This window comes from Erinaceus europaeus, chromosome 17 (genome assembly GCF_950295315.1).
Source record: "Erinaceus europaeus chromosome 17, mEriEur2.1, whole genome shotgun sequence".
NCBI classification, from domain to species: Eukaryota; Metazoa; Chordata; class Mammalia; order Eulipotyphla; family Erinaceidae; genus Erinaceus; species Erinaceus europaeus.
Genome location: NC_080178.1, coordinates 18310966 through 18599323, shown reverse-complemented (window position 1 = coordinate 18599323; position 288358 = coordinate 18310966). Strand labels below are relative to the sequence as shown.

At 41.3% G+C, this 288358-nt stretch overlaps 2 protein-coding genes and 1 long non-coding RNA gene across 8 annotated transcripts; 2 read left to right on the top strand and 1 right to left on the bottom strand.

Moving 5' to 3' along the window:
• The first annotated feature begins 101605 nt into the window (after window positions 1-101605).
• On the top strand, window positions 101606-126143 carry API5 (apoptosis inhibitor 5). Of its 2 annotated transcripts, none has more exons than XM_007537786.3 (14): window positions 101606-101827; window positions 106034-106195; window positions 106857-106950; window positions 107760-107825; window positions 108789-108940; window positions 110351-110557; window positions 110981-111085; window positions 111716-111805; window positions 113534-113715; window positions 116529-116622; window positions 118893-118949; window positions 119688-119764; window positions 120443-120576; window positions 124131-126143. In XM_007537786.3, exons 1-14 carry the CDS (start codon window positions 101759-101761, stop codon window positions 124211-124213), a joined length of 1572 nt encoding a protein of 523 aa, XP_007537848.1. In that variant the 5' UTR covers window positions 101606-101758; the 3' UTR covers window positions 124214-126143. The 2 variants fall into 2 exon arrangements, with proteins under 2 accessions (XP_007537848.1, XP_007537849.1); XM_007537787.3 differs by having other exon boundaries at window positions 101607-101827; window positions 124136-126143.
• A 3813-nt stretch (window positions 126144-129956) lies between these two features.
• Window positions 129957-255584, top strand: TTC17 (tetratricopeptide repeat domain 17). 5 transcript variants are annotated; one of them, XM_060176571.1, is made up of 25 exons: window positions 129959-130218; window positions 154941-155030; window positions 156666-156835; window positions 158316-158427; window positions 158620-158751; window positions 163125-163234; window positions 164261-164405; window positions 165061-165200; window positions 167156-167316; window positions 169862-169959; window positions 173157-173303; window positions 175624-175739; window positions 175895-176060; window positions 178429-178506; window positions 178639-178863; window positions 183066-183252; window positions 203032-203202; window positions 214326-214585; window positions 215384-215537; window positions 219389-219509; window positions 222186-222345; window positions 224417-224500; window positions 249108-249227; window positions 251661-251804; window positions 254302-255584. In XM_060176571.1, the coding sequence occupies exons 1-25, from the start codon at window positions 130060-130062 to the stop codon at window positions 254431-254433; spliced, it is 3582 nt and encodes a 1193-aa protein (XP_060032554.1). In that variant the 5' UTR covers window positions 129959-130059; the 3' UTR covers window positions 254434-255584. The 5 variants fall into 5 exon arrangements, with proteins under 5 accessions (XP_060032556.1, XP_060032555.1, XP_016050123.1 ...); XM_007537790.3 differs by having other exon boundaries at window positions 129962-130218; window positions 169862-169974; XM_060176572.1 differs by lacking the exon at window positions 224417-224500 and having other exon boundaries at window positions 129958-130218; window positions 169862-169974.
• A 9789-nt stretch (window positions 255585-265373) lies between these two features.
• Window positions 265374-272507, bottom strand: LOC132534040 (uncharacterized). The gene is made up of 4 exons (XR_009545754.1): window positions 272442-272507; window positions 272054-272317; window positions 268712-268800; window positions 265374-265644 (listed from the first exon to the last, which is right to left on the bottom strand). It is a non-coding gene; the product is annotated as an uncharacterized LOC132534040 (long non-coding RNA).
• Window positions 272508-288358: the final 15851 nt, after the last annotated feature.

Here is a 288358-nt window from a genome sequence, read left to right as displayed (position 1 = left end):
AGGCCCCCACTCCTCCACCCATCAGGCTCACTCTGTCTCTTGCTACTCTTACTTATCCCTCCGTCTTGTGCTAGTTCTTTTTAAAGACACTTACACACTATCATTCTGCTTTCTTCCCAACAGGTTTCCGTTCACCCCTACACTGCTATTCCCCTGACAGAGATGAAGCCTTTTACAGACATTGACCCAGTTATATATGGCCATTAAGTAAGAGGAAGATGTTGGGGAATTGTGAAGATATGGTTGAGCTTGGAAGGGCTTGAGCCTGAGGGGTGTGTCAATCCTGTTAGTCTCTCTCTCCACGGAGAGGTTGAGCAAGGAGGGACAGTAGAACCCCAAAAAAGGTGTGCCTCTTATCAGTCTCCCTGCCTCACAAAGTGCCCCGCACTCCTGATACTATGGCAAATAGATAAAAAGAAAGGGGGAGATGTTGGGTAGTATGCCACCTCCCCCTGGCTTCTGCTTAACCATATGCCTATATAGGGATTTACTGATCCAAAGCTTTGGTCTATTTACATAAATCACTTTTACATAAAGCACTCCAGGGCATTGGTGGTTCAGTGATAGGATTCTCACCTGCTCCATCCCCTCCTTGTCACACCCTGATCCCTTCTTTGTCACACCCTGATTTTCACCAGTCACTTTTCTCTCCACCCTCTCTATATCACATCCTGTTTCCACCCTACTTGGAGAGTATAAAAACAGCTGCTCTTCTAAAGACACCTGGAAATTGATTTCCGGCTCCAAGAGTTCCAGAGTGTATCTCCTGCGGAAGTTAGTGCGGCACGAGTTCCTGATCCCTCTCCCACGCAGCAGCCTAGATCGGCTCCAGTTGAGTTCTCTCCAAGCCATAGAGCACTAGCTCGGGAAGAAGTACCCTCAGGCTATCCCGGCAGCAAGGCATATACTAAAACTGATTGGAGTTCTACTCTCTCTCTCATTTAGAAAGAAGAAATAGCAAGAAGGCCTACACAGCAAATATCTCACAGATTTGTTCCATCCATGAGTAGTATTGTGTCAAATCCTGGTTTGTCCACTTGACTTTGCCAATTCACAGAAACTAAGTCTTAGTTTCCTCTCCTAGAATCCTACCACCTACATCACAGTACTAATATACCAAGTAAGTCAGCTAGAGCACATAGTAGATACTTAAGAAATGTTAGTTGACTTAGGCCAGATAGTTCAAAAAACCATTTGGTCCTGTCAATGTCTAAGACACGGTGATTACCAGATATCTTTAAAGAGCACAAAGCACAGTGAGGTCAGACATAGTACTGTAGGTTCTAACCATTGGATTTGCATAAAAAAAACCAACTCACTTGGTTACAATAATAATTAACTATTGCTATTTTAAACTCTTCTTGAAATTACAAAGAACCCTTCTCTTTAAGATCCTTATTTCTCTTAGTCCTGGAAACTCTGGGACTATGCTCATATTTCTTGATATTTATTCTCTCTGATTCCTTACCATCATACAGCCTCTGCTGACCTCACTAAATCAACACTACCAGTGTTGCCATGCTATGTTATGCTGTTGCTGACTTGTTTCTGCGGATTGTCGCCAGAGACACCAAGCCTCAGAAGTCAACTACCCAACTCTTCTAATCTGGTGAGAACTTTCCTAACACATGGGACTACTTAGTTCCATTTCAGATGGCACAATATCTAACAAAGTTACAGGTACTAGATATAGGCTAGGGTTTAGGGTACTGAATACAGGTGTACCTGTATCCATAAGAGAGACACAATTACTCAAAGTAGAAGTGCTTAACAGCCCTCTATGATTAAACTTAGACCTAATAAGCCAGGGATTCCATCAGAAGGGCCTAAAGAAAGTATCATATGGGGCCCCAGTCAGGGAATCCTGGGATTCCTACAGAGATATGATGGGCCTAGACCTTTAATAGATCCCCCTCTCCACTACCACCATCAGGAACAACATCATAAACACTCTTGCAGGCCTCTACAGGACCTTGCCCTCAGTGTAGAACAATGGTAGAAATTTCTCCACTCTCCAAAGGGAGGATGGGTCAACATACTCTGCCACTCAAGGAAGACTGGTCCTAAAATGAATACAGCCTGGAATGTTCCTAACTATGACCATGGAATGTGACCTCAGACTGACAGGAATGCAGAGGTTACACAGGCTCCTGTGTTAAATATGAACAGACATGGGCACTAGGTCAGATAGATGGAGTTTATAGTTAACAGTATTTATTTATTTTCCCATATTATTTTCCCAGAGCTTCTCTCTGCCCTGATGCAGCTTTCTAGTCCTACTGCCAACTCTGATACTATCTTCCCAAGCACTACTTTTAGCCTGCCTGAATGTTATCTGTGGGGCTCAGGCAAAAATTAGTAAAGTCATAAGCCCATCAGACTATACCTAAGATAGATTTCCTAGCTTCTTCCAACATGAAAATCCCAAATCTCACCTGCTATATTCTTACATTTAGGTTCCTGATTATTAAACAAGTTGTTCTGCTTTATATCTTAATGCTTTTCAGCCACCAAGTTGCAGATGCTACCATGATGCCAACCTGACTTCCCTGGGCAGATGACCTCACCAATATGTCCTGGAACCCTGCCTCCCCAGAGCCCTACCCCACCTGAAAAAGACAGAAATGGGCTGGGGAAATAGATCAACCTGTCAATACCCATGTCCAGTAGAGAAGCAATAATAGAAGCCTGACCTCTCACCTTCTGCACCCTATAAAGATCTTTGTTCCATACTCCCAGAGGGATAAGCCTGGTGGCAAGATTAATTAATTAACTAATTCATTAATTTAAAAGGCAGGACAAAATGGTGGTCTAATATCCATACCACAAATCCAGATAGTACAGGTCTAAATCCACACTCTGCCACTTTGAAGAGGAGTGAGTATTGGCAAGTGATTTAACCTATCTGTGCTACTATTTCCATTTATGAAATAGAAGTATTAATTGAACCAAGATCCTGGGGTTTCTATGAGGACCAAGTAAATTAAAACAGAACTGACACATTGTAAGCACTGATGTGATAGTGTTATATGATTATTACTGAACATCCTCTATATCAGGAAAGCTACAAGTGCAAATTTGGAGTGTAAGTGAAAGATTCATAAGCTTATAGCAACAAGAATACATATTTGGAGTACATTGTTATGCAAATTAACAATCATTCACATGATAAATGCTATACCCTAGGCAACATGGTGTGTCGGGGGGGTACTTTCCAAAGTCTTACCAGTGATGTAAAGATGTTAGTGTCCTTCTGAGACCTCAGGGTACTCTAGGGTAAGCCAATGAAAGAACTCATAACCAGAAATGGAGGGTACAGTGGCAAATACATTCATCAGCATATTATTTTTTTACCTCAAATATTATATTAATTTAACTATAGCAGGGCATAAATTTATTCCTTCCTTTTCAAATTTGACCTGTCCTAGAAAATTTTTTAGCTGTCTGATCTCTCTTGCTCAATTGTGTCTGAGCCCTGAGGATCTACTGGTATTTGTCTAGCAGGTGTCATTTTTCAAATCATCTCCTTGCCACTCTCCTTTTGTTAGTCTGGAAGCTTGTGTTAGCAGGTGAGCCACAAATTTGCCTCACTCTCATCCCTTCTTCAATTAAATCCAGCACTTCTTGAATATTGGCTTCAAGGCTACAGCTTCAATGCAGAGAAAGGATTAACAGGAGAGGCTCCTGATAAGACTAATGAAGAAACAGTATGTGGCAATCACTTCTCTGGAGAGGAATTTAACCTTGAGAAGCATTTCACCAAATCTAAAGTTAGTGTCTTCAGACTGAAATTTTGGCTTCCTTTGAGAAAAGACTGCAGAAATTATCCTAGGTTTGCACTCATCAAAGGAGAGAGCCTTAAGTAAAAAGCACTTTGGAATTTGTTCAGGCCAGTCTGTAGGGAGCAGATGTCACCAGGAACTCAGGGCTGGGATGTGAGCCAAGGTTGCAGAAGTCAGGAAAACCCTAGTGACAGATCTACCGAGCCAGCAGCCATGTCTGTTATAAAAACGAAATGTTTGCTTCCAGCATTTGCAGCCAGCTCTACTATATCTGAGAAGAGTTGGAAGGAAGATGAAAAGATGAAAAGTGTCTGCCAAGCAGCAGCATTGCCTGTGACGTCTGAAAATGGCATGTTTAATGGCTGTCGTGCTCTTTCTCTAGACTCCTAATGACAGAAGGAAATTCCTAATGAAGTTACTGCTCTGCTGCCTGGATGAATGATTTCCAGTTCTGGTGCTTGTAAACACACCCTGTTAAGTGTACATGTGTTAATTGAGGAAGCAATTTGGAAATGCTGACTCCACAGTTGCATCGTCACAGGTAGCAAAATTTTGGGAGAAAACAGAGCTAACCAAAGTCGAATGGACTATGGTTCCTTGAGCACTCTAAGCCCACCAAGGTATTTCCCAGTAGGAAGAGGGGAAGGGAAGATAAGAAGATGAGAGCTGCAGAAAGATCAGAAGGAGGGCCCCAGGGACAGTCACCCATGTCCTTTATTGCTGTCCTGCTGCCTTCTACAACCTTCCCGTCCACCCACCCACCCAAACCCCATAACACATCCTACACTCAGTATGTTTTGCCCAGCAGTGAGCATCACATCTTGATCATAATATGTTGGAAGGAGAGAAAAATTGCAATTCTGTTTTTCCCCTGCCTGTTTTTTTGGTTTTGCCTCTTTTTTCCCTTCCTTCCTTCCTTCCTTCCTTCCTTCCTTCCTTCCTTCCTTCCCTTCCTTCCTTTCTTTCTTTCTTTCTTTCTTTCTTTCTTTCTTTCTTCCTTTCTCTCGTTTAACCATCAGAAAAACATGTCTCTTTAGAGGTGACAAGTTCACCTGTGGCCTCACAAGAATCCACAGTGAGGATGACATACAATTGCCAGTCTCAAAGGTGACAAGCTACATGCCACTTCCTGTGGCTGCCACTGCTGCCATCTGTGTCTGAGTCAGCTGGGGACCAAGCACACTGCAGGGCCAGTGAGGGGGCGGCTGCCAAATTACAGAGCAAAGAGCACTTAGAACAGTGGGAGGGGGAGGGGAGGAGGAAGCCAACTAATAGCTTGCAAGCATGTCTTCTAAAAAAGCATGTTAACCAAACAAGCTGCCATCCCTTAATCCCTCCCACTCCTGCCTGAATGTACACTAATTGAAAATTAAGCTTTCAATTTGAAGTCATTTTCTAATTCTGTCTCATTCAGGAGTAGTTAGAGCCTCCTGCTCTGCTGAATTCCCAACATGCTTCTCATAAGCTCCCTCAAGAAACCAAAAAGAGTCTTGTCAACACTGACTTCCTGCATGTTACTGACAACAGCACACAGGAAAGTTTGAGTGGAAGATAAGAGTCATCTTGAGAGTAGGAGAAAGCAAGGCCAGAACCAAGTTAAAGATTCTATAGGTCTTGTGGGTCCAGGGTGGCGCAGTGGCTAAGGCACTAGACTCTCAAGCATGAGGTCCAGAGTTCAATCCCTGACAGCACATGTACCAGAGTGATGTCTGGTTCTTTCTCTCTCTCCTCCTTTATCATTAGTTAATAAATAAAATCTTTAAAAAAAAAAGAGAGAGAGAGATTCTGCAGGTCTTCACTGGAAGCAAAAGACAGTCTCCCATTACTTCCTTCTTAAGCTAAACTGCAGTTATAACCTGGCAAAGGGCAATCTCCTTAACTAGTATTTGGATGTTGACCTTATTATTTTGTGCTTCAAGCTTTGGGAGTTTTTAGCTGGAGTCTTGTCCTGGTTCATTTCTCCAATATTTCTTTTTGTTGGTTTAACCATTTTATATAGTATGTTATAAGGTCCCTCTCTCAGTACTTTTCAAATTACTGATCACTCTTGCCTGGATTGACTTGTGTCTAAGTAAGGTAATTAGAGGGTTCACAGTTGTGGAAATTTACAGTTGTTTCAATAGTATTTTAATCCCTGATTTGGAGCTCTTTCGTGCTTTTTCTGCCCTGTGGGCTATGGGAGCCTGAGAGCTTTTAAACTCTAAGTAGGCTTCTTAGCTTAATCACTGACTCCTGACCAAGATATAAGGCAGGGTGGGGCAGAGATAATCCAGTGGTTATGCAAAGAGATTCTCACAGTCCCACCACTAGGCCACCAAGGTACAGATCTTCTCCTGAGTTTCCTGGTTAGTTCTCTGTCCCCTGGTGTCAGCACAGGGCCTCCCTGCCGCTGCTCCAGATTCTGAGAGCAGTAGCAATGGAGACTCACAGTTGCATTTGGTGAGTCTCAGGGGAGTCCTCTACTCCCTTCAGCCATCCCCTTGTTGGTGAAACAGACTGGAGGTGGTGTTTCAACTGGTAAACTGCCGGACTGTCACCAGTCTCTTAATCTCTCACTAGGCTCCTCTCTGTCCACGAGCCACACATGTTTGCACTCACCGGTGATTTAGTGGGTTCCTGAAGTCATTCCAGTCCCGTCCTGTTGCAATCCCAGGTGGTCTCCTTTGGTATTCCTTGTTTCGGCAATTTCTTCTTCATCACTGTCCTACCTCACTGATTTAGGAATGTCCTGGGGGACGGGTGGTGGTGCAGCTAGTTGAGGACACATGTTACAATAGATAAGGACCCCAGCTTTGAGTCCCCCAGTCCCCATCAGCAAGGGGATAGCTTCGCAAGTGGTGAATCAGTGATGCAGGTGTCTCTTTTCCTCTCTGTCTCCTCCCCTCTCAATTTCTGACTATCCTTATCCAATAAATAGATAAAGATAATAATTCAAAAAAAAAAAGGAAATTCCTGTTAATGAGACCATAAGCTCATTGTGGGCAGGGTTCTCTGATCTCCAAAGGTAGTTACCACCAAGAAATAAGCCTGCTTAAAGGTAGGCAAAATGTCATAGTAAGTAGTGATAACCAAGATCAGCCTATTAGAGCACAAATTGACAGGCCTGAGGCCCCAGAGGCAACATGATAGGTAGTATAGACAGATAGCCCTCAATACAGAGACAAAATGAAGATACTGTAGACTAAAACCCTGGAAAAGCCCAGTAGAAAAACCATTCTATGCATGTCTGCTGCTTCCATTTTCTACTGTTATTGTTATTATTATTGATAGGACAGAGAAAAAATGAGAGGGGGAGGGGGATAGAGAGGGAGAAAGATAGACAGACACCTGCAGATCTGCTTCACCACTTGTGAAGCAACTTCCCTGTATGTGGGGAGCCAAGAGCTCAAACCCGGAACCTTGTTTGGGTCCTTACACTTTATACTATGTGTGCTTAACCTGGTGTGTCACTGCCCAGCTCCCTACTGCTTCCGTTTTTAAGGATTTTTTTTCCCCCAATCCTTTTCTGTCAAACTGAACATGCAATGCAGAAAGCCTTCTGACTACAATTGCACTGACTTCATGAAGCCTGTACCTTTTGCAGGATTTCCGGTCTCACTTTGCAGTCCACTCACACTGAATTGGCACTGCAAGCTTCACATGATCACTCCTCATAAATCATTGAGGGCCAGGGGCACAGCCTCAGAGACACTAGGTGACTCAGGAAATGAAGGCTAGGGCTGATCACGGAACTGCTGTGATGAGTCTATTAATGGATATTGTCATTTGTGAAGTTATTCCTCTGTAATATCATGGGATTCCTCTGACTGTTAAATAATTCAGATATCTGCCACACGTTGCTACCAAGTGGTGATTTCAAAACAATCTAATTCTAATGAGTGGTTGGGCTACTAGAAAGGAAAGAGGCGGAGAAGGAAGGAGGCTTTGTTTGAGAGCCTAATTAATGAGTCTTCCCAAGATATCATTATACATAAACTCTGATAAATGACACAGCCAGTACACCCCTTTATCAGTATCAATGACAAGCAAGAAGCTTATATGCGTTGACTTAAATATATGTCTGAAAATTCAAATGTTATGGTTAATAGGTGTCGGGTTGCGCGTCGCAGGAGAGAGAAGAGACCAATGTTCAACCACATCTGTATAATACCCCAACAAATAGCAGCTTGAATGGCATAAATGCATTGCTAGAGAAACTGAAATCTTGGGAGCAGAAAGAGAAAGGTGAATGATATATGTGAATTTGCCTAGGGCTTGAGCACTGAAGGATGAGGGTGAAGCTAAAAGTGGCTTCACAAAGCAGAGAGAAGTAAGAGGATCTGAGGAAACTTGAAACTCAGGCTGGAAAGGGAAGGAAGGAAAATAAAGATTAAAGGAGTTAAGATCTCAATTCTACTTGCTGATAAGGAGCTAAGACACTAGCAATTAAAAATACGATTCTCCGATTCTCCGGAGTTGGGCGGTAGCGCAGCGGCTTAAGCCCATACGGCGCAAAGTGCAACTACAAGCGGAAGGATCCTGGTTGGAGCCCCCGCAGGGGAGTCACTTCACAGGCGGTGAAGCAGGTCTGCAGGTGTCTATCTTTCTCTCCCCTCTCTGTCTTCCCCTCCTCTCTCCATTTCTCTCTGTCCTACTCAACAACAACGACATCAAGGGCAACAAAAGGGAATAAATAAATATTTTTTAAAATATACAATTCTCAAGGAGAAAATAAGTGGTTCATGGTGTAAGTGCTTAGAGAGTATATAGTTTTGACGAGAAACTTAAGAGTTGCACTGGGCAATTGTCTGCATTGACTCAAATGCAGCAAGCAAGTAGAAAGGCCTAAAAAAGACATAGAGTACTTAATCAAATAATTTCTACTCAGACCTAGATACCCTCCTCACCAACTTTCTATTTTACTTCCTTCAATCACTCTATGTCTAACCCTGTCAGATAAATTTAGGACTAGAGGATCGGGTGGTAGCGCAGCAGGTTAAGCCCACAAGGCGCAAAGCACAAGAATCAGCATAAGGATTCCGGTTGGAGTCAGCGGCTTCCCACTGCAGTGGGGTCACTTCACAAGCGGTGGAGCAGGTCTGCAGGTGTCTTTCTCTTCCCTCTCTTTCTTCCCCTCTTCTCTCAATTTCTCTCTGTACTATCCAACAACAACAATGGCAACAGTAATAATAATGACAACAACAAGAGCAACAAAAATGGGAAAAAATGGTCAACAATAACCCTGGAGGCAAAAGAAAGAAAGAGAGAGAGGGGGAGGAAGAAAAAGAGAGGAAACTTAAGGACATGAGACCGACAAAATAATGATGGCCCTTTTGGCCACTACCAGGCCACCCCATCATCTGGTGCCCCTGTCAGGAAATCCTTGGATTCATACACAGACATGATAGGCCTAGACCTCTAACAGATCCCTCTCTCCACCATCACTGGTCATCTCCATCAGGAACAACAGCATAATCCTTCTTATGGGCTTCTATTTTGGACCTCGCCTTCAATGTAGAACAATAGTAGAAACTTCCCCACTCTCTGAGGGGAGGCTGGGTCAACTTACTCTGCTACTCAAGAAAGACTGGTCCTAAAATGAGTGCAGTATAGAATGTTCCTAGCTATGACCATGAAATGTAGCCTCAGACTGATAGACATACAGAGGTTACATAGGCTACTGTGCTAAATACAAATAAACATGGGCCCTAGGTCAGACAGATGGGGTGTACAGTTAACTGTAAAGTATATTTATATATTTTTCCCATATTTGGGAGCTTCTCTCTTCCCTGATCCAGCTTTCTAGTCCTATTTCCAACTGACACCATCTTTACTGACAATACTTTTAGCCTACAGAATGTTATCTGTGGGGCTCAGGCAAAAATTAGTAAAGTCGTGGGCCCGTCAGAATATACCTAAGATAGGTGGTCTGGGAGGTGACACAGTGGATGGAGTGAGGTCCTGTGTTCAAGCCCTGGCAGCACATGTACCAGAGCGATGTCTGGTTCCTTCTCTCTCTCCTCCTATCTTTCTCATCAATAAATAAATAAAATCTCTAAAAAAAAAAAAAGAATATACCTAAGATAGATTTCCTAGATTCTTCCAACATGAAAAGCCCAAATCTCACCTGCTATATTCTTACATTTATATCCCTGATTATCCAACAACTTGTTCTGCTTTATATCTTAATACTTTTCAGCCACTAAGTTGCAGATGCTGCTATGATGCCAACCTGACTTCCCTGAGCAGATGACCTCACCAATGTGAGGGTCCTGAAACCCCACCTCCCCAGAGCCTTACCCCATTTGGGAAAGACAGAAATAGGCTAGGGGTATGGATCAATCTGTCAACACCCATGTTCAGCAAAGAAGCAATTACAGAAGCCAGACCTCCCAGCTTCTGCACCCCATAAAGATCTTTGGTTCATACTCTTAAAGGGATAAAGACTAGGGACCCTTCCAATGGAAGGGAAGAGATATGTAACTCTGGTGGGAACTACATGAAATTGTATCCCTCTTATCCCACAGTCTTGTCGATATTATCAAATTAATGATAAAAATAAAAAATGGATTAGAAAGTGCTACCAGAAAGAAAAAAAAAAAGAGTTGTGCTGGGTTCCTACCAGAACGGGGTTACCCCCGACTCAAAGCCCATGGTAGCTTTGGCTCAAAGCTCGAGTTTTGCTAGCTCAAGGCCTGTGTTGTGCAGATAATGCCTTTTTCCCCCCTTTTTTGTTGCCCTTGTTGTTGTAGTCTTGTTGTGGTTATTATTGTTGTTGATGATGTCACTTGTTGTTGGATAGGACAGAGAGAAATGGAGAGAGGAGGGAAAGACAGAGAGGGGGAGAGAAAGACACCTGCAGACCTGCTTCACTGCCTGTGAAGCAACTCCCCTGCAGGTGAGGAGCTGGGGGCTTGAACCCAGATCCTTATGCCTGTCCTTGTGCTTTGCACCATGTGCACTGAACCCGCTGCACTACCACCCGATCCCCTACATGATGCCTTTTAAACCTGATGCATGCACCTGATACAAATGATGTGATGCACCTGATGTAAGCCGATGGCATAAGAGCTGTTTGGAAGAGAATATAGAGATACAGACAGACAGGCAGGAGGGGATGGAAATGGACAGAAGGCAGGAGACAGAGATGGAGAAGAGGAGAGAAGAGGTCAGCATGGGGGCCTGGTGGCCTTCTTCCTCCCTCGACAATTAAGAAAATAATAAAAGCTGGAGCGAGCCAACCATGCAGTGGCCTCTCTCTCTCTCTCTCTCTCGTCCATTCCATTACTGATAGTTTTGTGCATACTAAGGACTTTGCCCTTCCTGAACCATCCCCCCTCAGCCCTCCGAACTTGACCCTCGGCCCAATAGTTTCCCACAAGACAAATGTAGTTCAAAATCTGACTCAGTGGCTACATGACCACAAATAATGCTTCTCTTTAATAAAAGGAAGATGTCCTCCATTTCAAAAAAATCTTGAGAATTAGAGTTAATACACATGCTGGTATTGCATACAGCATAAACTGTCTGGTACAGCTTAGTGGTAACTGATTATGGTTATAATGATATGGATGGGACTAAGGTATACCATCCTACCTGGGGAACTCACAAGTGGAACTGTGTATGGTCAAGCCAACGACGATTATAAGCTGTGCTCTGATATAAAACTGACCTTACAGTCTATAGAAATAACCAAAGAGCAAGCATTAAAACATGAGCTGTGAAAATGAAGCCAGGAAGAGGCACTGACAGTCCAGAATGGAGACCTGCATTCATGCTCGGAGGTGGGCAGTAGCAGTGAAAGAACATCTTCCCCTGAGTGCAGCCCAGCCTCAGCCCAGGAACCTGTTAGTGTGTATGGGAAAGCTTTGCCAGTCTGGTACTACAAGATTAATAATAGGAAAAAACAAAATATAACTTCAGTACAACATCATGGCAAAGGCAGGAGACTGAGAAGTTAATCCCTGACTTCCAGAAAAATTATAACACTGGTCTCATGGGTTATTTATTTATTTATTTATTTATTTTGCCTCCAGGGTTATTGCTGGGTTCAGTGCCTGCACTATGAATCCACTGCTCCTGGAGACCATTTGTTTCCCATGTTGTTGCCCTTGTTGTTGCCATCATTGTTGTAGGATAGGACAGAGAGAAATGGAGGGAGGAGGAGAAGACAGAGAGGGGGAGATAAAGATAGACACCTGCAGACCTGCTTCACCACTTGGGAAGTGACCCCTCCTTCCCTGGCAGGTGGGGATCCAGGGGCTCGAACCAGGATCCTTATACCCTTGCGTGCTTTGCGCCATGTGCACTTAATCTGCTGCACTACCATTGGGCCCCCAGTGGTCTCATGTTTTTATTCTGAGCAATCATCTCAAGTTGGGTTCCCTAGAAGCAGAACCAGAGGTAAGGGATACATGTACTTGTGACTTACTGAGCCATGTTTTCAGGACACACCCCAGAGGGAGTGAAACAACAGAAAAGAGCTGAGCAAGTATGTGATCTCAGGTAAGCCAGACCTCTAACTAGGTGGCTGCCATTAGTCTAGAATATGTCTCCATAGAAAGTCATGGTTTGAGTTGTTGGCCACAGATCAGAAAGTCAGTAACAGGATCTAGAAGCATAGCTGTTTCTACCATATCATTCATTGTAAAAAGCATTATATAAAACAGTATATTTTATAATTTAGCATATGGCCTGGTACATAGTAAGCACTGCTGTCATTTCAATTACTACTTTAAAATCTAATCACTGGAGAATTCTCAGAAGGCTAGAAGTGGACCTACCTATGACCTTGCAATTCCTCAACTGGGAATATATCCTAAGGAAACAAAAACACCCATCCAAAAATAAGTGCATATACCTATGTTCATAGCAGCACAATTTGTAATAGCCAAAACCTGGAAGCAACCCAGGTGTCCAATGAGTGGGTGATAAAGTTATGATATATATATATATATATATACACAATGGAATACTACTCCGCTATTCATAATAATGAAGTCACTTTCTACTTCTTCTTATCATTATTATTCATGATTTAATTATGATTGACAAGATTGTGGGATAAGAGGGGTACAATTCCATACAATTCCCACCACAGAGTATCATATCCCCTCCCCCACTTAGAAGTTTCCCTATTCTATATATGTCTGGGAGTATGGACTAAAAATATTTATGGAGTGCAGAAGGTGGGAAGTCTGTCTTCTGTAATTGCTTATCCACTGGACATGGGCATTGATAGGTCAATCCATACTCCCAGACTGTTTCTATCCTTCCCTAGTAGGGTGAGACTCTAGGGAGGTGGGGTTCCAGGACATACTGTGAGGTCATCTACCCAGGGACATCAGGTTGGCATCATGGTAGGATCTACAGTTTGATGGCTGAAAAAATTTTAAGATGTAAAGCAGAACAAGTTGTTTAATAATCAGGAATCTAGGGTCAGGCAAGTAGCACATTGGGGTAAGTGCACCTAGTACAAAGTGCAAGGATCCCGGTTCGAGCCCCCGCCTCTCCACCTGCAGGGAGGTCACTTCACAAGTAATAAAGTGGGTCTATCTTTCTCTCTCACTCTCTATCTTTCCCCTTCCTTCTAAATTTCTCTATGTCCTATCAAAAAAAAATAATAATCAAAAAAATGTCCACAGGATCTGGGACTGCAACAAGACAGGACTAGAACTACTTGGGGAACCCATCAAATCACCAGAACTTCCAGAGACTGCAACTCTGCTCAGACATCCAGCTCAACTCAGTTAAGAAACTTCTCTAAAGAACAAGGAATATCAAAAGATCACCTGAGACTGTAACAAGATGAGACTGGGACTGCTTTGGGAACCCACCAAGTCACCGGTGAGTGAAAATACATGTGGCTCGTGGACAGAGAGGAGCCTAAGGAGAGATTCCTGGGGCTAAAGCCCATATCTACTCCCAAGCAGCTGGTAACAGTCTGGCAGTTTGCCAGTTAAGGAGTCACTTCCAGTCTGTTTTACCAACAAAAAGACTGCTGAAAGGAGGAGAGTAACCACCCAAGACTCACCAAATGCAACTGCCCTCAGAGGCTGGAGCAATAGGGAGGAAGCCCTGTGCTGACATCAGGAGGCAGAAAACTGACCAGGAAACTCAGGAGAAGATCAATACCCCAATGGTCCAGTGATGGGGCTGTACAGTAGGAGCCTTTCCACATTGTTCTCCTGATGAGAACATGGTGAATAATTGCCTCAGAACCTACAGACTATAAATAGGACTTGTTTAGAAACTCACAGGGCCCAGCAATGCTGCCGGGCTTGGCAGAGAAGCTGGATTGAGGCTGGAGCTTTGGATCCTTGGGATGTGGGAGTCTCTTTACATAATCACTGTACTATCTCTCTCCCACTCTGCTTTATCTCTTGGTCAGAGTGAGTGATTAAGCTAAAAAACCTACTTAGAGGTAAAAAGCCCTCAGGCTAGCATAGCCTACAGGGAAGAAAAAAAACAAAAGAGGCTTTAACAGCCACTGTCCTTCAACTCAGGGATTGAGATAACATTGAAACAACTGTTAATTTCCACAACTGTGAACTCTTTAAGTACCTTACTTAGACACAAGTCAGTCTAAGCAAGAGTGATCAGTGGACTGAAAAGTACTGAGAGAAGGATCTTATAACACACTATAGTAATGGTTACACCAAGGAGAAACATTGGAGAAATAAACCAGGACAAAAGTCCAGCTAAACCCCCCCCCCCAAACGCAGAAACACAGAAGAATAAAATCAACATCCAGATGCTAGCTAAGGAATTAGTCACAGGAGTGAGGAAAGAGTTTGAAAAAAGTGTCATCAGAAATACAGAAACAACAAATGAGTCTCTGAAAGAAAGCACTAACTATCTCCAAGTAATTAGAGAGCTGAAAGCTGAAATATCTGAGCTAAGAACAGGACTAGCTGAGCAAGCTAAAACAGTATCAGAACAGGGTAACAAAACAGCTGAGCTACAGAAAACAACAGAGGAGAGAGAGAATAGAATAAATGAGGCAGAAAACAGGACCAATCTTCCTCAAATGGCAGAGTGTGTTGAGCCAGCCTCCCTTTGGAGAGAGGGGTAATTTCTACTACTGTTCTACATGAATTCACCTTCTTTACCTCATCTTGGATGGAACTTGAAGGAAACATGTTAAATGAGTTAAGCCAGAAAGAGAAGGATGAATCTGGGATTTTCTTACTCATAGACAGAAGCTGAGAAATAAGAACAGAAGGTAGAAACAAAAGTAGAAATTGTGTTTGGTGTATTGCACCAAAGTAAAGGACTCTGGGGGTGGGAGCACTGTCAGGTCCTGGTGTATGATGGTGGAGGAGGACCTAGGCTGGGGGTGAGAGTGTTTTACAGAAAACTGAGAAATTTTAAAGATGTACCAATAACTATATTTACTGTAAACCATTAACCATCTAATTAAAAAACAATTACTCTACTATTCAAATTTCAAAGGGAAAAATTTCAAAGGGAATTAAATGTTTTCTGTTTTAAGCTACCAGTTGGTGGTACTTCGTTTTGACTGCCTTGGGAAATTAGTACAGATAGCAAATACTGGGAAAGAAACTGGCCTCATACACTTCTGTAGAATCCTGCCATGTGGACATACTGCTTAATTATGTTACCTTGAAGCTTTACAAGAGACAGACCAACAGGGTCCTGGCAAGTCATTTTATTTCACATGCCCCCTTCCACTTAAATGGACAGTTTCATGACAAAACCCTTTATATCAACCAGATGGTTGGACCTCTTCTTCCCCAGTGGCCCACTATCCTTTCAAAGTCCTGAACCCCAACCCAAGAAGTCTGACATCTCCTCCAATTTGCTCGCACTTAACTTGGTTTCCCCAGGAAGAAACTGTGTTAAATGAGATAAGACAAAAAGAAGACAAATACCAGTGGGGGTAGATAGCATAATGATTATGCGAAGAGGCTCTCATGCCTGAGGCTCTGAAGCCCCATGTTCAGTCCCCTGCACCAACTTAAGCCAGAGCTGAGCAGTGCTCTGGTAAAAAAAAAAAAAAAAAAAAAAAAAAAAGACAAATACCAGATGATCTCACTTACAGGTGAGCAGGTAAGGACAGAAACGGAAAATACAGCAGGAGTAGATAGCATAATAGTTATGCAAAAAGACTCTCAGGCCTAAGGCTCCAAAGTCCCAGGTTCAATCCCCAACAAAACCTTAAGCCAGAGCTGATCAGTGCCTTGGTAAAAAAAAGGAATAAAAGAAAAAAGAAAGAAAACACAAAGTGAAACTCTCAGTGAATGGGGTATATTGCACCAAAGCAAAAGATTCTGGGGAAGGAAGAGAAGGGTGGGTGGTAGAAAGGACATTGGGATCCTGTTATATGATGATTGAAAAGGACCAAAAGTTTGGGGTGCGAGTATTTTCCATACACATATCACAGAGAGATGAGAAATGGTGTCAACAACTATACTGTAAACCATTAATCTCCAAATAAAATGATGAATAGATAAATAAATAAGTAAATAAGCAAACTTGGTTTCCCTTACACCAAACTTTGACTATTGATTAACTGGTCTTTTGAATAGTGAGCACCAAAACTTGGCATTCAGTCACACTGGTATAAACGTTAAACTCAAAAATAATACTTTACTCTATGTGCATTGTAAGTATAAGCAAAGGTTTCACAAGGACACACAACGAGCATAGTATATGTATATATAAATTTCACATCCCCCTCATGGAAAACTTACCTATATATAGTAATTTTTAGGGTTTAAAGTCATCCTGGCTTGGGTTTTAATTTTAGCTAAGTCACAAATTTTGTAGCAACATGACCTTACGCAAGTGTTTTGTCCTCTCTAGTGTTCAGTTTCCTCATCTGTGCAAAAATGATCTCTAATTATAAGTATAAAAAGTATTATATGAAATAATACATCTAGCATTTGAGTACAAATGAACATGAGCTATTTTTGCTACTACCACTCTGAAAGCCAGTCACTGTGGACTCAAGGAAACCTGAGCTCACAACTCCTGTTAACTTTTGGACCCTTTGGGATACTCATGCATCTATCTCCATGCTTTTTTTTAATTTCTTTATTGGGGAATTAATGTTTTACATTTGACAGTAAATACAATAGTTTGTACATGGATCACATTTCTCAGTTTTCTATATAACAATACAACCCCCACTAGGTCCTCTGTCAGCCTTTTTGGACCTGTATTCTCCCCACCCACCCACCCACCCCAGAGTCTTTTACTTTGGTGCAGAATGCCAATTCCTATCTCCATGCTTTCTATCCTCAGCTATGAATGGACTTGAGCTAACATGTTGGGAAGAAATCAAATGGGACAATATTGATAAATATCCTTGAGGAGGATTAACACTGTCTCTAAATGATACTTGATATTGCTACAAATTCTGGCTGGGTGAAAGAAATCATATCCTTCTGAGATCCTGTAGACCAGAACTTCTGAAATTATAATGATTTTAGGGGTCACCAAGTTGTTAAATGCAGATTCAGACTCAACAGGTCTGGGATTAAGCCTGACTGACTGCATTTTTAAGAAACTGCAGGTGAAATCTATACCATTGGTCCAAATTTCACTGAAACAGAATTATCTTGTGAACCATGAGATTCTGATGTGGGGTTCACCTCTTACCTTTGAGGGGTGTGTCCTTTCTGGTTTTTAGTGAATTGACATCTCCTTGTTGTAGGAGCAAAATAGGAAGTCTTTTGTTGTAAACTTGTGTTCGTACTTGCTGTCAGGGAGATAGACACTACTAAAGGAAGTCTAGAAAAGTCCCTCTGGGGTAGAATGAATACCCGTTTGGGCTCTGGGGGATGCCTAGTATTTCCCAAAGGATGAGCCTGGGTTTGAATTATTTGGACCACTCCCAAAGGCCTCTTCTCACTTTGCAGCCAATACTAGACAAGGATAATTTCTGGACATATTCATGGAGATATACTGCCACCTACTGGATTGGAGGAGGAAAGTCAAAGTGTAGTAAAAGTACTTTTGATTACAGCTCTTAAATCAGAAGGATCAAACAGTGGAGGACAGAATTCTAGAACTTCGAAAGACCTTTGAAACTGTAGGTCCAGCAACCTCAACCTCTCCCTCTCCCTACCCCTCTCCCTCTCTGCCCTTGAACATAAACCCTTTCTTTCTTCTTTCCTTCCTTCCTTCCTTTCTTTCTTTCTTTCTTTCTTTCTTTCTTTCTTTTGCCTCCAGGGTTATTGCTGGGGCTCAGTGCCTGCACTAGGAATCCACTGCTTCTGGAGGCTATTTTTCTCATTTTGTTGCCCTTGTTGTTTAAAACCATTTCTTTTTTCAGTTTTTGCCCAGAGTATCAGTTACAATTTGGTAAGGACTTAATATATTTATCCAGGGACATTATTTATACTAAGTTATAACCCTCACAACAACCCATGAGTTAAAAAGAGTACTGCGGAGCCCCGTGGTGCCACCCCTGGTTGAATGCACAAGTTATAATGTGCAAGGACCCAGGTTCAAGCCCTCAGTCCCCACCTGCAGGGGGAAAGCTTTACAAGTGGTGAATCAGGGCTGCAGTTGTCTCTCTGTTTCTCTCCCTCTTTATCACCCCTTCCCTCTTGGTTTCTGGAAGTCTCTATCCAATAAATAAATAAAAATAATTTTAAAGGTGACCAGGCAGTAGTGCAGTGGATTAAACACACATGGCGTGAAGCTCAAGGACTGGCTCAAGGATCCCAGTTTGAGTTGCCAGCTCTCTACCTGCAGCGGGGTCGCTTCACAAGTGGTGAAGCAGGCCTGGAGGTGTCTATCTTTCTCTCCCCCTTTCTGTCTTCCCCTCCTCTCTCGAGTTCTCTCTGTCCTATCCAACAACAACAACAGCAATAGCAACAATAATAGCTACAACAATGGTAAACAACAAGAGCAACAAAAAAGGATAAAATAGCCTCCAGGAGCAGTGGATTTGTAGTGCAGGCACCAAGCCCTATTAATAACCCTGGATGGAAATTAATTAATTAATTAATATAATATAATAATGATTTAAAAAAAAAAAAAACTAATACTGCTCCCTCCATTTTTTCAAAGAAGGAAAGTGAGACTTAGAGAGTTAAACATTTTCGTTTAAGGACACTAGGTTAGACCCTGCATAGAACTCTGGGCCTATATGCCTAAAATGCTTGAGCCTTAACAGATGGGGGGGAGTGTTTGTTTATCATTTTATTGGGGGATTAATGGTCTACAGTACAATAGTTAACACAGGGGTACAATCTCATAACTAGTATCTGCAAAACACTCTGACCCCAGGTATTCTAAGGGCAAGAACAGACCCAGCCAACCCTCTTCCTTCCTAGTTGATTGGAAAAGTCACAGTCACTAAAGTGAAGAGTGAAGGGAGGCTGGACAATATACTCTATGCTATACCTGAAGAAGATGGGCCCTGATATTGGGGCAGCATGGAACGTTCCTACTCATGACCACAAAACGTAAACTTGGATCTACAGGGATGCAGAGGTCACATAGGCTCCTAAGCTGAATATGGGCCCCAGATCACATCAAATCGATGGGGTTTACAGTCCACAATATTTGTACACCTCTCCAATATTTAGGAACTACTCTCGTCCCTGATCCAGCTTTCTGGCCCTTTTTCCAGCCATGACATCATCTCCCCAGACAATAAATTGAATCCACCTGCATATCAGATTTCAGGCTCAGGGAAAAAAACAGACAAACAAAACTAGTATAGCAACAGGCCCTTTGGAATATAACTAAAATATGCTACCTACAAAATGGAGACACACTCCCACCCCCATCCCCACTCTTCATCTGCACTACTCCAGCCTTTAGGTTCATGATTAGTCAACAACTTGTTTGGCTTTATATGTTAACTCTCTTTTCAGCCACCAGGTTCCAGATGCTAGCATGATGCCAACCAGACTTCCCTGGACAGACAACCCCACCAATGTGTCCTGGAGCTCTGAACCCTGCCCCACTAGGAGAAGAGAGAGGCAGGCTGGGAGTATGGATTGACCTGTCAACACCCATGTTCAGCGGGGAAGCAACTACAGAAGCCAGACCTTCCACCTTCTGCATCCCACAATGACCTTGGGTCCATACTCCCAGAGGGTTAAAGAATAGGAAAACTGGGAGTCGAGCGGTAGTGCACCAGGTTAAGCGCAGGTGGCGCAAAGTGCAAGGACAGGCAGAAGGATCCTGGTTCCAGCCCCAGGCTCCCCACGTGCAGGGTTGTCACTTCACAAGCAGTGAAGCAGGTCTACAGGTGTCTTTCTCTCCCCTTCTTTGTCTTCCCCTCTTCTCTCCATTTATCTCTGTCCTATCCAACAACAATGACAACAACAACAATAATAACTACAATAAAAAAGGGGCAACAAAAAGAAAATAAATATAAAATAAATATTTAAAAAAAGAATAGGAAAGCTATCAGGGGAGGGGAGGATACGGAGTTCTGGTGGTGGGAATTGTGTGGAGTTGTACCCCTCTTATCCTATGGTTTGTCAGTGTTTCCTTTTCATAACTAAAAAAAAAAGTTAAGGAAATTGACCTCAAAAAAAAAAAAGAGAGAAAGAAAGAACTAGATATTAAAAAAAAAAAAGTGAGGAGTCTGGACATCCTTTATACTTTCTTTTTTTATTATTTATTTTCCCTTTTGTTGCCCTTGTTGTTTTAATGTTGTTGTTATTATTTTTGTTGTTGTTGATGTCGTTGTTGTTGTTGGATAGGACAGAGAAATGGAGAGAGATGGGGAAGACAGAGAGGAGGACAGAAAGAGAGACACCTACAGACCTGCTTCACCGCTTGTGAAGTGACTCCATTACAGGTGGGGAGCCAGGGACTCGAACCGGGATCCTTAACGCCAGTCCTTGTGCTTTGTGCCACAGGCACTTAACCGGTTGCGCTACTGCCCGACCCCCTCTCTTTTTTTTTTTAACTAAACCTCTAGTAAACAAGAAACTTCAACCCTGCCAGGCCAAGTCCCTGTGGCTCTCCCTCTCACCAACCCCCTGAATCTTGACTAGTTCAGATGCTCGTTTGTCCTTCTGTCAAACTGAGATCTTTCTGCTATCTCTTCTGATGATCAACCATGATTTATTTACCACTATCAAATATTTTTCTCTCTTTATTTATTTATTGGATAGAGACAGGCAGAAATCGAGAGGGAAGACAGAGAGACACCTGCAGCCCCGCTTCACCACTTGCAAAGATTTCCTACTACAGGTGGGGATGGGGGTTTGAACCTGGGTCCTTGCGCATTGTAACATGTGTGCTCAACCAGGTGCACTGTCGCCTGGCCCAGAGGCTTTCATTTTCCATTGTTGTTGCTGTTACTGTTGTTGCTGGATAGAACAGAGAGAAATGGAGAGGAGGGGAAGACAGAAAGGGAGAAAGATAGACCTGCTTCACTGCTTGTGAAGTGACCTCCCCCATAGGTGGACCCACGATCTTTGTGCAGGTGCTTGTGGTTCGTACTATGTGCGCTTAACATGGTGCACCACCACCCAGCCCCCAGTAAATAACGTTTTTTTTAAAATTGCCACCAGGGTTGTCGATGGGGCTCAGTGCTGACACTGCTCCCGTTCGCCATTTTTTTCTATTGTTGCTTTTTTATGTTGTTGTTTGTTTCTTTGTTTCTTTGTTTTGGTGAGGGCCTCAGAGCCTCAGGCAGGAAACTCTTTTTGCAGAAACATTATGGTATCTCCCAGGCCCTGTTATTTTTCTTGTTGATTTCTACCTTTATACTTTCTTGACTCTTCTCCAGACTTATTAGAATTTATTCTCTCAGTGTTAACTTTTTTGTCAAAATGTATTTATTTATTTACTTATTTTATTATGTATAAGCAAGAGATAAGAGACCAGAGTACTGCTCAACTCTGAAATACAGTGGTGTCAGAGATTGAATCTGAAGTCTCTGGGGCCTGGCATACAAGGTTTGTGAGTTTAACCCTCAACTAACCTTAAGCCTTAGTTTTCTTAGAAAGACTCCAAAAATTTTGCCTTCTTCGTATTTATCAGCAAACTAAAAAATTATCAGTTCTCTGGCTGTCCTAGATGTATATGCTACTTGGCAACAGAAATTACCCTCACAGTTCTGGAAGCAAGAAGTATGGCATCAAAGTGTCAGCAGGGCATTGGTCCTTCTACAGGTCCTAGGGGAGGAGCCTTCCCTGCCTTGTCCTAGCTTCTAGTATTTGCCAGCAGTTGTCGGCATTCTGTTGGCTTACAAATGCATCACTCCAATGTCCGCCTTCATTACCACATGGCTATCCTGCCTGCATGTCTGTGTGTCTGTGTGTCTCTTCTTGTAAGGAAAACTGTCACATTGGATTAAACCCACTCCATCTCAGTATAACCTCATCTTAATCAATTATATCTAGAAGAATTCTTCCCAAATCAAGTCATTTCCCAAATTAAAAAACTACACTGGGGGTCGGGCGGTAGCAAAGCACAAAGACCGGCACAAGGATGCCGGTTCCAGGCCCCGGCTCCCCACCTGCAGGAGGATCGCCTCACAAGCGGTAAAGCAGGTCTGCAGGTGTCTTTCTCTCCTCCTCTCTGTGTCTTCCCCTCCTCTCTCCATTTCTCTCTGTCCTATCCAACAACAATGACATCAGTAATGACAATAATAATAACAACCACAACAACGATAAAAACAAGGGCAACAAAAAGGGGGGGAATAGTCTCCAGGAGCAGTGGATTCATGGTGCAGGCACGGAGCCCCAGCAATAACCCTGGAGGCAAAAAAAAAAAAATTACACTGACGTTTTACCTCACACCTGTGAAAATGGCCTACATCAACAAAACAGAAAGTGCCAGGTGTTGGAGAGGTTAGGGAAGAAATGGGACTTCGTTAGACTGTGAGTGGGAACGACAACTGGTACAGTCCCTTTGGAAAGCTGTATGGAGAGTCTCTAAACAAATCAAAATGAAATTGCCTTATGATTCAGAAGCACCACTCGGGCAATTATCCAAAAGACATGAAGACACAATATGCAAGGGACATATGCACCGCTGTGTTCGTAACTGCATTATTCACAATTGCCAGACAGTGAAAGCAGCCTAAATGCCCATCAGCTGGATAAATTGGGATATATTTTCCATGGACTACAACAATGCAATCAGAAAATATGATATTGGGGTCTGAGCGGTAGCAAGCAGGTTAAGCACACATGGTGCAAAGTGCAAGGACCAGCATAAGAATCTCGGTTTGAGCCCCCAGCTCCCCACCAGCAGGAGAGTGGCTTCACAGGTGGTGAAGCAGGTCTGCAGATGTCTATCTTTCTCTCCCCCTCCCTGTCTTCCCCTCCTCTCTCCATTTCTCTCTGTCCTATCCAACAACAATGACAGCAATAACAACAACAACAATAATAGCAACAACAAGGGCAACAAAAGGGAAAAAAAATATGATACTGTGCCCCTTAGAACAAAACATATGGAACTAGAGGTAATTATGCGAAGCAAAATAAGTAAAGAGATGTACTGGATGGTCTCATATACAGAATCTAGAGAAATGAAACACATGAACTTGAGGAAAAAAACAAACAAATAAATTGCCCCTAATACTTGTGAGAACTTTGGTGGTTGTTGTTGGGAGGGTGGGGCACAGAACTTTGGTGGTAGGTGCATTGTAGAACCGTACCCTATAATCTTGCAAACCACTAATTAATCACAAATTTAAAAAATTACTTGGGGGGAAGATCAGGCCTTTCTCTAATATTCTTGAAAGAATATGAATTATTGGGAGTGACATTATTCACCCCAATATATACACATTCGTCATTTTCTTTTCTTTCTTTTTGTTTGTTTTTCAAGAGACCACTGATGGCACAACTGTCTGGGTTCAACCCTAGTTCAAGTCTTAGCTTTGCGCGTGATTTGGAACAAGTTACCTACCCTTATTCAACCTCTGCTTTCTCCTCCACACAATGGATATTTTAATAACAATTTCTATATCATAAAGTAATTGTGATTAAAAGACTTAATACATTAATATACATAAACATACACATATATATGAATTCAGTTGTAGTCTGGCAGCAGGGTGTCATTTCTAGAGCCCAGTTACTGGCGGTTTGAGTCTTAACATTGATGCTTACCAGCTGGGGGAGAGTGGTGGGCAAGCCCCTCATGTAACCCCTCTAAATCTAAGGGGGCTCATGTGCGAGTTGAGGGATGATAGTACATCTTCCTACAAGGGACTGGGGTGGTTGTGTTTGTGATCTAAGATGTGAGCAGTGCTTCATACATAATGAATGCTCAATAAATATTTTCTTTTTTTCATTGCTACCAGGGTTATCGCTGGGGTTTGGTGCCAGCACTATGAATCCACAACTCCCAGAGAACACTTTTATTTCTTTCTCTTTTTTTTTCTATTTTATTGGATGGGGTAGAAAGAAATTGAGAGGGGAGAGAGAGGAAGAGATCTGCTTCACCACTTGTGAAGCATCCCCCCTGCAGGTGAGGAGCAGTGGCTCAAACCCAGGCCCATGCACCACCACCTGGCTCCCTCAATAAATACAATTTAAGATCATCTCCTTAGGAAGTTCTGTTAGGGAGTTAAATGATACGATCCATTTAGATGCTGCATCTCCTTAGCACGTGTTCAATCAGTGTCGATAATGATGAATTTATACTAGGCTCATGGGGAGGGCGGGGGAGAAAGAGAGAGTCGGACTGAGAAACAACTGGAGCCTCAGAAAGACTCCAGAGGCAAGAAAAATGGAAAGAGCAGTATTTTCCATTCTCTGCTTTTGTCTTCAAAGTAGAAATGAGCATAACTGAATTTTTACCTGGTGGCTCAACTGAGACTTCACACTGTTAACTCCCCTGTACAACAGTTTCTCTCTCTCTCTCTCTCTCTCTCTCTCTCTCCCCCTCGATGTGTGTGTTGTTCATTTCCCTCCCACTTAAGAGGGTTTTTTTTAATATTTATTTATTTTCCCTTTTGCTGCCATTGTTGTGGCTATTGATGTCGTTGTGGTTATTGGTGTCATTGTTGTTGGATAGGACAGAGAGAAACGGAGAGAGGAGGGGAAGACAGAGCAGGGGAGAGAAAGATAGACACCTGCAAACCTGCTTCACCACCTGTGAAGTGACTCCCCTGCAGGTGGGGAGACAGGCTCAACCGGGATCCTTACTCTGGTCCTTGTGCTTTGCGCCACGTGCGCTTAACCCGCTGCACCACCACCCAACTCCCAACTTAAGAGTTTAAAGGCCCCGAATCATCTTGCTTCCTGATCTGCCCTCTGTACTCTCTCAGCTTCTAGATTATCACTATATAATGAGTGATAACTATCTCTTCAGCTCACTCGTTCCTTAGAGTCTTTGTCTTTTAGTCAGTAGTGTCATTCTCACTTTAAAGTCTGATTCCTAATCATTGATGGAAAGATAAAATAAAACCAACTCCAGAGGGGACAAGTGATGCCTAATTTACTCCCTAATCCCAGACAGTCCGTGAGCTATCAGGCCAGCATTCTCTCCACTTTCTTTGCTGACATTGGTAAACTTCTGGCCATCTCAGGTCCCACACCTTCCTACATGCATATGCCCACAGATGTAGATTAGAAAGACTCAAACTAACTTCCATTCATTCTTTTGAAACATAAATATGCAACACTTTCCATGTTGTGCCAAGTTCTAAGGATGTAGCTATAAACACTGAGCCATCTACAACTTTGCTGTTCAGTAAGGCTGCCACTAGCTAGTTACAAGTGACTATTCCAATTTATAGTAGCTAAAACAAAATTAAAAAATTAATTCAGTTCCTTGGAGCCAGGTGCTGGTATGGTAAACTTAGTTCAGTGCATATGTAACCATATGCAAGGAAGGACCTGGGTTTGAACCCCTGGTCCCTGCCTACAGGAGCAATGCTTCATGAGCACTGAATCAGTGCTTTCTAGCCTCCTTCCCTCTCAATGTCTTTTTTTTTTTAGTTTTTTTTTAATATTTATTTATTTATTTTCCCTTTTGTTGCCCTTATTGTTTTATTGTTTTAGTTATTATTGTTGTTGTTATTGATGTTGTTGTTGTTGGATAGGACAGAGAGAAATAGAGAGAGGAGGGGAAGACAGAGATGGGAAGAGAAAGACAGACACCTGCAGACCTGCTTCAATGCCTGTGAAGCGACTCCCCTAGGTGGGGAGCTGGGGGCTCAAACAGGGATCTTTATGCTCGTCCTTGTGTTTTGAGCCACGTGCACTTAATCGGCTGCGCTACCGCCCGACTCCCCCCTCTCAATTTCTATCTGTCCCATCAAATAAATAAATAAAGTTGTTTTAATAGATTTTTAATTCAGTTGCTCATTGGCCAGGGAAAATTTTCAGGGGGCAAAACATAAAACTTGGATATATGAGATTCCTGGTTCAACCCCTAGTGCCACGTGTTCAAAAATATTGGCAGCTCTCTCTCTCTCTCCCTCTCTCCTGTCTCTCTCTCCTCTCTCTCCTCTCTCTTCTCTCCTCTCTCTCCTCTCTCCTCTCTCTCCTCTCTCTTTCCCTCTCCTGTCTCATATCAAATGAATAAAAGAAATCCAGGGGTCCGGGCCGGTAGTGCACCAGATTAAGAGCACATAGTGCGAAGCATAAGGACCTGCATAAGGATCCCAGTTCCAGCCCCTGGCTCCCCACCTGCAGGAGGTGGGGGTCACTTCGCAAGATGAAGCACGTCTGCAGGTGTGTATCTTTCTCTCCCCCTTTCAGTCTTCTCCTCCTCTCTCAGTTTCTCTCTGTCTTATCCAACAACAATAGCTGCAGTTACAGCAACAATAACAACAACGGGAAAAAGATGACCTCCAGGAGCACTGGATTCACAGTACAGGCACTGAGTCCCAGCAATAACCCTAGAGGCAAAAATAAATGTAAATAAATCTTTAAAAACTTAATTGCCTGGAACCAGGAGGTGGTTTACCCAGCAGAGCATACCTATTACCACCCAGCTTCCAGCTCCTGGTCCCCCATCTCTGCAGAGGGGAAGGAAGATTCGACAAGATGTAGAGCATACTAGAGGCAGAGGAAGAAGAAGAAGAAGAAGAAGAAGAAGAAGAAGAAGAAGAAGAAGAAGAAGAAGAAGAAGAAGAAGAAGAAGAAGAAGTAGAAGAAGAAGAAGAAATCAATTGCTACATTTTACTAGAAATTCTTCAAGAGCTCAAAAGTCACATGTGACCTTTGGTTACCATGTTTGACAGTACAAATATAGGACATTTCTGTCACTACAAAAAGCTCTACTGGAGTATATGGGTCTACAAGAAAAGAAAGGCACTGAGAAAATATAGCAACAAGGGGGCCAGACGGTAGTGCAGCGGGTTAAGCTCACGTGGCCCAAAGCGCAAGGACCAGCTTAAGGGTCCCGGTTCAAGCCCCCGGCTCCCCACCTGCAGGGGAGTTGCTTCATGAGCGGTGAAACAGGTCTGCAGGTGTCTGTCTTTGTCTCCCCCTTTCTGTCTTTCCCTCCTCTCTCCATTTCTCTCTGTCCTATCCAGCAGCAATGACAACAATAATAACAACAACAATTAATAAGGGCAACAAAAGGGAAAAAATAGCCTCCAGGAGCAGTGGATTCATAGTGCAGACACCAAGCTCCAGCAATAACCCTAGAGGCAAAAAAATATATAAATATATATAGCAACAAAGAAGTTAAGTAATTAGTTCTCTCAATATCCCCACAAAGAATGGCATCAGGCTTAAAAGGCCTCTGACCTACCTAGGACAAACTGTGCCCAGTGATTCTCTGATCTTTTTTTAAGTGATTTTTTTTAAGATTTTTTATACTTATTTTATTTATTCCCTCTGGTTGCCCTTGTTGTTTTATTGTTGTAGTTATTATTGTTGTTGTTATTACTGATGTTGTCATTGTTGGATAGGACAGAGAGAAATGGAGAGAAGAGGGGAAGACAGAGAGGAGGAGAGAAAGGCACCTGCAGACCTGATTCACTGCCTGTGAACCGACTCCCCGGCAGGTGGGGAGCCAGGGCTTGAACTGGGATCCTTATGCTGGTTCTTGCACTTTGCGCCATGTGTGCTTAACCCACTGCGCTACTGCTAGACTCCCAGATTCCCTGATTTTCTTGCACCATAGCAACTCTGGAAGGGGAAGGAAGAGGGACACCATTCTTTTTCCTTTTTTTGTAGTGATATTCTCACACATGTCTGATTTCACTGCTCCCTGATTAATCTTTCAGTTTTTTGTACATTAGATAGAAAGACAGTTATACAGGAAATCCTAAGAAAGGGATTTTTCAAAGTTAACCCAATTACCAAACAGTGTGACTATAACAATAACTATCTATTGTCTTCTTGAACCCTAAGACAGCAGCAACCTCACATTTCCACTATTAGAGCCTATATTTCCCCCAGTCCTAGAACCTTAGGGTGGGGTGCACTTTCCTGCATGCTTCTCTCAATTCATACCAAATAATATTGTATCCGCCTATCCCAACCTAATCAAGGCAACGAGTACCACCTCAGCATATTTCACTTCAGACTGTGTCCAGATACTTCAGGTGTGGAATGACAACCCTTCAGCTTCATTACTCGGGTGAGACCTTTCCTTTCATAGTATTCTCTAATTCCACTCCAGGCAGTTCACTTCCTTAAAAAAGTCCCAAAACCTAGATATAGACCAGGTCCCGTGAGATACAGCATATGTTCACACGTATCCATAAACTAGGGGAAAATATATACCTGAAAGCAAAAGTACACAATAGTCTGCAGTGAGTACCCTCCAATACTTCATCTGTACTATTCCAGCCTTTAGGTCCATGATTGTTCAACAATTTGTTTGTCTTTGTATGTTAAGTCTCTTTTCAGTCACCAGGTTCCAGATGCCAGCATGATGCTGACCGGACTTCCCTGGACAGACGACCCAGCCAATGTGTCCTGGAGCTCCACTTCCCCAGAGCCCTACCCTACCAGGGAAAGAGAGAGGCAGGATGGGAGTATGGATCAACCAGTCAATGCCCATGTTCAGTGGGGAAGCAATTACAGAAGCCAGACCTTCCACCTTCTGCATCCCACAAAGACCCTGGGTCCATATTCCCAGAGGGATAAAGAATAGGAAAGCTATCAAGGGAGGGGATGGGATATGGAGATCTGGTGGTGGGAATTGTGTGGAGTTGTACCCCTCTTATCCTATGGATTTTTTTAATGTCTCCTTTTTTAAATAAAAAGAAAAGTAGATTTGAAAAAAAAATTTTTTAAAGACAGAGAGAACAGACACCATAAAACCAGAGCTTCCCCAGAACTATGGCACTGGCCTGTGGTGCCAGGGCTGGAACCCAGGCCACAAGCATAACAAACACATGTTCTACCAAGCAAATTATCATGTGGTCAGGGGACACTATTTCCTTAATGCTGCTTTCCTGTCTAGACTCTGGACTCAGAAACACTACTCACTGTCATAGTGAGGTTTTCACAACAAGGAAGCAGAAACTAAGAGCAGTTCTGTGGAGGGAAGTTGAGCTAAAGTCCTAAGGCCAGTCAACAACACAGCTGCGATTTGAACCAGAGCTAATTCCCAACAGTGTGAGCTCAGTGTGAAAAGATCTCTTCCAAGAAGCAGAAAGGTGCTAGCAAACAGCATAACTCTTGAATTCTAGGACTCCATTAAATCCAAAGTGGTCTGATATTTTTTCTCTCTCTCTCTCTCTTTTCTTTTCTTTTATCATCTCTCCTTCAGAAGACAAGTCTCCTTGAGATTCACAGTCTTAGGAAATTTGGATTTGAGGGTGCTAGTCTGAATCCCACTACCCATTAGCTAACCTCACCATCTTAGACCCTCCAGGCTACTCACTTATTCCTAACTAAAGCTGATTCTAACTATTGTAACTAAAACTTGTTCCTAACTAAAGCACTGCTCAGCTTTGGCTTATGGTGGTGCTAGGGAATGAACCTGGAACCTCTGGGGCCCCTGTGTGAAAGTCTCCTGCATGACTGCTGAGCTATCTCTTTTGCTAATCTTTTCACTTTAAAGATGAGAATGAAGGGGGCTGAGAGATAGCTCAGCAGACAGAGAACATGCCTTACTATGTGTGGGACCCTCATTCAATCCCAGTCACTACATGGGATCCCCACAGACAGCACTGATGACGAACAATGAATGGAGCAATGCTTTGACACCTCTCCTCTCCCCTTTGTGCCTGTCTTCCTCTGAAAATAAATAAATATTGAACTGGGTACATGCCTCAACATTATCACATTGGCACAAGGCCCTAGATTCATTCCCAGAACCACAGAAAATAAAATGAAAGAGAACAGAAGTACTTAGCTCAGGGAGCCAGGCGATAGCACAGCAGGTTAAGCGCAGGTGGCGCAAAGCACAAAGACTGGCATAAGGATACCGGTTCGAGCCCCTGGCTCCCCACCTGCAAGGGAGTCGCTTCACAGGTGGTGATGCAGGTGTCTATCTTTCTCTCCCCCTCTCTGTCTTTCTCTCCTCTCTCCATTTTTCTCTGTCCTATCCAACAACGATGACATCAACAGTTACAACAAGGGCAACCAAAGGGAATAAGTAAATAAATAAAAATGATATAAAAAAAGAAGTACTTAGCTCAAAGGGTCTTATGAGTCATAAAATACGGAGGGATAATTGGCAAATAAAATTTATGGAGATTTAAAATCACAATGTGATGATCTGGCATATGTACACATGGAGAAATGGTTCCCTCAATCAAATTAATGAAAACATCCATCACCCTATATATTTACATCTGGGAAGAGGGGGAGCTAGAACTGCATATATTTTACATGAAGCAAACTTTAGGAACCACTTAGCACAAAGTCTGCATTATATGATGATTGAGGAGACAACAAACAATAAAATCTCTCAAACCTGGAAAACAAAGAGAAGCCTTTCCTAACAATAACACCTAGCTGAAATCTGGAAATCTTTAACAAAAAGAGACACTGGGGGTGGGGGAGGAGATGAGGCAACATGCCACTTCTCCCCTTCCGCACTGATCAATGCTTGTTTTAATCAATCATCTTTCATTAGTCCAAGCGAAGTAATGAATCAACATTAATGGGTGGGCAGATAGATCAGAGATGCCTTATTTTGACCCTATGTCATTTCATGCTATCCTATGCACTTGACTAAATTTATTTTTTTTTTCATCCAGGGTTATTGCTGGGGCTCGGTGCCTGCACCATGAATCCACTGCTCCTGGAGGCCATTTTTTCCACTTTTATTGACCTTTCTTTTTTAATCATTGTTGTGGTTATTATTGTTGTTATTGATATCATTGTTGTTGGATAGGACAAAGAAAAATGGAGAGAGGAGGGGAAGACAGAGAGAGGGAGAGAAAGATAGACACCTGCAGACCTGCTTCACCACCTGTAGGGCAACTCCCCTGCAGGGGGGGAGCCAGAGGCTCGAACTGGCATCCTTAAACTGGTCCTTGCGCTTTACGCCACATGCGCTTAACCCGCTGCACTACTGCCCAACCCCCAACTGAATTTATTTAATTTTCAGATTAAGTTTAATTTTTGAGATTAACAAGATGATAAAAGAGAAAGTAAAGACTAATGATAAATTTTAAAAATAAATAATAAATCTCAAAAAGAAAATAAAAATCAAGACTCTTGAATCCCAGTGTCAGGTCAAGGGTCAGGCCAAGTATGAAGAATCAGTGGCTGAAGAGAGGTTCAGAGAGGTGAGGCCCCTAGGACATGAAAGAAAGCTCACGGAGCCAGGAAGAGAGGGAGAGACTCAGGCTGCCAGACCCATATGCCCCCGTTTTGGCTTGTTTATTGTTCTCTTTATTGTCAAGGGAGGGAGACGGTGGCCAGGTGCCCATGCCGCCAGGCTGGCCTCTCTTCCATCTTCTGTCTTCTCCATCTCCAAGCGGACTTTATACCATCGCCAGCATGAGCTGTGGTACATCATTTACATCAGGTGCAAAAGGTACCATGTGAAAAACATGGGCTTTGAGACAAAGCTAAAAACAGGCTTCAAATCAGGGCATACATCTCATCTCCTGGGGCCCTAGTCAGGGAGTCCTGGGATTCCCACATAGACATGTTGGGCCTAGATAGCTAACAGATCCCTCTCTCCAATGTCACTAGTCATCTCCATCCGGAACAATATAATGGATCCCCTTGTGGGCCCCTACAGGACCTTGCCCTCCATGTGGACCAACAATGGTAGAGACTGTCCCATTCTCTGAAGGGAGATTGGGCCAGCATACTTTACCACTCGAGGAAGATGGATCCAGCTCTGGGTGCAGCCTAGAATGTTCCTAGCTATGACCACAGTATGTGAGCTCACACCTACAGGGAAACAGAGGTTACACAGGCTTCTGCACAGAATATAGGCCCCAGATCAGATCAATGGGGTTTATAGTTAACAATATTTATATACTTTTTCCATATTTGGGAGCTACTCTCTTCCCTGATACAGCTTTCTAGTCCTATCTCCAACTCTGACATCATCTCCCCAGACAATACCTTTGGTCCACCTGTATGTCAGATGTCAGGCAAAAACAAGTAAAGTCATGGGCCCCTTGGAATATACCTAAAGTAGACCTACTAGCTTTTTACAAAATGGAGACTCCCCAAATCTCACCTACTATATTCTTGCCTTTAGGTTCCTGATTATTAAACAATTTGTTCTGCTTTATATATTAATGTTTTTTCAGCCACCAAGCTGCAGATGCTACCATGACGCCAACTTGACTTCCCCAGCAGAAAACCTCATCAATGTACCCTGGAACCCCACCTGTCCAAAGCCCTGCCCCACTAGGGAAAGATAGAAACAAGCTGGGAGTTTTGATAGACCTGCCAACCTGCCAATGCCCATGTTCAGTGGAGAAGCAATTACAGAAGCAAGACCTTCCACCTTCTGCACCCCATAATGATGCTGGGTCCATACTCCCAGAGGGATAAAGAATAGGAAAGCTTTCAAGGAAGTGGATGGGATATGGAATTCTGGTGGTGTGTGGAACTGTACCCCTCTTATCCTATTTTCTTGTTAATATTTCCATTTTATAAATAAATGTAAAAAAAAAAAAACTAATCAGGTCATAGCATTACTTAGACTTGGGAGCTGACTCAGAAGGGAGAGAACAAGTCTGAGACCCTAGGTTCTATCTTCAGCATCACAAGAGCCACAGCTGAGCTGAAAAATGCTCTGGTCTCTCTATTTCATAATGATAATATATAAGTAAATAAATATTTTTAAAAAACAGAATAAACCCTGACCTAGCTCTGAAAATAAATGCTAGCCTTTATTACTCAGGCAGGCTACATATCCTCATTTGTAAATTAAGGATAACAGTGTCTACTTTAAATGGTTATGGTAAGGATTAAATGAGATAATTTATGTAAAGCGCTTAGCATAGTAACTTTTGGGCACAGTGTGTAATGTCTCAATAACTATTAGCTATTAATATTGTTAATTCAGAGCAGAGAGGAAAAGGAGCCTCAGGAATGGAGGGCGGGCGCCATCTAGTGGCCGCTAACAGGAATCCAAGAACAACCAAGAGTACAAAGTACTTTCTTCCTCAACACTGTGGCTAAACTCTAGAGGCTGATAAAGCAAGGGGGGGAGGGCGGGGGGAACGGGACGACGACGTGGGGGGGGCAAGGAAGCAAAACAGAGATACATCCTAAAGTCTTCTCAGCCAGTCCTAGTGAGAAATTCAAAGCCCATAAAATGCATCTATGAGGAAATATAAAAAAATAAATTAATAAAACTTGAAGAATGAGAGATGAAACTAACTGAATCCCCACCTGCAGGGTTGGTCACTTCACAAGCAGTGAAATAGGTCTGCAGGTGTCTATCTTTCTCTCCCTTCTCTGTCTTCCCCTCCTCTCTCCATTTCTCTCTGTCCTACCCAACAACGACGACATCAATAACAACGTCAATAATAACTACAACAATAAAACAAGGGCAAAAAAAAGGGAATAAATAAATAAACATTAAAAAGAAAAAAAGAAACTAACTGAATTAGTGAGAAGCTTCAATCTCAGCGGCCTTTTCCCCCATCGGATCCTTTTCTTTCTCATCTTTCCCACCAGGCAGCTTTTTCTTTTCTGCAAAGCAGCAGAGTGCCTAGGAAAATGGATCCCAAAGACCCAAGTTCAAGCCCCTACTCTGCTCGCATTACCTCTGAATTTAAGGGAAGTTACTTCACCTCACTAAATATCAAGTTCCCCATCTATGAAACGGGTTCATACTGCACCGTGGAAGAGGCACCAGCTGTGGCATAAGAACCAACTTCACTTCCACCAGATTCAACAAATAATTCTAACCATAGTAAACTCGAGTGATGCCTGGTTCTTTCTTTCTCTTTCATTCTATCTTTCTCATTAATAAATAAAAAATTTTAAAAAAAAAAAAAAAAAGAAGTAGTCGGCAGGTGGCGCAGTGGATAAAGCACTGGACTCTCAAGCATGAGGCCCCAAGTTCAGTTCCCAGCAGCACATGTACCAGAGTGATGTCTGGTTCTTTATCTCTCTCCTATCTTTCTCATTAATAAATAAATTTTAGGGAGTTGGGAGGTAGCGCAGCAGGCTAAGCGCATATGGCGCAAGTGCAAGGACCAGCATAAGGATCCCAGTTTGAGCCCCCGGCTCCCCACCAGCAGGGGAGTGGCTTCACAGGTGGTGAAGCAGGTCTGCAGGTGTCTTTCTCTCCCCCTCTCTGTCTTCCCCTCCTCTCTCCATTTCTCTCTGTCCTATCCAACAACGACAACATCAATAACAACAACAATAATAACTACAACAATAAAACAACAAGGGCAACAAAAGGGAGTAAGTAAATAAATATTTTTTTAATTTTAATAAATAAATTTTTAAAAAATAAACTGTTAAGAGCATTACATGAGCTAAAGCTAGTAAACTTCCAGACACATAAAAGGCACTGAAAATGCCACAGTTCTCTTTGTTTTCCATGATACAGGTTTGTTGTGAACTTTGAGTGAAAAGTTCACGGTAAAGGCTGGGCACAAGATGAGAACTGAATAAGCACCCTGTGGTTGCCGCCCAGATGCCCCCAAAGCCTTCAGCACAGGGTGATGATACCTGAGAGCACACAAATGGGGGGAGGGGTTCTGCTAAAGACAACCAACTTGCCCACAGACACATTCCTTTCCAAGTACGATGAGTAGTCGATATGCTGGCTTAAAGATCCTGTCTGTGGGGCCAAGTGGTGGCGCACCTGGTTAAGTGCTCATATCACAGTGCATAAGGGCCCAGGTACAGGCCCCTGGTCCCCACCTTTAAGGGAAAAGCTTCATGAGTGGTGAAGCAGAGCTGCAGGTGTCTCTCTGCTTCTCTCCCTCCCTGTCTCCCCCTTCCCTCTCAATTTCTTTCTGTCCCTATCCAATAATAGATAAATAAATAAAACAAAGACCTTGTCTGTTGTAGTGGGGAGACTAAAGATTCAGAACTCTGGTGGTGGGAATGGAGTGGATTTATGCCCCCATTAACATGTAATTTTTTAAATCACTAATAAAATTTTTTTATAAAGACACTGTCTGGACAGCTCACCACATAGGGTGAGTGCCTTCCCATGAGAAAGGCCTGGGTTCAAACCCTGACACCACCTAGGAGTACCATGGCATCTGAGGAAGCTCCACTGCCACAGTATCCCTCCCTCCCTCCCTCATTGTCTCTTTCTATATATCTGAAATTTAAAGTACGAAAGAAATCAGCCCAGAGTGGTCAAAGTGCATATCCATGAGGCTCTGGCACTGTGAAAAATAAAAGACCCAACCAGAATTTCCTTTGGATCAATCCTGCAGGATCATTCCAGCTTCAGAGGTCTACATGGAGTGACTTTCCCCAGACCTTTCTTGCTGCACACCTTCTCAGAATTTTTTTTTTCTTTTTCCACCAGGGTGATTACTGGGGCTCCAGTGGAGGGTCTCCCATATAAATGTTCCCGTGTAGTTGTGGTGGCTGGGGGCTCGAATCTGGGTCCTTGTTTATAGTAACGTGTGTGTTCTATTTAGTGAGCTCTCAACCCCAGGTCAGTTCTTTCTTGTACTACACCACCACTACCACCCACTCTGTCCTGACTGTCTGCCTCTGTCTTCTGCACTCATAAACTGAGGGGTCATAACAAGTATCATCCCATACCACCATACCAGCTGCTATGGGCAAAAGTAAAGATAACTATAACAACCTTTTTTTTTTTTTTTTTGCCTCCAGAGTTTTATCGCTGAGGCTTGGTACCTGCACTACAAATCCACTGTTCCTGGTGGCCATCTTTTTTCCCATTTTTGTTGCTGCTGTTGTTGGATAGCACTGAGAGAGGAAGGGAAGACAGAGAGGAAGAGAGAAAGATAGACACCTGCAGACCTGCTTCACTGCTTGTGAAGCAACTGCCCTGCAGGTGGGGAGCTAGGGGCTTGAACCAGGATTCTTGAGCTGATCCTTGTACTTCACACTAAGTGCACTTAACCCACGGTGCTACCGCTGGCCCCCTGGAACAACCTTTTTAAATATCAATATAGAGAGAGCAAGGCAGTGATGTATCCAATTGAGGACACACATTACTATGGACAAGGACCCTGGGTCACCAGTGGTGAAGCAGGTTTGCAGGTGTTTTTCTCTCTCCCTCTCTAACACCCACCCTCCCCTCTCAATTTCTCTCTATCCTATAAAAAAGGAAAAAGAAAAAATCAATATGTAACACCTCAATTTCATTTTCCTCCCCTTTATTTTTTATTTTTATTATCTTCATTTATTGGATAGAGACAGCCAGAAATTGAGATGGAAGGGGGAGATAGAATAGGAGAGAGACAGAGAGACACCTGCAGCCCTGCTTCACTGCTTGTGAAGCTTTCCCCTTGCAGGTGGGGACTGGGGGCTTGAACACAGGTCCTTGCACACTGCAACATGTGTTCAACCAGGTGCACCACCACCCAGCCCCTACCTCTCCCTTTAAGTGTCAGTTGTTACTGATATATATATATATATATATATATATATATATATATATATATATCAGTATATATATATATACATATATATATATATGTATATACATATATATACATATATATACATCAGTATATATATGTATATATATGTATATGTATATATGTATGTATGAATATATGGCCCAAATTTTATAGGTGATTTAATGGCATACAGAGAAAATAACATAAATATTCTATAGCAATCTATGAAAGGAAGTAAGAAACTTTTAAATTCAGTGACAGTTGAGTAATAATTTTAATAGCCAAAATGTATTGAATATTTAGTATGCACCAGACACTGCAATAAATACTTGGCATGGTTTATGTCATTCATTTATCACAAAAAAAATCACAAAGGTAAATGGTTTTCTTATCAGCAGTAAATAACTGAGGAAAGTTAAATGATTTGCCCAAGGTCAAGTAGTTACTGAGTGGCTGGGAGGCAGCTTTGCTTCTAGGCAGCATGGTTTCAGAATCAGCACTCTTATCCAGCAAGTATCCTGCCAACTAGAACTGAAATACTGACAGGGCAGGGCTCTCTATTTCCTTGATGATGAGCCCTTAATTATGCAAAAATTCTGGTTTTGGGGGGACCATTACTTAAGAGTTCTAGGAATTCTAGTAGAAATTCCAGGAAATCTGAGACTTCTGGGCATTATGTGGATCGCTGGGTCAGAAGTCAGCATTTTCCGGGGACAGCTGAATCCTACTAATGACATAAGGAGGCTATGGGGCTAAGAGATTTCCATTACACTACCTTCAACTGTCTCTGATGCAACTCAAAGTTATTCTGCTCAGACTTTGTGGAGTCTTGGTGGGGGCGAGGCAGGAGGGAAGAGTCTCCACAGTTCATGTGGGATTTAGGGGCTGACACCTTTCACTCCAAATAGAACACTTCCACAATCATTTCTGTTTGCCCCTGCTAGGATCTTTTGACAGAGAGGCTGCAAACACACGCTGCTGATTATCTATAATGTTCCTAGGAGCGGGCTTAAGAAATGAGGACATTCCACCCTAGGGAGTCATCAGGCAGTAGAGTGCTTGCAGGAATTAGGACACCTGGACAGACGAGGAGGATGGAGAATATGGAAGGTGGTCTCCATTATCCACTGCAGCAAAGCAGACTGTCTCTATCCTTAAAGGCTTAAGTCAGAACCAGTAAGTTACAGCCTATGGGCCAAACTTGACCTATTTTTGAAAGTGAAGTTTTCTTGAAAAACAGCCACACCAATCTGCCTCTATATTGCCTATGGTTTCTTTCACACTGGAACAGCAGAGTCGAGGAATTAGGATGGAGTTCTGTGACCCACAAAGCTCAAAATACTTCTCTGACCTCTTCCAGAAAAAAAGTTTGCTGCCTGCCTGCAACAGTGATTTAAAAAAAAAAAAAAAATCTCACAGTTGTCTGGTTTGTGCTGTGCTGTGCTGTCAGCTTCCCCTGGGCTCACTCAAGCAACTGAATTCAGCAGCAGAATAAAAGAGGGTGGGGAACATATTTGAATAGGATGGACACAGTTTCCCCACACGCTGTTGGAACAAGTCCCGAGACACAAATGTTTCTCTAGCCTCTGCTTCTGTCATGTGTAGTGATGTCGCATCTGCCAAAGCAAATCACAGGAGCAAGAGTTAATGAGAAGGGCCATTTCACCAGGTGTGAAGACTGGGAGAGGCTCACTAGGAGCCATGAAGGTAAACCATGTGTCACACTGGCATTTAATATCTTCTTGTTAAATTAATAAGTGGACTAGGATTGGCTGGAGAATCGAATTTATTCATTCACTCATTGAACAAATATTTCATGAGCACCGAACATTAGGCCCAGTCTGAGTGATGGCATTTCCCCAGCAACTTGTCTAAAAGTCACTTGGTGATATATTTTTCACAAAAGCTAAAACTGTATTGATTCTCTCGCAGTGAAGACATACTGAGCTTTCATATTTTATGTAGTATATAAGAATTTTTGTGTTTTTCAAGAATATTCAATTCAATGTAGATGAAATATTTCCACTGTGGTGCAGCGGCTGAAGTGCCGAACTCTCAAGCATGAGGTCCCTGATCCTACCCCTGGCAGTACCTGTGGCACTCTGGTTCTTTTTCTCTCTTCCTCCTCCTATATCGTCCATTAATCTTAGTGGGTGGGAGAGATAGTATAATGATTATGCAAATAGACTTTCATGCCTAAGGCTCTGAGGTGCTAAGTTCAGTCCCCTGTACTACCATAAACCAGAGTTGAGCAGTACCCTGGTAAAAATAAAATGGAATAAAATAAAATAAAATAAAATAAAAATGTGCCGAAGCATTGGATTTGGGAGCAGTTCAATCCCTAATATCAAATGTGCCAGAGTAATATTCTGGTCACTCTCCTTCTTGTGTTGGTAAGTAAATGAGCCTTATCCACATTTCTCCTAGTCCTGGAACCTCTGGGACTTCACTCATATTTCTTGATGTTTCTTCTCTCTGACCCCTTACCTTGTTATACTGCCTCTGCTGGCCATAACTAAATCAAAGCTGCCAGTGCCACTACGCACGCCACATTATGCTGCCACTGACTTGTTACTGCAGATTTTCTCCAGAGAACTCAAACCTGAGATGTCAACATTCCAACTCATTTAATCTGGTGAGATCTTCCCTAACACATGGGACTACCCAGTTCCATTTCAGATGGCACATTTTCTAACACAGTTTCAGATACTAGCTACTGGCTAGGGCCTAAGGTACTAGGTATGTATATCCATATACACACGTATCCATAAGTAAGGGGCAACCATATACTTTTTTGATCAAAATAAAAGTGCTTAATAACCCTCTGTGATTATACTTAGACCTAACATGCCTGGTAATCTAGTACAATGGCCTAAGGAAGGGATCATGACTTTCTAATCATATATTTATTACTTAGGCCTAGACACCGTCCTCTCCTATCCCTCCTTCACTCCCCTCAAACACTCTATCCACTCAACTAACTATACAAAAGGAAGTAAGTTATATTCTACCATAATTTAATCTCTTCTGACAGAGCATCAGAATTATTGTTGCCCCTTGATAAGCTTTAGAAGAAACACTATATAACTGGCCAAGATATATACTACTAAAAAACTATATATCAAGTAAAGGACAATGTTGTATGCTTTACATTGGGTTGTTCTAGTTCTCCCCCCCCCAAGAAAATTGGATCAGTCTTGCTAATTTCACGGGGCATAGCAAAACCTGGGGGCGCCAATCCTTCCTTTCACACCACACTGGCTTTTACTACTCCCCTACTTGTCCCTTCCTGTTTTGTTATATCATTTAGGCTTATGCCCAAAAGGTTTCTGCTCCATGATAGTCTTTTACAGACTTTGTACATCTTATGCAATTACTAGATAGAAAGATAAAAAAGATGTAGAGATATTGTAAAGAGATGGTTGAGCAGGCTGTGCTTAAACCTATGAGGTGAGTCTCTCCAGGTAAGTCTCTCTCTCTAAAGAGGGGCTGAGCACAGGAGGACGCATAAATCTCACAAGGTTCACAGCCATTTAAGCCTTCCCTTCTCCACAGAAAGTCCTACATCTTCCCACCTGAGCATGGCATTCCTCTAAAACATTTAAGCCTGCTCCATTCCATTTTTCTTTACTGTGTCCATTTAGATATAAAGAGATAGGAGGAGATGTTGCTGAGGAGTTATTCTGATGCAGTCTCCGCCCCCAGGTTTTGCTACGCCCCACGAAATTAGCAGGACTGATCCAATTTTCTTGGGGGGGGGAGAACTAGAACAACCCAATGTAAAGCATACAACAGGACAATTACTGTCCCTATGACAACCTTTATTATAGTCATCAAACAAAGTAGAGACAGAAAAACCTGAAGCTTAACTAAGACCCCACTAAAATCCTAGGTCTATTTACTTCCTAACTTGAGGCCAGATCCCATAAACATAATACCGGTTTGAATACAACAAGTGACACTCAACGCTTTAACATCTAGGAGACCATTTAAGAAGGGACTACAAAAGCTGGATAAGGGCGAAAGACTGCCTCACTTAATGATGGCCTTTTGGTCACAATCAGGTCACCCCATCACTCAGGGTCCTAGACAGGGAATCCTTGGATTCCTCTCAATAGGTCCCTCTCTCTACTATCACTGGTCACAGCCATCAGGACTGTCATCAGAAGCTTTTAAGTGGGCTTCTTCAGAATCATACTCTCACTATGAACTAGCAATGGTAGGGACTGCCCAACTCTCTGAAGAGAGCCTGAGTCATCCTACTCAACCACTCAAGGAAGACTGAAGTGAGTACGGCCTAGGATGTTCCCAGCTATGACAATGGACTGTGAGTTCAATATGACAAGGATTTAAAGGTTGTACAGGCTCCAGTTCTAAATATAAATAAATATGGGCCTCAGGTTAGATCAATGTGGTAAACAGTTAATTGCATTTATATATTTTCTTCAAGAAACAACTAATCCTGCTTCCTAGTTCTAGTCTCAACTCTGACACCATCTTCCCAGACAATATTACTAGTCCACCTCCATGTTAGCTATCAAGCTCAAATGAAGATTAATAAGACATAGGCTCCAAGCAACATACCTAAAATAGACTTTCCAGGGCCAGACAGTGGCACACCTGGTTAAGTGCACAAATTACAGTGTGCAAGGACCCAGGTTCAAGCCCCTGGTCCACACCTGCAAGGAGAAAGCTTCACAAGTGGTGAAGCAGGGCTGCAGGTATCTCTCTGTCTTTTTTCCTATCTCTCCCTCCCCTCTCAATTTCTCTCTATCTATCCAATAATAAATAAAATTAAATTAAAATATTTTTTAATTTTAAATAGACTTCCATGCTAATGTCCTTACTTTCAACTGCTCTATCCCTACTTTATGATTTCTATTAAAGATTTTGTCCTGCTTTCCATCTTACTGCCTTCAGTCACCAAGTTCCTGATACTATAATGATTCCATCCTGAACTCCGTAGGCAGACCACCTCACCAGTGCATCCTAGAACCTCACCTCTCCAGAGCCCTACCCCACTAGGGAAAAATAGTAGCAAGCTTAGGATATGGGTCAACCTGCCAATGCCCATGTCCAGCAGACAGCAATTACAGATGCTAGAACTCCCACTTTCTGCACCCCAAAGAGAATGTTGGTCCATTATCCCAGAGTGTGGAAGAATGTTAGGGGGAGATGACCAAATGGCTCTGAACCCCAATACCATCAGGACCATGAGAGAGAAGAATAAAAAAATGACACTCAGAAGTAGTAATACGTGTAGGTATGATTTAGAAAGGTAGAGAAGGCAGGACCACAGGGGGAAAAGGGGGCAAATATATATATATATATATATATATATATACATATATATATATACATAATATATATATATAATATATATATATATATATTATATATATAATATATATATATATAATACATATATATATATACATATATATATGTATATATATATATAGAGAGAGAGAGACAGACAGACAGACAGACAGATAGATATAGAGATACAAAAACAGAAATAATAGTCAACCCATATCTATGATCTTAGGAGAAGTACTGCAGTTCCCAATGGAAGGAATAGGGACACAGAACTCTGATGGTGGGAACAGTGTGGAATTATGCTCCTGTTACTTTATAATTTTTTAAATAAATACTAAATCACTAATAAAAATTTTAAAAAGGAAAATTAAGGAGAAAAGCATGACAATCTAGTGTCTCCAGCCTCTCCTAACACCTGAATAAATGCCCCCAGAAGGAAAAGACATTAAAAAATAAAATAAAATAAAATAAATGAGTCCTTTAAAAAATTATATATATATTAAGGGCTGAGGAGACAGCATAGTGGTTACGTAAAAAACTTTCATGGACCCCCCCCCCCCGCCAAAAAAAAATGCTTTTCATGCCTGTGGCTCCAAGGTCTTAAGTTCAATCCCCTGCCACACCATAAGCCAGAGCTGAGAAGTGCTCTGGTAAAAACAAATAAATAATAAAAATATTTTGTGGTCAGAGAGGTGGTGCAGTGGACAAAGTATTTGACTCTCAAGCATGAGGTCTGGAGTTCTAGTCCCTGCATCACATGTATGGGAGTGATGTCTGGTTCTTTCTCTCTCTCTCTCTCTCTTCCTATCCTTCTTATAAATAAATAAGTAAAATCTTAAAAAATATATATTTTAAAAGAAAAAAAAGGAAGAGAAAAATATTTCCACCAAAAGGAACCCAATATAATTATATTTTTATGGTGACTGATATCTCAAAATTAAACCACACTTCCATGAACCATGGGGAGTTCGTCCACTTAATATCATGAACTATATCTGGGTGGTTCTAATGTCACTCTCGCTTCATTATTCTTTTAGTGTCACAGCAGGGTGGATCCTGGATTAGAGAGCCAGCGCTCTAGACACTCATCCCAGCTCTACCAATAGCTCAATTTGTGCCAGTATTATAAGACTAATATCAGTTTTTCACCAGGCATCAACAGAATTAGCCCAAATTCTATACTCCTTCCCTCTCCATTGGAAACAGGGAAAAGAATGTACTTCTCTGCCCCCTTGTATTTTAGGAGTGCTCATATAATTTGTTTCTGATCAGTGAAATATGAGAGAAAGTCATCTTTCTCTTCTAGTACAGGTATTAAATCCCCAGGGTTCAGCTTTCCACCTCACTCAGCCTAATGCAGTGATTTTGACACCACACATGAGTACAATGGTGTCAAAGAGGGAACCCTGAGCTTCGCTCACAGGATTGCCAGCCTGAACTGTCACCCAAACCACAAAGGGCTTCAATAGGCAAGCCTTACTTTAAGACACTGAGTTTTTGGCGATGTTTGTTATTGGCAGCATAACAAAATCTAGACTAACAAAAATTAGTAAAGTCATGGGCCCCTTAGAATATACCTAAAATAGACCTACTACCTTTTTCCAAAATGGAGACCCCCCCAAATCTCACCTACTATATTCTTACCTTTAGGTTACTGATTATTAAACAATTTGTTCTGTTTTATATCTTAATCCTTTTTCAGCCACCAAGTTGCAGATGCTACCATGACGCCAACCTGACTTCCCTGGGCAGATGACCTCACCAGCGTGTCCTAGAACCCCACCTCTCCAGAGCCCTGCCTAGGAAAAGAAAGATAAAACAGGCTGGGAGTTTGGACTGACCTGCCATCACCCATGTTCAGCAGAGATGCAATTCCAGAAGCCAGACCTTCCACCTTCTGCACCCCATAATGATCATATTCCCAGAGAGACAAAGAATAGGAAAGCTTACAATGGAAGAGGTAGGATGGAGAACTCTGGTGGTGGGAATTGTGTGGAATTGTACCCCTCTTATCCTATAGTCTTGTCAATTATCAAAAAAAAAAAATTATAAATATACTAACACTAGGAAAAATCTAGCCTAAGAAAACAAATCTCCTTTCTTCTTCTCTTCCTCAAGTCATTTTATTGGGGGAGACAATAGCTTACAGTACAGTTGTTGACACATGGGTACAATTTCTCATCTCCCTATGATAGGTGCCAACACACCACTCCCACCCCCAACTTTGGTCCTTCCCTATCATTATGTACCAGATTCCAATTTTCTCCCCACTCCCTCCATTCTTCCCCACCCCCAGAATCTTTTGCTTTTGGTGCAATATATGCACCCAGTCCAAGTTCCACCTTGTGTCTTTTCATTGATTTCCTTGTTTCTTTAATTCTACCTACATGTGAGGTCATCTGGTATTCATCCTTCTCCTTTTGGCTTATCTGAGACCCAATCAAGATGAAGCAAAAGAAATGATGTCATCATTTTAACAGATGAATAGTATTCCATGGTGTTTATGTAGCACAGGCCTCTTAGCCACTCATCTGTCCTCTGGGCACCTGGGTTCCTTCCAAGTTTAGGTTATTACAAATTGTGCTGCTGTGAACATAGGTATACAAAATTCTCTTTGGATAGGTCTTTTCACTTTCTTTGGATACATCCTTATGAGAGGCATTGCTGAGTCATATGTCTAGGGTTTTGAGAAACATCCAGACTGTTTTCCATAGGGATTGAACTACTTTACATCCCCATCAACACTATAGATGGATTTCTAATTGCCCACATTCCCCCTCACAACACCTGTTATTTCCTTTCTTTCTAATGACATTTGCACAGATATAAGGTAGTATCTCATTGTTGTCTGTATTTGCAATTCTCTGATAATCAGTAACTGAACATTTCTTTTTCATATGTCATATTGGTTATCAGAATATCTTGTTTGGTAAACAATTTATCCACTTCCCACTTTTAATGGCATTGCTTTTTTTCCCCAAGTTCCCCAATTTTTATATATGTATATTTCTGTTATTAGCGCTTTGTTTGATACATAGCTAGTAAACATCATTTTTTATTCTATAGGGTGTTTTCCTATTGCTGTGCAGCAAACTTCTCAGTTTGATGTGAAAATCTGATTTCTTTTTTTAAAAATATTCGTTTCTCAGGGGCTGGGCTATAGCACACCAGGTTAAGCACACATAGTGTGAAGCTCAAGGACCAGCACAAGGATCCAGGTTCAAGCCCCCAGCTCCCCGCCTACAGAGGGGTCATTTCACAAGTGGTGAAGCAGTTCTGCAGGTATCTGTCTTCCCCTCCTCTCTCAGTTTCTCTGTTCTATCCAACAACAGCAGCAGCAGCAACAACAACAACAACAATGCTGCCAGGAGCAGTGGATTCGTAGTGCAGGCACTGAGCCCTAGCAACAATCCTGGAGACAATAAAATAAAATAAAAACACTATATATTTTTTTTATATATGCCTTCCTCTATTTACTACTAGTCTATGTACTGCTAGACTCTGACTTATGATGGGGGGGCGGGTTTTGAAGCTGGGATTCAAGAGCCTCAGGCATGAAAGTCTTCGGTATAACTATTACACTATCTTATCTCCCTTACCCTTCAAACTACTAAGGGGAAATACTGCTATACACCATTGGTGCAAAACAAAAAAGTCTTTATGATACATTTCAGGCAACAAAAGAGAAAACTACACAAGGAAAATGTTCAGTACACCGTTACAAAGCAGACAGGAAGTGCTGAGATGTTAGCTATTATTTCTGTGGTTGTCTGATCATTAGCAGCAGCAACTGCTGAGTCATCTCAGCTGTTCACCTTCCTCCTCTTAGTTCCTGAATCCCTAAAGTATTGTCAGTCAGTTTATACTAGAAGGATGGGACCTGCCCTAGACATCTTTTTAAAATTTTTTTTATTATCTTTATTTTGTTATGTGAGCACTTAGCCAGGTGTGCCACCGCCTGGCCCCTATTATCCCTATTTCATTTGATAGAAACAGCCAGAAATCAAGAGGGAAGGGGGTGATGGAGAGGGAAAGAGACAAAGAGACATCTGCAGCCCTGATTCACCACTTGCAAAGCTTTCCCCCTGCAGGTGAGGACCAGGGACTTGAACCTGGGTCCTTGTGCACTACAATGCATGTGCTCAACCAGGTGCACCACCACCTGGTCCCAACATCTTGACATCTTATTTTTTTCTTGTCATCACTAGATCTTCACCATTCCTAAATGACTTTTTCAGATAGAGGCAGACACCAACCATCAGAAAGAAAGTGAAAGAGAGAACCAATCAGGACCTCAGTCTTGCCTGGGCCACCAAGTTCCAGAAGCTAACATGATGCCAAACGGACTTCCCTGGACAGATAACCCCACCAATGTGTCCTGGAGCTCCGCTTCCCCAGAGCCCTTCCCCACTAGGGAAAGAGAGAGACAGGCTGGGAGTATGGATCGACCTGTCAACGCCCATGTTCAGCAGGGAAGCAATTACAGAATCCAGACCTTCCACCTTCTGCACTCCATAAGGACCCTGCGTCCATACTCCCACGGGGTTAAAGAATAAGAAAGCTATCAGGGGAGTGGATGGGATACAGAGTTCTGGTAAAATTCTGGGCATTGTACCCTCTTATCCTATGGTCTTGTCAGTGTATCCATTTTATAGATAAGTAAATTAAAATAAAATTTAAAAGAAAGAAAGAGAAAGGAAGGAAGGAAGGAAGGAAGGAAGGAAGAAGGAAAGTGAAAGAGACCATAGCACCAAAGATTCCTTCAATGAAGTGGGAGACAAGCTTCGACCAGGGTTGTGCACTTGGCAGAGCACTGCATTATCTAAGTGAGACCTTTTTTTTTTATTTTTATTTATTTATTTATTTCCTTTTGTTGCCCTTGTTTTATTGTTGTTGTTACTGGTGTCATCGTTGTTAGATAGGACATAGAGAAATGGAGAGAGGAGGGGAAGACAGAGAGGGGGAGAGAAAGATAGACACCTGCAGACCTGCTTCACCGCTTGTGAAGCAAGTCCCCTGCAGGTGGGGAGCCCGGGACTGGATACAGGCCCTCGAACCGGTATCCTTACGCGGGTCCTTGTGCTTTGCGCCACCTGCGCTTAACCCGCTGCACTACGGTCCAACTCCCCTAAGTGAGATCTTTTGCCAACCCTATTATCACTGTTATTTCACAAACTCCTCATGACCAAAAGTGAACTGATATATTTATGATACATTTTGCACCGGGTAAAGCACATGTAAAACCTTTTGCATAATGCAGATGAAACGGACTTTTCTTCAGCTTAGGAAGGAATTCTCAACTCTGAGTTTTACAAACTCTTAGGTAAGAAATCTAGGAACAAGTCAGGACACAGAATTTTGGTGGTGGGTGTGGTGTCGAACCATATCCTATAACCTTGTAATCTTGCACACCACTGCTGAATCACTAATTAAAAAGGGGGGAAGCAGTAGCACAGGTCTGCAGGTGTCTATCTTTCTCTCTCCCTCTCTGTCTTCCCCTCCTCTCTTGATTTTTCTCTGTCCTGTCCAAAAACAACAACAGCAAGGGCAACAAAAAGGGGAAAATGGATTCCAGGAGCAGTGGATTCATAGTGCAGGCACTGAGCCCCAGCAATAACCCTGGAGGCACACACACACACACACACACACACACACACACAATTCTAGAACAAATTTCCAAAAACTTTAAGGGCCTTGCAAAACAAGGGAGTTCTATATAAGAAAGATTTTTTTTTTTGTCCCCCTGCCTGCACAAATAAACCCCTCCCAAAAACCTTTTTTTTTTTCTAGCTAAAGGGTGAAAGGTAGAGAGGAAGAGATAGATAGAGAGGTCCTGCAGCACTACTCCACCACTTGTGAGACTTCCTCACAGCAAGAGCTCTCTTGTGGTAGTCCCAGACTCGAACCTACTTCTTACACAAGGTAAACATGAGCTCTACCAGCTAAGCCACTTACCAGGACCTGAAAGACATTTTTAAGGATATGAAAATAGTGGTGCCAGCTGATAATAACTTAAACTTGGATCCAAAATTCTTTAAAATAAGTGCATATCACTCAAAGTGCATCACTTACATCTTTTAACTTTTCATAATACATTAGTGCAGAAATGACTCATATTTGCAGAAGAGAATGAGGCTGAGGGAGCAAAACTGACAGTCTTCACAATAGCAGTTGTTGCCCTTAACCTCTACCAGTCCTACATAAAATGAACCTCATTTATTTAATCTCCAACATGAATATGCCCAAGGGTATATTATAGAGAAGAATTCTAAACATGGTACAATTATCATCATCATCATTAGGTAGTCACTATGTGACAGGCTCTGGGCAATGGAATAAAGAAACATGCTAACATGCTCTTATGTTAACCTCACAACCGCCCTATGGTATAGCACAACTATTACTCACATTATTAAATGAGATTGCTGGGGACCAGGCGGTGGTGCACCTGGTTGAGCATACCCATGACCATGCACAGGAACCAGGGTTCAAGCTCCCACTCCCCACCTTCAAGGAAGACTGTTCACAAGCAGTGAAGCAGGTCTGCAGGTGTCTAGTTTTCTCTCTCCCTATCTTCCCCTCCCTTCTCAATGTCTCTCTACTTATCAAATAAAGGAAAAGAAAGGGGGGGAAATAATGGCCTCCAGGAGCAGTGGATATGCAATGCTGGCACTGAACCCCAGCAATAACCCTGGTGGCAATAAATAAGTAAATAAATGAATAGATAAAATGAGATTGCTAAGATTTGGCTCAGTTCAGTGAAGTGCTCAAAGACACAGGAGTAAAAATTGTATTGGTCCTCTTCTATCATTGGTCTAGTCCAGTGCTGTGAACTAGTAGCATCTCTCCGCCAGCTGCTCTTCTATAACTAGGACTATTCAGAGCAACATCTGGACCTATTGGAAGAATAAGGCAGATAGGCCACCATAGTATAGACCTCATCCATTCATTTTAAAACCTGAATAAAACAAATTAAAAAATTAGGTCTTCTGCTTTTTTTTTTCTATCAACAGGATTATTACTGGGGCTCAGTGCCTGCATGGTTCCACTGCTCCTAGTGGCCTTTTTCTTCTCTCTCTCTCTCTCTCTCTCTCTCTCTCTCTCTCTCTCCCACACCCTCCTAACCCCCCTCCATTCTTCCCCCTTGTTTGTTTGGCTTGTTTGTTTGTTTGTTTGCTGGGTCTCGGTGGAATCCCCTGCTCCTGGAGGTTATTTTTCCCCTTTTTTTTGCCCTTGTTATTTCTTTTATATTTATTTATTTATTTTCCCTTTTGTTGTCCTTATTTTTTTTATCGTTGTTTTAGTTATTATTGTTGTCATTGTGGTTAGATAGGACAGAGAGAAATGGAGAGAGGACAGAGAGGATGGAAAGACAGAGAGAGGGAGAGAAAGATAGACACCTGCAGACCTGCTTCACCACCTGTGAATCAACTTCCCTGTAGGTGGGGGGCCGGGGGCTTGAACCCAGATCCTTAAGCTGGTCCTTGTGCTTCGTGCCACGTGTGCTTAACCCGCTGCACTACTGCACAACTCCCATAAATAATTTTTTTATAAAATAATGTTTTTGATGGTCCAGGAGGTGATACAGTGGATAAAACATTAGACTTTTAAACATGAGGTCCCTAGTTCAATCCCCAGCAGCATATGTGCCAGAGTGATGTCTGATACTTTCTCTCCTCTTATCATTTCTCATAAAGAAATAAAATATTAAAAAGAAAGAATGTTTTTGTTTCTGTTTGCCCCCAGGGTTATCACCAGGGTTCAGTGCCAGCACTATGAATCCACTCCCAACTGCCATTTTTCCCTTAATTTTTTTTTCTTTCTATTTTATTCACCAGGACAGACAGAAATTGAGAAAGGAAAGGATACAGGGGAGGGGAGATAGAGGGAAGGGAAAACTAAGACACCTGCAGACCTGCTTGTGAAGAGTACCCCCTGCAGGCAGTGGTTGGGGGCTCATATGTGTGCTTAATGGGATGTACCAACACCCAGCCCCAGAAAAATATTTTTAAAGGCCATTACTTTATTATTGTAGAGTCATCAGCATAGCCAGAACCATGTTGTCTGACTCTCAAGTTCTGTTTCCCCTTGTGGTAGGTTGAATGGTGAGCCCTAAATGATATGCCCACTTTCTTCAGAAATGACCTCCAGAGCCTGTGTGGCCTTATTTGGTGGTGATCATCTTTTTTTTTTCTTAATATTTATTTTATTTATTTATTCCCTTTGTTGCCCTTGTTGTTTTATTGTTGTAGTTATTGTTGTTGTCGTTGTTGGAGAGGACAGAGAGAAATGGAGAGGGGAGGGGAAGACAGAGAGGAGGAGAGAAAGATAGACACCTGCAGACCTGCTTCACCGCCTGTGAAGCGACTCCCCTGCAGGTGGGGAGCCGGGGCTCGAACCGGGATCCTTATGCCGGTCCTTGTGCTTTGCGCCACCTGCGCTTAACCCACTGTGCTACAGCCCGACTCCCTGGTGGTGATCCATCTTAAGAGATGGAATTAAGTTTCAGATATCCAGATGAAAACATCCCGGGTAGAGCCTAAATTCCACAAGTATCCTTATAAAAGACATGTGGGGGGGCCAGGTGGTGGCATACCTGGTTAAGCGCACGTTACAATGCACAAGGACCCTGGTTGGAGCCCCCGGTCCCCACTTTCAGGGGGAAAGCTTTGCAAGTGGTGGAGTAGGGGCTGCAAGTGTCCCTCTCTCTCTCCCTCTCTGTCTCCCCCTACCCCCTTGATTTCTGTCTCTATCCAGTAAATAAAGATAATTTTTGAAAAATTATAAATAAATAAAAGACACGTGGGGAGAATCTGTTAGGTGACAGAAAACAGCATAAAATCGGGTTCAGAGATGAGAGAGATGTAACCACAGGCCGGAGCATACCAGCAGTCACCAGAAACAGGAAGAGGTCAGGGAGATAGAATATCTCCTAGAGCTTCAGGAAGGACACTGGTCCTGACACTTTGATTTCAAAGTTCTGGACTCCAAAATTGTGAGAGCAGAAATACTTCCTCTATTAGTTAAGCAACGAAATTTGTGCCACAGTAATTTGTTATGAGAGCCACAGACAAATAATAACACACAAACGTTTCCGATATTTAGAATATAATCAGAAGGAGCTAACTGACCTCCAGGGGGAAATTTGTAGTGGCCAAGGATCATCCATTCTCAAAATGTAAATGAACAAGATCTTAATGTGGTACAAAAGAGGACAGCATATGTTTCTTAAAAATGGCGAGTTTTTTTTGTTTGTTTGTTTGGTTTTTTGCTATTTGACCGTGGAAGATGTGGTATAGACAGAATTTTGACATCTGGCATAGAATCTAACTTAAATGAATCATTGAAATATAAGAAAAGGGCATACTATGGGACATTTAAATACAGGACATACGGGAGTCCGGCGGTAGCACAAGGACCCGAGCAAGGATCCCAGTTGAGCCCCCCCCCACCCCACCCCACCCCCCCACCCCACCCCACCCCCCCACCACCCCCCCCCACCCCCCCCCCCGCTACCCACCAGCAGGGGAGTCGCTTCACAGGCGGTGAAGCAAGTCTGCAGGTGTCTGTCTTTCTCTGCCCCTTTCTGTCTTCCCCTCCTCTCTCCATTTCTCTCTGTCCTATCCAACAATGACGACATCAACAATAATAATAACTACAACAACAATAAAAAACAAGGGCAACAAAAAGGAAAATAAATAAATATATATATTTTTTAATACAGGACATACATGAAGTATGTACATGTAAATGCAAGGAAGGGGGACTGGGTGGTGGCACACCTAACAGAGAGCACATGTTACAATGTGCAAGGACCCAGGTTCAAGCCCCCAGTCCCTACCTGCAGGAGGAAAGTTTCACAAGTGGTGAAGCAGGGAAGCAGGTGTCTCTCTGTCTCTCTCGCACTCTATCTTCTCCCTTCTCTCAATTTCTGGCTGTCTCTATCCAATAAATAGGTAAATCTAATTAAAAAAATAACTATAACAATAAACAAATGTGAGGAAGGAATAGCAGTAACACTCATCTGTCAAAAAAAGCATTTAACAGTGAAAAAAGTATTCACAACATAAAGCAAAACTCAGTTACAAAGATGCATTCTAATGCTTGAAAACTGATACTTAAAGGGGGAAAAAAGTGAAGAAAAAAGTGATTCACTATATTCCATTCAGTTCATGTCCTTCTTTCACTTGTAATTTTATATTTTATGGAAATTGCCTAGGACAAATTAATTAGGCAGCAAAAAATATTTGCAGCAAAGAACTAGCAGCCAATCCGCCTATGACTTCTAGCAGTCCCCAGTCACTGTAACATTACCACACATGCTATTAAGCACAGACTAAACATTCAATAGACATTTACTATTATCATCATCATTAATTCAATTAAGACCGAGCAGGAGCTAAATCTTTCTCTTTTTTTCTTTAGAGAGTCATGATCTTTTTCTTCTGCTGGACTTCAAAAGGCTTCCTTAGAAGATGGAAATTGGGGGAGTCCGGCTGTAGCGCAGCGGGTTAAGCACAGGTGGCGCAAAGCACAAGGACCGGCATAAGGATCCTAGTTCGAACCCCGGCTCCCCACCTGCAGGGGAGTCGCTTCACAGGCGGTGAAGCAGGTCTGCAGGTGTCTATCTTTCTCTCCTCCTCTCTGTCTTCCCCTCCTCTCTCCATTTCTCTCTGTCCTATCCAACAAAAACAACAACAATAATAACTACAACAATAAAACAACAAGGGCAACAAAAGGGAATAAATTAAATAAATATTTTTAAAAATTTTTTTAAAAAACATGGAAATTGGATAAAAAAATAAAAGCTCTCAGAATGTAGGCTCTCAGAGTAATCCAAAATACAGGGCACATAAAGTAATGTCGGGGGCAGAGCAATGCTTTCAACCTGTCAACATATACTTACTTAATAAAGAATTAAATTCCATATTCCAAAATTACAAAAGAAGTAGATTTATAATTCTGGAGGTGGGGCTATGAGCAGCAGCAGCTGTGTTTCTCTTCTCTCCTCTCCAGGATCAACTAGAAATACCAAAGGAGACCACCTGGGACCAAAACAAGACATGACTGGAATGACTTCAAGAACCCACCAAATCACCGGTGAGTGCAAACACGTGTGGCTGGTGGACAGAGAGGTGCCTAGGAAAAGATCAAGTGGCTGGTAACAGTCCAGCAGTTTATCAGAGACACCACCTCCAGTCTGTTCCACCAACAACGGGATGGCTGAAGGGAGGAAAGGACTCCCCGGAGACTCACCAAGTGCAACTCTGAGTCTCCATTGCTACTGCCCTCAGAATCTGGAGCAGCGGCAGGGAGGCCCTGTGCTGACACCAGGGGACAAAGAATGAACCAGGAAACTCAGGAGAAGATCTATACCTTGGTGGCCTAGCTGTGGGGCTTTGAAAGTCTCTTTGCATAACCACTGGATTATCTCTGCCCCACCCTGCTTATCTCTTGGTCAGGAATCAGTGATTAAGCTAAGAAGCCTACTTAGAGTTTAAAAGCCCTCAGGCTCCCATAGCCTACAGGGAAGAAAAAGAACAAAAGAGGCTTTTAAGCCACTGAGCTCCAAATTAGGGATTAAAATACTATTGAAACAACTGTAAATTTCCACAACTGTGAACCCTTTAATTACCTTACTTAGACACGTCAATCCAGGCAATAATGATCAGTAATTTGAAAAGTACTGAGAGAGGGACCTCATAACATAATATATAAAATGGTTAAACCAACACAAAGAAATATTGGAGAAATGAACCAGGACAAGAGTCCAGCTAAAAGCCCCCCAAAGGGTGAAGCACAAAATAATGAGGTCAACATCCAAATACTAATTAAGGAAATAATCACAGGAGTGATTAAAGAGTTTGGAATAATTGTCATCAGAAATGCAGAAACAACAAATGAGACTCTGGAAGAAAACACTAATTAACTCAAGGTTATTAGAGAGCTGAAAGCTAAAATAGCTGAGCTAAGAACACAACTAGCAGAACAAGCTAAAACAGTATTACAACAGGGTAACAAAAATAGATGAACTCCAGAAAACACTAGAGGGGAGAGAGAATAGAATAAATGAGGCTGAAGATAGAATTAGCAAGACTGAGGACGAATAAGAGACAACTAAAAAAGAAGTAAGAGATCTCAAAAAGATTAAGAGATGCTGAAAACAACAACAGAGACCTATGGGATGACTTCAAAAGAAATAATATGGGAGTCGGGCTGTAGCACAGCAGGTTAAGCGCAGGTGGCGCAAAGCACAAGGACTGGCATAAGGATCCCGGTTCGAACCCCGGCTCCCCACCTGCAGGGGAGTCGCTTCACAGGTGGTGAAGCAGGTCTGCAGGTGTCTATCTTTCTCTCCTCCTCTCTGTCTTCCCCTCCTCTCTCCATTTTTCTCTGTCCTATCCAACAATGACAACAACAATAATAACTACAACAATAAAACAACAAGGGCAACAAAAGGGAATAAATAAATAAAATCAATATTTAAAAAAAACTTAAAAAAATAATAATAATAATAATATGTGCATTATTGGCTTACCAGAGGAAGAAAGAGAGGGAGAGGAAGAAAGCAATCTTCAGGCCACAATAGCTGAGAACTTCTCTAGTCTAGACAACATCAAAGACATAAAGGTTCAAGAAGCCCAGAGGGTCCAAAACACAATTAACCCAGACTTAAAGACACCAAGACACATCATATTTAGAATGGAAAGGAATAAGGATAAAGAAAGGATCCTGAAGAATGCAAGAAAAAAAAAAAAGAGTCACCTGCAGAGGAAAACCCATAAGATTAGGCACAGATTTCTCCAAACAAACACTACAGACCAGAAGAGAATGGCAAGATATCTATCGAGGCCAGAAAAAAAAAAAAAAAAAAAGATATCTATCGAGTACTCAATGAGAAAGGATTTCAACCAAGAATACTATATCCTGCTAGACGGTCATTCAGACCAGATGGAGGCATCAAAACCTTCTCAGACAAGCAACAGTTGAAGGAAACAACCATCACCAAGCCTGCCCTGAAAGAAGTTCTGAAAGGTCTCCTATAAACAACCAGACCACCACAAATAGGACATATATCAGAACACTCTAAAGATCTACAAGAATGGTGTTAAAATATGTTCAATCTTTGATATCAATAAATGTCATTGGCCTGAATTCATCTATTAAAAGGCACAGAGTAGGAAGATGGATCATAAAACACAACCCAACAATATGTTGTCTACAGGAAATCCACTTAACTCAACAAGACAAACAAAGACTCTAAATTAAAGGATGGAAAACTATCATACAGGTCAATATCCCACAAAAAAGGGCAGGAACAGCTATTCTCATATCTGACACGACAGACTTTAAATTAGATAAAATTTAAAAAGATAGGAATGGACACTACTTAATGCTCAGAGGATCAGTCAATCAAGAGGACTTAACAATTATTAACATCTATGCACCCAATGAGAAGCCATCTAAATACATCAAACATCTACTGAAAGAGCTACAGCAATATATTAACAGCAACACAGTCATAGTAGGGGACTTCAACACCCCACTCTCTCAACTTGACAGATCATCCAGGCAGAAAATCAATAAAGACATAAGGGAGCTAAATGAGGAGATATATAAACTAGAACTATTGGACATTTTCAGAGTCATTCATCCCAAGAAACTGGAATATACATTTTACTCAAGTCCACATGGGTCATTTTCAAGAATAGACCATATGTTAGGCCACAAAGACAGGATGAGCAAATTCAAGAGCATTGAAATCATCCCAAGCATCTTCTCAGACCACAGTGAAATTAAATTAACAATTAACAATCAACAACAGATTAGTAATAGTCCCAAAATGTGGAAACTTAACAGTATGCTCTTTTTCACCAGGGAAGTATGTCGCTCCCACTTAAGATGTGTCTCAATCTTAAGACTTAAGGCTGTTTTGTGCATTTCTATTCTGATACAAAACTTAATATTTGTCATATTTCCATTGAGTGAAATTATTTAGTCTAAAGAGAAAAGCTTTTTTTTAAAGAGAGATATTTTAATTTGGTATAAAATGAAAGAACTTAAGAGATTTTTTTTTCTGGTGTTGGGCGGCAGCACAGCTGGTTAAGCGCACATTGGTGTAAAGCGCAAGGACCCGAGTAAAAACCCCGGTTGGAGCCCCCGGCTCCCCACCTGCAGGGGAGTTGCTTTCTCTTCCCCTCTCTGTCTTCCTCTCCTCTCTCCATTTCTCTCTGTCCTATCCAACAACGAACGACATCAACAATAACAATAATAACCACAACAAAGCTACAACAACAAGGGCAACAAAAGGGGAAAAAACTGCTTCCAGGAGCAGTGGATTCATGGTGCAAGCACTGAGCCCCAGCAATAACCCTGGAGGAAAAAAAAAATTCAAAAAAAGATTTTTTTCCTCATTTAAGCAACTATATGAGATTTACTGTACTGTAATTTTTTCTGTTCTTGCCTCTTAAGTTACCAGATCAGAGTTTTAAAATGTAAAATCTAATACTAGCCTACTATATCCACCCTGACTTAGTCATAGCCACTCCAAGGGTGTTACATGAGAGATAAAACACAGCTAAATAAAAGAGTATAAACAAGTAAATAAACTTGTGTTAGCTTTATAAGTGAGTGAATTACTAAAATTCTAGCAGTAAGGGGCCAGGTGGTGGCACACCTGATTAAGCGCACACATTACAGTATGCAAGGATCTGGGTTCAAGCCCCTGGTCCCCACCTGCAGGGGGAAAGCGTCATGAGTGGTGAAGCAGGGCTGCAGGTGTCCCTTGGCCTTTCTCCCGCACTATTTCCCCTTCCCCTCACAATTTCTCTCTGTCTCTATTCAAAATAAATAAATAAATAAAGATTTTTTAAAAAGTTAAAATTCTAGCAGTAAACTAAGTTCTAATAATTGTGCTTAAATTGTTTAAGCGGCCTTAAAATCATACTAAAGAGGTGGTAATTATTGTATCATGTCAGTATCTTGAATATTGACCTAAAATAGTATTGGTACACCTACTTGTAATAAAGACCTTCTAAAATTATATATAAAGATATTTTAGTCAGTCCAAGTACGCTTCTAAGTTGGTACAAGTTTTTGTTTGTCCTGGCCTTGTGTATTTCTTGCTGGTCACAAATGAATAACTGCAATTGTGACAAGTTCATGAAAAATCAACCTTCCATATGCTACCAAGTCACAGATGCTGACTCGACCCCAGCCTGACCTCCCTACTCAGATGACCACATGGTGACGTGTCCAGAAACCTCATCTCTCCAGAGCCCTACCCTACTAGGGGAATATTAGGGACAGCACAGGTGTGTCTAGGAGTATGGATCAACCAGGTGACTGCCCACACTGTCAGCAGGAAGCAGTTACAGAAGCGTGAAGCTCCATCCTTCAACATCCCAAGATAATTTTGGTTTCATACTCAGGGGGTGGGGGGGGGGGTGATGTTGAGTGAGAAAGGGCACCATCCAAAAATGGGAGTGGGAGTGGGAGTGGTTACAGGTGTGGCTGGAATGCTGAGGGAGGAAGGAACCATGCAGAAATCATAGTGGTTACAGGGCTGACTTAGAAGGTGTAGGCAGGGTTTTGGGTTTAAAAGCCGGAGCCTAAGAGCGTTCTGGTGCTTTGGCAATGACCACAATCTCTTCCATTGCTCTTTATCACTCTTTCTGGGACTACCATGTGAGCAATATGTAAGTCAATCTCACACTTTTTCTTCCTCTCTCTCGCTCTCCTAACATGCTTTGTTTTCAATAAAGTTTAATTTACCTGAAATAAAAATTGTTTGTAAGGCTTGAGGTATGGATCGACTTGCCAATGTCCATGTGCAATAGAGAAGCAATTACAGAAGTCAGAGCTTCCACCTCTGCACCTCATAGAGATCTTTGTCCCATACTCCCAGAGGAATAAAGAATAGGGAAACTTCCAATGGAGGGGATGGGAACTCTGGTGGTGGGAACTATATGGAAGTGTAACCTTGTTATCATACAATCTTCTTAATCATTATTAAATTACTAATAAAAAGTTTAAAAAATAAAAAAGGTGTTGGGACCAGGTAGTGGCGCACCTGGTTGAGTGCACATGTTACAATGTACAAGGACCCAGGCTCAAGCCCCCCAGTCCCCACCCACAGAGGGAAAGCTTTGCAAGTGGTGACGCAGTGCTGTAGGTGTCTCTTTTTCTCTCTATCTCCTTGATTTCTGATTCCAATAAATGCAGATAAAAAAAAACTTAAACGGTGTTTATAAATTCAGCTCTCCATCTACCTTGGGGATCAAAATCTGTATTTTAACAGCGTCAATTCACATGCACATGAGAATATGAGATGCACTGACCTAGGATATTCAGCTCCTAGAATGAGATCCAAAATTATAGTTATCAGGACAAGAAAGCAGCCAGAGGAGTCCTGGTGTTGGATTTGCTGAGCTGCTTTCTCTGATAAAGACCCTGATTGATGATCCAGACCAAAAATAAAGTCTGAGACTACAAAGAAGTGTTGGTCATCTCCCTCATGACAGTAGGCTGATTCATAGCCCTGGGCTTCCAGAAATAGCCAGGCTGAGCCATGCTGATGCAGAGATAGCTCACGTGGCTGCCACAGCCGGCAAAACAGCTCAGAGGACCCTGGACCTGGCTGAGAACAGCAAAAATACTTAGAAAGTGTGTTTTCGGGCCAGACAGACAGTGCCACATCCTGCTGAGCACATGTCACTATTAGAAAGCACCTAGTTTCAAGACCCTGGTACCTGGTTCGCCAAGGGAGAAATAGGTCTGTGCAGGTGTTAGGGAAAGAACCGGATTTAATTATTCTGCCCTTTTCTCTCACAGATATAGAGTGGCTTATACGCCATCATTCCCACTTTGCCATAAGCTTCCTGGGGTTTCCAGGACAAATAGATAACCATTTTCCTTCCAATAAATTGATAGCTTCTTTACCTCTTCTGCCTCTACTAGCACCTAAACTTTTCTCTCAAGATCCCATTCCTTCTGCTCCTACAGTCTTCACTGATGGTGGAAAAAAGGGAGCTGCTGCCCTTATATATTACCCAGACAAACAATCTCCTAAACCTCTCTTTACTGAGCTTCATGAGAATTCCCCTCAGTACAAAGAACTTTATGCTGTTTTCCTTGCATTAAAAGCTGTACCAGAATCCTTCAACCTTTTTTCTGACAGTGTGTATACTGTTAACTTACTTCCATGGCTTGCTCGTTCTTATGTGAAAATTGATGACAACCCACTTTCCCCTCTCTTGATTCAAATCGCCTCTATGCTCTCTTCTCGAACCCAACCACTATATATTCAGCACCTTCATTCCCACAGCCCTCTTCCTGGTTCCCTGTCCGAAGGGAATGCTGCAGCTGACCACCTTGCCTCCACAGGAGCTCTCCTAGTCTCTGTCTCTGATCCTGCTGATTTCCATTCTCTAACCCATGTTAATCTTAAAGGCCTTCGAGCTCGATTTCCTGATGTTCCGTTACCACAATTAAAACATATCCTAGCTACATGCTCTTCCTGTGCAAGTCTCATAAAAACACCTGCTATTCAGACTCTTGGTGTTAACCCCCGAGGCTTAAAAGCTCATGCTATTTGGCAAATTGATGTCACCCACATACCAAACTTTGGCAAACAAAAATATGTGTTTGTCTCAATTGATACCTTTTCTGAATTTATGTGGGCAACAGCTCAGACAGGAGAAAGCTCTAAAAAGCTTATAAGCCACATGCTCTCCTGTTTTGTTGTGATGGGCTTACCTCTTCAAGTGAAAACCAACCGTGGACCAGAAAACAATTTAAAGATTTTTGTTCCCTCTGGAACATTACTCATACCACAGGCATTCCCTATAATCCACAGGGACAAGGCATTATCAAGAGGGCCCATCAAACTCTTAAGGCTCAATTGAATAAAGATAAAGGAGGAATGTATCCCCCCAGTATCCAACTAGCAAAAGCCTTAACTACGTTAAATCTCTTTAATATTTACGATAACTCGAACTTACCTCCTATTATTCTTCACTGGCAAACACCATCTACTCTCCCATCTATTAAGGTCAAATGGAAAGACCCACTTGATAAAATTTGGAAAGGGCCTGACCCTCTATTGACCATGGGAAGAGGTTTTGCATGCATTTTCCCTCATAATTACTCTAAACCTGTCTGGGTTCCTGCCCGCCATGTCCAACAATACCCTCATGATGGCACTGTTATCCCTGAAGAACAAGAAACACAAGAGGACTAGATGCAGGATACATCCCAGGATCCATAATATGACATGGCAGAACCTACAAAAGTTGGCTCACAGAGCCCTCTCTCCTACCCCTTCCCTGAATGTCTTATGTTATGAATGGCCAGATGTGTTTTGTGAGTGTGCTGAATGACCAAAAATTTTTGTATGACCCATCTGCTCAGAAGTACTCTAAACGTTAAAACCATTGTTACTAACATGCATTAACTCTCTAAGTAACCTGAGTCTGCTTATAGTCCAAAGTCAATTATAGTAAACCTCTAATTTGTTACAAGTTTTATTGTTTTTCACAAGTAAGTGATTACAGCTATCAAGCCTTCATATGAGGAATCATCTGTTCATATGGTAAGGTATTAAACTGTAAGAAGTTACTCCATATCCAACCTATGTGAATTAGCAACATTCACATATTCTTGTAAACTTAACTGGTGTATCTTGTCTCGCCACCATAGGCCTGCCTTTGTCAGTCAACAATTTAAAGATGTTTCCCTTTATAACATCACCCATGCCATGGACATCCTTTACTACCCCCAAAGACAAATGGCTGTTCCCCTGGACATCACATCTACTGACTGCTTCCCTTAGACTTGAGATATGATCCTACCTCTTCATATCAATGGATACATTCCCCCTTCCTTACCTGTATACCCTTAGTTGTGGGACCCTAGCTTGTTTTACTTCTTCTGCTCACAATAGGTCCTATAATTCTTTTTTTTTCAACATTTTAAATTTATTTATTAATGAGAAAGAACCAGACTCACTCTGGTACATGTGCTGCCAGGGATAGAACTCAGGACCTCATGCTTAAGAGTCCAAGGCTTTAGTCACTGCACCACCTCCCGGACCACAGTCCTATAATTCTTAACAAGCTCATGGCCTTTTGCGGCAACAGATTGATGCCATAAAGATGCAACCTATACAAACTCACTATCATAGGCTGGACATGGCAGAATATTGAGTTGCTGTGGAGGATTTGCCCCCCTCCATCAGAACGTCCACCATGTAGAGGGCTGGCTAGCCAATGACGGGTAAGAGGAAACTAGTGCTATCCAGTCAACCTAAGACAGGGCATCTGGTACTACTGGGCAAAAATGACCAGGTGTTCCAATGATGGGTAAGACGGAAGGCTGATCCCCAACCTAAGACAGGCACAGTCCACCCTGCCACAAAACAAAGTCCGCCAAACATCAAAACATGATATAAGACAGGGGGACATGTGGGGAGCCACATGTGCCCTCAAGGTTGCTATTGGCATGGCCATAGAGTTTATGTTAAAGATAGTTCCTGGGAATCGGGTGGTGGCACAGTGGGTTTAGCGCAGGTGCAAGAACTGGCTTGAGGATCCCAGTTTGAGCCCCTGGCTCCTCACCTGCAGGGGAATCACTTCACAGGCGGTGAAGCAGGTCTACAGGTATCTTTCTCTCCCTCTGTCTTTCCCTCCTCTCTCCATTTCTCTCTGTTCTATCCAACAACCACAATATCAGCAATAACAACAATATAATTACAACAAGAACAACTAGGGCAACAAAAGGCAAGATACAAAAAAAAAAAAAATGGATAAGATAGTTCCCGCTTCCCTACACCTTAGAGTCTTTGTTAAAAGATAAGGTCTTTTTCCCCATGAATCACCCAGGACCTTCCAGATAAACGGCTGACTACCATGACAAATAATATAAAATATAATCATAAATTAATAGGAAAGATACATCCCCCAATACTCAGTTGGTCAAGGAACCAAACCTCTTTTTCTATAAAGCATTCAAATCAGATGCCCTGCTAACCACGAGAAGCAGATTGTTTATGTTTCTTCCACAGGAATCCCAGAAAAAAAACATCTGGACCCCTGCACACCCTGACATCACCCACTAGATGGCACGACTACAGTGGCACACACCCCGAAACCCTAGATGTCACCTGACGCGATCTGAAGAATCTGATTCGCAGACTCCAAGGACAGAACCTTGTTACTGCCTGTCTGCCTTTCCTGCTTTTGCTTTGACCTGTCACATTTTGGCGGTTCCAGCTCACAATCTACAGAAAAGCAGAATTCCAGAGGCTGACCTTCCTCATGCAGCATTTCATCCCCTGCCATTTCTCCCCCTAGTCGCCTACTTTGGACTGAGACTTCTATCGGACTTGCTGGTATACCCTTTGGACACTTTAGACAATTTTACAGCAGCTTCCTTCCCTTCACATTGCTGGTTTTTCATAGACTGACCCTGAGTAGTTCATAGACTTTACACACTGTTGCCCTGGGCATTAGATAAAAGGAAGGGGGGAGATGCTGGGAAATTGTGCCAATGCAGTCACATCTGCCATGTTGTGCCCTCAGGACATTGTCTATATCCCCGCAATATCTGGAGTGCTCTGGTTACTCCTCCCCCCTCCCATTCTCACGAGAGTTATCATCCTATCCTGGAGTGCTATGGTTACTCCTCCCCCTTCCCATTCTCACGAAAGCTACTCCTATAAAAACCCTTTGTTTTCCCCACCTTGCTCTCTTGCCGGCGCTCCACTCTGGTGTTCAAACGCAGGAAAGGTTACTGCGTGAGGCGGCCATTTTCTCTACCTCCACGTGGCCCAACCTGCTTCTCTAACACCCAACTCTGAGGTGCCAGAGCGAATAAAGATTTATTAAATAAAGAGAGGGTCACTCCGGACCCTCTCTCTCTCTTCTCTGCGGCCCGCGCACTACAACATCTGGCTCTACAACACCTACCTGCAAGGATAAAGCTTCTCAAGCAGTGAAGCAGTACTGCAGGTGTTTCTGTCTCTCTCCCTCTCTATCTCCTTCCCTCTCAATTTCTCTGTCTCTATGCAATATATGTTCCTGGCAAGCTAAGGAAACAGCATCATGGTTCTGCAAAAGACTTCCATGCCTAAGACTCCAAGGTCCCAAGTCCACTCCCCCAGCACCACCATAAGACAGAACTGAGCAATGCTCTGGTCTCCATCTCTCTCTCTCTCATTAAAATAAAATAAATAGGGGACCAGGTGGTGGCGCACATGTTACAGTGCTCAAGGACCCAGGTTCAAGCCCCCAATGCCCACCTGCAAAGAGAAAGCTTTGTGAGTGGTGAAGCAGGGCTACAGGTGTCTCTCTGTCTCCCTCTCTATCACCCCTTTCCCTCTCAATTTCTAGCTGTCTCTATTAAAAAATAAATAATAATAACAAATTAATAAAATAAAATAAAATAAGTAAATTTTTAATGTATTCCTGGCTTGTCTATTGAGCAGCCTTGAGAACAAGCCACAGAGAAAAGCCACTGGAGGGAGCTGCAGAATCACAGAGAATGAGCCAAGCCCAGATATACAATAGCATAGACAGTGTAACTGCTGAGGGGGAGAGCTGAGAGGCGCTGCTAACTGGGGCCATTCTCCAGTTCCCTCCCATGGGCTTCTAGACTGTCTCCTACTTGGAAGAATCAGAGTGACCATCATGAGCATTTATTGAAAGAAAGTAAAGACAAAAAAGGAGAGGAAAATACAAGCCCTGTAGGTGTGTAGACCCAAGAAATGATGATAGATAGATAGATAGATAGATAGATAGATAGATAGATAGATAGACAGACTGACTGATGGTAGATAGATGAATAGATAGATGATAGATGAATAGATAGATAGTAGATAGATTAATAGATAGATAGATGATAGATGAATAGATAGATAGTAGATAGATGAATAGTAGATAGATGAATAGATAGATAGATAGATAGATGATGGATAGATGATAGATTGATGATAGATAGATGTATGACAGGTCCAGAGCTCCCAGGTCTTGAGTGGACAATAGACAAGTAAAGTTGAAGGCCAAGGAAATGTTTTAGAAAGAAAAAGAGAGGGAGTCGGGCGGTTGCACAGCAGGTTAAGCACATGTAGCGCAAAGCACAAGGACCGGCAGAAAGATCCCGGTTCGAGCCCCCGGCTCCCCACCTGTAGGGGAGTCGCTTCACAGGCGGTGAAGCAGTTCTGCAGGTGTCTATTTTTCTCTCCCCTGCTCTGTCTTCCCCTCCTCTCTCCATTTCTCTCTGTCCTATCCAACAATGACGACATCTAGAACAACAATAACTACAACAATAAAACAAGGGCAACAAAATGGAATAAATAAATCTTAAAAAAAAAAAAAAAAGAGAGAGAGAGAAATTGCCTAACACTGTCTATAGCAACCAAGGTTAACTGCCCAGACACAGCTGCACAGTCACCATAGCAGTAACTACCCTAAGCAGTGGGCACAAGTCCCACCCCCTTACGTTGGCAGCCTCTGCTTCTGTGAGGACTTTCTGCTCTGAGCCTGCAACCCCCTGTGTATAAGCTTGTACCGTCCCTTGGTTCAAGACCAGTGTTCTTAAAGAGGTCTGAACTCTTGACCCGTGTGAAATAAAACTCTCCTTTCTTCCTTCACCCACCCCAGCTCGTCTTCCTAATTTACAGCAGATTTCCTTAACAGACCCGTTCTCATAAAAAAAAAAAAAAATTAAAGTGAAGCTTAGTGACACAATTGCCAGCACAGAAGGCACTTAAAAATTAGAAATTTCCCCTCAGCAAAGAGAGACCAAAGGGGTAGGGGGGTTGGTGGGCAATTGTTGACGAAACCCCAAGGGCCCCAACTAGCTTCTCATAAGGCACAGTATGAAAGGCGACTGAGCAATATCTGTGATTTCAGGGCAGCAGAAGAAGCTGTCTGGGGCAGAGCAGAGGGCAGCCATGGATCTGGGGTATCCCCTAGGTATTGGTGACAATTCTGACAGACAGTCCTGAATCACTAAGGGCCCTTGAGGCCCTGCAAGGCTAGCATCGTTATGCCAGTCTTCTTTTAAAAACTGTATTTATCTTAATGAGAAATAGCGAGACACAGAGACCAGAGCACAGCTCACCTCTGCTTTACAGCGGTGCTAGGGATTGAGCCTGGGACCTGAGAGCCTCAGGCATGGAAATCTTTTTACATAACTGTTACAGGCTGTTTGCTCAACCCCATGGCAGGTCACTTACGTTGGAACAGACTGGAGAAGGTCCTGTAAAGTGGTGAAAAGAAGAGAAAGGGAGGCACGCAAGCCAAGATATGAACAAGACAAACTCTGCCCAGGTTACAACTTTTCCTTACTGACTGAGAAATGTACACAAACATGCCTCCTGCCTTTGGAAGCACTTGGGAGTAGAATCCAGAGAGTTTTCCAGAAAGTGAATTGGATGTTGTTGTAACCTGACAGATGATAGATAGAGAGCGAGAGATATGATAGAGATAGAGAAATAGATTTAGATAGATATGACAGATAGAGAGAGATGATGGATAGATAGATAAATAGATAGATAGACAGATATGCTTTTGGGCCAGTGAAATATCTTGAATAATGAGATGCTTTGCCATGTGCACAAACCAAGTTCAAGCCTGGCCCCCACTGCTTTAGAGAAAGGGGCAGTAGTGCTGTGTTCTCTTTTATCCTCTCTTCTCTCTTCTCTCTCCTCTCTCTCTCTCTCTCTCCTAAAAAGTTATTGAGGCTGGGTGGTGGAACACCTTGTTGAGCACACATGTTACAATGCACAAGGACCTGGGTTTGAAACCCCAGTCCCCACCTGCAGGGGAAAAGCTTTGCAAGTGGTGAAGCAGGGCTGCAGATGTCTCTCTGTCTCCCTCTCTATCTCCCCTTACCCTCTCAATTTCTGCTGTTTCTATCCAATAAATAAAGATGGTAATTGTTTTAATTATTATTCCCACCCATGTTCTAAATTAACAATGTCCCAACCAAAAAGAAGAGCTGGGAGTTTCTGGGACAGAAGCAGTATGCAACATCCTTCCCAGTCTGTCTGTGGAAGTCTCAGCTGGGCAGAGTTCAGGGAAGCCTTTCTCCCCACAACTGAGAAGGCCTCCAGCCTTCGCTGGGAGGCTTTTCCGAAAGCCACTGACGTCTTCTTCTTCTGATCCGGTGCCCAGCACAGGCCTCTGCTGGTTTTATTTGCAAACAGAAGGACGCGCTGCTCCAGCCCATTGCAGCCTCCCAAGGCCTTTGGCTCTTCCCAGCCTATTAGCATATCCGCCTATTGGATTCTGGGTCATTAAGTCACATCATAGGAGCCTAGGACCTTTGAGTCTGGCTGGAGAAGTTGATCCTCTCTCCACAAAATAAGAAAATTATTTCTAGAAGCTGCTGGGGGGGTGGACTACAGAATACATCATTCTGGATATTAGTGGGTGCACCATTCTTGTCCTTAGGATGACCCTGGGCCGTGAGACATTTCTCAGATCACTGAGAGTGGGCCCTTGGGGACAAGTCACTCCCCAGGGGGAGAAACAGCTTCCTGACATGACTAGAACCAGACAACAAAGCCTTTTGTTTGCATGACTTGGGGTGGGGGGAGTAAATGAGAAAGAGCTTTGCTTGTTGTTCCATTGCTCAAGGATCTTAAGCATCTTTTCCACCTTGGTCAGGCCAAAGCCCACAGTGACTCTCATAAGTAGCCCTCGTGCCTCCTCTGTGACCTCACTCCACCTCTCTCTCTCTATCTATCTATCTATCTATCCATCTACCTTTCCCTCTCTTCTGGGTCTTTCATTTCATCTATGAACTTGTTTTTCTTTTGCTTTGCTTTGGGGTTTTTTTTTGTTTGTTTTGGGGTTTACTGCTTCAGGTAGACTTTTTCAGATGGGGGGCATCACAGCACCAAGCCTTCCTCCAGTGCAGTGGGGGCTGGGCTCAGACCTAGATGGAGAGCATGGCAAAGCAGGAGCGCTTTCCAGGTGAGCTATATCTCCAGCCTTGAGATATTTTTTTTAGTATTTATTTATTCCCTTTTGTTGCCCTTGCTGTTTTATTGTTGTAGTTATTGTTGTTGTTGTCATTGTTAGGACAGAGAGAAATGGAGAGAGGAGGGGAAGACAGAGAGGGGGAGAGAAAGATAGACACCTGCAAACTTGCTTCACTACTTGTGAAGCGACTCCCCTGCAGGTGGGGAACCCAGGGCTCTAACCAAGATCCTTAAGCCGGTCCTTGCACTTCCTGCCACGTGCGCTTAACCCACTGCACTACATCCCGATCCCCGAGATATTTTTAATTAGTCATAAACAACAGTGGGATCAAACCGAAAAAAGAAAACTAAAAAAAAACTACTTTTTAGCCATACGCAAAATTCAATTCCAAATGGGTTACAGATCCAAGTATATAAATAACTATGAGAGAAAACAAAATTATCTTCTTGATCTTGAAATAGATGAGAACTTCTTAGACAAGATACAGAAAAAGTGAACTATGGGGGCCTGGTGGTGATGCACCTGGTTAAGCTCACGTGTTACAATGCACAAGGACCTGAGTTTGAGCCTCCTGCTCCCCCACCAGCAGGGGAATGCACCACCACCCAGCCCCCTTTAAAGATAATTTTTTTAATGAAAATACAAGAAGAAAGTGAAGTGTTTTCTTTTGTCTTCTTTTTTTTTTTTTCCTCCAAGGTTATTGCTGGGCTCGGTGCCTGCACCATGAATCCAACGCTCCTGGAGGCCATTTTTTCCCCCTTTGTTGCCCTTGTTGTGGTAGCATCGTTGTGGTTATTATTATTGCCATTGTTGATGCTTTTTGTTGTTGGATAGGACAGAGAGAAATGGAGAGAGGCGGGGAAGACAGAGAGGGGGAGAGAAAGACAGACACCTGCAGACCTGCTTCACCGCCTGTGAAGCGACTCCCCTGCAGGTGGGGAGCCGGGGGCTCAAACCAGGATCCTTATGCCGCTCCTTGCGCTTTGTACCACATGCGCTTAACCCACTGCGCCACCGCCCGACCCCCAAGTGTTTTCTTTTTATTGTTATTTTTTATTAGTGATTTAATAATGATTGACAGGTTGTGGGATAAGAGGGGTATAGATCCACACAATTCCCACCACAAGTTCTGTATCCTATCCCCTCCAGTGGAAGCTTCCCTATTCTTTATACCTCTCGGGAGTATGGAATAAAGATCTTTATGGGGTGCAGAAGGTGGGAGGTCTGGCTTCTGTAACTGCTTCTCCACTGGACATGGATGTTGACAGATCAACCCATACCCCCAACCTGTATCTATCTTTCCCTAGTGGGGAAGGTGGGGTTCCAGGACACATTAGTGATGTCATCTACCCAAGGAAGTCAGGTTGGCACCATGGTAGCATCTGCAACTAGGTGACTGAAAAGCCTTAAGATACAAAACAGAACAAATGGTTTAATAATCAAGAATCTAAAAGTAAGAATAGAGCAGATGAGATTTGGGGTTTTCATGTCATAAGAAGCTAGGAAGTCTATTTTAGGTGTATTCCAAGGGGCCTATGACTTTACTAATTTTTGCCTGAACCCCACAGCTAACATGCAGGTGGGCTAAAGGTATTGTCTGGGGAGATGGTGGCAGAGCTGGGAATAGGACTAGAAAGCTGGGTCAGGGCAGAGAGTAGCTCCCAAACATGGGACGAAGGATTCTGTTGTGGATTTTAACAGTGAGAAGCACGTATGTTTAAGCCTTTTGTTTTCCCCAATAAGTTTGTGCTTGCCTGTGCTTGTCCATTTCTATGTGTAGCGGCAAATAGCTTAGAAAGAGAAGGGGTGGGGGAGTCGGGAGGTAGCACAGCAGGTTAAGCACACGTGGCGCATAAAGCAAGGACCAAAGTAAGGATGCAGGTTCGAGCCCCCGGCTCTCCACCTGTAGGGGGAGTCGCTTCACAGGCAGTGAAGCAGGTCTGCAGCTGTCTGTCTTTTTCTCCCCCTCTCTGTCTTCTCCTCTTCTCTCCATTTCTCTCTGTCCCGTCCAACAACGACATCAGTAACAACAACAATAAAACAGTAAGGGCAACAAAAGGGAATAAATAAATACTTTTTTAAAAAAAATTTTTAAAAAGGGGAAAAAAGAAAGAAAGAAATAGAAGGGGTGGGAGAAGAATAGGAGGCGTCCATGATCAGTCAGACTGGTCAATGCGCCAGCAGTGAACCAGGGCTGGCGGTCACTGGACAGGAGCACACACCAGGCATGGCCCACAACACAGTGCTTCATAGTTATCAGCTGGCTGCATGTAACAGGGAGGGCCGAGCTCCTCAGACTTCACCACTCATCTCGGAGAAGATGAACCAGATGACCCTCCTAAGTGATGCTGGCAGACTGGGTCAGCATATAATAATAGCAGGACACCAGCCATGGAGGATTCTAAAGGGACAACCCGGGGCTGCTGAACGCCTCGCTGTTTCTCTATTTCTACAGGAAAGTGACAAGAGAAAGAGAGAGCGAAAGAAAAGGAGGGAAGGAAAGAGGGAGGGGGGAAAGGAGACGAAAGAGGGGGTCAGATGGTAGTGCAGCGGGTTAAGAGCACATGGCACAAAGCACAAGGACCCACATAAGGATCCGGGTTCAAGCCCTTGGCTCCCCACCTGCAGGGAGGTGGCTTCACAAGTAGTGAAGCAGGTCTGCGGATGTGTATTTTTCTCTCCGTCTTCCCCTGGGTGTAGTGTATAGATATGGCCACCAAGGAATAGTGTGAGACAAGGAAAAGACTGGGATACCTAAGACCCCTGGCGCACTCCCTCCCCTACCACCTGACTGGAGGACTGAAGCTAAGAGCTAATTCCAAGATGACGTTTCTGTGGCTTGAAAGTCAGCATTCCCCCCTCCACCACTTCTATCATGAATGGGGGCAAAAGGCCAAGTCAGAAGTGAGAATAACCCCGGTTTTTCGGTTCGATGTTGGTCTCTTGGTTTGCTTGACAGAGACAAGAAGGCAGAGAGAGAGAGTGAAAGAGACGACAGAAGTGAAGCTAGCGGCAGCATGGCAGAGGCAGGGCTGGAACATGAGCTGTACACATGGCAAAGCCCCACACTATCCAGCTGAGCTATTCCACTGGCCCAACTCCTTTCCTCTTCACAGATCTGCTGACCCAGACTGGCAAGACCCTTGCTCCTCCAGGTGTATGTCCTCCTGGAACAGGAAACAGCTGAATGTAAATCAGGAAACAGCTAATTAAGTGGTTGCAGATGAAGGTAAAGCAGGGGGGAGGGAGTCAGCAGATGGACAAGGACCATACAGCTTGCCTTCAGGTTCCCAACACCCTCGTGGCTTCTAGGTAGGGAAGGAATTGTAGGAGACAGCAATGGAAGCAGGAGACCAGTTGGAAAACAGCTGTGCAGAGATCCAGAAGACAGGAGAAGGTGACCTGAAGCAGGAAGGAGACAGGGAAGGAAAGAGAGAGATGAGGCAGGGCTAGGTCCCCCCCCCCGTGGGGCGGAGCCAGGAACATTTGCAGGTGGATTGGATGGAGGGAGGAGTTAAGGAAAGGGAGGGAAAATTCAAGCTTTATGTGTAGTTCTCATTTCAAACTAAGAGTCTTGTCACATTTATATATCCTCCAGCATCAGGGATCGTACCTGTGACCTACTGGGCCTCAGGTATAGGAGCAGCTGCTAGCAAGCTGAGCTATCTCCCTGGTCCTCTACTCATTTTTTAATTATTTATTAACAGAGAAAGGGGGGAGAGACAAGGAGGGAGGAGAGAGAAAGGGAAAAATAGTGAACTAAAACACCACCCTGGCATAGACAGTGCCAGGGACGAACTCCAGACTACATACATACACACACACACACACACACACACACACACACACACACACACACACGTCCTGCATTCTAACCACTGAGCATTCCCCCTGGCTGCAATTCCCACTATATCAGACTATCTCAGTGCCCACGGCCATGCCTGGGAACGCCTGGGAAGGCAGTGCCTCAAGTCAAAGCTGTTGGGCAGTCAAAGCTGTTTCCAGTGAGGCTTCTGACCTCTTCCTTCCTATGACAGCTGTGCAGCAAAGCCCTTGTGATAACGGAAGGAAATGAAGCCTCTCTTCACTCCTGTTCTTGGGGTTCCCGGAGCAGAACACCACAGGTTCACAGAGGCCCCAAGCTGGATAGAGAAAGTGGAGGCTGGTGACCCTTCCACATCCCGGAGACACGGAGGGCTGTGCCGAGGGGTGTACTGTTGACTATAATTATAAATTCCAGGGGCGGGAGTCGGGTGGTAGCACAGCAGGTTAAGCTTAGGTGGCGCAAAGTGCAAGGACCAACATCAAGATCCAGGTTCGAGCCCCCGGCTCCCCACCTGTAGGAGAGTCTCTCCACTGCTCCTGTCTTCCCCTCCTCTTTCAATTTCTCTCTGTGCTATCCAACAACGACGACATCAATAACAAGAACAATAAAAAATAAGGGCAACAAAAAGGGAAAAATAAATATAAAAAAATCCAGGGGTACAGTGGAGGTGGGGCCAGGGTGGCCTTCAGTGCACAGAGGAGGGAGAATTCATCAATACTGAGCCCCATCTGGCAGCCAGCACTCACTGAAAGAAAGATTAATAATCTCCCCCTCCCTCCTTTCTCTTTTTCTTTTTTCTTTTTCATCTTCTTTTCTTTCTTCCTCCAGGGAGAAGTTTATAGTGGGTTGGAGATCAATATTTCTATTTAGACAGGACTGGGAGTTTTGGGGGGGGTTTTTGTTGTGTTGTTTTTAATTTTAAAAAGGAGACATTAACAAAATCGTAGAATAAGAGGGGTACAACTCCACAGAATTCCCACCACCAGATGTCTGTATCCCATCCCCTCCCCTGATAGCTTTCCCATTATTTATCCCTCTGGGAGTATGGTCATTGTGGGATGCAGAAGGTGGAAGGTCTGGCTTCTGTAATTGCTTTCCCACAGAGCATGGCGTTGACTGGTCGATCCATACTCCTAGCCTGCATCTCTTTTTCCCTAGTGGGGTGGGTCTCTGGGGAACCGGAGCTCCAGGACACACTGGTGGGGTTGTCTGTCCAGGGAAGTCTGGTCGGCATACTCTTGGCATCTGGAACCTGGTGGCTGAAAAGATAGTTAATATACAAAGCCAAACAAATTGTTGAACAATTGTGAGCCTAAAGGCTGGAATAGTGCAGATGAAGTGTTGGGGGTACTCACTGCAGTACTGTATTGTGTACTTTTCCTTTCAGGTATATATTTTGCCCTAGGTTATGGATACGTGTGAAAATATGTTCTATCTCAGGGGACCTTGTCTATATCTAGGTTTGGGGATTTTGTTAGGAAGTGAACCACCTGGAATGGAATTAGATAATAGTATGAAAGGAAAGGTCTCACCCGAGTAATGAAACTGAAAGGTTGTCATTCCACACCTGAAGTCTCTGGACACAGTCTGAAGTGAAGCATGCTAAGGTGGCACTCATTGCATTGATTAGGTTGTGATCAGCAGATGCAATATATTTTGATATGAATTGAGACAAGCATACAAGAAAGTGCGCCCCACCCTAAGGTTCCAGGACTGGGGGAAATATAGGCTCTACAGTAAAAATGTGAGATTCCTACTGTCTTAGGGTTCAAGAAGACAATAGATAGTTATTGTTATCATCACATTATTTGGTAATTGGGTTAACTTTGAAAAGTCCCTTTGTTAGGATTTGCTGTATAATACCCAACATCTTATATATAGCTGTGCCACTGGTTGCTTCTGTTCTCCCTGGTCTAGGCTTTTCAGAGAGTCAACATATCAAAGACTCAGCCTATGTATTAAAAAGATTCAGTCTGTGCTTTAAAAAGTTTAAGACATACAATCTATTTTTTCCTCTCATGTTAATTAAATAGGGATTTATATGACTACAAATTAATAGGAGTGTATATAAACACCATTCCCACCACCAAAAGACTGTGTCCCATCCCACCCAAAGAATCCAATTACAAAGAAGACTAAGACAAGCATAAACATATGGGACTACATCAAATTAAAAAGCTTCTGCACAGCTAAAGAAACTACTACCCAAACCAAGAGACCCCTCACAGAATGGGAGAAGATCTTTACATGCCATACATCAGACAAGAGGCTAATAACCAGAATATATAAAGAGCTAGCAAATCTCAACAACAAGACAACAAATGACCCCATCCAAAAATGGGGGGAGGACATGAACAGAATATTCACCACAGAAGAGACCCAAAAGGCTGAGAAACACATGAAAAAATGCTCCAAGTCTCTGTCAGAGAAATGCAAGTAAAGACAACAATGAGATGTCACTCCCCTGCTGTGAGAATGTCATACATCAGAAAAGGTAAAAGCAGGAAATGCTGGAGAGGTTGTGGGGTCAAAGGAACCCTACTGCACTGCTGGTGGGAATGTCAATTGAGAAACCTCTGTGGTGAACAGTCTGGAGTACTCAAGAAGGCTATTAGAACAATGAACCCACGATGGAGACGGCGGGATGCGGATGATGTAAAAGAGGGAGATGGGGATGATGGAGGTGGCAGGGATGCGGATGATGCAGAAGAGAAAGATGGAGATGACAGAGATGGTGGAGATGCAGATGGTGCAGAAGAGGGAGATGGAGATGATGGAGATGGCAGGGATTCGGGAGATGCAGAAGAGAAAGATGGTGATGATGGAGATGGCGGGGATACGGGTGATGCAGAAGAGAGATGGAGATGATGGAGGTGGCGGGATTCAGGAGATGCAGAAGAGCGAGATGGAGATGATGGAGATGGCAGGATCTGCATCATCCGCATCCCGCCATCTCCATCATCTCCATCTTTCTCTTCTGCATCACCCGCATCCCCGCCATCTCCATCATCTCCATCTTCCTCTTCTGCATCGTCCACATCCCCGCCATCTCCATCATCACCATCTTTGTCCTCTGCATCATCCGCATCGCCGCCATCTCCATCATCTCCATCCCCCCTTCTGCATCATCCATGTCTCCACCATCTCCATCATCTCCATCCCTCTCCCTCCATAAGCAACTCTGCTCTTCCCCCGCTCTTTGGGGTTGTTCAAACAGAACAGCCTGCAGGCAAGCTGAGAGAGGAGAGGTGTGGGTGTCTGTCTCTTTTGGGAGGTGTGGTCCCAGGATTACTGGGGTGACCCCTTCCACTCCCTATCCTCTATTGGAAGCTGATCCTACATTCTGGTCGCCTTCCCTCTCATCTGCAAGTTTCTGGGTGTACGAGTGTGAGGTCGCCTGTGTAAAAGGCTGGGCTATGGGTGGTCTTCCTCCCATCTGCCTTGTGCCTATTGCACCTCAGGCTGTGCGGGGGGCTTCTGAGCGCCATCTGGTGGCCACATGAGGACACTGCATCTAGTTCCTGTGGAATCAAATAGAAAAAGGTAAAAAAAAAAAAAAAAATCCTGGATCTCCAAAAGCAGAGAAATGGAGGAGAAATGGATAAATACAGCACACACACACAGAGCTGGAATTCGGATACAACATGAATGAATCCTGAAAACACTGTGCTAAGTGAAATAATCCAAACGCAAAACCACACGCATCATATGCTCCGTTGATGGTAGGTTCTTAGAATAGGCAAATTCATACATATAGGAGGCAGCAGAGCAGTTACCAGGGACCCCGGGGGAGGAGGAGAAGCTGGTGTTTATGGGGCTCAGGAGTTCTGTTTGGAATGATGCCAAAAAAAATAATTATATATATATAAAATATATATATTGAATATATATATATATTGAAATGGATAATAGTGATGGTCTCACAATGTGCTTAGTGGATTTGATACTGCTAACCTGCCAGCTTAAACATGATTAAAATGGTGGCTTTTATGTGATATATATATATATACATATATGTATGATCTGAAATTATTAAAAAATATGGAATGCTTCAGAAATTTGCATGTCATCATCCATGAGCCAGGCATGCTAATCTTTTCCAGTTTTAGTATATGAGCAGCCGAATGAACTCTGCTATAGATATTTTAGCCCAATCCCAAAATGGCAGCTACTAGGGGCTGGGGGTGTGGTGGTGCACTCAGTAGAGTGCACACACTACCACAAGCAAGGACCTGGGTTCTAGCCCCTGGTCTTCACCTGTGGTGGGGAGCTTGGGGTGGGGGAAGCTTCATAAGTGGTGAAGCAGTGCTGCAAGTGTCTCTCTTCTCTTTCCCTCTCTGCCCACCCCCTTCCCTCTAAGTTCCTCTATTTCTGTCAACAAAATGGGAACCAGTAATACCTCACCACCACCATTCTTCTCCCCACCACCACCACCAAAGATGGCAAATGGCTTCCTGGATGGATTTTTAGGCTTCACTTTAGCCTATGCCCCACCGCCTTAAAATCTTTTTCCAACCAAGCAGAGTATCTAAAACCTAAATTCTAGCACGTCTCTCTCTCTCTCTCTCTCTCTCTTCCCCCCTCTCGCTCCTGTGTAAAATGCTGTCTAGTTGCACAGGCTCTGGTGAATATATATATACATACGTTGGAGCAGGTGGACGGAGCTAAATAGCTAATTTGATCCACAGAATTTTCTTCAAGAATGGGAGCTACTCACTGCCCTAATCCAGCTTTCTAGCCCTTCTGTCTACTCTGACACCATTTTCTCAAACAACATTTATATCCAACTTCAGGCAAGCTATCAAACTCGAGCAGAACTCTCGTAATTGTGTGTCCCCAGGAACATATCTAAGATGGACATTCTAGCTTTCTTCTGCCCTAAGATCCCTAATTTCATCTGCTCTATTCCTACTTTTTTGGTTCCTGTTTATTAAACATTTTGTCTCCATTTTTCCTGTCACCTTCCAGACAGCAAGTTACAGATGCTACCATGATTCCAACCAGACTTCTCTGGGCAGACGACCTCACCAGTGTGTCCTGGAACCTCGCTCTCCAGAGCTCTGTCCCACTGGGGAAGGACAAAAGCAGGCTGGGGGTATGGATCGACCTGCCCATGTCCATGTGGAGAAGCAATCACAGAAACCAGACCTCCTACCTTCTGTGCCACCTCCCCCCAACAACCTTGATCCATATCCCCAGTGGGGAGACGTGATAGGAGGTAGATAAGAGGGCTCTGAACCCCAGCTCCATCAGCACCCAGAGAGAGAGAGAAGGACAAGGAGAAGGACATATGGAGGTAGCTATGTTGTCATGAGTGGCTTGGAGGGGAAGAGAGGATTGGATCAGGAAGAAAATGGGGCAATGATGTATGAATGTGGACAGATAGTTGTAGAGATGATGGCTGGCCCCTGTGGTGGCTTGCAGTGGGGAGACTGAAGATCCAGAGCCTGGTGGTGGGAATGGAGTGGATTTATACCCCTGTGACATGTAGTTCTGTACATCAGTATTAAATCACTAATAAAATTTCAAAAAAAAAGGCAACATGCTCTCTAGGCTCCTCCCTTTGCTTTTCAAGATTGGAGCCCCACTAACATCTCCTCTCAGAACTTTCTTTTTTTTAATATTTATTCATTTTCTTTTTGTTGCCCTTGTTTTTATTGTTGCTGTAGTTGTTATTGTTGTTATTGATGTCGTTGTTGTTGGATAGGACAGAGAGAAATGGAGAGAGGAAGGGAAGACAGAGAGGGGTTGAGAAAGATAGATACCTGCAGACCTGCTTCACCGTCTGTGAAGAGACTCCCCTGTAGGTGGGGAGCGGGGGGGGGGGGGGGGGGGGGGGGGGGGGCTCAAACCAGGGTCCTTACACTGGTCCTTGCGCTTTGCGCCACTTGCGCTTAAACCAGCTGGCTACCGCCCGACTCCCCCTCTCAGAGCTTCCTGCCCTCATCTCTCCAAATGGCTCCTCAGTGTTGTCTTCTGGCCAACAGACCTCTGACCATGCTACTGATTCTGTCTTGAACCCTCTGAACTGACCTCTGCTCAGATGTCACTTTTTCTTCCCTAGGACTTCACTCCTTCCCACCCCTTCATACGCTGCCTGGCTTCCTGCTTTCATTCCCACTGCTCTAATCTGCTCCAGCGACCTGTATGTGCAGCACTCCGCATTATTTGGAATTACCTTTGCCATGTCACTGCTTTATTCACCTGGCTGGGCTTTGGAGGGTACAAGGAGAAAACAGTCACATTTGTTCTGTTGCTTTTCTCTTGCCCTTCCTTGAAAATATCTCAGCCAGGTGTTGCTCCACTGACTTCTTCCAAGGATTAGATCGACTTCCGTTTCAGGTGCACTAAAAAAAAAAAAAAAAAAAAAAAAAAATGACTGAGGGAGTCAGGCGGTAGTGCAGCCGGTTAAGCGCACGTGGCACAAAGCGAAAGGCCCAGCGTAAGGACCCCGGTTCAAGCCCCTGGGTCCCCACCTGTAGGGGAGTCGCTTCACAGGAGGTGAAGCAGGTCTGCAGGTGTCTTTCTCTCCCCCTCTCCTGTCTTCCCCTCCTCTCTCCATTTCTCTCTGTCCTATCTAATAACAATGACATCAATAATAACTACAACAACGAGAAACAACAAGGACAACAAAAAGGGAAAAAATCATTGAGGAAATGTACATTGAAGGAATTGGGGGTGAAACATTGTGCTGTCTGAAATTCGCTTTCGAATAATTTTCTCAAAACAATGCATGCACAGGGACACCATCTAACACCAACAACTTTTGAAAATCTAGGTGGGGTGCTGGGAGGTATTGCACCCGACTGAGTACAAATGTTACCATGCACACGGACCTGAGTTCAAGTGCTCTGTCTCCACCTGCAACGGGAGGGCTGCCTGAGTGGTGAAGCAGTGCTTCAGGTGTCTATGTTGCCCTCTCTCAACTTCGGTCTTAACAAAATAAAGAGATAAGAAAGAAAGAGAGAAAAAAGAGATAGAGAGAGAGAGGTAGGAAGAAAGGAAAAAAGTTCCTGGGGGCCTGGGTGGTGGTACACCTGGTTGAGTGCACATGTACAGTGCACAAGGACCCAGGTTCTAGCCCTTGGTCCCCACCTGCAGGGGAAAAGCTTTGTGAATGGTGAGGCAGGGCTGCAGGCATCTCTCTTTCTCTCTCCTTATATCTCTGTGTCCTACCCTCTTGATTTCTGGCTACCTCTAGCCAATAAACAAAGATAAAAATAAAAAAACAAAGAAAAAAAAAAGATCCCAGGAGTGGTGGATTCATCCTGCAGGTACCAAGTCCCCATAATAATCCTGGTGGCAATTAAAAGAATAAAATCTAGGTGGTGAGTATAGGATTTTTTATAGCACAATTTGCACTCCCCTGCCCCCAGTTCTCTATGAATTTGAAATTTCTCATAAAAAAATGGGCAAAGAGAAAACTACAACAATTTTTTTGTCAAGTTAAAAAAAAAACAGCAGCACCAAAAAAGTGAATAACCCCCTCCAAAAATGGGCAGAGGATATGAACAAAACATTCACTTCAGAGGAGATCCAAAAGGCTAAAAAAAATGAAAAACTGATCCAGGTCGCTGATTGTCGGAGAAATGCAAATAAAGACAACATTAAGATACCATCTCACTCCTGTGAGAATGACATACATCAAAAAGGACAGCAGCAACAAATGCTGGAGAGGCCGTAGGGACAGAGGAACCCTTCTGCACTGCTGGTGGGAATATAAATTGGTCCAATCTCTGTGGAGAGCAGTCTGGAGAACTCTCACAAGGTTAGACATGGACCTTTTTCCATATGACCCAGTAATTCCTCTCCTTGGGATATACCCCAAGGACTCCATAACACCCCACCAAAAAGATGTATGTACTCCTACGTTCATAGCAGCACAATTCATAATAGCTAAAACCTGGAAGCAGCCCAGGTGTCCAACAACAGATGAGTGGCTGAGAAAGTTGTGGTATATATATACAATGGAACACTATGCAGCTAATATGAACAACGAACCCACCTTCTCAAACCCATCTTGGACAGAGCTAGAAGGAATTATGTTAAATGAGCTAAGTCAGAAATATAAAGATGTTGGAGATAGCATGGATGCCGATGGTGCAGAAGAGAAAGATGAAGATGATGGAGATGGCGGGGATCAGGAGATGCAGAAGAGGGAGATGAAGATGATGGAGATGGCAGGGATTTGGAAGATGCCGAAGAGAAAGATAGAGATGATGGAGATGGCGGGGATTCAGGAGATGCAGAAGAGGGAGATGGAGATGACGGAGATGGCAGGGATTCGGATGATGCAGAAGATTCTCCATCATCTCCATCTTGCTCTTCTGTATCTCCCGATTCCTCGCCATCTCCATCATCTCAATCTTTCTCTTCTGCATCACCCAAGTCTCTGCCTTCTCCATCATCTCCATCTTTCTCTTCTGTGCCATCTGCATCCCTGCCATCTCCATCTCCCTCTTCTGCATCATCTGCATCCCTACCATCTCCATCATCTCCATTTCCCTCTTCTGCACCATCTGCATCTCCGCCATCTTCGTCATATCTATCTTTCTCTTCTGCATCATCTGCATCCCTGCCACCTCCATCATTCCCATCTCCCTCTTTTACATCATCTGCATCCCCACTGTCTCCATCGTGGGTTCATTGTTCTAATAGCCTTCTTGAGTACTCCAGACTGTTCCCCACAGAGATTTCCCAATTGACATTCCCACCAGCAGTGCAGTAGGGTTCCTCTGACATCTTGTATATAGCTGTGCCACTGGTTGCTTCTGTTCTCCCTGGTCTAGGCTTTTCAGAGAGTCAACATATCAAAGACTCAGCCTATGTATTAAAAAGATTCAGTCTGTGCTTTAAAAAGTTTAAGACATACAATCTATTTTTCCCTCTCATGTTAATTAAATAAGGATTTATATGACTACAAATTAATAGGAGTGTATATAAACACCATTCCCACCACCAAAAGACTGTGTCCCATCCCACCCAATGAATCCAATTACAAAGAAGACTAAGACAAGCATAAACATATGGGACTACATCAAATTAAAAAGCTTCTGCACAGCTAAAGAAACTACTACCCAAACCAAGAGACCCCTCACAGAATGGGAGAAGATCTTTACATGCCATACATCAGACAAGAGGCTAATAACCAGAATATATAAAGAGCTTGCAAATCTCAACAACAAGACAACAAATAACCCCATCCAAAAATGGAGGAAGGACATGAACAGAATATTCACCACAGAAGAGATCCAAAAGGCTGAGAAACACATGAAAAAATGCTCCAAGTCTCTGATTGTCAGAGAAATGCAAATAAAGACAACAATGAGATATCACTTCACTCCTGTGAGAATGTCATACATCAGAAAAGGTAAAAGCAGGAAATGCTGGAGAGGTTGAGGGGTCAAAGAAACCCTATTGCACTGCTGGTGGGAATGTCAATTGGGAAACCTCTGTGGAGAACAGTCTGGAGAACTCTCAGAAGGCTAGAAATGGACCTACCTGCAATTCCTCTCCTGGGAATATATCCTAAGGAACCCTATACTCCCATCCAAAAATATCTGTGTACACATATGTTCTTGGCAGCACAATTTGTAATAGCCAAAACCTGGAAGCAACCCAGGTGTCCAACAACAGATGAGTGGCTGAGCAAGCTGTGGTATACATACACAATGGAATACTACTCAGCTATAAAAAATGGTGACTTCACTGTTTTCAGCCAATCCTAGAAGGACCTTGAAAAATTCATGGTAAGTGAAATAAGTCAGAAACACAAGGGTGAATATGGGATGATCTCACTCTCAGGCCAAAGTTGAAAAACAAAATCACAAGTAAAATCTGAAATGGAATTGGCATATCCTTATGCTGGTCCTTGCACTTCAGGCCATGTGCGCTTAACCTGCTGCCTACCGCCCAGCCCCTAGTTCTGCATACTTTTTTAGCATTAATGGAGAGATCACAGCAGCCTATGACACGGTCTGGCACCGTGGTCTCCTGGTCAAGATCTCAAGATGCCTGCCTCCATGGGTGACCAACACTATATCGTTTCTTCTCCAAAACAGAAGATTCCGGGTACATCTGGGTGACAAGTCTAGCAGATGGAGACTTGTCTCAAGTGGCCTCCCCCAGGGATCTGTTCTGGCTCCTACGCTATTTAATATTTACATCAATGACCTCCCAGAAACTTCTTCAAGGAAGTTCATCTAAGCCGATGACATCTGCTGTGCAACTCAGGCATCAAAGTTCGACATCCTCGAGGAAACACTCACGAAAGACATGTCTCTGATATCTGATTACTGTAAAAAATGGCGACTAATTCCTAGCACTGCTAAAACGGTATCATCTGTTTTCCATCTACACCATGCCTCGCGTGAACCTAATGTGCAGCTTGGCGATACGAGAATCCGACATGAAGCCCAGCCAGTCTATCTTGGCGTTACTCTCGATCGCACTCTGTCATTTCACAAACATCTCATAAAAACTGCAGCAAAGGTGGGCGAGAGGAATAACATCATTGCAAGACTGGCCAGCTCCTCATGGGGCGCGAGCGGTTCCACACTACGATCATCATCTCTGGCATTATGCTATTCCACTGCAGAATACTGTGCCCCAGTATGGTTCCGTAGCCCCCATGTCCACTTGGTCGATTCCAAATTATATTCCTCCACGAGGATCATTTCTGGAACCAACCGTTCCACCCCGGTTCCATGGCTGCCAGTTCTTAGCAACATCGCCCCGCCAGATATTCGTCGGGATGCGGCATCATCTAAGTTCATTTCCCACGTCTACGCTCGACCGGACCTGCCAATATACGCGGATATCTTCGCCCACCCTGTTCAACGCTTGACGTCTCATCACCCAATCTGGTCCCCTACGCCTACACTGAACTTCTCTGTTCCAGTCTCTTGGAAACAGAGCTGGCAGTCAGCTGAGGTAAAGAACAAACACCTCATCACAGACCCCTGCAAGCGTCAACCCGGCTTTGACCTAGCACGTTATGATTGGGCCCTCCTCCATCGCTATCGAACAGGCCATGGCCAGTGCGCCGCTATGTTCCATCGCTGGGGAGCCAGAGACGACCCAAACTGCCCCTGCGGCTCCAGACAGACTATGACCCACATAGTCAACGACTGCCACCTCTCCAGATTCAAAGGAGGTCTCGAAACTTTATATCAGGCTCAACCTGATGCTGTTGACTGGCTACAGAAGAAGGGCAAACGCTAGAAGAAGAAGAAGAAGAAGAAGAAGAAGAAGAAGAAGAAGAAGAAGAAGAAGAAGAAGAAGAAGAAGAAGAAGAAGAAGAATTATTAATGGAGAGGCTCAATAAAGCATTTAAAATTGTAAAATTAAATAAATAGTCAGGAAATAGCTCACCACCCACACATACAGCGGGCTTACCACTTTCACTTTTACCCAATGCCTGTATGGTTCTACAGTTCCCAGCAGCCATTTCTTCCTCCCCTCCCCTTCCTTCCCCTCCCCTCTCCTCTGTTACTCAGAATTCAGCCACCAAAACTCTGAGGCTCAACTAGGACAGCTAAAGGGCATTGGGAAAGTTAATGCATGTCTAAGTGCCTCCATCTGCTCAGATAAGAATATTTCTGAGGGGGCTGGGCTGTAGTGCAGCGGGTTAAGCGCACATGGCACCAAGCACAAGGACTGGTGTAAGGATGCCGGTTAAAGCCCAGGTTCCCCACCTTTCAGGGGATCGCTGCACAAACAGTGAAGCAAGTCTGCAGGTGTGCTATCTTTCTCTCCCCCTCTCTGACTTCCACACCTCTCTCAATTTCTCTCTGTCCTATCCAACAACAACAACAATAATAATAACAACGACAGTGATAAACATCAAGGGCAACAAAAGGGGAAAAATAGCCTCCAGGGGCAGTGGATTTGTAGTGCAGGCACTGAGCCCCAGTGATATCCCTGGAGACAAAAAAAAATTCTGAGTTCATAAAGATTTTGTGAATGAATTCATCTAAAGTGCTTACAACTATGTCATTGTTCAATATGGGCTGATGGTTATTAAGTCGGTCCTGTTATTAACAACACCATCTTCATAGCCCTCATCATCATCACTACCACCGCATCACTGTCGTCAACGTCTTAGTCATTAGGATCAATCGTAGGCCCTTAGTTGAAGGCACCAAAAAGAAATAGCAAAAGATTTCTAATGATTTTCATATTTTCCAGAACTAAGAGTCAGAAAAGGATAAAGAAACTAAAAAGATTTTACCAGTCTGATTATTGTGACAAACTAATAGACTGCACTGGAAAGCAAAGGAAACAGTAATGAAAGACTGCTTGGCAGGTCCACTAAAACTAGATTTGGGGAAGGGCACGTGCAGCAGTAATGCACAGGACTCACATGCAGGAGGGCCCAGCTTCAACCCTCAGCTTTATCTCAGCAGTGGTCTGCTCGAATACTGGTTGAGTCCTTTTCTTCTTTTTAAGTATGCTTAATATTTAAACATGTAAAAATATATATCTCATGTGTGTATATATTGTCATACTTTTATTGTAATGAGTTAAAACATTAAATGTTGGGGGGAGGTACCATAATGGTTGTGCAAAAGTCTTTCATGCCTGAGGCTGCAAAGTCCCAGATTTAATCCCTTGCATAGTCACTAGCTGGAGCTGAACAGTGCTCTGGTGAAAATAATAGTAATAATATACATCAAACACCTCCTGACCAAGTGGATCAAGGACTTGGAAGTTAGACCAGAAACTATCAGATACTTAGAGGAAAATATTGGCAGAACTCTTTTCCACATAAATGTTAAAGACACTTTCAGTGAAACTAATCCAATTACAAAGAAGACTAAGGCAAGCATAAACCTATGGGACTACATCAAATTAAAAAGCTTCTGTACAGCAAAAGAAACCACTAGGATTCGACTTCCGGAGGCAGAGCTACGAGCAGCAGATCGCTTTCTCTCCTCTCCTCTCCTCTCCCGGATCAACTAGGAATACCAAAGGAGACCACAGGACCGAAACAAGACAGGACTAGAATGACCAGAGGAACCCAGTAAATCACCCGTGAGTACAAACACGCGTGGCTAGTGACAGAGAGGAGAGAGGGGCCTAAGTGACTGCTAACAGTTCAACAGTTTATCAGTGGAGACACCACCTCCAGTCTGCTCCACAACAAGGGGACAGCTGAAGGGAGGAAAGGACTCCCCAGAGTCTCACCCAGTGCAACTCTGAGTCTACATTGCTACTACCCTCAGAATCTGGAGCATCAACAGGGAGGGACACCAGGGGACAGAGATCTAACTGGGAAACTCAGGAGAAGACCTATACCTCGGTGGCATAGCTGAGGGGCTGTGAAAGTCTCTTTGCATAACCACTGGATTATCTCTGCCACACCCTGCTTTATCTCTTGGTCAGGAGTCAGTGATTAAGCGAAGAAGCCTATTGATAGTTTAAAAGCCCTCAGGCACCCATAGCCTACAGGGAAGAAAAAAAAGAGGCTTTTACACCACTGAGCTCCAACTCAGGGATTGAAAAAAAACTGTTAACTTCCACCACGGTAAACCCTTTAATTAAATTACTTAGACACAAGTCAATCCAGGCAATAGTGATCAATAATTTGAAAAGTACTGATAAAGGGAACTCATAACATAATATATAAAATGGTTAAAACAACAAGAAAAAATATTGGAGACTCGAACCAGGACAAGAGTCCAGCTAAAAGTCCTCCAGAGGGTGAAGCACAAAACAACGAGTTCAACATCCAAACATTAGCTAAGGAAATAATAACAGGAGTGAGTAAAGAATTTGAAAAAATTGTAATCAGAAATGCAGGAACAACAAATGAGAATATGGAAGAAAATTCTAATTATCTCATGGTTATTAGAGAGCTGAAAGCTGAAATCGCTGAGCTAAGAAGGCAACTAGCTGAACAAGCTAAAACAGTATCAGAGCAGGGCAACAAAATAGATGAACTCCAGAAAGCAGTAGAGGGCAGAGAGAATAGAATCTATGAGGCTGAAGACAGAATTAGCAAGATTGAGGATGAATTAGAGACAACTAAAAAAGAAGTAAGAGATCTCAAAAAGAGATTAAGAGATGCTGAAAACAACAACAGAGTCCTATGGGATGACTTCAAAAGAAACAATATACGCATTATTGGCTTACCAGAGGAAGAAAGAGAAAGAGAGGAAGAAAGCATTTTCCAGGCCATAATAGCTAAAAACTTCTCTAGTCTATACAACATCAAAGACATAAAGATTCAAGAAGCCCAGAGGGTCCCAAACAGAATTAACCCAGACCTAAAGACACCAAGACATGTCATACTTAGATTGGAAAGGAATAAGGATAAAGAAAGGATGCTGAAGGCTGCAAGAGAAAAACAAAGAGTCACCTACAAAGGAAAACCCATAAGATTAGCAGCAGACTTCTCCATACAAACACTACAGGCCAGAAGAGAATGGCAAGATATCTATCGAGTGCTCAATGAGAAAGGCTTTCAGCCAAGAATACTATATCCTGCTAGATTGTCATTCAGACTAGATGGAAGCATCAAAACATTCTCAGACAAGCAACAGTTGAAGGAAGCAACCATCACCAAGCCTACCCTGAAAGAAGTTCTGAAAGGTCTCCTATAAACAACCAGACCACCACAAATAGGACATATATCAAAACACTCTAAAACTCTACAAGAATGGTGTTAAAATATCTTCAATCTTTGATATCAATAAATGTCAATGGCCTGAATTCACCTATTAAAAGACACAGCGTAGGAAGATGGATCAGAAAACACAACCCAACAATATGTTGTCTACAGGAAACTCACCTAACTCAACAAGGCAAACACAGACTTAAAGTGAAAGGATGGAAAACTATCATACAAGCCAACGGCCCACAAAAAAGGGCAGGAGCAGCTATTCTCATATCTGACATGATAGACTTTAAAATAGATAAGATTTAAAAAGATAGGAATGGACACTACTTAATGCTCAGAGGATCAGTCAATCAAGAGGACTTAACAATTATTAATGTCTATGCACCCAATGAGAAGCCATCTAAATACATCAAACTTGTACTGAAAGAGCTACAGCAATATATTAACAGTAACACAATCATAGTAGGGGACTTCAACACCCCACTATCTCAACTTGACAGATCATCCAGGAAGAAAATCAGTAAAGACATAAGGGAGCTAAATGAAGAGATAGATAAACTAGAACTATTGGACATTTTCAGAGTCATTCATCCCAAGAAACTGGAATACACATTTTACTCAAATCCACATGGATCATTCTCAAGGATAGACCATATTTTAGGCCACAAAGACAGCATCAGCCAATTCAAGAGCACTGAAATCATCCCAAGCATCTTCTCAGACCACAGTGGAATGAAACTAACACTTAACAATCAACAAAAGATTAGTAACAGTGCCAAAATGTGGAAGCTCAACAGTACACTTCTTAACAACTTCTGGATCAAAGAGGAAATCAAGGAAGAAATCAAAATGTTTCGAGAGTTCAATGAAAATGAAGACACAAGCTATCAAAATATTTGGGACACAGTTAAAGCAGTCCTAAGAGGGAAGTTCATAGCTATACAAGCACACATTAGGAAACAAGAAAAGGCACAAATAAACAGCCTGATTGCACATCTCAAAGACCTAGAAGAAGAACAACAAAGGAATCCTAAAGCAACCAGAAGGACAGAAATTACTAAAGATAGGGCAGAAATAAATAACATTGAGAATAGGAAAACCATACAAAAGATCAATGAAAGTAAATGTTGGTTCTTCGAAAGAGTAAACAAAATCAACAAACCTTTAGCCAGACTCACAAAACAAAAAAGGGAGAAGACCCAAATAAATCGGATAGTAAATGAAACAGGAGAAATCACAACAGACACTGCAGAAATTCAACATATCATGCGAAGCTTCTATGAACAACTATATGCCACCAAGCTAGAGAACCTGGAAGAAATGAATAATTTCCTAGATACCTACCAACTTCAAAACTAAGTAAAGAGGAAGTGGATAATATGAACAGGCCTATCACAACTAATGAAATTGAAACAGTTATCAAAAATCTTCTCAAAAATAAAAGTCCTGGACCAGATGGTTTTACAAATGAATTCTACAAAACTTTCAAAGAAGAACTAATACCTCTACTTTTAAAAGTCTTCCAGAAGATTGAAGACACTGTAATACTCCCTGCCAGCTTCTATGAAGCCAACATCACCCTGATACCAAAAGCAGACAGGGACACAACCAAAAAAGAAAACTACAGACCAATATCTCTGATGAACATAGGTGCTAAAATATTGAACAAAATTCTAGCCAACCGGATACAGCAGTATATCAAAAAGATTGTTCATCATGACCAAGTGGGGTTTATCCCAGGCATGCAAGGTTGGTTTAATATACGTAAATCAATCAATGTGATCCACCACATCAACAAAAGCAAGACCAAAAACCACATGGTCATATCAATAGATGCAGAGAAAGCCTTTGACAAAATACAACATCCCTTTATGATCAAAACACTACAAAAAATAGGAATAGATGGAAAATTCCTGAAGATAGTGGAGTCTATATATAGCAAACCTACAGCCAACATCATACTCAATGGTGAAAAACTGGAAGCATTTCCCCTCAGATCAGGTACTAGACAGGGCTGCCCACTATCACCATTACTATTCAACATAGTGTTGGAAGTTCTTGCCATAGCAATCAGGCAGGAGCAAGGAATTAAAGGCATACAGATAGGAAGAGAAGAAGTCAAAATCTCCTTATTTGCAGATGACATGATAGTATACATGGAAAAACCTAAGGAATCCAGCAAGAAGCTTTTGGAAATCATCAGGCAATACAGTAAGGTGTCAGGCTATAAAATTAACATTCAGAATTCAGTGGCATTCCTCTATGCAAACACTAAGTTAGAAGAAATTGAAATCCAGAAATCAGTTCCTTTTATTATAGCAACAAAAACAATAAAATATCTAGGAGTAAACCTAACCAAAGAAATGAAAGACTTGTATACTGAAAATTATGAGTCACTACTCAAAGAAATTGAAAAAGACACAAAGAAATGGAAAGATATTCCATGTTCATGGGTTGGAAGAATTAACATCATCAAAATGAATATATTACCCAGAGCCATCTACAGATTTATTGCTATCCCCATCAAGATCCCAAGCACATTTTTTAGGAGAATAGAAAAAATGCTACAAATGTTTATCTGGAACCAGAAAAGACCTAGAATTGCCAAAACAATCTTGAGAAAAAAAAAACAGAACCGGAGGCATCACACTGCCAGATCTCAAACTGTATTATTGGGCCATTGTCTACAGAACTGCTTGGTACTGGAACATGAACAGACACACTGACCAGTGGAATAGAATTGAGAGCCCAGAAATGAATAGAAATGAGAGCCCACACCTATGGACATCTAATCTTTGACAAAGGGGCCCAGACTATTACATGGGGAAAGCAGAGTCTCTTCAACAAATGGTGTTGGAAACAATGGGTTGAAACATGCAGAAGAATGAAACTGAATCACTGTATTTCACCAAATACAAAAGTAAATTCCAAGTGGATCAAGGACTTGGATGTTAGGCCAGAAACTATCAGATACTTAGAGGAAAATATTGGAACAACTTTTTTCCGCATAAATTTTGAAGACATTTTCAATGAAACGAATCCAATTACAAGGAAGACTAAGGCAAGTATAAACCTATGGGACTACATCAAATTAAAAAGCTTCTTCACAGCAAAAGAAACCACTTCCCAAATCAAGAGATCCCTCACAGAATGGGAGAAGATCTTTACATGCCATACATCAGATAAGAGTTTAATAACCAACATATATAAAGAGCTTGCCAGACTCAACAACAAGACAACAAATAACCCCATCCAAAAATGGGGGGAGGACTTGGACAGAATATTCACCACAGAAGAGATCCAAAAGGCCGAGAAACACATGAAAAAATGCTCCAAGTCTCTGATTGTCAGAGAAATGCAAATCAAGACAACAATGAGATATCACTTCACTCCTGTGAGAATGTCATACATCAGAAAAGGTAACAGCAGCAAATGCTGGAGAGGGTGTGGGGTCAAAGGTACCCTCCTGCACTGCTGGTGGGAATGTCAATTGGTCCAACCTCTGTGGAGAACAGTCTGGAGAACTCTCAGAAGGCTAGAAATGGACCTACCCTATGACCCTGCAATTCCCCTCCTGGGGATATATCCTAAGGAACCCAACACATCCATCCAAAAATATCTGTGTACACAAATGTTCTTGGCAGCACAATTTGTAATAGCCAAAACCTGGAAGCAACCCAGGTGTCCAACAACACTCAGATGAGTGGCTGAGCAAGTTGTGGTATATATACATAATGGAATACTACTCAGCTGTAAAAAATGGTGACTTCACCGTTTTCAGCCGATCTTGGATGGACCTTGAAAAAATCATGTTGAGTGAAATAAGTCAGAAACAGAAGGATGAATATGGGATGATCTCACTCTCAGGCCGAAGTTGAAAAACAAGATTAGAAAAGAAAACACAAGTCGAACCTGAAATGGAATTGGAGTATTACACCAAAGTAAAAGACTCTGGGGTGGGTGGGTGGGTGGGGAGAATACAGGTCCATGAATAATGATGAATGAAATAGTGGGGGTTGTATTGCTAAATGGGAATCTGGGGAATGTTATGCATGTAAAAAAAAAAAAAGAAGTAGAAACGCAAAGCAGAAATTGACTGAGTTTGGAGTATGGCACCAAAGTAAGAAAGCAGAAGTATACTAGAGTTTGAAGTGAGTACCTCCCTAATACTTCCTCTCCACTTTTCCAAGCTTTGGGTCCATGATTGCTCAACAATTTGTTTGGCTTTGTATGTTAACTCTCTTTTCAGTCACCAGGTTCCAGGTGTCATCAGGATGCCGGCCAGACTTCCCTGGATTGAAGACACCACCAATGTGTCCTGGAGCTCAGCTTCCCCAGAGACCCATCCTACTAGGGAAAGAGAGAGGCAGACTGGGAGTATGGACCGACCAGTCAACGCCCATGTTCAGCGAGGAAGCAATTACAGAAGCCAGACCTTCTACCTTCTGCAACCCTCAATGAACCTGGGTCCATGCTCCCAGAGAGATAGAGAATGGGAAAGCTATCAGGGGAGGGGGTGGGTTATGGAGATTGGGTGGTGGGAATTCTGTGGAGTTGTACCCCTCCTACCCTATGGTTTTGTTAATTAATCCTTTCTTTAATTAAAAAAAATAATAATAATAAATAAAATAAAAATAAATAAATAAATAAATAAATAAAAAAGGAAAAGCAAGAAAAAAAAAAAAAGAAAGCAGAAGTTTGCAGTGAGTACCTCCCTAATACTTCCTCTCCATTTTTTCAAGCTTTGGGTCCATGATTGCTCAACAATTTGTTTGGCTTTGTATGTTAACTCTCTTTTCAGTCACCAGGTTCCAGGTGTCATCAGGATGCCGGCCAGATTTCCCTGGATTGAAGACCCCACCAATGTGTCCTGGAGCTCAGCTTCCCCAGAGACACACCCTACCAGGGAAAGAGAGAGGCAGACTGGGAGTATGGACCGACCAGTCAACGCCCATGTTCAGCGGGGAAGCAATTACAGAAGCCAGACCTTCTACCTTCTGAAACCCTCAACGACCCTGGGTCCATGCTCCCAGAGGGATAGAGAATGGGAAAGCTATCAGGGGAGGGGTGGGATATGGAGATTGGGCGGTGGGAATTGTGTGGAGTTGTACCCCTCCTACCCTATGGTTTTGTTAATTAATCCTTTCTTAAATAAAAAAATTTTAAAAAATTTAAAAAAAAAATTAAAAAAAAAACAGAAGGATGAATATGGGATGACCTCATTCACAAGCAGAAGCTGAAAAACAAGATCAGAAGAGAAAACACTAAGCAGAATTTGGACTGGGGTTGGTGTATTGCACCAAAGTAACAGACTCTGGGGTTGGTGGATGGGTGGGGAGGTCCTGAGACAGGATGGCAGAGGACCCAGTAAGGGTTGTATTGTTGTGTGGAAAAATGAGAAGGGTTATGTATGTACAAAGTACTTTATTTACTGTTGACTATAAAACATTAATCCCCAATAAAGAAGTAAGAAAGAGGGTGGAGGGTAGATAGCATAATGGTTATGCAAACAGACTCTCATGCCTGAGGCTCCAAAGTCACAGGTTCAATACCCCTGCACCACCATAAACCAGAGCTGAACAGTGCTCTGGTTAAAAAATAATAATAATAATTAAAAATAATAATAAAAAAAGAATAATAATAATTAAAATAAAGTGATAGCCAAGATCCTTTTAACAATTTCACTTCCTGTCTCAGATCATTTTCTTTTTTTTTTTTCTTTTTTTTTTTTTTTAAGAAAGGATTAATTAACAAAACCATAGGGTAGGAGGGGTACAACTCCACATAATTCCCACCACCCAGTCTCCATAACCCAACCCACCCCCGATAGCTTTCCCATTCTCTATCCCTCTGGGAGCATGGACCCAGGGTCATTGTGGGTTGCAGAAGGTAGAAGGTCTGGCTTCTGTAATTGCTTCCCCGCTGAACATGGGCGTTGACTGGTCGGTCCATACTCCCAGTCTGCCTCTCTCTTTCCCTAGTAGGGTGGGTCTCTGGGGAAGCTGAGCTCCAGGACATATTGGTGGGGTCTTCAATCCAGGGAAGTCTGGCCGGCATCCTGATGGCACCTGGAACCTGGTGACTGAAAAGAGAGTTAACATACAAAGCCAAACAAATTGTTGAGCAATCATGGACCCAAAGCTTGGAAAAGTGGAGAGGAAGTATTAGGGAGGTACTCACTGCAAACTCTAGTGTACTTCTGCTTTCTTACTTTGGTGCCATACTCCAAACTCAGTCAATTTCTGCTTTGCGGTTCTACTTCTTTTTTTTTTTTTACATGCATAACATTCCCCAGATTCCCATTTAACAATACAACCCCCACTATTTCATTCATCATTTTTCATGGACCTGTAGTCTCCCCACCCACCCACCCACCCCAGAGTCTTTTACTTTGGTGTAATACTCCAATTCCATTTCAGGATCGACTTGTGTTTTCTTTTCTAATCTTGTTTTTCAACTTCGGCCTGAGAGTGAGATCATCCGTTTTCATCCTTCTGTTTCTGACTTATTTCACTCAACATGATTTTTTCAAGGTCCATCCAAGATCGGCTGAAAACGGTGAAGTCACCATTTTTTACAGCTGAGTAGTATTCCATTGTGTATATATACCACAACTTGCTCAGCCACTCATCTGAGTGTTGTTGGACACCTGGGTTGCTTCCAAGTTTTGGCTATTACAAATTGTGCTGCCAAGAACATATGTGTACACACATCTTTTTGGATGGATGTGTTGGGTTCCTTAGGATATATCCCCAGGAGGGGAATTGCAGGGTCATAGGGTAGGTCCATTTCTAGCCTTCTGAGAGTTCTCCAGACTGTTCTCCACAGAGGTTGGACCAATTGACATTCCCACCAGCAGTGCAGGAGGGTTTCTTTGACCCCACAGTATTTGCTGCTGTTACCTTTTCTGATGTGTGACATTCTCACAGGAGTGAAGTGATATCTCATTGTTGTCTTGATTTGCATTTCTCTGACAATCAAAGACTTGGAGCATTTTTTCATGTGTTTCTCGGTCTTTTGGATCTCTTCTGTGGTGAATATTCTGTCCAAGTCCTCCCCCCATTTTTGGATGGGGTTATTTGTTGTCTTGTTGTTGAGTCTGGCAAGCTCTTTATATATGTTGGTTATTAAACTCTTATCTGATGTATGGCATGTAAAGATCTTCTCCCATTCTGTGAGGGGTCTCTTGATTTGGGTAGTGGTTTCTTTTGCTGTGAAGAAGCTTTTTAATTTGATGTAGTCCCATAGGTTTATACTTGCCTTAGTCTTCCTTGTAATTGGATTCGTTTCATTGAAAATGTCTTCAAAATTTATGCGGAAAAAAGTTCTGCCAATATTTTCCTCTAAGTATCTGATAGTTTCTGGTCTAACATCCAAGTCCTTGATCCACTTGGAATTTACTTTTGTATTTGGTGAAATACAGTGATTCAGTTTCATTCTTCTGCATGTTTCAACCCATTGTTTCCAACACCATTTGTTGAAGAGACTCTGCTTCCCCCATATAATAGTCTGGGTCCCTTTGTCAAAGATTAGATGTCCATACATGTGGGGCCTCATTTCTGGGCTCTCAATTCTATTCCACTGGTCAGTGTGTCTGTTCATGTTCCAGTACCAAGCAGTTTTGATGACAATGGCCCTATAATACAGTTTGAGATCTGGCAGTGTGATGCCTCCGGTTCTGTTCTTTTTTCTCAAGATTGTTTTGGCAATTCTAGGTCTTTTCTGGTTCCAGATAAACATTTGTAGCATTTTTTCTATTCTCCTAAAAAATGTGCTTGGGATCTTGATGGGGATAGCATTAAATTTGTAGATGGCTCTGGGTAATATATTCATTTTGATGATGTTAATTCTTCCAACCCATGAACATGGAATATCTTTCCACTTCTTTGTGTCTTTTTCAATTTCTTTGAGTAGTGACTCATAATTTTCAGTATATAAGTCTTTCACTTCTTTGGTTAGGTTTATTCCTAGATTTTATTCCTATTTTATTGTTTTTGTTGCTATAGAAAAAGGAACTGATTTCTGGATTTCAATTTCTTCTAACTTAGTGTTTGCATAGAGGAATGCCACTGACTTTTGAATGTTAATTTTGTAGCCTGACACCTTACTGTATTGCCTGATGATTTCCAAAAGCTTCTTGCTGGATTCCTTAGGTTTTTCCATGTATACTATCATGTCATCTGCAAATAAGGAGATTTTGACTTCTTCTCTTCCTATCTGTATGCCTTTAATTCCTTGCTCCTGCCTGATTGCTATGGCAAGAACTTCCAACACTATGTTGAATAGTAATGGTGATAGTGGGCAGCCCTGTCTAGTACCTGATCTGAGGGGAAATGCTTCCAGTTTTTCACCATTGAGTATGATGTTGGCTGTAGGTTTGCTATATATAGACTCCACTATCTTCAGGAATTTTCCATCTATTCCTATTTTTTGTAGTGTTTTGATCATAAAGGGATGTTGTATTTTGTCAAAGGCTTTCTCTGCATCTATTGATATGACCATGTGGTTTTTGGTCTTGCTTTTGTTGATGTGGTGGATCACATTGATTGATTTACGTATATTAAACCAACCTTGCATGCCTGGGATAAACCCCACTTGGTCATGATGAACAATCTTTTTGATATACTGCTGTATCCGGTTGGCTAGAATTTTGTTCAATATTTTCGCATCTATGTTCATCAGAGATATTGGTCTGTAGTTTTCTTTTTTGGTTGTGTCCCTGTCTGTTTTTGGTATCAGGATGATGTTGGCTTCATAGAAGCTGGCAGGGAGTATTACAGTGTCTTCAATCTTCTGGAAGACTTTTAAAAGTAGAGGTATTAGTTCTTCTTTGAAAGTTTTGTAGAATTCATTTGTAAAACCATCTGGTCCAGGACTTTTATTTTTGGGAAGATTTTTGATAACTGTTTCAATTTCATTAGCTGTGATGGGCCTGTTCATGTTATCCACTTCCTCTTTACTTAGTTTTGGAAGTTGGTAGGTATCTAGGAAATCATTCATTTCTTCCAGGTTCTCTAGCTTGGTGGCATATAGTTGTTCATAGAAGCCTCGCATGATATGTTGAATTTCTGCAGTGTCTGTTGTGATTTCTCCTGTTTCATTTACTATCCGATTTATTTGGGTCTTCTCCCTTTTTTGTTTTGTGAGTCTGGCTAAAGGTTTGTTGATTTTGTTTACTCTTTTGAAGAACCAACATTTACTTTCATTGATCTTTTGTATGGTTTTCCTATTCTCAATGTTATTTATTTCTGCCCTAACTTTAGTAATTTCTGTCCTTCTGGTTGCTTTAGGATTCCTTTGTTGTTCTTCTTCTAGGTCTTTAAGATGTTCAATCAGGCTGTCAGGCTGTTTATTTGTGCCTTTTCTTGTTTCCTAATGTGTGCTTGTATAGCTATGAACTTCCCTCTTAGGACTGCTTTAGCTGTGTCTCAAATAATTTGATAGCTTGTGTCTTCATTTTCATTGAACTCTCAAAGCATTTTGATTTCTTCCTTGATTTCCTCTTTGACCCAGAAGTTGTTAAGAAGTGTACTGTTGAGCTTCCACATTTTGGCACTGTTACTAATCTTTTGTTGATTGTTAAGTGTTAGTTTCATTCCACTGTGGTCTGAGAAGATGCTTGGGATGATTTCAGTGCTCTTGAATTGGCTGATGCTGTCTTTGTGGCCTAACATATGGTCTATCCTTGAGAATGATCCATGTGGATTTGAGTAAAATGTGTATTCCAGTTTCTTGGGATGAATGACTCTGAAAATGTCCAATAGTTCTAGTTTATCTATCTCTTCATTTAGCTCCCTTATGTCTTTACTGATTTTCTTCCTGGATGATCTGTCAAGTTGAGATAGTGGGGTGTTGAAGTCCCCTACTATGATTGTGTTACTGTTTATATATTGCTGTAGCTCTTTCAGTAGAAGTTTGATGTATTTAGATGGCTTCTCATTGGGTGCATAGATATTAATAATTGTTAAGTCCTCTTGATTGACTGATCCTCTGAGCATTAAGTAGTGTCCATTCCTATCTTTTTTAATCTTATCTATTTTAAAGTCTATCATGTCAGATATGAGAATAGCTGTTCCTGCCCTTTTTTGTGGGCCATTGGCTTGAATGATAGTTTTCCATCCTTTCACTTTAAGTCTGTGTTTGTCTTGTTGCGTTAGGTGAGTTTCCTGTAGACAACATATTGTTGGGTTGTGTTTTCTGATCCATCTTCCTACTCTGTGTCTTTTAATAGGTGAATTCAGGCCATTGACATTTATTGATATCAAATATTGAAGATATTTTAATGCCATTCTTGTAGAGTTTTAGAGTGTTTTGATATATGCCCTATTTGTGGTGGTCTGGTTGTTTATAGGAGACCTTTCAGAATTTCTTTCAGGGCAGGCTTGGTGATGGTTGCTTCCTTCAACTGTTGCTTGTCTGAGAAGGTTTTGATGCTTCCATCTAGTCTGAATGACAATCTAGCAGGATATAGTATTCTTGGCTGAAAGCCTTTCTCATTGAGCACTCGATAGATATCTTGCCATTCTCTTCTGGCCTGTAGTGTTTGTATGGAGAAGTCTGCTGCTAATCTTATGGGTTTTCCTTTGTAGGTGACTCTTTGTTTTTCTCTTGCAGCCTTCAGCATCCTTTCTTTATCCTTATTCCTTTCCAATCTAAGTATGACATGTCTTGGTGTCTTTAGGTCTGGGTTAATTCTGTTTGGGACCCTCTGGGCTTCTTGAATCTTTATGTCTTTGGTGTTGTCTAGACTAGAGAAATTTTCAGCTATTATGGCCTGGAGAACGCTTTCTTCCTCTCCTTCTCTTTCTTCCTCTGGTAAGCCAATAATGCGTATATTGTTTCTTTTGAAGTCATCCCATAGGACTCTGTTGTTGTTTTCAGCATCTCTTAATCTCTTTTTGAGATCTCTTACTTCTTTTTTAGTTGTCTCTAATTCATCCTCAATCTTGTTAATTCTGTCTTCAGCCTCATAGATTCTATTCTCTCTGCCCTCTACTGCTTTCTGGAGTTCATCTATTTTGTTGCCCTGCTCTGATACTGTTTTAGCTTGTTCAGCTAGTTGCTTTCTTAGCTCAGCGATTTCAGCTTTCAGCTCTCTAATAACCATGAGATAATTAGAATTTTCTTCCATATTCTCATTTGTTGTTCCTGCATTTCTGATTACAATTTTTTCAAATTCTTTACTCACTCCTGTTATTATTTCCTTAGCTAATGTTTGGATGTTGAACTCGTTGTTTTGTGCTTCACCCTCTGGAGGACTTTTAGCTGGACTCTTTTTTTTTTTCTTTTTTTTTTTCTCTTTTTTCTTTTTTTTTTATTAGCTGGACTCTTGTCCTGGTTCGTGTCTCCAATATTTTTTCTTGTTGTTTTAACCATTTTATATAAGTTAACAGTTTTTTCAATCCCTGAGTTGGAGTTCAGTGGTGTAAAAGCCTTTTTTTTTTTCCCCTGTAGGCTATGGGAGCCTGAGGGCTTTTAAACTATCAATAGGCTTCTTAGCTTAATCACTGACTCCTGACCAAGAGATAAATCAGGGTGTGGCAGAGATAATCCAGTGATTATGCAAAGAGACTTTCACAGCCCCTCAGCTATGCCACCGAGGTATAGGTCTTCTCCTGAGTTTCCCGGTTAGATCTCTGTACCCTGGTGTCCCTCCCTGTTGCTGCTCCAGGTTCTGAGGGTAGTAGCAATGTAGACTCAGAGTTGCACTTGGTGAGTCTCTGGGGAGTCCTTTCTTCCCTTCAGCTGTCCCCTTGTTGGTGGAGCAGACTGGAGGTGGTGTCTCCACTGACAAACTGTCGAACTGTTAGCAGTCACTTAATCTCTCCTTAGGCCCCTCTCTTCTCTCTGTCACCAGCCACGTGTGTTTGTACTCACGGGTGATTTACTGGGTTCCTGTGGTCATTCTAGTCCTGTTTTGTTTCGGTCCAGGTGGTCTCCTTTGGTATTCCTAGTTGATCCGGGAGAGGAGAGGAGAGGAGAGAAAGTGATCTGCTGCTCGTAGCTCCGCCTCCGGAAGTTCTCAGATCATTTTCTCTATTTCTTTTTTTTTAATTTTTTTTTGTAATTTTATTTATTTATTTATTTTCCCTTTTGTTGCCCTTGTTGTCTTTTTATTGTAGTTATTATTGTTGTTGTTGTTGATGTCATTGTTGTTGGATAGGACAGAGAGAAATGGAGAGAGGAGGGGAAGACAGAGAGGGGGAGAGAAAGACAGACGCCTGCAGACCTGCTTCACCGCCTGTGAAGTGACTCCCCTGCAGGTGGGGAGCCGGGGGCTCAAACCAGGATCCTCACGCCAGTCCCTGCGCTTTGCGCCACCTGCGCTTAACCCGCTGCGCCACCGCCCAGCTCCCCATTTTCTCTATTTCTTTTCACACATACCTAAGACTACATTTCCTCTTATCCATGGAGATACACTCCAATATCCCCCCATAGATATGTGAAACTGTTACATTTTTCCTATATATACTTACCTATGATCAAATTCAATTTATAGATTACACACAGTAAGATATTCATGACAAATAATAAGACCAGGCAATTATATAATTAAAGCTATGTGAATGTGGCCTCCTTAGAAACATTTTGTTGTATGGACTCACTCTTCTTCTCACTGGTATTTAGCTCTTCTTGCTCCAGATGTGACCCACTTCCCATTTTGCTCTTTGTCTCCAATTACATTCCATATACAATTCCTAAACTCTCTCGGGCACATGACTATAGAGAGCGACATAAGAGAGGAGAAATGAGTACTCGGGAAAGGTATCAGACTGTGCAACACTAGATGCATTTTCTGATCTAGTGAAGAACAAATCTTGTACTTGGACAACTTGCTCGGAATTTCAGAGCCGCCCCCAACTTCAATTCCCATGATACTGAAGTCAAAGGTGGGCTTAGTGTCACAAAATCAAACACTGCCACTCTGTTTTTACAAAACAAAACAACAACAACAAAAAGCACTCTCTGTAGACCAGAGTGTAATGAAGGCAGGAATGGTGCTTAAATTAACATTGCTGCCCCTTTGTTTCAAGGAATCTTTTTAGAAATATACTTATTTATTTATTATTGGATAGAGAGAGGGAAATTGAGAGAGGAGGAGGAGAGAAATAGGCAGCTGCAGCCTTGCTTCACCACTTGTGAGGCTTTCCCCCTGCAGTTGGAGACCAGGAGCTTGAACCTGGGTCCTTGCACACTGTGATGTGAAAGTTTAACCAGGTGTACAACTGCCTGGCTCCTCAGGTTATCTTTATATAGATCAAAGAAGATGGATGAAATTTCTGTTTAGGAGTGAGAGAAATAACGTAACGGTCTTGCAAAAAGACTTTCAAGCCATAGGCTCTCATGTCCAAAGTTCAAGCCCCTGCACCATCAGAAGCCAAAGGTAAGTGTTGCTTTGGTAAGAAAAGGAATAGCTTCTCTTTGGTAAGAAAAGGAATAGCTTCTCTCTCTCTCATAAACAAGAAGTCCTCGGGTAATCTGGCTTCTGGGATGGTGATGTGTTTCTATGCATTTCCTCCTAAAACATAACTTGCAACAGGCTTTTTTTTTTTCTTACTCTTACAGCTATTTGGAAAAAATGAAAAGGACAAACAGGAGCTGGATGGGTATGTCAAAGTGAGTTTCTCCTGTTAATTCTTGCAAAAATAATTGTAACGTATTTACTGCTTCTGAAAAGTAAAAAAGTTTCCACAAAGCAGTGTGTAGGAGTTGAGTTGTTCTTAATGCAGTTCATTAATTCCCCGGTGCTTTCTCCACCTAAGGTTATGTCAAATAGCCCTGTCTCACTGGGGTCATGGTTTCAAGATGTGTTGCCCTCTGCAAAAAGCAATCAGGTCTCCAACTAAATGGACCATATTTCAGGCCCCTCAGAATGACTTCACTTGAGTGAAGAAAGCAGCTATCAGCCCAGGTGACTAACAAGATATTTCTCTGCCAAAAGCAAATATTACCACAGGATCCTTCTCTCCGTTCCCTTTCAATATTTCTTTTCTTTCTTTTTCTTTTTTTCTTGTTTTGGTTTGTTTGTTTTCATTGCCCCCAAGGTTATCACTGGGTCGCACTCAGTTCCTGCACCACAAAGCCACCGCTCCTGCTGGTCATTTCTCCTTTTTTTTTCTTTTTCTATTTTATTTGATGGTACAGAGAGAAATTGAAATAAGGAGAGGGAGGTAGAGAGGGAGATAGATAGATACTTGCAGGTAGAAGAGTCGGCAGCCAAGCAACAGCTTTGTAATCTTTCTGTATCTATTACACACAAATGGGCCTGTCTTTGAAACTTACTATCTATTACAGATAGATATTTCAATCCTGAATTTCAATTTTGACATATTTTTGCACAAATACATAAACACAACTTTGTATGGTATGTTTTACACAAAATGTGACTTTTCTGTACCTGCAACTCCCACTTTCCACATAAAAATTTAAATGTTGGTAGGTGCAGATAGCATCAATGGTTATGTAAAGAGATTCTCATGCCTGAGGCTCCATAGTCCCAGATTCAATCCCCCCCACCACCATAAACCAGAGCTGAGCAGTGCTCTGGTGAAATAAATAAATATTTTCCAAAAAACTTAAATGTTAGAGACTTCCATTGGTATACATGATTTCATTTACTCAGTATCTTCTTGGATACTAAACATAATCAGATGGTTTTAACTTTAACAACAAGCAGAGCTAAACTTTTTTTATTTTTATTATTACCACCAGGATTATTGCAGGGGCTCAGTTTCTACAGGTCAAATCTACTGCTTACAGCAATCTACCTTCCTCCCTTCCTTCTTTTTATCCTTACTTTTCTATGTGCTTTGATAGGACAGAGAGACATTGAGGAGAGAGGGTAGAGAGGGAGAATCAAGGGGACACCTGCAGACCTACTTCACTCTCCTGAGTTTCTCCATTATAGAAAGGGACCAGGAGCTTGAGCCAGGGTCCTTGCACATGGTAACTTACGCTACTTTCCAGCCCCTGGAAATAAACTTTACCCGTAGGCTACACTTGGCATACAGATTTATTTAACTGTGTCATAGATTTTTTAAATGCCATTTGAATGACTTTTGCTAAACTAAACAAACGCAGATTCCAAGACCCTCTGTCAGCGTAGATTTATGTTACCTTCCAGGAGTCAGAAAGAAGTCAACTCCATGACTTTCTCTCCATCTTATATCCTCACACTTCTCTTTTTATTTCTCTTTCTGTTTTTCACCAGAGCACTGATCAGCTCTGGCATATGGTGGTGCAAAGGATTGAATGTGGGATTTTGGAGCCTGAGGCAAGAGAGTCTCTTTGCAAAGCCATTATGCTATCTACCCCGACTCTTTCTATTTCGCTTGTGTAAGAGAACTTGCCCTGCAAATACGAGACCACAGTGATCTTTGTATTTGCCTCCACTCCCACAAAGCTCTTCCTACAGAGCACAATCCTAGCATTTTTAAAAAATATTTTACTTATTAATGAGGAAGGAAGAAAGAGAAAAGAACCAGACATCATCAACTCTGGTACATGTGCTATCGAGTATTGAACTCAGGACCTCATGCTTGAGAGTCCAAAGCTTTATCCACCTCCCGGAACACACACAATCCTAACTTTTGTTTATTTACTTATTGCCACCAGGGTTATCGCTGAAGCTCAGTGACTGCAAGATTCCTGACGGCTTGGGGAGTTGTTTTTTTTTTTTTTTTTATTTGTTTGGTTTTCGTTTTCCTTTTTTCAATACAGACAGAAATTGAGAGGGAAGGTGGAACTAGAGAGGCAGCAAGCAAGCAAGAAAGACACTTGCAGCAGTGCTTCACCTATACTGAAATTTCCACCCCCACCCTTACCCCAAGCTGCAGCCCTGGGGCTTGAACCTGAGTCTTTACACTCGGTACCTGTGCACTCTACTGGGTGTGTCACCTCCCGCCTCTCCCCCTCCGTATTTCTTTTCGCAATTTTTTTTTATTATTAAAAATGGGGAGGGAGGGACTGGCAAGATAGCTCACATGGATAGGGTGTCTTTCTTTGTCACGCCTACCACCCAGGTTCGAGCCTGGCCCCACCTCAGCTACCACCAAAAAAAAAAAAAAGTAAGGGAACGAAATGTCAATTTGTCGCTTTTTTTTTTTTTTTTGCACCTCCGAACGTTAGGGGGCGAAAACTCCTCAGGCGGCCCATCGGCGACCAAATAGCCCCCTCCTTGACGCGTACGTGCTTACGTACACGTTGGGGGCGGGGCCTGTGCGTGCGCGTCGGCTGGCGGCGGCACTGGCGGCAGCTGGAGGCGTAATAGAGCGGGTCGCCGGCTTGGAGAACTTCATAAGCGGCTGTGGCGCGGGCGGCGGCGGCGACAACGACAGCTGCAGCGGGGCCCTGGGCTTGTCGCTCACCATGCCTACCGTGGAGGAACTTTACCGCAACTATGGCATCCTCGCCGACGCCACGGAGCAAGTGAGCCAGGTGAGTCCCCGAGCGGCCTGCAGGGCCCGGCGCCCCGCGGCCTCTGGGAAGCTCTCGCGGGCCGGGCGCGGACCGCTCTCTGCGAGTGTAGACGCGGCGGCCTCATCGGGGAGAACGCGGCCCTGGGGACCCAGAGTCCTCTCCCTTTCTTTCTCTCTCGCCCCCTCTCCCTCTCTCCCTTCCGGCCTTTCCTCACCCTGGCGTGTTCCGGCTGCCCCCTGCTCCCCTCCCCCCCAGTCTCAGTCTCGCTCTGTCTCGTCGTCTTCTCTTTCGGGGGGCAGCTCAGGCCCTTCGAGACCGTGAACAACCTGTTCCAGATGGAGAGCTCCTGTCAAGGGATCAGAAATGGCTTTGGGAGGCCAGCAGCCCAACCCCCCCCTCCGCTGATGGAGGAAGAGGACTTGGGAGACAGGTTTGGGGGAAGCCAGAAAGGGCCTATTCATTCATTCATCCATCCATTCATTCATTCATTGGGGGCGAGGGGGGAGGCGGAGCAGAAATCGTAATGGTTATGCAAAGAGACTCTCATGCCTGAGGCTCCGGAGTCCCAGGTTCAATCCCCAGAGCTGAGTATTAAAAAAAAAAGAAAAGAAATACATTTATTCGTGGTCGGTGGGTTGGTTTTTCCGCGCCTACCGGAGCACAGCCGGTGCAAGAAAGCAAACATCTGTCCGTCCGTCCGTTCCCCTTCCCCCCCCCCCAAGAATCTACCTTTATGGGGAGGGGGTGAACTGGTGATAAACCACAAATAAAAGGGAGGAAGGTTCTTTCGTTCCTGCTTCTACCTTTTTTTTTTTTTTATTTACCGGGGGGGATTAATGGTTTATAGTGACAGTAAAATACAATGGTTTGTGCATGTGTAACACTTCACAGTTTTCTATATAACAAGACACCCCCCCCACTAGGTCCTCCCCGGCCATCCTGATCCAGAACCTGAACCACCACCACCACCGCCCCCCCCCCCCCCAACCCAGAGTCTTATACTCCGGTGCAATCTGCTTCTTCCTTCCTTCCTTTCCGTTCCAGTCCTTCTTTCCCTCGTGGTGATGTCTGGCCAGAGGTCTGTCTCTGCAGCGTTTGTAGGAACGAACTTTCTTTGGGTAGGGAACTCTGAGTTGTCACCGAGAAATGCATACTGACCAGGTGAGAGGTGAAGAGCTTTTCTTTCTCGTTAAAAAGAGCTGGAATAAACTGTGGTCAGTCATTATCTCGTGTTGTTCCTAGGAAGAGCTAATAGTGAAAATGTTTCTTGTGGTGTGTTTGGTTTGGTTTTCTTGTGACTCGGGAAATTGTAGTAAATGGTTTATCCTAAAATTGACACTGTCTGGGGGCCGGGTGGTGGCGCACCTGGTACAATTCGCAAGGACCCAGGTTCCAGCCCCTGGTCCCCACCTGCAGAGGGAAAGCTTTGTGAGTGGTGAAGCAGTATTGCAGGTGTCTGTCTCTTTGGCTCTCGTTATATAACCTCCTTCCCTCTCGGTTTCTGACTGTCTCTATTCAATAAATAAATACAATTTAAAATATTTTTTAATTGACTTTGCCTCTCATATGACCAGCAGGAAGGTCAGCCTGTAGATGGTGCTATGGGATCTTCTAGGGAAATCGAGGCCATATACATAATACTGTCCTAGACGCCCCCATTCTCTTTTTTTTGCTAGAGTAGGGGGAAAAAAATGGGTGACATTTACTTAGGGAATGGTTTTTTTCTTAATTTATTTATATTTTTATTTATTTAAGAAAGGAGACATTAATTAACAAAACCGCAGGATAGGAGGGGTACAACTCCACACAATTCCCACCACCCAATCTCCATATCCCACCCCCTCCCCTGATAGCTTTCCCATTCTCTAGCCCTCTGGGAGTATGGACCCAGGGTCGTTGTGGGTTGCAGAAGGTGGAAGGTCTGGCTTCTGTAATTGCTTCCCCGTTAGGGCATGTTTTAAGGCAAGTGGGAACCACACTGCAGTTTATATGTATTAGAGGTACTGAGTTTGCTCATATTTTTCTCTTAGCTTTAAGTATAAAAAGTGGATTAGATTGTGCACTTCTCTCCTAAGAGGTCAACAGAATGTCTTGTTGGGTAAAAACTGCTACTGGGGAATGTTTAGGAGATGGAAATTTGTGAAAAAAATGAGGAGGATCCCTTTGTACAAATTTTAATGAGGGCCCATGATAGGTTTCATTTGTTTATTTATTTTTTGCCTCCAGGGTTATCGCTGGGGCTTGGTGCCTACACTAGGAATCCACTGCTCCTGGAGGCCATTTTTCCCCATTTTTGTTACCCTTGTTGTTGTTATTATTACTGTTGTCATTTTTTTTTTTTTAAGGAGAGAAAAAGATATTTACATTCTTAGTGTATGAAAGCCTGGTATTTATGTTTATTTTTATGAGATTTATATTCAAGACTTAGTTTCCTGGCAAATATATTTATTGTGTTCTTCTGAAACTTACTTCAGTTTCTTAGTCTGGGGGCCAGGTGGTGGCTCACCTGGTTAAGCAAGCACACACATTACAGTGCACAAGGACGCAGGTTCAGACCCCTGGTCCCCACCTGAAAGGAGAAAGCTTCACAAGTGGTAAAGCAGGGCTGCAGGTATCTCTGTCTCTACCTGTCTCCCCTGTCCTCTCAGTTTCTCTCTGACTATCCAGTAATAAATAAAAATATTTATGCTAAAAGAGTAAAACACAAGGAAACTTAAGACTAGGAACCCAGTTGAGTCATTGGGCCTAGGAGAGTTAAGTCCTTTCACTTTTGGTCTCCCTCCTTGCACTGCATTGTGCTGTATAGTAGACATTTCTTCCTCAAAGTTGAAGAACTACATTCAGAAATTTTGGAATACAGAACTGGAGAGGTAGGTGCTCAGCAGAAAGGGCATGTGCTTTGCTGTGCACATGGTCCAGGAAGCTCTGGTGCTGTGGTGTCTCTGCCTCTTTATGAATGAAAAGTTGGCCCCAGTAGTAGTGAAATCAAATAGGTGTGAAGCCCAACCCCTAATTCCACAAAAAAAAAAAAAAATCCAAATTGTGACCATAGCCTTTTAACACATGCAACACTCATGATTATTCAATTGAAATGAAAAAAAAAAAACACTTAACTGGGATTCTGCTGTACCTGTATAACTTCATATCTTTTTCTATTTATATTACCTAGGAAAAACACTATAAAATTGAATGTTTATTAATTTTATAACCTATTGGATATTTGTTCATCCAGTCCGTTGTTGACATGAAGGAAACTTTCATCTAAAGTGTTTAAGAGTCATTGTGATAGCTTACTTGGAGTACTTTGTCTTCTCTTCCCCCCCCCCCTTTCCTTTTCCTTCCTTCCTTCTCTCCCTTGCTTGCTTATTTTTTGTCTTTTTTTTTTTAATCTCTCTATTAGGGAATTAATGTTGTACATTCAACAGTAAATACAATAGTTTGTGCATGCATAACATTCCCCAGTTTCCCATATAACAATACAATCCCACTAGGTCCAGTTTTTGTCTTTCTTTACCAGAGCACTGTTCAACTCTGGCAGATGATGGTGCTGGGGACCTCAGAGCCTCAGTCATGAAAAGCTTTTTCCATCACCACTATGTTATCTCACCAGCAATATAACTCATTTGGAAAAGATACTTGTTTGTTTTTTTTTTTACTTTTTTTTTTTTTAAGTTTTTGATTCATGAGAAATGATAGGAGAGAGAGAAAGAACCAGACATCACTCTGGTACATGTGCTGCCGGGAATTGAACTCAGGACCTTAGGCTTGAGATTCTTTTTTTTTTATTTTTTTATTTTATTTATTTATTCCCTTTTGTTGCCCTTGTTGTTTTATTGTTGTAGTTATTATTGTTGTTGTTGTTGTTGTTGTTGTTGGCTAGGACAGAGAGAAATGGAGAGAGGAGGGGAAGACAGAGAGGGGGAGAGAAAGATAGACACCTGCAGACCTGCTTCACCGCCTGTGAAGTGACTCCCCTGCAGGTGGGGAGCCGGGGTTCGAACCGGGATCCTCATGCTGGTCCTTGTGCTTTGCGCCACCTGCGCTTAACCCGCTGCGCTACAGCCCGACTCCCCAGGCTTGAGATTCTAATGCTTTACCCACTGCTCCACCTCCCAGACCACAAGAAACTGCTTTGCTATGTGTGCAAGCCAGGTTCAATCCCCCTAGGCCCAATGACTTGCTCAGGTTCCTAGTCTTAAATTTCTTTGTATTTTACTCTTTCAGCATAAAGATGCCTATCAAGTAATATTGGATGGCGTGAAAGGCGGTACCAAGGAAAAAAGATTAGCAGCTCAGTTTATTCCGAAGTTCTTTAAGCATTTTCCAGAACTGGCTGATTCTGCTATCAATGCACAGTTAGACCTCTGTGAGGATGAAGATGTGTCAGTAAGTTAATGATTGATGTGTGTCAGTAATCTTTCAATTTATTTTCTTAACCTATTCCAGACATGTTATGTTTAGCTAGTGGACTAAATCTCATTTGAGGCAGTGTATTAGCTTTTCACCACTTTCAACTTGGGGTGGGGTGGGGTGGGGTGTATGCAATAGAATTGTGCGGGCATGAGGCCCAGGCCCCAATCAGGTTGTATGAAAAAAAGTTTGTAACTCATGTCTTTTTCATGGATTATTATATATTATGTTCATGAAATTAGGCTGATGTTAGTTTTCAATCAATTTTATTTGTTTACTTGATGTTATTATGAAACATATTTCATCACCCCTGCACCCTTTGCATAACAGAAAAATAATTGATCTGTGTAATAGTTGCATGTGGTTACTGTAATAGAGTTAAAAGAAATGGTATTTTCTTGGAACATAATTAACCCACGATTGTGAGTGCTGATACAGCTTCCTAAGAATTTTTTACTAACTCCTCCTGACCTTTCAAATGAAATCAGTAAATCACTGGCATTTAAAACCAGGAATACCATATTTTTATATGTATGCTGTGACTCACTTATCTGATTATGGATTTGCTATAGATTTCATTTTCTTTAAAGTTTAGTATTAGTATGACACTTGGCTGATTATTTTACATCATATCCAGATTCGACGTCAGGCAATTAAAGAACTGCCTCAATTTGCCACTGGAGAAAATCTTCCCCGGGTAGCTGATATACTAACCCAACTTTTGCAGACAGGTAAGGAATTTACCATTTATTTGAATACTTTCTCTATGAAAGGACTTTTAGCTTTGCCTGCGCACACACACACTGGCTAAAGGAAGTAATTAAGTAGTTGGAAATTTGAGGCTTAATAACTTACGGGAGCTGCTCTCCTGTGTATGAAACCCTGACCCCTTAGTGACTCGTGATTAGCCAATTTCTAGTATTGCTTTGTTTATAGTACTGCTTATACAGGCATAATGACTAAATTCTTGGGAGAATTTTGCTGTATCATGACACCCACCTACCAAACTTCATGTCATCATATTGTCCCTGGGGTTCAGTGCTTACTCAGTGCCACCATACTTGGTGCCTCCCCCAACTTTTTTTTTCCTTCTTTGTATTTGATAAAGAAATTAAGTCATTGGTTTAGGTTTTTGTTTATTTTTGAATCATGTAGTCTCTTTTTAAAATATTTTAATTTGATTTTATTTATTGGATAGAGACAGAGGAGGGGAGGAGGAGATGGAGAGAGATGCCTATAGCCCTGTTCTACCACTTGTGAAGCTTCCCCCCTGCAGGTGGGGACTGAGGGCTTGAACCCAGATCCTTATCCGTTGTAATGTGTGCTTAACCAGGTGCTCCACTGCCTGGTTCTGTTTCTTAATTATGCTTCTGAAATAAAAGTTTTCCAGGTTTGCCAGGGCGGGTCTGTTCTCAAATAAGGACCATTTGTTTTCTTGGAACTAATATGGCTATCTCTTCTTTGTAATCAATCTTTAATTTAAAAATGAAGTAGATGTTATTTCATTTATTGTATACACTGTCACTTTTTGTCTGTCTAGATGACTCTGCAGAATTTAACTTAGTGAACAATGCCCTGTTAAGTATATTTAAGATGGATGCAAAAGGTAAGTCTGCTTCTTATTCTGAGTTGTTTTTGAGATCTTAAGTCATTGGGAAACTTGATACTATTCATGAAAGATAAGATCTGGGATTCAACAGGCTTTAAAATAATCAGAGATTATATATATAGTTGTTGTTGTTGTCTATATATCTTAAAATAGATGTTCAACTCAAGATATTTGTAACCCAAAAAAACTAGCAGAAATAATTGCAAAAAGAGTTTAAAGTTTTCCATTAGAAATCTACTGGAGGCTGAAGGGAGGGGGGGATATGGAGGCAGGCTGACAAAATAGCTCACTTGATAGTTTAGCGCTTTGCAATGTGTATGGCAGATTCAAACCTGCCCCCCCCCACCCACACACATTGAAACTTCCATGTTTTGTGTGTGTCTGTCTCTCTCTGTCCTACACCCCCTTCTTTGCTTCTGTCTGAGAAAGAAAAGAGAGAGAAAGAACGAAGTGAAAAGGAATTTGCTGAGAAAACTGCTGTTAATCGATTAAACAATGATCCCAAATGGCCTACGAGGTGGCACGAGATCCCATTTGATCCCCCACATCATATGTGCCATAGTGATGCTCTGATTCTCTTAAATTAATAAATGAATTATTCCAAGATACTTGGGTTCACTTAGTATTAGTAATGGGAGATTGGGGAGTAATGTTTAAAGTAATTCTGAACCCATGAAAAACTCTTAGGGATGGTGCTACAGAGATGTCAAACTTAGGACTGGGAAGGTTGGAAGAAGCATTGCACTCTCTAGCATGAATTCCTATTTGATCCCAGAGTGATGCTCTGGCATTTTTTCAACTTTCCTCCCTCTTTTCTCTCAATTAAAAAAAAAATCAAAATATTAAAAACAAGATATGTCAAATTTATGTAACCAGTGTCAATATTAACACTCTTGGAATGGAAAAACTTCATTACGACATAGAATTGACTTGCTACTCTCAAACTATCTTGTTTTGCAGGGACTCTAGGTGGCTTATTCAGCCAGATACTTCAAGGAGAGGACATCGTTAGAGAGAGAGCAATAAAATTCCTCTCTACAAAGCTTAAGACTTTACCAGAAGAAGTCTTAACAAAGGAAGTAGAAGAACTTATACTAACTGAATCCAAAAAGGTAACCAACCTTTGGCCATCACTCAGTACAGTTATAGCTTTTGTTTAGTAGAACTTCTCTAAAGCAAAACAACATTTGAAATCAGCATATTATCATCAGTACTGTAGGTATAAAATGATAAAACGCATTAGAACTAACATTAAAACTACATTTTTTTTTCTTATTTTGTATTTCATATTCTGGCAACTTATAAAGATACATCATAATACTAATTTAAAAGGATGTGATTATACTTTAATCCATTGTGGTAGTCTTAAATTGTGTATTTCCATAAAGCCTATATAAATTATGTTTTTTAGGAAAATGTTCCTAATTTCCTCCCTTCAACCTTTTTTAAGGCTATTCTTCCATAGTCTTATGGATAATTTCAAGATGAAATCACATTGAAATAACTTATTTTTTCATTCTCCCCCATGATACTCTTAAGTTCAAGAGTTCATGCTGATCTGTCTGTACTTCTAACATCTAGCCTAGTTACCAATCTTAAAATTGTCAAGTGACAAAATGAACTTTTCACTTATAAGTACACTGTTTTTTGTATGTTCAGGGAAAGTAAATTATCTCTAGTGGCAGCACTCACTTGTTTGCTGATTAGATTTCTTCAGTGAGAGAAAAACAAACTCTCCAGCATATTGTACCTTTGCCCTAGTTAGATATCTGGTGGAGTCATGATTACTTGCTCTTTCGATTAGTGAGCCCATGGACTGCTGATTTGTATAAGACTTTACTGCTCTCCTATTTTGGATGCAATTTTGTGTTATTGTGAATGTGACTGCATTTTAAGTGTAGGAAACTGTGTCTAATTTTAAGTTTTACTACAGAATTTCTCTCCCTTTTTACTTACTGCCATACCCTGAAAGAGCCTTGTCATTCTTCTCATAAACTACTGTCTTATGAAATTTTAATGATATACATGCACTATATGTCTGCTGATGTATTCATTATATTTGTGCTTTATGCACTAAAAACAAAAGTAAATATTTTGGGGTCAGGCAAGTGGCACATCTGGTTAAGCACTCCATTATAGTGTGCAAATACCGGGATTCAAACCCCTGGTCCCCACCTGCAGGGGGGAAGAAGCTTCACGAGTGGTGAAGCAGTGTTGCAGGTGTCTCTGTCTCTCTCACTCCTCCCCCTCAGTTTGTTTCTGTTTCTATCCAATAATAAATAAATATTTTAAAAATAAATATTTTCAAGAATCAAATTCCCCTTTAAGATGGCATAGTGCCCCATTGAAACTACATGGCCTTGTTATTAAATTGACTGAAGCTGTAAGTTGTTCTCTCATCACTATTTCAGGACCATTTATAGGAAACTTAGTGTGGTAGTCACTTAATAAATTTGCTATACTATTTCAGTCGTCATCTTTCCCATTCAAGAAACATACTATTCTGACTTGTCTCTTTCCAGGTCCTAGAAGATGTGACTGGTGAAGAATTTGTTCTTTTCATGAAGATACTATCAGGATTAAAAAGTTTACAGACAGTGAGTGGAAGACAGCAACTTGTAGAGTTGGTAGCTGAACAGGCTGACTTGGAACAGACCTTCAATCCTTCAGACCCTGACTGTGTTGACAGACTCCTGCAGTGTACACGGCAGGCTGTACCACTTTTCTCTGTGAGTCGTTTTTTGTTTTTGTTTTTTTAATTGTCACCAAGGTTACCTGAATGACGAATCCACCACCCTCAGTGTCCATTTTATTCTCCCCTTTTAAAATTTGTTTTCAGAGAGAAGTTGAAAGAGGAGAGAGAAACTTAGGTCCCTGCTTCACCACTCATGACACTTGCCCCCTGTAGGTGGGGACCGGGGGCTTAGCTTTCTCCCAAAAACTTTTGTCTAGAATTAAGTAATGCACTTTTGCAAAGCTTCTGGTGGGGTTGTTAAGAGCCAAAAGCAACAAGAGATTTTAAAGTCTTGATAAAGTTGTACCATAATTTATACAACTCACAGTTCTTAGGATTTTTGTGGCTCAGTATTTGTTGAATGGTATTCTATTTGAGAAAACTTTCTGACAACTCATTGTTTTTTGGATTCTTACAGAAAAATGTGCATTCCACTAAGTTTGTGACTTATTTCTGTGAGCATGTTCTCCCTAACCTCAGTTCCTTGACTACACCAGTAGAGGGTCTTGATATACAATTGGAGGTAAGACAATTCCTGATTTTAGCACATAAATGTAAAACTTAGGAATCTGATTTCTTTTTTATAATTCACCTTACTACAGGAATACAATTAAAAAGACATGGAGGCTCCATCAAGTCCCAGGTTCAATCCCCCGTAGCACCATAAGTCAGAGCCGAACAGTGCTCTGGTTGAAAAAAAAAAAAAAAAAAAAAAAAGAAAGACATGGGCAGGGATAGATAGCATAATAGTTAAGCAAAGAGACACACCTGAGGCATGATTGAACGTGGGACTTTGGAGCCTCAGGCCTGAGAGTCCCTTTGACTAGTTTCCTTATTAGCTTTTTTTTTCCCCCTGATCTATGTCAGGTATAAATCTCCCATTCAGTAAGATGTCTTCTTGTTTTGGTGATGGTAGTCTTTGTTGTTTTATTGGGGGAGGGGGTGTGTGATCATTTACAGTTGTTGGCACATGGGTACAGTTTCTCACCCCCTACCCCCAAATCCCATAGGTATCTGCAGAAAACTCTCATCCCCAACTTGGGTCCTGTTCCATTATAAGTAGCCTTAAAGAGTCATCCATTAATAGAAACATTCACACTTTACAGCCCTTGCCCATTTATAACACAGTACTAATAATGGTGACTTGTTTCAGGTATTGAAATTGCTGGCAGAAATGAGTTCATTTTGTGGTGACATGGAAAAACTAGAAACAAATTTAAGAAAACTATTTGACAAGTTACTGGTAAGAATGTTTTTCTTGTGGCATAATATATAACCCCAAATGTGACTCTGTAGTACTAACTTCTATATTATAGAAAAATGTTTGGATTACACAGTAATTCTAGGAAGTGTTAGCTGCTCGGGCCACAGGTCGATTTTTTTTTTTTTTTTAATCAAATAAGTTTTACATTCATTCTAAAATTGTCTAGTTTGTTGTCCAAGATCAGGTACCATTAGCAGCCAGCGAATAGTGTCACTTAGGGCAGGGGAAACAGCATAATGGTTATGTAAAAGACTTCATGACTGAGACTCTTAGATCCCAGGGTCAATTCTCTGCACCGCCATAAGCCAGAACTGAGTAGTGTTCTGGTCTCTCTCATTAAAATAAATAAAATGTACTTCTAAAAAATGAATAATATGGGGCCAGGCAGTGGCACACATGGTTAAGCACAAGGACCCAGGTTCAAGTCCCTGGCCCCCTCCTGCAGAGGGAAAGCTTCATGAGTGGTGAAGCAGGGCTACAGGTGTCTCTGTCTCTCTTCCTCTGTATCACCCCTTTCCCTCTTGAATTCTGGATGTTTCTAATCAAATAAAGATAATAAAATTATTTTTAAAAGTCAATAATATCATTTAAGTGGTCATTAGAAAAATAGGCCATAAGTACCTACTGAGTTGTTAGAAGTCATGGCACATTTTTATGCAGAAAAAAAAAAAACATGAATTTTCTGACAACCCAGTAAATGTTTCTTTCTTTGCCATTCCTAGTAATAGCAGTTGTAATGCAGGTTAATATGGAAAGTTAATAAAGATGTTTTGTGGATTTTTTTTTTTTTTAACCAGAGCACTGCTCAACTCTGCCTTACGTTACAAATGATTGAGCCTGAGAGCTTAAAGCCTCAGACATGAAAGTAATAAATCATTATAAGGTCTCTCAGGCCTTCTTTAAAAAAGAAAGAAACGGTTGCAACTCCGAGGAATAAATGTAGCATTTCCTTTTTCTTTATTTAAGATTTTATTTATTTATTAATGAGAAACAGAAGAGAGACAAAGAGCCAGACATCACTCTGGTACATGTGCTGCCGGGGATTGAACTCAGGACCTCATGCTTGAGATTCTAATGCTTTACCTACTGCTCCACCTCCCGGACCACAATGTAGCATTTCTTTCTGGTTTTTTTTGTTTGTTTGTTTTTTAATTCCCGTTTGTTGTCCTTGTGTTTTTTATTGTTGTAGTTATTATTGTTGTTGTTATTGATGTCGTTGTTGTTAGATAGGACAGAGAGAAATGGAGAGAGAGGGGAAGACAGAGGGGGAAGAGAAAGATAGACAGACACCTGCAGACCTGCTTCACCGGCTGTGAAGCAACTCCCCTGCAGGTGGGGAGCCGGGGCCTCCATCTGGGATCCTTAGGCTGGTTTGCACCTTGTGGGCTTAACTCGATGTGCTACATTGTGAATCCCACAATGTAGCATTTCTTACTTGTATGTAACCTAACCCAGAGTGACCTCCTCAGGCCAGTTTTTCATTCTTTTGCGGGAGTGGGGTTCCGTGGGGGTGTGTGAGTGTCCAGTATACTTCCACCATTTGTGGGCTCAAATCCAAGACCTTATGCAAAACAAAGCAGTTCTTACCTAAGCTTTTGTTCTTGGTCATTCTTAATATTTTTATCATAAAAGCTTACCTTGTAATATTTGAGTGTTTATAATTACAGTACTCCAAACACATTGCAAAAGTCTGTTTTCATTTTGTAGGAATACATGCCTCTTCCTCCAGAAGAAGCAGAAAATGGAGAGAATGCTGGTAATGAAGAACCTAAGCTACAGTTCAGTTATGTGGAGTGTTTGCTATATAGTTTTCACCAGTTGGGCCGAAAACTTCCAGATTTTTTAACAGCAAAACTGAATGCAGAAAAGCTCAAAGATTTCAAAATCAGGTGATGCATTATTGAATTGATCTAATAATCCTTGACAAAGATGAGTGAATAAGAGAGTGAGTGGGGTGTGTGTTATAGCTAGGGTATAGCAAGTCCATGGTGTACAATGATCTTTTGTTTTTCTTTTAAAGATTTCTTTTTTTATTATCTTTATTTCTTTATTGGATAAAGACAGCCAGAAATTGAGAGGGAAGGGGGAGATAGAGAGGAAGAGAGACACCTACAGCACTGCTTCACCACTTGTGAAGCTTTCCTCCTGCAGGTGGGGACCGGGGACTTGAATCTGGGTCCCTGCACGTTGTAACGTGTGCGCTCAACTGGGTGCGCCACCACCCATTTTAAAAATGGACCCTGACTGTCACCATTTCGTATTATGGCTTTAGAAAGGTTCTCTTACCTTTTTACCCCCAGCCCCATTTTCTTCAGCTGTTAAATTTAATGATAATAGTTCCCACTTCATAGAGTTGTAAAAAATAAATAAATAGTGGTCCAGGAGGTGGTGCAGTGATAAAACTTTGGACTCTCAAGCATGAGGTTTTGAGTTCAATCCCTGGCAGCACATGTGCCAGAGTGATATCTGTTTCTTTCTCCTCCTGTCTTCCTCATTAATTAATAAATAAATAAAATCTTTAAAATAAATAAATGAGACAGCAAAGCTTTGGGTGTAAAACTTTGGGTGCAGTGCCTGGCACTTGTAACTCGCTCATATTTATTGTTATTGGAGAAGCAGCACTGTGTTTTCAGGAAAGTTATGAAAAACAGAAAAAGATATCGTGCCTTTTCCAACAACCCAATATTTGTACTCTATCACTCTAATAATAAATTCATATCTTCAGTTTTGAAAATACTTGGCCACAATATCACATTACTGTTCTTTGTTGGTAAAGCAAAGGTTTATTTACTATATAGCAACACATTTGATCAGATAAGACAACTAAAAATATTATGTAAGGGTGGTGGGCGATAGCACGGCGGATTAAGTGCACAAGGCACAAAGCTCAAGGACTGGCATAAGGATTCCAGTTGGAGCCCCCGTCTCCCCACCTGTAGGGAGATTGCTTCACAAGTGAAGCTGATCTGCAAGTGTCTTTCACTCTCCCTTTGTCTTCCCCTCCTCTCTCGATTTCTCTCTGTTCTATCCAACAACAGCAATAGCAATAATGACAAGGGCAACAGAATTGGAAAAAAATAGCTTCCAGGAGTAGTGGATTTGTAGTGCAGGCACTGATCCCCAACGATAACCCTAAAGGGAAAAGTATATTTTATGTTAAAAAAATGAAAGAGAAGGAGGGAGAAGCCAGGTCATTAAACAGACTTCAAAGAAGTTACTAGGTACTAAATTTAACATATCTTGGGACCCTTTGAGATTTATGAGGTTACAGTAAATTCTCAAATTATTTTTATTTGTAACAGTCTTAAAGTACAAAAAGAGTGATTGTTGTCCCTTGTCAGCAAATAAATATACATAATATATTAATAAGTGTGTGGGGATAAAGTGTTTGTTTCCCCACACACACACACACACACACACTAAAGGTCTGGGTTCATCAAATGAACCTTTAGCTGCCTCATGGAAAAGTAGAATTCAAACTACCTGATTCTAGTTTATGGCTCCCAAATGTTCACTCTGTACAGACATATGATTTGGAAGTTAACCTAACAAGCTTCCTGAGCAGTGTTATAGGTCTTTCTCTTGCTAGGTTGAGTGTGAATTTAATTCCCATTTTTATAAAGGGAGACCTTTTATTTTACTTAGTATTTCTAGTGATTATAAACCAATGGTTCTATTGAAAAAGGGTTGGGTGGTGGTACACCCAGTTGAGCATAGACATTACCATATGCAAGGACCCAGGTTCAAGCCCCTGCTCCCCACCTGCTGGGAGTGGGGAGGGGGTGCTTTTATGATCAGTGAAGCAGGCCAGTGTTTTATTTCCTTATGTTACCAGAGCACTGCTCAGCTCTGGCTGATGGTGGTATGGGGGATTGAGCCTGGGGGCTCAGAGCCTGTTTGTATAGCCATTGTGCTGTCTTCCCCACACTCTTCTTTTCACTCTGTCTGGCCCTCCCCCTCAATATTTCTTTCTGTCCTATTGAATAAAGTAGGAAGGGGGTGGGGAATGGATGGCAGGAACGATGGATTCCTAGTGTTGGAGCCCTAGTGATAACCCTGATGGCAGTTTTATTTTATTTTATTTTTAAATTTATTTATTTCCTTTTGTTGTCCTTGCTGTTTTATTGTTGTAGTTATTATTGTTGTCTGATAGGACAGAGAGAAATGGAGAGAGGAGGGGAAGACAGGGAGGGGAAGAGAAAGATAGACACCTGCAGACCTGCTTTACCACCTGTGAAGCAACTCCCCTGCAGGTAGGGAGCCGGGGGCTTGAACCAGGATCCTTACACTGGTCCTAGCACTTTGTGCCACCATGTGCTTAACCTGCTGTGCTACTACCTGACTCCCGGCAATTTTATTTTAAAAGTTAAAAAAAGGGCTGGGTGGTGGTGCACCTGGTTGCACCTGGTTGAATGTACATGTTACAATGTGCAAGGACCCGGGTTCAGTTCCCAGTCCCTACCTACAGGGACGAAAGCTTTGCAAGTGGTGAAGCACTATTGCAGGTGTCTCTCTGTCTCTCTCCCTATCACCCCCTTCTCTATCAGTTTCTGGCTGTCTCTATCCAATAAATATATAAAGATAATTTTCTTTTAAAATTACTCTTTACTGATAAAGGTCAATTATCTAGAGTAGAATATTTGAGTTCAAAAAATGAAGTTTTGCAATGATGTATTAATTTACAAATATTTTCTCCCATTAGGCTACAGTATTTTGCACGTGGACTACAGGTTTATATCAGACAACTTCGCTTGGCTCTTCAGGGTAAAACTGGCGAGGCCTTAAAAACAGAAGAGGTAAAAGCATTGGGTCACATCTTGTTATGGATTTTTTTTTTTATTCATAATAGCTATCTTTTTTTTCCCCCCCAGCATTTTCACTGGGGCTCAGTGCTGGTGCTGCAAATTCATTACTCTTGGAGACCTTTTTTTTTTTTTTTAACCTTCATGTTATTGGATAAGACAGAGAGAAATTGAGGACAGGAAGATAGAAAGATAAGACACCTGCAAACCTGCTTTACCACTTGTGAAGCAACCCTCCTGCAGGTGGGGATCCAGAGGCTCAAACCTGGATCCTTTCGTGATCCTATCTCTTCATACTGTGTGTTCTTAACCTGGTGTGCCGACTGATCGATCTCCTGTAGTTATTATTCATTACAGACGAATTTTAGATTTACTCCATATACTGAAGTAAAACATTTGACTATTTGAATTGGTGATACAAGTCTGTGGTAAAGATATGTTAGCAAATTAATTATATTTTGACCATTTTTAAATGTCTTGAATATTCTTTGTGAGTAGTGTTACCAAATTTGGACATACAGCATGCTTGCACTAGGATTTCTTTAGCAATCAGTACATCTTATTTAAATATTAGATAGCTGTGGTGTTCTTTTGTTTGGTTTTTTTTTTTTTTTTTTTTTGTAGTTTTATTGGGGCTGAAGAACAAACTCAGGGCCTCATATCTGAAGCATATACTTTATCTTTGAACTGCATTCCCAGTCCTGTGGCTTTTTTTTTTTTTTTTTTTTCCCTCCTCCAGGGTTATTGCTGGGCTCGGTGCCTGCACCATGGATCCACCGCTCTTGGAGGCCATTTTTCCCCCCCTTTTGTTGCCCTTGTTGTAGCTTCGTTGTGGTTATTATTATTGCCCTTGTTGACGCAATTCGTTGTTGGAGAGGACAGAGAGAAACGGAGAGAGGAGGGGAAGACAGAGAAGGGGAGAGAAAGATAGACACCTGCAGACCTGCTTCACCGCTTGTGAAGCGACTCCCCTGCAGGTGGGGAGCCAGGGGCTCGAACCGGGATCCTTACGCCGGTCCCTGCGCTTTGCGCCACATGCACTTAACCCACTGCGCCACTGCCCAACCCCCGTGTGGTATTTTTAACTCCATCTTTTGGAAATCCAGATATTTAAATTAGAAAATAATATTAAACTGCCAACTCTATACCAAACTCCATACAGTGTGTTTGGATTTTTAGTTTTTACAGATCTGACCTTTCTTGTTCAATCTTTGTTCTAGTCCTGATGTTTTCTGTAACTTAAACTGACTTCTTTTAAAACAGCTCCTTTGTGAACATGACCTGTCCCTTAACTAATTTTTCTGATAAACCATATGTAATGTTTTTAATATACTTTGCCATCTTTGCCCTGATTGTAAGTCAAGAAATAGATAAAATCTGACCCCGGGTGATGGCATTGTGGGTAAAGGGTTGGACTCTCAAGTATGAGGTCTTTCTTTCGTTTGTTTATTCTGATGAGACAGAGAAATTGAGAACGAAGGAGGGCGATAGAGCTCGCGCTAGTCCTGCAGCCCTGCTTCACCATCTGAACCTTCTTCCCTGCAGGTGGGACCAGGGGCTTGAACCTGGGTCCTAGTGCATGATAATGTGCCCTTAACCGGGTGTTATATATCAAGTATGAGGTTCTGAGTTCAACCACTAACATTACATGTTATCTCATAGATAGATTTTTTTTTAAAAAAAAAATTCAAGTGGAATAAACATAATCTGTTACTGTAGTCCTGTATGAAAGTGGAATGTGAATGCAGAGGAGACAGCATAATGGTTATGCAAAAAGGCTTTCATGCCTGAGGCTTCAGAGTCCTAGGTTCAACCCCCAGCACCACCGTAACCCAGAGCTGAGCAGTGCTCTGGTAGCTTTCTGTCGTTCTTCTTCTTCTAGTGTTTGCCCTTCTTCCCTTCTTTTTCTGTCGTTAAAAATAAATAATTAAAAAAAGGGGGGGGGGAGCCGGGCGGTAGCACAGCAGGTTAAGTGTGGGTGGAGCGAAGTGCAAGGACTGGTGTAAGGATCCTGGTTTAAGCCCCCAGTTCCCCACCTGCAAGGGAGTTGCTTCACAGGTACTGAAGTAGCTCTGCAGATGTCTCTCTTTCTCTTCCCCTCCTCTCTCCATTTCTCTCTGTCCTAGCCAAGAACAATAATAACTACAACAATGAAGCAACAAGGGCAACAAAAGGGAATAAATAAATAAATATTAAAAAATAATTAAAAAAAAGTGGAACATGCATTATAGCATCTTAACTTACATTTTGTTTTCCTTTTATAGAACAAGATTAAAGTTGTTGCATTAAAAATAACAAATAATATCAATGTTTTAATCAAGGTAAGCTTTCCTTTCTTACCCAGTATTCTCTGCTAGTTCCTATTTTAGAAAGCTAGTTCAGTATGCTTTCCAGGAGCTGTCTGGTGACACATCTGATAGAGTGCACACATTATAGTACACAAGTCCTCACACATGGTGAAACAGTCCTGCAGGTGTGTCTCTCCCTTTTTTTTTTTTTTTTAGGCTGAGGAAGGAGGAATGGGTGGTAGAAAAGGAGAGAGAAACACCTGCAGCACTGCTTTGTCTCTTACGAAGCTTCCGCCCAGCCCTGAAATATATCTTTAAATGTAGTTACTATGGAAGATACTGAAAACAGAGCAAAGTATACAAATATTCTTAGGCTCAAGGTATCAAAGCGTATACATTCAGAATCAAATACTGTTGACATTGATGTGAGTTCTGGTTGTCATAATGCTATTGGGTCCTTCTGAGTATATAATAAAACCCTGCTTTGGCTGTATTAAAAGTGGACACTTGTGTGTGTGACATATGAGATGCTTTCTGTTTGTTTTTTATAAGAAATTGCAAATTCCCTGTTGTTTAAGGCATACTTTACCTTTAAGCCTCTACTACCCACTCCTTGCTTTTTATTTATTATTAAGTCTTTCATTCCTCCCTAATGATATAGTGATTTCCCACAGTCATTGCAATTCACATCTTTAAAGTTGAGCTCCTTTCTTTCTGTTGCCCCTCCCTTGATACAGATACATTGGAAATCTTCTAATTTATGTTTTTCAGGATCTCTTCCACATTCCTCCTTCTTATAAGAGTACAGTAACATTATCCTGGAAACCTGTACAGAAGGTTGAGATTGGGTAAGAAATGTATCTGAAAGAGATTTAATTAAGTGTTGTATTATTTATGATTTTATAAATATGAAAATCTGAATTCAGATGTTGTGTTTACTGTACAAAGTGGTATTGTTAAATGATTCTGTTAGAAGCCTGACATAAACTTTAATCCCATTATAAAATAAAATAGTGAATACAGTCTTAGAATTTTAAGACTTTTTGCTATTCCCCTGGTATAGCTAGGTATTTCTGACAAATTTCAGTCTGTGAAATTACATACTTCAGTTTTTCGTTTGCCAACAGGACTTCACTGGTACTTTGCACCTGCATACTCCCACTGCTTATAGTACACTCTTATTTTCTTCCAGATAGAGGATGAGAGTGAGAGAGAAAACATACCACTCCAACATTTATGAATGTTGCATGACGCCCCTATGTGATGGCCAGGGACTTGATCCTGGGATCTCACATATGGGTGAATTGTTTCCTAGTCCCCTAGTTCACATTATTTTAAGGTTTAGTAAATGCCTTCTATTAAAGTCTACATAGCTTAAGACAGTTTATTTGATGCCGTAGAATGGTATTTCCTTTTTTTTTTTTAAATGTGACTCGTTTTTAGGATGTCTTTCATTACTAGTGAGCAAAATTACAAATGCTACGCTATAATAGAGTGTTTAATTGCTGTTCTTCCTACTATTGCAGGCAAAAAAGAGCCAGTGAAGATACATCTGTTTCACCACCCAAGAAATCTCCAGCAGGACCAAAAAGGGATGCCAGGCAGATTTATAATCCTCCTAGTGGGAAATATAGCAGCAATTTGGGCAACTTTAATTATGGTGAGCGTTTCCGTTTGGGTATAAGCCATAATATGAGAAGTTAGGCAGAAATTGTGTTGTACTTTAATTTTAACTTGTTATACACAGCACCGTAGGTGATTTCCAAGTTAGCTTGCGGAACTAGAGCTGTTGTGCTTAACAATTCACTAGTTCTGTTCTAACCCTCTTCCTTGTGAGTCCATTGAACTAAACATGCAACACTAGGAACTTAAAAATATGCCTCTCGTATTAAGAAGAGCCAAATAAAAAGGAGCAAGCAGGAGTCAGTCATCCCTGGTTTTCCCAGTAGGAATATTCTTAAGGCAAGAAATGCTGTACAGTCTTAGGGGTGGAAAAAGGTTCTGGCAGATGGATCCTTCTTGGCCTTTGTTGACTTATTATTGTCCTTCCATCATCTGTACTGCTTCAAAAGGAGAAGTCATAGAAGTGTGGGGTCAGATATTAAAGCAGTGAAAAACTTGTCCCAGTGAAGTCTCCCCCACTACATACAGTCTTTCTATCAGTGCCAAGAGAGCTTCTCAATGATACTTTATCTCCCGGTACTGTAGAATCAGTGAAGTTAGCCTTTCTGTGGTTTATAGTCTCCACAGATCCTTTTAAGAAAGGATGATGCAAATATCACTTCACTTAATACTCCTTAAATCTCCTCCCTTCCTCGCATAGAATGAGCAAGATAGATTATAGCACTAAAATGACAAAAGCAGACACCCTTCCAGGTGAGCTGTCTCACCAGCTCCCCGCTCCTCAATCATACTTAAGAAGACAAAGTTTAATAATACTAGCAATTAAGTGTTTTTGTGATTGGCTGGATAACCAATCAGAACTCTACAGTTATTCTCCCAAAGCATATATTCTGAAGTTTATGCTTATGTATTTAGAGATAAGCGCATCTCATAGCCTCTTACCTAAAAAGTGAGACTGACACAGCTCTTAAAACTATTTTTTTAAAAAAAACTATTTTAAAATTTTTTAAAGATTTTATAAGAGGAAAGGAATCTTTGTTACTTCATTATGCCAAATACTGTTTTCTGTCACTGTTACGATTCAAAGACATGTTAACGAACATTAGCATCTCAGATACTTTTTTCCCCCTTAATTGAAAGTTTTCAAGGACTATGGCAATACATAGAAAATTATCTTCCCTTTTGTGTTGTCATTGCTGGGGCTTTGTTGCTTCAAGCTGACTTTCAAGTGGAGGGGAAGAGATAACACAGCACTGAAGCTTGCCTTAGTGTTGTACAATTCCCACTTAGTACAGGCAGGGGCTGACAGCATAATGGTTATGCAAAGAGACTCTCCTACCGGAGGCTCCCAAGTCCCAGGTTCATCCTCCCACTCCACTATAAGCCAGAGCTGAGCAGTGCTCTGGTAAGGAGGGGGGAAAAAATTCCCATCTAGTGTACCAGAAGCTTAAATTTATGCATAACAACCCCCCCTGAACTGACAGCCCATTCATTCTTTCTCTTCACTTGAACAAGTTAATTGTCTGCTCTATGAAACTCATTGCTTACCTGATACAATCACAAGATTACAATGCTTGTGGAGGAAAGACATAAAATGTGCAAAACTTCAGATTGTATGTGACTTTAAAAAAAATAGACTAAGCAGTTTGCTGAAGAAAAAAAATCAAGGAATCTCTTAAAACCAGTTTTTTCATAGTCTCAGAGTAACTGCAAGGCAAAAAAAAAAAAAGGAAGCAAACCTATGGATTGATTATCTTTTGTGTCTGCTCTTGCAGCACTTTTATTCACGATTAGAAGAGGAAAAGATACTAATGTTCTTAATGTCCTTATCACAGCCTTTGTTTCCTGTGTTTGACAAAATCATTGTGACCGTTGAAAAAATCATGAAAATGCAAACACGTTCACTTACGATGAAGCCCTTAAAAATTGTTATATTATCATATACTGTAGAAATGACCATCAGTTGCAGTGACAGTAGCAGTTTAGAAAAACCACATCTATATTCAGAGTATTTAATATGTTCACTAGATATGGCTGAATAGTGACATAGTTCATATTAAAATGTGAGTTTGAGGTATGTTAGTTTAAAGCTAATAAAGTTGTTAATTTGGTGAGCATATTTATGTTAATGAACTGAGAATTAAAAACTTTACATTGAGTATATGGTAGGAATTAAATATGCATAAATGGGGACAGAGTAGCATAATGGTTATGCAAAGAGACTTTCATGCCTGAGGCTCCAAGCTCTCAGGTTCAGTTCCCCACAACACCTTAAGCTTAGCAGTGCTCTGGTAAAATAAAATTTATATATAGGAAGCTGAACATCAAAAAGTCAAAAATGCAGGAGTTACTATCTAAAAAAGGTTGCTACACTGCCTGAAGACATGGTCCTTGTAAGGGTAGGAGCATCTTGTCCTCAGACCACCTCTGATTTTCTGAATGTTTTTATGTATAGTAAATATGTTTTCATTTGAATGGTCTGCATACTGATCAGCTTAGAAGAAAAAGTGTCCTGACATGTGAAGTAACTTTGAATCAGATCCTATTATGTTACACAGATAAATGATGGATGAGCTGGGGAGAGATCTAATTAGTTTTGTAACTGGGAGTTGAATTGCTTTTCTTTCTGGAGGAAGAAAAAAAGGTATCAATCACCCAAATAACATTTTCTAGCCATAATGGCAAACAGTGGATTTCAATACTGACCTAGTAAGAATTTTTCAAGCCTCTCCTGCATTATGGATCAAAAATGGCAACGCCAAGTTCTTGCTATTGCTCGTAGCAACATTGCTGCAGTGAAGAAGTATGAAAGTTAAATGAAAAGATTTGTTCTCTGGGATTAGAAACTTGAGACTCTTAACTCCTTTATGATGAAAAAATTCAGCCTTGATAACTTCAGTTTTCTTCACTGGAAAGACTTCTTTGAGGAATATATCTTTGGATCTATCAGAGAAACTGACTAATGAATCAAAGACTCATTCTACTGTATAACACAAGTGACTTGGTACTTTCAACAAAAGATATGCTAAATTCACATCAGTAACCCCAACAATGTACGGATATATACAGCACACCAGGCAGTTTGTATAGCTGATAAACAATGAGAAATAATTGTCAAGATGTTTATGTGTACGTTTTGTGACCAAAACTATCTGTCTATTGGTTGCATTTGAAAGGTACATCTTTTCAGTCCAACCTTTTTTAAAGTGATCATTGGAGTTTTGCATATATGGCATTAGCTTTTTTTGAAGACTAGTGGATTTTTTTTTTGTTAACTCCATATTAAGTAAATTGTTATAATTAAACCAAATAAACTTAAGAAATGTAGAATCATAACTTCATCATTTAAAAAAATCTTTGTTAATGGGATACATTTGGGTACTTTGAATGTATTTAGTATCTGGTCATACGCACAACGTGCATTAGTCTATGCTATCCTGATTTTGTGTACAGTTTTAATTCATATAGAAAACCAGTGCTGCTTTTTGTAGGGCCTACTGCTACATTCAGAGCTACAGTCTACGTATCTTCTGTGTTTGCTGTACCATGAAGTCCTGAGCAAGACCTAAACCCTTGTTCGCTTTTTCGTAGAGCAGAGAGGAGCCTTCAGGGGAAGTAGAGGTGGCCGAGGTTGGGGAGCACGAGGAAATCGTAGTCGGGGAAGACTCTACTGAATCACACCACATTCTTCAGCATTGTCATGAGCTTAATATACTTAAATTCTACTACTCATTGGATTGCCGGGGATGACCCTTTAAAAGGACTGCTGCCTTCAGCTAAAGACTTACTGTTCTTTATACCTACCTTTGTATGTATGATCTACTTTTGTAACAGACCATGGTTGTGTCCAAGGTAAAAACCACAACGATATTTTTGGATGCTTTGTCCGAAATCTTGACTTGTTTTTGCAATATCATCACCATTCAGGCGTCATATTGTGAATCTTAACCTTTGAAGCATCTTGTTATTGAGAGCTATTCAAGTCTAAATGTAATGAAATTCAGTCTGTTTCTGGTAACTGGTAAAGATCAGTTTTGAACTTTTACTAATTTTCTTTTTTTTTTAACTCAATATATGGAGAGGAGGAGTAGTCAGTCTTAGCACAGGCTTTATTACTTTTTAATGAAGCTGCTAGCCAGTGGTGCAGCATTCCTACCAAGTGTCATAAAAGCAAAATATACTTACCAGCTTTCTTAAAATGTAGAAATGACATTTGTTACATTTTGGGGGGGAGGTTAAGTTGCTTTGCAATTGCTTACCTAAATCTTCTCCATATGTTGTGACAGAAACTTTGGAATATGGGGTCATACTATTTGAATAGAAATGTGTATGTATCATATACATACATACATGAGTGTATGTGTATATATGCATGCTGTGAAACTTGACAACACAACGTAATCTTTTTTAATTACAGGAACAGGTAGTCTTTGACACAGTGACTATCCTTTTGAGATTGAATCTATTGTTAACTTGTGTAGGTTTTCCTTCTAGTAGTAAGGAATATTGAGACACTTGCACTTAAATGATTATTAATATTTAAGACTAAAAACAGGCTGCATTTTCAAAAAAATTTTTGGCAAACCTTGTTGGAAAAATACAGCCCCCCCCCCAAAAAAAAAAAAAAGCAGATCTCATGTACGTAAAGGTTTTTACAAAATGAGGTAAAATAGTATAGAATTTGAAGATTTAATAACCAGGGCAATCCAGGAAAAGTGACAACATGGTGTACCAATAAGGAAAGAATGCTCTCTTGGTTTGCTTTTGCCACTTTCAAATTTTTAACTTCTCAGGTTACTAATCAAAATTATTGTATAAGTTAGCCATAGAATCTTTAGGTTAAAACAACAGATGGGGGGTTTGTGGAGTGTTTAATGACATGGGCATTTTTAGTAGAATAGGTTCTTTGCTCTGCAGTTGAATGTTTCATATATATATTTGTTTCACAGTTAATCTTCCCACCCCATATTTGCATATTCAAATCCAATGCCTGGATGATATTTTCTAGTAGCTTGACATATTTTTGTGATTTCAATACAGGTGTCTTCATTATTGTTACCTCTGTATTAGGGAAAAAGCAAAAACACCCTTTGTTAGAATTACTGCACATATTCATGAGGAAAAAAAAATTAAATAATAGCTGGACTATGGAGTGCTGGTAATCTCTAAACATTCCAAAAGGCTTTGAGCTAAACCTTAGAATCTGAATAGACATAGGAACATGGAATTTCCATTTAAAAACTTAAAAGGTAATCTGGCACTAGAGGCAGATCAGCCCAAAGCCATTTTAAATATAGAAACAGCATTACAACTACAGTTAAGTAAATTTGAATGTAACTTTTTAAAGCCTATTTGGAAAAAAAAAAAAAAAGTTGAGAAGTGACTTTTCTTTCTCAAGTTTTGATATTGACAGTTTCTTCCTTTACCATCTCACTTGTCCTCTTTCCTAAGGCAATAGTATATAACTTAGGCTACTTCTTGCTTCAGGTTTTTTAATGAAAAGGTCATGCCATGGATTTTTCTTTTGCAAGACACCTGTTTATCACCTTGTTCACATGTAAATGTTCCCTTATGCTTTTGAAATAAATTTCCTTTTGTAATTTTGCTTTGTGTCTTGATGTCTTATGATTATAAGTTCAGACTTCTGTTGTGTTTCTTGTTGGTCAAGAAGATACAAAAGTAGAGAGGACATTGCTTTACAATGCTTTATTTTCATCCTTTTGAGTTTACTTTAAGAATCTAGTACTCTGATAATGAACTACTTTCAGTAACTTAAAGGGCAGTGTTGTGTGTGTGTGTGTGTGTGTGTGTGTGTGTTTTGTTTTACTGGAGCTGCTGGAGTATGCTGTCTTAAAAAAAAAAAAACTGTTCACACACCCAACTCATCTGACAGATTGACCCTCCTGGTCAAATTAGACTTTATTCCCAAGGAAGCCTTTTCTTCTATGTTGAGTATATCCACAGGATCTCTAAATCTGGACTTTTAAGAACAGGGATTGAGAAGTTAAGAGGTTCAAGTAATGGAGACATTTACCTGCTAGTATTAAAGGAACAACTGCCACAATGTGACAGAGAATGGTGAGTGCTCTCGTTGAAAACAGTCAACCAGCACACAAGAAATGGGGACCTCAGGTTTACAATGGCAAAGAACTGAATTCTGCCAAGAACTTGAAAGCTCTTGGAAGAGATACCTGAGCCTGGGTGGGTAGATGGATAATGGTTATACAGACAGACTCATGCCTCAGGTGTCAAAGTCCCAGGTTCAATCCCCCACATCACCATAAGCCAGAGCTGAGCAGTGCTCTGGTGTTTTTTTCTCTCTGCACCTCTAAAAAATAAACTATTGGGGGTCGGGCAGCAGCGCAGCAGGTTAAGTGCACATGGCACAAAGCGCAATGATCCCAGCTCCCCACCTGTAGGAGGGTCGCTTCACAAGTGCTGAAGCAGGTCTATAGGTATCTTTCTCTCCCCTTCTCTTGATTTCTCTGTCCTATCCAACAAGGGCAACAAAAAATCCACCAGGAGCAGTGGATTAGGTTGTGCAGACCCAACCCCAGCGAGAACCCTGGAGGCAAAAAAAAGAAAAATAATAAAGTATTAAAGAGGTACCTGAGCCTCTTTAAGATTTCAACCTTGATCTTGATAATCACTTCAGACTGAGCTGAAGGGTGCTATGGAGGCAGATAATTGTGCTCAACTATTTGTGCTCTTTTGTTGTATAATAAAGTAAAACATTACCAAATAACAGGTGTCATAGGGAAAATAGAGGTGGATACATTAAAGCTATAGGAACTTATTCTGACCCTTTTAGGCTGACTTATGGCAAAGATAGCACTGCCATCAAAACTACCTAATGATGGGCTTTTCTCAAACTGCATCATCCTTCACCCATACTCAATCATACTCAAACCCTAACCCTAAACTACATTTTTAGTTATATAATTTTGGCTACTCAGCCTACTCCTGCAGCAGCTCCTGACAGCTTTCAACCTGACGCTGTTGACTGGCTACGGAAGAAGGGCAAACGCTAGAAGAAGAAGAATAGAAACTATGCATTGTAGCGGGTGGGGATAGATAGCATACTGGTTATGCAAAGAGACTCATGCCTGAGGCTACAAAGTTCCAAATTCAGTCCCGGGTACCATTGTAAACCAGAGCTGAGCCAAGTACTCTGGTTAAAAAAAAAAAAAAAACAGTGGTCTGGGAGGTGGTGCAGTAATAAAGCTTTGAACTTTCAAGCATGGGGTCGTGAGTTCGATCCCCGGGCAGCACATGTGCCAGAGTGATGTCTGGTTCTTTCTCCTCCTATCTTTCTCATTAATAAATCTAAAAAAAAAACCAAAAAAACAGATAAAAGGTTTGGAGTCTATGCCTCAAGACATGGAAATGAGGACAACTTGCCACTGATTTATGTCACCTTTTGTAGTTTATCCTGCCCACACTATCTTTGCTGCAAGGTCTTCAACCTGGTTTAATTATTTGGCTGCCAATGTCCCACCAAACTGCACAGTGTTCAGTGATCAGATGTCCATAGCTAAGAGTCTAGAAAATTACCAGGAAAGGGCAACAAAAATGGAATAAATAAATATTTTTTAAAAAGTTATCAGGCATAAATAAACAAGCCATAACATTTTTAAATAAAATTTATCTTAATTATTTCAGTATAAAGTATTCTAAGAAAGGCTGCTCAGGATAAATATGACCAACAGTATGACCACTGCTTCCAGACCATTTATGTTTAAACACCTGGCAATTCATTGTCCAGCAATAAACCTGGGAGGGTAACTGGTTAAGCAAAATCCTCATGCTCCTTTACCCAGAGAGCATAATTAGCATAATTAATCTAAATACAAAATGGTACACAGACTTAAACAGTAGCCCTGAAGTGCCCAAAGGAACATCTAACTAGAAGCAAGACTAATATCTTGACCTTTATGTTGAGGTTGCTATAAGAAAGTGCTTCTCAAGCCTAATGTGCTTACACATTATCTGGGTAGCATCTGATGGAGTTTGAGAATGACCAAGAATGGGCAGTTCTAATAAGCTCCCAGGTTGATTCCAATGCTTTTGGACTTAGACCACCGCAGGACCATACATTAAAACTGGAGTCTTGTGGTCTGGGAGGCTAAGGCACTGGACTCAAGCATGAGGTCCTGAATTCAATCCCCAGCAGCACAGGTACTAGAGTGATGTCTGGTTTATTTATTTTTTTATTTTTATAATTTTATTTATTTTGCCTTCAGGGTTATCGCTGGGACTCGGTGGCTGCACCTGGAGGCCATTTTTCCCATTTTTGTTGCCCTTGTTATTTTTACTGGTCAACTCTGGCTTATGGTGGTACAGGAGCGTGAACCTGAGATTTTGGAGCCGCAGGCATGAGTATCTTTTTGCATAACCATTATGCTGCCTACCCCCACCCTGGTTCTCTTTCTCCTCTTATTTTATTAATAGGTAAATAAAATTTAAAAACTGGAGTCTGCAGCACCTAAGGTGGATTACTGGATAAAGCAGGGCCCTCAGCATGAAGCCACAAGTTCGACACCCCCCCCCATCGAATGTGTCAGAAAAACTAAGAACCCCACTGAAAACTGTCTAGTATAAATTTAGATATCTTGTCAGTGGAAAATACACTGATGTCGAAGGCAGAAAAAATTACATCTGGGTAATTGGTATAAATTTAACATGGAATTATCTACCATGAGCTAAAACATGCTACTTATTGAACACTGTTTTTAAAAATTACATAAGTGACTCGCGTCTTGCATAACCTTTCTAAAGGACCATACTGGTTGAAGGAACTAACCCATTTCTGAAGTTTCCATTACTGTCACTTTTTAAATTTATTTTTTGGCCTCCAGGGCTATTGCTGGGGCTCGGACGAATCCCCTGCTCCTGGAGGCTATTTTTTTTCCCCTTTTTTGTTGCCCTTGTTGTTTACTGTCAGACTTTTAAGAATAAAAAGCACGTGATCTGGGAGGTGGCGCAGTGGCTAAGGCACTGGACTCATGAGGTCCTGAGTTCGATCCCTGGCAACACATGTATCAGAGTGATGGCTGGTTCTTTCTCTCCTATCTTTCTCATGAAAATATAAATTCTTAAAAAAAAAAAAAAAGAATAAAAATCCCATTTCTTCTTAGGTACTTCGAAAGCATGCCTTCTGTTTCCCAACTATTTCGTACAACCAGAAATAAAATCCGAGGTTTTAAGTGCACTATACTCGAGTCCTCTCCAAGCTAGACGTAGGCTCTGTCCAGAATACTCCTTTCATCTCCCTTGTGTTACCAAGCCCAGAGAAGGTATCCCGCACGAGAAAACGAAATAAATGGTCTTCAACTGTAAGGCAGACTGGGCGAGCCACCCGGGAACACGCTCCCCGCAGCCCCAACACAGGCTGACGAAGCCGGTCAGCCAGCGGCGCCCGTCGGCCCCTCCCCTTCCAGCTCCGACCTCCCCAAGATGGCGGGCGGCTGGGGGCCGCTTCCGCTTCCGGTGTAAGCGGCCGGGCGGGGGGGGGGGCAAGATGGCGGCGGCAGTACGGGTCCGCGGCCGGTGCGATCTATCGCCTTGCTCCGGCCCGGGCTGGCTCCTCAGCCTCTCCGCCTTGCTGAGTGTAGCGGCTCAAGGGGTCTTCGCCACCACGCACTGGGTCGTCACGGAGGACGGGAAGATTCAGCAGCAGGTAGCGGCCAGGGCGTCCCTCTCCGCTCGCCCTGGCCCTCGCCCCGGGGGATTCCCCGCCGACCCAGGGCTGTTTGACTCCGAACGGCCCCGCCCCCGGTCAACCTTCGCGTGGTCGGGGCGCCCGCCCCTGGCGACCCCTGCGGCGCCCCCTCCCACCTTCATCTCTACGTGGTCGCCTTGGCCGCCTGCAAGTTCTCCGCCTTGCACCCCAGGGGCCGCGCGCCGCGTGGACAGAGTCTCCCGGCTTGGCGGGGTGGGCGGGCAAGGGTGTCGGTCCCAAGGGACTTTTTCTCACGTTCGGGCTTTAGAAACCACAGACTCGTCATCGCTGCCACTGGTGCCTCTCTGACCCACTGTCACCAGTGTAAAGCAGGTGGCAGTACTGTGCCGGGTGTGTGCGCGAGTCCCACGGCAGTGACAGCTTCGGCACTTGCAGCCTGTGGATCATTGAATGCTGTGGCCCTCGGCCCTCCTCTGCCGCCGGGTGCAATTCGTGCCGGACTGCGTGGGGGTGGGTTCAGCCTGAACCGCTACCAGGCCAACAGGGAAATCGATCATACAGAGACAGCACACTCTTTCCCTCCGAAGGAATGCTGGAGGATGCCTCTGGTGGCGTTGCCTGCATCCTTGCAGATGTTAACTAGCCATGTTTCCCCGGCTACTTTGCATTGTTTCTTTTAAGTAGTTCCAGTGAGCCAGCCTCGCTAGGAAGACTTGGCGGTTTCCTGTATTCTTGTACGCCTGGAACCAACTCCTCAGAGGAGAGATTGCTGTTCTTATGTAACTTTATGAGTGTCTGCGTTTTGAGAATGCTACGGGTGGGGTGGCTGGCGGGTGCGCGCGCGCGCGCGCGCGAATATATCTTCTCATAGAAATTCTTGGTAAACACAGTGACTTGCAGCACTTTGAGAGAACAATCCCGGAAAGTTCAGGAAAGTTTGGAAAGGGAAGTAGGTGCTCCTTGCTATTTAGTCCATTGTCGTGCGGCATTCCAGGACCTTTGGATTGGGTGTAATGAAAACTGATAGGAATCTAATGCAAGGCTTACTTTTTGAACAAAGTGAAGTTCTCATTTAGATTTGCACGACGATGGCAAATTCTCTCTTCAGATATGATGCGTGAATTTAACAGTTTTCAAAATCAGGGTTGGTGTTGGAGAGTGGTTTTCATTATGTATGAAAAAAGACTGACGGGATTCCCGTTGGGTAGCATTTTCTCTTTAACACTAGAAAAAACTTTTTTTCTTTTTGTGGGCTTAATAACTGAAATTTAAAATACATATTGTTTGTGGTTTCAGAAAGACCTGGTTACTTCGTATTCCACAATGATGGCTTCCCCTGAAGCCTTCATAAGAGGGAGACAATGAATTAAGTCATTCCTGCTGTAATGTAGGGAGCCTTTCTCCTATTGGCTCCTCTGCAATATTGTTTTTTGGCTACAGCTATTTATACTCTGTGACATTGACTTCTTCCCATTTTGATGTCTTGCCACTCAACTGAGAAAGTAGCCCATCTGAAAATTGAAAGCTGGTTGAAATGCATTATTTATGTGCTGATCATTGCAATGGGAAAACAGAAATAGTGTCTTCTTTTTGTTAACTACTTCCTTCTTTTTCCGTATTGGGTGTGTATGTTTTAGTTGGGAAAAGTAAAGGTTGACTTGTAACTTGCCTCATAAAGGGGGAAACCAGAAGAGTTTTCTGACTCTGCCAAGCTACCCCTTGTAGTCACTTGACTACAAGTTTCTTATCTTCCTGTGATAGGTGTCTGCACACCACACCCACCACTAGTTTATGCCTTCCTTTACCACACTACACTGGATTCCCCAATGTTGAGTTACTGGCGTGTTCTTTATTTCCATCTCTCTTTTAATTTTATATATATATATATATATATATATATATATATATATATGACACCAGAGCACTGCTCACCTCTGGCTTCAAGTGACTCTGGGTTTATTCTTTTTTTTTTTTAATTTTTTTTATTTTTTTTAATTTTTTTTAATATTTATTTTATTTATTTATTCCCTTTTGTTGCCCTTGTTGTTTTATTGTTGTAGTTATTATTGTTGTTGTCGTTGTTGGACAGGACAGAGAGAAATGGAGAGAGGAGGGGAAGACAGAGGAGGAGAGAAAGATAGACACCTGCAGACCTGCTTCACCGCCTGTGAAGCGACTCCCCTGCAGGTGGGGAGCCAGGGTTCGAACCGGGATCCCTATGCCGGTCCTTGTGCTCTGCGCCACCTGCGCTTAACCCGCTGCGCTACACAGCCCGACTCCCTCTGGGTTTATTCTTTAGAGTGCTGCCGCCCTGCTACAATAAACCACAGCTAGTCTAAATTTCATACTATATTTTTCCCTTTGTTTAATTCCAAGTATAAGTGAAGTCATCAGGCATTGGGCCTTAGGACTCTGTATTATCTCTGTTAACATGATTCCTTCAAATGTCTCTATGTAACATTTACAGTGTTAAATTCAGGAAGCCAGAAAAGTTGTAAGCCAGAAGAAATAAAGCCTGTGCATACAATGTAACAATAAGAGGCTAGAGCAGGGAAGTTGGGTAATCTGAAGGAAAAGTAGCACATTAAATGGAGCTGGTTGCTGGCAGTGCATTTGCAGAGCTCCCAAGGAACTCCCGGTGAGTGTATTCAGAGAATGCTGGAGCTGGGAAATTTCTTTCCCACTTTGGTAGGTGGACCTCAAAGAAAACACCACTCTTCTGCTCCCTTACAACTCTTTGCTTTTCTCCCATTTTCAGCTTTGTCATACCTTTGATCCTCTAATGTCACCTGGAAACTTGTAATATTTCCTCTCATTTTATTTAAGGAACCATCCTTTAATTATGTTCATATACTAGAGGGATGGGTTATTATAATCTGGTTACTGTAAGGATATATAGTGTAATCAGTTCAGTAAGTATTGGTTGACTTCCTTGTGAAGAATAGGCTTCAAGGTAATTTTTTTTTATTTGGTTCATTTTGATTGACTGTTTAAGTACAGCAACATTTTTTTTTTTAACCAGACCACTGTTCAGCTCTGGCTTATGGTAGTGTGGGAGATTGAACCTGGGACTTTGGAGCTTCAGGCATGAGAGTCTGTTTGCATAAACATTACGCTATCTACCCTCCACCCAGCAACATTCTTTTTAAAAATATTTATTTGAGAGCCAGGTGGTGGTGCACCTGGTTGATCGCACATGTTACAGCGCACAAGGACCCAGGTTCAAGCCCCGTTCCCCACCTGTAGGGGGAAGGCTTCACAAGTGGTAAGCAGGGCTACAGGTGTCTGTCTCTCTCTGTCTCTCTCCCTATCAACCCTTCCGTCTCAATTTCTGGCTGTCTCTATCCAACAAACAAATAAAGACAATAAAAAATTAAAAATATATTTATTTATTTTATTTTAATGAGAGAGAGAGAGAGATACAGAGAGAAAGACCAGAGCATTACTCAATTCTGGTTTATGTGGATCTGGAGACTGAACCTGGGACTTCAAAGCCTCAAGTAAGTCTTTTGTAATACAAATCTTATACTGTTTTCCCAGCTCTCTTTATTTATTTATATCTATTTTAAATTTTTATCCCCAGCCCTATTATTTATTTATTTTTATTCACTCATACTGAAGGTTAAGTATATATATTTTAAAGTTTTATTAGTGATTTAATAATGATTAAGAAGATTGTGTTATGCATGCACAAATTATTGTATTTACTGTTGAATGTAAAACATTAATTCCCCAATAAAGAAATTAAAAAAAAAAAAGAAGATTGTAAGGTAACAGGGGTACAGTTCCACACAGTTCCCAACATTAAGTTCTGTGTCCCATCCCCTCTATTGGAAACATTTATTTTATTGATCCTTCTCTGTGAGTATGGACCAAAAATCCTTGTGGCGTGCAAAAGGTGGAAGGTCTGGTTAAGTATAATCTTGTGAATGAGCCTAGGAGCCTAACCACTCTAATGAAATGATGCAGGGTTGGGGGGGGGGGGGGGCGCAGATGTTATGTGGTGTGTTCCAATTTAACAACTAACAAATGAACTCCTGAAGTGTTATCAGTTTGTTGTAGACATATAAGCAATATACAATCTTATTCATAGGAGAGAAAGTCACCTGTCCAAAGTCTATTCGTGGGTAGAATTTAGTGTAACAGTAGGAATGAAGCAAGTCTTGAAAATGTTTCACTGGAGAGATTACATAATGTTTATGAAAAACGACTTTAATGCCTGAAGCAGTGCACCCAGGTGAGCACACGTGTTACCATGTTACCACAGACAAGGACCTGGGTTCTGGCCCCTGATCCCTACGCTAGGGGGAGAGTGGTGAAACAGTGCGACAAGTGTCTCTCTCTGTCTCTTCCCCACCCTTCACCTCTCAATTTATTTCTGTCCTATCAAATTAAAGAGAGCAAGCAAATGCTACAAAGTACATGAGTATACAATAGAACTCATCAGTAAAATAATTCTGAGTAAAAAAAAAGTTTTTATCTGTGGCGGCATGTAACTGAGCAATTTGTACTTACTGAGTCTGAAGAGTTTCCCCCACCCCTCTTACAACACGCATCAACAAGGAATAGACTGAAAAATGAAGGTAGAAATCAGGAATGATGAAGTAAATTTTTCGTTTCCCAGTTTGCTTTATCTCTGCAAAATATCGTATGGTAACCTTACACTTGGGCTGTGGAGAGAGATGAGAGTTGGCCCCAGATAAATGTGAATTACTTTGCCTTCTAACAAGCAAATGTCTTTGGATAATAGTTGCATTTAACTGCTCAGAGCAAAGATTTCTGATAGAACTAACGCACTGGAGCCAAGCAACACTGGCAAAGAACCATTTGATAAGTGAGTAATTTAGCAACTGACCTAAGGAAGAGTTAGCAGATTTATACGGATAAACAGGCTGTCTTTATTTTTGTTCTGTAGTAGCTTATTAGTCAAAGGGTGATTTATATCGGTGCAATATGAAGTAAATTAGTTAATCTGAGGAGTTATTTCAGAACACAGTATGTCGACAGTTCAGTGCTTTTCAAAATGAAATCCATATTTTTGTCATAGAGCTTTTTTTTTTTTCTTTCCTCCTCTTACTAGAGCACTGCTCAGCTCTGGCTTGATGGTGATGCAGGGGATTGAGTCTGGGGTTTTGGACCCTCAGGCATGAGAGTCTCTTTGCATAACCATTGTGCTATCTACATACCGAGGCATTATTTCTAGGTTTGTACACTCCAGGAGTTAAACTGAAGAGGTCATGGTTTATCCACCAACTTGTTAGGCACATGATCTGCTTTTACTGTTTATCTAGAGGTTGACATCAAAGTGATTTTAATTCTATGATAATTGTAGTTATTTCTCATAATTATATTATTTAAATTGCTCAGGTGTTAATAACTTTGTTTATACCTTGGAGTAGTAGTAAGACCTTGGAAATCAGATATAAATCATAGTTATAATTGATAAATATTTTGCCTGCTTTTTCAAGACCACTTGTTTTTTATTTATATGATCTTTTGCATTGACAACTTTGATAAAATTCTTATTTTTTTTTTCCTTTGGAGGTGAACAAAGCATAGCTCCTTAACCAAAAAAAGAAAAAAACAAAACAAAACAAAAACACCTCTTTGCTGTTCCACATCTAGATGAGTGGCTCTCAGACTTAGATCAGAAATAATGGCAGTGGTAGGTGGACTACTATGCTTTTTTTTTCTTTGTCCCTCCCTTTTTCCTCTTCTCTCTCTGAGAGATGGATGGAGTTGGAGTTCAAAGCCTTCTGGTCATCTTCCCCTATCATTTCTCCTGTGCTGAGAGTATAGACCAAAATTCTTTATGGTTAATCCCCCCCAGTAAAGAAAAACATTTTGGAGGTGCAGAAGGTCTAAGATCTGACTTCTGTAATTGCTTCTCTGCTGGACATGGGTGTTGACAGGTCAATCCATACCCCCAGCCTGTTTCTATCTTTCCCTAGTGGGGTAGGGCTCTGGAGAAGGGAGGTTCCAGGACATATTGGTGAGGTCTTCTGCCCAGGGAAGAAACATTGAGTTTTAAATATTGCTCTCCCTTTTGGACATTTTCTTCCCCTTTCTTACTCTCTTCCTATAACTAAATGATTTCATCCTTATCACCACTTAAATTATCATAGATATGCCAATAGAATCAACATTTATTTCAACAACTGAGAATTTTCCTCCCCTTTTATAGATTCAGTAGCTTTCTATTAACATTTTCATTTATTTATTGGCTAGAGACAAATTGAGAGGAAAGGGAGAGAGAAAGATAGACACCTGCAGATCTGCTTCACCACTTGTGAAGATTTACCCCTCCAGGTAGGGACCTCGGGCTTGAACCTGGTTTCTTGCACATTATAGCATGTGTGCTTTGCAGGGTGTGCCATTACCTGGCCCCACTCTATTAACTCTTAATTCCATGTGAGCATCCTGTTTGTACTTCAAGCCTGTTATGCTCAAATCTAAATTTATTTTTACCCCTGCATCTGTGCCATCCCCTAATTTCCTAAGTTTATTGAAAGATAACCCCTGTCCATCTTACTTCTACTTGTCCTGTAAGTCTTCTTCCTTACCAAGATCACTCAATTTCACTGTCTAATTATAGCTTGCTTCTTTCCATTACTCTAATTCAAGGTTCCTAATTATTGCCATAGCTTCCTAACTGCTTTCCCTGCTTCTGTCTTTTGCCTTGCTTCCAACCCATTCTCCACATTGAAATTAATCTTTTAAAACCATCCTTTGTTTGATAGAATTAAAATTTTGAACTACAGCAGTCTGGGAAATACCTCAACTGGTGGAGTTCAGTACTTGAACGCTTAAGACTTATGATTCCTGGCACCACATATACCAGAGTTGTGTGCCTCTCATAACACACACACACTCCTACCCTATATGAAATTGATAATAAATAAATAAACCTTAAAAAATTGAAACACAGGGGACCAGACAGTGGCATACCCAATTGAGCACACATATGCAAGGACTGGGGTTCAAGCCCTCACTCCCCACTTGCAGAGGGGAAGTTTCATGAGTGAAGCAAGTCTGCAGGTGCCTCTCTTTTTCCCTTTGTATATCCCCTCTCGATTTCTCTCAGTCCTGTTAAAAAAAATTTTTTTGAACTTCAAAAGGAATACAAGGCATAAAAATAATCAGTTGATATTGTGATATTTAAAAAATAAAGCCCTCTGCATGCATGCACGCACACACACACACACACACACACACATACATACACACACAAATGCTTTTAGAACTTTCTCGCACACTGTAGGGCATAGCCTAGATTCTTTTATTTATTTCTTGGATAGAGACAGCCCGAAATTGAGAGGAAGGGGGAGATAGTGTGTGAGAGATGAGAGAGATACCTGCAGTGCTATTTAAACACTTGTAAAGCTTTCCCCTGCAGGTGGGGACCAGGGACTTGAACCTTGTTCCTTGCACATTGTAACATGTGCGCTCAACCAGGTGCTCCACCACCTGGCCCCAGCCTTGATTCTTTAACATATTTTATAATCTTGCACTTTTTTTCTCTCTAGTCTTACCTCTGCTCATCCAAATCTGTTGTTTTCACTTATTTCTATTGCTTTATACATGTCATTCTTCTGAAATGCCTCAATCTGGCTAATTTAAAACTTAGTTTAAACATTGTGGGGGGAGGGGTGTCAAGGAAGAGTAGCGTAATTGTTATACAAAAACTTGAAACTGTGCACTTCCAAGTTCGGTCTCTGGTGCTACCACCGTAAACTAGAGCTGAGGAGCACTATGGTAAATAATAATAATTTGAAAAGTCATTCACATAAACATCCCAGCATAGCTTCTGTGGTGCCCAGATTTGAATAAGCCATTTTCTGTGCCCTCATGCCATCCTGTTTAAACTGACAGAAGGACTTACCATATGATGTTGTGTCTATTTCCTTGTTGTAAGTGGATTCCTGGCCCACTACTGTGTGCTCTGTGCAGGGAGTGGTTGTATTCCTCTTATCTGCAACTCCATCATCTCTCCCACTGCTTAATAACCTAGGCTGTAACACATAACTGTTGAATGGATGCTATAAGATAATTTAAGAAGTGATTCATGGATCGTGGGAAATTTCCATTTCTCTGAATGAAACCTTACAGTACTCATTCAGTGTAATGATCACCTGGAGACTAGCCAAGCTCTGAATAGCCCATCAGTGAATTATCCCCTAGTTCTTCAGGGAAGATGTTGTATGCACATGAGAAGAGTTATGACTTCAGAGATTACTCTTGACTATTTGTAGGTACACACACATACATATATACTGTGGTCAGATTATGGGTGCAGGGAAGTCATCCTCTTTGTTACAGAGGTTAACTTTATCACTCAACCATCTCAAAGAGTGGAGAAGCAACCCAAGGAAAGGGGGGAAAAATGATGAGCAGAAAAAAAAGCATCAGAAGGACAGAGGTGAAATAGATAAGAGATGGCAGCGGCACTGTTAGGGAGGGATTAGGATCAGCTGTGGGTTTCAGCTGTTGTTGCACTTTTGAAGCCTCCCTAGTGGAAGTGAACAGAAGGCACTCTGACAGTGAGGGATGAAAGGGCTTGCCAGCAGGTCAAGTCAAAAATAAGAACAACTTTGAACTTTAAAATGTAGGGAGCAGGGTGGGTGCAACTGAGCTGTACTCCATGGTGGCAACAGTAAATGGAGAATTCCTGTGTGTGTGACTGTTTTATAGTCAGACACTTCAAAAGAGCTTAGTGCTCACAGACTCTCACCTCATGTTGCAGAGGACTCTTTTAAACCCACTTCAATCAGTCCTTCGTTCCCATAACTTGTCAAGATGCCTAGAGCCTTCCATATTGCCAAATTCTGTGTTCAGTCCTTACTCATTTTATTTAACCTCTTAGAACCTCACCTTTTTCTCTTACCTCCCTGGCTTACCTAACGTGGCTTCCTGAACCCATGTTCGTTGTCTTCTAATTTCCCTGACCACCATGCCTTCTCACCCTCTTTCATGAAATAAATCAGTCTCTCTCCCCCACCCTCACTTGGCTTATCCCCATCATTTTTTCAGGTCTCTGTTCTTATCACCCATTTTTTGGCCACACTGTTTAAAAATAGCAACTGTTCACCACTCGACAGTCTTACTCTACTTTTTCTTCATAGCATTTACTACCGACACTGGCTGTAACATAGACTTTGTTGACTGCCTTTTCTGTAATAGCACACATTCAATGAAGGCAACAACTTTGTTTTATTCAGTGAAGTCACCCTTAATGCCTAAAGCCATGCATAACAGTGATACGTAGTTAAATATTAATTAAGAGGAAGAGTAGATGTTTATCTGTCTGTTAGTAGATAGTTACTCCTTTTTAAGTTCTTGCATAAGGATTATTACAGTCATTTTAGTAGTCTGCAGGAGGGCAATGTGTTTTTACTTTAAAAGTCACAAGCCAATTCATTCTCCCTGTTCCAAAAGAAAAGCCAGATAGCCTAAGACTGCTCTCAAAATGTGCCAAAGTACATATTTGATTTCACAGCGTACTATGAAGAATTCACACTTGACAGATCAGATTGTACCTCCTAGATTTACTAGTCACTGCTTCATGAATCGACTTCTGAAAAGAATTCAGTTATGTATTTTGACTAATATCTTCAGGGTTCTTTTTTTCTTGTTTGTTTTGTTTATGCTACCAGGGTTATTGCTGGGGTTTGATGCCAAGACTATGAAGCTGCTGCTTTTGGTGGTTATTTTTTCCTTTTTATTTTTTTCTAATTGTTCTTATTATTTGAAACTGAGAGAGAGTGGGGAGATAGAAGGAGAGAAAGACATCTGTAGACCTGCTTCACTGCTTGTGAAGTGGGGACCCCCTGCAGGTGCGTAGCCAGGGACTGGGAACCAGGTCCTTGCGCTTGGTAATATGTGAGCTTAAGCAGGTGTGCCACTGCCCAACCCTGTCGGGTTGTGCTCGAGAGAGAAGAGACCAAGAACTCGTGGCAGAGCGGAACGCAAATCTTTATCCAAGGGCTGCCCCAGAGTTGGGTGTGGGCACAGCGGGTTTAGGCCATGTGGAGCTAGCAAAATGGCCACCTCCTGCTATGCCCACCAGCCCTTCTTCAGGTTGGAATGCTGAAGAGAAAAGAGGGGAAGGAGAGGGGGAAAGAGAGGGGAAGAGCGCAAACGGGAGCGACTTTTATAGGAGAATTCTGGAAGTGGCAAGTCAGGACGGGATTGGCTAGGAAAGGGGGTGGAGAGAGGCAAAAGGCTGTTGGGAAGGTAGAAGTGTCCTTAGCAACTGTTGCAATCGTTTTAACTGAATTAGCAATACTCTGAGGGGATAACATGGTGGGGATCTATAAATAATACTTGCGTGGAAATATAGTGGTTTGTGGGCCCTGCCAATGTTCAGCCACATCTGCACAATTTCCCAACACGACCCCTCAGTTTTTATTTCCCTCCAGGTGAAGGGTTCTTATTTTAAAATTAAAATCAGGTGATTCACATGGATGAGTCTCCATTGGGTGAGGAGGATCCTCACCCAAATGGTCAGTCCTTTCTACCTAGTGGAGAGTTGAGATAGGTTATTAATCTTCAAACAACTCAAGAGAATAGTAAATGTTAAAAGTAGTCGAGTGAAATTAAGAAATTTTAAATTTTATTCCCTTTTGTTGCCCTTGTTTATTATTGTTGTTACAGTTTTATTGTTGTTGTTATTGATGTCATTGTTAGATAAGATAGAGAAAATGGAGAGAGGAGGGGGAGACAGAAGGGGAGAGAAAGATAGACACCTGCAGACCATTTTCATTTGTTTATTACTGGACAGAGAGAGAAATTGAGAGGAGAGGCATAGATAGGGAGAGAGAGAGACAGACAGACAAAAAGACACCTTCAGCCCTGCTTCACCACTTGTGAAGCTTCCCTCTGCAGGTGGGGACTAGGGGCTTTAACCTGGGTCCTTGCGCACTTTATTTTTCCCCCCATTTTGTTGCCCTTGTTATTGTATTTATTATCATTGCTGTTGTTGGATTGGACAGAGAGAAATTGAGAGAGGAGGAAAGACAGATACCTGCACACCTGCTTCACACCTTGTGAAGTGACCCCCCTACAGGTTGGGAGCCCCTGGACTCAAACCGGGATCCTACACCAGTCCTTGCACTTTGCGCCATGTGCGCTTAACATCCAGTGCGCTTAACCCACTGTGCAATTGAGTGGTCCCCCCCCCACAGACACACACTTTAACGTGAGCACTTAACCAGGTGCACCACCTCCTAGACTCTTTAAGAATTTTTTTTAATAGAATGTTTTTTTATTAAGCAAGTATTTGCTGAACGCTTTTTGTGTGCTCATTACTACCTTGGCAGTCTTAGTCTACTCATTTCAACACATATGAATGCTTTCTGTGGGAAGTACTTGGAATACAGCTATGTGCAAGATACAGTCCTTGCCTTTACAGAGTTCTCCTTTTATAGAGATTTTGTTCATGTGGAAATGACTATAATATATAATGTCAGTAGCTAACTTTTAGTGTAATCCAAAGCAAATGAAAGTTGGGATAGCATAATAGTTATGCAAAAGACTTCCAAACCCCAGGCTCCCAAATCCTAGGTTCAGTTCCCACTCCAGAGCTGAGCAGTGCTCTGGCAACTGTACAGACACACCAAACAAACAAATGCCTTTATTTCACTGAATAACACTTTCTTTCATATTATTGTGCAGACCCAGTAAGATATGGTTATTTATGAAATAAAAACAATTAGGTTGGTTGCAGTTAACTCCCTATGTAAGGTCACACAGTAGAAAGTGACACAATGTGAATTCAGGCTCAGAACCAAATCTTTTTTTTCTGAAGTGCTCAATAATGTCACCAGCATGGAACTATTTTTGAACTTTATGTGCAAAACATATACTGACTAAATTTTTACTTAAGAATCTTTGGATTTTGTGGTCCAGGAGGTGGCGCAGTGGATAAAGCATTTGATTCTCAACCATGAGGTCCTGAGTTCAATCCCTGGCAGCACATGTACCAGAGTGATGGCCGGTTCTTTCTCTTCTCCTATCTTTCTCATGAATAAATAAAGAAATTCTTTTTTTTTAAGTTTTTTTTTTGCATTATCTTTATTTATTTATTTGATAGAGACAGCTAGAAATCGAGAGGGAAGGGAGTGATAGAGAGAGACAGAGAAACACCTGAAGCCCTGCTTTACCACTTGCAAAGCTTTCCCCCTACAGGTAGGGAACAGGAGCTCGAACCTGGGTCCTTGCGCACTGTAACATGTGCGTTAACCCAGTTGCACCACCACCTGGTCCCTAATAAATTCTTAAAAATATTAAAAACGGGATTCAACTTCCAGAGGTGGAGCTATGAGCAGCAGATCGCTTTCTCTCCTCTCCTCTCCTCTCCTCTCCCTGATCAACTAGGAATACCAAAGGAGACCACCTGGGACCGAAACAAGACAGGACTAGAATGACCACAGGAACCCAATAAATCACCGGTGAGTACAAACATGTGTGGCTGGTGACAGAGAGGAGAGAGGAGCCTAAGGAGAGATTAAGTGACTGCTAACAGTTCAGCAGTTTATCAGTTGAGACACCACCTCCAGTCTGCTCCACCAAGAAGGGGACAGCTTAAGGGAGGAGAAGACTCCCCAGAGACTCACCCAGTGCAACTCTGAGTCTCCATTGCTACTACCCTCAGAATCTGGAGCAGCGACAGGAAGGGACACCAGGGGACAGAGATCTAACCAGGAAACTCAGAAGACATATACCTCGGTGGCATAGCTGAGGGGCTGTGAAAGTCTTTTTGCATAACCACTGGATTATCTCTGCCACACCCTGCTTTATCTCTTGGTCAGGAGTCAGTGATTAAGCTAAGAAGCCTATTGATAGTTTAAAAGCCTTCAGGCTCCCATAGCCTACAGGGAAGAAAAAAAAAAGAAAGAAAGAGGCTTTTAAACCACTGAGCACCAACTCAGGGATTAAAATAACTGTTAACTTCCACCACTGTGAACGCTTTAATTACATTACTTAGACACAAGTCAATCCTGGCAATAGTGATCAATAATTTGAAAAGTACTGATAAAGGGAACTCATAACATAATATATAAAATGGTTAAAACAACAAGAAAAAATATTGGAGAATCGAACCAGGACAAGAGTCCAGCTAAAAGTCCTCCAGAGGGTGAAGCACAAAATACCGAGTTCAACATCCAAACATTAGCTAAGGAAATAATAACAAGACTGAGTAAAGAATTTGAAAAATTGTAATCAGAAATGCAGGAACAACAAATGAGAATATGGAAGAAAATACTAATTATCTCATGGTCATTAGAGAGCTGAAAACTGAAATCGCTGAGTTAAGAATGCAACTAGCTGAACAAGCTAAAACAGTATCAGAGCAGGGCAACAAAATAGATGAACTCCAGAAAGCAGTAGAGGGCAGAGAGAATAGAATCTATGAGGCTGAAGACAGAATTAGCAAGATTGAGGATGAATTAGAGACAACTAAAAAAGAAGTAAGAGATCTCAAAAAGAGATTAAGAGATGCTGAAAACAACAACAGAGTCCTATGGGATGACTTCAAAAGAAACAATATACGCATTATTGGCATACCAGAGGAAGAAAAGAGAAAGAGAGGAAGAAAGCATTCTCCAGGCCATAATAGCTGAAAATTTCTCTAGTCTAGACAACATCAAAGACATAAAAATTCAAGAAGCCCAGAGGGTCCCAAACAGAATTAACCCAGACCTAAAGACACCAAGACATATCATACTTAGAATGGAAAGGAATAAGGATAAAGAAAGGATGCTGAAGGCTGCAAGAGAAAAACAAAGAGTCACCTACAAAGGAAAACCCATAAGATTAGCAGCAGACTTCTCCATACAAACACTACAGGCCAGAAGAGAATGGCAAGATACCTATCGAGTGCTCAATGAGAAAGGCTTTCAGCCAAGAATACTATATCCTGCTAGACTGTCATTCAGACTAGATGGAGGCATCAAAACCTTCTCAGACAAGCAACAGTTGAAGGAATCAACCATCACCAAGCCTGCCCTGAAAGAAGTTCTGAATGGTCTCCTATAAACAACCAGACCACCACAAATAGGGCATATATCAAAACACTCTAAAACTCTACAAGAATGGCGTTAAAATATCTTCAATCTTTGATATCAATAAATGTCAATGGCCTGAATTCACCTATTAAAAGACACAGAGTAGGAGGATGGATCAGAAAACACAACCCAACAATATGCTGTCTACAGGAAACTCACCTAACTCAACAAGACAAACACAGACTTAAAGTGAAAGGATGGAAAACTATCACACAAGCCAATGGCCCACAAAAAAGGGCAGGAGCAGCTGTTTTCTTATCTGACATGATAGACTTTAAAATAGATAAGATTAAAAAAGATAGGAATGGACACTACTTAATGCTCAGAGGATCAGTCAATCAAGAGGACTTAACAATTATTAACATCTATGCACCCAATGAGAAGCCATCTAAATACATCAAACTTCAACTGAAAGAGCTATAGCAATATATTAACAGTAACACAATCATAGTAGGAGACTTCAACACCCCACTCTCTCAGCTTGACAGATCATCCAGGCAGAAAATCAATAAAGACATAAGGGAGCTAAATGAAGAGATAGATAAACTAGAACTATTGGACATTTTCAGAGTCATTCATCCCAAGAAACTGGAATACACATTTTACTCAAATCCACATGGGTCATTCTCAAGGATAGACCATATGTTAGGCCACAAAGACAGCATCAGCCAATTCAAGAGCACTGAAATCATCCCAAGCATTTTTTCAGACCACAGTGGAACTAAACTAACACTTAACAATCAACAAAAGATTAGTAACAGTGCCAAAATGTGGAAGCTCAACAGTACACTTCTTAACAACTTCTGGGTCAAAGAGGAAATCAAGGAAGAAATCAAAATGTTTCGAGAGTTCAATGAAAATGAAGACACAAGCTATCAAAATATTTGGGACACAGCTAAAGCAGTCCTAAGAGGGAAGTTCATAGCTATAAAAGCACACATTAGGAAACAAGAAAAAGCACAAATAAACAGCCTGATTGCACATCTTAAAGACCTAGAAGAAGAACAACAAAGGAATCCTAAAGCAACAAGAAGGACAGAAATCACTAAAGTTAGGGCAGAAATAAATAACATTGAGAATAGGAAAACTGTAAAAAAGATCAATGAAAGTAAATGTTGGTTCTTCAAAAGAGTAAACAAAATTGACAAAGCTTTAACCAGACTCACAAAACAAAAAAGGGAGAAGACCCAAATAAATCGGATAGTAAATGAAAGAGGAGATATCACAACAGACACCGCAGAAATTCAACATATCATGCGAGGCTTCTATGAACAGATACATGCCACCAAGCTAGAGAACCTGGAAGAAATGAATGATTTCCTAGATACCTACCAACTTCCAAAACTAAATAAAGAGGAAGTGGATAACATGAACAGGCCCATTACAGCTAATGAAATTGAAACAGTTATCAATAATCTCCCCAAAAATAAAAGTCCTGGACCAGATGGTTTTACAAATGAATTCTACAAAGCCTTCAAAGAAGAACTAATACCTCTACTTTTAAAAGTCTTCCAGAAGATTGAAGACACTGGAATACTCCCAGCCAGCTTCTATGAAGCCAACATCACCCTGATACCAAAAGCAGACAGGGACACAACCAAAAAAGAAAACTACAGACCAATAAATATCTCTGATGAACATAGATGCCAAAATATTGAACAAAATTCTAGCCAACCAGATACAGCAATATATCAAAAAGATTGTCCATCATGACCAAGTGGGGTTTATCCCAGGCATGCAAGGTTGGTTTAATATATGTAAATCAATCAATGTGATCCACCACATCAACAAAAGCAAGACCAAAAACCACATGGTCATATCAATAGATGCAGAGAAAGCCTTTGACAAAATACAACATCCCTTTATGATCAAAACACTACAAAAAATGGGAATAGATGGAAAATTCCTGAAGATAGTGGAGTCTATATATAGCAAACCTACAGCCAACATCATACTCAATGGTGAAAAACTGGAAGCATTTCCACTCAGATCAGGTAATAGACAGGGCTGCCCACTATCACCATTACTATTCAACGTAGTGTTGGAAGGTCTTGCCATAGGAATCAGGCAGGAGCAAGGAATTAAAGGGATACAGATTGGAAGAGAAGAAGTCAAACTCATCTTATTTGCAGATGACATGATCGTATACATGGAATAACCTAAGGAATCCAGCAAGAAGCTTTTGGAAATCATCAGGCAATACAGTAAGGTGTCAGGCTACAAAATTAACATTCAAAAGTCAGTGGCATTCCTCTATGCAAACACTAAGTTAGAAGAAATTGAAATCCAGAAATCAATTCCTTTTACTATAGCAACAAAAACAATAAAATATCTAGGAGTAAACCTAACCAAAGAAGTGAAAGACTTGTATACTGAAAATTATGAGTCACTACTCAAAAGAAATTGAAAAAGACACAAAGAAGTGGAAGGATCTTCCATGTTCATTGGTTGGAAGAATTAACATCATCAAAATGAATATATTACCCAGAGCCATCTACAAATTTAATGCTATCCCCATCAAGATCCCAAGCACATTTTTTAGGAGAATAGAAAAAATGCTACAAATGTTTATCTGGAACCAGAAAAGACCTAGAATTGCCAAAACAATCTTGAGAAAAAATAACAGAACTGGAGGCATCACACTCCCAGATCTCAAACTGTATTATAGGGCCATTGTCATCAAAACTGCTTGGTACTGGAACATGAATAGACACACTGACCAGTGGAATAGAATTGAGAGCCCAGAAGTGAGCCCCCATACCTATGGACATCTAATCTTTGACAAAGGGGCCCAGACTATTACATGGGGAAAGCAGAGTCTCTTCAACAAATGGTGTTGGAAACAGTGGGTTGAAACATGCAGAAGAATGAAACTGAATCACTGTATTTCACCAAATACAAAAGTAAATTCCAAGTGGATCAAGGACTTGGATGTTAGACCAGAAACTATCAGATACTTAGAGGAACATATTGGCAGAACTCTTTTCCGCATAAATTTTAAAGACATTTTCAATGAAATGAATCCAATTACAAAGAAGACTAAGGCAAGTATAAACCTATGGGACTACACCAAATTAAAAAGCTTCTTCACAGCAAAAGAAACCACTACCCAAACCAAAAGACCCCTCACAGAATGGGAGAAGATCTTTACATGTCATACATCAGATAAGAGTTTAATAACCAACATATACAAAGAGTTTGCCAGACTCAACAAGACAACAAATAACCCCATCCAAAAATGGGGGGAGGACTTGGACAGAATATTCACCACAGAAGAAATCCAAAAGGCCGAGAAACACATGAAAAAATGCTCCAAGTCTCTGATTGTCAGAGAAATGCAAATAAAGACAACAATGAGATACCACTTCACTCCTGTGAGAATGTCATACATCAGAAAAGGTAACAGCAGCAAATGCTGGAGAGGGTGTGGGGTCAAAGGAACCCTCCTGCACTGCTGGTGGGAATGTCAATGGGTCCAACCTCTGTGGAGAACAGTCTGGGGAACTCTCAGAAGGCTAGAAATGGACCTACCCTATGATCCTACAATTCCTCTCCTGGGGATATATCCTAAGGAACTCAACACATCCATCCAAAAGGATCTGTGTACACATATGTTCTTGGCAGCACAGTTTGTAATAGCCAAAACCTAGAAGCAACCCAGGTGTCCAACAACAGATGAGTGGCTGAGCAAGTTGTGGTATATATACACAACTGTAAAAAATGGTGACTTCACCGTTTTTAGCTGGTGAAGCAGGTGTCTGTCTTTCTGTCCCCCTCTCTGTATTGCCCTCCTTTCTCCATTTTTCACTGTCCTATCCAACAACGATGATAACAAGGGCAACAAAAGGAGGGAGTAAGTAAATAAATATTTTTTAAGTCAATAAAATGAGTACCTTATGCTTGTAAGTATTATTTGTTTTCTGTAGAAAAAGTCAGAAACAGGACCAGGTAGTGGTGCACCTGGTTGAGCAAATATGTTACAGTGTGAAAGGACCTATGTTCAAGCTTGTGGTCCCCATCTGCAGGGGAAGGTTTTGCTAGTAGTGAAGCAGTGCTGCAGGTGTCTCTCTCTCCCTGTCTCTGTCTGACTGTCTTTATCCAATAAATAAATATTCTAAAATTTTTAAAAAGAAAAAGCCAGAAAAGATAGAGAACAATCACCTCTAATCCCACTAATTGGAAACCACCATTTATAAAATTTAAACTATTAGGTAGGTTTAACAGTGGGAGTAAGAAAGATTTTTTTATACACATCAAAGAAAGATATATGGCCATCAGAAATTATAACATATTAGCCTTACCCTTGTGTCCCAGATTCATGGAATTATTTGTTGGTGGTGGAACTTGAACCTGGACCATGTGTGTGGCAGGGCAGGCTTCCTACCGAGTGTTTTCCCATTTACTTGTTTTGTTTGTTTGTTTATTTTGTTTTGTTTTTTACCAGAGCACTGCTCATCTCTGCCTTATGGTAGTGGGGGATTGAACCTGAAACCCTGTAGCCTCAGGCATGAGTCAGTTTACATAACCATTATGCTATCTACCCCAGCTCCCATTTGGTTGTTTTTACTTTGTTTTTCCTTACTTCCGGACTAGAATCCCTGAAGATAACTGAACCCAATATCAAGCATAGCGTGTTCGAGTGTTCTGCTCATTTTTTTTCCCCATGTATTTTATGGTTTCCAGACTAGCATCCACGTCTTTTTAAAAAATATTTATTTATTGGGAGTCGGGCTGTAGCGCAGCGGGAGGCGCTAAGCACAAGGACCCGCATAAGGATCCTGGTTCAAGCCCTGGCTTCCCACCTGCAGGGGTGTCGCTTCACAAGCGGTGAAGCAGGTCTGCAGGTGTCTATCTTTCTCTCCCTCTCTCTGTCTTCCCCCTCCCCTCTCCATTTCTCTCTGTCCTATCCAACAACAATGACAACAATAATAACTACAACAATAAAACAACAAGGGCAACAAAAGGGAATAAATAAAAATAAATATAAAAAATATTTATTTATTCCCTTTTGTTGGCCTTGTTTTATTGTTGTAGTTATTATTGTTGTTGTTGGATAGGACAGAGAGAAATGGAGAGAGGAGGGGAAGACAGAGAGGGGGAGAGAAAGATAGACACCTGCAGACTTGCTTCACAGCCTGTGAAGCGACTCCCCTTCAGGTGGGGAGCTGGGGGCTTGAACCGGAATCCTTAAGCCAGCCCTTGCACTTTGCGCCATGTGCACTTAAACCAGTGGCGCTACCACCAGACTCCCCATCCAAGTCTTTAGTTCACTTTGAGTTGATTTATGTACTTGATTAGAGATAATGAGCCAGTTTCAGATATTTTTTTTCTTCTTTATTGTTTTTGTTCTTGTAGTGTTGTACATGCAGCTTTTAATCAGAAAGTTATTTTTAAGGTAAACTCTGATAGAATTAAGTAGCATAAGGATAGGGAGGGCTAACTTTGCCTGTGATACAGTTACTTGGCTGCTCAGAAATAAATAGCCACTGCTAATTAGAGCCTTAGTTTAATTTGACAAATTATAGTTTAAAAGAAGCTTTTAATTGCAGCTTTGAAAATAGTCTCTGTCCAGAGCAAATATGTTTCATGTGGGCAAAGGAAAAGAATAATATTTTCACTCGACTATCAAATTATTTTAGAAGTGTAGGTTAGGCTGGTAAAAATGAGATAATTTTGTGATAGTGTTAAATCTTCAGCAGAGATAAGAAAATTATGAGGAATTTTTGGTTGGGTTCCCAGTTTATAGATGAGGAAATGGAAGCCCAGGAAGTGCAGGTCATTTGCTTAAGATTACAGAATTAGTCATAGACCTATCCAAGATATATTTTTTCTGCTTCTTGATGAGACAGTCACATGACTGTCTTTTCTTCTTCCCCTCCCCCTCCCCCCTCCCCCTCCCCTCCCCCTCCTCCTCCTTTCACTCTGGGGTTTGGTGCCTGCACTAGGAATCCACTGCTCCTGGAGGCCATTTGTTGCTGTTGTTAGATAGCAGTGAGGGAAATTGAGAGAAGAGGAGAGTGACAGACACCTGCAGACCTGCTTCACTGCTTGTGAGGCCACTCCTCTGCAGGTGGGGAGCCAGGGGTGGAACTGGGATCCTTACGCTGGTCCTTGTGCACTTACCACCCGAACCCACCTCACCTGCATTCTAACTTAGCAGTGACCGCTGATGCCTTCTGGGCCCAGATGGTGGCACACCTGGTTGAGTGCACATGTTATAATGCACAAGGACTAGGGTTTGAGCCCCCAGTTTCCACCTGCAGGGGAAAAGCTTTACAAGTGGTGTCTCTCTCTCTCCCTATCTCCCCCTTCCCTCTCAATTTCTGACTGTCTCTATCCAATAAATAAAGATAATAAAAAAAAACTTAATGTGATTTAAAACGCCTCATCAAATAATTATCAGTGCGGTGTAGTAAGTACCTAATGTGAACCTGAAAGAATAGTTAATACTAAGGGTAGAAAGAGAAATAATTTTTTTTAGTTAGATATACAATTAAATACTTGAATTGATATTTAGAGGTTAATAATAGGTATGCCAGGGAGTCAAAGGATGAGCTAATTTACTTAGCCTTGGCCAAAAGAACAAAGATAGAAATGCATTCCAAGTAGAGGAATTAGCACGTTCCAAGGAACAAAGATTCCTTAACATATATACTACAATTTTGTTATTAGTGATTTAGCAGTGGCTTACAAAATTATAAGGCTGCAGAGGCATAGTTTAACGTGTGTGTGTGTGTGTGTGTGTGTGTGTGTGTGTGTGTAACTCATCACGCCCACCACAAAAATGATGGAGGCTCTTAAAAGAGCCACAAAGGATGAGAAGGTACTCTTGGCAGCAGGCCTTCAGAAAATTACATAGAGGCTTAGTTATAGCTTCAAGACTTTCTGAATTGGCACTTTCCAATGGGTTGTACAGGGGGACAGGAGATGGATCACCCAGTAGAGCTCCCACTTTGCCATGTGCAGAGGCCTGATTTTGAAATGCTGGTCATCACATGAGAGCATCAAGCTTCACTATTGGTAGAGCAGTGTTATGACATATCCTCGCTCTCTCTTTCCTATCTTTTTTTTTTTTTAAAGTCTTCACCAGCAGTGGAAGACTTGTGGGACCCCAGACATAACCCTGTTGAGAAGGAAGGAGAGGGCAGGGATAGATAATGATTATGCAGAGACTGTTGTGCCTGAGACTCCAAAATCCCAGGTTCAGTTCCCTGCACCACCATAAGCTAGAGCTGAATAGTGCTCTGGTTAAAAAAAAAAAAAAAAGAAAGAAAGAAAGAAAAAGGAAGGAGAGAAGCTTTGTCTTCAGGCTTCCTGTGGATACAAAATGGCTCAAACTTGTGAATTAGTTAGAGTCTAGTACACCTGACCACTAGCTTACTATTAGTGACTAAGGGAAAAAAATACTTTGGTTAGAATTTTTGGTGAGGAACAGTTTCTTTTTTTTTTTTTTTAATATTTATTTTATTTATTTATTCCCTTTTGTTACCCTTGTTGTTTTATTGTTGTAGTTATTATTGTTGTTGTCGTTGTTGGATAGGACAGAGAGAAATGGAGAGAGGAGAGGAAGACAGAGAGGAGGAGAGAAAGATAGACACCTGCAGACCTGCTTCACCACCTGTGAAGTGACTCCCCTGCAGGTGGGGAGCCGGGGTTCGAACCGGGATCCTTATGCGGGTCCTTGTGCTTTGCGCCACCTGCGCTTAACCCGCTGCGCTACAGCCCGACTCCTGAGGAACAGTTTCTGTAGCCAAGCAAATCAAGTGCTTTTGCATCAAGAATGGAATTATGAAAACTGGATAGTAAAAGCTATAAATACTAAGTGCAGCCACTCAAGGCAGAAGTGAAATCTTAGTTGTTTTGAAGATTTTCATTTACATTTTCAGTTTTATTATCTCAGTATTTTTAAATTTTTAATATTTTGGTCCCTAGTTCCTAACTTAAAGGGACTTTTTTTTTTTTCATGAGCATGGCAAAAATATAAGATTTATCAGTTTCAGATTGCTGTTAGGAAAATGAGTTCCTCATTACAGTTTGTGTGTGTGTGTGTGTGTGTGTATATATATATATATATATATATACATATATATACACATATTATATATTATGTAAATGTGAATAAGTCACATATGAAGGCTAGAATCAATGTGACAATGGAAATGTTCAGTTTCATGTCATGACCTTTAGAGAGTGATTACTTAAACTTGATTTTGTAGAACTCAAAAATGTATATGTCCCTACTTTGATTATGTTTAAAGTATTTCATTTTGTGTGATGATACTTCTGTCAGCCTATGAATTTACTAACTATCAATAGTACCTTGGTAGTTAGATAACTAAGAAAACCTGTTATGGGTAAGATATTTGTTGCTACTGTAGATATAATTGCATGCATATACTTGCATAACACATTCAAAGTGAAAACTTGAATTGCCTTATTACATGATTTGTCATTTTATTTATTAAAATAAACTGCTATAACAACAGTGAAACCTTGTTTACCTGGAATGGAGATTTATTCATCCTATATAATAGAATTCCATGCAGTTAACTTCCAAATATTTGGTCAGTTTTTCCCTGCAGTATAAATTTTGCTCTAAAATACATTTCATTCTTTCTCACTTTCTTGAGTGGATCAAATTAAAAATAATTCCACTTTTCTTTTATTACTAAGGTTACAGTAAGCATTATTTATTATGCTATGTAGTAACGGAAGATGGAGGTGTTCTTTGTCCTTTGTGAAAAAGTCAAAGTGCTTTAAGATGTTGTGTTAATATCCTTTTAACCTAACTCTTTCTAATTCCGTGACTTTTTTGTTTAAATTTAAAGCAGTCTCTTCTAAATTCTAAAGATTGGGAGTCATAATTGCCATTCCTTTTCACACCGCACATAGAATGGGAGAACAAAGCATCAAATAATGACTCAGTGGGCCTGATTCATAGAGGCTTAATAAACATTGATTGACTGGATATTGGAGTATTTACCAAGTTATCTAACACCTTTTGTAATCTTCTAAAGAGGAACGATATTCAGAATGAGAAAAATTCAAAATGATTGGTATTTGTCAAAGATAATTATCATCAAATCTTAAAATTCAAGACCTTGGTGACTCAGTAAAAATATATATCATGCTATATATATATAGTCTTCTGCAAGCAACCCTTTCCTGGCAAAAGTCCGTCAGGTCATTTGCTTCCACATCCAAAAGAAAACGCACAGCTGTCAGTGGAGTCCCTTCTGTTAATAATTTTATTTCTATACCACCTTTAGTTTCTGGCTCTTTATTAAACTAAAAACTTTAAGGATTTGAAAAAACATTATACAGTTGAATTTTGGCCAAAATCAAGCTATTCAAGAATGATAAAGGCTGGTTAGCTAATGTCTTTTTTATGTTTTTATTTATTTGTTCCCTTTTCTTGCCCTTGTTGCCTTTTTTTAAATTTTATTTACTTATTAATGAGAAAGATAGGAGGAGAGAGAGAGAGAGAACCAGACATCACTCTCGTGATACATGTGTTGCCAGGTATTGAACTCAGGACTTCGTGCTTGAGAGTCCAGTGCTTTATCCACTGTGCCACTTCCCGGACCAAGCTAATGTCCTCTTAAATCTGAAGATAAAATCATACTTGGAATATTTTCTAATATTAATCTTCAGTTGTCCGTTTCTTTCATTCTTTCCGTAATTCTCTAGTTTTCCAGTAAACAGGGTGGTATAAAGTATTCAGACTGAGTATGTTATACTCTGTAACTCTCTAGCTTCTATTTTCCTTCCGCCCCCCCCTACCTCCCCACCAAAAAAAAAAAAGAAAAAAGAAAGAAAAAGAAAAAAAAAAACCTTCTTGGTATATAGTCATTAAGTTGCTAGCTCATGAGATCTGAACAAAGCTGCAAAGTAAGCAGACTTCCTTCATTTCCTTATATAAAGCTCTTTTGTGCTCTAGATACTGGCTGTAGCTTTTACATTTTCTCTTGTAAAAAGTGTATGTGCTGTAATATATCAGAACAGCATATCCCATTGTTGTCAAAAAGATTGATAAGCTTTGGAGTTAAATCAGTTCATATTCAGTGGCTTATAGTATCTTTCCGTGCCCTACCTGCATATGACTTTGAAAATGTGTTCAAATGTGAAAAGCAAAGCAAAATTTTCCATCCTTATTGAGATAAATCTAGCATTTTGCTTGTAGACCTTTGCTCGGCTTGATTGATGGAGGGACTCAGGTGATCAAATGTAGACTTTGCTGTTATATTCTCAGTCCCTCTTAAATTCAGAGTTTTCATGTAAATTCCAGTCTCTTGCAAAGTAATGAGACCTCATCTTAAAAGTGAGACTGTGGAAGATGATGGTTAAACGTAACTGATTAGTGATAATTACATAGTTCAGCACATTGCTTTGCCACTTGCATGGCCCTGGTGGGACCTCAGATCCTACTACATTGAGAAAGCTTTAGTGCTATGGTCTTTTTCCTTCTCTTTCTCTGCTTCTCTCTGAAATAACCAGCTCTGAACAGAGATGACCTAGAGATAACAACCTTCCCCATACCCCCTCAAAAAAAGGAACAAGAAAGAATGTAAAGCATATTAAATGAAGCTTTGTTAATCCAAACAAGTATTAATGAGATCTAAGCCTTGTTTATATATGCTTGCTTACTTACAGGTGGATTCACCAATGAACTTGAAGCATCCCCATGACTTAGTTATATTGATGAGACAAGAAACAACCGTTAACTACCTCAAAGAATTGGAGGTGAGGCAGTTGGGCATACAAGGAGCTACTGGAGTCAAAGATAAAGAAACATCATTTCTCAATCCTGATTCTTTGGACTTTTACAGAAATATACTGCTTTTAGATCATATTCTTTTAAAATCTCTAATTAAAGTGTCATTTGAACAACAGGGAATCAGAGTATACTTGCCTTGGGTTTATGCCTGATTCTTGACTCACTGTATTGTTGTGCAAAATTTCTATGTATAAAATCTTTCCACCAAGTATAAAAGGGATAATCCGTGGAGATATTCTTGGAAGGACAATTTAGATAACTATGAAAAGGAAGAATGACTTTAGTAACCTATAAAATGTAATGTCTTATCCTAGGTAGTGAAAAATAGTCCTAATACTATATGTTCTTATGGTAGAGGTGAGGAGCATTAATCACTTTGTGTATTGAAAGCTTGAAATCTTTTCGTAAAATAGTATATTTTTTTGTTTCTGTCACTGATTTATAGACAAATTTTGCCTGATAACAAAAAACATTGGGAAAAAATTTTAATATATTTTTTTATCATTTTTATTTATTTATTGGATAGAAACAGCCAGAAATCGAGAGGAAGGAGGAGACAGAGAGAGAAGGAAAGAAATGAGAGACGCCTGCAGCCCTGCTTCACCATTTGCAAAGCTTTCCCCTTGCAGGGGACCGGGGGCTCAAACCTTGTTCCTTGCACATTATAGCATGTGCACTCAACCAGGTGGACCACCACCCAGCCCCAGATTTGGAAATTTTTAAAGCTAACATGTTTTCTCATTAAAATGTCAGTTTAGAAATGGCATTATAAGTTGAATCCAATTTATAAGGGAATTATAAGTTGAAAATAAACCAAATATATTCATATTCATGTATGTGTCACATATATATGACCTTGGGAGAACTATGGCAGTTTCCAGTGGAGGAGGATAGGGGCACAGAACTCCAGTGGTAGAAACAGTGCAGAATTACACCCCTGTTATCTTGTAATTTTATAAAATCACTGTTAAATACAATTTAGAAAATGAGATTTACAAGATTACTAGAAATAATAAGAGTAGTTCAGGCAATGGCACACCTGGTTAAGTGCACATACTATAATGTGCAAGGACCCAGGTTCAAGCCCCTGAAACTTGAATATTTATGTACTTCCTTTGTATGTTTGGGGCGGGGTGAAGTGGGGGGAGGATTGAGTGCCAGGAATTCACTTGAAACAAAAGCTATAGGGTAAGTTATTCCAAATAACAACATCAACTAACTGGATGTCTTAAAGGACTGAAATATGGCATATTTGAATAGTTCAAGGTTGTGTTAACTTCGGAGTCATTTTGTGCTAGGGAAGTTTAGTTGATAGACCCAATTTTGTACATATTTAGAGATCATATTAGGAAGGCACTCACATACCAGTATCAAAGCGTTAGTATGCTCATAAATGTTACTTCATGCATGCGGACACCTTTTTAGAGTCACTTATTTATGTCAGCTACATTAACTGAGGTATGTACATTCAGAACCATGGTCTTCCTTTATAGAGGATTCTCTGACTTTTTTGAGCACTCATTTAACTTTCCTTTATCTAGTATGTTACCTAGATTGAAATATTTACAAAGTCTACCATGCTCCTATTTGCTTCTCAACAGAAACAGTTAGTTGCTCAAAAAATTCACATAGAAGAGAATGAGGACAGAGATACAGGACTGGAACAGAGGCATAATAAAGAGGATCCAGACTGCATCAAAGCCAAAGTGCCCTTAGGAGACCTGGATCTGTATGATGGCACCTACATAACTTTGGAGAGCAAAGACATCAGGTACAGAGATTCTCTTTCCAAAAGACCTTTCTCAAATCAGTAAGAAAGCATTCCTCTAATGATTATAAACTTAAATCACAGATGAGTTTATTGAAATTGAGAAGTACAAACTGTATACTCTACTGGAATTCTTAAAAATGAATTGAACTATATAATGCTGTAATAAAATATTGAACAATTTTTTGTGAAACAAATACAAATGGATGGTAAACCTGAAAAAACTATTTTCTCAGTAATGATAAAATTAAATATTTATATAGTTGTCATCTATAAATTATTTTTAATGTTTTTATTTATTTATTCCCTTTTGCTCTTGTTTTTTATTGTTGTAGTTATTATTGATGTCATTGTTGGATAGGACAGAGAGAAATGGAAAGATGAGGGGAAGACAGAGAGAGGGGGAGAGAAAGACACCTGCAGACCTGCTTTACCGACTGTGAAGTGACTCCCCTGCAGGTGGGGAGCCTGGGGCTCAAACCGGGATCCTTGCGCTGGTCCTTGCACTTTGCGCCGCCTGCGCTTAACCCACTGTGCTACCACCCGACTGACTCCTGTCATCTATAAAATATTTACAGGGCCGGGTAGTGGTGCACCTACCTAGTTGAGTGCATATGTTGCAGTGCACAAGCACCCAGGCTCAAGTCCCCAGCCCACCACTTGCAGGGGGAAAGCTTTGCAAGTGGTGAAGCAGTGTTGCTGGTGTCTCTGTCTCCCTCTCTATCACCCCCTTTTCTTTCGATTTCTGGATGTCTCTATCCAATAAATAAATAAAGATAATTTTTAAAAAAAGTCTCCTGTCCTTGAACTGTAAGCCATAGGGCAGGAGAGACTTTGTTTAAATATCTATATACACATATAGATATTTACCAATCATTAACTGGTAGAAACGTGGAGAGGCTATCAGTAAAGGTGTTAAGTTGGCTTAACATTTTTAAGAGGCACTTAGCATTGACTTTTAAAAATATATTTATCTATTTATTCCCTTTTGTTGCCCTTGTTTTATTGTTGTAGTTATTATTATTGTTATTGATGTTATCATTGTTGGATAGGACAGAAAAATCAAGAGAGGAGGGGAAGTCAGAGAGGGGGAGAGAAGGACAGACACCTGCAGACCTGCTTCACTGCTTGTGAAGTGACTCCCCTGCAGTTAGGGAGCTGGGGGCTCGAACCAGGATCCTTAAGCTGGTCCCTGTGCTTTGCACCAACTGTGCATTTTAACCCACTGTGCTACTGCCTGACTCCTCTGCATTGACTTTGAAAGTCCAGATCTTAACATTCTGTTACCTACTATTTTCTCATTGTCTCTTGATTTATATCCTTTAATCAGATTTTCCAGAAGATGTGACTATAACAACTCTGTGAAAAAAAAATATGTGTGCTAACTAGTATTGGTTGTAAATTTAAGGTGCTTTGAATGTTTAGTTCAGTTAGGAAAAAATTAGCATTCCTTCATTTCTCATTCATTTCTTCTTACTTTTAGTCCTGAAGATTTTATAGATACAGAGTCTCCTGTTCCCCCAGATCCTGAGCAGCCTGATTGTACTAAAATTCTAGAACTTCCATATAGTATCCATGCTTTTCAACACTTACGAGTAAGTAGAAAGATTTGAATTTGGTGTTTGTTTTCACTTTTTATCCCTATATCTTAGTTAGTTGCTTATAAATAATTTTCTCCTATTCCAAACAGCTTATAAATGTTTGAAACTTTTTCAAAATAAAATCTATAGCATAACAAGTTACTTGTGTTTTGTGTCTTATAATCTCTTTTTTCTTTGTCCCTTTAGGGTGTACAAGAAAGAGTCAATCTTTCTGCACCTTTATTACCTAAAGAAGATCCTATCTTCACATACTTATCTAAACGATTAGGAAGGAGCATAGATGACATAGGTCACCTCATTCATGAAGGCCTACAGAAGGTAACTCAATGACTTCAACAACTAGGAGGCTGTAAGCAGAAAATATTTTTCTCCCAGAAAGTACCTGCTTAGTTTGTTTTTGCTCAGAGTGATTTAAAAATTGTGGTGACATTGTTACAAACAGAATAGTTTGAAGGTAGGAAGAAATATTGCTAGGTTCACACCTTCACCAGGGAGAAATTATGAAGTTATTTTTAAGATAAGTCATGAGTGGCCTGGGAGATGGCAGAGTGGCTAAAGCACTGGACTCTCAAGCATGAGGTCTCAAGTTCAATTCCCAGCAGCATGTGTACCAAAAAAGATACCTGGTTCTTCTCCTTCTCCTCCTATCTTTCAAATAAATAAATAAATAGCAGGGCTTAGTTTTATTTTTTGAGGCTGAAAGAACTTTCAATATTAGTGTTTTTACTATAACTACACAGTATATGAATTGTCAGTTTTATGAACAAGAAGAATCACCACCAATAATAAAACCTTGTGATTTTTTTTTGCATTTCCTCTGTATTTTTTTAAAATTTTTTTATTTAAGAAAGGATTAATTAACAAAACCATAGGGTAGGAGGGGTACAACTCCACACAATTCCCACCACCCAATCTCCATATCCCATCCCCTCCCCCGATAGCTTTCCCATTCTCTATCCCTCTGGGAGCATGGACCCAGGGTCATTGAGGGTTGCAGAAGGTAGAAGGTCTGGCTTCTGTAATTGCTTCCCCGCTGAACATGGGCGTTGACTGGTCAGTCCATGCTCCCAGTCTGCCTCTCTCTTTCCCTAGTAGGGTGTGTCTCTGGGGAAGGTGATTTTCTTTTAAGTGCACATTTACTTTTGAGAAATGAAATAATGTATTTTGTAATAGAGCTTATTGCACTAAGAATTTAAATACGTCATTTGGAATAAGGTAGAAATTTTAAGAAATGGCTTTTGTTCTCTCTGCCTAAGAAGTATAAAAGTCAGACTTGTTTCTAAGAACTAATATGATATTAAGCAAAATGTACAGTTAATGATAATTGTCTACTGATTATTTATTAAATTATTTATTATTTAATTATTTAATTTATTATTAAATTTTACTTTGTAATTATTCTTGTATATAAGTTATTGTCTCATGTTGTTTCTTGAGAGGTAGTGGAAAAGGTTGCAGCCCCCTAACTGAAGAGGTAGCACACCTGGGAGGGCACTTGCTTTGCCTTGCATAGTACCCAGGGTCAAGCCTAAGTGTTCAGCCACGTAGGAGTATGCTGCGCTGGGGGAAGCTTCAGTGCTATGGTGTCTCTCCCTCCCATTCTCTCTTGCTATCTGAAAATACTAGCCCAGAATGGTGAAGCTCCAGGGACAACATCAGAAGAAAATCGTTGCAGCCTCAGAATTTGATGAATAATAAGGGAAAACTGTTTTAGGATTTGAAATACCTTTCAGGAAATGGTTAGTTGAAAATAGATCACAGTGCGGTCCAGGAGGTGGTGCAGAGGATAAAGTGTTGGTCTTTCAAGTGTGAGGTCCTGAGTTCAGTCCCCAGCAGTACATGTGCCAGAGGGATGCTCTGGTTCTTTTTTCTCTCTTTTTACTATCTTTGTCATTTATAAATAAATCTTTTTTAAAAAAATAAACATAGTGTAAGTGCTCTATAGAAGATTAAAATAGGGACAAAGTGGTGGTGCACCCAGTCAAATGCACATAGAATAAAATGCACAAGGATCCAGGTTCAAGCCCCCACTCCCCACCTGCAGGGTGGGGGGGTCACTTCACTAGTGATGAAGCAGGTCTGTAGGTGTCTCTGTGTCTCTCTCCCTCTGTCTCCCCCATTCTTCTCAGTTTCTCTGTCCTGTGCAATAAAATAGAAAAAGTGGCCACCAGGAGCAGTGGATTCCTAGTGCTGGCACCAAGCCCCAGTGATAACACTGAAGATAAAAATAAATAAGTGAATGATTAAAATAGAGGGTAATGGGGTAGCCACTTTAAAGATAGAGATGGGGGAGTTATCCCATCTTGAAAAGTGAAGTTTTAAGTTAAATCTAAATCAAGAAGGAAACAAAAGTCAAGAATCAAGGAAGAAAGGAAGCATATGAGACTAAAGATTCTGAAAGTTAATGAGCTTGGTGATATATTAGTCAGCTCTGTCTGCCATCATAAAATGGCACAAATAGGGTGATTAAAACAACAGGAATTTATTTACTTTTAGTTTATTTTAATTTATTTAGTCTGGAAGCTGGAAAATCCTAGATCAAAGTTTTGAGTGATTTAGCTCCTGGTGAGAATTTTTCTTCCTTGCTTGCAGATCACCACTTTCTCTCTCTCTCTCTCTTTATAATTTTTTTTTTAATTACCTTTATTTGCTTATTGGACAAAGACAGCCAGAAATTGAGAAGACAGGGGAGAGAGACCTGCAGCACTGTTTCACCATTCGTGAAGCTTTCCCCATGCCGGTGGGGGCCAGGGGCTCGAACCCAGGTCCTTGCGCACCATAACGTGCATTCAACCAAGTGCGCCGCCACCCAGCCCCACCACTTTTCTCTTGGCACATTGAGATTTGCAGATTGAAATCTGGTATTTCTTCCACTTCCTGTGACCTCATTCAATCCATGTCACGTTTTCACATGCTCTATTTTCAAACACAGTGACACTGCTGATTAGGGGCTTCCACATCTGAATTGTAACATTCATTCTGTAACAGATGACATATGACTAAAATCAAGTCTGACTAGAACCTGGTGAACAAGGGGGGAAAATATAGATAGCCGAGTCAAAGAAGTGGGAGAGGGCCAGACTCTTAAGACTCTGAATATTGAGTTCTGGGAGGTGCTGCAGTGGAGAAGCTGTCAGACTCTCAAGCACAAGGTCCCAAGCTAGATCCTTGGCAGTGCAGAAGCCAGGGTGATGCTCTTAATTCTCTCTCTCTCTCCCCTCTTTATCTCTTTCACTATGTAAAGAGAATTAAAAAAAAAAAAAAGACTTTAAAAACCAGGGTTAGGAGTTTGAATTTTATTCTAAATGTGCTGAAAAGCTGATGCAAAGGAGTGATACAATCCACTTGATTTTTTTTTTTTTTTTTTTTTAAATTTCACAATTACCACTATGTGGGAAATGGCTGAAGAGGGCCAAAGCTGGAATGTGGAGTTCAGTGGGAAGTCTTCTACAACTAGTGATGATTAATACTGGGGAAAGGAGGGATGTAAACTACCTAAAAGGTGTGTTTATAAATTTAGAAGCTGATGACTAGATGTAGGGTATAAGAGAAGAGGATTCTTAGCTAACTCCTCAATTTTTGACTTCAGCAAGTTGGAGGAGGCACTGGATTGGTATGTGAAAAAGTATGAAGTTATATTTTGCCATGTGACATTTGATAAAGAATAATAACTAGGGAATATGGATAGCCACAAAACTGAATGAGATCTCCTAAGAGGAGAGTGAAGTTTGAGAAAACACCACTGTGATTCTGAGGCCCTCCCTCATCTATCTAGTTATCAAAGAGAGTGGTGCTAGCAAGAGACTGAAGAGTGACCAGATGTACGTGCTATCCTAAAGGCAAGCTTGTGTGTGTGTGTGTGGGGGGGGGGCGGCTGTGCTCAAAAGAAGGAGAAAGTAACTAATAGTGGCTTTTGTTTGTTTATAGATTAGGAGAGAGGGTACTTTATGGATATCTATGGAAAGACATTTCTGAAGACTTGTCTTCTTCTATTTCCAGTATCCTGTGATGCGGTACTAGGACCTCATATATACACAGTGATGAATAAATAAAAATGAATGATGATTTCATAAAATAAGAGATCTCGCAATAAGTTAGTTTCAGGAATTTCCTATTAGAGCAACTGGCATTTCTAAGCAAGCTGAGCCCTAATTTCTCAAGTCCTAAAATAGGACTGAACAAGTCATAGCCACTTAGTGGGTGTTTCTACTTTATCTCCCCATTGAATTGATAACCTAGGGTGTAGGGTGGTCATTCACTGAAGAGATCATCATAGAGATGTACATAAATGAAGCACATTTCAGTAAACTTGCTCAGTTGGTGTTCAGGAGTTGCTTTGCTGTTGTTTCTGTTTTTAGACAGAGACAAAGAGACCAAGGCAGAGAGCAAAGGTGAAAGAGACCACAACACCAAAGCTTCCTTCAGTGCAGTGCACGGCCAGACCTAAACCTGGGCCTCACACATGGCAAAGTCGCACACTGTCTGAGTGAGCTATTTTACCGGCCCCAGGAATCCCCTTTAATTAGTGTTCTTGAGTTGTACCATGCCCTCTGCTTTATCTGATTATCTTATTCATCTGGATTTTATGAATCAAGTATAGTAATGTGGCTCATTTTGAACATTCTAGGGTAAACTCTCTTCAGCTGTGTTTGATTGCCTTTTGTGTGTATGTGTGTGTGTTTAATCTCTAGAATTCTTCCTCATGGGTCCTGTATAACATGGCTTCATTTTACTGGAGAATAAAGAATGAGCCATATCAGGTAGTGGAATGCGCCATGCGAGCACTCCACTTCTCTTCCAGGTAAGATTCCTTCCCTTCTGGTATACTAAATAAATATCTAGGTACTGCTTGGAATTGGCCCTGGGGCTTCAGAGTCTCGGGCATGGAAGTCATTTTGTGTAGCCATTTGCTATCTTTCCATCCCCTCCCCTTCTTTGTAGCCTAATTATCCACATAACTCAGCACTGTTTTAATTAAAAACAATTTTTTAAGGTCATGATTGGGAGCTGGGATGGCTCAGCCCCCGAGTTCAAACCCTAGCACCGCATGTACTGGAGTGGTACTCTAGCTTCTCTCTCTCTCTCTGTCTCTCATTTTAGTGAAACTTCATTTCATATGAAGTTTAAAAAGAGAACAGTAAAAGGTGTCACACTGTGCTTACATTTCCTTTATCCTACTTCAAAGAAATTAGCCCCATCATGTGTGTGTGTGTGTGTGTGTGTGTGTGTGTGTGTGTGTGTGTGTGTGTGTGTCAGAGAGCTCAAAGTAATGACTACATAATATATATGCAATTTTCATTAAGGAAAGAATATGTAATATTCTCTTTTCATTAAAGAAAAAAAGAATACATAGTATAGATTCCTTGATTCACTTAAAATTGAATGCAAGCACCCTGACTGGGAAAAAACTAAAACAAATTTAAGCCCTTAAATACATTTTACAATCAGAGACTCAGAAAGTGGCTCAGTGGATAAAGCTTTGGATTTTGAAGCATGAGGTCCTAAGTGGAATCCCCAGTCCATTATGTTCTGGTTCTCTTTCTCGCTACTCATGTTAATAAATAAATATTTTTTAAAATATTTTTAATATCCTAAAATGTCTGCTAGAACTTATTTTTGTCACAGAATTGGTAGCTATCAGATTAAGTAGGATTAATAATGTAAACAGAACATTGCAAGTTTTTTCCACTTAGGAATATACATCAGTGTTATTTTCCTAAATTCAGTAATGCTGAACATAATTTTCTCTTTTTCAGTAGTTAATACATAAGCATAGAGTGCATGCTTCTTTCCTAACATTTAACTACACCACCTCTTTCTCATTTAGGCACAATAAAGACATTGCCCTGGTCAACTTGGCAAATGTACTACACAGAGCACACTTCTCTGCTGATGCTGCTGTTGTGGTCCATGCCGCTCTGGATGACAGTGACTTCTTCACCAGCTACTATACTTTGGGGAACATATATGCAGTAAATACAACTTCTTGTTTTCATGAGCCAAAACAGTTGCTGTTCTCACTCTCTCTAATACTTTTATTTATTTACTATTGAGTAAAGACAATTGAGAAAGGGGTGAGGGAGAGAGGGTAAGAGACTAGAGAGCCACTTGCAGCCCTGCTTCACCACTCATGAAGCTTTCCTCCTGCAGGTGAGGACCAGGGGCTTGAACCTGGGTCCTTGTGCACTGTAATGTGTACGCTTAATCAGGTATGCCACCACCTGGCTCCTGTCTCTCTCTTTTTTAAAATAAAAAATACATTTTTTTGTCCCTTCTTTCAGTACAAACTAAGGAAAGGAGATAGAAATAAAGAAATTAGTGATAAGAGGGGGGAAAAACATAGTAGTGGCTCATCAATGGCCTACTCTCTTAGCACAAAAGAAAAAGAAGAAAGATCATTTTTATAGACTGCAACTCTTTAGATAACAGTGCTTCCAAAGTAAGCAGACCTATAGCTTGACATCATGTTACAAAGATTTGTTCACTTTACAAAATTATGTTCTATGCATAGTGAGATATAAGTATGATCTCATAAATTACTAGAGGATTTGTACAGAAGCAGCCGGACCCATCACTAATGTTTTCCTCTGTCTGTGTGTCTCTGTGTGTGTGTGTTTGTCTCTTCAGATGCTTGGAGAGTATAACCACTCTGTGCTTTGCTATGACCATGCATTGCAGGCCAAACCTGGGTTTGAACAAGCTATAAAGAGGAAGCATGCTGTCCTTTGTCAACAAAAACTTGAGCAGAAACTGGAAGCTCAACATAGGTAATTGGGAGAGAAAAAAAAAAACAACAGTACATTAGCACGTTGGAACCTTAGATTAGATCTAAGTAGGATATTATCAGTTTTAATTTGTTCATTGGAATTAGTAAAAGCATCCCTTCACTATTATAGTCCATTCCCTTTTTTTCAAATCCAGAAAGTCTAGCACAATTCAACCGCTATATAGAAGAATCTTCTTTAGTAATATATACTCCAGAAACTAGAGAAAGTTTACATTAAATGCTGTGATTTGAAATATTAAATTTTTCACTGTCATTTCCTTGAAGTCAGAGTTGGGGAAAGTGCTGTCAGATAATCAGCAATTCTATTGATTACATTTTTGTTTCCAGAAAATACACTGTCAGTAAAACTTGAATGTGCGGTATTTGATCTTTCTCCACTTCGACTCTTAGATTTGTGCTGTTGTTATTATCGGTTAAGCTGAGAGGCATTTTTTGTTGTTGTTGTTGTTGTTTTCACTTTATTGAGGAAATGTTGTTTTCACAAGAGAAGACATGATATGGCCCACATTTGACCAGATTTGTGTAACTCATGCATCGTGTCTACTTGGGCCTTGTAGCATACTTAAAAAGAAATTATATGTAATACCATGAATGGTAGCTTCAGTTAAGAAACTACTTAATTCAGACGCAAATTGTTGAGCTCTTTTCAGTTAATATTTTCAGTATGCACATTAATTGTTCTATTTGCTTCTTTGGTTTTGTTGGGGACACCTAGTGCTGGAGTTTGAAACCAGGGCATTCTCAGATGAAGCATTCCTTTTTTCATTGAGTTACATCCCCAGATTCTTTAGAGGTTTAACTAGAGATTTGGAACCCATCAATCTTTTGTATTTGCTGTATTACAGTGTGTTTAAAACAAAATGTGAAAAAATGACTTGCTTACATGTTTATTATACCTAGTTTTTGTTATAACTGTCTGGAACTTGAGCTTCCTCCAGTATTCTGCTCTTAAGAACCAGGCTGGCTCTGTGTGAAGCACTCTGTACAGTTCCTCAATGTCCACATGTTAGTGTAATAGATAATAAAGATTTTTGTGACTAAATGTAATTAAGGCAGATTTTTGTTTATTTTTTTTTTAAGATTTTATTTATTTATTTACAAATGACCAATAGAGGGGAAAAAGAAAGAACCAGAGCATCACTCTGCCAGATATGGAACTAGAGATCTCAGATTTAATTTTAAGTCCAGTGCTCCAGCAACTGTGGTACCTCCTGGCCCATAGATGAATGATTTATTAATGTCAGATAGGAGAGAACATTCCTACTAAGCAAAGTTTCTTTGGTTTGTCCCAAAATCTGAACATCAAGAAGCTAGAGTGTTGAGAGTGAAATACTATCACCTTCACTCCTAACCTTGTCTTTTAGGCAGAATCAAAGGAAAAGATGAAATGGAAGACTCTAGAAAGATTTTGAATGTCAGTGGAACTAGTACAAACTTTTGGGAAGAAAATAGAGTTGTTAAATATGTAGTTTTATGGTATGTTAAATGAATCTTTTTCTTTTTTTCCTTTTTGGCACCAAAAAGTCCAGTTCACCTTTAAAGCAAGATAGTTTTATTTAAGGGAAGAACTTTATATTACCTTTCTGCCTCCAAGTTTTATTTATCCTCAATATTCTGGGCTTTTTTTTTTTAGATGTTTAGATTTTTTTAATTTTGTGTATGAGAGAGGGGAAACAGAGCACTACTTGGCTCTGGCACATTGTGGTGCCATGGATTGAGCTTGGGTTCTGTGGGCCTCAGACACAGCTCTAATGCTGTGCTATTTCCTCCTCCTCTCACCCAGACCCCCATTACCCTTGAGCTGTGATACAGTGGTTATGTTAAAAAGAAAGAGAGCCTAGAAATTTTTGTAGAGAATCAAATCTATACATTAAAATGATGTTAAATATTCACAAATCTGTAACTTTTTCCTGGTACTGAAAAAAAAATGTTAAGATCGCTCCAGCGAACACTGAATGAGTTGAAAGAATATCAAAAGCAGCATGACCACTACCTCAGACAGCAGGAGATCCTTGAAAAGCATAAACTGATTCAGGAGGAGCAAATCTTGAGAAATATCATCCATGAGACACAGATGGCAAAAGAGGCACAATTAGGTAAGTACTGATGACAAGTTAGGAAGTTTACTGTTACAGTGGTTACTTTCATAGCTGTTCTATAGCCAGAAAACGCTATAAAGTTGTACTTGTGACTCCCCCTTTTGTAAAAATCTACAGCCATCATAGTGGGTATACCAGCCTGAGTGTTTGAGCCCTCTTCCTTTTTAAGATTCTTATTTAAAGGGTCCAAGAAATAACTCACTTGGCTAATGTATAACTTTGTCATGTGTGTAACCCAGGCTTGAACCTGACCCCCACCACATTGAAATAAGTTTCAGTGTTATGGTTTCTTCCCTCTCTAAAACTAATTCACAGGGACTAGTGGTGGTGTATCTGGTTGAGCACACTTGTTACAATGCATAAGAACCCAGGTTCGAGCCCCCGGTCCCCACCTGCAGGGGGAAAGCTTTGCAAGTGGTGAAGCAGGGGTGCAGGTGTCTCTCTCCCTCTTCCTCTTTCCCTCTCTGTCTTCCCCTTCCCACTTGGTTTCTGCTTGTCTCTAGCCAATAAATAAATAAAGATAATAAATTTTTGTAAAAAAGAATTCACAAACTTGCACCTAAAGTAAAAACCAAATCTTACCTTATTAAACATTTGTTTGGGGGCGGGAGTAGATAGCATAATGGTTATGCAAAGAGACTCTCATCCCAGGTTCAATCTTTTGTATCACCACAATCCTGAGCTAAGCAGTGCTCTGGTAAAAAGAAAAAAAAAAAAAATGCAAGCCAGGAGTGGGGGCTAAGAGATAGCTCACCCAGTATCACACATTCTGTACCATGCGTGAAGTCCTGAGTTGGAGCTCTGGAACTTTAGGAACACCATAGACTGCCCCAGGCGTGCTCCATGGATGATGGAGCAGTGCTGTGGTATCACTGTCAATTTGCCCTTCTATCTCTCCTCCTTTCCCACTCTTTTTTTTTTTTTTTAACCTCAATCTCCTCTCCCCCCTGCCCTTTCCAAAAGGAAAAAAAAAAATGTGATTCTGATTTGGTGGCTCTGATTTGGGGCCTAATCTTCTCCCTTAGGAAGAAAGGGGAGTTGCAGCAGGGGGAAACCAAGTTGAACACACACAGTTCAAGTCCCCACTCCCCAACTGTAGTGGGAAGCTTTATGAGCGCTGAAGCAGATCTGCAGGTATCTATCTTGCTCCCTTCTTCTGTATCCTCCCTCCCCTTTCAGTTTCTCTCTTTGCTATCAAATATAAATAGAAAGAAAAAATGGCCTCAAGGAGCAGTGGATTCATAGTGCCAGCACCAAGCCCCAACAATAACCCTGGTGGAAAAAAGAAAAAATGTACTTATCAATTAATGAAGGAGAGGGAGAGATAAAACCAGAGCCTTGTCTGGCACATGTGATGACAGGGATAGAACTTAGGACCTCATAAGTGTTCAACACCCTGTGCACTGTAGCACCTCCCAGACCATTGAGCTTTTCTACCTTTAACATAGTGCAATCTGACTCATGTTTCTATAGATCAGAACACACTTTAGTATAACCCTACACAAGTGACACAAGTCAGATACCCTAGAAATAAAACACCTAAGCTCATCAGCTAACAGTTGCAGTGGGATTAAATGTCCTTCCTTAAAACATAAATGCTGTATTTGGAAGTAGTACTATAGATAAATTTGCCTAGTGAATTCTTTAAGATATATATATATTTATTCATTAATGATAGGGAATCAGAATATCACCCTGGCACATGCAATATTGGGGATCAATCTCAAGGCCTGATGCCTTAAGTCCAGCACTTTAGCCACTGCACCACCTCCCAGATTGCCAGTAGGAATTATCTAACACTCATGTTACCACGGGCAAGGACCCTGGTTCAAGCCACTGGTTCCCTCCTAGAGGAGACAAGCATCATTAGAGGTGATGCCTGAGTACAAGTGTCTGTCTGTCTGTCTCTCTCTTCCTCTCTATTTCACCCTCTCCTCTCAAATTCTCTATATTCAAATATAGAAAGAAAGAAGGAAAAATTAGTCACCGGAAGCGATGGATTCTTTGTGCAGGCACCAACTATCAATAACTCTGGTGGCAATTAAAAATATATAGCAATATAATAATTTAGCATTTTTGAGTGTTCTTTTATATAAGTACCCCGGCATAATTTTTTTTTTTAAGTATTGATTTATTATTGGATAGAGACAACAAAATTTCAAGGGAAGGGGGAGATAGAGGGAAAGAGACACGTGCAGCCCTGCTTCACCACTCGTGAAGCTTTCCCCCATGGGGACCAGGGGCTGGAACCTGATTTCTTGTGCACTTAAACTAAGAAAATGATTATTTACTTATAGAGTAAGTTAAGTCCATTTACTTATAGAGGGTGAGAGACAGTGAGAGAGACAGGAGAGATACCTACAATGTTGCTTCACCACTTGTGAAGCTTCCCTTCTGTAGGTGAGGATTGGGTGCTTGAAGCTGGGTCCTCATGCATAGTAACACGTGTGCTCTTCTGGGTAAGCCACCACCCAGCCCCCAAGAAAGAGATGTTGGCATTATTGACATTTCTCATCAATTGTAGTTTCCTTTCTCATTCTAGGAAATCATCAGATCTGCCGTCTGGTCAACCAACAACATAGTTTACATTGCCAGTGGGACCAACCTGTGCGCTACCATCGTGGTGATATCTTTGAGAATGTAGACTATGTTCAGGTCCTCTTCTTGGCTTCACCTAGTTCTTATAAACTTTATATGTCTAAGAAAAGTAACGCTTTTCCTCTCTGGAACTCCTTGTATATTTGATCCCTAAAATTTGTAACTGTCAGTAAAGGTTTTAAGTACCTATCATGTTTATAACAGATTTTTATACCTAGTACTCAGTGACTCCATTAATAGCATTTTTGTTTCCTAAAGTGCTATTTGTGTTTGTATATTCATACATATTTGATTCTTTTCCCTTTTGCCTTAGGAGCTACAATTGAACGGTTAATTACAATTTAACTCAAAACTATTCATCCTCTTTCCTAACTTAATAGAGTAAGACCTGCAATTTAAAATTTGGGAAAGACTATTTCCTGAAGTTACCAGTCCTTTTATGCTGCCTTCAGCAGAAAACACCAATAGAATGATTATGATCAACAGAAACTGTGTATTAAACACTATTTCTATGTGATGTTTTCTCATCTTTTCTCATTTCTTTTTTTTAATATTTATTTATTCATTTATGTATTTGCCTCCAGGATTATTGCTGGGGCTAGGTGCTGGCATTACAAATCCACTGCTTCTAGAGGGCAATTTTTCTTGGATAAGACAAAGAGAAATTGAGAGAGGGGAAAGATAGGAGGAGAGAAAGACACTTGCAGACCTGCTTCACCACTTGTGAAGCCATCCCCCTGCATGTGTAGAGCTGGGAAATTAAACCAGGATCCTTGTGTCAGTTCTTGCACTTTGTACTACAAACACTTAACCTGGTGCACTACTGCCCAGCCCCCTCATTTTCTTTTTGTCTTTGTATATGTGTGTATTTTTTGTGTGTGTACATATGAACACATAAATACTTAACACTCATAAAAAACAATCTTAGTCTGTCCAACTGGGGAAAAATAACCTATATATACGTAAATACCAAGCAGCTTGTAACTGATGGTAATATTGGGAGATAGCTTACCCCTCTCTTAAGGTACACACTTTCATGCGTGAGGATCTGTGTTCAGGCCTTCAGCCACCAAAGGCGAGCACCATGCAGAGGGAAAGCTTCGTAGTGCTATGGTGTCTCACTATCTTTTCTTCTCCCTGTCTCTTACCCTTTGGCTAGAAAACTATGGGGGAAATAGTTTATTAACAGAGGAATTGCACTTATATATAGCCTTGGTGTTGAAAAAAAAATTCAAGTGTTACCAAAATAGACACTGGAAATAATCAGTTAAAATAACTAAGTGATCATGATACCTTCTATGTGAGAATAAACCATGAAAAAAAAAATTATAACTCTCTGGGGAAAACCTGGATATTAAGAAAGAATAAAAAACTGGGAGATGTGAAGTAGCAGCACACCAGACTTTCATGCTTCAGGCCTCACATTCAACCCTCAGTACCACTGTATTCCAGAGCTTGCTAAGTAGTGTTCTAAGATGTCTCTCTCTCTCTCTCATTCTCTCTCTATGGTGGGGGTAGATAGCATAATGGTTATGCAAAGAGACCCGCATGCCTGAGGCTCCAAAGTCCCAGGTTCAATCCCCCACACCACAATAAGCCAGAGCTGAGCAGTACTGTGGTGCTATATAAGAAAAAAAGAAAGAAAAAAAAAAAGACCTCTCTCTGTCTCCCTCATAGGTAATCAAGTATATATTTTTTGAAAATAACAAGTATTCTTTCCACAAGACTTTGAAATAGTCAAGATCTGTAATGTCTTGTGAGAATATCAAACATTTTACTTTGATTTAAAGAAAGGCTATTATTTTTAAGATTTTATTTCTTTATTAATAAGAAAAATAGGAGGAGAGTGGTCCGGGAGGTGGCACAGTGGTTAGGGAACTAGACTCTCAAGCAAGAGGTCCTGAGTTCAATCCCCAGCAGCACATGTACCAGAGTGATGTCTGGCTCTTTCTCTCTCTCCTATCTTTCTCATTAATAAAATAAATAAAATCTTTAAAAAAAAAAGAAAGAAAGAAAAGAAAAATAGGAGGAGAGAAAGAGAGGGAACCAGACATTAGTCTGGTACATGTGCTGCCAGGGATTGAACTCAGGACCTCATGCTTAAGAGTCCAATGTTTTATTGACTGCACCACCTCCTGGACCACAAGAAAGGCTATTATTTCATCTCCTGGTTTCCCTTTCATATATAACACTTTTACTTGGGATTGATTGTATAACAAATAACCCAAATGATAGCTATGTAAACCCTTAAGAGCCCTTTCTTAAATTCTCTTGATCCTATCTATTTATACTAATTTTATAGAATATAGTGATACTTTTAGATGGAGAAGGAGAATATGAACTAAACTTTTTTTTTTTTTGCCTCCAGGGTTATTGCAAGGGCTCGGTGCCTGCACCACAGACCCACTGCTCCTGGAGACCATTTTTTCCCCTTTTGTTGCCCTTTTTTTTTTTTATCGTTGTTATTGTTGCTGTCATTGGATAGCACAGATAGAAATCAAGAGAGATGGGGAAGACAGAGGGGAAGAGAAAGATAGACACCTGCAGACCTGCTTCACTGCCTGTGAAGCGACTCCCCTGCAGGTGGGGAGCCGGGATCCTTGCGCCCGTCCTTGCGCTTTGCGCCACATGTGCCCGCTGCACTACCGCCCAACTCCCATGAACTAAACTTTTAAGTCAACTAATTGTTAAACTTAACCTTATCACAATCAAAGAAATAGCTTAGTGGTAGCACACAGAATTTGCATGCTAGGGATTTTCCTGGATCAGTCCTTGTCACCACAAACAGTGCTCTGTGATCAAATTAAAAAAAAACAAAAAACAAAAACCAGCAACAACAAAAAACCTCCTCCAGAAGAAACTGAAAGTTGCTCATTATAAATTGTGAGAGAATGCTGGTTCAGCATGGTTTTTCCTTAACTAATATATATATTAATATAGGAGGTTGGAGAGGTTAGAATGGTGAGATATCAGAGCATATCTATCTATAATGTTATGTGATGCTCAGGATTGAACCCAAGACCTCTTGCATGCAAATCATGCACCTGACAGCTGGGTCATCTTGGCCCCAAGGGTCTTGTTTTGTTCTGTCTTGCTTTCAACTGAAACATCTGATTTCTTTTATTAACCCACTTTCTGATTTTCTAATTTTGAATACTCACTAACTTTGGGGGATTGAGTTAAATTTTCATCATCACTACTTTCTGGCCCCCAGTTTTATCACATTTTTCATTTTCTAGTTTGGTGAAGACTCATCAACCTCCAGTATGATGTCTGTAAACTTTGACGTTCAAGCAAATCAGAGTGGTATCAGTGATTTGATCCAGTCATCTCCTGTAGCCCATTCTGTTCTGTGGATCTGGGGCAGGGATTCTGATGCATATAGGGTAAGTTAACAGAGGATTATGACAGGGTTTTCTCAGATTGGCAGGGCGTCTTAAAGCAGTGGTTCTCAGCTTCATTGATAAAAATGACTCCTGTCACTGTTCATTTTTTGTTCAGCAAACACCCATTGATCTTCTGTTAAATGGAATATTATTCTGCTAGATACTAGATACGTAAGACACATCATCTATCTTAAGTTCTTCTTCCCAGTTAAATGGAACAGTAGACACCTGATTTCAGTCTAAAACTTCTGAACTCTTGAGTATCACTACCAACCCTAGGAAGTTTATAAACTGGGAGTCGCGTGGTAGCACAGCAGGTTAAGCGCAAGTGGCTCAAAGCGCAAGGACCTGTGTAAGGATTCCAGTTTGAGCCCCTGGCTCCCTACCTGCAGGGGGAATCACTTCACAGGTGGTGAAGCAGGTCTGCAGGTGTCTGTCTTTCTCTCCCCCTCTCTGTCTTCTCCCTCCTCTCTCCATTTCTCTCTGTCCTATCCAACAACAGTGACATTAATAACAACAATAATAACTACAACAATAAAAAACAAGGGCAGCAAAAAAGGAAATAAATAAATATAAAAAAGTTTATAAACTTTACCTGTACATATACTTAACTATTTAGTCAGTTTAATTGTTTTATTGCACTTCCAACTGTGTACCAAGTTACTGATATGACTATAGAATATAAATTCCTTATTCTGCTGGATTTTGCATTCTAATCAAAGAAAAAACTAACAAGTTAAAAAATATGTTTTTCTAGGTTTAGGTGAGAAAGAATTGTGTGTTAATCAGTGAATATAATAACAGACAATAGGGACTGAATAGTGGCACATTCAGTATAGCACACATGCACAAGGCCCCAGGTTCAAGCCCCTAGATCCTATCTGCAAGGCGAAGCTTTACAAACAGTAAGGCAGCAGTGTTTCAGGTGTCTCTCATTTCTCTCCCTCGTTTCCTCCCCTTCCTTTTCAATTTTTCTCTGTCCCTATCCAAAATAAATTGATGAAATATTTTTAAAAAGAGCAGTGTATTGTTTATTTTATTAGATTTTCAGAATTTGATCAAGTGTTTATTCTAACAGAATTAACTATACCCAGATTAAATTACATAGTTTTAAGATGTAAATTTAGTAAGCCTCTATTTTTTCTACTTTGACAAATGAGACATTTTGCAAAGAGATTATGGGAAATATGCAAGAAAATATGGGAAAAGAGTCATCTGTGCTAGTTTTAGAAATTTCCTGTGCCTCCATGTGCTAATCACAATCTCTACATAAAATTGGCTAAAACAGAATTGCCTTATGTTATAGGAAGTTCAGGACTTGATTGATTCCACGGCTCAGTGATGTCATCAGTGACCCACTTCTTTCTGACTCTTTTTCTCCCCTCTTTTCATCTGCCATGCACAGTATGATTTCATTTTAAAGCTTATCTTCCCTGTGATCCTAAGGTAACCAGCATCAAAGGACCGTCATTGTTATTGCTGTTATTATCATTGCTGAGTTAGAGACTAAACTAGCTTTTCTTTCCTGGAAAACCAAACCTAGCTTCTCCTTAAATGTCAGTGGTTCCACTGGCTTGTTCCTGCCTTACCCTGATACAAGTAAAATTAAGAACCTAGGAGTTGGGGAAGCCGGTCGGTGGTACAGCTGGTTAAGCACACATGGTGGAAAGTGCAAGGACCAACATCAGGATCCCGGTTCGAGCCCCTGGCTCCCCACCTGCAGGGGGTTCGCTTCACAGGCAGTGAAACAGGTCTGCAGGTGTCTGTCTTTCTCTTCCCCCTCTGTCTTCCCCTCCTTTCTTGATTTCTCTCTGTCCTATCCAACAACAATGACAACAGTAACAACAACAATAATAACAACAACAATAAACAACAAGGGCAACAAAAGGGAAAATTTTTTTTTAAATAATAAAAAATAAAGAACCTAGGAGTCGGGCAGTAGGTAGCACAGCGGGTTAAGTACATGTGACACAAAGTGCAAGGACCAGCGTAAGGATCCCGGTTTGAGCCCCCAGCTCCCCACCTGTAGGAGAGTCGCTTCACAGGTCTGCAGGTGTCTATATCTTTCTTTCCCCTCTGCTCTCCATTTCTCTCTGTCCTATCTAGCAACGACGACATCAATAACTACAACAACAATAAAATACAACAAGGGCAAAAAAGGGAAAATAAATAAATTTTTAAAAAATAATTACTCTGTCAAGCTCTACCACTTTAAAACATTAAATGCTCAGTTATATTCATATATTGTTATAAAGGTTTATTTTGCATATTAAGATTTTTAATTCAAAGACACTTGTGAAAATTCCTCTTTCTTTAATAGGACAAGCAGCATATTGTGTGGCCTAGAAGAACCGATTGCGCAGAAAGCTACCCTGTAGTCCCTATTGGTGGGGAATTGCCAACATATTTTCTGCCACCAGAAAACAAAGGACTCAGGCAAGTGCTTATGGATTTGACAAAGCACTGAGGTCCGCATGATTGTCATCTGGCAGTCTTTGAAAGCACCAGACTTGGACTTGAAAGATTAAGTCTTTATGTTGAAGTCACCCACATTTTAAAAATACGAATCTTGTTCCTTTGTCTTGTGCCAGGATCCATGAACTCAACAGTGATGACTATTCTTCAAAAGAAGAGGTGCAAACCCCTGACTGTTCCATAGCTGACTTCAGAAAAAGCCACACTCTGTCCTACTTAGTCAAAGAATTAGAGGTCCGCCTGGATCTCAAAGCCAAGATACCAGACGACCACGCACGAAAAGTAAGGCTCACTTCGGCTGGTGTTTATTGTCATGCACTCCGGGTGACTTCACAAGCCTCTTAATTGGAACAGATACTTAATAGAAGATAGTTGTTGAGCTTTAATTAAACCAATGGATGGCGTTAAAGAACTGGTGAAGTCATTAAGAAGCCAGTTATGCTATTGAAAGAGTGCCCACAAAGTGTTCCTAGTGGCTGCTATTTACGTAGGCCATCTGAGCATTCTCCAGTTTGCTTAGTGGAGGCCATTTGGACCACTTCTCTTATATTTTATACTCTCCAGGCCTCCAGAATAAAACTTGGAAGACTGAATATTTTCTTTCTCTGGATTTATATTATCATTAGGAATTCACATGGATTGCATAACTACTTTGCAGATAATATTAAATTCTGTTATATGTCTTTCTTTGATATCTGTGTAACTAGGTGTATATTATGTACCAAGTATGGATTCTCTTATAGATACTTCTCGAGACACAATTGAAAAGATTGCCACTTTCCAGAGAAAGCAGGCCATCCCAACAGCCTTTCTTGTATTCTTTTTCAAAAATATTTTTATTTATTATTGAACAAAGACAGAAATTGAGAGGGGAGAGAGAGACAGATACCTGCAGCATTACTTCACCACTCATGAAGCTATCCCCCTGTGAGTGGGGATTAGGGGCTTGAACCTGCATCTTTGAGCACTGTAATGTGTGCACTTAACCAGGTGTGCTGCCACCTGTCCCCCTCCATAGCCTTTTTTTAAAATTTAATTTTAAAAATGAGGGGCCAGGTAGTATTGTGCCTGATTAAACAATACAATACCATATGGAAGGAACCATGTTTGGCCCTTTGCTCCCACTTGCAAGGATGGAGGATAGATTTCACAAATGGTGAAGCAGGCCACTGCAGATCTCCCAGATCTCTCTCTCTCTCTCTCACTCTCACTCTCTCACACTCTCCCCCTCCCTCCCACCCTCTCTCCAGTGTTATCACTGGGGCGTGGTGCCAGCACTACAAGTCCATTGCTCAAATTTTTTTTTTCATTTTATTTGATAGGACAGAGAAATTGAGAGAGAAGGGGGAAATGAAGATAGACATCTGCAGACCTGCTTCTCTACTTGTGAAGTGATCTCCCTGCATATGAGTTGCCAGAGTTCAAACTCAGATCCTTGCACAAGTCCTTACACTTAATACTGTGTGTGCTTAACTGGGTGCTCCACTTCTCAGCCCCCCCTTCTGTCTCCTCCTCCCCTTTAATTTTCTCTCTGTCCTAGCAAATAAAGTAGAAAAAAACTAAAAATGATCATTTACTGCTAAACATTCACTTAGGCCAAAGCAAATGCACACAGTGTCAGGCACAATTTGAGGTACTAGGAATACAGAGATGCATAAACCATGAGTCCTTATTTGAGGTAATTCTTTATGTAAATGTTATAAGAACAAAGTAAACTGAGCATCTGTGCATTTTTTTCCCCATCTTTCTTTTCTTTCTCCCTTCCTACCTTTCTTTCCTTTATTTATGAAAAAAAGGAGAGAGAACCAAAGAATCACTATGGCACATGCATTACTGGGACTCAAACTCAGGGCCTCATACTTGAGAGTCCAAAGCTTTATCCACTATGTCATCTTCTAAGCTGCGGGATCTGTGCTTTTCAACTTAAAAGATAGCAAATTTTTATTATATCACATGCTACATGCTACTGTCTTCTGAATAAGTTCTCATTGGGTTGTAGAAACTTAGATTTTCTTGAATGGCTTGGTAAATCACCTTTACATATGTTTGGGGGGTGTATGTCTATTAATTTTCGAAAATTAAAATTTTTGCTTTTATGGAATCTAGGCTATCTACCTCTTGTTATTGCCATATGATATGTCGATGACCTTGGGTTTTATTTATAATGATAAATATCTAGTCAAACTGATTCTGTGGGACTCAGATAAAAACTGCTATCCAGGGGGTCGGGCGGTGGCACAGTGGGTTAAGCGCACGTGGCGCAATGCGCAGGTAAGGATCCTGGTTCGAGCCCCCAGCTCCCCACCTGCAGGGGAGTTGCTTCACAGGCGGTGAAGCAGGTCTGCAGGTGTCTATCTTTCTCTCCCCCTCTCTCTCTCTGTCTTCCCCTCCTCTCTCCATTTCTCTCTGTCCTATCCAACAACAAAGCAACGTCAACAATGGCAATAATAACCGCAACGAGGCTGCAACAACTAGGGCAACAAAAAGGGGGAAAAATGGCCTCCAGGAGCGGTGGATTCATGGTGCAGGCACCAAGCCCAGCAATAACCCTGGAGGAAAACAAAAAAACAAAAAACTGCTATCCACAGATAGCGTTTTCACATGCCCCATTATTTTATAACTGAGCTAGTCTTTATTTTGATATTTTTAGGTTTTGCTTTCCCGAATTAATAACTATACTGTTCCAGAAGAAGAAATTGGGTCTTTCTTATTCCATGCTATTAACAAGGCAAGTACCTACTTCAGACATCTGAAACTTAAAAGCGTAGTTATTGTAATTAAAACTTAAAATGTATGCATTAGAAACCCTATTAGAATAAGTACTCTGTTTTACTAACTGAGGTATTTATTTTTTTTCCAGCCAAATGCTCCTGTTTGGCTGATACTCAATGAAGCTGGACTCTACTGGCGAGCAGTAGGAAATAGCACCTTTGCTATTGCTTGTCTTCAGAGAGCTTTGAATTTGGCTCCGCTTCAATACCAAGATATACCTCTTGTCAACTTGGCCAACCTTTTGATTCACTATGGCCTTCATCTTGATGCCACAAAGCTGCTACTTCAAGCTTTGGCTATCAATAGCTCTGAGGTAAGGCTTTATATTTCTTTGTAACTCTGTATATCATGTGGGATAACAGAAATTCAGGTAGAATTTGCACTTTTCTAGGGAGAGTATAGAAAAACCTTTTTTTTTTTTCTTTCAGAGTAGAATTTGCCTATTTAAAGAGGGCATAAAAAGATTATTTTGTTTTATTTTGGGCATGTTCATTTTTATCTTAAATAAATGGCATTAATAGCTATTGTCATTTTTTAAAAGATTAATTAGGGTGGGGGCAGATAATAGCATAATTATTATGGTTATGCAAAGAGACTGCCATGCCTGAGGCTCCAAAGTCCCAGGTTCATTTCCACATACCACCATAAGCAAGAGCTGAGTGGTACTCTGGTTAAAAAAAAAAGATAAGAAAGAAAGACTTAAAAGATTAATTAACGGGGGGTCAGGTGGTAGCACAGTGGGTTAAGTGCCATGTGAAGCACAAAGACCAGCATAAGGATCCCGGTTGGAGCCCCCAGCTCCCCACTTGCAAGGGAGTCGCTTCACAAGCAGTGAAGCAGGTCTGCAGGTGTCTGTCTTCCTCTCCCCCTCTCTGCCTTCCCATCCTCTCTCGATTTCTCTCTGTCCCATCCAACAACGACATCAATAACAACAATAATAATAACCACAACAACAGTAAAACAACAAGGGCAGCAAAAGGGAAAAAAAAAACAGCCTCCAGGTGCAGTGGATTTGTGGTGCAGGCACTGAGCCCCAGCAATAACCCTGGAGGCAAAAAAAAAAAAAAAAGATTAATTGGGGGTCGGGCCTTAGCACAGCAGGTTAAGCATACATGGCACGAAGCTCAAGGACAAATGTAAGGATCCTGGTTCGAGCCCCCGGCTCCCCACCTGCAGGAGAGTCGCTTCACATGCAGTGAAGCAGATCTGCAGGTGTCTATCTTTCTCTTCCCTCTCTGTCTTCCCCTCCTCTCTCCATTTCTCTATGTTCTATCCAACAATGACGACATCAGTAACAACAATAATAACTGCAACAAAAGGGGAAGGGGAAAAAAAAGCTTTAAAAAAATAAAATAAAAATAAAAGATTAATTAACAAATCTATTTATTGGGAAAGAGGGGGCAAAGCAGAGCATTGCTTCACCTTGGTGTAAGTTGGTGCTATGGACTGAACCTACCGTCTCTGGAGCTTTATGTATATGAGTTGGTACTCCAGTAGACTGAGCTATCTCCCAAGCCCTTATTTTATTTTCCACTGGAACTTCACACCTACACATTTTCACCAGTCCTAGTGGACTCTTTCCTTTTGAAACAGAAAGAAAGGAAAGCTACCACAGTAGCACTTCACAGTTCACAAAGCCCCCACTGGTTCAGGTGCTTCCATGCAGTGCCTGTGACTTCAGCTTACGTGCTCTTACAGGGTCAGATATGTGCCCTGCTGGGGGAGCTATCTCCTGGCTCTGCAGTTACTTTTTAGAAAGTTAAAGTGTATAAGGAAAACTTAGTATTAAAAGTACACTGTCACTTTCTGATGTCAGTCTGAACTAATCTAGTTCTAACTAAATCCTACTAATCATAACATGAATGCAGCCTAATATACTATTTTAGCACTTCACTTCATAATTTTTTAAAAATTTTTTCCCTTCAGGGTTATTGCTGGGGCTCAGTGCCTACACTACAAATCCACTGCTCCTGGAGGCCATTTTTTCCCATTTTGTTGCCCTTGTTGTAGTTGTTATTGTTGTTAGAGCTGTTATTGGATAGGATAGAGAGAAATTGAGAGAGAAGGGGAAGACAGAGGAGGAGAGAAAGATAGACACCTGCAGACCTGCTTCACCACCTGTGAAGCGACCCCCCTGCTGGTGGGGATCTGGGGACTCAAACTGGTATCCTTACGCTGGTCCTTGCACTTTGCGCCACCTGCGCTTAACCCGCTGTGCTACCGCTTGACCCCCTATTTTTTTTTAATATTTATTTATTCCCTTTTGTTGCCCTTGTTTTATTGTTGTAGTTATTATTGTTGTCCTTGTTGTTGGATAGGACAGAGAGAAATGGAGAAAGGAGAGGAAGACAGAGACAGGGAGAGATAGACACCTGCAGATCTGCTTCACCACCTGTGAAGCGACTCTCTTGCAGGTGGGCTCCAACCAGGATCCTTATACCTGTCCTTGTGCTTTGTGCCACTTGCGCTTAACCTGTTGCACTACTGCCCGACTCCCCAGATCCCCTATTTTTATTATTATTATTTTTTTACCAGAGCACTGCTCAGCTCTGGCTTATGGATGTGTGGAAGATTGAACTGGGACTTTGGAGCCTCAGGCATAAGAGTCTGTTTGCATAACCGTTATACTATCTACCCTCCACCCTATAATTATCTTTGTATCAGCCAAACCAATTTAAAGGGTATTTTGATAGTAATATATATATTATATATATATATATACATATACATATACATATACATATACATATACATATACATATACATATACATATACATATACATATACATATACATATATATATATATATATTCATACATACACCAAACCTTCTACAGCCCCATGGACTTAGGTCACTGACTTGTAATCACTTATACTGTTGCATGATTTTCAAGATACTACTCCCACATATTTTAGCATCTTTGAAATAAGGCTGCATGTTATAATTCATGACATCTTAGACTTGATGAAATGTAGTAAACAACAAGTAGTATAAATGCTTGTAAGTTTTATTTACAAAGAAGCCTTTAAAAGAAGTATACATGAATGGCTTACACTTATTTCAGCTATCCAAAACTAATTTTTTCAATGTAAAAAGACAGTGTTGCCTGTTAAGAGTTTTCTTTGAAATATAAAAATTCATAATTGAAATTTAAGTATAAGTTTATAATCACTGTATTATATAACAAGCTAAGTTACCATTGGAGTGTATCAGGCATTTATGGGATGCTCTCAGATTAGGGATAGATATTTGTGATGAATATTTCCAACAGAGGTGTAAAGGTAATAGAGAAAGAAATATGCCAGTTGAGCATATCACTAAAACAACTCAGTTAGACTGACAACACCACGTCAGTGAATTCTTGGACTTGTTAGTTGGAGTATAAATTTGAAAAATTCTTAGTATCTCCTAAAGCCAAATATTTGTGTACCTCAAGACAAATTGCTGTGCATATGCTCAAGGAAAATTAGCGCATTAAATCTAAAAAATATATTTACAAGAGTTTTTTTTTTTTTTAGTTTTTTTTTTTACTGTCTTTATTCATTGTATAGAGATAGCCAGAGATTGAGAGGGGTGGGGGAGATAGAGAGAGAGGGAGAGACACAGAGAAACCTGCAGACCTGATTCATCACTAGTGAAGCTTTCCCCCTGCAGGTGGGGACCAGGGGCTTGAACCTGGGTCCTTGTGTACTGTGATGTGTGCGCTTAACCAGGTATGCCACTGCCTGGCCCCCTACAAGAGTTTTTGTAGTAGCTCTTTTCGTACTATGTGCGCTTAACCTGGTGTACTACTGCCGGGCCCCATAGCTCTTTTCATAATAGCCAAAAACAAAAGAAAAATACAAATGATTGTGAGTAGAATGGATGAATGAACTGGAGTATATTCACTCAATAGCACATTACTCATCACTTTTTTTAAATGAATGAAGGACTGATATACAGAAAGTCATTCAACTTCTTGTGAATTGTAACTCTTAACCAGGTGTGCCACTACCCAGCCCCCCAATTTCTTGAATCCCAGTTTTGTGTGGAATGAAAGAAGTTACAGAACAATACATATAACATATGCACTTCTACATGAAAGAGCATGCTCTCGGGTTCCATTAATATGAAGCTGAAGAAAAGACAAAGCTTAACTATGGTGACAGAAGTCACAATATCATAACAGTAGTTTTTCTCTGGGCTTGGGATTGCATTGCCCAAGGGGTAATGGGAGCATTCTAAATGTTTTCTATCTTGAGATGAGAGCTTACAGAAATGTGTAAGTATATAAATGTCATCGAAATCTTCACTTATGACTAGTGTAGATTACATTATGTATTTTTATCTTAGAAAAAAAAAAGCAATTTGCATTATGTATTTAGTGCCATATGTAAATAAAAATGGACAGTTAGCTATAAATTTTTATGGGGTAACCTGAAAGCAGTCAAAAGACATCTATAGTCAGGGTTTTTAAATTCTCATAAATACTAACTCATGAACATTTTGATGATTTTTCTTTCTTTCTTTTCAGCCCCTGACCTTTTTGAGCTTGGGAAATGCTTATCTTGCTCTGAAGAATATTAGTGGGGCACTTGAGGCCTTTAGACAGGCTTTGAAATTAACAACCAGATGCCCAGAATGTGAAAGCAACCTGAAACTGATCCGCTGTATGCAGTTCTATCCTTTTCTGTATAACATCACCTCTTCTGTTTGCAGTGGTAAGCAACTATTAATGTGTTGGCAAAAATAATGAGCTCAACCAGTGTTCCTCTCTCTAATCAACAGACCAAAGAAAATGATTTTCTCAGATTTTCCCAAGGATTTTGCCTAGGTATAATTCTAAATACATGGGCAATTAATGAACCAATTAATTGATAATTTGCTATATAGCTGTCTCGGTGTATTTTCTCTTCCATTTAATTCTCAGCCTGGTTGAGAAAGGTAATGCAAATACACTCAACTGGGCTTGCTAAACCATGAGAAGCTTTTTTCTGAGCACCAAAGTCTGCTTTATAAATTATTGATATTAATGGTAAAAGTTTTTTTTTTTCTCCTGCTCATCAAGTCAAGCTGTGCAGTGTGGTTTGTTTTTCTCTGCTCATTCACTGAAAGTGTTACTTGTTTGCATTCTTCCACTTTATGCCACAACCACAAGTATGTAAATAAATGCATCCTACTAGACAAAAAAATTACTATCTAAACTGTTGTAAATCTGTCAATTAGAACTAAGAATTCCATGATGTTGGGTAATTTACTTGTTTAACCTTCTCTACAAGAAAAGTTTGACTTGAATCTAAGAAATACTATTTACATGTGCATGTATCCTGTGTTTTACCATTTTATTTTTTAAGAATTATTTTTAATTATCTTTATTTATTTATTTATTGAATAGAGACAGAGAGACACATTTAGTCCTGCTTCACCACTCGTGAAACTTTCCCCCTGAAGGTTGGGACTGGGGCGGGGATGGGGGGGGCTTGAACTTAGATCCTTGCTCACTGTAACATGTGTACTCAACCAGGTGCACCACCATCCAGCCCGTTTTACCATTTTAGAGCACAGAGTGATTGCTCTGTTAAAAGTTCAGGTTAAATTGCCGTGTTCATGGGCAGGGGTAGACAGCATAATATGCAGAGACTTTCATGCATGAGGCTCTAAAGTCCCAGGTTGAATCCCCTGCACCACCATAAACCAGGGTTGATCAATGCTCTGGTAAAAAAAAAAGGGGGGGGGGAATCTTGTGTTCATGCAAAGAACTACCCATATAACTCCTTCACTCCAGATATTAAGAAGAAATGAAAATGCCATTTTGGTTCACGTTTTTTGCTTCGATGCAGTATACCATGCCCAGTCCATGTTTCATTTTGTGTTCTCCCTCCCTTTTCCTGTTTATCAAGTCTCACTTAAAAGTGAGATCATTTGGTATTTGTCATTCTCTTTTTGGCTCATCTTACTTAACATGATGTCCTTTAGTTCTATTCAAGATGACTCAAAGGCAAGGACCTCAATGTTTTTAACAGCTGAGTAATATTCCATTCTCTCTCTCTCTCTCTCTCCCTCTCTCTCTCCCTCTCTCTCTCTCTCTCTCTCTCTCCATATATATATATATATATATATATATATATATCATGGCTTTTTTTAGTCACTCATCTGTCCTTGGATATCTGGTTTGCTTCCAAGTTTTGGCAATTACGAATTGTGCTGCTATAAACATAGGTGTATATAGACCTCTTGTGATATGTACTTTTGTTTCCTTTGGGTAAATCCCCAGGAGAGAAATTGCTGTAGCATAAGGTAGATCTATTTCTGATGTACTGAGAAAGCTCCAGACTGTTTTCCACAAAGCTTAGACCAGTGTACACTCCCACCAGCAGTGCAGAAGGGTCTCTTTTCCCCACGTCCTCTCCAACATTTGTTGTCACCGTCCTTTCTAATGTATGACATTTTCACAGGTGTAAAGCGATAGCTTATTGTTGTCTTTATTTGCATTTCTCTTAGGATCAGCTTAAGCACCCTTTCCTGTGTTTGTTGGTAGAGAACTTCTTCCTCTTCTTCTTTTGTAATTTTTATTTATAAAAAAAGAAACACTGACAAAAACCATAGGATAAAAGGCGTACAATTCCCACCACCAGAACTCCATATCCCATCCCCTCCCCTGATAGCTCTACTATTCTTTATCCCTCTGGGAGTATGGATAAAGGATCATTATGGGTTGCAGAAGGTGGAAGGTCTGAAAACTTAATAATCCCAGAAGATAATGGTCTTTCAGTTTTGTAGGTTCCCTGCAGACATCCTAGTAAACAGGATCTTTTTTTTTTTTCAATGAGCTGTCTGTATAAATAGAATCTATTTTTTTTTCTCTGCCTACTATCATCCTCACCTATCATCATTTCCTTCTGTTTTGTATGTATATAGAAGCCCCTTTCTAAAATACCTTTCCCTTAGCATTAAATTTACATGTCTTTAAGTCAGTATTTCAGTTTCTGATAATATTCCTACTTTATGTTATTCCAGTCAGTAGAGGAAATTCATCCCAGGGCTAACCTCAATTAGCACATGAAACTAATAACTTGAACAGATACTTGTCAGAGTTGTAGCGTCTGATCATCCAGATTATCAAGGGGTAGTAGCATTGAATTTAATATAATAATAAGAAAAAATAATCTGACTTGAGAAAAGTAAATACTTTAGCTGATCTACCAAACTGATTTCAATATAGAAATGTTAAAGTATATTTTACACTACTTATTTCCACAGTCATCCTGGTCATTCACAGTTGTTTTGCTCAGTTCCAACTTTGAAAAGCTGAAACTTGACAGAAGTAAACACCTCTGTAGAAAACAGATACATACTTTTAATTTTCCACAGGGTTTCTTTACTGGGGCAAAGCCTGTGTGGACTCTTTTTTTCCTTTTTTTTTTTTTTAATAAGATGGTGAGAGACAGAGAAGAGACAGCATCACACAGCCCCTCTACTCGTAAGTTTCCCCTTTGCATGATGCCCCCATGTGGTGGCCAGAGACTCAAACCTGAGTCAAGCACGTACCGCTACTTATAATGGCTTTGATTCTTACCAAATATGACTAAACATCAAATCCATGAGTTCTAAACCCTGATATTTTCTTTATTCACTGAGACACATGCACACTTCAAAATACTGATCCAGATCATTAAAAATCATAACTAATGTAATACAGGTCTCAGACTTTAATATCTAGGTATACTTAAGATGGTGTACAATCGGGGCCAGGCGGTGGTATACCTGGTTAAACGCACACATTACAGTGCACAAGGTCCCAGGTTCAAGTCCCACCTGTGTGGGGAAAGCTTCACAGATGGTGAAGCAGGGCTGCAGGTGTCTCGCTGTCTCCCTCTCCTTCTTTCTCCCCAACACCTCTCAATTTCTCTCTATCACTATCCAATAATAAATAAATAAATATTTTTTAAAAACTGTATACAATCATCTGTATGGTATATATTTGAAAGTTTTCACTACTGGAAAACTTTTTTTTCCTAATCATATATATGAACTTAATATCTGTTCCAACATATAGAATTAGCCTGTGTAAGTGTTGTCTTTACAATGTTTCTCTAATTATATACTTTATTTACCTTCCTTTTATACTTTATCTCATTGCTTGTTTGTTTAGTCATTTTAGCCTTATTTTCTAAGTGTAAATTTCTAAATATAGCTTCCAGTGATTTTTATATGAGGTTCAGACTTTGAAGAGAAAAAAAAAAAAAATTTACATTTTGCTGCCCTCCTGTGGTCTGTCCAGAATATGCTGCCTATAGTTAAGGGCCTTTGCTTTATCACATTCTTCATAAGAGTTAGTGAAAATGTCTGCTTTTTAAAAGTATAGTCATAAAGATTCTTATAGCATTTTTAATATGCTTCCTCCATTTATTCTTATAAGAAGTAACACTTTGATTAATTTACTGTAACTTTCAAAATCCTGAAATGTAGTTATATCCTGCAGCAAAACCAGTTGTAACTCGGAGTGTAATAAATGTCTGAATTTTTATATTGCTTTACTTCAAGAGCTCTTTAACAATTTTTGGTTGACATCTTCTGTCAAGTATAAATATAATAGAGGCAGGAATAAGAAAAGTACTTTTTATGATTCTAAAAGCAAAGATTATCATTTACTTGTCTGAAATCTGAGTCTTTTGCATTGTAGGACCAGTGGAATGGTCTTAAACCATAACTCTTTTACTCCTAAGAAATCATAAATTTGGGGTCGGGCTGTAGCGCAGCATGTTAAGCGCACATGGCACAAAACTTGAGGACCAGTGTAAGGATCCTGGTTTGAACCCCCGGCTCCCCACCAGTTGGGGGGAGTCACTTCTTCAGCGATAAAGCAGGACTGCAGGTATCTTCCTTTCTTTTCCCATCTCTGTCTTCCCCTCCTTTCTCTATTTCTCTCTGTCCTATCCGGGAATAACAACATCAATAACAACAACAATAATAATCATAATGATAAAAAACAAGGGTAACAAAAAAGGAAAATAAATCAATCAAATACTTAAAAAAAAAGAAATCATAAATTATCCCTCTTGTCATAACTGAAAAAATCATGTTTATAAATTCTTGAGTTTCTCTCCAAAGGAAGTGGCATAATACTACATTTTTTATGTTATTCCTCAAAACAGGTAAATTTATTAATCAGGGGTCCTGACAGATTATTTTTGCCCTAAAGGCATACTTAAAATGGTCTCCATGTTTGCAGATCACCCTGATCTCTTCTGAATTGATATCACTACATTCCCACATAACCTGGCATTGACAATAAACCTAGTGGCCATATTTATAATTAGCTTAGTAGATAACATTTGCCTTTTAGAATTCTTAGCATTTAGCTTTTCTTGAACTAAATTGCTAACTTCAGTTTTCATAGCAACTTGGGACAGTAGGTTAAATTCTGATAATCAGCAGTTTTACAGTTTAGCCTCTGAAAGAAATTAAATATACTAGGAATGAACCAAGGATCTCATAAGCACACTCCTAGACCCAATAAAAAATTTCTGTATACCTAGAGAAAGAAAGAGAGAGAGAAGCAGAGGGGAGAAACAGCTACAGGGAGACCCAAGTACCACTCAACCACCTATAAAGTTTCTTTCAGTGTTGTCCATGGTGCTCCCAGGAAATGCTGCAGATCTGAACTCAGAGTATCAAGCTATCTACCGAGTTATCTCCTGATAAAATTTTTTCTTCTTCTTTTGAGGAATGATCATATTAGACCTCACCTACAGTGTTTCTGCAGTGGTACAGCAGTCATTGTAGATTATTAGCCTGGAAAAATACTATGTAAGGGAAATGAAATTTGACAGTGAATATAATCTTCTAAAACAACAGTGTTTTTGCTTTCTTTCAATCAAAGGAACCTGAGTGTGGCTTATTCACTTATTCATTCATTCATTCATTCATTCATTCACTATCAATTATGTACCAAGTACTGTTGTAAAAAATAAAACCAAACAAGGAAAACAAACAAATAAGAAAACTGGGGATCTTATGGAGATGCATTCTAATAGAGGGAAAACAGAAGATAATAAACGTAATAAAGAAATTACCTAGTGTGTTAGGAAATGAGTGCTGTGGAGAAAGCAGAGGTTTGGAGTGAGATGAAATTGGGTAAAGAGTGGCACCATTGAGAAAATGACTGAGTAAAGACTTGAAGAAGGGTGGTCCAGGAGGTGGGGCAGTGGATAAAGCATTCATCTCTCAAGCATGAGTTTCTGAGTTCGATCCCAGGCAGCACATGTACCAGAGTGATGTCTGCTTCTTTCTCTCTTCTCCTGTCTTTCTAATAAATAAATAATTCAAAAATATTTTTTAAAAAAAGACTTGAAGAAGGTAAAGAGGTTGAGCCCTGCATACATAAAGCATAAGAACATTTCAGGCCGTAATCACTGCAGTCTTATGGAGGAAATAGCATGAAAGCCTATGCTGTTGTAGTGATATTAGAGGGGAAAGCAGAGGTGAACGGGAGGACAGAACCGTATTTGTACTGCTTTGCAGGACATTGTAATTATTTAGGCTTCTATCCTTAGAGAAAGACAAATGGCTTGGAAGATTTTGCATAGAAAAGTAAGTTGATCTAATTTACATTTCACCGGGAGTCCTCTCATTACTCTGTTGAAAGTAGTTCTAGCAGATAAAGGCAGACAGGGAAGATGAGTGAAGGTGCTGTTGCAGAAATGTAGGTGAGAGGTGAGAACGCTTTTGACCCCAGAGGGTTGGCAGAGCAGTAGTCATCTTAGATTTTTCAAATAGAATCCTGGTTTCAACACGGTTTCAAGATATGACTAGAAGATATGTAGGAAGTGAAGGAACTTGTCAGGTAAAAATAAAGAAGCCTGGGCCTGAGAGCCGGGTGGTGGTGCAGCTGGTCAGGCGCACGTTACAATGCATGGGGACCCAGGTTTGAGCCCCTAGTCACCCCCTCTGAAGGGGGAGAGCTGTGCAAGCAGTGAAGGAGTGCTGCAGATGTCTCTCTATCTCTCTTCTCCACCTCCCCCTTCCTGCTCAACTTCTCACTGTCTCTAATAAAGATAACAAATAACAAAAAGAAAAAGAAAAGAAGAATGATGGACATGGGGAGAGAGTGCAGTGATTATGAAGCAGTTGTTTTAATGCCTGGGACGTGGAGATCCTGAATTCAACCTTCAGCACTATCAGAAATAAGCTGAACAGCACTGCTCTGGTGAAAAAGTATGAAAAGGGGCAGAGAATGTTGACCACAAGAGAGGAAAGACTATAAACAGTGAACTCAGAATGTGAATCAGCTGGACACATTTCTGACTTTGGCAGCTAGCTAGATGTCATTAAATGAGAGGAGATAAGAAAGAAATTAGCAGTGGGTTAAGTGCACGTGGCACAAAGTGCAAGGATTGACATTAAGGATCCCGGATCACTTTACAAGCTATGAAGCAGGGCTGCAGGTGTCTTATCTTTCTCTCCCCCTCTCTGTCTTCCCCTCCCTCCTCTCTCGATTTCTCTCCATCCTATCCAACAACAAACAGCAATGGCAACAAAATGGGAAAAATGGCCTCCAGGAGCAGTGGATTTATAGTGCAGGCACCGAGCCCCAATGATAACCCTAGAGGCAAAAAAAAGGAAGAAAATAATCTCCTGTATACTCTACCACTTCTTTTTTCCTTCAGAGAGTGAAGAGACTCGAAGAGGAGGAGAGATAGCACGGCACCACTCCATCACTCACGAGCTTCCCCATGCATGGTGTTCCTCTCTAGAGGCAGAGAGAGGTTGACAGGAGATGAGCTAGAGAGGGAAAAGGACAGAGGGACATCTGCGGCCCTGCTTCACCACTCCTGAAGCTTTCCCCCTGCAGGTAGGGACTGGGGGCTTGAGCCTGGGTCCTTGTGCACTATGATGTGTGCACTTGACCAGGTGCACCACTGCCTGGCTCCTAAAGGAACATTTCATATATATATAGTTTAAAGATTTTGTTTATTAATGAGAAAGATAGGAGGAGAGGGAATGAACTAGATATCACCCTGGTACATGTGCTGCTGGGGCTTGAACTCAGGACCTCATGCTTGAGAGTTCAGTGCCTTATCCACTGAGCCATCTCCCAGACCACTGAAGGAACATTTCTTAAGTCTCTGTGTTGATAACTTGTATGTCTTTACTCTTGCTTAATAAATCCTTTTTTTTTTTTTATTTAAGAAAGGAGACATTAACAAAACCATAGAATAAGAGGGGTACAGTTCCGCACAATTCCCATAACCCGATCTCCATATCCCATCCCCTCCCCTGATAGCCTTCCCATTCTCTATCTCTCTGGGAGTATGGATCCCACATCAGGGTCCTTGTGGGTTGCAGAGGGTGGAAGATCTGGCTTCTGTAATTGCTTCCCTGCTGAACATGGGTGTCGATCCTTACTCCCAGACTAGTCTGCCTCTCTCTTTCCCTAGTAGGGTGGGGCTCTGGGGAAGCGGAGCTCCAGTACACATTGATGGGGTCGTCTGTCCAGGGAAGTCTGGTCAGCATCTTGCTGGCATCCAGAACCTGGTGGCTGAAAAGACAGTTAACATACAAAGCCAAACAAATTGTTGAACAATTGTGGACCTAAAGACTGGAATAGTGCAGATGAAGTGTTGGGGTTATTCCTTGCATGCTCTTGTGTACTTCTGCTTTCAGGTATATATTTTTCCCCTAGTTTATGGGCACGTGTGAACCTATGCTCTGTCTCAGGGGACCTGGACTATATCTAGGTTTGGGGACTTTATTGGGGAGTGGACCACCTGGAATGGAGTTAGAGAATACTATGAAAGGAAAGGTCTCACCGAGTGATGAAGCTGAAGGGTTGTCATTCCACACCTGCAGTCTCTGGACACAGTCTGAAGTGAAGCATGCTGGGGTGGCACTCGTTGCATTGATTAGGTTGCAATTCTTGGATGCAATATTATTTGATTTGAATTGAGAGCAGCATGCAGAAAAGTGGGACCCACCCTAAGGTTCCAGGACTGGGGGAAATATAGGCTCTATAGTGGAACTGTGAGGTTCCTGTTGTCTTAGGGTTCAAGAAGACAATGGATAGTTATTGTTATCATCACATTATTTGGTGATAGGGTTAACTTTGGAAAATCCCTTTGATAGGGTTTGGGGTATAGTACCCAGCATCTTGTATATAACTGTGCTACTGGTTGCTTCTGTTCTCCCTGGTCTAGGCTTTTGAGAGAGTCAACATATCAAAGACAGCCTATGTATTAAAAAGACTCAGTCTGTGTTTTAAGAGGTTCTAGACATATCATTTTTTTTGCCTCTCATATTAATTAAATAGTGGTTTATATGTTTATATTTTAATAGGATTGTACATAAACACCACTCCCACCACCAAAAGACTGTGTCCCATCCCACCCCCACCCCCCACTGTGCCGAGAAGCCCAATGGCCACCCTCCCCTTCACCACAGGGTTTTTACATTGGTGCCCTGAAATTCTTTTTTTTTTCACATGAGGAAATGCATTTATTTAATTTTTTAAATAAAAATATATTTTTTTTATTTCTTTCTTGGGGAATTAATTTTTTACATTCAACAGTAAATACAATAGTTTGTACATGCATAACATTCCCCAGATTCCCATTTAACAGTACAACCCCCACTATGTCTTTCATCATCTTTCATGGTGAAATTCTTTTTTTTAAAATTTTATTTATTTTGCCTTTTGTTGCCCTTGTTTTTTATTGTTTTTTTTAAATACTTATTTTATTTATTTATTCCCTTTTGTTGCCCTTGTTGTTTTATTGTTGTCATTGTTGGATAGGATAGAGAGAAATGGAGAGAGGAGAGGGAGAGAAAGATAGACACCTGCAGACCTGCTTCACCGCTTGTGAAGCGACTCCCCTGCAGGTGGGGAGCCAGGGCTCAAACCAGGGACCCTTCTGCCGGTCCTTGTGCTTTGCACCACCTGTGCTTAACCCGCTGCGCTACAACCCAACTCCCTTTTTTTTATTGTTGTAGTTACTATTGTTGTTGATGTCGTCCTTGTTAGATAGGATAGAGAGAAATGGAGAGAGGAGGGGAAGGCAGAGAAGGGGAGAGAAAGATAGACCCCTGCAGACCTGCTTCACCGCTTGTGAAATGACTCCTCTGCAGGTGGGGAGCCAGGGGCTTGAACTGGGTTCCTTAAACCTGTCCTTGCACTTTGCGCCACCTGCGCCTAACCCGCTGCGCCACCACCCGACTCCCAGTAAATCCTTATTAACCATAACAACATATTTATAAGTGTTCTTTTTTTATTTTTTATTATTTTTATTTATTTCCTTTTGTTGCCCTTGTTTTATTGTTGTAGTTATTGTTGTGTTATTGATGTCATCGTTGTTGGTTAGGACAGACAGAAATGGAGAGAGGAGGGGAAGACAGGGGGAGAAAGATAGACACCTGCAGACCTGCTTCACCACCTGTGAAGCGACTCCCCTGCAGGTGGGGAGCCTGGGGCTCAAACCAGAACCTTAAGCCAGCCGGTCCTTGCGCTTTGCGCCACGTGCGCTTAACCCTCTACGCTACCGCCAGACTCCCAATGTTCTTTTTATTTTTGAAAGGTATATTGGGCTGGGTGGTTGTGCACCTTGTTGAGTGCACATTACAATGCTCAAGTACCCAGGTCTGAGCCCCTGGTCCCCACCTGCAGGGGAAAAAGCTTCCCCAGTGGTGAAGCGGTATTGCAGGTGTCTCTGTTTCTTTCCCTCTCTGTCACCCACTTCCCTCTTGATTTCTGGCTCTCTCTAATAAATAAAGATAATAATTTTTAAAAATTAATTATTTTTTAAAAAGGTATACAGATTTGCTTTTTGAATGTATATATTAAACTCCCTGAAATTTGCAATTGGGGTGTGTTTGTGTGTGTGTGTGTGTGTGTGTGTGTGTGTGTAGGTGGTCACAAAATTCTGCATGATTCTTTTTTTTTAATGTGTCTTTTTTAATTAAATTTTTTACTTATAAAAAGGAAATACTGACTAAACCGTAGGATAAGAGGGGTACAATTTCACACAATTCCCACCACCAGAACTCCGTATCCCAACCCCTTCTCTGATAGCTTTCCTATTCTTGAACCCTCTGGGGTATGGACCCAAAGTCATTATGGGATGCAGAAGGTTGAAGGTCTGGCTTCTGGAATTGCTTCCCAGCTGAACATGGGAATTGACAGGTTGATCCATCCTCCCAGCATGTCTCTCTCTCTTTTCCCTAGTGGGGAAGGGCTCTGGGGAAGCGGAGCTCCAGGACACATTGGTGGGGCTGTGTGTCCAGGGAAGTCTGGTCGGCATCATGCTAGCATCTGGAACCTGGTGGCTGAAAAGAGAGTTAATATACAAAGCCAAACAAATTGTTGACCAACCATGTACCTAAAGACTGGAATAGTGCAGGTGAAGAGTTGGGGGGGGGCGGTTTCTCCGTTTTGTAGATATGCATGAGTCTTCTATTCAAATGTCTTAAACATTAAGTATTTCCTGAACCAATCTTTAATGTCAACTGTCACTTATGTTGTGTTCGACTTTTCATGCATGCCACCATCATTCTCTGTTCTCTTTTGGAAAAAAAAAAAAATCCATCACTTTTTTTTTTCGCTGGGGCTCAGTGCCTACACTACTAATAAAAATTATATGACCCTGGGTCCATGCTCCCAGAGGGATAGAGAATGGGAAAACTATCGGGGGAGGGGGTGGGATATGGAGATTGGGCGGTGGGAATTGTGTGGGGTTGTACCCCTCCTACCCTATGGTTTTGTTAATTAATCCTTTCTTAAATAAAAAAGAAAAAAATAAAAAAAATAAATAAAATAAATCTTTAAAAAGAAAAAAAAATTAAAAGTTTCCCAGGGAAGAACAGGAGGCAGGCTTCAGTCAAGCAACGCTAATTGGCTGAATGGGCAAGCGGGGTGGGGAAAAAAAAAAAAATTATAAACATAATTTTTCTGCATTACATATTTCAGATTTGTAAGTGGTTTTTGTCAGTGTCAGGGCTACTGCTTAAGTCTCCAAAAAGATAATGTATTTGAAGTAATAAATTAAGCCTAGATCATAGTTCTGCTGCTTTTCTGATATTTATGTAGTATGGGGACATTCATTGGGAGCCATTGTTCATAATATTCTGTGTTGCTTCTTTGAAGAGGGAACTGAGAAATTGTAGTTAGACTTCCTCTTCCTTCTATTCTTCCCCTTCCCCCTCCCCTTTCTCCATCTTGTTTTTTTATACCAGAGCATTCTGGTTTATGGTGGTGTGGTGGGTAGAACCTGGAACCTTGGAACCTCAGGCATGACTCTCTTTGCATAGCGATTATGCTACCTACCCCCCCACACATCTTTTTTTGGGGGGGAGTATACAAGTTCTCTACATCAGAAATATATAGTGAGTGCTTACTCATTCAGCATACATATTAAATATAAATATCTCTCTCCATCTCTCTCTCTGCCTCCAGGGTTATCGCTGGGATTCGGTGCCTAGATTACAAATCCACCACTCCTGGTGACCATCTTTTTTCCATTGTTGTTTCTGGATAAGACAGAGAGAAATTGAGAGAGGAGAGGAAGGCAAAGGGGGGAGAGAAAGATAGACACCTGCAGACCTTCTTCACTGCTTGTGAACTGACCCCCCTGCAGGTGGGAAGATATAAATCTCTTAAGATCTGCAGCTCCCATGCATAGTATAGAGAAGGGAAAGGATAATATTGTTTTGCTTGTCTATTAAAGCTGGGATATCTGGGCCAGAAAGTTGACTCACAAAGAAGCTAATATACTTAGTAGGCAGCCTGTATTCTCCTACCTCCAATAACACTGTTTTTTACTAAAAGCTATAAACAGTTTTTGAAAGATAACAGCATTTAAGCATAGAACTTAATATGTCTGAAGCCCCAGGTTCAATCCACAGCACTTCCTAGAGCTGCCTAGAGCTGGTCTCTTTCTTGCCTATTTCTCACATCCTCTCTCTCATGAATTTATTTTTCTAGGTTGTAAACAAGTGTCCTTTTTGACCCTCACTGAAAAACAGATATTTATGAGTTAATCAGTAAATCTGGAAAAAAAAATGTTATATTTATTTCACAGCACTTTTGCAAATTTCCCTAGGCAGAAGTAAGCCAGATGTTTAATAATAATAGCTACTACAGTTAGTTTGTATATATATATATATATATATATCAGCTAGCTCTGTTCCTCTGTGTAGTTTCCATATGGGAAAATCTTTCATAGTAGACTTCCACTGAATTAAATTTCCATGTGTAAAGATTCCATCACTGGAGCCATTTCTTCCACAGTCTTCATCTGTCATGGTGTCTGTGACTCAACTGTCATTGACTTTATTCCCTGTGCCTTACTCATTTCAGCGATGACCATATGGCAAGACAAGGCAGATTGAAGAATTATGGCAAAAAGTCTTTGTTCTTCTCTGAGCTAGGAAGTAAGATCCATAGACATCAGTAAGTTCAGCTTTTTTGACAAAGCACATTTTCTACCTTGTATAAACATATTCCTCAGCACACAATTTAACTCCCATATATCTAGTAAAAGGGATACACACTATACTTATATTTGATGTCACACACATTTTCTTTTTTTAAAACCTCTTCTGACTAATTTATCTCACTAGGAGGGAATGCCTGGATAGTCCTGAGACTGCTGATTTCACATATTGAAATATAGTGTCTCTCTCTCTTTCTTTGTATAATTTTGTGTTTTTAAGGTCAGTCAGTCCATAACCATTACTTTCAGACTTCCTACAAGGAATTTTCATTCAACAGTAATTGCTGAATGAGAACACATCTTAGGAGCTATTACTTCTCTTGGAATTATTTCTCATTTCTTTCCTAAGTAGAGGACAACCAGGGCAAAGCAGGTGAGCCATTTTGTTCAACTCTTTGGTATAGTCATCAGTAACCTAGGTTTTACCCAAACTCAGGGAGTCTGTATGCTTAACATGGCAGTGATTTTATTTTATTTTGGTTTTTTTATTTCTTTATTGAGGGATTAATGTTTTACAGCTGACAGTGAATACAATAGTGTGTACATGCATAACATTTCTCATTTTTCCACACAGTACAATCCCCACTACATCTGTTGCCATCCTGTTCCAGGACCTGAACTCCAGAGTCTTTTACTTTGGTGCAATACACCAACCCCAGTCCAAGTTCTGCTTAGTGTTTTCTCTTCTGATCTTGTTTTTCAGCTTCTGCTTGTGAGTGAGGTCATCCCATATTTATCCTTCTGTTTCTGACTTATTTCACTTAACATGATTTCTTCAAGCTCCATCCAAGATGGGCTGAAAATAGTGAAATCACTATTTTTACTCTGAAAATATCCAATAGTTCTAGTTTACCTGTCTCTTCATTTAGCCCCTTCGTTTCTCTATTGATGTTCTCCCTGGATGATCTGTTAAGCTGAGAGAGTGAGGTGTTTAAGTCCCATACTATTATTGTGTTGCTGTTAATACATTGCTGTAGCTCTTTCAGTAGGTGTTTGATGTATTTAGATGACCTCTCCATGGGTGCATAGATGTTGATAATCATTAAGTCCTCTTGATTGAGAAAAGAAAACACAAGTAGAACCTGAACTGGAATTGGCGTATTGCACCAAAGTAAAAGACTCTGGGGTGGGTGGGTGGGGAGAATACAGGTCCATGAAGGATGATAAATGACATAGTGGGGGTTGTATTGTTAAATGGGAAACTGGGGAATGTTATGCATGTACAAACTATTGTATTTACTATTGAATGTAAAACATTAATTCCCCAATAAAGAAATAAATTTAAAAAAATAAAATAAAATAAAAATTTTTTTAAAAAGTCCTCTTGATTGATTGATCCTCTGAGCACTAAGTAATGTCCATCCCTATCTTCTCAAATTTTATTTTTTTTAAGGTCTGTCATATCAGATATAAGCATAGCTGTTCCTGCCCTTTTTGTGTGGTCCATTGGCTTGTATGGTATTTTTTCGTCCTTTTGCTTTGAGTCTGTGTTTGCCTTGTTGAGTTAGTATTCCTGCAGACAGCATATGCTTGGGTTGTGTTTTCTGATCCATCTTCCTACTCTGTGTTTTTTAATAGGTGAATTCAAGCCATTGACATTTATTGATATCATAGACTGAAGATATTTTAATGCCATTATTGTAGGTTTTTAGAGTGTTCTGTTATATGGCACATTTATGGTGATCTGGTTGTTTATAGACCTTTCATAACTTCTTTCAGGATAGGCTTGGTGATAGTTGACTCTTTCAGCTGTTGCTTTTCTGAGAAGGTTTTTATGCCTCCATCTAGTCTGAATGACAGTCTAGCAGGATACAGTAGTCTTGGTTGAAAACCTTTCTCATTGAGCACTCGATAGATATCTTATCATTCTCTTCTGGCCTGTAGTGTTTGTGTGGAGAAATCTGCTGCTAATCTTACGGGTTTTCCTCTGTAAGTGACTCTGTTTTTTTCTTGCAGATTTCAGGATCCTTTCTTTATCCTGATTCCTTTTCATTCTAAATATGATGTGTCTCGGTGTCTTTAAGTCTGAGTTGATTTTGTTTGGGACCTTCTGGGCTTCTTGAACCTTTATGTCTTTATGTTGTCTAGATTAAAGAAGTTCTCATCTATTGTGTCCTGTAAAATGCTTTCTTCCCCTCTCTCTTCCTCTGGTTGTCCTATAATGCATATATTATTTCTTTTGAAGTCATCTCATATGTCTCTGTTGTTGTTTTCAGTATCTCTTAGTCTCTTTGAGATCTCTGACTTCTTTCTTCGTTTTCTCTTCATTTGTCCTCAAAATTGCTAATTCTGTTTTCTGCTGCATTTATTCTATTCTCTCTACCCTCTTTTGTTTTCTGTAGCTCAGCTATTTTGTTACTGTATTCTGATACTGTATTAGCTTGTTCAGCTAGTTGTGCTCTTCTTAGCTCAGCTATTTCAGCTTTCAGCTCTCTAATTACCTGGAGATAATTAGTGCTTTCTTTCAGACACTCATTTGTTGTTTCTGCATTTCTGATGCAGAAACTGCCTTACCAAGTTATATGAAAAGGGCTGTGCAGTGGTGCACCCTGTAGAGTACATTTAACCATGTTCAAGGGTTCAGGTTCAAGCCCTCAGTCCCCACCTACATGGGGAAAGCTTCAGAGGTTGTAGAGCAGTGCTGCAAATGTCTCCTCTCTTCCTATTTCTTTCTGTCTCTATGGAAAAAAATGCCGTCAGGAGTGGTGGAGTCATCCTGTAGGCACTGAGCCCCAACAATATCCCTGGTGACAATATAATAATTAATTATAATAATAATTTAAAATTAATTTTAAAACAACTTGTATTAAATATTAAATTTTTTTTCCCAGAGCATCCTAGTCACGTAGGCTGACATTAATGACCCAGTTTATGCAGGAATACTCTTAAGCACAGAGAAGGATGTTGATATGTCCAAGGTATCATTGCATTTTCAGAATCAGAAATACCTTCTTCAGAGTTTTGTGCTTAGTTAGTATTGCCTTGTAGTCTCATGAAAAAACAAACTACCAGGATTTGAGTTATATGCTAAGTGCTTTGCAAGCAAATATAGAGCACTAGGCACAGAAAAGTGTTTCCATTTTCATCTGGGGCCTCATTAGTTATAACATTTAAACAAGCCACAGGATCTTCTCATTTTTGCATCAGCAAAAAATAGTCATGTGGATAGAAGATGACTTGTTACTTCTCAGGTGTCTTTCTGTTTTTCCTCCTCCGACATTTACTTGTTTCTTTAGTGAGAATATCATCTTTGCCTCTGCTGAGAAGACAGGTAATATTTTTCCATGTCAGCAACTTTTTAAGGTCTGCATTGAAGTGGAGCAGACCTATGATAGTCCAAAGAATAGAAATGTTCCTTTTAAGGTGCTTTAGTTCTCCTTCAGAGAAATGCAAGAAATAATCTTCAAAGTAGGCTATTTGACTTTCTATTATTAGCCTAGATCCTTTTGCAGATCGCAACAGAACTGTAAGCCTTTTTGCCTCCAGTGTTATTGCTGGAGGCTGCACTAGGAATCCACTTCTGGAGGCCATTTTTTCCCTTTTGTTGCCCTTGTTGTTTATTGTTATTGTTGTTGTTGTTATTGCTGTCGTTGTTGGATAGGACAGAAAGAAATTGAGAGAGGAGGAGAAGACAGCGGGGGAGAAAAAGATAAACACCTGCAGACCTGCTTCACCACTTGTGAAGCAACCCCCTGTAGGTAGGAAGCTGGGGGCTCAAACAGGGATCCTTATGTCAGTCCTTGGCTTCACATCGTGTGTGTGTAACCCACTGCACTACCGCCCAGCCCCTGTAAACCTGATTTTAGCTGTCAACCTAACAAAATATTAACAGTTCTAATTGTAAAACATATAGTTTCTTACTTGATGATTTTTATTTTACTTACTCCTAAGAAGTACCTTAACAGACTTGCCATTCTCCCTCACATTTTCCCTGCCTCTCTCTTCTGCCTTGTCTCTGAAAGATGTTGGCCCCAATTTCCTCAGAAGATAAGACCTTCCTGGAGTCGGGCGGTAGTGCAGCGGGTTAAGCACACATGGCTCAAAGTGCAAGGACTGGCATAAGAATCCCGGTTCAAGTCCCCGGCTCCCCACCTGCAGGGGAGTTGCTTCACAAGTGGTGAAGCAGGTCTGCAGGTGTCTATCTTTCTCTCCCCCTCCCTGTATTCCCCTCCTCTCTCCATTTCTCTCTGTCCTATCCAACAACAATGACAACAATCATAACTACAACAATAAAACAAAGGCAACAAATGGGAATAAATAAGTAAATATTAAAAATAAGAAGAAGAAAAGAAGAAGAAGATAAGACCTTCCTTTGAATGCACAAGTTTGCTTCAAGAGAATATCTGTATTTGAGGTCATGTAATTGACTAATTTTAACTTAATCTTATGCATATCATATATTATGAACTACCTAGAAGCATTTTTTTAACATTGCAGACATTTTAAAAAGATAAAGCCAATTAAATTTTTATTGTGGGAAAAGAGTGGGAGAGAAAAGTAAGAGATGCAGAGGATAGAGGAAGTCATTTGCAGCTAATAGCTAGAATTTCACTGGGTTCCACTTAAAAATGATTTATCCTTTGCATTTCTAACATTAAGTTTTACTTAACCTTTGTCAAGGTGAAAAAAAAAATGTTTTAGAGGCAAATTCACCAAAGCTGAAGACAGGAAGTTTTCACAAGGGAAGATGTGTTTTAACAATTCTCAGCTCCATAATCATCATCATTTCCTCTGCTTTTAATAGTAATTCTTAATTATATCCCAATTAGGAACTGTCTCCGAGAAGTGCAGTGTTGTTCATAGTAAATTTTGGTCAATTGGGTATGCTGTTTGTTGCCATTGCTCTGTTTTATTCTACTGCTGTTATACATAGCTTTTTTCACACTTGCCTGTACACATTAAGTTGTGAAGGCAGGAGTAGAGGCAAATCAGCAACCACAATCTTCTTACAAGAGAAATGGAAGAAATCAGCAACTACCGCTGTTTGCCCTCCCTGTACACACATGCATGTGTCCCATCTCTATCAAATTATACTGTCCATATTTCCCAAATACAAATGAGAGGTTCTGTTGCTGTAAATTTGCATAACAAATCATTCCTCCGTGTCCAGAAAGCTGCCGTCTTCATGCTTTCTGCTGAAGACATAGTGCTGACTAGTAGTAGATAGCCAAGAAACTTTCTAGTAAATAAACCTGCTATAAATCCAGGTCTTTTACTACTGGCATTTGGCAAGTACCTTAATCTCAGCAGTGACTAGCTTCCTTATGTGAAGAATTGAAAGTTAACTTCAATAGTTAAACTATTCTGAGGATTAAGTGGAATAAAAAAAAATTCAAAACTACTTAACAGATCTTTCCCCTATGTTGTATCTCTTCCTTAAGTTCTGTGTTTTTATGTCCTGACTATTCTTCAAATAAGTGCTGTCTACTCAAAGCACATTCTCTGAAGTATTTGACACAGCATGACACCTCATTATTGTTTGTTATCTTATAATCATCTTTCTTCCCAAAGTCTTTATAAGTTTCTTGAAAGCTAAAACTCCTCTTGAAACAGTCTCTGATGCAACCAGGAGATAGTAGCCTCAGATGTAAGATTTTTATAGAATTGGGAAATGGAAAGTGACTCCCTAAGTGTGAGGTTCCCCCTTACTCAACTCAGTAACCTGGGAAAGATTTTGAGTCCATTACATTTTCCTCACACAATAAGAGAAATGGTCTGAGACATGCTTTCTTAAAGCCATGAAATCTGAAAGGGAGTCATCAAACCCAGAAAGAGTCTTAAACTTCCAGTGCTGCCAGGAGAGCTTGACTGGGTACACACATCTCTCTGACACCGTATTCTCTAACACATAAAGGTTTAAAGCATGCTTGAATTATCTAGTAAAAAAAAAAAAAAGGAAATGACTTACACACCCTTAATTCCAAAAATTGTCCTCTTATGACAAAACAAAGAATTGTCTTCTTAGAGGAAAGTTGTGGGCTTTCACTGAACATGCATCTTCAGTGACAGTGCATATGAAACATAAGAGAGTAAGAAATACCTGTTCTGCTAGCCAAATCACTGCCATATCAGATATAAATGTCTGATCACAATTTTTCTCCCCAGACAATGACCTTAGGATACTGGCCTTTTTTCTGTATTAATGCACCATCTCTAATAGAGTTGATACTCCTAGGCCCATTTACAAAACCATAGTAGAAGTCAGGGTCTCTCTGTATATCAGAAGGTATCAAAAAGGGCTCTGATTACTAGATTTGATGCTCTATGCTTAAATTGTTATATATTCGACCCAGGTCTTCATTGTGTGTTCCCTGCCACCATCACTACCCTTTAATCCTTGGATCTTGATATTTTATTTCTTTCCTTCTGCTGTGCCTTCCCTGATAATGCTATATTGCAAGAATGGCCTATTTCACAGCTGTGATTCATCAGTTTCTAACCTTATTTATATACTTACCTTTCATTTCTTGCCTTTAAGGCAAATAGAAGGAAAACTTTCATATGATGTTCTTTACTCAGACACCAGAAATCAGACCTTCCACCTTCTGCACTCTGTAATGATCTTGGGTCCATGCTCCCAGAAGGATAAAGAATAAGAAAGCTTGCAAGGTGGGATATGGAGTTCTGGGGGTGAGAATTTTGTGGAATTATACCCCTCTTATCCTATGGTCTTATCAGTATTTCCATTTTATAAATAAAACTTAAAAAAAAAAACCAACTGTTTCATACCATTGATTTTACAAAGGAATCCACATCTTGGACTTGATCGTTATGTGGTAGTTAGCCCCCCCCTCAATACTTGGTTCTTAAAATTACCTCATAGGTGAATCTTTTAATTTTATTGAAAAATCTTGTATCACAATAATCATCTGACTCTGGATACTCTGGATTTTTTAGAGTTCTGTAGAAAAAATATAGCACTGTCACCTTTTTACTCTTCTTGATACTTGAAGACCTTGGATTATAGGATACATCAAAGAGATGTTTCTAATGTACTCCTTGTCTTTTCTCATTGAGGTCATTGTCATGTGAAAGCCCTGGAAAACAGCCATGCCAAACAGAAATATTTTGACAACTCACTGTCACTGGAAGCTGCTGAAGAAGAACCACCTGAGTTAAGAACAGAGGAGAACCCTGTACTCGCTGTTGAGAATTCAGGGAGGGACTCAGATGCCCTTAGACTTGAAAGTAAGTTGATTGGACCTGAGCTGTGTTTCTGGGGTAAAATCAACTCTCAAGCTTTATTTTATTTTATTTTATTTCTTTATTGGGGGAGTAATGTTTTACAGTCAATAGTAAATATAATAGTTTGTACATGCATATTTCTCAGTTTTCCACATAACAATACAACCCCCACTAGGTCCTCTGTCATCCTGTTCCAGGACCTGTGCTCTCCCCCACCAACCCCAGAGACTTTTACTTTGGTTCAATATACCAACGCCAGTTCAGATTCTACTTGTGTTTTCTCTTCTGATCTTGTTTTTCAACTTCTAACTCTCAAGCTTTAAACTTCAGCTTTTCTCTACTTTCAAGAGTTTTTATTTTTCTGGTACAGTCAATCACTTGTTATATTTGTAGAATCGTAAGGGTAACCCTCAACTCTTGAGACAGAAGGAAAGCTATAATATGAAAATGCTGTTCACACTTCTTTCTTTTTCTTCTTCTCTACTGCAGTGTCTTCTTTTGTGGGGATAAATATGATTAAATTAGTACCAGTGTTTCTTATTAATGCCTTTGGTCTATTAAGTAAGTTACTGGGGGAAAAAAAGAAGAAAAAGAAGCATTGTATTTATTACTAACCCAGTGAAATTTAAAGATTTGAAATCATGTGTACAACTGCCAGGATCTCTTCTAAAATTACACAAATGCATTTTGAGCTATACTGTACTGGCCATTGTTCTTGTTAAAATTATGTTAGTTCACAGTACCAAAATGAGTGGTTTCCTTTTAGTGCCCATTCTACTTAGCTATTTTACTACATTTGGAAGTATATACAACTCTGCACCTTAAATCTCCCTCTCCTTCTCTTGACTTCTGAGCTGTCATCTGCTCTTGGCTGTCTATCTGTCTTATCTTCAGGATACCCTTTTACTTATTTTTTTTTTCTTTTTACTAGAGCAGTTCTCAGCTCTGGCTTAAAGGGGATTGAACCTGGGACTTTGGAGCCTCAGGCACGAGAGTCTCATTGCATAGCCATTATGCTATCTACCCCTGCTCTCGATCATTTTTCTTTCTTTTTTTTTTTTTTTAATTTGTAAGAAATATTTATTTTCCCTTTTGTTGCCCTTGTTTTTTTTTTAATTTTTTTAAAATTTATTTCTTTATTGGGGAATCAATGTTTTACATTCAACAGTAAATACAATAGTTTGTACATGCATAACATTCCCCAGTTTCCCATTTAACAATAAAACCCCCACTATATCATTTATCATCCTTCATGGACCTGTATTCTCCCCACCCACCCACCCACCCCAGAGTCTTTTACTTTGGTGCAACATGCCAATTCCAGTTCAGGTTCTACTTGTGTTTTCTTGTCTGATCTTGTTTTTCAACTTCTGCCTGAGAGTGAGATCATCCCATATTCATCCTTCTGTTTCTGACTTATTTCACTCAACATGATTGTTTCAAGGTCCATCCAGATCAGCTGAAAACGGTGAAGTCACCATTTTTTACAGCTGAGTAGTATTCCATTGTGTATATATACCACAACTTGCTCAGCCACTCATCTGTTGTTGGACACCTGGGTTGCTTCCAGGTTTTGGCTATTACAAATTGTGCTGCCAATTGGATCTTTTTGGATGGATATGTTGGGTTCCTTAGGATATATCCCCAGGAGAGGAATTGCAGGGTCATAGGGTAGGTCCATTTCTAGCCTTCTGAGAGTTCTCCAGACTGTTCTCCACAGAGGTTGGACCAATTGACATTTCCACCAGCAGTGCAGGAGGGTTCCTTTGACCCCACACCCTCTCCAGCATTTCCTGCTGTTACCTTTTCTGATGTATGACATTCTCACAGGAGTGAAGTGATATCTCATTGTTGTCTTGATTTGCATTTCTCTGACAATCAGAGACTTGGAGCATTTTTTCATGTGTTTCTCAGCCTTTTGGATCTCTTCTGTGGTGAATATTCTGTCCAATTTTTGGATGGGTTATTTGTTGTCTTGTTGTTGAGTCTAGCAAGCTCTTTATATATGTTGTTTATTAAACTCTTGTCTGATGTATGGCATGTAAAGATCTTCTCCCATTCTGTGAGGGGTCTTTTGGTTTGGGTAGTGGTTTCTTTTGCTGTGAAGAAGCTTTTTAATTTGGTGTAGTCCCATAGGTTTATACTTGCTTTAGTCTTCTTTGTAATTGGATTCGTTTCATTGAAAATGTCTTTAAAATTTATGCAGAAAAGAGTTCTGCCAATATTTTCCTCTAAGTATTTGATAGTTTGTGAACATCCAAGTCCTTGATCCACTTGGAATTTACTTTTGTATTTGGTGAAATACAGTGATTCAGTTTCATTCTTCTGCATGTTGCAACCCATTGTTTCCAACACCATTTGTTGAAGAGACTCTGCTTTCCCCATGTAATAGTCTGGGCCCCTTTGTCAAAGATTAGATGTCCATAGGTATGGGGGCTCACTTCTGGGCTCTCAGTTCTATTCCACTGGTCAGTGTGTCTATTCATGTTCCAGTACCAAGCAGTTTTGATGACAATGACCCTGTAATACAGTTTGAGATCTGGGAGTGTGATGCCTCCAGTTCTGTTATTTTTTCTCAAGATTGTTTTGCCAATTCTAGGTCTTTTCTGGTTCCAGATAAACATTTGTAGCATTTGTTCTATTCTCCTAAAAAATGTGCTTGGGATTTTGATGGGGATAGCATTAAATGTGTAGATGGCACTAGGTAATATATTCATTTTGATGATGTAAATTCTTCCAACCCATGAACATGGAATATCTTTCCACTTCTTTGTGTCTTTTTCAATTTCTTTGAGTAGTGACTCAAAATTTTCAGTATACAAGTCTTTCACTTCCTTGGTTAGATTTACTCCTAGATATTTTATTGTTTTTGTTGCTATAGTAAAAGGAATTGATTTCTGGATTTCAATTTCTTCTAACTTAGTGTTTGCATAGAGGAATGCCACTGACTTTTGAATGTTAATTTTGTAGCCTGACACCTCACTGTATTGCCTGATGATTTCCAAAAGCTTCTTGCTGGATTCCTTAGGTTTTTTCCATGTATACTATCATGTCATCTGCAAATAAGGAGAGTTTGACTTCTTCTCTTCCAATCTGTATGCCTTTAATTCCTTGCTCCTGCCTGATTGCTATGGCAAGAACTTCCAACTCTGTGTTGAATAGTAATGGTGATAGTGGGCAGCCATGTCTAGTACCTGATCTGAGTGGAAATGCTGGGCAACCCTGTCTAGTACCTGATCTGAGTGGAAATGCTTCCAGTTTTTCACCATTGAGTATGATGTTGGCTGTAGGTTTGCTATATATAGACTCCACTATCTTCAGGAATTTTCCATCTATTCCCATTTTTTGTAGTGTTTTGATCATAAAGGGATGTTGTATTTTGTCAAAAGCTTTCTCTGCATCTATTGATATGACCATGTGGTTTTTGGTCTTGCTTTTGTTGATGTGGTGGATCACATTGGTTGATTTACGTATATTAAACCAACCTTGCATGCCTGGGATAAACCCCACGTGGTCATGATGAACAATCTTTTTGATATACTGCTGTATCCGGTTGGCTAGAATTTTGTTTAATATTTTATCACCTATGTTCATCAGAAATATTGGTCTGTAGTTTTCTTTTTTGGTTGTGTCCCTGTCTGCTTTTGGTATCAGGGTGATGTTGGCTTCATAGAAGCTGGCAGGGAGTATTCCAGTGTTTTCAATCTTCTGGAAGACTTTTAAAAGTAGAGGTATTAGGTATTCTTTGAAGGTTTTGTAGAATTCATTTGTAAAACCATCTGGTCCAGGACTTTTATTTTTTGGGAGATTCATTTATTTATTTATTCCCTTTTGTTGCCCTTGTTTTTTTATTGTTGTAGTTGTTATTGATGTCGTTGTTGTTGGATAGGACAGAGAGAAATGGAGAGAGGAGGGGAAGACAGAGAGGGGGAGAGAAAGACAGAAACCTGCAGACCTGCTTCACCGCCTGTGAAAGGATCTGCCTGCAGGTGGGGAGCCGGGGGCTCGAACCGGGATGCTGACGCCGGTCCTTGAGCTTAGCGCCACCTGCGCTTAACCCGCTGCGCTACAGCTCGACTCCCTTTGGGGAGATTTTTGATAACTGTTTCAATTTCATTAGCTGTGATGGGCCTGTTCATGTTATCCACTTCCTCTTGACTTAGTTTTGGAAGTTGGTAGGTATCTAGGAAATTGTCCATTTCTTCCAGGTTCTCTAGCTTGGTGGCATATAGTTGTTCATAGAAGCCTCGCATGATATTTTGAATTTCTGCAGTGTCTGTTGTGATATCTCCTCTTTCATTTACTATCCGATTTATTTGGGTCTTCTCCCTTTTTTGTTTTGTGAGTCTGGCTAAAGGTTTGTCGATTTTGTTTACTCTTTCGAAGAACCAACATTTACTTTCGTTGATCTTTTGTATGGTTTTCTTATTCTCAATGTTATTTATTTCTACCCTAACTTTATTGATTTCTGACCTTCTCATTGCTTTAGAGTTCCTTTCTTGTTCTTTTTCTAGGTCTTTAAGATGTGCAATCAGGCTGTTTATTTGTGCTTTTTCTTGTTTCCTAATGTGTGCTTTTATAGCTATGAACTTCCCTCTTAAGACTGCTTTAGCTGTGTCCCAAATATTTTGATAGCTTGTGTCTTCATTTTCATTGAACTCTCGAAACATTTTGATTTCTTCTTTGATTTCCTCTTTGACCCAGAAGTTGTTAAGAAGTGTACTGTTGAGCTTCCACATTTTGGTACTGTTACTAATCTTTTGTTGATTGTTAAGTGTTAGTTTAATTCCACTGTGGTCTGAGAAGATGCTTGGGATGATTTCCATGCTCTTGAATTTGCTGATACTGTCTTTGTGGCCTAACATATGGTCTATCCTTGAAAATGACCCATGTGGATTTGAGTAAAATGTGTATTCCAGTTTCTTGGGATGAATGACTCTGAAAATGTCCAATAGTTCTAGTTTATCTATCTCTTCATTTAGCTCCCTTATGTCTTTATTGATTTTCTGCCTGGATGATCTGTCAAGTTGAGAGAGTGGGGTGTTGAAGTCCCCTAGTATGATTGTGTTACTGTTAATATATTGCTGTAGCTCTTTCAGTAGAAGTTTGATGTATTTAGATGGCTTCTCATTGGGTGCATAGATGTTAATAATTGTTAAGTCCTCTTGATTGACTGATCCTCTGAGCATTAAGTAGTGTCCATTCCTATCTTTTTTAATCTTATCTATTTTAAAGTCTATCATGTCAGATATGAGAATAGCTGTTCCTGCCCTTTTTTGTGGGCCATTGGCTTGTATGATAGTTTTCCATCCTTTCACTTTAAGTCTGAGTTTTTCTTGTTGAGTTAGGTGGGTTTCCTGTAGACAACATATTGTTGGGTTGTGTTTTCTGATCCATCTTCCTACTCTGTGCCTTTTAATAGGTGGATTCAGGCCATTGACATTTATTGATATCATAGACTGAAGATATTTTAACGCCATTCTTGTAGAGTTTTAGAGTGTTTTGATATATGTCCTATTTGTGGTGGTCTGATTGTTTATAGGAGACCTTTCAGAACTTCTTTCAGGGCAGGCTTGGTGATGGTTGCTTCCTTCAACTGTTGCTTGTCTGAGAAGGTTTTGATGCCTCCATCTAGTCTGAATGACAGTCTAGCAGGATATAGTATTCTTGGCTGAAAGCCTTTCTCATTGAGCACGCGATAGATATCTTGCCATTCTCTTCTGGCCTGTAGTGTTTGTATGGAGAAGTCTGCTGCTAATCTTATGGGTTTTCCTTTGTAGGTGACTCTTTGTTTTTCTCTTGCAGCCTTCAGGATCCTTTCTTTATCCTTTTCCTTTCCATTCTTAGTATGATATGTCTTGGTGTCTTTAGGTCTGGGTTAATTCTGTTTGGGACCCTCTGGGCTTCTTGAATTTTTATGTCTTTGATGTTGTCTAGACTAGAGAAGTTTTCAGCTATTATGGCCTGGAAAATGCTTTCTTCCTCTCCTTCTCTTTCTTCCTCTGGTATGCCAATAATGCGTATATTGTTTCTTTTGAAGTCCATAGGACTCTGTTGTTGTTTTCAGCATCTCTTAATCTCTTTTTGAGATCTCTTACTTCTTTTTTAGTTGTCTTTAATTCATCCTCAATCTTGCTAATTCTGTCTTCAGCCTCATAGATTCTATTCTCTCTTCCCTCTACTGTTTTCTGGAGTTCATCTATTTTGTTGCCCTGCTCTGATACTGTTTTAGCTTGTTCAGCTAGTTGCATTCTTAACTCAGCAATTTCAGCTTTCAGTTCTCTAATGACCATGAGATAATTAGTATTTTCTTCCATATTCTCATTTGTTGTTCCTGTATTTCTGATTACAATTTTTTCAAATTCTTTACTCACTCTTGTTATTATTTCCTTAGCTAATGTTTGGATGTTGAACTCGTTATTTTGTGCTTCACCCTCTGGAGGACTTTTAGCTGGACTTTTGTCCTGGTTCGATTCTCCAATATTTTTTCTTGTTGGTTTAACCATTTTATATATTATGTTATGAATTCCCTTTATCAGTACTTTTCAAATTATTGATCACTATTGCCTGAATTGACTTGTGTCTGAGTAAGTTAACTAAAGGGTTTACAGTGGTGGAAATTAACAGTTGTTTCAATCCCTGAGTTGGAGCTCAGTGCTTTAAAAGCCTCTTTCTTTTTTTTTTTTCTTCCCTGTAGGCTATGGGAGCCTGAGGGCTTTTAAACTATCAATAGGCTTCTTAGCTTAACCACTGACTCCTGACCAAGAGATAAAGCAGGGTGTGGTAGAGATAATCCAGTGGTTATGCAAAGAGACTTTCACAGCCCCTCAGCTATGCCACTGAGGTATAGGTCTTCTCCTGAGTTTCCTGGTTAGATCTCTGTCCCCTGGTGTCCCTCCCTGTCGCTGCTCCAGATTCTGAGGGTAGTAGCAATGGAGACTCAGAGTTGCACTGGGTGAGTCTCTGGGGAGTCCTCTCCTCCCTTCAGCTGTCCCCTTGTTGGTGGAGCAGATGGAGGTGGTGTCTCCACTGATAAACTGCTGAACTGTTAGCAGTCACTTAATCTCTCCTTAGGCTCCTCTCTCCTCTCTGTCACCAGCCACAGGTGTTTGTAGTCACTGGTGATTTAGTGGGTTCCTATGGTCATTCTAGTCCTGTCTTGTTTCAGTCCGGGTGGTCTCCTTTGTTATTCCTAGTTGATCTGGGAGGAGAGGATAGGAAAGGAGAGGAGAGAAAGCGATCTGCTGCTCGTAGCTCCGCCTCCGGAAGTCAAATCCTCATTTTTTTCCTTAATTCCACTATGCATTAATTCTTGGTGTTTCAAAATGTACCTTTGAATATATCAGTGAATCACAGTGGGCACTCATGGGTAGGTGCGTATAGACTTGTTTTTTTTAGCATCATCACTCTGGAGGAGTAGCCTTCTCTGACCCTGCCTTCTGTCTAAATTCTGACCTGGGCAGTCTTGCTTCCTCAGAGAAGAATTTTATGACAACACTCAAATATTTTTTTTCCTCTAGAAAAATGAATTTAATTACAAATGTCCTCCTCTTACTGTTAGATATGTATAGTTTTATGCCTCCAGCTTGATTATATATAGATCATGTTTAATTCCTCAAGTCAGTTTATTTTTGTTCACACCTGTATAGTTTATATCATGGAAATTGGCACATAGTAGGGTCTGAATGATTACTTTTCCCCTGACTCATAATATAGTTAGGATATGTCCATTCCTCCTTTTATTTACTGTTGCCCTTTTAGAATTACTGTCTCCACAAACCCTTTTGAAAATCTCAGTGACTGCTAGTGTCCTGTAGCAAGTTCCATCATTTCTTTTGATTTACATGTTGATTTCCATCAATGAAAGCCCCTTAATAATATCATTTATTATTATATGATAAGGGCACAGCGAATCATTAACCTTTGAAAATTGGGCTTGCAGAACTATTTGAAGCTGAACATGGATATTTTCTAAATAGTAGTTGCTGGATGGAAATTAGCTTTTCAAAAAGTGCCCTGTGTGACTGTTGCTGTACTCTGGTGAATTAGCATCATATAATCTCCCTTCTTTAAGCCTATATTCTTGGCCAACACCAGATAGATCAAAAACTTTCCTGTTTGAGAACCAGGCGCAAGAAATCCCATGGTAGCCATAGGAGAAAGAAAGAAAGCTAAAACAGTTTGTGGAATAGTTAAGAGAAAGTTCTGTTTCTGTAAGTCAGTTACTAGGCTAGTTTCTAGTTTCTAATTATTTCGGGGTGTTTTCTGTAGCAACCCCTAACAGCTTTGGTGGGTTAGCTACTGATAAGTTTGTAAATCATGTATACCAAATAATATGTTAAAGATATGATGCTTGCCTTTCTGTTGCTTACCATTCAGCTGGTTGACTGTGTCTTAGCATATGATGAGAACCTTCCATTAAAAGGGGAGGGGGGGTCGATCAGTAGCGCAGCGGGTTAAGCATACGTGGCACAAAGCGTGAGGATATAAGGATCCTGGTTTGAGCTTCATAAGTAGTGAAGCAGGTCTGCAGGTGTCTTTCTCTCCCCCTCTCTGTCTTCCCCTCCTCTCTCCATTTCTCTCTGTCCTATCCAACAATGATGACATCAATAACAACAACAGTAATAGCTACAACAATAAAACAAGGGCAACAAAAAGGAATAAATAAATAAATTCTTATGTCACCATTTGAGTAAGGTAAAGACAGGAGATCCTTAAGAACTTTACACACCCAAATTATTCCTGAATTTCCATTTCATCATTCTATAGCTAGTTGTGTCTGTTGCCATATTGAATAGTCAGAAGATAGTAGCAAATAAGATAAAAACTAAACTCTTGTCTTTTTTTTTTTTTTTTTTTTTTTTACCAGAGCCACTGCTCAACTCTAGCTTATGGTGGTATGGAGGACTGAACCTGGGATGTTAGAGCTTCAGATATCAGGTCTCTTTGCATAACCAATATGCTGTCTACCCCCTCCCCACCCCTACTTTTTAAAGATCTATTTATTTATTTATTTATTTATTTATTAATGAGAGAGAGAGAGAGAGAGAGAGAACATCATTCTGGCACATGTGGTGCTAGTGATCAAATTCAGGACTTCATACTTGAGGGTTCAACACTTCATCTACTGCTCAACCCTACTTTTATACTACTGGTCACATAATTAAGGCAAGTAGCCAACCATTTTAAATATCCTAGAGAATAAAGTCTTTGCAGGAGCTAGGAAATATCTCACCTAGAAAAGCATCCTCTCTACCATGTTCCAGCCCCCAAATGCCATACCAGTGCATCATGCAAAGCAGAAGCTTCGTGAGAGGTAGATAGGCACTGAGATCTTAAGTCCTTCACTCTGCTCCTAATCTTATGTGTGGAGACAGGTGAGGCAGTTGGTAGATAGTAGAACTTCACTTTTTGGAATATAAAATGCAACAGTGTTACAGACATCTCAGAGCTGAGTGACCAGTACTGCAGACCTGTGAATAGTGCTCAAGGATTTGACTTGGATTTTTTTTTTCCTCCCCAAGCCTCAGAGATCAGCACTGCATTTTTTTTAAAAGATTTATTTATGGAGTGGGGGGAGAGAAGCGAGAATCAAAGTATCAGTCTGGCATATAGTGATGATAAAACTCTAGACCTCATACTCAAGAATCCAGTGCTTTATCAAAGAGAGATTATTTGGAAAATGTAACTAGGACAGCAAAACCTGGCATTTTGTGAATGGTTGACCACAAAACCTCAGATTGTCTTGTGGGTGGGTACATACTACAAAAAAAGAGGTGGTTCACTTTGTATTTTGCTTTTGGTCTTTTATCTGCTCCCCACAAAGGATTAAAAGTAGATGACTCATGGTCCAGGAGGTGGCACAGTGATAAAGCTTTGGACTCTCAAGCATGAGGTCCTGAGTTCGATCCCCGGCAGCACGTGTGCCAGAGTGATGTCTGGTTCTTTCTCTCTCCTCCTATCTTTCTCATTAATAAATAAATACAACCTTTAAAAAAAAAAGTAGAAGACTCATGGAACACAAAATGAAACAGAAGTTATTAGGGTTGGTGAGACAGTATAATAGTTATGCAAAAAGTCTTTCATGCCTGAGGCTCTGAGGTCCCAGGTTCAATCCCTAGCACCATTATAAGCCAGAGCTGTGCAGTGCTCTGGTTTCTGTGTGTCTTTCTTCTTGTATCTTTCTCTCTATATCTCTCTCACTGGAAATAAATTTAATTAAATTTGAGAAAAGGAGTTTAGTCATTGATTCAAAATAATTTTTAAGGTTTAATTATTAATTTTTTAAAATCTTTATCTGTTGGATACAGACAGTCAGAAATTGAGAGGGAAGGGGGTGACAGAGAGGGAGAGAGACAGAGAGACACCTGCAGCACTGCTCAAAACTGGGTCCTTGCACACTGTGCATGTGCGCTCAACCAGGTGCGCCACCACCTGGCCCCTAATTACTAATTTTTAAAAGATCATATTCTGTTAAACTCAGACTAACTTTGCCCCAAACTTCCTAGTTACCTAAAGAAATGAGAACTTGTAGGCTTGCATACCCTAATATGTATAGTATATATGTACTAACTTCTTAGGAATTATTATTTTTTTTTATGAAAAACATGGAACTCATTACATAAGAAATGGGAGTGGCATGATAAATATTGTCCTGATAACCGCTTCAGGAAAATTTTGTATAAGTACATTGCTATTTCTTCTGTTAGTTGATAGTGAAAAATGGGAGCCTACTTGTGTAGAACTTGAAGAATTCCATATAGTGAGTAATAAATTAAACTTTATCTTTGCCCTCTATATCTCATATGCACTCCAACTTTATCTTTTTTTCTCAAAAAGAACATATGTAAATAGCTGTCTTCATGGTCATTACTAATATAATTTATGACTGCCTGTCATCTAGTTGCTGCCATCGTTCTCAGCCAAACTTTTGACAAAAGTTAAATGACAAAGGTGATATTTTAATATGAATTTTGAAGATGCTAAATGACACTTTTATGCAGTGGCACTATAGAAGAGCCTCTAAGCAGAGCCAAAACTTTTCTCAAAAAGCCAAGTTGGAACCATTCAAGTAATTAAAAGAGTACTATGTGATTTCTAATAGCATGTTGACCGGTGAATTTCAGGTACAGTGGTCGAGGAAAGCAATGGTTCTGGTGAGATGGAGAATTCAGATGAAACAAAAATGTCGGAAGAGATACTGGCTTTGGTGGATGAATTTCAGCAAGCTTGGCCTCTGGAAGGCTTAGGGGGACCATTAGAGATGAAAGGGCGGCGTCTGGACTTGCAGGGCATCCGGGTACTGAAGAAAGGGCCTCAGGATGGCATGGCAAAAAGTTCCTGCTATGGAGACTGCAGAAGTGAGGATGATGAAGCAACAGAATGGGTAAGAGGTTACCACCTCAGTCCTGTATAAGTACCACGCCACTGGAGCTCCAACCACCTCAGTCCTTACCAAGCTGTAACACGGGGCTTGGTGTGGAGAGCATCTTGTATGCCAAGACGTCAACTGTCTGTTGGGTCTGTGGCACAGCCTGACTTCCAACATTCTAGTAGTCTTCACACCGGAAGTCTTCACACTACAACAGGAAGCTTTTTAGGTTGCTTGTGTACGCCTCCTCCTTCAGGGTAAAGCATATAGAAAGTCTACAGAAGGGGACGGGTGGTGGCGCACCTGGTTGAGCGCACAGGTTATAGTGAGCAAGGACCCGGGTTCGAGCCCCCGGTCCCCACCTGCAGGGAGACAGCTTCACAAGTGGTGAAGCAGTGCTGTAGGTGTCTCTCTGTCCTTCTCCCTCTCTCTGTCTCCCTCTTCCCTCTCAGTTTCTGGCTGTCTCTATCCAATAAATAAAGATAATTTTTAAAAAATTTAAAAAGAAAGAAAGTCTACTGATGAGTAAATGCCTCCTACTCCTACATGTAGCCCACTCATTTTCTCTTTAGACTTTTGGGAATTAAAACTAATTAATCTAGCACGTGGTCTTGCTCTATTTCACAATTTAACACTGGTTTACGAAATTGTAAGATTTCAGGGGTATTGTTTGACAACTATCTGGACTTACTGCACTCACCACAGAAGTTCCTGTGGCCCCCAGCACTAGTCATGCTAAAAGCCACCCTAATCAGCAACCTTTGACAGATTTGATATTTGTCGTCACTTGTCCCTCACGTTTCTGTTTTCCAGATTACATTCCAGGTCAAACGTGTCAAGAAACCCAAAGGAGAACCTAAGAAAGCTCTTGTGAAAAAGATAGAATCAAATCAAGCTGAAAATGTACAACGCTCCCAAGCAAACCTAGAGATCACTGGCCCAAAGGTGGCGTCTCCTGGTCCGCAAGGTAAATGTGAATGTTAAATATTTTCTCTTTCTCCTTTCAGATTTCAAATTTCACTATCTTAATTCTCACAAAGAAGGTGGTGTTGGAAGTCGGGCGGTAGCACAGCAGGTAAAGCGCACGTGGCTCAAAGCGCAAGGACCTGTGTAAGGCCCCCGGCTCCCCACCTGCAGGAGAGTCCTTTCATAGGCGGTGAAGCAGGTCTGCAAGTGTCTGTCTTTCTCTCCCCCTCTCTGTCTTCCCCTCTTCTCTCCATTTCTCTCTGTCCTATTCAACAACAACATCAATAACCACAACAATGTTAAACAAAAGGGAAAATAAATATATTTATAAAGAAGAAGAAGATGATGTTTTGCTTTGTTTTGACTTGAATAGATTGGAAAAGAAGGTAATTGGTCTAAGTGAACAAGAAAACAGACACTGGTATGAAAACCTAGTTTTGCCACTGGCTGTTTGTTTTTTTTTTCATTATTATTTTCATCTTGCACTTAATTATATTAATAGTTTTTTAAAGAGATTTTATGAGAGTGAGAGCTCTTGCACATGTAGTACACGGATTATAGTCAGTTGTTCAAGAATACAAAGTGTGTCTCCTATCTGCCAAGGTGTGTTCAGCTTTACTAGTACTTCTTGACAGTCCAGTTTTATATAAAAATAGGGGTTTGAGAGAGATTCCTAGTTTCAAATGCCAGTTCTGGCAATTTTCCCCTTGTGCTTCATTTTCCTCATCTTTAAATTTAAATATAGAAGAGTAATGATAATAATGTACTGTGCAGGGTAGTTGTAAGGCTTAGATGATTTTATACATGTAAAATACTTAAAATGAATTGGAGGAAGAAAATGAATAGGGGGAATAGCATAATGGTTGTGCAGAAAGACTGTCATGCCAAAGACTCCAAAGGCACAGGTTCAGTCCCCTGTACCACCTTAAGCTAATGCTGTGAAGTACTCTGGCAAAAGAAGAATGAACTGGACATATATGACTCAGTAATCACCAACTGTCTGGTAATGACTGTATGTTAGAAATTTCTTTAAGTATTAGCTTAATTCTTTGAAAACTACTCCCCAAGAAAAGTGTATATATTTCAAATTTTGGCATGTACTTACTTTCAGGGTTCATAGCTGTCCTAAAAACCACCTCTGAACTCCAGATTCAGTGCCATTGCCATAAATACAGTTGATTTCCTTTTCCAGCAATTAAATCGTGGTGGAAGAATTCCTTTAAAAAAATGTTATTGGAACCCAGCATATCCATCCAAAAAGATCTGTGTACACATATGTTCTTGGCAGCACAATTTGTAATAGCCAAAAACTGGAAGCAACCCAGGTGTCCAACAACAGATGAGTGGCTGAGCAAGTTGTGGTTTATATACACAATGGAATACTACTCAGCTGTTAAAAATTGTGACTTCACCGTTTACAGCCGATCTTGGATAGACCTTGAAAAAATCCTGTTGAGTGAAATAAGTCAGAAACAGAATGATGAATATGGGATGATCTCACTCTCAGGCAGAAGTTGAAAAACAAGATCAGAAAAGAAAACACAAGTAGAACCTGAAATCGAATTGGCATATCTCACCAAAGTAAAAGACTCTGGGGTGGGTGGGTGGGGAGAATACAGGTCCAAGAAGGATTCAGAGGACCTAGTGGGGGTTGTATTGTTATATGGGAAACTGGGGAATGTTATGCATGTACAAACTATTGTACTTACTGTTGAATGTAAAACATTAATTTCCCAATAAAAAAAAATAGTACCAAAAAAAAAAAAAAGCATATACTGAGCACACATGCCCCCTTGAGGTAGGAAGGGGTATCACCCCCATTTCAAGTTCTGTTAAAAAAAAAAAAAAAATGTTATTGGGACCAGGCAGTAGCACACTTAGTAGAGTACACAAATTATCATGCACTAAGACCTGGGTTCAAGCCTCCCGTCTCCGCCTGCAAGGGAGTAGCTTCACAAGTGGTGAAGCAGCTGCAGGTGTCTCTCCTCTCTGCCTCTTTCCCTCTCTCTCTCTGTCTCTTATCCTTTACAGTAAAGCAAAAGAAGAAAAAATGGCTACCAGGAACAGTAGAATGGTGTGCAAAAGCTGAACCCTAATTATAACCCTGGTGGCAAAAAAAATACTGTCTCAAGGGTTGGGTGGTAGCACAGTGGGTTAAGTGCACATGGCACAAAGCGCAAGGACTGGCGTAAGGATCCTGGTTCGAGACCCCGGCTCCCCACCCTGCAGGAGGGTGGTTTCACAAGCAGTAAGCAAGTCTGCAAGTGTATCTTTCTCCCCACTTTCTTCCTCTCCTCTCTCCATTTCTCTCTGTCCTATCCAACAACAACATCAGTAACAATAATAATAGCCATAATAACAATAAAACAACAAGGGCAACAAAAGGAGAAAAAAAGAAACCTTCAGGAGCAGTGGATTCATGGAACAGGCACTGAGCCCCAGCAATAACCCTGGGGGGGGGGAGGGAACTGTCTCCGTTTTCAAAAGGATAATTTCACTGTCTTATAGACTTTGAAAATTCAGGGCTGTATGTACAAACTATCGTATTTACTGTTGAATGTGAAACATTAATTCCCCAATAAAGAAATTTAAAAAAAAAGAAAATTCAGGGTTAAGTTATGAAAAAAAATAATAACCTTGTTTAGTTTGGTGTTAGTACTTAGAAAGATGAAATCAGAGGCACATCATAAATTATAAACAGTGTGGTCTGGGAGGTGATACAGTAGTGGAGCATTGGACTCTCGGGCATGTGGTCCTGACTTCAACCCCTAGCAGCAGATGTACCAGAGTAATGTCTGGTTCTTTCTCTCTCTCTTCCTTTCTCATTAATAAATAAAATCTTTTTTTTATCTTTATTTATTAGATAGACACAGAAATCGAGAGGGAAAGAGATGATAGAGAGGGATAGAGACAGAGAGACATCTGCAGCCTTGCCTCACCACTTGCAATGCTTTTCCCTTGCAGCTGGGGGTCAGAGGCTAGAACCCTGGTCCTTGCACATTGTAACTATGTGCTCAACTAGGTGTGCCACCACCCAGCCCCTAAAATCTTTCTTTTAAAAAAAAAATTATAAAGAGTGGGATCAACTTAGCTAAATCGTGGAACTGGTTATGATAAATGCTCAGAACACCAACAAGAACATGTCATGACTAGAAGCGTGATACTTTACTATCTAAGGGAAATACACACACTAAGAGGTCACAGAAAAAAAGAAGACTTCCTCTATGTTGTCTTCAGTAGAAAGTAAAAAGATACTCAGGCCATAAAACATCATTATGGAATAAGAATTCCACTGGATTGCATGAAATTATAAAAGAAGAAAAAGTAAGGGATATTTCTGTACTTTTATGGTAGAGAAGAATTTCTTGAGGCATAATGTGATACTAGTTCTGGTACCAGAAACCTCTGCAAAACAGAAAGACAAAGCATATTAGTATAATTTAAAGAGTGCCTACAGATGAGTATGAAAAATAAAAACATTCCAATAAAAGATGTACAGAACTCATAGGTGGATCATCAAATGAGACACACACACACACACACACACCAATGCCATTATATGTACAAGATATTCAGCCTCACTAGCAATGAAAGAAGTATAAATATAAAGTGAGATCCCATTTTTGCTTATTGAATTATTTTTAGATGTGTGATATTCAGGGAAAGTTAATAAAATTAATTGAGATCCTTTTTATTTTTTTTTTACAAGATTATAATTACTCCTCTAGATGGTAGACAATACAAGGACTAGATGACTGTCACCTCCAAATACACTGATGGTGGGTGAAGGACAAAATACTGTGGTCCCTTTTATTTGCAGTTGTGTTGACTGAAGACATACTTTCCTTCTAGGGAAAAAGCATGACTATCAGAGTCTGGGATGGCCCAGTCCAGATGAATGTGTCAAGCTCCGCTGGGTGGAGTTGACTGCCATCGTCAGTACCTGGCTTGCAGTTTCTTCAAAAAACATTGAGTGAGTATGTTCAGACTCTCCCTCCTGCATAACCTTGTGCCAGTGAGCCCAGTGGAACTCAACCGAATTTAGGGATGTTCTTCTTTTCAGCAGTTATTAGAAAAGTGGTCCCTTCTAGAATTGATGGTTCAAAATATGATTGCTACTGGCCTCAGCCCACAGACTCTACCCATGAACGCACCTCCTCCTCTGTGCCTTCACCCACACTTTGAAATCTGTCCACAAGTCATGTGTAATTTCCTTCACTTGAGAACTGGATTCCTCTTTATAGAACTCTAAAAGCCTGCGGTCTCTTACTGATGTGTGCTTGAAAGGGAACTAGAGTACAACTGAACTTAAGACATCTACAAAGATACAGACAGGGCACTATTGCCTCTTGATAACTGGCTGGGTTTTTCTGTTGTTTGTTTGTTTTATCCTTAAATACTCATTTCTTTTGCTGATCCCTTTTCCATTCTTCATTTTGGAGTTGCCTGAAATTTGCTGCTAATTCTTCTTAGTTTACAATAATTCCTAGTCAGACTGATCTCCCAGAATTTCTGCCACCACTGATAGATGAATTGACAACTCCTATGTTTGCTTCTACAGATTAGATCTCTCCTCAAGTCCCTTCATTTATCAATTTATCCATGCAGACTGCCTACCTGGATTATCACTCAGGCACCACAAATTCAGGAAAACTAAACTCAAGGCAAGGGTAGATAGCATAATGGCTATGCAAGCAGACTGTCATGCCTGAGGCTCCAAAGTCCCAGGTTCAATCCCCTGCACCACCACCATAAGCCAGAGCTTAGCGGTGCTCTGGGTAAAAAAAAAAAAAAAAAAAAAAAAGTTATGTAGGAAAACTTAACTCACAATTTTCATGTCCACTGTCCTTCCTGTTTTGTTTGTCTTTTCCATTTCTTACTCTGTAGTACAGCTCCAGCAGTGTTTAAGTCAGAAACCTGGGAGTCATCCATAGCGATCCCTGTTCTCTTCCCTAGTCTAGTCTGTTACCATTACTTATTACTTTTCCCCTCTGGTTATTTTTCATAGCCACCTGCTTTTCCATCTCCTTCACCTGCCTCCTTAAGCCAGACAACTTAGATTCATTAGTAGCCTCCCAGCTAGTTAGTTCCCTTGTTCTATTCACTCTTGCCTTTGTTCAGTCCACTTTCTCCCTAGAACTCAGAATTCTTTCTAAAATGTAAGTCAAATAAGTCTAAAGATGATTTGCTAATGTCTGATTTCTCTTGGGTTGTTGGGAAAGTCATGATGCACTTTTGCTGACTTTTCCAACAACCCGGTATTTATAGTGGCCCACAAAGTCCTTCATAATCTGTCCCCTGTCTGTCTTTCCATCTTTAGCCTGTTTTCCATCTCTTCCTCCCATCAGGACCTTACACATGGCATCTCCTCTGCCAGTGGTGACGGCCTCATACCCTTCTTCCTTCATGATTAATTCACACTCAACCTAAATCTTCCTCAAGAAATTCTTCACTAACCACCTGCTTTTCCCATCACAAAAGAGGAAATATATACCCCTCCTGTAGTGTACTGACATGGCACCATATGCTTATCTTTTTGTAATTTATAACATCTGCAATGATGGAATCACAAGACAGAGCACCATATTATCAGAGACTGGGTATGTTTTGGTATTTATTATAGCTTTGATATCTGACTCTGAATACATAATGAGTGAATGAATATTTTCCTAACATATGTTGAAATCTTTAGCTAGAAATAAATTTTGGCGGTACCAGTTTGTTATTTTGGTATCTCTTAATAGTATATATAAATATATAACATTTAGCCTGTATATAGCTGGAAAACAGCCACTTCAAGACCATGAAAAGAAGTATATCTTGAGGGCCAGGCAGTAGCACGCTGGGTTAAGCATAGATGGTGTGAAGCGCAAGAACCATTACAAGGGTTTGAGCCCTTGGCTCCCCACCTGCTGGTGGGGGGTCACAAGCAGTGAAGCTGGACTGCAGGTGTCTATCTTTCTCTCCCCCTCTTTGTCTTCCCCTCCTATCTCAGTTTCTCTCTGTCCTATACAACAGCAGTAACAACGGCAACAAAATGGAACAAGTAGCCTCCAGGAGCAGTGGATTATGTAGTGCAGGCACCAAGCCCCAGCAATAACCTTGAAGAAAAAAAAAAAAAAGTATGTCTTATGCATAGATACATTGTACCTCTATGTCTGTATAAAGTGTACTATGGAAACTTGAGGTAGCTTTGTCAGTAGGGGCAAGTGTATAAAGAGAAAGCAAAAGGTAGGAATCACCTATGGATATTTTTCATAAGAAAAGAAATCCCAGAAGAAGACTCATCTGCCTTTAAATATCCCCGGTAACCAGTATCAGCAAATAAAATGCCATGGTGTGTAGAAAGTAGACAGCTTGAATGGATTGGGAAAATCACTGAATTCAGGATTTAGCTCCAAAACTGCTCCTTCAACTTAGGGTATAATTTCATTCACTCAGCAAATAGCCATTGTAAGTCTCTAGAGTTCTTACACTAGTAAAAGTGTTAGCTCAGAATAAGTAACTTTTGAGGTCTCTCCTACTCCATAGCATCTGTGGTTCCAGACAATCCTAATAACATATTGAAGCTGTCATTTTCTTATTATTAATGTTCTCTCTACACCCACTTTGGTTTTCCATGGTAAATGTGGTGATCTTCATTTTTCAGCATCACAGAACACATAGACTTTGCCACTCCGATACAACAACCAGCAATGGAGCCTCTTTGCAATGGCAATCTCCCCACAAGTATGCACACCCTGGACCACTTGCATGGGGTGTCCAACAGAGCCAGCCTACACTACACGGGTGAGAGTCAGTTAACAGAGGTGAGTGCTCCACTTTATTCAGCTTGTCTAATGCTTGACTCCATGCGTAGGCTACAACTGAAAGCAGAAAGTCTGAGTGAGTGACTTGAGTATTTGATTGGTTTGGTTTTTGGCCTTTTTTTGGTTCTCTGTCATCTAGGTGGCTTTAGGCCATCCCTAATTCCTTTCAGGACCCTGAAACTTTACTGCTGCTTGCTTGCTTGCTTGCTTGCTTGCTTGCTTGCTTGCTTTTATGTTATTTATTTCCTTTCTCCTTATCATACCTGGGATTTTTTTAACATATTTTTTCTTTACTTTGGGATTAATGTTTTACAGTCACTAGTAAATATAATAGTTTGTACATGCATAACATTTCTCTGATTTCCACATAACAATACAACCACCACTAGGTCCTCTGTCATCCTTTTCCAGGACTTGTACTCTCCCCCTCCACCCACCAGAATCTTTTACTTTGGTGCAATACATCAACTCATAACTGGGAAATTTTAATTCTGGTTCACTACTAAGAAATGTTTGGAGAGGGGAGTCAGGCGGTAGCGCAGCGGGTTAAGTGCACATGGCACAAAGTGCAAGGACCGGCTTAAGGATGCTGGTTTGAGCCCCCGGCTCCCCACCTGCAGGGAAGTTCCTTCACAGGTGGTGAAGCAGGTCTATAGATATCTGTCTTTCTCTCCCCCTCTCTGTCTTCCCCTCCTCTCTCAATTTCTCTCTGTCCTATTCAACAATGACGACATCAATAACAATAATAATTACAATAAAAAAGGGCAACAAAAGGGAATAAATAAATATAAAAAATAAATTAAAAAAAAGAAATGTTTGGAGAGGACTGGGGTAGATAGGTATGTTATGCAAACAGACTCTCAAACCTAAGGCTCCATAGTCCCAGGTTCAATCCCCCACACTACCATAAGCCAGAGCTGAGCAGTGTTCTGGTTAAAAAAAAAAAAAAATTATCTATTTCATGAAATAGGAAAATGGGGGAGCAGGGCAGCACTCTGGCATATGGAGTGATGGAGTGATGGGTATCAAATGCAGGTCATCATGTTTGCAAGTCAAAAGCTCTACTACCACACGTCACTCAAGTGACTCAGGTTCAAGCCCCTGCCCTCCACCTGCAGGGGGAAAACTTCATGAGTGGTAAGGAAGAGCTACAGGTGTTGTCTGTCTCTCTCACTTCCCCTCCCCATGCAATTTCTTTCTATCGCTGTTCAATGTGTAAATAAATTAATTAAACAGGAGACCAGCAAGTTATGTCAGCAGTGGAGCATAGGACTTGTACACATGTGGTCCCAGCTTTCTTTCCTCGTACTGCATTAGCCAGAGATGAGTGGTGCTCTGCTCTCTCCTAAGTGATATATAAATAAATAAATACTTCTGAATGATATGCGGAAAAGGATAAGAAAAAGGGCAGACCTGGCGTATATCTAACAAAGAATATATCTAGGAGACTTGGAGAGACATGCTACAATGATGGTATATGGAAGATAGTATACAATGGAGTTATGAATAAAGATGTTGTAAATCTGTATTTATTGACATGAGGAAAATTCCAGGATAGATTATGTGATGGCATGTTTTGTGACCCCCACATTCTATAAAGAAAGTAATGTATGTATATGTTGATAAATATATGAAGATCTTAGTGGTTGCATATGGGTGACAGGACTAGAAATAGTTCTTAACTTCTGGTGGGTGTAGCTAGCATAATGGTTATGCAAAGAGACTCTCATTCCTGAAATTCCGAAGTCCAGGGTTCAACCCCCCACACCACCACAAGCCAGGTCTGAGCAGTGCTCTGGTAAAAAAAAAAAAAGGGGGGGGGGAAAGTTCCTAACTCTGTACTCTTATTTTGTAATGTGGTTATAATGAGTGTGTTTCACATGCCTCAATTTTTTGTTAAGTGGGAGAAGACTTGAGGAGATGCAAATAGCCTTAAAATATGTCTTCCACAGAATGGTTGCCAGCAGGGCCCCAGCATGCATCCCAGGGAAACAGCACCCAACTCAACAGCAGAGTATCAGATCCTGCCGCATTTTCATTTTCCTTGTTTACTATCCCCTCCCTCTGCCAGGTATTACAGAATCTTGGCAAAGACCAATATCCACAGCAGTCACTTGAACAGATTGGCACCCGAATTGCTAAAGTTTTGGAAAAGGTAAGAAAGCTAGAAACTGTTACCTGCCTTCTTACTATTAGTACTACTACTGCTGCTGCCACTCCTCCTCCTCCTCTTCCTCCTCCTCTTCCTCCTCCTCTTAAGCAGAGCAAGAAGAGTTCATTAAAGTAAAAATACACCAGACTAGAAAGAGAGGAAAGTGGGTTCCAGATGTGCAGTCTCCAAGAGAAAAGTGCCCTTCTAAATTCTCTTCTAATTGCTTCTGTTACTTAGCACTAAAGGAATAACATGTAATAATCGCACTCAGAATGTTTGAGCCACTTTTCATTACTTTTTTACACCACTACCTGGTTAGTTTTTTTGGCTTTTGTTTGTTTGTTTGTTTGTCTGTTTTACTTGTCGTTACCCAGTAAGTTTTATCTTCTTCATTTAACCGTAGGTACATGAAGGTAGTGGTAAAGTGGAACCAAGGACTCTATGTATATGAAATAAACTGAGTGCTTTCCTGGGGGCAAAGAATATTTGGTCTTTTGGATAGTGGACATATTCCAAACTATCTTTTTTTCCTCTGAAACCATAAAGCAAAAAGTTGCAAAGTTGTATTTTCATACAGTATGCAGAAAATGTCATTGCTATCTCTAAGACTTATTTGCCTCTGTGTGGTATTTGTGTAAGAAGGAGGCTTTTAAAATTAATTATTTTGATGAGAGAACCCCTCCATTGTTTAAGTGTATAATATTAGAGAAGTAGTGTAACTTGGTGTTTAAGAGAAAGAATGAGCTCAGTTTCCAGTGAGATCATGACCGTGTGGTGGGGATAAGACAACTGCATACATTTACAGAAGAGAAAAGGAGAAGCACACAGCATTCACTGTTTGCTGGCAATTCTGAAATCCATCCATATATATATGTCACCAGCCTCCAAACTCCAGCGTAGGGAATATTTCTTGATTAGGCCTATTTGTGGTTCCTAGGGATGAGTTCCTCATACCCCCCCTCCACCACCCCTGTTACTGTCCCTACTCTTTGTTAGTTGAACTCTTCTCCCTGAGATAACCTTTCCTTTTCCATAAGAAAGGTTCTGTGTTTGCAGCTGGATAATTTAGTTAGCCTATTTCTATCCCTGGCACAACTCCTTAAAAAACCTTTCTGGGCTTTTAAAGAACAAACCAGGGCTGGGGAGAAAGCATAAGGATTACGCAAAAGACTTTCATGCCTGAAGTTCTGAGATTCCAGGTTCAGTTTCCAGCACCACCATCAGCCAAATCTGAACCCTGTTTTCTTTCTTTCTTTGTCTGTGTGTGTGTGTGTGTGTGTGTGTGTGTTTAAAATAAGTAAACAGCATTAAAAATAAGACAAGTCAGTCCATCGGGAATCATACCCAAAATCTCATCATAAAGGTTCAAGCCACTGGTCCCCTTCAGGGGGAAAGCTTCGTGAGTGGTGTAGTAGAGCTACAGATGTCTCTCTGTCTTTCTCTCCATCGCCCCCTCCCCTCTCCATTTCTCTATTTTTTTATCAGAGTACTGCTCAGCTCTGGCTTATGGTGGTGCAGGTGATTGAACCTGGGACTTCAGAGCATGAGGCATGGGAATCTGTTTGCATAACCATTACGCTATCTACCCCCACCCTCAATTTCTCTGTCTCTATCCACTAATGACTAAATAAAAAAAATTTTTTTTAAAGATTCCTGGACTTTTGTCTGGGAGAGTCTACCAGACATATCTTTGTAAGATAGGAGTAACAAAAGCTACTGGAATGCATTTGATTTGATCTTCACTCTGAGGCCATAGTTTTAACTGGTAACACTTTGGATTTGAATTTTTCTTGACTTCAAAACTTTGTGCTAACTGATGACATAGGCATTTATAGTTTCATTTTATAACCATGTAAGTCCCAACTGAAAGTATTTCTTTCTTTTTTTTTTTTTTTTTTTGCCTCCAGGGTTATCTTTGGGGCTCAAGGTGCCTGCACTACGAATCCACTGCTCCTGGAGGCCATTTTTGTTGCCCTTGTTGTAGTTATTATTGTTGTTATAGCTGTTGTTGTTATTGTTGGATAGGACAGAGAGAAATTGAGAGAGAGAAGGGGAAGACAGGAGGAGAGAAAGATAGACACCTGTAGACTTGCTTCACCACTTGTGAAGCGACCTCCCCCCACACAGGTGGGGAGCTGGGGGCTTGAACCAGGATCTTTATACCGGTCCTTACACTTTGTGCCATGTGCACTTAACCTGCTGTGCTACTGCCCAGTTCCCCTGAAAGTATTTCTCTTTAAGTTCTGCTTGAAAACCACATAGTTCCTTGTGTAGTTTTTTTTCTCTTCCAATACATTATATAGGTGATTTTTGAAAAACCATTTATTACTCTGCATTTTTCCTAAAAGTCTTTCTAACCAGAGCTGCAACTTGATTGGGGGTTATTTTGTGTGTTTTGTTTGTTTGCTTTCTATATTCTAAGATATAGCCTCACTATTTGCTTAGCCTTGTCTCTAGCCCCCAAGGGTAGTTTTCTCTGTGTTCTTACAGACTATAAATAGTCTTAAAGCTGTCCTTTCAGCAAATGTCTATAAACTATTCCTGAGACCAGGTTGTGGCACACCTGGTTGCGCACACATGTTACAATGCACAAGGACCCAGGTTCAAACCACCAGTCCCCACCTGCAAGGAGAAAGCTTTACAAGTGGTGAAGCAGAGATAGGTGTCTCTCTCTCCCTCTCTATCACCCCCTTCCCTCTCAATTTCTAGCTGTCTCTGTCCAATAAATAAATAAAGATAATTAAAAAACAACAACAAACTATTCCCAAACTAATGCCATATGTTTTAAATTTCTGTTATGGCAATATTTCATATTTGATAACAAATGCTACTAAATATTCTATTTCTTCCTTAAAAAAACACCACAAAATTTATTACTTAAAGTGAAATTATTATTTCCTCAAGATTCTGCAATATGAGTTAGATTCAGCTTCATACTCCTCCTGGTCTTACTTGAGGTCATTCATACAGCTGCAGACACGAAGATTCAGCTGGGGCTAGCTTCCAAAGAAAGTTTTATCCAAATGTCTGTTCACTTGTTTTGGAGTATGTAGAATAACTGGGACACAGCTGGGAGTCTTCTCTCTGCGGGATAGCCGAACCTTTTCACATGGTAGTTTAGGAACCCACAAGGGTAAAAGCAGAAACACGTATGTCTCCTCGAGCCTGTGCACAGGACTGGACCAGCACTAATTCCACCCAAGCTATCAGTCAGAGCAAGTCCCTGTCCAAAATTAAGGGCCGGGCAAATGTCCTCCATTGCTATTAAATGACAAAAAAATATGTGGCCCATTTTTAATCCACCACAGCTACCGCCAGAGGAGCAACAGCAAGACTGACAGCTTCTCAACAGAAATGATGGAAACCAGAAGCCAACTTAATGACCTCTGTAAAGCTAGAAGAATAAGTCATCAATTCTAGAATTCTGTCAGAAAAGTCCTAGCAGCAATTCTATCCAAAATAGCCTCACATAAATTAGGATTAGGGCCAAGATGGCTCAAGAGAAAAGATTGGAACTTTTCTTCTCTTTGCATCAACAACAAAGCCACAACAGTACAAGGAAAACTCCACATAGGAACAGACTTTCCATAGCAAGAGATTGCAGGTCAGTGTCCAGGCAACAGATCACAGACTAACACCTTACCCTTTCACGTGACAACAACTGGAAGAGATCTATAAGATAATGGGACTCTAATCTGGCACATAGAGTACAAGATGTACAAAAATCCCATCACTTCAATCCTAATCCTACAGCTTCTGCAGCAGTGCAGACTGGGATGTTAAAAACTCTAAAGAGGGGCAAGAAGAAGTTATGCTGGCAGACTTCCAAACCACCATGTTTTTGGATCTCTGGTAGATACCATTTTGGAACTCGGTTTCTATAGTAATAGATCCTAGGGATGGACTTGGAGCAGAGTACTCTTTTGCCAGGTCATAGCCTGCGAGATTCTTTTCCCCACCAGTTCCAGAGTGTGCACAGAACTGTCACTACCTAGACTGAGGCCCCAGCCACATAACAGAACTGAACCCCCACCCACAGCAATCTGGGGAGGCCTCTAAGTACTAGCAACCTTAAACTCATAGTCACTACTGCTTTTCAAACACCTCTGTCTAAGTTCTCATCAAACATCAAACATAATGAGGAGTTTGAGGGAATTATCCATAGTGTTGGGCCCAGAGAGCAGTTGGGATAAAAAGCTAAATCCCAATAGAGCTATGTAAATTTTCTAAAGAAGATAACAGAACTATGGTCCTAAAGATGTTCCATGAAATAAAAAAAAAAATTATGTAAGGAAAACTTCAACAGAATCAGAGGAAGTTAAGAGTGAAGCCATAGCAAAAATCAGAGAAAAGAATAAAGTAGCTGAAATAATAATAATAACACTGCAGAAAGACAGAAGCCAAAGATCCAAGCAGTAAGCTAGAGGATAGGACAGAGGTAGCAATTGAAGAAGAAGAAAGAAGGCAAGTTGTGGCACAACTTGTATAGCATACGCATGTGCAAGGACCCAGGTTCAGGTACCTGGTCCCTACCTGCAGGGGACGAAGTGGTGGAGCAGTGCTGCAGGTGCCTCTTCTCTCTTTCTCTCCTTCTCTCCTTCTCTCTTCCACTATCAAGGAAGGAAGGAAATGACCTTTGGAAAATGATGGTGGACCTGTGCAAGCATTCAAGCCCCCAGTGTTGGTGGCCAAAAAAAAAAGAAGAGGAAGAGGAAGAAGAACTAAAACAAAATAAGAGAATTACTGAGCCACATCAGAAAGAACAACACTCACACCATAGGGTGCCATAAGGGAAGGAAGGTATGGAGGGAATTCTTATTTGAAGAAATACTAAGAATTTCCCCCCAAATGAAGAAGGAAATACATCTAAGAAGCTCTAAAGGATCCAAACAAAACACACCCAAACCAGGATGCAAAGTAACTAAAATAACAAAGATTAAATATAAAGAGAATTTTAGAAGAAGCAAGAGAAAAACAGAGTCACCTACAAGGGAATTTGTTTAAGACAGTCAACTGACGTCTCAACAGAAATTTTAAGGTCAGAAAGGACTGGTAGGATATATTCACAGTTTTGAATTCCACCTTGGAGTACCCTTTGAAGAGTGATGAAGAGTTTCCCAAACAAACAACTGTTAGAGGAATGCATTACTACTAAACTAACCCTGTAGGAAATTGTAAAGGATCTTCTATAAAAAGGAAATATTGAATGATCTCACCAATATGGGGGAAATAAAGAAATAAAGCAATGGAAAACAAGCTAAGTCCAAGGAAGACAAACCTTTGGACTCAGGCTGCAGAACTGAAGTTATCAAGGGAGGTTGGGAAAAGGAGTGAGTTACAAAGGTATTAAGGGCTCAGTAGACTTTGGTAGAGGTACTTTGATGGTGGGTGTGGTATGATAACATATTTTGAAGAGTTATGAAATCGTGCTTATAAACCATTTATTGTCTTGTAAAGTTCATAGTCATCACAAAAAGTATTAAAAGGAAATATCCTAGCATAAATTTCTTAAAATGTGAAATGAAGATGTGACAAACAGTAGGATGTATTACCAGAAGGCCTGCAGTGAAAGAAAAAGGAGAAAAAGGAAGTTCTTAAGCAAAACGGCCCCCGAGAGAAATATGAACACGAATAATAATAAAGGACTCTGAAAAGGAAAATATAAATGAACAGTAACTATAAATTGAAAACTGTAGCACCCTAAGGAGCTTCAGTTTTATATATACTAAAATATATTAGAATGACTTAAACGATGGGAAGGGAGTAAATAGAATTTAAAGTTCTGTAGTTCAGTTGGTATTAGCCAAGTAGTAAAAGTAATTTCACTGGACTGTAATAAGTAAGATGCATGTCTTAAAGATGTAGGCTAACTACTAAAAATGGTTTTTAAGTATGATTTAATAGAGAGAAGCCTAATGTAAAAGCAATTGACTAATCGAGATAGTCAGGAAAGGTAAAGAGCACATAGAAATAGAACACCAAAAGTAAAGTAGTAAGTATAGATCCAAGTATACCAGTAGTTAAGAAGGTTACATGATTCCAACACTAATATGGTTTACAATAGCCAACTATATGTTATGTGTAAGAGAAGCATATGTTAAGCTATATTTATATGTTAGGATATAGGAGGGTTCGAAGTATACAGACAAAAATAACATATTATACAATAAACAATTTTTTAAGAAACAAATTTACCCTGTTATCTGAAAAAAAGGAAATAAGAGGAAGAAGAACCCTTAAAATCCAGAGGCATTATTAGAGCTAGAAAAACTAAAATGAAGGAGAAAAAAGTGCTGGCAGTGAACATTGGAGATGACATGGAACTGACTACCAGGCCTCTCACATAGTACTAGTGGGAATATAAAAGGTTGCAGTCACGTTAGTTGGATTTTTGTTAGTCATTTTTTTTATAATTTTATTTATAAAATGGAAACACTGATAAGACCATAGGATAAGAGGGGTACAACTCCACACAATTCCCACCGTCAGAACTCTGCATCCCCTCTCCTCCCCTGATAGTTTTCCTATTCTTTAACCCTCTGTGAGGTTTTTTGTTTGTTTGTTTTTTATTTAAGAAAGGAGACATTAACAAAACCATAGGATAAGAGGGGTACAGTTCCCACCACCTGATCTCCATATCCCATCCCCTCCCTGGTAGCTTTCCCATTCTCTATCCATCTGGGAGTATGGATCCAGGGTCATTGTGGGTTGCAGAAGGTGGAAGGTCTGGCTTCTGTAATTGCTTCCCTGCTGAACATGGGTGTTGACTGGTTGGTCCATACTCCCAGTCTGCCCCTCTCTTTCCCTAGTAGGGTGGGGCTCTGGGAAAGTGGAGCACCAGTACACATTGGTGGGGTCGTCTGTCCAGGGAAGTCTGGTCAGCATCTTGCTGGCATCCGGAACCTGGTGGCTGAAAAGACAGTTAACATACAAAGCCAAACAAATTGTTGAACAATCATGGACCTAAAGACTGGAATAGTGCAGATGAAGTGTTGTGGGGTATTCCCTGCAGACTCTTTTGTACTTCTGCTGTCAGGTATATATTTTTCCCTAATTTATGGGCACGTGTGAACATATGCTCTATCTCAGGGAACCTGGACTATATCTAGGTTTGGGGACTTTATTGGGGAGTAGAACACCTGGGATGGAATTAGAGAATACTATGAAAGGAAAGGTCTCACCGAGTGATGAAGCTGAAGGGTTGTCATTCCACACCTGCAGTCTCTGGACACAGTCTGAAGTGAAGCATGCTGGGGTGGCACTCGTAGCATTGATTGGGTTGCAATCCGTGGATGCAATATTATTTGATTTGAATTGAGAGAAGCATACGGGAAAGTGGGCCCCACCCTAAGGTTCCAGGACTGGGGGAAATATAGGCTCTGTAGTGGAAATGAGATTTTTTTTTTTTAGATTGATTCATTGGAGAGAGAGAGAGAGAACCAGAATATCACTCTGGCACATGTAATACCAGGGAATAAACTCAGGACCTCATGCTTAAAGAATTCAGTGCTCTATTCACTGAGCCACCTCCTGGGCTGCCTTTTATTTCTTTAATGAGACAGAACTGGAGCGTCACCCTGGCATATGTGATGCTGGGAATAGGATTCAGAACTTCATACATGCAAATCCTGCACTCTTATCACTGAGCCACCTTCCCAGATGCATTACTAGAGTCATTTTGGAAAATTGTTTCATAGTCTATTTAAAAAGTTTGACATATTTGACCCAGTAATTTTACTGTTAGGTCTCAAATAGTGTCTATAAAATACTTGTTAAAAAAATAAAATAACCTTCCCATCAGATTTATTCATAATAGCCAAAAGACTTAAAAGTAGTGAGATGCTCATCAATAAAGGAGTGTGTAAGCATTGGTATTTTATACAACGAACCAGTGATTCAGCAAAAAAAGATCTAACATTCATATTGTTGAGTCACAAAAAAATATGCTTAGAGTCAGGGAGGTGGCTCAACAGGTATAGTGTATGCCTCCCATGTGTAAGGCCCTGGTTCAGTTCTCTCATACTACATGGGAGCTTCTCCTCACCATATCTATACCATAAAAAATACACAATGTCAAGGTTAGACTTGGGTCCCCCTGTGTTTCTCAGTGTCACATTAAAAAATATTTATATCCTCAGAAAAATTTTCACACAAAAAATGAATAGTCTATGATCCCAGCTATAGGAAATTCTAGAATTGGCAGGACTAAGCTATGGTGACAGAAACAGATTGTTTACTTTGTGGGGAAAAGGAATGACTGAAAGATTAAGAACTTTCTGGAGTCTGAACTGAATGTTAACACTTAAGATCTAAGCATTTCTCTCTGAAAAGTACACCTGTTGGGTGTTTTTTGTTGTTGTTGTTTGTCTTACGTAGACTGAATAATGGTTTTAAACCACCAAAAACTGAAAGATGTGTGTTACCAACAAATTTGCCCTAATAATCTCTAAAGGGCTTTTTTCAGATGGTTGGGAAACTATCTCAGATAAACACTCAGAAATACAAGAAAGAATGAAGAACAACAGATTGAGCAAACGTTAGCATATAGATCAATGACTATGCCTGGCAATAGCAATAGTGTCTTTGGAGATTAAAAATTCATGATAGCAGTAGTAGAGAAGATAGAAGGAAGTTGCAGGAGGTGGGCATTAACACAACAAGTTAAGCTCACAAAGCACGAAGCGCAACAACCAGCATAGGGATCCGGGTTCGAGTCCCCAGCTCCCCACCTGCAGGACTGTCGCTTCACAAGCGGTGAAGCAGGTCTGCAGGTGTCTGTCTTTCTTTCCCCCTCTCTGTCTTCCCCTCCTCTCTCCATCTCTCTCTGTCCTATCCAACAATGACGACATCAACAAAAGTAATAACTACAACAATGAAAAACAAGGGCAACAAAAGGGAAATAAATATTTTTTTAAAAAAATTTAAAAATTAATAAAATAAGAAGGAAGTTGCACCGATTAAGTTGCACCGATTACTATAGATTGTCTTAGGTTGAGTTTTTTTTTTTTCTTTTTAAAATATTTTTTATTTGGGGGCAGAAAGAGAACATAATGGACCCAGGTCTACCACCATAAGCATAACTGAGCAGTGCTCTGGTCGAGAAAAAAAATTACCGTTATTGAGGAAATAAATGTTTTTACAAGATTGTCGTCTCAGGTACAATTTAACAACTCCTGGAAATCTTCCCCAGCACACTGTCTCTACCAAGTCCTCCTGCTGTCCAGCGCTGGGTCCTGAAACCCTTCTTTTTTTTAAATTTTTTTTATTTTATTTATTTTTTTTAAATAATTTATTTCTTTATTGGGGAATTAATGTTTTACATTCAACAGTAAATACAATAGTTTGTACATGCATAACATTCCCCAGATTCCCATTTAACAATACAACCCCCACTATGTCATTCATCATCTTTCATGGACCTGTATTTTCCCCACCCACCCACCCACCCCAGAGTCTTTTACTTTGGTGTAATACTCCATCAGGCCAACTTTTTCAGGTAGGGAGAGACAGATAGATGGAGAGAGGGAAAGATACCTCAGCACCAAAGCTCCTCTAATATAGTGGGAGCCTGGTTTCAAACTGGGTCATGCACATGGCAAAGCAAGCACACTATCCACATGTGTCATCTTCCTGGCACAGCCTTAAGTTATGAAATTTAGAATAGGGGTCAGGCGGTAGTGCAGCGGGGTAAATGCATGTGGCGCAAAGCGCAAGGACTGTCAAAGCACAAGGACCGTCGTAAAAATGCTGGTTAGAGCCCCCAGCTCCTCACCTGCAGGGGAGTCGCTTCACAGGCGGTGAAGCAGGTCTTCAAGTGTCTTTCTCTCCCCCTCTCTGTCTTCCCCTCCTCTCTTGATTTCTCTCTGTCCTATCCAATAATAACCACCACCACCACAAGGGCAACAAAATGGGGGGGGGGGGGAGAATGGCCTCCAGGAGCAGTGGATTCATAGTGCAGGCACCGAGCCCCAGCAATGCATCTGGAGGCAAAAAAAGAAACTTAAAATAATCTCACATGTTAGGGTAAACCAGAACTGGCTGGAGAGTTTGTTAGTTTTTTTGTTTTTGTTTTGCATGAGATGGGAGGGAGAGAGACAGACACCCGCAGCCCTGCTTTACCACTCATGAAGCTTTCACCCTACAGGTGGGGACCAGGAGCTCGAACCCCGGTCCTGACACACTATAATGTGTGCACTTAACAGGTGTGCCACCACCTGGCTCCCAATGTCTGTGTCTTGACTTCCTGATTGAGTAGGTCTAGGGTCACACTTGAGAATTTGTTTGTTTGTTTCCTAGGTTATCACTGGGGCTCCGTGTCTGCACTACGAATCCACTGCTGCTGGAGGCCATTTTTCTCACTTTGTTGCCCTTGTTATTTTTGTTGTTGTTGGATAGGACAGAGAGAAATTGAGAGAGGAGGGGGAGATAGATAAGGGGAGAGAAAAAGATATGCTTCACTGCTTATAAAGCCAGCAACCCCCCACCCCACACACACACACACACACACACCACAAACACCCCCCCCTCCACCCCCCTCCGCTGCCGCTGCATGTGGGGAGCTGGGGGCTGGAGCATGCTGGAACCGGGATCCTTAACGCCAGTCCTTGCACTTTCACATCACGTGTGCTTAACCTGCTGCGCTACCACCCTGCCCACAAGAACTTACCATTTCTAATGATCTAAGCATTTCTCTCTATGAAAAGTTACACCTGTTGGGTATTTTTTGTTGGGTGTTTTTTGGTGCTGTTGGGTGATAGAAACCTCTGATAACCACTCCTTGAAACCACTCTTAAACAATGGCAATGGTGATAAAACAGAGTGCCCTTTTCCTATTTACTAGTCATAACTGAACAAGACCTCCACAGCTACTTGGCTTCAGCTTTATTAGTGTACAGTTATTACACTTCATCATTTCTTCAGTGGTCCATCTGTAGTTGTCATGACCATTATCACAGTTCGAAGATGATATCTGCCCATTTAAAGGATTAAAGCAGTACACAGTCAGAAAACTGCTCAGATTACAGCTGAGTTCTCTCAACACTTTCTTTAGAAACTTGTACAAAGTTCCCCCTAAGCTCCAGGCAAGCATCACCACCCTGTTGCCTTTGTCACTATAGCCACTTTATAGTCCAGGTTGTCATATGGTCCTTTTTCACCTTGTAGACTGAAGTAGTAGTTTTCCACCTCTAGCCCCTACTCCCAGGAATGGGGTGTTCCTCTGTGCTGATTGGACCCACAAGCATCCCAGCTTGGAGCATAGCCAAACCAGCTGTTTTATTCCATCGTCTAACTCAGACCCAGTGGAAGTGTTCCAAGTAAAGTATTTGGAGGGCTGAGGAGACAGCATAATGGTTATGCAAATTACTTTGAAGCCTGCGGTTCTGAGCTCCCAGGTTCAATCCCCAGATCCACCATAAACCAGAGCTAAGTGGTACTAAGAAGTATTGGATTCCTACATGGAGCTTGAGTCTTCTAAGCAAGATTGGTTCCCACACTCACCCAAGTGGTCTTGATCCCTCTCCGAGTTGTCACTTGAGAGGAGAGTCAGAGAATAGCTCTCAAGACTGCTGTTGCCAGGCAGCTATGAGGACTCTCAGAAAAACATCAAAAACTGTACAACTGGCTTGCTGTGTTTTCTGCTTCATATCCTTCTGAGTGAAGGCAAGGCCATTAGTGTCCTACTGAAAGTTTGTAAAATACTATCTAGCTTATTCCAAATGACCATGAGTGGTCATTGAAGAGCAGTAATAGCAGCAGAATGGGACTTTCATACCCTTTGTTCAGTATGTCTCAGAGTACTATGCTATAGCAAGAATGGAAAGGAATGATGAGATTGAAGCTTCATTGGGAACCAGCTTTCTCATCTGATAGCAAAAGCTTGATATTATGTGATGGAATAAATCTTTTGTGGGAAGGATCAATAAAATAGCTCACTTGGAGAGTTCACTGCTTTGTGATGTCCAAGACCCAGGTTTAAGCTTGGCCCTCACCACATTGAAGGAAGTGTCAATGCTGTAGTCTGTGTGTCTCTGCAAAAAAGCAAAACAGAAAATAAATACACTCCTGTGAGAATGGATGAAAGAGGAGACAAACTTATGCTGAAAACGACTTACAATCCAGAGTTACTACGTGATATAAAAATGAATAGATAAGGGAGTCGGGCTGTAGCGCAGTGGGTTAAGCGCAGGTGGCGCAAAGCACAAGGGCCGGCATAAGGATCCCGGTTCGAACCCCGGCTCCCCACCTGCAGGGGAGTCGCTTCACAGGCGGTGAAGCAGGTCTGCAGGTGTCTCTCTTTCTCTCCTCCTCTCTGTCTTCCCCTCCTCTCTCCATTTCTCTCTGTCCTATCCGACAACAACAATAATAACTACAACAATAAAACAACAAGGGCAACAAAAGGGAATAAATAAAATAAATATTTAAAAAAAATTTTTAAGTGAAAAAAAATAAATAAAATAAAATAAATAGATAAGTAAATCACACTCTCAGGACCAGGACCTAGCTCAGTAGGTAGAACCCACACCCTACCATGTGTAAGGCCCTGGTTTGGTTTTGTTTTTTACCTGTCACCAAATGGTCTGCCCTGGGATAGCACTAGCAGAAACCATATGGCTAGCAGAAGATTGGTGTTTCTTCTCTCTTTCAAGATAGTGAATACACTCTTTCTCTTTCCCTCTCCCTCTCCCTCTCCCTCTCCCTCTCCCTCTCCCTCTCCCTCTCCCTCTCCCTCTCCCTCTCCCTCTCTCTGCCAGAAAGACCATGAATATACACACACACACTGCTAGGAAGACCACAAATACACACACAGCACACACACACTGCAAGCAAGACCACAAATACACACACACACACAAAATCTCCCTCTCTCCCCCCACCCCACCCTACCCCTCTCTCTGAGGAAGACCACTCAGCATTATCAGGTTTCAGGAGGCAGGATGGTGGTGCATCTGATCAAACACACATATCACCAAGTGTAATGACGCAGGTTTGAGCCCCCACTCCCCACATGCAATAAGGACTCTTCAAGAGTGGTGAAGCAGACCTGCAGATATCTGTCTCTGTCTCCCCTCCCCCTCTCAATTGAGTAAAATCAAATAATAAAAAGGATCAGGGGGCCGGGCAACAGGTTAAGCGCATCTGGTGCGAAGCTCAAGGACCGGCTAAGGATCTCGGCTCCCCACCTGCAGGGGGTTTGCTTCACAAGCAGTAAAGCAGGTCTGCAGGTGTATATCATTCTTTCTCCCTCTCTGTCTTCCCCTACCCTCTAGATTTCTCTCTGTCCTATCCAACAACAGCAGCAATAATAACAACAATGATAAAAAAAAAATCCAAGGGCAGCAAAAGGGGAAAAGGTAGCCTCCAGGAGCAGTAGATTCATAGTACAGACACCAACCCCAGTGATAACCCCGGAGGAAAAAAAAAAAGTTTGATCAGTTGAAAAGAGAGATAATGACAAAAGGAATCTAAAATAACTGGCTGAAATGTTAGATTATAGAGATAGACCCAATACAAATTCCCTGTTATCTGAAAGTAGAGTGTTGCTCTGAAGTCTTTCCTGAGCTAGAGAGGAATATGGCAATGGAGCAATTACCATTGATTCTTATGAAAAGCTTTTGAGTGTTCCCAGACCCCCCCAAAAAAAAAAGTACCAAATGATAACAACACATAAAACCTAAAGTAACATACTGTAAAAGCAGGAATGCTGTGGTAAATGCACAGTCTGTGTAGTTAGTTACCCAAAGGAGCAGCCTGGCAGTGCCACTCTGACTTGGTGCCCATGCTGTCTTTATAATGGCTCGCTTGCAAAAGAAATGCTAAATGCTATTTTTGCCCTTTTTTGTAAAAGCAGAAATCCTCTTCAGATTTTTTTCAGTTAGGGAAAGCAGGAACAGTAGGCCTTCTGTATCCATGAGTTCTGCAGATACTCTGGACCCTACAAATATTGAGGGCTATTTGAACGCTGGGGGATACCCATATGTCAGTAATAGCTATCAATATAACAGCCCAAGAACTCCAGTATGAGTGCTAACCTTATCAGTCTGGGTTAAAACATGGAACCTGATGATGTGCCCTTTATAAGTAACATATCTTTGTATAAGATAAAAAAAAAGTTTAAAATGGAAAAGACATAAACAGTCAGAAGAAAGCTGATGTAGCTATGCTAATATCAATGTGGAATTTAAATCAAGAAGAATTACTATAGAAAAAGACAATTTTTAAATATAATTTTTTTAAAAGATGTATATGTAGTGGTTAGTCTAAGGAACATGGAAAATGTAAATCTACATGTAACCAGTCTTCAATTTCTATAAGACAAGCATTAACACTAAAGATAGAAAAAGAGAAATAGTTGAGTCCACAAAGTCGACTTTAACACACATCTCAATCGGTGATAGAACAACAACAAAAGTAAAAAATACTGAACTTGATAATGAACTTAACCTGAATTATTATGTAGTGCATCTGTGACAAAAATCTCATTTTTAAAAACTACATAGGACATTTACTATAGTGGTTTATAAACAAAAGTTATAAGTTAAGCCACACTGAAATATTAAGCCATACATGAGGACAGAGGAGGACCTAGTGTGTATTATGTGGAAAACTGGGAAATGTTATGCATGTATAAACTATTGTATTTTACTGCCAACTATAAACCATCAATCCTCCAATAAAGAATATATATATATATATATCCATTAGAATAATTTTGACCTGATTTTTTTGACCACTGGAACTAAACTAAGAAAAAATCAGGTTGGTAGAAAGTAGTGGTAGTTTGGTCATGGGCATTGTGAGGTAACACACACACACACACTACGAAAAGTGGTAGCGCAGCAGGTTGAGTGTACATGGCACAAAGTGCAAGGACCGACATAAGGATCCCGATTCAAGCCTCCAGCTCCCCACCTGCATGGGGGGGGGGGGTCGCTTTGCAAGCAGTGAAGCAGGCCTGCAAGTGTCTGTCTTTCTCTCTTCCCCTTGGTCTTCCCCTCCTCTCTCCATTTCTCTCTGACCTATCCAACAACAACAGCTATCATAACAATTACAACAAGGGCAACAAAATGGAAAAAATGGCCTCCATGAGCAGTGGATTCGTAGTGCAGGCACTAAACCCCAGCAGTAACCCTGGAGGCAAAAAAAAAAAAAAAAAAAAAAAAGGAAAGAAGGAAGGAAGAAAAGAAAAGGCAGGTAATTACTTATATCCTTAAAAACAAAAATCAGAAAGGAAAGAAAATTCCCAACTATTTTGGGGAGTCTGAATAACCCCTAAAATACCTTTTAATAACTTCTGAGTCATTGAAGAGAACAAACAAAATAGGAAAATACTTTAATAATAAATGTATGGCATTTGAAATCTTGTGAGATGCAGGTAATGCAATGTTTGAGCAAAGTTTGTAACCCTAAATGCATATATTGGGTTTTTGTTTAAGACTGGAAATGAATGGCCTATGTTTCTATCTCGCTGGGGCGGGGGGGTGGGGGGGCAAAAACAAACTCTACTGAGATATTTCTTGCCCACTACATGAGCAAAAATCCAGAATTTTGATAGGATACTCTTGGTGATGTCAAGAGAAAACTGGCACTGGCTTGCATGACTGGTGGAAATGTGAAATGGAGACTCTCTCTTTGGCCCAGACAGACAGCATCATGTAAGTCTTTCTCTACCCTTTCTCTCTCTCCTAGGACCACCATGTGACCAGAAAGCTTGTGAGTCCTCTTCTCTCTTTATCTCTTCCTCTTCCTCTTCCATTTCTCTCTCTCTCTCTCTCTCTCTCCCTCCCTCCCTCTCTCTTTCCCGAACATGTTTTGTTTTCAATAAAAGTTTAATTTACCTGGGGGAAAAAAAGTGAAATAGCATAGCTTCTGTAGAGAGGAAATTGACTAATATAGCAAAATCATACACTCATTTAGCCAGCTAGGCAGCAATGCTACTTTTAGGAATTTTTTTTTCCCCTAAAAATACCCTGGCACAAATAAATAACAAAAATAGCTATGGAGAAGGCCATTTGTTGTGGCCTCATTTGTAATAACATACTGGAAACCAAACAGATGTCTAGTAATGTCCAGCAATAGTAGACTGAGTGCATAAATCATCTTCTGAGAATGTTCATTGTGTATGAACATCTATACAGCAGAGACTTCAGCAGCTGTCAGTAAGAATGTCAGTAAATTTCCTTATAGTAATCTCTAGGATGTAACCACTGGAAGGAAAAACAACGGGAGCGGGCAGTAGGAAAAAAAACTCTCAAAAATAACCTTAAAAGGGAAACTCAAAGCAGGATTTGACAGAATTTGGAGTAGGGCACCAAAGTAATAACCCTGGGTTGAGGGTGAGGGTGGATGTTCGGTGGGATGGGTCACAGTCTTTTGGTGGTGGGAATGGTGTTTATGTACACTCCTATTAATTTGTAGTCATATAAATCACTAATTAATATGAGAAAAAATTCTAAAAAAAAACATTTCTTTTTTGAATTGTAAGACTGGAGAATATACATAAGGCAAAACAAAGGAATTCAAATATGACTTATTCTTTTAATGTTCCCATGGTTTTCTATAGCACAGTCAAAGGAAAGAGAATGAAAAAGTGAATTAAGCTAGGTTGACTTGGCTCTATATTGTATTTTATTGTTTTAACCGGAGCACTGCTAGTCACTGGTTTATGTTGGTATATGAGATTAAACCTGTTTCCTATGGTACTGCCTTCTCTTTTGTAAGTCACACCTACTACTTCCAAGTATTCTCCCCCACCCCCACCCCCCTTCTCTCTCTGGGTCTTGATGAAACTGGAGTTCAGATCCCTCTGGTCATCTTCCCCTAACATTTCTCCCCCTCTGAGAGTATGGACCAAAATTATTTATGGAGTACAGAACGTGCAAGGTCTGGCTTCTGTAATTGCTTCTCTGCTAGACTTGGATGTTGGCAGGTTGATCCATATTCCCATCCTGTCTCTCTCTTTCCCTAGTGGGGTAAGGCTCTGAAGAGGTGAGGGTCCAGGATGCATTGGTGTGGTTGACTGCCCTGGAGTTCAGGATTGAATCTTAAGAGCATCTGCAACTTGGAGGCCGAAAGGCAGAACAAAATCTTTGATAAGCAGGAGCCAAAAACTAGGAATAGAGAGACGGGAATAGGGAATTTAGGGGGTTGGGCGGTGGTGCACTGGGTTAAATGCACATAGTAGGAAGTGAAAAGATCAGGTTCAAGCTCCCAGCTCCTCACCTGAAGGGGGGGCGTCACTTCACAAGTGGTGAAGCAATTTTGCAGGTATCTTTCTCCCTCTCTACCTTTCCCTCTCCTCTCAGTTTCTCTGTCCTATTAAAAAAAATAAAAATGAAAAATGGCCACAGGAGCAGTGGATTCTTAGTGCAGGCACCAAGCCCTGGAAGCAAAAAAAAGGGGGGGCGGGGGAATTCACGGTTAAAAGAATCTAGGAAGTCTAATATAGCTATGTTCCTAGGGGCCCATGACTTTAGTGATTTTTGCTGGGGCTTCATAGTTAACATGAAGGTAGTCTAAAAATACTGTCTGGGAATATGGTGTCAGAGTTAAGAACAGGACTAGAGGGAGTCAGGTGGTAGCGCAGCAGGTTAAGTGCATGTGGCACTAAGCGCAAGGACAGACTAAGGATCCTGGTTCAAGCCCCCGGCTCCCTACCTGCAGGGGAGTCACTTCATAGGCGGTGAAGCAGGTCTGCAGGTGTCTTTCTCTCCCCCTCTCTGTCTTCCCCTCTCTCCATTTTTGTCTGTCCTATCCAACAATGACGACATCAGTTACAACAATAATAAAAAACAAGGGCAACAAAAGGGAAAATAAATAAATATTTTTAAAAAATTTTTTTAAATAACAGGACTAGAAAGTTGGATCAGGGTAGAAAGTAGCTCCCAAACTTGAAGAAAATATAGAAATACAATTAGCTATATACGCAGTCAGTCTAATCCAGAGTCCATATCTGTTCATATTTAGCATGGGACCCTGCATAACCTCCGAGTCTCTGTCAGTCTGTGTTTGCAGTCCATGGTCACTGCTGTGAACATTCCAGGCTGCACTCATTTCAGGACCAGTTTTCCTTGACTGGTAGAGTAGGATGACCCAGCCTCCCTTTGGAAAGTGGGGCAGACCTTACCATTGTTAGTTGATAGTGAAGATACGGTCTTGAAGAAGCCCACAGGAGGGCTTATAATGACATTCCTGATGGAAGTGACTAGTGATGGTGGAGAAAAGAATCTACTAGAGGTCTAGGCCCACACTATCTATGTGGGAATTTAAGGATCCCCTGACTGGGACCCCAGGTGAAAACATTGAAAATTTAACTGGTAAAATTTTTTTTAATCTTTATTTGTTGGATAGAGACACTCAGAAATTGAGACAGAAGGGGGTGATAGGGAGAGAGACAGAGAGACACCTGCAACATTGCTTTGCCATTTGTGAAGCTTTCCCCCTGTAGGTGGGGACCGGGGGCTCGAACCTGGGTCCTTGCACACTGTAATGTGTGCACTCAACCAGGTGCACCACCATCTGGCCCCTTTAACTGGTAAAATTAAATGATGTCTGGAACTTGCTTCAGATTAACACAACTGAAGAGTTAGGTGAAATAGGATGGTCCATGAGCTGTTAACTGTGGAAACTGGATGATGAACACATGAAAGTACATTATGCTGTTTCCTTTATTTCTGTATGTATTTGAATTTTTTGTCATTATATAACAAAAGATGTGATCTCATGGTAAGTAAATAGCATATCATATAAACAAGTAAAGTTTTAAAAAAAAACATCTTAAACTAAAAATATGAATCTCAGAGGGTTAGATAAATGTAACACTAATAGCAAATGATTCTCCTGCTTTGTAGAGCAAAAATAACCTGGAATATTATAGACACAAGGAGATGAGTGAAGCAGCAAGATGCAGGGAGCACATAAAGGCTAAATAAAAAGAAATCCAAGGGGATTCGGGCAATAACGCAGTGGGTTAAGCGCATGTGGCGCAAAGCGCAAGGACTGGTGTAAGGATCCCGGTTCGAGTCCCTGGCTCCCCACCTGTAGGGGAGTCGCTTCATAGGTGATGAAGCAAGTCTTCAGGTGTCTGTCTTTCTCTCCCCCTCTTTGTCTTCCCATTTCTCTCTTTCCTGTCCAACAACGATGACATCAAGAACAACAATTAAAACTACAACAACAAGGGCAATAAAAGGGAAAATAAATAAATATTAAAAAAACTTAAAAAAAAAAAAGAAAGGAAGAAAGGAATCCAAAATAGTACCGCATCTGAGAGATCTGAGAAGCCTACTGCTAAGGCTCAGTAACTCCATACTGTGGGGAGGTTGATTCTTAGGCACTCATGGGATTGTAACCACTAAATTCACTCCAACAGAACAGGATAGATGTGTGTGTTTGCTTGTTTCTGGAAAAGGGTGTTTTTCTACTTCAACATTAAGAAATTAAAGTTATATCAGAAAATAAAACTGTCATACTTCATTAGAAAATTTTGTGAAACCAAACCATGAACAAATTCTTTAATACTCGAATGATTCTGACCACTTCCCCCTCCCCATTTTTTAATTTGCGATTAATAGTGGGTTATAAGAGTGTGAGATTACAGAGTATAGTTCCACACCCCCCAACCATCAGTGTCCCCACCTCCCAGAGATAACCATCATAGCTCTCACAATGTCTTAGAAACTGTTTTTTTTTTTCAGATTCATGTGTATCAGTTCTCTAGACTCCACATGAGTGAAACCACCCAGTGATTGTCTTTTCATCTGTTATTTCACTGAGCATAATAATCTCCAGTTCCACCCATTTTATCCCAAAAGACAAAATCATCTTTTTTGGATTGCAGAGTAGTATTCCAGGGAGCATATATCCCAGAACTCCTTTAGCCACTCATTTATCGATGAGCATTCCGGCTGCTTCCACTCTTGGCTTTTGTGAGTAACATAGTTGCATGTGTCTCTTCCAATTAGTGTTTATGTGTCTCACCATAATTATGAAATTTGTGTTTAATACATTATATATAGTAAGAAGTAAAGACCGATATCTTGGGCAGAGGTAGATAGCATAATGGTTATACAGAGAGACTCTCATGCCTGAGGCTCCAGAGTTCCAGGTTCAATCCCCTACACTGCCATAAACCAGAGCTGAGCTGTGCTCTGGTAAAAAATAAATACAGATATCTTAAAAAACATCTGTTTGGGAGTCGGGCAGTAACACAGTGGGTTAAGCGCAGGTGGTGTAAAGCGCAACAACCAGCGCAAGGATCCTGGTTCCAGCCCCTAGCTCCCCACCAGCAGAGGAGTTACTTCACAAGTAGTGAAGCAGGTCTACAGGTATCTGTCTTTCCCTCCCTATCTCTGTCTTCCCCTCCTCTCTGCATTTCTGTCTGTCCTACCCAACAATGATGACATCAAGAACAACAACAATAATAACTACAACAATAAAACAAGGGCAACAAAAGGGAATAAATAAATATTTTTAAAGCATCTGTTTAAGTCAGACTACTATCAGGAATACAGAAACAATATTAGCTATTTCAGTAAAGAAAATTAAATTTTGTAAATTGATTACACTGTGGAAGACTGAAAAAGGTACACTGAGATAAAGCAGAAATGCCAGCTGTAAGGAAGGTCACCACTCCAAAGATGGATAAAGACAAGTGGTGGTCCAGGAGGTGGTACAGTGGATAAAGCACTAGACTCTCAAGCATGAGGTCCTGAGTTCAATTCCCAGCAGCACATGTACCAGAGTGATGTCTGGTTCTTTCACTCTCCCCCATCCCTCTCATTAATAAATAAATAAAATGTTTTTAGAAAAAAAAAAAAAAGACAAGTGACAGGCTTTTTCACGTTAGACATTCACAGGGGAACTGGAGTGCATTATAAGGGGTACAGCCTAGCTTCCAAGGGGTACAGTTAGGATATCTCTGAGAATGTGGATGGGAGCTGGAGATTGGAGTGTTGCCAAAGCAAAGTGCTATTGCCGGAGTGGCACTAACAGAATCAACATGCAAACGGTAAGAGAAAGGACCCTTCTCCTTCTTACCTGTGAGTCTTATAGTGAACACAGTCAGAGAACCTCAAAGAACCAAACTGCCTTGGAGAAATCTATTCTGGCAAGTCTGGGTATCACAAGTTCCAAAATGCAACAAAGATTGTGTCAAAAAAAAAAAAAAAAAAAAACTCTGACTCAAATAATTACCCAAAAGGGGGAAATGGCTGAAATAGCAGTCTGTTTCTTAACGGTTGTCAAAGCCAGATGACAGTTTTGAGAAGGTACCAGACTCGCTAGATGTTACTGTTATCTTCCAAAAAGAGAAGGTTTTTGAAAACATTGAAAGATAAAGAATGAAAAGTTTTTCATCATTGTTTTGCCTGAAAGAGCCCCACCCATCCCATTGATGTATCTTCTTTCTACCTCAAGACCCGCCCTGCCTGCAGGGTAACATTAATCCCACCAGTTAAAACCCTCGCAACAGTTGTTAAGGAAGCTTCCACCTTCCCAGCCTGCTTTTGCCTTTCTCCACCCCCATTCCTAGCTATTTCCGTTTCTGACTTGCCACTTCTGGTTTTCTCCTATAAAAAGCAGTGGCTCTCTGATCAATAGATCCTTTTGCATTACCACGCTTCCACGAGTTCCTGAGTCATCTATCTCCTGCGACGCTGAGTGAGCCTAGGCTGAGTCCGGTGGAGTTCTCTCCAACCCAGAGAGCACGCGCCTGGGGAAGAAGAACCCCCATGCTAGCCTGGCAAAAGGAAGTAGATATATTCATTGCCTAGAAAAAAGAAACATTTTGAAACAAAAATGTAATAGAAGCAGAGAGAATGTGTAGTAGTAAAAGGTCTAATTCATCTGAAAGATACACAAATTCTGAAAGTATACATGAACAATAAGATCTCAGAATATACAAAGCAAAGAAATGATTCATCTCTGGAAGAATCTGACAGAAATTTCCACTCCTGAGAAGGTAGTTTATGTCTGGACCTGTGTTCATGAATTTTATTGGTCTGTAGTTTTCTTATAATCTTTGTCTACTTTTCAGCATCAAGATGACTTAGGTAGTGTGTGTGTATTTGTGGGGTTTTTTTTTTTCCACTTTATTTTTCTGGAAGAGTTAGTAGAAGTGTGTGTGTGTGTGTGTGTGTGTGTGTGTTTTAATGAATGCTTAGGGGCAGGGAGGTAGTTAACCTAGTAAAGCATCCACTTTGCCATACATAAGGACCTGGGCTCAAGCCCCCCAACCACAAGGGAACACCTATGTAGTAGAAGCGAGAGCGGTTGGACTAGTGTATCTCCTCTTTGCCTCTCCCTCTTTTTCTGTCACCCTCCATCTGGAAAAAAAAATGTGTCCCTATTTTATAACCTAGACTGTGGTCTGTCTTAGAAGATATTTCCTCAGTGTTAGAACGTCTTGCTATTGTTTGTTAGGGTAGTCTAGAAATAGTTAAGTCAAATTGGTTGATAACAGTGTTCATGTCTTTGTTTGAAACAACTAGTAAAATAATACTCTGGCAAAATTAAACAAGGGAAAAATACAAATAATATATTGGGAGGATAAAAAGATAAAACTATGGCTATATCAAAATAAAGAGACCAAAAGGGATATAGTAAATACCGTTATCTCAATTCATTTGAAGTAGACAAACTTCTGGGGGGGGGAATAGTTTACCCAAACTACTTAAGGTCCTGCACATTTGAAATAAATTAAGGCATCAGGTTAAAAATAAAGTCTCAGAAATAATATAGCAAAGTCTATTGCTACTACAAATGAATTCTAAACAGTCTCTTCCAGACAATAGAAAAGGAATGATTTCTCAGGTTTAATTACTGAGACTGGTATAGCCTTGAGAAAAACCCAAGAAAATAGCATAGTAAGAATTCAAAAACCAAGGACAGGGTGGCAGCACACCTGGTTAAGCTCATACATCACCACTTGCAAGAACCCAATTCAAGCCCCTCCTCCTCACCTGCAGAGAGGAAGCTTTATGAGTGGTGAGTTGTCTGTCTTTCTCTTTCCTTTTTTATCCTCCCTTCCCTCTCATTTTTTTCTCTGTCCTAGAAAAAAAATAGAAGAAAAATGTAGGTTAATTTCGCTTGTGAACATAGGCATCAAAACCGTAAGCAAAACAGTAATCGACCTACTTCCACAGCGTTTTTTTCCCCTTTTAATAAAGAACCAGTCGGGCGGTAGCATAGTGGGTTAAGCACAGGTGGCACAAAGCACAAGGACCAGTGTGAGGATCCTGGTTCAAGCCCCCGACTCCCCACCTACAGGGGAGTCGCTTCACAGGCGGTGAAGCAGGTCTGCAGGTGTCTGTCTTTCTCTCCCCATCTCTGTCTTCCCCTCCTCTCTGCATTTCTCTATCCTATCCAAAAATGACAACAACAATAAAACAACAAAAGGGAATAAATAAAAATTAAATTAAGTGCACGTGGTGCAAAGCACAAGGACCCGTGTAAGGATCCCGGTTGGAGCCCTTGGCTTCCCACCTATAGGGGAGTCGCTTCACAGGTGGTGAAGCAGGTCTGCAGGTGCCGATCTTTCTTTCCCCCTCTGTCTTCCCCTCCTCTCCCCATTTCTCTCTGTCCTATCCAACAACGAATGACATCAACAACAGCAATAATAAGCCCAACAAGGCTACAACAACAAGGGCAACAAAAGGGAAAAAGAAGAATAAAAAAATAAAAGGTATTTTAAAAAATAAGTATTAAAATTAAACAAAAGAACCACCTTGGCCAAGTTGGGTTTATTCCAGACTCACAAAAATGGTCAAATGATAATAAAATCTAAATTTCATCCACTAAATTAAAGGGGGAAAATTATGAAATCATTTTGGTAAATTATATTTGACAAAACGTTATACCTCATGAATATAAAACTGATGCAAATTAAAGATAGGTAAGAACTTTCTTAGTCTGGTGGAAAGAACACAGCATGTACATCAAAGACTTTTTTTTTTTTTTGGCCTCACTGGCGCACATTGCCTCCACTACAAATTCACTGCTCTTGGAGGCCATTTTTCCCATTTTCGCTGCCATTGTTGTTATTGCTATTGTTGTCCTAGCTGTTGTTGTTGGATAGGATAGAGAAATCGAGAGAGGCGGGAAAGACAGACACCTGCAGACCTGTTTCACCACTTCTGAAGTGATCTTTCTGCAGATGGGGAACCGGGGCTCAAACCGGGATCCTTATGCAGGTCCTTGCACTTCACACCATGTGTGCTTAACCCGCTGCACTACTGCCCAGCCCCCCATCAAAGATTTTCTTAACAAGATCAGAAAAAAGAATGCCCACCACCACCACCATTCCTTTTCAACCTTTTTATGAACAATCCTAGCAAGTATAGTAAATTAAAAATAAATTTATTTGGGGGGCGGGGCAAGTGGTGGCACACTCAGTTAAGTGCACGAGGACCTGGGTACAAGCCCCTGGTCCCCACCTGTGGGAGGAAAGCTTTGCAAGTGGTGAAGCAGTGCTGCAGGTGACTCTCCTTCTCTATCTCTGTCTTCCTCCTTCCCTCGTGATTTATCTGTCTTTTCAATAAATAAATAATTCATAAGTATGAAGGAAAAAGCATATGCTGTTTAGAGTCATCAGCCTTAACTGATCATTCCTTTGTAGAACCAGACATCCTGGGTCCTTTCCAGCATGGCAGCTCTGTACTGGAGAGTAAAAGGCCAAGGGAAGAAGGCAATTGACTGCCTACGCCAGGCCCTCCACTATGCTCCACACCAGATGAAGGTGAGTGGGACTCAGAAGGTGTGAATTTCTGTCCCTGGATCTATTCCTTTGCCCACTGCTTTATTCTAAGGTTTCAAGTATCTTTCCTCATACTAAACCAGTAAAAATGTGGCAAAAGACTAGGAAGAGGCAGAACCCCTAAACTACTTTACCTAATACCCCTTCTCTGTATTCAGAGCCTCCCTCCCGACACAGTAAATTCACTGACCTATGTGGGCCACCGCCCTGGAAGTCCAGCGTAGCTCCCAGGCCTGGGATTCCTACTCTACTTGTTTTGCATATATACTTGATTTCAGCTTGATTCTGGATGTGTAAACAAAGGCAAATTTCTATTTCTTCACAGATACTGGCTTGTGGCTGGTCTTTGTCTGACTTTGCCATTTTTCCATGCATATAAAAAAGCCCAACTAGCCCTATCTATCACATTATCAGTTGTTCTCAAAAAGCCAGTTGTTGTTACGGTGTCTGGGAATGTGCAACTTTATTTGATAATGTGCAGGTTTTTTTTTTTCATTTCTTTATTGAGGGAACTCATGTTTTACAGTCTACAGTAAATACCATAGTTTGTACATGCATAGCATTTCTCAGTTTTCCACACAGCAACACAACCCCCACTAGGTCCTCTGCCATCCTGTTCCAGGACCTGAGCTCTTCTCCCACCACCACCACCCCAGAGTCTTTTACTTTGGTGCAATACACCACTGAATGTACAATTTTTAATGGTATTTCGGTATGCATGTTGCTGAAGTCTACATTAGTTTCCAGATCTTAAATTTCCTAGAAACGTAGTTGTCTTCTTGGCTCACAAAGGACATTGTGCTTACTGCTGAGAAGAGTTTTCCTACTGGGTGTTGCTGAGTTCTAAAGGCAGTTCTTCCTCTTAATTCAGCCTCTGACCTCAAATAATGACATACATTCTCCATGTGTCTCCAGGTAGAACAAAGATGGGCCCTTTTTGTTGCTTCTTTTCTGTCTCCTGTGAAAGGTGATACAGATAGCATCTGCTCAGATAACATTTAAAGGATCAAAAATGTGTGCTGCCAGTAATAACTGCTATTTATTCAACCCTTGTTTAACTTGTGCTCTGTATTGCTAACAGATAGGGAAGGGTCAAGACTCTAGATCATTAGGGAAAGATAGAAACAGGCTGGGGGCATGGATCAATCTGCCAGCACCCGTGTCCAGCAAAGAAGCAACTGCAGAAGCCAGAACTCCCACCTTCAGTACCCCATAATGATACTGGGTCCATACTCCCAGAAGGATAAAGAATAGGAAAGCTTCCAATGGAAGGAATGGAATGTGGAACTCTGGTGGTGGGAATTGTGTGGAACTATACCCATCTTATCCTATGTTTTTTTTAAGATCATTATTAAATTAAAAGAAAATCTGGGAGTCTGGCGGTAGCACAGCGGGTTAAGCAGACGTGGTGCAAAGCGCAAAGACCAGCATAAGGATCGTAGTTCGAGCACCTGGCTCCCCACCTGCAGGGGAGTCGCTTCACAGGCGGTGAAGCAGGTCTGCAGGTGTCTATCTTTCTCTCTCCCTCTATGTCTTCCCCTCCTCTCTCCATTTCTCTCTGTCCTATCCAACAGCAACAACATCAATATTAACTACAACAATAAAACAACAAGGGCAACAAAAGGGAATAAATAAATAAATATATTTTAAATGCCCTTGCCATAAAAATAAAAAAAAAATCCACAGTGGATAAGGCATTGGATTCTCAAGCATGAGGTCCTGAGTTCAATCCCTGGCAACACATGTACCAGAGTGATGTCTGGTTCTTTCTCTTTCCTATCATTTCTCATGAATAAATAAAATCTTTTTAAAAAAATCTTTCTGTCAACAGCCAGGTAGTAAGAAATGCACGCTTCGTAGGCCAAGCTGTCTCCGTGCTGCCATCGTAGCATGGAAATATCCTAGAAATATATAAAGGAATATGTTGTGTTCCAATAAAGTGATAGAGAAACAGGCAGTCAACTAGATCTGGCTGATAGGTCAGAGGCTCCCGACTCCTGCTTCTGATGAGGCCGTTGTACTTAGAGAATTTGCTTTGGGATTCAAATGACTCAGTGGTCATTCCTCTACTGCCAGTCTGCAAAGAGATGAGGAAGTTGCACCAGGATGTAAACCAATAGTCTCAATCAGCACTGTTTGCTCAACTGACATTGTGTGTGTGTGGGGGGGGGGGGGGGGTTGAGGCAAGATTTTCTCAGTAAAAGAAGCTGACACACCAGTTTATATTTCTGGGGCAGGTTCCTGAGTTGTCAGGTCGCAATGGAAGCTAGCAGACTAGCACGTTGAGATGCACTACGTTGTCACCAGGAAACACCAACTGCATTCATTACTTCTTATCACAAAAAGCAAAAAGGAGACCCCAAAGGCAGTATTCTTCCTGTCTCACTCTTCTCACTCTTCTCCCTCCTCTCCCAGGACGTGCCCTTGATTAGCCTGGCCAACATCTTGCACAACGCCAAGCTCTGGAACGACGCCGTCATAGTAGCCACTATGGCCGTGGAGATTGCGCCACACTTTGCCGTGAACCACTTCACTCTGGGCAACGTCTATGTGGCGATGGTGAGGCTGGCATGGGAGCAGAGGATACCTTCTCTACCACTATCCTTTGATTTCATTTTTTTTTCTCAACTCAGTTTTTTATTTTTATTTACTTGTGACTAACACACCCACCACCAAAGTTCTGTACTTCCACCCTCCCAGTGATAACCACCATAGTTCTCACAGACTGCTAGAGATAGCTTGTTTACTTTTGGTTTTTTGTTCTTGTTGGCTTTGTTTTATTGCAAGTCCGTGTGTTTCACTTCTCTAGTTTCCACATGTTAGAGGAAACATCCAATAGATTTATCCCTCCCCCCCTTTTTTACTAGAGCGATGCACAGATTTGGTTTATGGTGGTGCAGGGGATTGAACCTGGGACGTCAGCATGGCAATCTTTTTTGCATAAGCATTATGCTATCTCCCCTGCCCTCATCTTTTTAAACTCTTATCAGTCTTTCAGTTTCCTTTAAGTTCTTTGTCTGGAATTGCTAGCTCCACCAAAGATAGATTTGTGTTTTATGGATAAGATATATTTATTTATTTATTTATTTATTTATTTATTTCCCCTTTTGTTGCCATTGTTTTTTATTGTTGCTGTAGTTATTATTGTTGTTATTTATGTCATCGTTGTTGGATAGGACAGAGAGAAATGGTGAGAGGAGGGGAAGATAGAGAGGGGGAAAGAAAGACAGACACCTGCAGACCTGCTTCACTGCTTGTGAAACGACTCCCCTGCAGGTGGGGAGCCTGGGTCTCGAACCTGGATCCTTACGCTGGTCCTTGTGCTTCGCGTCATGTGCGCTTAACCCGCTGCACTACCACCTGACTCCCAAGATATATATGTTTTTAACAGTACATGAAATTCATCTAAATACTTGCAGCTGTGTATAGCCTTGCCGTGAGTGAGTCCGATTTACCTGTGATTTTTCTGGAGATATCACCTGTTCCAGAAAAACCCTACCTAATACTTCCACGTGGACTTAACACATATTTCTGCCTTCTTACTTCCATGTTGGCCTAGGAAGCTATCGTAGCTCTCAATGGTCTGTACCTATTTCTCTTATCATACTTCCATTTTATTTTATAATCTTTTGTATGCCCCCCCCCTTCTAGATGGTAAGTTCTGGGGCAGGGGCAGGGGTGGACTCCTCTATAATGTTTCAGTCTCAGTACTGGTACATAGTAGGTGCTTACCAGATGTTTATAGTGACGAAATGTCCCTAGTTTCATGGGCTACAACAGAAAATAGCAAAGCAGAATCCAAAAACCCTTACTCTGATGCAGAGTGAGGACCAATTTCAGAACTTAAAAATCCCAAGAGTACTGGAGGGGCAGGGCAGTGGCGCAGACAGTTAAGCTCACTCATCACCACGCAGAAGGATCCAGGTTCAAACCCCCGCTTCCCACCTGTAGGGGGTTGCTTCACAAGCAGTCTCTCTCCCTCTCTCCTGCCCCTCCCCCTCAGCCTCTCTCTGTCCTGCCAAATAAAATCGATAGAATGCAAAAATGGCAAAAAGAAAGAAGGAGAGAGAGAGAGAGAAAGAGGAAGGGAGGAAGGAAGGAAGGGAGGAAGGAAGGGAGAGAGAAAGAGAATCCCAAGAGTGCCCCCAAAGCTTTCCTAGCTGGATTTCACAGGAGAATCATGCCACTCACTTTTATCTGAAGCTGGGTGACCCACATAGGGGGTTTTCACAATAAAGGTTAATAGAATGAGCAGCCTCAGGCTATAAGTTTTATGTGTCATCCTTGACTTCAAAGGTATAATGTGGCCAGGTAGGTATTGCTGAATGTACAGCTTTCCCTCTCCACTGCTTAGAATTGAAGGGTCTATTTTTGTCCTCAGCAAATGTGAAACTTGCTGCTTTGAGTGCACGATTATGCCTCGCATTTAGCTAAGAGGGATCATTTAGCCAATTGTTTGGGGGTTTTTTCCTTGAAAGTATTAGTCTAAATAAAGATTAATGCCTTCAACATGGCATTAATTAAGCCATTAAGCCATTTTCATATTTTTTTCATGCTAAGGAGAATTAAAAAAAAAAAGACTTTCAGAATTTACAAGTCTACTTAAGACACCTTTTTTCCTCCATCTCTCCAGATACAGTAGACAAACCATGCAGATACACGGTGAATATCTGCCGGGCTTAGTTCTAGAGGTTCCTGTGAGGAACAAATGAGAAAATTTCATAAAGCCCCTAGCACAGGTGCCCTGCACAGACTCAGAAACATTGACTTGTTGGGTCAAACACTTGTCAAGTTGATCTCCCCTTCTTCTTTGGTTCTTGAGCCATTTTCTTTGTGATTTTATACCTTGTGGATAGAGGCAGTTGTTTCTTCTTGGACCTCAGAGTCTTAAGATTCAAATCCTTTGAAAATGCTGCAGGGTTGATTGTCAATAACAATAAAATGCTTCCTAAGGAAAGGAAAGAGAAAAGAAAAGAAAAGAAAGAAAATCAGTCACGATATAGACACAGTGTGGTGATCCTACTCTCCTCACATCCGGTCCCTTTGTTCCTCACAGGAAGAATTTGAAAAAGCACTGGTGTGGTATGAATCAACACTGAAGCTGCAGCCTGAGTTTGTCCCGGCCAAGAACCGAATCCAGACCATCCAGTGTCATTTAATGCTAAAGAAGGCCAGGCGTTCTCCTTAGCGGACTCTCACTCCCCTTCCCACCCCTCCCCTCTCCCCTCCCCTCCCCTTCTCCTCCCCCTTTTCCTTTTCCCTCCCCCCATCACTTTCTCTCTTCTCATGCTCTTTAAAAAAATGAATAAGAAAACCAATCATTGTCAGTATCTATTTTCAATGATGTGTGTGAAAATAACAGTAAGACTTGCTAACAGGACTTTTTACATACATGGAAACTGGTTTGGGTTTTGTTTTTTTAAGTTCCTTCTCTCCCTCACCCACCCATCCACCTCGCCCCACCCCCACTCACCCACCTCCAGCAAAACCTCAGAAACACGAATTTCTTAAAAGGAGAATGCAACTTACAAATATGTAAATACTGAGCCAGGACATTTCTGGAACTATGCTCCGTCTCCAAAACCTCAATGCCTGTAGGCCTTGTCTCAGTGGTCCAGACAGCTTCTTCCTCCTCTTTAGTGGAGGATGAAACCGCACTGCACATTCTCTGCTTCCTGTTGTAGCCTCTGTTGTCAGTGGAAATGCAAAAGCCCATCTGGTGCCAATCAGTGAGAAGCAATGTTCTGCGCTCTCTCCATTAGATCTCCATGCTGTCTCCAGTCTTATCCAGACCATGCTGCTATGTTACAAAACTCTCAGAGGTAGTCTGCAGGGGGAGGAAGGGGAAACATGCCTTTAAAAAACAACTATTTGCAACAGAAAAAAATATAAAAAAACCACCTCTTAGGATCACCTGACCTATGTAATGTTATTTATGTTGGGGAGGGAGGGGGGCTGAGAAGGGGAAATCAGCAGTGTATGACATCTATATCATTTGTACTTTAATTACAAACCACAAGGAAACCAATGCGTTGAAATCCTATATAACAGGTTTATATATATATAAACTGTATATTTGAAGCCCTCTACAGACTGAGTCTATGTTTTGCTAATTCTTTGTTCGCTGTGTCACCCATCTTGGAAGAAGGCGTGCGAGTCAGCTCCCTCTCGCCCAGGCCTTCAGACTTAGTCCTCAGGGGAGAGTGATGAGCCAAGGTGGGATGTCTCCTTACAATGCTTTTACCTCTGGTCCCAGAAGAAGCAGAAACTCCCGACATTTTGGAATCTTCAAGGGCACATACTGAAAACAAAAATAAAAGCTGTCTATGAGCAAAATAATTCTGCGGTGTGTTTTTGTTTTTTTCTCTAGAACCAGCCTAGTAGGGACAGCTCTGAAGTAAAACCCTTCTCTCTGAGTCTGATCCTCGAGGCCAAGTCATTCATAGGTTGTCGTTGTCTTTCTTTTCGCCGTAGCAAGGTCAGGGGAAAAACAACCCATTGCTAGGTTTTCTGGCTGCTGAACTTACTGGCATGACACATTTGACTGGGAAGGAGGCGCACTTAACAGGTGTTTGGAGTTTGACCTTTGATCTTCCAAAAGGAGGCATTATCTAAGCTACAAAGTCACATCTCGTAAGGTGAGCACTGATTCTAAAGTAATGGCAAAGCCTTGTGGAGAACTATGGTGCGAGTCATTCAATATAAAACTCACTGTTCTCTGGCCAGGCAGTTATCAGGTAGAGTACAATACATAAGGACCCAGGCTCAAGTCCCCAGTTCACACATTCAGGGAGGGAAGCTTTATGAGTGGTGGAGCAGTGCTGCAGGTGCCTGTCACTTTCTCTCCCAAACCCCCACTCTCTTGTCAAAAGAAAAAGAAAATGACCACTGGGAGCAATTGGAACCTTTATATAGGCACTGAGCCCCAACAATAACCCTGGTGGTAAAATGGAAAAAATAGCCAAAACCCTCACTATCCCCTTTGAGACAGAACTCCACTGAAGACAGAACTTGCTGTCCTAGAACATCTCAAATACTGGATTACTGAACTTGGAATATTTGGTTCCAGCACAGATGATGATATAATTTCTTAGAAGCAGGGAAATAGCTATAACTGCAAATGTCTGTTCTTTATACAGCTAGCATCCAACGCATTCTAATTTCATGAGATGTATTTTTGTTGCTGAATAAGTCTTCATTCGTGTGTGTGTGTGTGTGTGTGTGTGTGTGTGTGTGTGTGTATATGTGTGTGTGTGTGTGTGTAGGGGGTCCTCATAAATTATCATATCCACCTAAGTGTATTCCTTGCCTCTTCAGAATTTGGCATTTAGTTTTTTGTTTGTTTGTTTTAGTGATGTAATATTGATTTACAAAATTATGGGACAACAAGGGTGTAATTCCATACCATTCCCACCACCAGAGTTCTGAGTCCTCACTCCATTGGAAACTTGCAGTAGCCTGCCCAATGTCACATATGTGGGTGAACTATTATTTCTGTAACTGTATAGTATATATTCCCATTTCTTCCACAGTCCTGTCCTTTCCCCCTACTCTCCTAAGAAACCTAGACCCATTGCCAGTTCCGAATGTCCTTCCTTTTTAAATCTCTGAGTTCTGATGGAATTGGGGTTCAGAGCCCTCTTAATATTTCTCCCCTCTGAGAGTATGGATCAAAGTTTTCTTCATGTGGGGGGATTAATGGTTTACAGTTGACAATAAAATACAGAAATATAGTAGTTTGTACATAATGTAATTTCTCGATCTTCTGCATAACACTCTACCCCCCATCAAAATTCTTTATGGAATGCAGAAGGGAAGGTCTAGCTTCTGTAATTACTTTTTCACTAGACTTAGGTGTTGGCAGGTGGATCCATACTCCCAGCCTGTTGCTATCTTTCCCTAGTGGAGAGGTAAGGTTCCAGGACACAATGGTCTTCCCAGGGGAGTCAGGATGGAATCATGATTGCATCTGCAACTTGGCGGCTGAAAGGTAGGACGACATAAAGCAGGACAAAGTGTTCAATAAGTAGGAACCAAAAAGTAGGAATAAAGCAGATGAGATTGGGGATGACATTTAGTTTTTCCTGAAGTGCTCAACAGTTGGGTTTGGGGTCTGTTGGGGGCTGGGAGAAGGGTGTAGGCTTTGTCCATTTGGAGCAGCACCATGGCCTCACGTAAATGTGATTCCACTAGTGCTATCCATGGTACTCCCAAATGGTGACTAGGTTTGAACCCAGGTCCTCTTACATGGTAAGGCATGTGTTCTATTGAGTGAACTATTTCCCTTTTTTTTTTTCTTGTTTATTTGTTTTGCATATAATGAAAATCTTTGGTGTTCAGATCTCTTGAGCTTGGGCAAATGCATAGGAAGTCACAGACAATCAAGATAGAAAGTTTTTCTCACATCCCCAGCCTCTAAAAAAGACTCCCTGATGAGTATGGATCGACCAGTCAACGCCCATGTTCAGCGGGGAAGCAATTACAGAAGCCAGACCTTCCACCTTCTGCAGCCCACGACCTTGGGTCCATGCTCCCAGAGGGATAAAGAATAGGAAAGCTGTCAGGGGATGAAATGGGATACGGAGATCTGGTGGTGGGAATTGTGTGAAGTTGTACCCCTCTTATCCTATGGCTTTGTTAATGTCTCCTTTTTTAAATAAGTAAAAAATATATATATAAAAAGACTCCCTCATGCATGCACCACTCAAATATACCACAATTAAGCCCTGACAAATGCTAGTCTGTCCTCTGTCCTCATGTTTTTTTTTTTTTTTTTCTTTCCATAATGTCATTTAAGTGGAATTATATGACATATAGCCTTTGGGGTCTGACTTCTTTCATTTAGCAATAATGCACTTGAGGTGAATCAAGAGTATGTGTTCATCGCTCTTGATGAGTAGAATTCCATCATTTATTCAGCCCTTAGGGAAATCTGGAATGTTTCCAGCTGTTGGAGATGAACAAAGTTGCAATAAACATTGACACACAGGTTTTTGTGTTCATATAGCTTTTCATTTATCTGGTGCAAGTAATTCACAGTTGTATCAAATTGTTACTGTATTTTAGGATTATTCTAAGTTTTTTTGTGAAGTAAAGCACACTTAAACCTCATACCAAATCAACAGTGTAGATACTATTATTCTTTTTTTAGATTTATTTACTAACGAAAGAGGAGAGAGAGCCAGAGTATCACTGGCACATGTGATGTCAGAGATTGAACTGGGGACCTCATGGTTGATAGTCCAAGGGCTAATTCACTGGGCCACCTATCATTCTGATTTAGAGAATGACAGAAATGAAAAAGTGAGACTGGGACTAAGTAGTTTACCCAAAATCACAACTGGGAGGGGATGGAGTTTAAAGGTGAAGCTAAGCAGTCTAAGAGTCAGATCTCTTAAACTATATTAATCGATTATCTCACTTAGCCCCTTCCCAATAAAATGATTTACAAAATCTTAATAAAAAAATAATTTCAGGAGCCAGGTAGTGGCATACCTAGTAGAGTGCACATGTTATCATGCATGAGGACCCAGCTTCAAGCCCCAACTGCAAAGGGGAAAGCTTCACAAGCAGTGGAGCACTGCTGCAGGCATCTTTCCTTTTTCTGTTTGTCTCTCTCTCCATCCCTCTCTGTCTGTCTATCTCTCTACCTCACCCTCTATTAAAGAAAAAGGGGGGAAATGAGCTCTGAAAGCAGTGTAGTCTTTATGTGGGTGCCAGGCCCCAGAAATAACCCTAGTGGCAAAATAAAATTTAAAACTGGTTATAATGGCATGCAAAACCCAACAAAATAATACCCAATATGGCTTACCTCTGTGGAGTTTCCTCTTCAATCGCTTCTACAGTACATTTCCCTCGTTTACTTTTCTCTGACTTTGACATTTGACATGATTCTGCTTTGACATTTCCATCATGTGTCTGCCTAAGGGGGATCATTTCCTTCCTTTTTTTTTTCCCCTCCTTTATTTGATAGGACAGAGAGACATAGGGGGAGATAAAAAGGAAGAGAGAACAAGAGACACCAGCAGACTGTTGTTTTCGCCGGGCTATGTTGTTTTCGCCGGGCTGGCTTCACGGGCGGGTAACAGATGACCAGGGAATCATGGTTGAGCTGTAAGCAGTATCTCTTTATTCATGCAGGACGCAGCACAATCTAAGACGAGCTAAGCTAAACTCAAGTACTCTAAAACTCACAATGCTGTCTTTATATATACTTGCCAAGTAGGGTGGAAACAGGATGTGACATAGAGAGGGTGGAGAGAAAAGTGACTGGCGAAAATCAGAGTGTGACAAGGAGGGGGTGGAGCAGGTGAGAATCCTATCACTGAACCACCAATGCCCTGGAGGGAGTGCTTTATGTAAATGTAAAAGTGATTTATGTAAATAAACCAAAGCTTTGAATGGGATTAAATCTATCCCTATATAGGCATATGGTTAAGCAGAAGCCAGGGGGAGCTGGCATACTATCCAACAAGAGAACAAGAGACACCAGCAGACCTTGCTTGATCACTTGTGAAGTGTGCCTCCTGCAAGAAGGGGCTTGAACCCAGGTCCTCACACTTAGTAATGTGGGCACTCAACCAGCACACCACTGCCCAGTCCCTTCTCATCTTTGTTTTATCCTCATTTCTAGCCTTACTTAGATTCAGTGTTTTATTGGTCTGTTGAGATTATCTGCCTTTTTTTATTGGGCTTCTTTCTGTTTACCAGGTACGACTACCTTTCTAACCACCACCCCCTGCCCCATAGTGAATGGTATTTCCTGGCGCTCTCTTAAAACTTTTTCTACTACAGGTGGTGCAAAGCACAAGGACCCGAGTAAGGATCCAGGTTCAAGCCCCCTACTCCCCACCTGCAGGAGAGTCGTTTCACAAGTGATGAAGCAGGTCTGCAGCTGTCTTTCTCTCCCCTTCTCTGTCTTCCCCTTTCTCGATTTCTCTCTGTCCTATCCAACAATGACAATGACATCAATAACAACAACAATAATAACTACAACAATAAAACAACAAGGGCAACAAAAGGGAATAAATAAATATAAAAAACCTTTTTCTACTAATCCCTGGTGCTCTGAAAACTCTTCCCCTCTCATAGAGGAAAAGATGGGGAAAGAAATGTGGTCATAGTCTCAGATAGTCCTAAGTGGCATTTAAGGCCCTGTAGCCCTCAGCTTCTCCTAACAGTATGTGCTGGAGTTGGTATTAGTGGGGTTCCAGTGTTTGTGCTCCATGTACTGACAAAACTGGAAGTTCAGAGCAAGCAGGTCTTTACCACACATAACGTTTCCCCCAGGAAATCTAAGACCTTCCTTTGGGTGACATGAACCCCTGTGGGAGAAACTTTACCCCTGAGAGACATTAATCACACCCTTTATCAGGGATAAGCTAGGAAAAGGCATTCAGATGCACTGACTTCAGAACAGAATCCCAATTTGTCTGAAGTTCACTTCTGGCAGAGTTAGGTCATGCCCCCATCTCTGCAGGGGACTATTCCAGAAAATCTAACTTCACTGAAAATTTCAAGTTCCTTTGGAGATTATATCCCTTTATTGGGGGATTAATGTTTTACAGTTACCAGTAAGTACAATAGTTTGCACACTCATAATAGTTCTCAGTTTTCCACATAACAATACAACCCCCATTAGGTCCTCTGTCATCGTTTTCCAGGACCTATACTCTCTCAGAGTCTTTTACTTTGGTGTAATACACCAACCCCATATATTTTTTAAAGAAATATTTTTAAACTTTGTTTATTTGATAGGACAGAGAGAAACTGAGAAGGAAAGGGGATGAAGAAGGAGAGAGACAGAGACCCCTGCAGTATTTCTTCTCCACTTATAAAGTTTTCCTCATACAAGTGGGGACCAGGGGCTTGAACCGAGATCTTTGTGCATGGTAACATGTGCACTTAGCCAGGTGTTACCAGCACCTGGTCCTAGGAGGTCTCTTTAGTGATTAGAAAACAAGCCCAGATGGAGGTATGGGTCAAACAGCCAAAGCCCATATTCAACAGAGAAGCAATTACAGAAGCCAGAACTCCGATCTTCTGTACCCAAAATAATAATAATAAATAATAATAATTTTGATCCATACTCCCACTAGGGAAGAAATGATAGGGATAAGAGGATCAGAGGGCTCTGAACTCTAACTCCATCAGGACCCTGAGAGAAAAGAAGAAAAGAGAGGGACATTTGGATGTAGTAATATGGCTATGTATAACTTAGAAAGGAAGAGAAGATAGGACCTTAAAAGGAGGGGGCCATTATATATAAATATAGACAGATCATTGTAGAAATAATAGTTAACCCATATCTGCAACCTTGGGATAACTACTATCAATTATAATGGAGGGCCTGGGGATTCAGAGCTCTGGTGGTGGGAACAGTGTGAAGTTCTACGCCTGTTGACTTATAATTTTGTAAATCAATATTACATCACTAATAAAAAAAGAAAACAAACCCAGCAGATGAACTCACCAGTGTGTCCCTGAATCTCCAGAACCCTAGCCCACAAGAGAAAGATAGAAATGAGCTGGAGGTATGAATCAACCTACCAGCACCCATGTCCAGCAGAGAAGCAATTACCCAAGCCAGAACTCCCACCTTCTATGGCCCCCAAAAGAACTTTGGTCTATACTCCCTCAGAGGGATACAAGAGTGGGGGAGATGATCAGAGGGTTCTGAATCCCAATTCCACCAGAACCTGAAACGTTTGTCACCGGGAATCCTGCTTTATTGTTTTTGTTTTTATTAGTGATTTAATATAGATTTACAAATTATAATAGTATAAGTCTATACAGTTCCCACCACCAGAGTTCTGTGTCTCATCCCCTTTACAGGGAACTGTAGTAGCTCTCCCAAGGTCACCAATATGGGTTTATTCTATAACTATGTATATGTATATATACAGATATAGATATAATTTCTCCCTTTTTCTGTTCTTAAATTTGTTTTATTAATATAATTTAGTGATTTAATAATAATCAACAAGAATTTGGGATAAGAGGGGTACAATTCCACACAATTTCCACCACCAGAGTTCCACATCCCATCCCCTCCATTGGAAGCTTCCCTATTCTTTATCCCTCTGGAGTATGGACTAAAGATTTTCCCCCTTTTTTCAATGGCCCTGCCTTCACTCTCCCTTTCTAGTTCACCCCTACACCTACTACTACTTCCAAGTATCTTTCCTTTTTTCCTCTTCTCAGATAAGTGAAACCATGCCTGGCTCCCTCTGGTGTTTTCCAAATTTGCTTCCCTTTTATTGATGGTATTAAAAAAATATTTGGGTGGGCATTGTGTGGAAATGTACCCCTTGTATCCTCTAGTCTTGTCAATATTTCATTTTATAAATAAAAAAAGATTCCTGGAGGAGCTGGACAGTGGCCCACTGGGTTAAGTGCACAATAATATGAAGTGCAGGGACTGGCACAAAGGTGTCGGTTAGAGCCCCTGGCTCCCCACCAGCAGGGGATTCACTTCACAAGTGGTGAAGCAGGTCTACAGATGTCTATTTTTCTCTCTCCCTCTCTATCTTCCCCTCCTCGCTCAATTTCTCTCTGCCCTGTCCAATAACAACAAGAAAAGGGGGGATGGCCACCAGGAGCAGTGGCATTTGTAGTACAGGCCTTGAGCCCCAGAGATAACCCTGGATGCAAAAGGAAAAAAAAAATTCCTGGTAACAAATGCTTCAGGTCCTGGTAGAATGGGAGTACAGAGTCCTCTGGTTTACTTCCCCTATCAGTTACCCCTCTGAGAGTGTATGTGGGAGATCCTCCAGCCTGGGTAGAGGCCTATCACTTTTACATTGAGTCTTGAGGAGGTAGACCCCAAGGCCTAAAGGTGTGTCCCTCCTTGACTCTGTAGGCTGAGATGGCACCGAGCTCAGGAGCAAGGGAGCTGCCTCCTTACACAACATACCCTAAAGGTTCCCGTTTCTTGTGAATGACCGATACGTGACCTCCCTTTATAAGGCCATAACTTGTGTCCTTATAGGCTGGTAACTTGCCTATGAGCCCGAGCTGGATATAAGAAGCAGGTATAACCTAAGAGCGTGAATAAGGTGCACCTGGGGGCAATTAACATGGTGTGAGTGTCACGTGCCTTTCCTCTGGGTTCTACATACTTCCCCTATGTTCCTATTGGATGGCGATCAGTATATCTAACCCTGTGTATGAACAATAAACGAGCTGTCTCTCTGAAGCATTCCCTGAGGTTGGTCCTTTCCTCCGTGCCTCACCCACACTGCTGGTTCCCGGTTCCCTATGTTGCTGCTGTTTCTCTGCTGGTCGGAAGACACCCAACAATAGTATGGACCAAAATTCTTTTTGGGTTGCAGAAGGTGAGAGGTCTGGCTTCTGTAGTTGCTTCTCTGCTTAACATGGGCATTGATAGATCAATCCATACTCCCAGCCTGTTTCTCTTTTTCCCTAGTGGAGTAGGGCTCTGGAGAAGTGAGTTTGCAGGATGCATTGGTGAGGATGAGTTTGCAGGATGCATTGCCCAGGGAGATCAGAATGGAATCATAGTAGTATCTGGAACTTTTTGTTGAAAGGCAGTAAGATAGAAATCAGGACAATAATAATAAACAGGAACCAAAAAGTAGGAATAGAGCAGATGAAAGTAGGGACCTTAGGGTGGAAAGAAGCTATTAAGTCTATTTTAGGAAGGTTTTGAGGAGCCAGGGTCTTTATAATCTTTGCTCGAGCTTAATTAATAGCTAACATGGGGATAGACTAGAAACATTGGGAAAATGGTGTTAGAGTTGAGAGTAGAACTAGGAAGCAGGATTAGGGCAGAGAGATGCTGGCAAACTTAAAGAAACTATATAAATTCAATTAACTGTTTACCACAATGATCTAACTTGGGGTTCATATCTATTCATATTTAGCACTGGAACCTGTACAACCTCTGAGTCCCTGTCAGACTGAGCTCACAGTCCATAGTCACAGTGGGAAACATTCTAGGCTGTACTTGCTTCAGAACCAGTTTTCCTTGAGTGGCAGAGTAGGAGGACCCAGCCTCTCTTGGGAGAGTGGGGCAGTTGCTACCATTGCTATGAGGGTATGGTCCTGAAGAAGCCCACAAAAAAAGCTTATGATATTCCTAATGGCCGTAACCAGTGGGAATCTTATTTTGGTACCATCACAGAAAGAGAAGTGAATGTGGAAAACACCAGAGAAAGCCAGGCGCTGTTTTCCTTATCAGAAAAAAGATGAAAAAAGGAAAGACAATAAGAAATAGGGATAGATGGGAGCTGGGCGGTAGCACAGTGGGTTAAGCGCACATGGCGCAAAGCACAAGGGCTGTCATAAGGATCCCAGTTTGAGCCCCCAGCACACTACCTGCGGGGGGGGGGGGTCACTTCACAAGCGGCGAAGCAGGTCTGCAGGTGTCTGTCTTTTTTTCCCTGTCTCTATCTTTCCCTCTCTCTCCATTTCTTTCTGTCCTATCCAACAGCAACAGTAACTATAATAACAGTAACAATGACAACAATAACAACTACAACAAGTGCAATGACAAGGGCAACAAAATGGGGAAAATGGCCTCCAGGAGCAGTGGGTTCATAGTGCAGGCACTGAGCCCCAGTGATAACACTGGAGGCAAAAAAAAAGGAAGGAAGGAAGGAAGAAATAGGAATAAGTGTAGGTGTGACTTAGAAAGGAAGTGAGCAAATGTAGAAAAAAGTGGACCAAAAATAGATAAATAGATAGATAGATAGATACAGTGTGTAGATAGAAAGTCAACCCACTTCTGTGACTATTGGGAGAACTACTGCAATTGCCAGTGGAGGGGGATGAGGACACAACTCTGGCGGTGGAAATGTTATGGAATTATACCCCTATTATCTTACAATCTTGTAAGTCAGTATTAATCACTAATAAAAAAAAAAGGGGGTGGAAAAAGAGAAACAAAGAAAGAAAGAAAACAAGCCCGAACACTATTAAAAGACCCAAGCAGAGCTGGGGAGACAGTGTAATGGTTATACAAAAGACTTTCACCTCTAAGTCTCTGAGGTACCAGGTCTCCAGCACCACTATAAACCAGAGCTGAGCAGTGCTCTGGCCTTTTTGTCTGTGGCTTGTTCTCTCTCAATAAAATAAAATAATTTTTTAAAAAGACCCAAGCAAAAATATATCACAGGTTAACTTTATAAAAATGGTCAATGGAAGTCTGAGTCTCCTCCACCAAAGTCTCTCCAAGAGTTCAGAGAACGGGGCCAGCGCCTTTCTTGCCACGATTCTCTCTTCAGTCAGGCACCAGGGCTTAGAGGCTAGGAGGAACTGCAGACCAGGAATGAGGGATTCAGCCAGCTTCTATTCGTTGCTCCTCACATCCTGCAGGTGGCGCTGGACACAAGGCTTTCCAGGCTCAGGGATGCTCACAGGGCAGCTTCAAGTCTGGCTGCAGAAGACAGAGGGGCAAAGGGAAGTACTGGAGGACTTGTGCTGTGTATCACCATAGCCATTAACTCATTACCTGTTCATATTTATTTTCAAATTCATCAACTTGAGATAAAATTTAAAATTCAGCTCTCCAGTTGCAATGGCCTCATTTCAGGTGTTCCACAACCACATTACTACAGGACAGAACAGATACATAGCATGTGTCCCACTGCTCAGACCTCAGATGGAGACTGAAATGGAGCTCCTGTCAGCAAGTGCTTGTTCTGAAGTCCCAAAACAAAGCTGACTGCTCCTCATCTCTTCCTTCTTGTGAATAATCTCTCCTTCATGAGGCTGGAGGGGACTGGAGGTTTAGGGGGTCCAGATGAAATTGGATGTGACTGGCAACAACACCTTGGTTATTTTTTTTTTTAATATTTATTTTCCCTTTAGTTGTCCTTGTGTTTTTTTTTTAATTGTTGTAGTTATTATTGTTGTTGTTACTGATGTCATCATTGTTGGATAGGACAGAGAGAAATGGAGAGGGGAGGGGAAGACAGAGAGGGGGAGAAAAAGATAGACACCTGCAGACCTGCTTCACTGCCTGTGAAGCGACTCCCCAGCAGGTGGGGAGCCAGAGGCTCAAAACAGGATCCTTCTGCTGGTCCTTGTGCTTTGCGTCACATGACCCTGGTTCTTCTTTATATAATGCTGGGGAATGAACCCAGGGCCTCGTGTGTGTGTGTGTGTGTGTGTGTGTGTGTGTGTGTGTGTGTGTGTACACTGCTATCTTTATGCCACTCTGACCTAGTTTTTGGTTGCATATTTATTTATTTATTATTTTGATTGGACAGAAATTTAGTGGGATGGGAGGGACTGAGGAAGGGAATGGGGACACCAACCTTGAGCAGTGCCTTACCATTCATGAGGCTTGCCCTAAAGGGGGGCCAGGGACTTGAACCTGGGTCCTTACTCAGGTTAAGTGTGCACTTAACCAGGTGTGCCACCTGGTTCCTCTGTTGTATATTTTGTGTGTGAGACAAAAAATAGATACTAAGGTACCATTCCATCACCCATGAGCTTCCATAGGTCAAACCCAGGGCTGCATGTATGGGAGGCATGTGCTCTACTCAGTGGGCCACCTCCCTGACTCTTTAACTTAAAAAAATACTGAGATGTGGGTGTGCTGGGTAGTCATGAACCTGATTAAACATATAGGCCATTCACATGGTTCAAATCCCTGCTCCCCACCATGTGGTGGGGGGGGAAGCTTTATGAACAGTGAAGCAAGTACTATAGGTGTGTCTGTTTGTTGTTGTGCGCGGGCCATGGAGAAGAGAGAGGGGGTCCGGAGTGAAGAGGGAACACAAATCTTTATTTGCGCTGGCACCTCAGAGTTGGGTGCTAGAGAAGCAGGTTGGGCCATGTGGAGGTAGCGAAAATGGCCGCCTCACACAGTAACCTTTCCTGCGTCTGAACATCGGAGTGAAGTGCTGGCAAGAGAGCGAGGAGCAGCTTTCACGAGAATGGGAAGGGGGAGGAGTAACCATAGCACTCCAGGATAGGATAATAACTCTCATGAGAATGGGAGGGGGGAGGAGTGACCAAAGCACTCCAAATATGGCAGGGGTATAGACGATGCCCTGAGGGCACAACATGGCTGAACAGGCACTCCGAGAATGTCCCAACTCTTGCAGGAACTAGCAGTAGCCTGAGGGGACAACATGGCAGATGCAACTGCATCGGCACAATTTCCCAGCATCTGTTTCTCTCCCTCCCCCTCCTCTCTCAATTTTTCTTTGTTCTATCAAATAATGGAGGGAAGAGAATAAATGGCCACGAGGAGTGGTAGATTCTTTGGGCAGGCACCAAACCCCAGTAGCAATAAAAATAAATAAATAAATATACCGAGATGTGTTTTAGGACCAGCTGCAACAATTCTACCATTCTGTTCTGCTACTGCAGGCCCCACTGTCTCTGAAAATGCTGTCACCTCTGCCCAGATGTTCTCTCATTCATATCTGCTTTTTCTGACAGTGCTAGAGCTGTGGGAGTCAACCAAACATCCCTCAGCACCCACCCCAGTATGTCCCAGGCTGCTAGGACTCTTCTTGGCAGCATTGTTCTGGCCATAGTAACACACTGGTAGAGAAATAACACTTTGGGTAAGATCTCTTAGACCAGTCCTCCACTTTCTCCTAGGGGCCCATGAGGAACTGAGCTCCCATGATCCTCAGAGACAGCAGGCATGGTGGGACACTTTCCCACCTTACTGGCTCTCTCCACCTTCCCCTACTAGTGTTTCTTTCAGATCACTTCCCAGACAAATGACGTGCACTTGAATTCTTAGAGTCTGGCAGCCTAAGCCAAGACAAAGGTCAGGTCAGTCTTTCCTCTCAAATCTCTCTTCCTCTAGGCAGGTCTAGCACATGGGGTCTAGGGACTGGTCTTTTGTTGTATGTCTGTATGTTTTACCAGAGCACTGCTCAGCTCTGGCTTATGGTGGTGCTGGAGATTGAACCTGGAATCTTTCTCAGGCATGAAAGTCTTTTTCCTGTCTCCCCAGCCCCAGATCTGGGTTTTAATAAAAGTTTTTAGCCCTCCTAGTAGTGGTGTACTGGCAAAAGTCCAACAAATGGCTCTCTGGTGGCAGGAGTGGGAGAGTCCTGATTTATCTTATCTGCCAATTATTATGTAGCATAATAATTACAGTGTAGCCAGAATATTTATTTTGGAGGCATGTGGAGGGAGGGGAGTGCTAGAAATCAAGTCCATCCCTGTGTCCTGGCCTTTAGGGCCTCCCTGGGGGAACACCCATCCTCTCCCACACTGCTTATCAGAACTCTCCTTTTCATCACAACTCTCTTTTGGGTGTAGGCTGTTCCAATGGGTGTAAGATTTTGCTGAGTTCACTGGGGTCACTTCTGTATCTGGAGCCTGGCTAAACATTCTTCTCTAGGTGGGCACCTTAGAAGGCGCAATTCTGGTCCATTTGCCTCTCATCCTCTTCCTGGCACCAGAAAATTAGTTCAAAATATCTTTCTCAGGACAATGGCAGATGTACTCAGGAACAAGACAATGCTCACCATGTAGGGGGACTGCCTTGGCATGTACCCAGAAGCTCCTGTACTGTGGTGTCTCTTCCTCTTCATCAGTAGCTAAATGAAATGGTGACCTGGAGTTGAGAAATCAAAGAACAAAGCCAATCACATGAGCACTTTTTTTTTTCATAACATGCACACTTTTAAACATCCTTCTGGTGTCTTGTCTGAGAACACTCACTGTCCAGAGCACAAGATCCTCAGTGGAAGAGCACTGTAGGTCACTTGGCCTTGAGCAGAGACACAGGGAGAAAAGAGGAACCAGAGTCTCTCTCAGTCTTCCACATTCTCCCTTCAATAGGCCATTTAAAAAAGACATTTCCTGGGTGCTATCTATCCACTCCACAGCTCTGAAAAAGTGTCACTTTTGAGCGACTTTAGCACCATTTTAGGTGAATTTGGGGGTGTCTCTCCTCCTAACTATTGCTCTGTTATAACACATCCCACAGGGTTTCACAGTTGGTCCCTTGTGAATTTGTTTCCTATGTTGTACTGGGAGCTCCTGTCTGATTCATCCGGGGCCCAGAGGGGATGTCAACAAATGTCTCTAACTGCCATATAAATGATAGGACATTCTGGCTGCCATGATTTGTCCATTCTTTGACCTCTTCTATGCATTTTTCTTTTCCTCCAGGCTTATCGCTGGTGCTCCGTGTCAACACTATGAATCTACCACTCCTGGTGGCCATTTTCTCCACTTTATTGGATACAGCAGAGAGACATTTAGAGAGGAGGGGGAGAGAAATATAGACACCTGCAGACCTGTTTCACCACTTGTGAGGCATCCCCCTTGCAAGTGGGAAGCTGGGGCCTTGAACCTGGATCCTTGTGCGGGTCCTTGTGCTTAGTAGTTTTTTGCAGTCTGAACCTTGCAAATACATGACTTCACCACCTTTTCATTAATAGACAGAGAAAGGGACAGATGCCTTTTTCTCTGGTGCTATAACACCCTCCATGTGGTACTGAGGCCTCCCCAGTGTAATCTATGGAACCATTATCTAACTTCTTAGTATTACTGGTAAACTGTCGTACCTATAATCCATCATTATTCAATTACATGGATGACTTTTCATTAACCTGTCAGACCCTTCAAAGTAGTCACTTCCAAAGTGACTATCCTGGCATGTATCCTTCCCACTCTGAGACCTGCAGAAGCTCCAGGAACTCCTGCAGCAATAAATGCTGTCATGTTCACTTGGATCCTCTTGAGGACAAATCTCTGCCTTGTCAAAGTGGATGGTTTTTGGAAACAACTGACAGTCACTAGATCCAAGGCTGGCGACTAAGGTGGGTGAACCAGATGGGTCATTGTGGTGGTGGAAATGAGATGTGGTCAGAAAAAACTTGGACTGATTGCCTTCATCATGTACATCGGTCCGAGCATAGCACAGAGGATGTATTTGATCATTTACCCCACCCCCCTCAACACCCCCCAAAGGACTACTTTGAATGGACCTACACACTACCCAATAGGAAAGTTCTATTCTGCTTTACCTTCATCCGTGATTCTTGTTCTTTGAAATCTTTTGAGAGTCAGGGCTGGGTGGTGACACACCGAGTTGAGTTGTGCAAGAATCTGGGTTCAGTGGTCTGGGATTCAGTGGCATAGTGGATAAACAACCTGACTCTCAAGCATGAGGTCCTGAGTTCAATCCCTGGCAGCACATGTACCAGAGTGATGTCTGCTTCTTTCTCTCTCTCCTTTTTTTTTTTAAAAAAAAAAACATTTAAAAAATATTTACTTATTTCCTTTTGTTGCCCTTGTTTTTTTATTGTTGTAGCTATTATTGTTGTTGTTATTGATGTCGTCATTGTTAGATAGGACAGAGAGAAATGGAGAGAGGAGGGGAAGACAGAGAGGGGGAGAGAAAGACACCTGCAGACCTGCTTCACCGCTTGCAAAGCGACTCCCCGGCAGGTGGGGAGTGGGGGGCTCCTACAGGGATTCTTACTCTGGTACTTGTGCTTTGCGCCACCTGCACTTAACCTGCTGCGCTACTGCCCAACTCCCTCTCCTATCTTTCTTATGAATAAATAAATATTCTTTTTTAAAAAATGGGCATTAAAAAAAAAGAATCTAGGTTCAAGCCCCAGCCCCCAACTACAAGGGGGAAGCCTCCTTAGTGGTGTAGTAATTCTGTAGGTGTCTCTCCCTCTTGCCCTCTCTTCCTCTCAATTTCTCCCTGTCCTATCAAATTAGATAACTAAAAATAAAAACTAGGAAATCCTGATGAAAGCTCTGGACCCTCCAGAATTAAAAAAAAAAAAAAAAAGAAAGAAAGAGCCCAAGAATCCACATTTTGCTGGAGATTCTTGGGTGTCTGTCAACCCACCAGGGCTGATCCTGGGAACCCAAGGAAATAGAGTCCAGTGTGATAAGCCTCTTCAAATGCACTGCATCTCAACACAAGACTTTTGCTTCGAAAGAAACCCTAAAACATCTTGATGCTCTGATTAGACTCCAATTAGACTGAGACGATGGGCCACGCCAGGAATTACTTCTACTTTAGGCACAGGAGAAGCTAGTCCAGGCCAGGTCCCCGCCCTTGGTGCCCCTCTCTTGGTGCCCCTCCCTTGGGGCACCTGTCCTGTGATCTGAGCAGCAGCCAAGGGCACAGGGGAGGAGACAGGTGCTATGAGGCCTCGCGGCCACAAGGGGGACCCATTTGTTCTGAAAGCACGCAGTGTCTGAATCGTGACTTTCAGCCGCCCACGCAAGCTCCCAGGTGGTGTTGGGTGCTGGTTGCAGGGAGGACAGAGCCTGGCAGCCTAGCGATGCGGGGCCTCGCTGCACTCAGGGGCCGGGTTCAGGCCGCCGCCAGCTGCGCTGGTTTTGCACCAGCCCCCTGCTTCCTTCCCACTCAGGTGGGGAGCAATGGGCATCAGGCCCAGGACACCCTTAGGACTTGATGAAACCACCTCCAACACCTCGGAGCTCTCAAGCTTTTTGTGAGGTGTGTCCTTTCATTTTTTTTTTTTTTCTTTCTTTCTGGCAAAAGCAAGCCGGATGCAAAGGGGACACTGAGAACATTCAGACAGGCAGAAGATACCTGTAACCAGTTCTGTTTAAAGCCAGGCCACCACTATAGGGGGGCATTCTTCCCCAAGGGTCTGTACAGATTGTGCAATTTAGGAAGCTACTAAAAATGGGGAAGGGTTTCAAGGAGAAGTGGAGTGCATTTGTGCCTACTGGGCATCTCAGTAGTCACTGCAGAGCTGACAACTCCTGGGCTCAGTGAGCCACAGGTGACTAAGGGAGAAAAGAAGGGAATCCATTCCCAGCCCACATCTGCACATCACAGGGGTTATAACTCCACCCACACTGACCTCATTCCTGCACCACAGAAGACACTTCCTCAGGGTCATGCAGCCTGTGAGGGATGGAGTCTAGATCTGAGTCCTTGCTCCAAAACGGATGCCTTTACCAAATCCAGGGCCTCTCAGGGCAAGGTCAGGAGAAAACAGACCCCTCACTCTGACCTCCACATTCCCAACCTGCACCGCCAGCATCCACACACATGGCAGAGTTTGCTGGGCAACCCAAGGTCATCCTCTGATGTTATCAGACTCGGGGTCCAGTCCTCAGAAGACCTGGATGGGGTGGGGGAGGGGTGAGATCATTAAGATGGGGACGCTCATCAGGGCCTGCACTGGACCATCCACAGCCCATTCAAAACCGGTCCCCTCTACTTGGGGTGGGGAAAATAGCTCCGACCCAGGTCTCTGAGCAGCTCTGCAGAATGGACCCACAAAGACTCCCATACAATCTCTGAAAAGAGCTTGTGTCTCCCCAACTTGTAGGCAGAAAAGGCACCCCCCACCCCCATCCTTCCCTCTGCTCCCAACCTCCTTTCTTAGGACTCAGACTCAGCCCAGAGGCCCAGGGAGAGGCAGCCCCTGGTTGCCAAGGCAACGGCTCCATTGTTTCTGCAGCAGGAGTTTAGCAGCCAGGCCCCTCGTTCCTGGACTGGTTCTCAGTACCATTCTTGAGCGGGTGGAGCCCACAGGGCCTCATTCTACTCCTCCAGGCTGCTTTGTCACGTGGGGGGGGGGCAGGGGGAGTGGTCACCATGCCAACACCACATTGCCCACGTCCCCTGGAGAGGGGAGGGGCTGGGTCTCTGGCAGTCTGGGAAGCTGTGAGTCGGTCCCTTGGGTCACTTGTCAGAGAACCCCATCTACAAGTCTCAGGAGAAGATTTTATGCACTCACTGCTTTTGTATCCAGATTGCTCCAGTTTTTTGCTTAATGAAGCAAAGCTGGGCACTTAGGCATCTTCTTGCCCTTCCTGAGCCAGCCAGAATGTGGGGCCAGGCGATGAGAGAGGCATCGGAGTTGTGCCCTTAGCCTCGGTGGGACCAAAGTCAGTTAGTCAGTCAGTTTGTCTGTCGGTCTTTCATACACCAACACTCCCTGAGGCTGATTCCTCTACCCTCAAAAAGTGTCCATTTTATTAAAACTCAGGGGTCCAGGTGTGGCACACCTGGTTAAGAGTTCACAGTACAGTGCACAAGGACCCCAGGTTCAAGCCCCTGATCCCCACCTACAGGGGGAAAGCCATTACAGTGGTCCGGGAGGTGGTGCAGTGGATAAAGCACTGGATTCTCAACCATGAGGTCCTGAGTTCAATCCCCGGCAGCATATGTACCAACCAGAGTGATGTCTGGTTCTTTCTCTCTCTGCCTATCTTTCTCATAAATAAATAAATTCTTTTAAAAAGAAAGAAAGCCATTACAAGGAAGACATGGGCAGGATATAGTATACATAGTAGCTGCTTAATAAATATGCAGCAGACGGGTGGGTGAACACATTCAGGGAAACTACTCAGAGGATTAAGAGCCAGAGTCATTCGTTTGTACATTCACTCAGTAAATGAATCCAAAGGACTTTTGTGTGCCAGGCATCCTGCTGGGCACTGGGGACACAAGAAACACAGACAAGGATCTGCTCCCACAGCTGATAAGTGAGGCAAATAAGCAAACTGTTCATTACCGAGGTGTGGGTTAAGAGCCAAGGAACATGGGACATTTCTCCCATTCTGCCTGAGTCAGAACCCAGTCTGGACTGAAAAGGGTCATAAAATCCTTCCAGGTCAGTGTCACTGTGCTTAGGTCCTTGCATGTATCACTACCATCACATCTGTTGAATTCCACTCAGGTTTTTCTTTTTTTAAATTTTTTTATTATTGTCTTTATTTATTTATTGAATAGAGACAGGGAGAAATTGAAAGAGAAGGGAGAGATAGAGAGGGAGAGAGACACCTGCAGCCCTGCTTCACCACTTGTGAAGCTTCCCCCTGCAGGTGGGAAACAGAGACTTGAACCTGGATCCTTGGGCATTGTAACATGTGCGCTCAACCAGGTGCACCACCACCCAGCCCCTTCATTTAAAAAAAAAAACTCATCAGAAGCTTATTTATTTTTAAGTATTCGTTAATTTTATTTGATAGCAATTGAGAGCGAGGGGGGACAGAGACAGAGAGACAACTACAGACCTGCTTCACCAATTGTGAACCTTTATCCTTGCAGGTGGGGGCCAGAAGCTTGAACCTGGGCCCTTGTCATGGTAACAGGTGTGCTCAACAGGGTGCACCACTGCCTGACCACTATTTCCATTTTTTATTTGTGATTAATAGCAGTGGGTTACAAGACTGTAAGATTACAGGGTATATAGTTCCACACCACACTCCCCATTACAGTCTGTGTCCTCACCCTCCCACCTTCCAGAGATAACCACCATAGTTCTCACAAAGTCTTAAAAACTATTTTCCCTCCTCCTCCTCCTTCTTTTTCTTCTTCTTCTTCTCCTTCTTCTTCTTCTTCTTCTTCTTCTTCTTCTTCTTCTTCCTCTTCCTCTTCCTCTTCCTCTTCCTCTTCCTCTTCCTCTCCTTCTCCTTCTTCTCCTTCTCCTTCTCCTCCTTCTCATATTCATGTGTATCAGTTCTCTAGACTCCTTATATGAGTGAAACCATCTGGTAGTTGTCTTTCATCTCTTATTCCACCAAGTATAATCACCTCTAGTTCCAACTATTTCGTACCAAAGAAAACAATAGCATCTTTTTATTGCAATGTAGTATTCATAGGATGTATTGGCACAGAGAAATCAGAGCCAAACTGCTGCAACCCATATAAACTGGGTCTGGGGAGGGGGAGATGACAGCAACCTGCAAAGTTTGAAAGTTATCATCCTGGGCAGGGGTAGATAGCATAATGGTTATGCAAACAGACTCTCATGCCTGAGGCTCCAAAGTCCCAGGTTCAATCCCCTACACCACCACCATAAGCCAGAGCTGAGCAGTGCTCTGGTAAAAAAAAAAAAAAGTAAAGAAAAGAAAAGAAAGTTACCATCCTAAGGGGGCACACACCTCATTGAGCACACCTGTTCCAATGTGCAAGGACCCGGGTTCCAGCCCACACTCCCCACCTATGGGAGGGAAGCTTCATGAGTGGTGAAGCAGGTCAGCAGGTGTCTCTCTGGGGGGTCGGGCAGTAGTGCAGCAGGTTAAGTGCATGTGGCGCAAAGCGCAGGGACCAGCGTAAGGATCCCGGTTCTAGCCCCCGGTTCCCCACCTGCAGGGGAGTCGCTTCACAGGCGGTGAAGCAGGTCTGCAGGTGTCTGTCTTTCTCTCCCCTCTCTGTCTTCCCCTCCTCTCTCCATTTCTCTCTGTCCTATCCAACAACGAACAACATCAACAATGGCAATAATAATAACCACAAGGAGGCTACAACAACAAGGGCAACAAAAAGGGGGGAAAATGGCCTCCAGGAGCGGTGGATTCATGGTGCAGGCACCCAGCCCAGCAATAACCCTGGAGGAAAAAAAAAGAAAAAGTGTCTCTCTGTTTCTCTTCCTGTTTTCCCCTTTCCCTCTCAATTTCTGGCAGTCTCTTCCAGTAAATAAATAAATATAATAATATAATAAAAGTTATCATCCTAACAACTAAATTCCGCTTCTGTGAAATCACCTGCAGCTACCCACAAGCTGCTCCTCCCTGCCAGCCTTCATGTCCCAAAAGCAGCCAGTACCCCTTTCTGCTAACCACAGATAAAAGCCCGCTTTTGTTGTTTTGTTTTGTTTTTGCCTCCAGGGTTATTGCTGGGGCTTGGTGCCTACACTACGAATCCACTGCTCCTGGAGGCCATTTTCCCTATTTTGTTGCCCTTGTTGTTGTCATTATTATTGTTGTCATTGCTGTCACTGTTAGATAGGACAGAGAGAAATCGAGAGAGGAGGGGAAGATAGAGACAGGGAGAGAAAGACACCTGCAGACTTGCTTCACCGCTTGTGAAGTCACCCCCCACCCCCCCGCAGGTGGGGAGCCAGGGGCTCAAACTGGATCCTTATGCCAGTCCTTGTGCTTTGCGCCATGTGCGCTGCTTAACCCGCTGCGCTACCACCAGACCCCCTGAAGCCCGCTGCTATCTTTGTCTAGGGGTCAGGTTTTCTAGGAGTGTTCCAGGCCTGGACCTGTGCATAAATAAACACACTCCTTGTTCTCCCAAGTGTCTCTTGGTCTTGCTATTTGTCCTGAATAAACTGGGAAGTCCTGTCCACTGCGACAATATATCCCCTAACTTCCTTAGCTAATCATCTGCTGATGAGCATTTAGGCTGCTTCCACTCCTTGGCCATTGTGAATAACGCAGCTATGAACACAAGGGTGCATATCTCCCTTTGAATTAGTGTTTGCATGTCATTTGGGTAAATGGTGAAGAGTGGTATTGCTGGATCATAAGGTACTTCCATTTTTATTTGTTTAAAGGACTCTCCATACAGTCTTCCACAGGGATTTAGCCAGTTTGCATTCCCACTAGCAGTGAAGCAGAGTTTCATTTTCCCCACAACTCCTCCAACACCTGTCATTTCCTGGTTTGTTGACATAAGTCATTCTCTCAGGTACGAGATAGTATCTCAGTGTAGTTTTAATTTCCATTTTTCTACTGATAAGTGCAGTGGAGCATTTCTTCATATGTCTGTAGGCCATGTGTATCTCTTCTTTAGGAAACTGTTCAATGGCCCACTTTTTCTTTTCTTTTTTTTTTTTATCTGTTATCTTTATTTAACAAAATTACATGTCAACAGGGGTTTAAATCAACACCATTCCCACCAACAGAGTTCTGTATCTTCACTTATTTCAGGACCAGTCTTTCTCGAGTGGCAGGGCACTCCCTTCAGAGACTGGGGCCATCCCTACCGTCGTTGCTTTATGGTGAGGACAAGGTCCTGGGAGGTTGACCCATTTCTTATTGGGATTTTTTTCCCCAGATTTTTCTTTAAACTGACTCATTCATTAAGCTCTTCCAAAAAAAATATGTAAGAAGGAAACTTCACTTCACTACCAGAAATGTGTCTTTCTCAACAAAACAATATTATCAAATCCTAGCAATGATTTATTTATTCTTTCATTTTCATTTGATAGACAGAAATAGAAAGGGAAGGAGGGGTAGAAAGGGAGAAAGAGAGAGTCAGGCATAGTGCAGCAGGTTAAGCGCACGTGGCGCAAAGTGCAAGGATCAGCGTAAGGATCCCGGTTCGAGCCCCTGGCTCTCCACCTGCAGGGGAGTCGCTTTCTTTTCAGGTGGTCTTTCTTTCCCTCTCTCTGTCTTCCTCTCCTCTCTTCATTTATCTGTCCTATCTAACAACAACGACATCAATAACAACAACAATAATAACTACAACAACAATAAAACAGCAAGGGCAACAAAAGGTGGGGAAGCAAAAAAAAAAAAAGATAAAGAAAAGAAAGGGAGAAAGAGAGACGCTCCTACAGCACTGCTTCACCAATTGTGAAACTTTCCCCCCTGCAAGTGGGTACTGGGGACTTGAACCTGGGTCCTTGCCTATGGTAACAAGTGCACTGTTAACAATACCCAGCCCCCCACACACCTTTGTTGTTGTTGTTGTTGGAATCAGGGCTGCACTCTTGTGCAACTTCATCACTTCAGGTCACTTTGTCAAATAATCAGACATAAAGCGACACAAAGACACTGCAGGGAGAGACACCACAGCCTAGAAGTTTCCTTCATTTCTGGGTCACACACTTGGCAGTGCAGGCTCACTGCCCTGTGCACTATCTCCCTGACCTCAATTTCTTAGTTGAAAGGGAAATTCACAAGTGTCAGTGAAGTGTTAGAGACCTGGAACACCAAGTCAATTCCTTCTTTTTTACTTCAAATGTTTGAAAGACAATTACAAGGGGAAGGACTATCCTGAGTGGGTGATTTAATGTCAGCTAGGGGCTTCTCTGGCCTGTGGCCAGACTCTAATAAACATTGATGATTGCTACCCCCTTCCTGTTCCCAGGACAGAGCAGGGATTAAAGGACAAGTCCTGAAGATCTCTTTGATCACTTCTCTGGGGAGATGCCAGGGGCTTGAACCTGGGTCCTTATGCACTATAATGTGTGTGCTTAACCAGGTGTGCCACCACCCAGTCCCTGGCTATCATACATTCTGTTTCTACTTATACAAAGTTCAGAATAGGGGCCAGGTGGTTGAGCACACACATTACAGTGCACAAGGACCCAGGTTCAAGCCCCCAGTCTCCTACTGCAGAAGGAAAGCTTTGCAAGTGGTGAAGCAGGGCTGTAGGTGTCTTTCTGTCTCTCTTCCTTTCTAGCGATCCCTTCCCTCTAGATTTCTGGCTGTCTCTATCCAATAAAAAAATAAAGAGATAAAAAACCAACTAAAATAAAAATAAAAAAACCTCAAAATATCCAGAATAGACTTCATAGAGGCAGACAAGACAGTAGCTTGGTGGCTTTCTAGGTGGTAACTAATGGATATGGATTGTGGGTGTTTTGTTTTGCTTTGTTTTGTTTTGTTTTGTTTTTATCAGAGCACTGCTCAGCTCTGTCTTATGGTGATGTGGGGGATTGAACCTATGACTTTGTAGCCTCAGGCATGAGAGTCTCTTTGTATAACCATTATGCTATCTACCTACCCTCACCCCCCCCTCCGCTGGTTGTTTGTTTGTTTTGCCTCCAGAGTTACTGCTGGGGCTGTGTGCCTGCAATGATAAATCCACTGCTCCTGCTAGTCTTTCTTTCTTTCTTTCTTTCTTTCTTTCTTTCTTTCTTTCTTTCTTTCTTTTTTAGATAGGACAGAGAAAAATTAAGAGGGGAGGGAAAGATAGAGAAGGAGAGAGAGAAAGAAATACCTGCAGACCTGCTTCACTGCTCATGAAACTTCTTGCAGAGTCACTGTGCACTCAACTGGGCACACCACTGTCTGGCTCTGCAATTAGTTATTTTTTGAGGTGATTAAAATGTTCTAGAATGGTCTATAGTGGTGGTTGCATAAATATATGACTAGAGTGAAAATCACTGGAAGTACACAATTTAAATGAATGAATTATATGGTATACAAATAATTTGATAATAAAATGGAGTGAGTGAGAGAGAGAGAGAGAGAGAGAGAAGGAGGGGGGAAGAGAGAAGGTGGAGGAGAGGAAGGGGAGGTATCTTCATCATCAGTGGTATTCTTTCCTGTCCCCTTATTACTGTCACATACGTTCCTCTTCTGATGACCCCCATCAGCCCATCCTCTTTCCTTCCACTTACCCCTTGTGTTAGTAATCAGAGCTAATGTTACTGAGTGTTGACTACAAGGCTTGCTCTGTACTAACTGTTCTTCACTAAATTCCTTGGAGAGATCATTTGCTCATTAAGCTCACTGAGGACTCTGACCCTGAGCAGAAGATTAGAAAGACGGGGGTGTTTTTTGGCTTCCAGTAGCTACCTCCAGGGCCCCAATGCCACTATGTCTTCCTTATAAAGCCAAGCCACCTACAAGTGACACTCAACACTCTCACAACTGGAAAAAAGTCCAAGCTTGTCAGATAAAGAAAGGATTACCCATTAATTTTAGTCCACCTCCATGTTGACTACCAAGTTAAAAAAAAAAAAAATTACTGTAAGTGGTGGACCCTCTAGGAACATACCTAAAATAAACTTCCGAGCTTCTTTTCACCGTAAACTCCCTATTGTCATCTGCTCTATTCTTATATTTTGGTTCCTGTTTATTATTTGGTATTATTGTTTTGTCTTGCTTTATATCTTACCACTTTACAGCCACCAAGTTGCAGATTCCATCCTGACTTCCCTGGGCAGACGACCTCACCAGTGCATCCTGGAACCTCACCGGCACCCCATAGAGAATTTTGGTCCATATCCCCCCAGAGGGGGATAAATGTTAGGGGAAGATGACCAGAGAGCTCTGAACTCCAGTTCCATTAGGACCCAGAAAGAGAAGAGGAAAAAAGGAAGGACATTGAGGAGTAGGTGTAGGTATGGCTTAGAAAGGAAGAGAAGGGGAGTCGGGTGGTAGCTCAGCAGGTTAAGCACATATGGCACAAAGTGCAAGGACCAGCATAAGGATCCCAGTTTGAGCCCCCAGCTCCCTACCTGCAAGGGGGTCTCTTCACAAATAGTGGAGCAGGTCTGCAGGTGTCTGTCTTTCTCTCCCCCTCTCTGTCTTCCCCTCCTCTCTCCATTTCTCTCTGTCCTATCTAACAACGATGACATCAATAACAACAACAATAACTACAACAACAATAAAAAAAGCAACAAAAGGGAAAATAAATATTAAAAAAATTTAAAAAAGAAAGGAAGAGAAGACAGGACCATAAGAAAATAAATGGGCAAATATATATATAAATAATAGTCAATCCATATCTGTGACCTTGGGGAACTAATAAAAAATAAATCAAGCCACCCACTCAGGTCATCAACAGCATCTCATTTGTGAAATCTATCATATCTGCCTCCTACTGGATCCCCTTCAAACCCTGCAGACATGTCTTATCCATGGAGTCCAACCCCACACTTGACCTTCTTCTCACCTTCATAAAATTGTTTGTAACCTTTTACTTTTTTTTTTTTTGCCTCCAGGGTTATTGCTGGGGCTCAGTGCCTGCACCATGAATCCACTGCTCCTGGAGGCCATTTTTTCCCCTTTTGTTGCCCTTGTTGTGGTTATTATTGCTATTGCTGATGTCGTTCATTGTTGGATAGGACAGAGAGAAATGGAGAGAGGTGGGTAAGACAGAGAGGGAGAGAGAAAGACATACACCTGCAGACCTGCTTCACTGCCTGTGAAGTGACTCCCCTGCAGGTGGGGAGCTGGGGGCTCAAACTGGGATCCTTCCCCTGGTCCTTGCACTTTGAGCCACGTGCGCTTAACCCGCTGTGCTACTGCCCAACCCCCTTACTTAATTTTTTTATGAGAGCATTGCTCAGCTCTGGTTTATGGTAGTACAGGGGATTGAACCTGGGACCTTGGAGCCTCAGGCACGAGAGTCTCTTTGCATAACCATTATGCTATCTACCCCCCCCCACCTTCATAGAATTCTATAGTCAGACTGAAGGCTTAATCAGTCTTCACCAACTCAGCTTAGATGGATGCTTCATCCACAATGTGTTTCTGCCATCCAGAGGTTGAGATACTGGTGTCCTTCAGAGCTGAGAACTCAGGTTCATTCTCCAATATAATGGCACAGTCTTTCATTCCCAGCATTCATCTTTTCCATTTAAACTTTCTCCTTGATTTCATGATATTTCCTTTCTAACCTTCAGGTCACCCACTAACATCATTCCTTCATTTGAATTCTTTTTTCCTACTCAAAGTTGGAAAGCATAATAGTCATGAGGACTATAAAAACTATGAGATCAAATGAGGGCTCTTAATCAACCAAAAGTTTAAAGAAATAGAGTAACAGGGGCTGGGTGGTGGTACACCTAATAGATCACATGCACAAAGACCAGGGTTCAAACCTCATGTCCCCACCTGCAGGGGGGACATTTCATGAAAGGTGAGACAAGGTTCTCTCTCTCTCTCTCTCTCTCTCTCTCTCTCTCTCTTTCTCTCTCTTCCTCTCTCTCTCTCTCTCTCTCTCCCTCTCTCTCTCTCTCCCCCTCTCCTCTTCTATCCTTCTCTCTCTCCCTCTCTCTCTCCCCCCTCTTCTATCCTCTCTCTTACTTTGTATCAGAGAAAATGGACCAAAGTAGAATAACAAGCTCATACCTTTGAATTCATAACTCAAAATAATGCCAGAGAACCAGGAGCTACCTCCTCTAAGTGTCCTAAAAAATCATTTGATCACCCTAAAACAATGTTTTTTCTGATAGTTACTTAGTATGTGTAGCTAAAATCAGGTCTTGAATCTTACCGTATAGGTCACCGTATATGTTGCAGTACTCTAACTCCATACCCTTACATGTCCTCCAGAACTATGACTAAAGAGAAGCTCATCATGATTAAGGAGCCCATCAGAAACTTGTGCTTAGCCAATACTTAAACTCGCAAGTGTGCAAGTTTCTACATCAGCAGAACCTGGGGGCTATTAATGGGATTTGGTTCTAACCAAACTAGAATAACAAAATAATTTTTTAGTTCCTTTTTGTTGCCCTTGTTTTTTTTTAAATTGTTGCTGTAGTTATTATTATTGTTGTTGTTACTGATGTCGTCGTTGTTGGATAGAACAGAGAGAAATGGAGAGAGGAGGGGAAGACAGAGGGGGAAAGAAATATAGACACCTGCAGACCTGCTTCACCGCTTGTGAAGCGACTCCCCTGCAGGTGGGGGGCGGGGCCTGGAACCGGGATCCTCACGCCGTCCTTGTGCTTTGTGCCATGTGCACTTAACCCGCTGCGCTACCACCAGACTCCTTAACAAAATAATTTTACACCTGGCTGAATTTCCCAGAGACTCTGAAGTTGTATGTGCCCACTTAAGAATCTGATTGAACTTCAGTTGTAACTTCAGCTGGTGAACTGACCTCTAGACTCAGTGACAGTCAAATGAAATGCAAAAAATAAAAATAAAGGGGGCCAGGCAGTGGCTCACGGACCTAGGTTCGAACCCCACTCCATACCTACAGAGAAGACACTTCACAATGTTGAAGTAAGTTTGCAGGTATCTCTCTTTCTCTCTCCCTGTCTTCTCCTTTCCTCTCAATCTCTTTGTTCTGTCTAATAAAAATAGAAAGAAGGGACCAGGCGTTGGCACACTTGTTTAAGTGCACACATTTCAGTGTGCAAGAACCCAGGTTCAAGCCCCTGCCCCTCCACCTGGAGGGGCAAAGCTTCACAAGTGGTGAAGCAGGGCTGCTGGCGTCTCTCTCTGCTTCTTCCCCTCACTATCTCCCTGTCCCTCTAAATTTTTCTCTGTTTCTATGTAGTAAATAAATAAATATTTTAATAATAATAGAAAGGAAGGAAGAAAGGAAAGAAGGTGGAAAGAAAGAAGGAAGATGTCAGGAGTGATGTATATGTAGTGTGGGCACAGTCCCAGCAATAACCCTGGTAGCAAAAAAGTAAAATAAAATAAAATATTACTAGGAGGAATTTAAAGCCTTATGGAGCTAAGTGGACGTATTGAATGAGACTGGCTTACCCCTGCTTCCATTATATCTCCTTTCATCACAGGAGGATCCTCTATTCACCTAGACATTGAAGAGCACAAATTCCCTTCCACTGGGTCGGTGTTATAGTCCTCTCTGTGCTGGGATGATAATGAGAGATAATGCCATTGTTCTTGGCTTGTTTTTTTTTTTTTTTTTTGCCTCCAGGGTTATCGCTCCTGCACCACAAATCCACTGCTCTTGGAGGCCATTTCCCCCCATTTTTGTTGCCCTTGTTGTTGTCACCATTAATGTTGTTGTTGGATAGGACAGAGAGAAATTGAGAGAGAAGGGGAAGACAGAGAGGAGGAGAGAAAGATAGACACCTGCAGACCTGCTTCACCGCTTGTGAAGTAACTCCCCTGCAGATGGGGAGCTGGGAATGGCACCGAGATCCTTAGGCCAGTCCTTGTGCTTTCTCGCCATGTGCACTTAACCTGCTGCACTACCACCTGACTCCCCCCTTAAAAATATTTTATTAGTGATTTAATAATGATTAATAAGACTGTAAGAAGATAACAGAGGTACAACTTCACACAGTTCCCACCATCAGAGTTCTGTGTCCCATCCCCTCCATTGGAAACTTCTTTATCCTTCTAAGAATATGGATCAAAATTATTTTTTTAATATTTATTTTTATTTATTTATTCCCTTTTGTTGCCCTTGTTGTTTTGTTGTTGTAGTTACTATTGTTGTTGTTATTGATGTCATTGTTGTTGGATAGGACAGAGAGAAATGGAGAGAGGAGGGGAAGACAGAGATGGGGAGAGAAAGACACCTGCAGACCTGCTTCACCACTTGCAAAGCGACTCCCCTGCAGGTGGGGAGCCCGAGGTTGGAACCAGGATCCTTATGCCAGTCCTTGGGCTTTGCACCACTTGCACTTAACCTGCTGCGTTACCGCCCGACTCCTGGACCAAAATTCTTTATGGGGTGCAGAAGGTGGAAGGTATGGCTTCTGTAATTTCTTCTCTGCTAAATGTGGACATTGGCAGGTCGATCTATATCCCCAGGCTGTTTCTATCTTTCCCTGGTGGGACAGGGATCTGGAGAGGTGTGGTTCTGGGATGTGTTCTAGGGTTTTAACAGGTTATGAGATCCCAATATTTGGTTATGTGGCAATATTTAGTGACCATAAGCAAAGAGACATAGGAGACAGCAGGGTGAGAGTGACTGTCAGCCTCCTGACACAGGGGGTGACAGCTAATTGACCCAAATATATGGAGCACTACAGTATAGCATCCTATCTAAAATAAATAAAAATAAGGATTTACATAGCAGAAAAGTCTCAGGACACCAGCGGGTCATAGGTTTTACTAAATTCCCAGACTTAAGTCAGGATAATAGAAAAACTGTGGGGAGTCAAGCGGTAGCGCAGAGGATTAAATGCATGTGGTGAAAAACGCAAGGACCAGTGTAAAGATCCCGGTTTGAGACCCCTGCTCCCCACCTGCAGGGGGGTTGCTTCCCAGGCAGTGAAGCAGGTCTGCAGGTGTCTATCTTTCTCTCCCCCTCCTTTCTCCATTTCTCTCTGTCCTATCCGGCAACAACAACATCAATAACAACAACAATAATAACTACAACAATAGAACAAGGGCACCAAAAGGTAACAAAATAAATATTAAAAAAGAAAAACTGTGCATTCTCTACCATATGACATTGCAAATCTTCCAATTTTCCTCTGGGGGATTTAGTCATTTAGTAGAGTGAGCATACACTAGGAAAAGAAAAAAACACCAGACTTTCCTGGGATCTCTAGTAGTTTCCTACTGATAATTACAAATATATGTAGACTATATACTGGTATTTCAAATATATGTATATATATACATAAATATATATTACTGGCTCTGAGCTAATGCTAATTTCTGTTCATGGATTAAGTGGGAATGCCTAAGAGTCATGTAGTTTGGGTAAGAGAGATTCATATTTATTTTGAGGTTACTTCTCTGGGTTCTGAATGGGTAGTTGGAAGTATTACATATATACTATGTAGCACTTTTTCCCCCCCAATAACAGGTAGATTAAGATCTGTCATGACTGAAAGGACCAAGTGAAAACTCCTGGTGAAGCTTCTCCTCAACAAAATGGTAAATGAAAGCCACCACCTTTCCAGGAGCAACACAGAGAGTACAGCCACCAGAGAGGACAAGAAAATTTCAGAGTTTCTACCCCAATGTAGTACTGCAGTCAGCTCTTATGTGCTCATGAAAATTGCCATCATTTATTTATGAGAATTGTTATGAGATTGTTGAGATTACCTTGCAATTTTCATCATCAGTGATGTCACTTTGGTGGCTTCTAATTGGCTGTGGTGAGACTATGCCATAGAAACTGGCAAACACTACAGATCGGAGGGCTATTTTTTTTTTTTTTTTTGCCTCCGTTCAATCTGAAGTCAGTTTACTAGTAAAAAAAAAAAAAAAAAAAAAAGGATTCTGAACATGTCCTCACTGGATTCCTGGATTCACCTGCCTGGTTTAGGCAGGCATATCATGAATTTGGCAAATGATGGCAGAGTAGGTCAGCAACCAGATTGTGATTTCGATTGTAGTTGTTATTCTGGACTTGGCCTGTTTACCTTACCATTTCAACATGCTTCTGATGTCCAGTATGGATGGGCTACAAACACATGTTGGGGGCAGGGAGAGAGCACAGTAAAGATAGGACAGTGGTTATGCAAAAGACTTTCATGCCTGGAGCTCAGAGATCCCAAGTGCAATCTCTGGCACTACCATAAACCAGAGATGAGCAATGCTCAGGTTAAAAGGGTTAAAAAATCATGTTAAGATATAGGAATAACCGTCAAGGAAATGAGTCAACTAATAAGAGCACTGGAGTTGCCTACCAGAGGCTCCCTGGTTGACCCAGTGTTATATGTAATGGAGTGGTACTCTGGTGTCTCTTTCTCAACTCTTTTTCTAAATTAAATTAAGTATCTTTATTAAAGATGTGGAAATTAGCTAAATGTCAGTGGACAGATGAATAAAAAGATATGGTCTGTATTTTCCTTATATAAGAATTTTTGTTATTTTAATTATATATTTAATAACTTATTTTTGTTATTAATAGTTTGTTACAAGATTGAAAGACTACAATGCATAGTTTCACACCGCACCCACCACCAAAGTTCTGTGTCCCGACACTCCCACCTCCCAAAGATAACCACCAGAGTTCTCACAGGTTTTACAGTTTGATTGGTTTTGTTTTGTTTGTATTTTTTTTGGCAAGTTTATGTAAATCAGATCTCTAAATTCCACATTCTTTATATAAGTAAATATCAGCACTTCATATCTACTATCCAGCCACCTCTCATATCACTCCCCAGAGATGAGTTTTACCTTTTACATTTTAGAAAAAGAAAAAGGGAGCTGGGGAGATAGCATCATGGTTATGCAAAGAGCTTTCCATGCCTGAGGCTCCAAGATCCCACGTTCAATCCCCAGCATCACCCTAAGCTAGAGCTAAGCAGTGCTCTGGTGAAAAAAAAAAAAAAAAAAAAAAAAAAGAATGAGGACTAAAATCCCTGCCTATCTGTCTATGGTTTCTGGATACCACCACTCCCACCCCCATTATCTTCTCTATAGGGACAATCCATCCATCTTTGCTCTGAATGCCATCTTTTTCATCTCTAGAAATCTTCCTTCTAGAAATCTTTCCCTTCTTCCTTTTGCTACTCTGTTCACTCATCGTAGAAGGACCACCAAATTGCTCTCGTTCGAAAGACAACCACCAACTCCAAATCCTCTACCTCCCACCCTCTCTTGTTAGGATCTGGTTTTCTCCTTCATATCATTTCTAACCCCCCCTAGCCCTCTCCCATTGGGTTAGCAGAGGAGAAAGGATGCCGAGACCCTGGCCTCTGGCCTCCCAGATCAGAGAGGCTCAAGCTGCTACAAGGAGGACTGTGCGTCTGCGAGGAGCAAGTGAGGAAGGAAGGAGCAAGGCTCCACGTTAATGAAACTGTCCTCCGGACAGACCAACTGGATGAATGGATCTCCAAAGCAGGCTGCAGTCTTTTGGGTTCAGAGGACCGTAGAGCAGGGAGGGAGGTTAGGAACGGTTGGCAACCCTGTTCTTCATCTGATCCAAGGACTTCCTACCACATCTCCCAATACGCCACCCTAAGCCCTGCTGGGCTTCCTTTCCTTGGGGGGCATGATTTTTCCCTTCTCCTAATATTTCAAACATTAAAGAAAGATCCCGAAATCCAAACACAATAAAAAGCAATGCCAGGAATAGGAGAGAGATTGAGAGAGAGAGAAAGAGAGAGAGAGAGAGAGATAAAAGCTCTCAATGCCAGCTACAGACAAGAGCTTGCTCTGACGTCCTTGGGCGCCCTGAGGAGGTTAACCCTCTTCTGCCTGCAGGGGAGCCTCTCCCAGCTCGCAGGCTCCGCCCCGTCCACTTTCTGTGGGGCATTGGGTGCTTTGGGGGTGGGTGTGAGGCTGTCTGCAGCCAGCCCCGTTGTAGATGGCTGGATTTGGTTCTATTTTTACCAAACCTGCCCAAAGCCTCCCCACCCTCCTCCTCACTCTCCACCACCACCTCCAGCCAAACCTATTGTCTCCTTTCTGCTACATAGACTCAAAGGAATATCCCCAGTAGAACTGAGCCCTGAGCTGCTTTGGGGACACGCAGAGAACGCCTCTGTGTGCTTCTCACCGCCACTAGCTTTCTTTCTTACAGCCCCCCCCCAACCAGAGAGACGTGCCTTCGCCACCACCCCCACCCCCCATCTGTGTGTCATCAATAACAGCTTTTCTGTGGGCAGACAGGGAGCAGGGAGCAAGTGGACAAAGGACCTAATTGATTGAAACCACATCCCTTACCTCCTCAGAGAGGCAAGCAGGGAATCCTTTGGAATCCCCATTTTCCAAGGCCCAGTCGACAGTGGCCTTGTTTTGTTGAGAGCAGCGTTTTCACCACTCCATTAAAATGACATTATTCTCAATCTCTCTACCAAAGGGATTTGGGGTTTGAGATGCTTAAACTCCAGGGCAGTACTGAAAGGCAAGCTAGAGGTACTCTGACAAAATCCTAACTTGGAAGTGTTAAATCTGACACTCCCCCTCCCCTCAATTGCAAAGGCATCTGGTGAGTGGATCTCACATTCCAATCAGGGGTCTGAAGCTCCCCTGGAATTGCAATGAACAGGGGTGAAGCTCAAGTGAAAGTCACACAGGATGGGGTGGGGGCTGAGAGCCTACTCCTGGGACCGTGGACAGAAGCA

Bases quoted from the DNA above. Each gene is read 5' to 3' on its own strand.
- TTC17 (XM_007537790.3), top strand. From the start codon at position 130,060: ATGGCGGCGGCAGTACGGGTCCGCGGCCGGTGCGATCTATCGCCTTGC. The intron at 178,507-178,638 runs GCAAGTACCTAC...TTTTTTTTCCAG, and splicing joins TATTCCATGCTATTAACAAG to CCAAATGCTCCTGTTTGGCT. The intron at 224,501-249,107 runs GTAAGAAAGCTA...ATTCCTTTGTAG, and splicing joins TTGCTAAAGTTTTGGAAAAG to AACCAGACATCCTGGGTCCT.
- API5 (XM_007537786.3), top strand. From the start codon at position 101,759: ATGCCTACCGTGGAGGAACTTTACCGCAACTATGGCATCCTCGCCGAC. The intron at 107,826-108,788 runs GTAAGTCTGCTT...CTTGTTTTGCAG, and splicing joins ATTTAAGATGGATGCAAAAG to GGACTCTAGGTGGCTTATTC. The intron at 119,765-120,442 runs GTAAGAAATGTA...CTACTATTGCAG, and splicing joins GTACAGAAGGTTGAGATTGG to GCAAAAAAGAGCCAGTGAAG.